General features: G+C 34.7%; 11 protein-coding genes and 4 non-coding genes across 21 annotated transcripts; 5 read left to right on the forward strand and 10 right to left on the reverse strand.

The window, feature by feature from the left end:
* Window positions 1–3,853: 3,853 nt before the first annotated feature.
* LOC125671496 (dynein light chain Tctex-type 5-B-like) lies at window positions 3,854–9,569 on the forward strand. The gene is made up of 2 exons (XM_048907258.2): window positions 3,854–6,548; window positions 8,756–9,569. Exons 1-2 carry the CDS (start codon window positions 6,336–6,338, stop codon window positions 9,425–9,427), a joined length of 885 nt encoding a protein of 294 aa, XP_048763215.2. The 5' UTR covers window positions 3,854–6,335; the 3' UTR covers window positions 9,428–9,569.
* Window positions 9,570–11,213: 1,644 nt separating this feature from the next.
* LOC125672468 (U5 spliceosomal RNA) lies at window positions 11,214–11,331 on the reverse strand. The gene has a single exon (XR_007369006.1). It is a non-coding gene; the product is annotated as a U5 spliceosomal RNA (small nuclear RNA).
* Window positions 11,332–13,040: 1,709 nt separating this feature from the next.
* On the reverse strand, window positions 13,041–13,157 carry LOC130054465 (U5 spliceosomal RNA). The gene has a single exon (XR_008802781.1). It is a non-coding gene; the product is annotated as a U5 spliceosomal RNA (small nuclear RNA).
* A 4,550-nt stretch (window positions 13,158–17,707) lies between these two features.
* On the reverse strand, window positions 17,708–17,822 carry LOC125672469 (U5 spliceosomal RNA). The gene has a single exon (XR_007369007.2). It is a non-coding gene; the product is annotated as a U5 spliceosomal RNA (small nuclear RNA).
* Window positions 17,823–20,450: 2,628 nt separating this feature from the next.
* LOC125670310 (phosphoglucomutase-1-like) lies at window positions 20,451–48,236 on the forward strand. Of its 2 annotated transcripts, none has more exons than XM_048905405.2 (9): window positions 20,451–20,798; window positions 22,832–22,994; window positions 24,157–24,417; window positions 29,945–30,135; window positions 30,604–30,758; window positions 31,732–31,983; window positions 36,003–36,186; window positions 38,177–38,311; window positions 44,201–48,236. In XM_048905405.2, the coding sequence occupies exons 1-9, from the start codon at window positions 20,556–20,558 to the stop codon at window positions 44,288–44,290; spliced, it is 1,674 nt and encodes a 557-aa protein (XP_048761362.2). In that variant the 5' UTR covers window positions 20,451–20,555; the 3' UTR covers window positions 44,291–48,236. The 2 variants fall into 2 exon arrangements, with proteins under 2 accessions (XP_048761362.2, XP_056019211.1); XM_056163236.1 differs by having other exon boundaries at window positions 20,478–21,748.
* Window positions 47,000–53,791, reverse strand: LOC125672110 (MAP kinase-interacting serine/threonine-protein kinase 1-like). Of its 3 annotated transcripts, none has more exons than XM_048908224.2 (8): window positions 53,678–53,791; window positions 51,504–51,717; window positions 50,775–50,872; window positions 50,517–50,670; window positions 50,083–50,243; window positions 49,772–49,974; window positions 49,363–49,662; window positions 47,000–49,270 (listed from the first exon to the last, which is right to left on the reverse strand). In XM_048908224.2, exons 1-8 carry the CDS (start codon window positions 53,684–53,686, stop codon window positions 48,955–48,957), a joined length of 1,455 nt encoding a protein of 484 aa, XP_048764181.2. In that variant the 5' UTR covers window positions 53,687–53,791; the 3' UTR covers window positions 47,000–48,954. The 3 variants fall into 3 exon arrangements, with proteins under 3 accessions (XP_048764181.2, XP_048764180.2, XP_048764179.2); XM_048908223.2 differs by having other exon boundaries at window positions 53,166–53,771; XM_048908222.2 differs by lacking the exon at window positions 53,678–53,791 and having other exon boundaries at window positions 51,504–51,759.
* Window positions 53,780–111,971, forward strand: LOC125672108 (calcium homeostasis endoplasmic reticulum protein-like). 4 transcript variants are annotated; one of them, XM_048908217.2, is made up of 19 exons: window positions 53,780–54,028; window positions 59,887–60,057; window positions 60,162–60,400; window positions 64,347–64,484; window positions 66,566–66,675; window positions 68,008–68,082; window positions 68,775–68,886; window positions 72,624–72,674; window positions 103,897–103,935; window positions 106,157–106,379; window positions 108,077–108,291; window positions 108,636–108,774; window positions 109,323–109,543; window positions 110,229–110,362; window positions 110,453–110,731; window positions 110,840–110,938; window positions 111,050–111,129; window positions 111,515–111,718; window positions 111,860–111,971. In XM_048908217.2, exons 1-19 carry the CDS (start codon window positions 54,004–54,006, stop codon window positions 111,886–111,888), a joined length of 2,583 nt encoding a protein of 860 aa, XP_048764174.1. In that variant the 5' UTR covers window positions 53,780–54,003; the 3' UTR covers window positions 111,889–111,971. The 4 variants fall into 4 exon arrangements, with proteins under 4 accessions (XP_048764174.1, XP_048764175.1, XP_048764177.1 ...); XM_048908218.2 differs by having other exon boundaries at window positions 108,642–108,774; XM_048908220.2 differs by having other exon boundaries at window positions 53,893–54,028; window positions 66,566–66,645.
* Trnaa-cgc (transfer RNA alanine (anticodon CGC)) lies at window positions 71,455–71,526 on the forward strand. The gene has a single exon. It is a non-coding gene; the product is annotated as a tRNA-Ala (tRNA).
* A 1,895-nt stretch (window positions 111,972–113,866) lies between the features above and the next one.
* On the reverse strand, window positions 113,867–115,005 carry LOC125672111 (LYR motif-containing protein 1-like). Its single transcript, XM_048908226.2, has 4 exons — window positions 114,853–115,005; window positions 114,517–114,577; window positions 114,203–114,234; window positions 113,867–114,084 (listed from the first exon to the last, which is right to left on the reverse strand). Exons 1-4 carry the CDS (start codon window positions 115,003–115,005, stop codon window positions 113,971–113,973), a joined length of 360 nt encoding a protein of 119 aa, XP_048764183.1. The 3' UTR covers window positions 113,867–113,970.
* Window positions 115,006–115,069: 64 nt separating this feature from the next.
* On the forward strand, window positions 115,070–120,638 carry LOC125672109 (TGF-beta-activated kinase 1 and MAP3K7-binding protein 1-like). Its single transcript, XM_048908221.2, is given in 8 exon segments — window positions 115,070–116,053; window positions 116,056–116,123; window positions 117,160–117,305; window positions 117,710–117,863; window positions 117,979–118,065; window positions 118,630–118,768; window positions 118,992–119,220; window positions 119,364–120,638. Coding segments are annotated over 8 exon segments (1,758 nt in total). The 5' UTR covers window positions 115,070–115,947; the 3' UTR covers window positions 120,193–120,638.
* Window positions 120,639–127,294: 6,656 nt separating this feature from the next.
* On the reverse strand, window positions 127,295–135,766 carry LOC125671620 (ionotropic receptor 25a-like). The gene is made up of 13 exons (XM_048907448.2): window positions 134,779–135,766; window positions 134,483–134,632; window positions 132,164–132,415; window positions 131,449–131,621; window positions 131,080–131,241; window positions 130,823–130,906; window positions 130,590–130,709; window positions 130,251–130,343; window positions 129,887–130,078; window positions 129,188–129,515; window positions 128,541–129,099; window positions 128,153–128,363; window positions 127,295–127,605 (listed from the first exon to the last, which is right to left on the reverse strand). Exons 1-13 carry the CDS (start codon window positions 134,849–134,851, stop codon window positions 127,459–127,461), a joined length of 2,544 nt encoding a protein of 847 aa, XP_048763405.2. The 5' UTR covers window positions 134,852–135,766; the 3' UTR covers window positions 127,295–127,458.
* A 23-nt stretch (window positions 135,767–135,789) lies between these two features.
* LOC125671621 (glutamate receptor ionotropic, delta-2-like) lies at window positions 135,790–156,257 on the reverse strand. Its single transcript, XM_048907449.2, has 13 exons — window positions 156,111–156,257; window positions 153,788–153,913; window positions 153,249–153,509; window positions 152,113–152,291; window positions 147,656–147,796; window positions 146,532–146,687; window positions 141,400–141,615; window positions 138,574–138,677; window positions 138,059–138,152; window positions 137,475–137,778; window positions 136,985–137,205; window positions 136,487–136,737; window positions 135,790–136,257 (listed from the first exon to the last, which is right to left on the reverse strand). Exons 1-13 carry the CDS (start codon window positions 156,175–156,177, stop codon window positions 135,957–135,959), a joined length of 2,421 nt encoding a protein of 806 aa, XP_048763406.2. The 5' UTR covers window positions 156,178–156,257; the 3' UTR covers window positions 135,790–135,956.
* Window positions 156,258–209,057: 52,800 nt separating this feature from the next.
* LOC125671624 (apolipoprotein D-like) lies at window positions 209,058–212,361 on the reverse strand. The gene is made up of 4 exons (XM_048907452.2): window positions 211,890–212,361; window positions 211,307–211,370; window positions 210,822–210,983; window positions 209,058–209,603 (listed from the first exon to the last, which is right to left on the reverse strand). The coding sequence occupies exons 1-4, from the start codon at window positions 212,025–212,027 to the stop codon at window positions 209,362–209,364; spliced, it is 606 nt and encodes a 201-aa protein (XP_048763409.1). The 5' UTR covers window positions 212,028–212,361; the 3' UTR covers window positions 209,058–209,361.
* A 173-nt stretch (window positions 212,362–212,534) lies between these two features.
* LOC125671625 (uncharacterized) lies at window positions 212,535–215,655 on the reverse strand. The gene has a single exon (XM_048907453.2). It carries the CDS (start codon window positions 213,241–213,243, stop codon window positions 212,668–212,670), a length of 576 nt encoding a protein of 191 aa, XP_048763410.1. The 5' UTR covers window positions 213,244–215,655; the 3' UTR covers window positions 212,535–212,667.
* On the reverse strand, window positions 212,535–249,943 carry LOC125671627 (uncharacterized). The gene is made up of 23 exons (XM_056163237.1): window positions 249,728–249,943; window positions 249,355–249,480; window positions 247,495–247,671; window positions 244,764–244,976; window positions 242,696–244,258; window positions 240,560–240,668; window positions 240,375–240,475; window positions 240,036–240,283; window positions 239,866–239,953; window positions 237,921–237,997; window positions 237,436–237,472; window positions 237,223–237,323; window positions 236,718–236,849; window positions 236,251–236,399; window positions 234,907–235,042; window positions 229,579–229,728; window positions 225,610–225,709; window positions 225,153–225,217; window positions 224,772–224,903; window positions 220,955–221,083; window positions 220,509–220,663; window positions 219,461–219,596; window positions 212,535–215,749 (listed from the first exon to the last, which is right to left on the reverse strand). Exons 1-23 carry the CDS (start codon window positions 249,786–249,788, stop codon window positions 215,675–215,677), a joined length of 4,260 nt encoding a protein of 1,419 aa, XP_056019212.1. The 5' UTR covers window positions 249,789–249,943; the 3' UTR covers window positions 212,535–215,674.
* Between the last annotated feature and the right edge of the window lie 13,828 nt (window positions 249,944–263,771).

Genomic DNA, 263,771 nt, shown 5'->3' on the forward strand with positions numbered 1-263,771 from the left:
ATACATATAGGGTATACATGCAGGTATGTGTTATTTCTAGAATTTAATGGAAATCGCCGGACGACCGTCCGGCCGGATGTAGATAACAAGTATAATATACCCGAACTTTATTTAGAAAGTGTACACATAACAACGTGTTATAGTACTAGGATATTTTGAATGTGGGGCTGATGGGAGGGGGTATATATTTTTCAATAGATTATTTACAGAGAGAAAAAAATATTTTACATTTTTCTGACATTCATGCATGTAGGTATCTACTTTTTCTTATCAAATGTTTTCTCTATAGTTATGTAAATGTGTCGTTTTGAAGAAGAAGGATCGGTTGGAAGGGTGTAATTTAGATATATACTGCACGTAATAATTAACTATTATTGACGTGGCCTAGCCTCACTAAGATTACCAATGATTTAATGACCCTCTGTACAAGTTTCACAGAGACAGGATTTTGTGGCCAGGAAGCATTGTTTATATAGAGAACATTCTTATCCAATGATACCATCATTTTTCCAATTAAATCTGGGACATATGTAACGAGAGAGAGAGAGAGAGAGAGAGAGAGAGAGAGAGAGAGAGAGAGGAGTAATGATTCATTAGTATTTCAGTGTTATCTAAGGGCAGACCACTCTCAGCGCAAAAGAATGAAATGTTCCTGAACGTTTTCACGCCCTTTTATTTTATTTTTCATCGATCTTATCCAGAATGTTGTAAGTATTGGTGTTGTTTTTCTTGGTTTCTAGAGAACAGTTGGAGTTAAAATAACTTCAATGGAAACCCCCCCCCCCCCGATTTTGCCCACCTTCTCAATTTAAAAAAAAAAAAAAAGAGTCCGCAGAGGAGACACAAAATCTAATTGAAAGATTTTTCTACTCGCTCAAATAGAGAGTATCGGAGTGAGTAGAAAAGATAAAATTTCAATTAGATCGGGACACACGCAATGGGGATTTTTTAAAATTAAGATCACGTGTTTTTCTATTTGCAAAAGTGCATTCTTGTTTTTTGATTTGAAAGTTTTTAAGTGTTTAAGAAAAACAATTGTGTCTTGGTGATATAAAACTGAACGGGCACATTGCAGACTTTGGTTCAACACATATCAACGTTAAAAAGTGCATTGGTTTTGAAAATCGAATGTTGACGTTGAATCAGTATTGACATTTCAACATTGAAATTAAGGTATTAATGTATAACTATCATATTTTATATCTGAGTACATGTAAATGGATGGTGGGATTTTTGTAATCATGGTATCATTTACCGCACGTATTTTTCGAAAATTAAATTTTTCTTACTTTTACCATGGGCGGATACCTCTTCCAAAAAGCCGAGAGTGCAAAAAGATTTGTTGTGAATTTGATCTAATTTATTTTCATCATTATTTAACAATAAACATTTATTCAATCTGACTAAAGTACAGACCTATATTATTATATATAATATAGGTCTGTACTTTAGTCAGATTGAACATTTATTTTGATTTAAATTATTCAATATTGTTCATTATCCTTTCCTTATACATTGAATACCTTAAAATTGATAGAAATTGCATTGATGTTTGCAATGAAGTCACTCCTAAAAATGGCCCGCACTGCACATGTGTCGCTTATGTAGCACATGAAAGTGTCGGGCATCAAATTGTTATTCTTCATATCGGATATAGTTTGATTTTTTAATGACTGTAACTTTACAATAAAATATAAAAATGTCCGTATAAACGTAAAGCAAAATTTAATGAAAAATTGCAAAGAGAAATGATCATACTGTTTATCTTATTTTTATCCTCTGCAAAACAACATAACAAACACTGGTTATAATTCAATGTTGAAACACTAATGAAAACTAAACGTTGAATCTGTACTGAAGTTTAAAGTTGTTTTAACTCTGGACAAGGTAGGGAAAGGACTCCATGTGACCCTATTTTCACTTAAATTTCAAAATATACTTCAAGCTTTGAAATCCAGTTCAAGATTATACTCTAGTAAAAGCATACAATCACCATCAGCATGGTAGTGTATAACGCTAATTATACAGGTTTGATTTTAATCAGAATGATATTCCCCCTTTACAAAAAAATGTCCATGCATGTAAAATTTCAACAACAAAATTATGTGAAATTCTGAATTTGCTTATATATATTTATTGTCCATTTATTTAGTGTTGCATGCATGGACAATAAATATATATAAGCAAATTTAGAATTTCACATAATTTTGTTGTTGAAATTTTACATGCATTTTGCTTTGAAAAACATTAAGCACCTGTGTACCACATTTATATCGAAGTTGTGGCTGGGGAACAGTAGTTCTCGGGGGTGGGGGTTGGGGATGGCAGAGACGAATATCCCAATGTTTCTCGGAGAGCTACTGTTCTGCAGCTACCAAAGTCACAGTTTATACAGGCGTACAAAGTATAAAACTGTGAGAGGATATATTGGTTTGAAGCAATAAATATTTCATATTTGTCAATTTTTGACCAACAATAAGAAAATTCGTAATTTTTTTGATTTTGTGACCTTTCTTTGAATTTGGTATGTGATATGTTAACATGGATACATATTTTGAGATAGACATGATCTCGGTTACTAAGTGATGATATGATTTATTGTCCATGGTGATTTTTGTAAAGGGGCAGGAAAATATCAGTCTGATTAAAATCAAACCTCTCACTTCGCTCGATATACAGACAGTCGCTGCATGGTCTCGCTCGATATACAGACAGTCGCTGCATGGTCTCACTCGATATACAGACAGTCGCTGTGTGGTCTCACTCGATATACAGACAGTCGCTGCATGGTCTCGCTCGATATTCAGACAGTCGCTGAGTGGTCTCGCTCGATATTCAGACAGTCGCTGTGTGGTTTCGCTCGATATTCGGACAGTTGCTGCAAGAGACTCCCACGCAGCGACTGTCCGAATATCGAGCAAAGTGAGAGGTTCGATTTTGATCAGACTGGGGGAATATACCACACCTTTCCTTTGTACTTCCCCCTTTGCTGGCTTAACCTTTTCCAATATCAAAGTTCAACGTTGAATCAATGTTGCATCTTCAACGTTGAAAATTATTCACAAAAATACCCCTGTATATTCAACGTTAAAACGACGATGTGCCAACGTTGGATCAATATCAATGATTATTTGACGTTTCCATGGTTTCAATCATAATTTAATTTATTTACGACGTTGATCATGTGCTTTGAAAATTTAGTTTTAAATAATGTATTTACATCTGACAAATTGTTCCAACAAAATGGCAAAACTAGATGCCGCGCTGTATAATCTCGTCTTCCTATTAATTGGCCTAGCCTGTACAGAATTTGAATAAGCAAACCTGAGTGTGCAATGTGCCGCAAAATTAAACTATTGTTGCTTTAAATTTCAATTACAAATTGAGTTATGTACATTTATACATTTATACCATTTAATAGGTCTTGACAATTACTCGAAACCTTTCGTAGAGATAAATTTTGCTTGTAATTCTGTAAGAAAAATAAATTACTTTATAACAAAACTCATCATATAACAAGCATATCAAAGGGTCCCACGAGTACACGTATCAATTAATCTGAATGCCACTTAAAAAGAAGGCTTTATATTTAAAACTTTCAATCAATAGAGAAACATGAACAAGACGGAGAATCAATGAGTATCGATTTCACACCAATATCTGAGAGATATTGAACCAGTACACAAAGTTTTGTCACATTTAATGTGCTTGTTTTTCAGAAATTAAAAATTCGTCTTAAGAAACGCTTGACGTGTGTCATCATTAGCCCATTGTTAAAAAAATCAGCAAGTCTAAACAGTTTTAAAGCAAATAGCCATCAAACGAAACAGTTCTTAATAATGGGGTCGTTGCTGGGAAATTTAGGAATACAATCTTTTTACCGTAGTGATGCCATACAAAGTCTATATATACGTGCGTTTTAATAACACTTCGTTTTAGTTCACCTTAGCTATATCAAGTGAGCTTTTCTGATCACTTCTCTTGTCCGTTCGTCCGTCTGTCCGTAACCTTTACACTTTGTTAATTTCTTCTCCAGAACCACTAAGCCAATTTCAACCAGATTTGTCATAAAACATAATTGTGTAAAGGGGATTCAATTATGTTAAAATTATTCAGTTGATTGATGATACCCTTTCAAAGGAATAGTGAAAATATGGTGGCATTTGTAAAAATAAAATCTTCTCAAGAGCCAATCTAATTAAAATTAGATCCTTTGATCCGCTCACTTGTGTAGCGATATACGTGAGCGGATCAAAGGATCTAATTTTTATTAGATTGCTCAAGAACCATCCCACCAGAAACGACGAAATTTATGTGAGAGCTTCCACGGAGCATGTAGAATCAAATTAGGTCAAATCATGGCTCCCGATGGTAAGCTGGCACCACAATAAGGGATCAAAGATTAATTAGGAATATATAAGGGGAAATATTTTCACATCTTCTCAAGAACAACAGGCCTTGATCAGTTATATTTAAGATATGACAGCATCTGCTGATTATCCGGCTTTAAGTTTGCTCAAACCACGGCCACGGGGGTAGGGTGGTGCCATAATAGAAGATCAAAGCTATAGGGGGAACTTTATAAAAAAAATCTCAAGAGCATTGGGGGCCATGATTAGCCATAAAAATAAGTAGTGAAGAGTCAATCTTGTGTAATTTGTGACTCCCAGAGGTTGGATGTGGCCACAATAGGGCATGCAAGTTTTACATGGGAATATAAATTAAAGTCTTTTAAAATTTCCTTTTTATGAACAGCTAAGTCATGATTAGTCATGTCAATAGGCTCACATCCTCAGGTAGTGCAGATTCGTGGTTTTAAATCAATACCCTAAAGGGTAGGTGGGACCACAATAGGGGCTATATTGGGAGTTAAACATGGGAATATATAGCAAAAACTTTGTTTTCTCCATATGAGTAGCGGGGGCCTGATTAGTGATTGATTTGCAAGTATCTTCTGGTAGTTCAAATTCTAGTTTGTAAATAAATCCTGACCTCAGGGGGAGGTGGGAGGTATAGAATGGGGCCTCAGTATAGGAGGACCAAAGTTTGACATAAGAATAAATCTTTAAAAAATTCATCTCAAGCGCAGCACGGCCAGGATTAGTCATATCAGTATGCAAGCATCCCCAAGCAGTGCAGGGACAGACTTCAAACCAATGCCCTGGGGTAGGTTTGGGCCACGATGCAGATTTAAAAAGAATGTATAGAGTTAAATTTTAAAATCTCTTTCTTTAAAATAAAAATATAGGTTAGAGTGAGGCTAATGGGGATAACATTTTACACGTGAATATAAAGGAATATAGGGCATCACTATGTTGTGTAGATTCAAGTTGGGTTAACATAACCGCGTTTGGCTTTTGTGGGGTCATATTATGGGGTAAATTTTTTTTATGAAAGTAAAGAGAATAAAAAAAACCCTTTAAAATCTACTGATGAAGAACATTAGGATAAGATTTACTCAGGTGAGCGTTGTGGCCAATCGACCTCTTGTTTGAGCTAAGCGAAATATAGACTGAATCAAAATATTTCAATAAATGTATAAAAAAAAATATATAAAAAAAAAAAAAAAAATAAAAAAAATTGTGATGTGCTAAAAAAAGTAGAAACGCGCGCTACTCCAGAAAACCCCAGGGGAGGCGTCAACCTCTATCATTGTTCCCGGGGTTCCAACTTATAATAGGGATAAGGTTTAATACTTCAAAACTGAAAATGAATAAAAAAAAGAGACAAAATATGTATTTTTCACCATTCCCAGCGATCCATGTTTGTGAAATTTTAACTTTGACTGGAAGTAGTGTATTTATTCGGACTGTCCTCTTCACCAAACACGGAAGTACACAGAATTATCAAATATCCTCAAACTAAACGACGTTTCACTCTTCAGATTTAAAAACGTTTACCTGTGTAAAAAGGAATCATTGTTTGAGCGTATCCGTGATATTGATTCCTGGAGTTTTGTATCTCAAAAATCAAATATTTGCAAAAGTTATTCGCATTTCGGCGTTCTTCAAAAAACGTCAAGATCTTTTCATATACGATTTTTGGTCGACTTTTGTTTTTAACTTTAATTCTCGAGCAGCTGTTGGGAATTTGTTTAAACTTCGCTCTTCTGAAGAGTTTAAATCGACACGACACGGTTAAAACTGTCCTCCGGAGCACAATAAAAACACCAGTAATGAATTAGTTTAACAGAGAGCAATTCATTATACAAATGTTGGCACAGTGGTCATTTATGTATCGTATGTAAATTTCGACAAGTGTTAGTACACACAGCGACAGATAACTACTAACAACAGAGAAATGTTCAGAGCTCACTTGATAAAAAGAGGACTGTAATGCTAGTAAATCCATCGACAAATAAAACACAACGATTCGGGTTTCTTAAGTATAGTTCTTTACGACCGACTGGGCATTCCTTTCGTGTCCTTGGAACGAGACGAATACAGTGCATATTTGACATGAAGGATATTTCGATGTCTTTGACAAGATCAAGAATTAAGACTCCTCGCCCGAAAACGGGGAGGACGAGGAGAATTAAAAATGACCAAGTAAGTAGATTGACTTTTAAAATAATGATTTATATTTAAATTTAGGGGAAAAAAGGAAACGGAAAAAACCATGCCAACAAAACCTCCTTTGAATTTTCTCTGATATCATGATGATCATGAATTTGTAGTTGCACTTCAATTAATCCATGTAACTTACTAGTATTGTGTTGACAAGGAATTTAATGAGAATCTTATAAAACAAAAGAAATAATAGATTAAAAGCTATTCATAGTAAGGTAATGAAACGTGTTTAGCAATGTTTTATTTCATACGCTATATGAATTCAAAACAAATCAATGTTGAAAATTAAGTAAAACCTTTAGAGCAATGAATAAATGTCACAAGAGAATAAAACATCGAAAAGATATTTAGTGTTGTGTGTGAGAGAAATTGATTTTTTTTTTCTGGGAAATTACTTTTCTCTGACATGGTTACGAAGGAGACAACAGTTTGCACAGTGACAAAACAAATATCCCCCCTCCCAAATTGTTTCATGTAAGTAACACTTCCACGTACTTTTAAATAGATAAGAGTATTACAGTTTTATTACTGCATGTCGTTTTGTCCCGTTGTTCTGTAATATTTAAAGTTTGTAGATCGCTTTAAACGCTCTAAGATACATTGAAAAGAAGAAATATTTTGACAACGCCATCCATTAGAGCTAAATAAATAATTATTTTCATAAAAACTTTTTTTCTTAACTGACTATAAAACTTTAAACTTTTGTTCAAATTGCTTTAAATTGGACTGCCTTTATAATGAATATTATTTGTTGTCTTTTGTTATAGGAAGTCAATTTTGTCTCGAGACCTTTCGGCTTACCCTCGGCGCATTGCATGCTCATCTGATAAGTGTATATAACCCTACTTTAAAATTGATGACTCTTACTGAAGATCCCTATTCATCGAGCATTCCAAGAGCCTTTACTTTGGATCTCGTTTTTCTTGCAAGTTGCCGATCCATTATCAACAGTATTATGGCATTTTTTTTCTTGGGGTGAGAAGTCCTGGCCAACATATACACTAGGGGTCTAAAAAGTAGTATTAAATGACGGAAACTCTATAGGAATAAACAAAAATACATAAAGCCTTGACCACATTCGGAGAGGGGGGGGGGGGTGCTCCGGTTTCTACTGCGTTTTGATATTCAGAGAATGCAATTCACAGAGGGTGACAGGGTTTCCAAAGAGTAAAAGGAAGAGTTAAACATGCCGGAAAACGTAAAATTTTAAAGACTGTCATACAGAGAAATTTTAATATTTGCTGAAAAGGGTCTTGCATTTTATAGCAAATATTAGCACTATCATGTTTCTTTCCAGGGCGATTTTGTATTGTAAGTAATTCAACACGCAACACCCCGTCCCCATCTGTTAACAATTTTAATTTACAATATTTGATTTACTCGACTGTTTGTTCGTTAAACATAATTCTACCACAGTTATTGCAGAGATCAAAGAAATGCCGCGTCCATTATTCTCCAATATATACCGGTTAGTCTATAGATTATCAGACCAGTGATACATATCAAACTTCCACAAGAAAAATGAATATCTAATACTTATTGGGATCATATCGGTTTCACGTCTCGACCTAATTAGATATTGTGTATTGCCTTAAAAAAAAGTTAAATGTAGACATATTTTATGGTTTTTCAACGATCCTTTACTGTTTTTATATTTCCTGCTTTGCTAATACAAAGATAAAATCAATAGCTGATATTTTTATTTCACTATCATAAAAATTAATCAGTGGATGTTACAAACGTTGTAAATGACTGAAGGATATTTGACATTCAATAAAAAAGCAATCATCTGCGTTTCGAGATCGACACACTAGTTGCGATGCACAGACAAGTTGATCCTCTTTCCATGTGTGTTTAGAAGTTTTTGTTGGAATATATATTCGATTACAACGCATCAAGAACAACATCAAACTCAATACTTGAAATACCTTTCAAAATCGTAGATCCTATTGTCTTACCATTTTCGTCCGCAAAAAACATGTACTTTGTTTCGGAAGGTACAATGACGTCACGAAGTAACCTAATTTGTAGCTGTATAGTTAACAATCAGCTGTGTATCTCCGAGTGTGTATGTCATGAGTGTGTATGTCATGAGTGTGCATGTCATGAATGTGTATGTCATGAGTGTGTATGTCATGAGTGTGTATGTCATGAATAAAATGAATACCAGTCATTTATATTCCCAGGAGGAGAATCCGGAACCTATCATGAAAGAAAAGAGTGACCACAAATTGGCGAAAGACAAGAAAGACCAACACAAAGACAAACACCCGCATCCTGAGGACCATCATCATAAGACCTCTCACCATGGTGACGGTCATGGAAAAGGCGCAAATACGAGTCCTGCGCACGCGTCGTTCACCGGACGTCAAAGATCTCTCTCTCACAGAGACACTTCGCATTCTATTTCTTCCAGCAAAGGCCATGCAAAACATCCGTCGAAGGACCACGATCGGCACAGCGTGGCCACCTCTGGAGACCAATTACCACAAGTAGATGTTAAGTACGAAAACACCTACAAAATGAACCCCGATGTCAAATTCAGAGAATCCTCTATACGCAAAATCATCTCGGATGTCTTAGACGAAAATATTAAATCCATTAAGACTTATGATTCTTCAGTATTAGGAGGCAAATGCAAATTAGCCTGTGATGTCATAAAAGAGAGAGTGAAGCACTTGAGCATTACTCGATATAAGATCATAGCCTCCGTGATCGCAGCTCAGAAGGGAAGTCAGAGCATGATGGTGACATCTCGGTGTCTGTGGGATCAAAAGAACGATAACTATGTTACTGTCAAAGTGGAACTGGGTGAATTCTATGTTATAGGAACAGTTTATGTAGTTTATGCAGAATAATGTGTTCATCTAGATTACATCGCTTGATAGACTTTAACTTTGCTTGTATTTATTGAAAGTGCTATATTAAAAATTATATTTTGTTTTAATGTTTGAAAATGATGACGACGAAGAAAGCATTAATTAAAATGTTTCAGATATACTATAATATTTTTATTTAATTGGTTACCGGTCCTTAGTTAGGAATTTGAAGTCTTGGGACGGTTAAAGAAAAATTGACATGGGCAATTTTTTTCTCAAAAGTCGAACAAGTTGAAGCGGCGCCCCATGCGCTATATTCTGATTGGTATAAGCTTTTAGCATTGACCATTAGCAGAACAAGCTCTTGCACATCGAATCAGTTGAAAGACATAAACACCATATGCACGTGATAATAGAATATTGCTAATATGCAAAGTTGGCGATGGAGAAGCTAAAGTCATCCTGTATTTCATATAAGAAACATCTCGGATTTAAAATGTACAATATTACGTACACCAATAAACTTGTTCCTAAGTTCAAAGCCTCTTCGCAATGATTGGAATTCTTCAAACTGTTCATTCATTAATTTTCATTAAATCTGGTGAAAAAGAAATTGTGCCAGACTCACTTATATAAATCGCTTAGCCTTTTTCTTTCTCAACTTGGGTTAGAGTAAAATGGTAAATGCACGAAACAGGTAAATTAAGACTGTAGTATATTATACGAGCTCGTACATGCATAATTAATGTTTTTGTTGGATAAACATTTGGATGATTATGAAACAGATAAACTCATTAAGAATTCATTCAAAGTGTGATATTGTCTAAATTAGGTCGAAGATTGTTGGCAATACAGTTGACGTTTCAAGTCATATGGTATTTTCAAAATATTAATACATTGTATCCGGTTTTGTCTATGATTCTGTAATTATACAGGTTTGACTAAAATTTGTTCTTCGCTATACAGCACTTGGCCAACAGCCATTTTCGTACCCGGCATGGTTAATGTCTTTCAAAATTGGTGTTTGTAAAAGTATGGAAATCGATGATCTTAATACTGTCCTTTATTGACAAAATTGCGGATTTTCTCGCTATGCTTCGAATGAAAAGAGAGCACATCACACCAAACATGGCTTCGGGTAAGAATAAAGCACCAGAAAAGAAACACGAACTTGTTTTTTAATCCTTTTAAAATTCTGGTGGAAGGAAAATTGCAACATACCTATCACTTCTGGTGAAAGGAAAATTGCAACACATTTATCACGTGACATACCCAATGCTTCCAGGTGAAATAACAGTAGATAATGTATGCTCAGAAATATCTACTATTCCTCACTGAAATTCATCAACGGGTGACCCCGTGGGGATCCGGGTTAGAATAGGTCCTCAGTTCCCCTTGCTTGTTGTAAGAGGCGAGTAAACGGGACGGTCTTTCGGATGAGATTGTAGAACCCGGGGCCCCGTGTCACAGCAAGTGTGACACGATAAAGATCCCCCCCCCCCTACTCAAAGGCCGTAAGCGCCGAGCATAGGCCTAAATGTTGCAAACCTTCAATGGCAATGGTGACGTCTCCATATGAGTGAAAAATTCTCGAGAGGGACGTTAAACAACATACAATCAATCAATCAATCATCAAATGATGTTTTTTGTTGTTGTTTTCTTTTCTTTTAAATTTGTTTTTCTGTTTATTTACTCCCACATATCATTATACTGCAGTCATCAATTACAGTTCTCTGAAACACTAAATTGATGGTTAACCTTAGTGAAAAACTGTCGTTTTTTGTTGTTGTTTTTTTTTGTTTTTTGTTTTTTTTACGTAGCATCACCCCAAAAACTTCCTGATTAGAAGAATAAATCTATAGACTCAGTAAATATTACTCTCCACGGAAATCTTTAGTAAAAGGTGAAAGATTTAGTTTTGGTTTGAACAGAAAACAAAGTATTTATAAATGGTTCAATCTGCATCTGTAACTACTGTATCAGTGAATATTAATTGCTGCTTTTGAACATGCTGTCAACTACACCTCTTTTATGCTAGGTCTGCATGGTATTGCTAACCGAAATTTCACATCTTTATAAAACATTCATTTTCACAGTTTGTCTAAACAACTAACCACCGATAGATCAGTAGGTACATGTATATGTTTTCCCCAAGTCTAATGAAAACCGTGTAGTGCAGCGGGAGATAACTCTGAGATAGAGGCTTATTGGATTTAACACCATATTCATAGACCCCATTTTGGTGTCTTTCCTGTCCCGGGTTAGAGTGAATAAGGAAGTTCTACAAAATACGCAATTTAAACTGTGGTATATATATTGTCCAGAATATTTTTTTTATTAGATCGACTATATGGTTATGAAATAGATGCACAGTTTGAGAGTTTATTGCAAGGCGACGATCGTTGGTAGTACACTGGAAGTAATTATAACAGTTGATATTTCAAATCTTGTGTTCGCAATACTAGCATATTGTATACGGTTTCTTCTTTCAGATATGTAATACTAAGGGTTTGGTCCACATTTTTTCATCGCTATACAGCGACAATAATCCTCAATTGTACCCGACAGAATCAAAGTATTTCAAAACTGTTGTTTGTAAAATTATTTAAACATGTGCCGAGTTTATACTGTACTCAATACGCCAGTTTCGAGATACGAACTCTTCTGTGTAGAAGGTGCATTTAGTGGAACTTTGATTGACTAAGTGGGACAGAGTGGACCTACAGTCAGCGAGAAAGACGATGAAATGTATTAAAAGCGGCTTCTCTTTTAATATGTAAATGTGGGAAATACAAAATACTATCGAAAGAAGAAATGTTTTACTAAAGTGGAAACATAAAAACAATGTCATATTTGCAAGTAATGTCTTTGATATGGTACTTACGACCAACGAAATAACGTGATATGATAAGAATTCTATGTATTTAATCACTCCCTAAATACTTATAACTTACTTAGTTTGTGTATCAGTCGAATTCGGGTGATCTAACAGTGTATGAGAACCTTACTGAGTACATTCACTTACGCTGTGATGAATATTAGTCCCACTCCCGCGTGTAAACAAATTATTTCGCGCCTCACTATCCACGAGAGTTCTCCAAAGGGAAATAACTCGGGTGTATCTCGAAACCGGCATATTGTCAACTCAATGCAAGCCAATCACACTAAACATGCTTTGAATAAGAATCAAGTACCAGAAAAGAAATATGAATTTGTTCAGTAATCTAATGTAAATTTAGGAAAATGTACCAAACACCAAGTTAGCTTATATTATCCAGAATTGTTTTTGGAGAAATTATATGATTATCAAATAAATGCATACATTCAGAGTTCATCAAAGATGTGTTATTGTCTACATCAGATCGAAGACCATTGGCAGAATAGTTGATGTTTTTAAGTCATGTGGTGTGTTCGAAATACTAGTACATTGTACCCGATTTTGTTTACATAATTTAGATTTGCCAGCGCAAATCTGTAAAACTATAGGTTTAGTCCATTTTTTTTTTATCCTATAGTAACAATAAGCCTTCTTTGTACCAAACAGATCTAGAGTCAATTTTTTTTAAAACCACCAATTACAGTTCTCTGAAACACTAACCTGATGATTAGTGGAAGTTTGTCAGTTATAAATTCTCATTCTTGCGTAGCATCACCAAAAGACATCACATATATAAAAACATGTCTATAGACTCGGTAAATGTTCCTCTAAACGGAAATCTTTAATAAAACGCGAAAGATTTAATCGTGGTTTGAAGAGAAATCAGAGTATTCTTAAAGATATACTCTACACCTGTATCAACTACTGTATCGGTGAATATTAATGGCTGCTTTTGAACATGCTGTCGATTACACCTCTTTTCAGCAAGGACTGCATGGTATTGCTAACTGAAATTTCACATCTTTATAAAACATTCATTTTCTCGTTTATCTATCTATAAAAAATAAATAAATACCCCCCCCCCCAAAAAAAAACCAAAAAAAAAAAAAAAAAACAACAACAAAAAACCAAACAAACAAACCCAACAACAACAAAGTGATCACATTGCGAGGCATATGTGTTCCTAAATCCACTCAAAACGTTGCAGCACAGTGAGAGATAACTCTCAGAAAGAGATGGATTGAAAAATGCAAAACGATTCACGACACCAATGAACATAAAAAGAAGTACATACACAAGAAGTGTAACCATATTCCTAGAGAGCAATTTAGTGTCTGTCTTGTCTTTCGTTGCAATAATGTAGCCCTCTCCGATTCTTTAAAAAAAAAATTATTACTGGGGGGGGGGGGGAGTCGGAATAATAAAAATCAGATAGAGCTACATTATTGCAGCTATCTTGTCTTCGGCTTAGAGTAAATATAAGATGTACAAAATACCAACTTAGACTGTGGTATATTCTCTAGAATATTATTTTTTTTCGTTGGATGAACTATATGGTTATGAAATAGATACACACTTGGAGACTTTATTCAAAGGTGTTGCATAGTCTAGATCTGATCAAAGATCGTAAACAGAACAGATGAGGTAACAGTTGATATTTCAAGTCATGTGTTCGTAATAACTAGTTCCTTGTGTCCGGTTTCTATCTGATAGAGTCAAAGTCTTTCAAAAGTGTTGTTCGTTAAAGTATGGAAACATGTGCTTAGTTAATTTTGTGTTTTGTTTTTCCTGTATCTAAAGTACCATAGTTATTAAACTGCAGTTATCAATTACAGTTCTTTGACACACTAAACTGATGATTAGTAAAAGTTTATCGGTTATAAATTCTCATTCTTACGTCCTATCACCCTGAAGACATCAATATTAGAAAAATAAGTCTATAGAAAGGTGAAGAGAACAAACAGTATCTTTTAAATTCCTATAAGGTATACAATATAAAGAGTTCGGCCAACACGGACCCCAGGATGTATCAGGGGTGGGATCATCGATCAGGCGCCCAGAAGGAGTATCCCCTGTTGACGTATCACACTCAGAGACTCGGTAAGTGTTTCCACGGAAATCTTTAGTTAAAGGTGAAAGATTTAACCGTGGTTTGAAGAGAATACAGAGTATTGGTAATGGTTCACTCTACACCTATAACTACTGTTGCTTTTGAAATTTCACATCTTTATATTGTCGTTTGTCTAAACAACTAATCACCAATAGACCGGGAGGTATATATGTGGTCCCAAGTCTATTCCAAACCTAATGGTACAGCTGGAGAGAACTCCGAGAAAGAAACTTTTTGCAAATTGCAAAACAATTCATTACGATACATGTATCAATGAACATGAAAAGAACAACGAATACATGTTGTATTATCATATTCGTAGAGGACAGTTTGAGATCTCTCTTGGGTCGGCTTAGAGTAAATACAGTTGATTGATTGTATATTGTTTAAAATCCCGCTCGAGAATATTTCACTCATATGGAGACGTCACCATTGCCGGTGAAGGGCTGCAAAATTTAGGTCTATGCTCGGCGCTTACGGCCTTTGAGCAGGGGGATCTTTATCGTGCCACACCTGCTGTGATACACGGCCTCGATTTTCGCGGTCGCATCCGAAGGACCGCCCCATTTAGCCGTCTCTTACGACAAGCAAGGGGTACTGAGGATCTATTCTAATCTGGATAGGGAGATGTGCAAAACACGTTGACTGTGATTTATTGTCCAGAATATCTTTTTTGGGGGTTGTTTGTTTATGGAGCGCCAAATTAACATAAACTCAAATAATTGAAGATATCTTCAATTATTTGAAGTGATCATCAATTCAATTATTGCTCTCATCAATTGAATTAATGCGCGCATCAATTGAATTAATGAGAGCAATAATTGATTTAATGCGCGTATTAATTCAATTATTGCTCTCTTCAATTCGATTGATGAGAGCATCAATTTAGTAGAAATATTGCTCGCAATAATTAATTTAGAGCTCGGTATAAATAATTTGATGATCTCTTTAATTCAATTGAAGACATCTTTAAATCATTTACAATGCTTTTGTATGAGGAATTAATGCGCGCATCAATTCTTTTAAAGAGAGCAACAATTCAATTAAAGATATCATTAATTCAATTGTGAATATGTTGAATTGAAGATATCTTAATTATATAGTTGCTCTCTCTAAAAGAATTATTGCTCTTTTCAAGTGAATTAAAGATATCATTAATTCTATTGAAGAGAGCAATAATTGAATTAATGCGCGCTTTAAATCAGCTATTGCTCTCATCAAATGAATTAATGCGCGCATCAATTCAATTATTGCTCTCATCAATTGATTTAATGCGCGCATTATATAAATTATTGCTCTCTTCAATTGAATTGTAGCGCGCATCAATTCAATTGTTGATATCATTAATTCATTTAAAGAGATCATTAATTCAATTAAAGCGCACATCAATTCAGCTGAAGAATTAATGCTATCATCAATTCAATTAATGCGCGCAATAATTCAGAATTGAAGATATCATTAATTATTTGAAGAGATCTTTAATTCAATTGTTGCGCGCATCAAATGAATTGATGATATCTTCAATTATTTGAGTTAATTTGGTGCTCCATATTTGTTGGATTAATCATATAACTATGAAATAGATGCACATTTTGAGACGTCATTCAAAGGCGTTGTATAGTCTAGATCTGATCAAAGATCGTCAACAGAACAGATGTGGTAACAGTTGATATTTCAAGCCATTTGTTCGTAATAACTATTTCATTGTGTCCGGTTTCTGCTTTTAGATTTGTCAGTGTGCTTCTGTAATATTGCAGGTTTGGTCCATATTGTTTCATCGTTATACAGTGACAATAAACCTACCCCGACAAATTCAAAGTCTTTCAATACTGTTGTTTGGGGGGGGGGGGGGTTAGAGTATGGAAACATGTGCTTAGTATATGATATACTTTCATAAAAAAAAATGAAAGCAAATCACACGAATAAGAATCAAGCACCAGAAAAGAAATATGAGCTTGATCGTTAATCCAGAGTAAATATCAGATGTACAAAACATCAGCTTACAATGTTGTATATAGTCCAGAATGTTAATTTATGTTGGATAACAGATATGATTATTAAATAGATGCACACATTGAGAGTTTATCAAAGAAACGTTATTATCTACATCAGGTCGAAGATCTTTGGCAGAACATTTGATGTTTCAGTCATGTGGTGTGTTCGAAATACTAATACACTGTATCCAATTTAGTTTGCTTTTGGATTTGCCAGTGTAATTCTGTAAAACTATAGGCTTGGTCCATATTTTTTCCCCACCTCTAGAGTGACGATAAGCCGTCATTCTACCGAAAGATTCGAAGTCTTTCAAAACTGTTGTTCGTAAAAGTATGGAAACAGAGAATAAAATTGCGGATCATTTCGCTGTGTATCGTGCAAATTAAAAAGAAAGCACACCACACCAAACATTGCTTCTGGCAAAAATAAGAAAAGAAATATAGACTTGTTTCTTAATCCTTTAAATTTCTGGTGGAAGGAAAATTGCAACACAGCTATAACTTGTGGTGGAAGGGAAATTATAATAAAGTTATCGCGTGACGTACCCAGTGGTTCCAGGTGAAACAGCAGTACAGATATGGCAGGTATCGTATGCTCAGATATATCTACTATTCCTAACTGAAATTCATCAACGGGTGTTTTATTTTTGTTTTTGCTTCGAAAGTCTCGCATACCATTATACAGCAGTTAACAATTTCAGTTCTCTGAAACACTTAAACTGATGATTAGTGAAAGTTTGTCAGCTGTAAATTTTCATTCACACGTAATTAGTAGATACTAATGGCAAACTTACAACTCAACTTTATGACAAACAGGATGATTTCAGTTTCTCCATCGTCAACTTCCCATATCTATGTAGCAATATTCCATCATCACTTGCATATGGCGTTTATATCTCTCAACTGATTCAATACGCAAGAGGTTGTTCTACGTATGGTCAGTTTTTAAATCGAGACAGGCTACTGACAAACAAGTTGATGGTGCAAGGGTTTCAACAGTCTCGTTTAAAGCCAACATTTTGCAAATTCTATGGTCGTTATAACGATCTAGTTTGCCAATACAACCTATCATTGGGTCCAATGCTGTCTAACGTGTTTCATACCGATTGTTAGACCGTTCTTGGCACACTGATATTGACTACGGATAACTCCGTTTACCTGATCAAGATATATAGAGCTCATGGCAGGTGTGACCGGTCAACAGGGGATGCTTACTCCTCCTAGGCACCTGATCCTACCTCTGGTGTGTGCAGGGGTCCGTGTTTGCCCAACTCTCTATTTTGTATTGCTTATAGGAGTTATGAGATAGATCACTGTTCGTTATCTTCACCTTTCATCATCCTGAAGACATAAGGAAAAATAAATCGATAGACCCAGTAAATGTTACTTTCCACGAAAATCTTTAGTAAAAGGTGAAAGATTTAACCGTGGTCTGAAGAGAAAACAAAGGATTTATAAAGGTTTACCCTACACCTGTAACTACTGTCAGTGAATATTATCACAATGGCTGCTTTTGAACATGCTGTCGACTACACCTCTTTTATGCTAGGACTACATGGTATTGCTAACCGAAATTTCCCATCTTTATAAAACATTCATTTTCTCGTTTATCTATCTATAAAAAATAAATAAATACTCCCCCCCCCCCAAAAAAAAACCCAACAAAAAACAAAACAAAACAACAACCCAAAAACGAAAACAAGATTCACAACAACACCAATGAGCATGTAAAAACCCCCACTACATATACACATGTAATATCACCACTACATATACACATGTAATATCACCACTACATATACACATGTAATATCACCGTATTCATAGAGGACATTACCCACTACATATACACATGTAATATCACCGTATTCATAGAGGACATTACCCACTACATATACACATGTAATATCACCGTATTCACAGAGGACATTACCCACTACATATACACATGTAATATCACCGTATTCACAGAGGACATTACCCACTACATATACACATGTAATATCACCGTATTCACAGAGGACATTACCCACTACATATACACATGTAATATCACCGTATTCACAGAGGACATTACCCACTACATATACACATGTAATATCACCGTATTCACAGAGGACATTACCCACTACATATACACATGTAATATCACCGTATTCACAGAGGACATTACCCACTACATATACACATGTAATATCACCGTATTCACAGAGGACATTACCCACTACATATACACATGTAATATCACCGTATTCACAGAGGACATTACCCACTACATATACACATGTAATATCACCGTATTCACAGAGGACATTACCCACTACATATACACATGTAATATCACCGTATTCACAGAGGACATTACCCACTACATATACACATGTAATATCACCGTATTCACAGAGGACATTACCCACTACATATACACATGTAATATCACCGTATTCACAGAGGACATTACCCACTACATATACACATGTAATATCACCGTATTCACAGAGGACATTACCCACTACATATACACATGTAATATCACCGTATTCACAGAGGACATTACCCACTACATATACACATGTAATATCACCGTATTCACAGAGGACATTACCCACTACATATACACATGTAATATCACCGTATTCACAGAGGACATTACCCACTACATATACACATGTAATATCACCGTATTCACAGAGGACATTACCCACTACATATACACATGTAATATCACCGTATTCACAGAGGACATTACCCACTACATATACACATGTAATATCACCGTATTCACAGAGGACATTACCCACTACATATACACATGTAATATCACCGTATTCACAGAGGACATTACCCACTACATATACACATGTAATATCACCGTATTCACAGAGGACATTACCCACTACATATACACATGTAATATCACCGTATTCACAGAGGACATTACCCACTACATATACACATGTAATATCACCGTATTCACAGAGGACATTACCCACTACATATACACATGTAATATCACCGTATTCACAGAGGACATTACCCACTACATATACACATGTAATATCACCGTATTCACAGAGGACATTACCCACTACATATACACATGTAATATCACCGTATTCACAGAGGACATTACCCACTACATATACACATGTAATATCACCGTATTCACAGAGGACATTACCCACTACATATACACATGTAATATCACCGTATTCACAGAGGACATTACCCACTACATATACACATGTAATATCACCATATTCATAGAGGACATTCTGGTGTCTTTTGTGTCTTGTCTCGGCCGGTTAGAGTATATAGAAAGATGTACTTTAAGACACCAAATTAAGATTGTGGTATATTCTCTATAATATTTTTTTCGAATGATTATATAATCATGAAATAGGTGAAATCAATGCACACATTGGGAGTTTATCAAAAATGTGTTAGGCCTGACAGAACCCGGCGTTGATGTTATTAAACCTCATGTGGTGTGTTTGAAATACTATTACTCAGTAGGCCAAGTACCTCGTATCCGCTTTTGTTTGCCTTGATTCTGTAATACGTAAAGGTTTGGTGCATATTTTCATCTCTATAGTGACGATAAGCAATCTTTCTTCCCGACAGAGTCAAAGTCTTTGAAAACTGTTGTTCTTAAAAGTATGGATCGAAACATATGGTCTTCAATACTAAAATTGCGGAAAAAGAATGCACGTCACGCAAATTGAAAACCATCTCACAAGTCAAGGGTTATTGATAACCCTTGACTTATGAAGATGATTGAAAACATCATTGTTGAGAATAAAGATTACGTGGTCATGCAGTGTGTTTTGTTTGTTTATTCTCTTTTTTCACATCCTTTAATTTTCATTTTCACAGCCCCCCCCCCCCCCATTAGATTAATTCATTTTGTTATTTCTGTACTCTGATGAAAATTTAGACACGTTTTCTATTCCTCTTTCCCAGAACCATGCAGTGGCAATACTTCTGTAAACAATTAATTTATTACTTACCGAAAAACTAATCAGTTCAGCAAGTAAAATATAATTATGCGCGCCTGCTCTTTTTCTCGGATCCCGATGTACAGTCTCGACAGACTTTTAAGTTTACACAGCATTAGATACTTCCTGTAGTCTGCGAGGTGACTGTCAAGGCCAAGTCAAGTGTAGTACGTTATATTTTGCGGCAATGTCATACTCTTCAACTTCAGTGTCAACCTCTCCAATTGATGGTCAGAAGCCAGGAACAAGCGGGCTGAGAAAGGCTGTCAAAGTGTATTTGCAAAAAAACTATACAGAGAATTTTGTGCAAAGTATTTTGGAAGGGGGTCTTGGTAGTATAGAAGGCTCGACATTGGTAATCGGAGGAGATGGTCGGTACTATGAAAAAGAGGCAGCGTTACTCATTATCCAGATGTGTGCAGCTAATGGGGTAGGTCTGATATAACATGCAATGTTCTATCTTTTTTCAGTTGCAGTAGTCTTTAATAATAGATTGCACCTATTAAAATGGTGATTGTTGATAGGGTAAAAGTACACAAAATAATACCTTACTAAGATGTTCCTGATTCAGCCTGCGATATATTGCAGAAATTTTTTAGCCTATTAATTGCACGATAATAAACTGAACTGAACTGGTGATACAGTGTGTACTGGAAGACACGACACAATTTCTTGTTAGTTTTGTTAAATTGTGATGTTTACGCTACTGCTGTCTATGTGATGAATAATATGATCTTCTGTTCATGATTGCAAGAAAAAGCTTGCATCACAAAGTGAGGAGCTCACTCCAATGATTACACATGTGAGTCATGTAATTTGCTCTTCATCAGCTAAAAAAGTGCTAGAAGGAAAAATGTTACCGAGGAAAAATGTTACCGTCACTAGTATTTCATTGAGAACCCATAGATAAAATAAATTGTTTGAAAACTACCACAAATACTTTTGATTCCCATACCTTCGTTGATTTTGTTGTTGTTGATAATTACTTGGTTTTAAAAAAACCCATCAAAATTAAATATCACATCACAATGCACTGTTTACATCAACTGCATTAGATTTTCTATGTTAAATGAATAAGCAGATCAAATTCTAAAGTCATGTTGCAAGATGTTAAGGGTCTTCACTTGTCTCAATGGTCGCACCGTAAAACATTATGTGTTCTGATAATGAAAAAGTGTGAAATTGTCATAATCATTCATTAGTCTCCTATTGTTTTTGCTCGATCAGTTCTTATTATTCTTCCTCTTCTTCTTTCACATGTCTAAAACTGTCTGCAGCCGTTCTCCGTAATCCAGTGTTGATGATGGAAGTATTAGATATGATAGGCTGATGTATCTAGATGCACAGATTTTTTTGGATTTTAGATTGAAGGGAATTAAGGTACATTTGTGTGTGTGTGTTGGGGGGGGGGGGATCTAACAAAGAACTCTATGGGGAAAAAATTGATTTCCAGAATTCAACAGATATAACTTTAGTTAACAAATATGATAGAGTCCTGTGATTTTTAGAAATGAGAAGGGAATGACAGGCCCTACAAACTAGCATCAAGTTCAAGTAACTCCAGTGACGTTAACTTTGAGTTTGACCACGAAAATAAGAACTGGTATTGATAGCAACATGGGATCTTCAGAAATGACAAGAGGATGATAGGACCTACAATCTAGTATCAGGTCAATTGACTCCAGTGACCTTGGAATGTAAAATCTACAAATTAGTTTCAGGGTCATGTAACTCCAGTGACCTCTGACCATGAATATAAAAACTGAATTTTCAGAAATGATAAGAGGATACTTACTTTTTAGCTCACCTAAGCTGAAAGCTCCGTAGTAATAGTATATATCAAGGTCAATGATTCCTGTAACCTTTGATCTTGATCATAAAAACTCGTATCACTTTAGAACTGGGACAAATAGAGACATAGAACCTTTAGAAGTGATAAAAAGATGTTGTGACCTACAAACGAGTATCAAGGACAAGTGACATTGACCTCTTACCTTGAACATAAAAACTTATTTAACTTCAGAACCAGGTCTGATAGGGACCTGGGATCTTCAAAATTGATGAGAGGATGATGGGACCTACAAACTAGTATCAAGGTCAAATGACTCCAGTGATCTTGACCTTTGAATTTGATCATAAAAAACTTGTATGACTTTTGAACCAGGACTGATAGACTTCAGAAATGATGAAAGGATGTTGTGACCTACAAACCAGGATCAAGGTCAATTGACACCAGTTTTACTAAAGGGAACAAAGATTTTTTTTTTTAAATTTTCAAAATCAAGGTATTTGTGATCTAAATTTTTAAAAATGAAATTAAGATTGGCATGAATTTTGTGGAAGGGAGTTGTGAATGTGGGGGAAAATAGTCGTACCCAGAAAAAGCCCACTCTTATACAACCAGTACTTCATTTGGGAGACTTTAATTGGCAGATTATAATCATATCTTGTTATTCCTTGTAGGTGTCTAAAGTAATAGTGGCTCACAATGCCTTGATGTCAACACCAGCTGTATCCTGTGTAATCCGTAAATACAAAACTAATGGTGGCATTATACTGACTGCCAGTCACAATCCTGGGGGTCCAGATGCTGATTTTGGGATAAAATTTAACACAGAGAATGGAGGTAATAGTCATAAATTTGAAAATATATATTTTCTCAAGGTTACAAAATGAAAAGATATTTTCTCAAGGTTTCAAAGTGTAAAGATATATTGCTTCATGGTATTTATTTCTTTATGCCATCCCAGCATTATAACTTGTCTTTCATTTACACTGTAATTTGACTTTCATTTTTCTATCAGGAACTATAATTTTTATACAAAATGAATTTAATAAAAATGTTCAGTTAGATCCTTTTAGAAGTGTATTCAGTACTTGAGATATATTTAAATATGCTCTACTGATTTGAAACATAGCCTTTTCATGCACATAACCATAAAACTAAAAAGAAATAACCCAACTATTAATGAACATTTAACTACATGTAAATACTGATTATATCAATCATTGATTGACAATAGACACTAGTCTATGCCAATTGTAATTGGGATAGACCAAATTGTCTATGCCAATTTTCTATGTTTAAAGCAATAGAGTTATTCTAAAAGTCGACATCTGATAAATGTTATGAGGAAAGAAGGACATTGTTATGGGAATGGAAAGAAAATATGTTTTCTAAGCACATTATAGGTAGATAACAATGTTTTAAATTTGTGCTATTTTTTTCAATGTTGCGGTCTATGCCAATTTTATGAGGTCTATGTCATCTTGTTTTGGGATAGCCCTGTGATCTATACCAAGTTTTAAACTAATTTCAAACACTGGATTGATATAGTTCTTCCGATTTTGACTGATTATCAATTATGAAATTTTTCCAATTATTTAACACCCATAGTGCTTCAAATATCAACTATTTTTTTTGAGAGCCTTTTTCATGTGGATTTGTACTCAGCATTTATTGAGTGTGATCAAAAACCTCGAAAGCAGTAGTAACAAAAATCGAAATTCATTACCATAATGCCCAGTACATATATGAAATGGACATTTTTAAATATGTTATGTAAAGTTTTATTTTTTAATACATTGATAGTCATAATCTCTTTAGATTTTTGGAGTTTTAAATTGCAGTCTTGACATGAAATGTGAAATTATTCAATATCATGATATGCTGTTATTCTCAATAACTTTTTACATTTCTGTCAATTTGACTAATTTCTGAAAATTACTATTTCTATTAATTTTATTCTTGTACAATGAATGCAATTCATTTTTGTGATTTTTTACAGGTCCAGCTCCAGAAAATGTCACTGACAAAATATTTGAAAGGACACGGAATATTAACCAGTACAAAATCTGTCCAGATCTGAAGGTTGACCTGTCCAAAATTGGTCAGTCTGTATACACCGTTGATGGCCGAGAATTCACAGTCCAGATTATAGACTCTGTATCAGATTATGTGGAGTATATGAAGGAAATATTTGACTTTCCTTCACTGAAAAATTATCTGTCTTCAGGAAAACAAGTTCTAATGGATTCCATGAATGGAGGTATGTAACTACTCTGTAAATAAACCATCCACTGACTTTAGAATTATTTGCCAAACAAAAGACAAAGCTAGAAGGAAAATTTATAAATCTGAACATTTATATAATTTGATGTTCATCCACCACTATATTGTTCTAAATGACAAATTGATGAAGGACAAAGGATGATATGGACTTTTTCTCAATATGATTTTCAATTTTTTGAAGCAAAGTTGACTTTACCTTGAAGAAGAGTGTGTGCACTGTGTTCTGATACATACAATATTTTAGAAAAATGCAGGTGATTCTAATATATGACAAAAGTTTTGATGAGAAGTGCAATTGTTTGCACCATGTTTCTTTCTGCAAACTGTGAGCATGATGGAGAATTTGATGCATATTGTTCCTACCCATGTATGGCTTTCAGAGGCAGCTAGGTCACTGGTTTGATAAATAAATCACATTCTTCAAAGTGTTCGATGTTTTTGAAATAAAAATAAGAAATGATTGAAAGTGGTAACCAAAAAATGGCTCATTTCTGACTTCAAATTACAAGAAATGGTACAAAATTTTGCTAAATATTGTGATGTTTTGTCACACAACAATTGAAATTCAAAAAAAAAAAATATTCAAAACCTGGAAGATTTTATGGGAATTTAACCTTTTTAGGTGCTAAATTAGACTTTTTTGTTTATAGTTATATTTGTAAATTATTGTACTTTCGAGGCATGATTTGCAGTTAAATTTAATGGGTAGTATTGCTGAACAAGCTATCTAGGTAGTTTTGAAAGTTTTAGATACTTTTTGTATGTTTTATATATCAATTCTTCCTGATGTAAAAATGACCCTTAAAGACCCCACTTATATTCCTTTCTGTGATAAACATTGCAAGATAGCAAGTCTAGATTAGAATTCTGTCTAATCAATGTAGCTGATGAGAACATCATCATAAAATCAAATAAAGTTCAAACTTAAAACTAAATTAGTATACTGTAATTTAGATTAACAATTTCTTTAATCCCATGATTCAAGAGCATTTTGTAATTTTATATGTTTTAAGGATAAAATGTTTTCAGGTATATAATCTTAACAGAGTTATCTCTCTTTGCTCATCAACAACACTGCTGTGCATTGCTGTCAACAGTTCTGTGTAAAATGTGCAATAATTTGATACTTGATGTCTTTTATTGAATTTCATGAAGTATAGAATACATGTATAATTTTAGTATTATTGAATAAGCACACTATAAAACTTAAGAAGGGCTATATAATGAGTCTTATGTCAGTGCAGTAAATCTGATATTTTATTTCTTATTGAAAGCACTGACATTTCAAATGTGACATTGAATTCTATATCTATAATATTAATTGAGGAGGCAGTTTTAAGCTCACTTGAGCCTTAAAGTGAGCTTTTCTGATCAAAATTTGTCAACAGCTACATAATGGTGAAAAAGCACTGTCGGCGGTGGCATAGACTTTTTACATTTTCATCTTCTTCTCCAGAACCTCTGGGCCAATTTTAACCAAACTTGGCCCAAAGCATCCTTGGGTGAAGGGGATTTAAGTTTGATCAAATGAAGGGCCATGCCCCCTTCAAAGGGGAGATAATCACAAAAAATGCAAAAATAGGGTGGGGTTGTTTAAAAATCTTTTTCTCAAGAACCACTGGACCAGAAAAGCTGAAATTTACATGTAAGCTTCCTGACATAGTGGATATTCCATTGTGTAAAAATCATGATCCCCAGGGGAATGTTGTGGCCACAATAGGGGATCAAAGTTGTACATGCGAATATATAAAGAAAATGTTTAATAATCTTTTTCTCAAGAACCAATGGGCCAGAAGAGTGGAGATTTACATGAAAGCTTCCTGATATAAAGTATATTAAAGTTTGCTCAGCTCATGACCACCGGGGGTAGGGTGGGGCCACAATAGGGGATCAAAGTTATACATGCTGATGTATTGGAAAAATTTCTCTAGAACAACTGGGCCAATTTCAATCAGACTTAGAACGAATCATCCTTGGATGAAGGGGATTCAAGTTTGTTGAAATGAAGGGTCATACTCCCTTACATGAAGAGATAATCAAAAAATGCAAAATTAGGTTGGACCATTTAGAAATTTTCTTCTCAAGAACCACTGGGCCAGAAAAGCTGAAATTTACATGAAAGCTTCCTGACATAGTGGAGATTCAAGTTTTTAAAAATTTATTGCTAGGAACTGCTGCTCAGTGAGCAATGTGCCCCATGGGCCTCTTGTTTTTGTTCCAACAATCCTCTGAACTCACTAAGTACTTGTACAACATTTAAGTTACTTACTGTTTGGTCATGACATATATATCATGATCTCCTATTGGTAATATCACTTTCCTCTGAATTATGCTGCTTTATTATGCTGCTTTCTATAAAAAAAGAAGAGAAAGTGTATGCTTTATTGGTTCATGTAGACTGTACTTTTTTGTGCATTGAGAATTCTAGAACCATCACTGGAGAAAAGTCTTTCAGATAAATTTCCAGTATGCATATATTCTACTACAGGTGACTCTCGATATATACAGTGTATAATATTTGTAGAACAGAAAAAGATACATTTGATATGGTACTATGGAATGAACAGGTGTTATGAAGTAATGCTTATCTCCTCCATTGTTTACAGAAACAAAAGTACTACAGTGGTAAATCTAGGATGTTACATATTAAAAAAAAATTATTTAAAAAAAACCCCAACAACTTTAAATCTTGTTTTAAAGAGTCTTCTATAATTATTCAAATTAGGAAATGGAGAGGTTGGAGGGAGCAAACTTGGTTGGCTGTTATGGACAAGCTTAGGTCTGCACCATAATTATGTGTAAATGTTTTAAAATTCAGAGAGCATGCTGCTTAGTATCAATTTTATTTATTGAAATATTTAAATATCCAAACTGTAGAAAAGTTGCATTCTTAATAAACAGGTTGAATTTGGAAAAGTAGGGGGAGGAGGAGGAGGAGGAGGAGGAATATGCTTAGCAAACTTGCCTGGCTGCTATGGCCTAAATATCTGTATTTAATAAGAAAAGAATGGTCATCAAAATTTTCTTTAAAAAAAAGATATCAAGTTGGAATTTCTGCAGGTTGAATTTGGAGGGGTGGGTGGTTGGGTTGGGTAGGTTGGCTTAGCAAACACAGATCACAGATTTTGAATAGTACGAACATGGTGGAATTCCATCTGATGTTTAAGTATTAAATGCACCACGATTTACTCAGTTTGGAATAACATCTGCATAAACTGACAGCAAATCAATGTATTTTTTCTGTGTCCTAAAAATACCCTCTGAATGTATGAAAGCTTTAGACAAAACGGATTAATGATTCTCATGATATTTTGAGTGATATGAACATGATTTTATCCCATCTCATATGTCAGCATTAAATGTGCTATACTTAACACTTCCATAAAGAGAGGAGCAAATACATGCGTATACGTGTGACTGTAAAAAAACCAAAAAACCCCAGAGATGTCATGTTATTCACCTGTCCTCAAGCACCTCTATGTATGATGAGCTTGTTGGATCCAATACACAATTGAAATAAAACCATTCACACTGATGGCAATTACTTGTGGTGTATCTAGTATTTATTTCAAAGTATAGATATAAAGAATATACAATTTCTGGGATTTTCATGTAGGGATATAATTTAAAACAATGAAAGGAAGATAATCAGCCTACCTGATTATGTAAACATGATTTTGTTGTTTTCATATCCATTGATATAAACAACTATGACTTTTTAAATTTCACTTTTGAATTCAAATAAATTAAAATCACTATTGAAATAATCATTAGGTATTCAGTGTTCAGAGTGCACTCATGTTCCAGAGGGAACGTATCTTTCACCCAATGCACATGGTTCTTGATGATGCCCGGAATAAGTAGAATGCTTATTTATATCATAGATTGTACTTTCGTTGTATATTAAAGTTTTTGTTTTAAAACTCTAGTTGTAATAATTTAAGTCCCACGTCATAATTTCAGTATTTGATTTTAAAAAATGGAACTGAGATATAGACACAAAAATAGCAAGGAGAAACATCATTTCTTAACAAAATCGCAGCAATTAATCATTTGCCCCCAGCCATCAAATCATTGTGTATTGATTTATATATACATCTAAGTGATTGGACTTTTTCTTCCTAATTGCCTTAGGAAAATCTAGCTCCTTTTTGATTGGTTGTTGGTAAATTCCGCATAGTATTCGTCTGATGACGGGTACAGGGATGTTACAGAAAATTGCACATGTCAGTTAAATAATGTTTTACTATCGCGTAGTATGGTAAACCCAGAAAGTGACGTGGTATATCAGACATACTAATCATTAGACTCACTTGATGGGAGTGATGCTGCTTATGTTCACTGTACTAAGATTTCATCTACCCAGTATGAAGAATCCATCATCAAATCAGATTACAGTGTGCATCATCATGTGAAAGGGTTTAACCCTCTCCTCAACTTTCTATTGTACTGTTTATTACCAAGAACCATACATTTCATAGGTTTAACATATACACATAAAATAATTACAAGGTGATAGAGTGATTATATAATTGCTTCTCTGTCACATGTTTTAACTGAAAAATTACGCTACATCTACCACTGTCACGGTACACCCCAAAGATTAATGAACATCAGTTTGAAGAGTTATTTTAATGTGACTTGTTAAAAAAATTTAGTATGCTAACTGAGAAAAAACAACAGTGCACAAATGCAAATATTTTTACTGGAGTATGGAGAGAGTGTGTTATAGTAATCGATTTTTACATCTATTATAGTTATAGGTAATGATTAATCACATCGACTGTAATTTATGGTCCCCTGCTTTTTGTGGAAACATTTGAACTTTCATTTGCCCATTACTCCGATGACCCAAACTTTTACATCAAACTTCATATTTAGCAAGTTCTTTCCATGTGATAATGCTTTTTGATAGATACAAAAACGATTCATGCTAGCTAGTTCTTTGAATTGCTTGATAAGTTTTGTATGTACTTGTGGATAGTGTACATACATGTAGACTGGTGGAATTGCCAGTGACCATATAGCTCAGTTAATGGAATACCTTAGATTCAGGGGGTTTCATTTTGAATTGCAATTTTTTGTGATGCATATTCTCTTTTCCATTACATTTGTGGTTGTAATCAGTCTTTGGAACGAATTCGAACAGCTGAAAATGTCTTTCAGGAAAAAACCTGATTGTCATTGTGGGCAGAGATGATTGGGGGGGGGGGGGGGGGGGGGTATCAAAATTTTGTCTAGGCTCTAGATTCTTGTCATTTACAAAGCTTTTTGAAAATATTACAGGAACATTATTTTCTAATCAATGTTTATTTTTATGGCTAATAGCAACAGAAATAAAGAACAGTGATATTATCAAGTATTTTAGTTTTTGGCTTATCATATGTTTTAAAATGGGACTTGGATATCGTAGATTCAGAGGGCTCGGAATTCAAATCCAGGTCTTGCATTTTCTCCCTTCCTCAAGATAATTTCAATCGTTTTCTCCATTCATTCTGTTGCAGTCATGGGACCTTATGTGAAAAGAGTAATATGTGAAGAACTTGGCGCCCCAGAAACAAGTGTAGTTAACTGCACCCCACTAGAAGATTTTGGAGGAAAACATCCGGATCCCAATCTGACCTATGCAGCAGATTTGGTGGCAGAGATGGCAAAAGGACAACATGACTTTGGTGCAGCATTTGACGGTGATGGAGTAAGTTGTCCAGATACACTGTACATCTTGCTTTATGTGGTAGCTTTTATTTTTAGGTTGTTTAAAAACTCACAAAAATTTAATTCACACAAATATTTTGATTGCTTTGATTTGATTTTATTGGTTAAAATTTCCTTGTGCACATTGATCGATAGTAATGGAAGCTTTGGGAAAAGGTATTGTAAACTCTTAACCTTGTTTTTAAGATTTCATGACATATTAGGTATTTTATAATTGATTTACTACGGTACAGTTTTTGAAATACAGAGTAAAAATACAGGTATTTATAAAGTAAATTATGAAATACCACTCAATTAATCAAAAGTTTCAAGTGCGTAATAAAGCAGTTCAGTACAAATTCTGTCTGTTTGGGTTGGTGCCATGCATACTTGTCAAGTTGTCCGATATTTTACAAAAAGCAATAATTTTTATGTTCCAATTATGTTATAATTAAATTCTAATTAACAGGATAGAAACATGATCCTAGGAAAGAATGCCTTCTTTGTGACTCCTTCAGACTCTTTAGCTGTTTTAGCACACTATCTGGAATGTATACCATATTTCAAAAAGACAGGGGTCAAAGGTTATGCTCGTAGTATGCCAACAAGTGGAGCAGTAGACAGGTCGGTGATAAGTCAGACATAATGCAAAGAAATGTGACAGTTCTAGAATGTTGAATAACAAAATAGAAAGAAAATAATGCCATTTCACATGATTGGTTGATGAAAGTTTCTTCCCTGTAATAGAAATGACCAGTTCATTCATATTATATGAGAACAGTGTTTACAAATGTCAATTCAAAGACGTTTTCTTTTGTGTCAGGAAAAATTTGCACCAAAATTTTCATTAATTTTCTCTCTCAATAACATTTTCCCCTGACAGGAATATTTTAAAAAAGTAGAAGATAGGAAAGTCTTAAAGACTTTATTAATGTCAAGCAAGAGATTTTATAAGCTAAATGAAAAACAAGTCGATATAAAATATTGTGGTAATACATTGAAGTAAAGGGGAATCCAGCTACCCTTTTTCCAGTCTGAATAAAGGTAACCCAATAAACACTGAAGTGCTATTCAGTCAAGGCTCCAATATAGCCTTGTACATTCTATTTTATTGTGTTTATAATGTTTGTCAATGTTAACATTGTTACATCAGAGGTACAACTGCCCAGATAATGCCCGTGTGTCACGTTTCTGACACAAAATGAGCAATTTTCTGTATAAACAAAATTTTTGTATCATTTTAATTTTTACAGGATAAACAATGAGGTTAAATTTCTATGGTTAAGAGAAAATTATAAGCATTTTTGTGATTTAAAATTTATTATTCTTTATTTTGTATCAGTTTAATGTTCAAGGGGGGGGGGGGGGGTATTTAAATTCATACATACAAGTATGCCTTTACCTTAAAAACAACAGAAATTAAGAACCCATGAAAATGAATGACTTTACTGTATTTGGGCTTGAAACAAATATGTGAAAAGGGCTCAGCAAATTTTGTCCATACCACATTTTTTTACTCTTACTTGAATATCACATTTACATTTATTTACATGTATTTTATATATACACCTATGTACAGATGTAATTTGTTTTCTAGAGTTGCTAAAACCAAGAACCAGAAATGCTATGAAGTGCCCACTGGGTGGAAATTTTTTGGCAATTTGATGGATGCTGGCTGTTTGTCACTTTGTGGTGAGGAGAGCTTTGGTACTGGGTCTGACCACATCCGAGAGAAAGATGGACTGTGGGCAATTCTGGCCTGGCTGTCTGTCTTGGCCAATCAGAATTGCAGTGTGGAGCAGTGTGTGAAAAATCACTGGCAAACTTATGGGAGGAATTTCTATACAAGGTATGGGAATTCATATATAACAGCATACACATGTTAATATGTTCTTTGATTGTGCAACTATAATTTATCTGTTTTTCTGGTGTGGTATATTTACTTGTTTTTAGGCTGAAGTGCCAGTTTCACATACATGTAATTATTGTGATTTACTTTAAAGGCAAATAAATAAAGCTCTGAAGCAAGTTTCACTCCATCCCTCTCCCCCTCCCCCTCGCTGTGTAGGTAGATCAATAAGAGGAAGGGCAGTGGTTGTTATTGGATTGAATAAGATAGGTGATTTATTAATTTGTTTAGCACAATGTTCACAAGTATAAATTGACATTTAAATCAAGTGGGTATGACATTTATATGTGTCACTATAAAGAAAATTGAAAAAGAAATACAAGAAGGTTGATATGGGGGAGAGCTCAGGTACTCGCAATAATAAATTTGTTGACCCTTAGTAGTTCATTGATGGATCCACCCCTGAAAAATTTGTGCCATGTGTGACTGGTATGTGGGACATGTTGTTAAAGGTGAGGTGAAAATATGGGCCTTGCAATGACATCGTTCTTATCTATTAGGATTGTAATAATTGCTTCCTTGTAGATAAATGTGGGTGGTTGGAATTACCAGAAAGAAATGTATGCACTCGGGCATCTTTTGTAGAAAGTTTGATTAAAACATTATAGCAAGTGAAAAATGTAGATCTATACTGTTTACTAAGATTTTTAGATGGGGTGTACTTACCGGTAAAAATTCAGTCAACTAATACAAGAAAAAAGTTCCATATGAAAGGAGTGAAAGTAATTTCTGTTCATTTTTATAATATAAAGTAAGTTGGAATATGCACATACAGAAAGTGGAATTCTACTAATCATCGGCTTTGGTACTCGGATGTATGGCTATCACTCTTCATGCTCTGTCCCTAGCACTGCTGCCGGTTCCAATCATCAGATTCTCAGAAGGTTTGATGCTGGACATTCTCCAGTTGGTGGGTCAGCAGTGGTACACTATTCGATGAGTCTGTGCTTCCAGCAAAGATCATCTCAATGGTGCAGTAACCAGCAGGATGTTTTCTCCGCTGCTTCTCTACTGTCTTACTGACTTTTCCACTTATCCCTAGTTTTCTAAGCAGCTTCCATACTGATTTTGTTGAGAACCCTGTACACCTGACTTCAGCAAGAAACAGCCAAACATCCTTGATCCCTGCAGACAACCATACTTGAGGCTGTTTTTCTCATGTGCCTCCTCACATTGCTCTGCCCATAACATGGTCAGTTCTGTTGTGACCACCGTCTTTGGCTGCTGTGAGACTAACACTTCACCTGTCTGGAGTGTTGTTCCCATAATGGTAGGGAAAACCAGCTTCCTGTCTAAGTCCACTCTTAGCACTCTCTCTTGTCCTCTATCCAGCAATGTTTTTCTTACTGTTCTTCTATTAGCTGTTCACTCTCTCACAAACAGGATCTGCCTCTGCTTCACTTCTGTGGGCCATTTCCTTTTCCTTTCTACCTCCAGCAATCCCACAGGACTCTTGTCATACGATCTATATCTCTCTTGGGTTAATGCTACCTGGCATCCTGATAGAATATGTTCCATCATCCCTTTCGTTCCATAATTTTCAGCATGGGTCTTCACTCACTCCACACTGTGCAAACTTACAGGAGATGGGAGCTTTTGTCATACATCAACCTCAGTAAGAAAGAAACTCTGAACTGGTCATTCCTCCACAATTCTAACGATGTCAACTTGCGCTGACGTAAGTCTTATTTCATCCAGTCTCCCTGCTTTTCAAGCTAGGTTGTCCTCCCTCATATATGGTCTTCCTCGGTCCATCATACCTCTACTTGGACCATATTGTGCCTCTCCATTGTCAATGCTTTTGACCACTGCTGGAAGGGTGTCATAGCCACACCCTGTACTGACAATTCTGTCATCTGCCAAATCCTGCAAGGGATGACAATGGCATGTATGTAATTGGAATGATTTTAATACTATAAAGTTCATTTGACGTAAACAATAGTAAAACTCCACTCCATCTCCTCAGGCAACCATTCACTGCTCGTTCTTTGGCTTCAACTGACATGACCACATCCTTATGTATAAGGAGCAAGCACAGGTACCATGCTGGTAGATCCAGGCATTGTACTTCCTGAGTAATCCACTACTATCTACTTTGTTTAGCCACGTTTGTATTTTCATCCTGGTGTCCTTGATGCTACCTTTGTCTGTGAGGGATTCATTAAACCATTTCCCAATCATTTAATTTGATTTCCTGATATGGAAGGGATCTCATCCTGCTGGATGTTCATCTTGACTGTTGATGCACCCCTTCCTCAGCCCTAGACATCTGGACCTTCATGGCTTGAACTTCATGCAAGCTCAGGAAACGGTCTTTCAGTTCATGCTTCATAAACCACTTACTTTATACTGATGTAAAGAATGTTGATGAAGTTCAATGAACCAAATGAATTACATTTTACAAGTAAAATTTAATGATTTTGAAATAACACCTTCCTTTGCAAACACAATTTTTTTTCAGCAGGTCAGAAAAAATGTTTCTGGGTCTCTCCAAAAAAGGTTTTTGAATATAAAGGTCCTATTTAAAAATCATTATTACGAAACAAATGTTAAAATACTCCCCTTTCTACAATTGATTTTTCTGTCTGTAGAATTACAGATATTTTACTTGTCCCTGCTGTATAACCATTTTTACTCTCTATTTAAAAGAACTTCTAGTAGCAAACCAAATCAGTATTTCAATTTGTCATTGGGAAGATTTTAATCACTGGTACATGTACTTGATGTAACCCAGATATGCCTTGCGGATATAGATTGAGCATCAGAGACGTGGCATACATATATCTCAAAGAATAATCTTAAAGACTTACAACATATACGTTAGGAATCTCATAGTGATAGAGAAATAAAAATTGTTAGCATAATTCTTTTAATTAACTGCACCCAAATAGCTGATTTTTTTTTCCTCTTTTATAATCAGCACAATGGATAATGATAATTGCATGCTATGAGGGTGATTGAGATATTACGCAGTACATGTACTTCATACTATGTAAGCTATGATAGGGTAACTTGGCAGAAATAAAGTTCTATCAACGTCACAATGGAAAGGGATAAAGTGCCAACTTACGACAGAGCACTTGTTATCAGTGATCCGCTTTGTGGTGAGAAAGTATGACTGAACAATGTATTTATCCATTGTCAGTGTCTGCAGCAGCATCACACACACTTACATAATGTTGTTATTTCCTTTTGATCTGATTTAGTATAAACAAATTGAGAAAACTAATGGAAACAGTATCTTAACTTTGATATAACTTAGTCCCTTGAAGTTATCATTTTGAAATGAACAGGATTTCTCAAAGTTCTATAGAAATAGATAACTGAAAATTCAAAGTCTTGTAGTGCAACTTAGGCATGCAATAGCTACATATATATTGTAAATGGGAAATGATTGCTGTGGTTTTAATTTCGCTATGTTTGCGGTCGGGGATTTTTCCGTGATATTAAAACAACCCCAATCATTTTGCAAGTGTGACACAATAAGTTTTGAACAGTTATAAAATTTGAATTCCGCAAAAATAAAACCACCGCAATTTGACCAATATGGAAAACCGTGAACTTTTAGCACTGCAAAATTAAAATCATTTACAGTATGTAAATATATATTCTCTCCAATATTTTGTGAATAGAGAGATAGGTAGAGGTAGAGAGAGAGAGAGAGAGAGAGAGGTAGAGGTAGAGGTAGAGAGAGAGAGAGAGAGAGAGAGGTAGAGGTAGAGAGAGAGAGAGAGAGGTAGAGAGAGAGAGAGAGAGGTAGAGGTAGAGAGAGAGAGGTAGAGAGAGAGAGAGAGAGAGATGAAACAGAGAACTTTCGAGAAACTTATTTTGGAAAATGCAAATGTTCCTAAGTTGTGTGGATTCAAGTTTTTTTCTTCAAGTTATTAACCCTGGAGTTAGGGTGGATTGGAGAGTAATAAATGAAGAAAATTTTATATTGTTTTTCTTTTTGCATGTAGATATGATTACGAAAACTGTGAAACTGGCCAAGCTAACAAAATGATGGACCATTTAAATGCATATGTTGGTGATGAGTCGAATATTGGAAAAGAGTACAGCGCTAAAGACAAGACCTACAAAGTAGCTAAGGCAGATAACTTCTCCTATACGGACCCTGTGGATAACAGTGTCAGTAAAAATCAGGTGAGCTAAGTAAAACATTGCACTGCAAACTGAAACAAGAAGTAGTGACAATAAAGCACCTGTTTTGCCCAAGATATTTATGAAGATTTCATATCATAATAGAATTATCACAAAGTTTGGGTTCAAAGTTTACATGGGGATATCTGGGGAAAATGTTTCTCAAGAACAACTAGGCCAAGATCAAGATGCAACCATCTCCAGATAAGCAGATTCAAGTTTGTTTAAATCATGGTTCATGACCCTGTTGGGCTAGGATGGGGTCAAAATGAATGATAAATAATAAATAAAGGATAAAGAGATAAGAAAATCTTTTAAAAATCTGCTGAAGATCAATTCAGTTGTATAATAGGTATTGTTGTGTACAGTTTATTATGTAAACAGGTTTATAATGTCTGCCATTTATCTCTCCTCTCCCCCTGTTTCCATTCCCCCTTTCTTCATTTTATGAAAAGTTCATATTTCATCAGAATTTTAATATTCGTGATATTGCATCATTTATTGTGGTCAGAAGCCTTACATGAGTGATCTATGCAAGGAAATTGAACAATGACTGTTCAAGCACTCCCACTATTACCAACATCCTGTCTTTAATAAGTACACAACTGCTTGTGTCACACTTCTCGTCACACACCTTAATCACTAGTTTGTTTATATGTCAAGTTACATCTCTTAAGGAAATAATTCTGGTGGGTGGTTCTTGTCCTTAGTTTCAAAAACAACTTCTTTTCAGCAGCAAACATTGACTATGAATATAGAATGATAATTCCAGTCCTTTACTCCATTAACTTTTGAACATTATTTACTGATTTTCACAAAAATTGCTGTAGAACATTTAGGACATGGGGTAGGGGAACAAAAATTCTAAGTTTGTGATCCCTGCCCTAAACTCATTCAACTTTTCCTTTTCTCTGGCATAAAAACGAGATGCAAAGTTATACTGTCAGCATGAAAGCCTATGTCAAAATTATAATGGATCATAAAATGAAAATGCATGAAATATTAAATTTTTTTTTACTCCTGAACATTTAGGAAGCAAACTAGATAACATGTTTATATTGAGCATAGAGGCCTGTACTAAAATTGTGAAATAGTCAGTGGTTCAGGCTCTGAGTTAAGGCTTTATGGATTATTTAAGAAAATGCAATGTTTAAAATCTTTACTTTTGAATATTTAGCACATTTGCTGGTTTTGTAATTAAATTGATCATGGAGGCTTCTGCTTCTGTGAAATTCATGGCCCTTGGAAAGGAGATTTTAAAAGTAAAAATTATTTAAATCTTTGAATACATGTATCTTGTTTTCAGACTGTGAGCATGTAGTACACACACTGAGTGTGTGAGTGCAACAAGTATAAGGCCTCTATCAAAAATTGTTCAATTTGTAATTCCTGGGTTCCAATTCTAGGATGGGACTCTATGGTTGATAGATAAAAAATTGCATTATTTCTATAAAACAACTCTTTGGTCATGAACAAATACTTTTCTGAAAACTATTTGATGTTGTAGTGTCTATTGATTGATGTATGCCTTTACAAATGAAATAATTATGTTTTAAAGTAAATAAAGTGGGAAATATTTGTCTGTACAGCTTTAGGAATTGAGAAATATTACCAGAATCAGAGGAATTAGATATCTTGTTTGACATTCAATGTTCAGAGTTTTAAAGATGCACACACCTGATGGATGTTCTACATTGTGTAATACTTCGAATTGATTCATTTTGACCATAAGGATATTTAGCACATTCGCTTGCATCATCATGGTATGGCTCATACATGGACTGCTCATTTATACCATAATCAAAAGTTTTACATCGAATAAATACAGATTCTAATTCAGTCAGAAAAATGCTGTGTTTAATTAGATGGCTGGAATTGGTGTGCTCATAAAATTTTTAAGATATGATTTGAAACCATTGTTGCTAATCAATAATCTTTTATAGATCTATATTAAGGCATCTGATTCATATAGTTGTATCTGATTTTGCTGTAGGGTATTCGTCTGATCTTTGAGGACGGCTCCCGCATCATTTTCCGCCTCAGTGGGACAGGAAGTAGTGGTGCCACTATTCGTATGTACGTGGAAGGGTACGAGAATGATCCAGCTAAATACGAAATGGATCCTCAGGTAATTTTGAGATTTTGGCATCATTTTCTAAACTACTGTGAATCACATGTAAAACATGAGTGTTTATTTCCATGAGATCTGTGTATGAGATCATGAGAAAATGAAATTATAATTGACAAAATGTGTTATGATAATTTTGAAATTAAGGCTACTTTATAAAATTACTTGTGCATGGATTTTTCACAATTATAGATTAAGCAATCTGCAGTTGAACTTGTCTCCTGATGCTAATTAGGGCAGTAAAGAGATTTTACATGGTTCCAAAATTTTAGAATTTTATACGCCTGTCATCAGACAGGACATATTAATGTTATGGCACTGTCCATGTGTCCAACTGGCTGACTAACTGTCCAAGGTCATGTTTTCTGAACTTTTTTCCATAATGGATGCATGTATAAATTATTGTGTTGAAATGTAGTCACAATCTTTACCTCAAGAAGTGTAAGAGTGAGTTTGCATTTCAGCTGGATTGATGCATCATTGATGCATCATGATCTACTTAGGGCTATATAGATATTGCCCTGAAATTTAGTCACAAGCTTTCTCTCAGAGGAAAACAAGTTCAGTTGGCATTTCAGCTGGATTGGTGCTCTGTGACCTACTTTAGACTTAAAAGGAGGTCAAACAGTTTTCCAGATTTTTTTTCATTATGGATATAGGTATTGTCCTGAAATACCTGTATTTCAGGGCAATACATTAATTTTAGTCAAAACTTTCCTCTCAGAGAAATACAGATTCAGGGATAAAAGTAGGTTAAATAGTTTCCAGGACTATTTCCCTATTATAAAGACAGATATTGCACTGAAATTTTGTCATCACTTCCGATTGGTGTATGATGTACTGTTTGCGGTACTCTTGTAGAAATTGCTTCCTCCTCTCCTTCTTTGGATTATCTTTTCACACTCTGTCTTAGCCATGTTACAGGCTTGGAAATATGATAGTTCCATGATGAGTATCTGGAGACTATAAACCTATGTTTAGTCTGGGCAAACCTTGCATACAGTCCTGTATTAAGCAGTCATCTGTGGGAACTACCATATAAGTGGTATTTTAGCGAGACACAAATTTAGCGATTTTCCCATAAATTGTGGGTATATATATTTAGCGAGAGCTAATTTTAGCGATTTTATAATTCCAAGAGAGATATGGAAGAAATATTAGCGATCTCAACACTAGTTAAGAATGCCAAAATTAAATCTTTGCTAAAAATTCTGTTTACATGGTGTTAAAAGTAACCTTTATAGAGAGGTGACCTTTAATTTCTGTTGATTCTATGTTTTACTATATCATAGAATATCATATCATGAAAATTTTAACATTATAATTTATTCAACATAGGACAATAACTTCTTGGAACCACCAAGTCAAATGGTTTACTTCTTTATTCCCTGTTTTGTGTCTCCAGCAGTGCATTGTTCTGAATATCACAATAAAATTTCTGAGTTATTATTTAAAAAATTTGTAACTTGAATTTTCCTGACTTCTAATTTAATCATTATCACACAGGAACTTAATATTGATTCCATCATCTTCAGGGACTCATAGTTTTAATTTAGATAAAGGACTTTCCTTTCAACCTTTTATGCCATTCTATTTGAAATGAACACCCTTGCTGTAGTTTGTAAAAAAAAAAAAACTCATTCAGGTTTAATTATTTTGATAATTTATTTGCTTCTCCAAGCATTTTCAATATATATGATTTGACTGGTTACTTTTTCTCATTTTCATCATGCTCGACTTTACAGACTTTACATTAGTAATAGCACATTCGGTATCATCTGTCTATAAATAAAAACCCAGGATGTGGGTCATGTGGTTGGTCAAAATGCTGCTTAAGGTAAAATGACAGTTTCACATGTTACAGCTAAATAAAGTTATATTAGATAGGATATGTCATCAAGAGGAATAAATGACCCCATGAGGCAGTTGACATTGAAATAAAAGTGACCGACAATTGGCAAGTTTGACTGTACTTTCAAACACTCCCAAATCCAGATTTAGATGTCCTAAAATCTTATCACCTGTATCTATTGTTATGGGTTACTTTCATTAAATTTTCATAATTATACCCCCCGAACTTCGTTCGGGTGGGGGGTATATAGGAATCACTCTGTCTGTCCGTCTTACCGTCCGCCTGTCTGTCTGCAGATTCGTGTCGGGCCATAACTTCTTTGTTCTTTGACTTAGGCATACCATATTTGGCACACAGGTGGATCACCATGAGACAATGTGTCGAGTACCTTCATGACCTCTATATGACCTTGACCTCAAGATAAAAATTAAAGGTTTTTTACAATGGATTCGTGTCCGGGCCATAACTTCTTTGTTCTTTGACATAGGCATACCATATTTGACACATGAGTGTATCACCATGAGACGATGTGTCATGTACCTTCATGACATTCATATGACCTTGAACTTTGACCTCAAGGTCAAAATTATAGGTTGATGCCATGGATTTGTGCTCGGACTATATCTTCCATTTTCTTCTACAAAGGCATACCATATTTTTACACTCGGGAAAGAGGTAATTTATACCTATTAACAACACCCTTTGGGAGATTGGGGTAAGCGGAGGGTATTCTTAGTGAGCATTGCTCACAGTACCTCTTGTTTTGTACAATAACCTGGTAAACAAATAATTAACAAAGAAGTACACTGATCAGAAGCAGAACCTTATTGGGGAGGCAATTAGAAGATAAAGATATCTATAGGCACATTAACCTTTTTGATATCTTCTCTTTTATACATGCCCATACCCAAGAACATTGTTGCTGTTAAATATCATATCTGGAATTTAATGATTCATTACTCTATACTTTAGAATCGTTCACATTCATATACATGCGATTTTTGCAGTTTTTAAATATTTGTCCCTTAAATTGCTTAATTATACATTTTGTTTGCTTACTTGTATTTATATTACATAAAGTACCCAGTAATACTTTTGTTTGCTTACTTGTATTTATATTACATAAAGTACCCAGTAATACTTTTGAAAAAACCACACTCTGTTATATGTTTGTTTAATTTTTTTTTATGCCAAATGTTAAGTTAGCTATAGACCTTCTTTTAGATTGCATTATTTACTTCTTTGAACAGAGGTGTGAATAGTAAATTTTATTTTGGCTTCTTAATGACGTGAATTGAAAAATGAAGCATCACACAATAAAAAGTTGAAGGTAGAAGACTACTATTCTTTGAATTTGCATGTTGATACTGAATTACTGTATAATTTCTGATACTCAGTGTAAATTACTGTATTCTTTTTTATAGCACCATTGGCAGAAGTGAGATTCAAATCTGCTATATAAGAAATACATAATTGATTTAAACAATATTTATTTAATGAATTGATGAGTTTAGCCTATATGAACCCTCTCCCTAAAATATAAATTGCTGAATGCTTGCAAATATTTCTAATTTTGAGTAATTTGGTATTATACATACTTCAAAAATAAGTGAATTTGAGGTGAAGGTCATACATCAAGGAATTTATAACCATTGGGGAAATGTTACAGTGTTTCACAAGCATAATTTTTCAATCTATTTATTTCTTGATGAGATATGATCCATATTTTTTCAGGACATGCATTTAGCTAGATTATGAATGAAAGATGGCCTCGCTTACTAGCTTTGTTTGTAAGAAGTACATTGTATTTAGACTTTCTTAAATCATTTTGTTCATTAATAATGCCTATCTTGACAAAGCAGGGTTGAGATGACTATATGATGTTCTGATTGTCTCTATAAACATCATCTTTATAAACAACTGCTTTCAGTCATACTGAATTTTAAGTTAGGGGAAGAAAATTCAGGCTGTACAGTGCTATTCTAGCTGTTAATCTTGTCCTTGTTAGTCAGTCTATCCATTTCTGAAGTGGAAAAAAAATCTACATTTATTTCAACTAAGCTTTTGTTTTTCTTTGACTTATATATTGTAGAAATTTTTCACCATATGTAATCACAAAAATATATGAGCCATTCAGAGCACAGATTTATCTGGCTAAGAAATACTGCAGACATTTTTTTGTCCCCCACCACACTGCGAAAGGGGACATAGAAATACAGGTGTCCTTCCATGCGTCTGTCCCAATTGACTTTGTGGACGTAACTCCTCCAAAACCGCTCTACGAATTTTGTTCAAATTTTTTATGATTGATATAGTCACCATATGTAGTTAATCGTATTAATTGCGCCGCCATTTTGATTTAATTTTTTTTTTACAGAAGTTATGGGACTTTGTTGAATTTGTATGAACACTTTGTGGCCACAACTCCTCAGAAACCGCTTAATGGATTTGTTCAAATTCTGTAGGATTTTTAGTCACCATATGTAGTTGATCATGTTGCACCACCATTAATATTACAGGAGTTATAGGACTTTGTTGAATTTGTACATGCTACACTATAGGAACACTTTTTGGATGCAACTCCTCCAAAACCACTCACTAGATTTTGTTCAAATTTTGTAGGATTGTTGGTCACCAATTGTAGTTGATCATATTATGCCACTATTTTGATTTGACAAATTTTACAGGAGTAATTAGGGGACTTTTGTGCTTCAACTTTTTTTGTGGGGGCTTGTGGCTATGCATAGCAATCTTGTTGTTATTCAAGTTGCTTTCAAACCTGTGCAACTAATTTAGGCCTGGGAAACCAAAGCTCGATCATAGGTGCTCCTGGGTTTTAGTGCATATTGCATGGTCATATTTTGGTAATTCAAACAGGAAAACTGTTTTACATGACTGCTGTAGACTTACGTACATACTTCCATCTACAATTGTGCAGTGCAATGCATAGAGTTAAAGATAACATTGTAACATGTAATTTTCACCCAGAGAAAACTTTACTTAGGCATAACTGAGGTTGACATTGGTTTTTTAGGGGTGAGAAATTTCAATGTTACCCTCAACTACATATAGTACACTATTTGTTTGATTATACTGAATGTCATTACATTTATGAGATTTATATATCAAAGCACAAAAATTCATCTGAATTCTTTTTCATTGAAATTGTCAAAAAAAAAAATTAGCAAGGAAATTTCATCATGGTGAAATCAATTCAAAGTTTAACAAATTAAAAGCATTACTTTCTGCAAATAGTTGCATGGTACATGTATGTACTGGTACACTAATATACTTGTATAATATACCTGCCAGACTGCCGACTTTTAATCGATATGTTGCTGTAATGCATTGCACACAGTATCTATTTCAAATGCTCAAACGACGTCTTTCATAAATGTATGACAAACCGTATGTGCATCGGTTTGACATATGAAATATTTTTTTATAGTATCATCCAATGTCATCTTAATGGTTTCTATTACTAGATAACATCACCCTTTACTCCCTCAGGGAAACATTATGTTTTTCAAATGTTTCGAGACCAATCAGATTCCAGTATTTTACATGAAAGTATGATAAAATGAAATAGGTAACTAGTTGTCAATTTTCAATAGTAACTGGGTAATGTGTTTAAAAATGATTATATACATGTATTGTAGTTGTGAAATATGTAACAGCCTCTCTCTCTTTCTCTCTCTCTCTAAGTGACGAAATTGAGTTTAGTTTAGTGAGGATGTCCTCACAATATCTAGGAGAGAATACAAGTGTTATTGTAAAGGCAAAACATGTACCATCATAGATACAGTTATAGGGACACTTATAGAAATTTATCCAGTGTTCTCTTTCGAATGATTTTCAAAAAAGATATTTTCAGAGGTAATATCAGTAGGGACATGTCCATTACTACACTGATTGCTGCCCTATTTCAGTTCAGTTGATTGAGTTTTAGAGGGGATGTTTAAAATTGAATTTGAAGTCAATAATCAAACTGCTGAGCGGATGACAATTCTACTGTAAGATATGATGTGTCATTTCAGGTTGTGTTGCGGCCATTAATTGACATTGCACTGATGGTGTCCAAGCTTTCTGAGTTGACGGGACGAGATTCACCCACAGTCATCACATAAAAGATGAAGCATATATAATATAATCAATTAATTACAAGTTCCAAGGTGGCTTCAAAGCTATACGATATTCTTTTTTCACATATTTGTAAACCACTGACACAATTGTTATGTTACTGACTTTAACTGAATTACTCTGCAAGGATTTTAGTGGATATTCATTTTACAATATATGTTTTGTTGTTTATAACTTTGCTCAAGCTTTTTGTGTATCAGATAACCTTAGACCTTTTGCTAATATATCTTTAGGTCAAGTACTTATGTACAGTTTACCCATTGTATAACCATACAGGTAACATTAAAGCTATATTCAGTGGGTCCAGTCCTTGGACATGTGCCACCTTTCAGTGTTGACATAATATTTACATGTACAAGTGTGCTGACAAAAATGGGTCAAGTGCAGATTAAGCAGATACTGGCAGAATCAGGTTACCTGATTGTAGATGAGCTATAAAGCAATAGCAAATGAAGTATAACTCTATCAAGAGTTGAAGAGACTGCTTAATTTGTCCACAGTCGGGGTATGAAATAATGACCACTCATGTCTGTTTGATAGCCAAATTAATCAAAGGGAATGCATGCCCCTGCAGTGAATCTCTTTGCAAAATTAATTTTAATACTTTATGCAGAATTTAGTACCAATTTTTACACACAATAGCTTGATGCTGTTGCCATGGGATTTTATTTTTGTGGATGGTTCATTAGCACAAGCAGTACTATACCTCTTCCTTTGTAGTGTGTGGCTCGAGGGCAGGATTTTTAGCTAGCATGTGACAATTATTAGCCCTCTTCATGCATGGTGCTTTTATTTGATTGTTAAAATTCTTTATATGTGTTAATTTAATCAATACAGTTTAAATAAACCATTATCACAAAGTTATGTGCATATTCCTTTTTAAGATGACAAATATTGTCAAGTTTGTATAATATGGATTTCTAATTTTAGATCGTACTATGTATTGATTGGAAATATTTGTTGCATAGGGAAAAAACAACATTTAAAACACTTTTAAAAAGTTTCATTCCAACATTAGAAGGTTTATATGTATTCACTGGGTATATTATCCTAATTCATTTTTTGTTTATCAATATACGGCACACCATCCTAATCTTGGAATAAAATTGTATTTATTTTGATGTTGTTAAAAATATATTCAAACATCAATAATGAAATTTTGAAATTAGAAGGTTTAGGCCTATTGTTTTTTCAATGTCAAACCTGTGTTAAGTGATTTAGGCACAAAACAAGATAGAAAAACAGTAATGATATCAGGCTTAGGATAATTGAATTTGATGCACATATTCAACAACCATAGACAGCTAGGTAGTATTATATAGTATCTCTAAATGTCCATAGATCAGCTTGCATCTTATGGAAAAGATACATATACTAGATAGAATACTAATTATAAGGGTAGGATCCCCATGATGAAAGGAAGTTATCCATTATTTCACAAGGTCCAAGTCATACTTTGTGTATTTGCATTCATGGAAGGAATTTGAGAATGAACATTTTATCAATACTCTCAGATTGAAAAGAATGCCATCAGAGCGTTTTTTAAAACAAAAGAATAGGCTTTTTTTGACTACTACTGCATTACTGAATATATTGAATGGGCATAGTTTGCAGTGCGATGGTTGCTCTCGTTAGTTAAAAAATCATGGAGAACTCAAACTTGTTGCCTTTTGATTGGTATTGACCTTGCATTTTGATCTACTAAATTAACCAGCCAGGTAACAATTAAAAGGGACAAGGAATATGACTGATAATTATTGTGCATAAATTGTCATGTTTTCCATTATAGTTGGTGAAGTACTGGTATCTCACATACCCAACAAACTAGACAGTGATTCCTTATATTCATATATCATAAAAATGAAGATTAGAGGCAAAATACTGCCTAATATAAAGTAAAATACATGACTTTCTGTAGTCCAAGTTGCCCATTGAAAATAAAAAATTTACATCCAGACGTGTCTGGGGAAGTTAATGTATTGGAGCTTCAATTTAGGGTTATTGTAGAGAAAAGGTTGGAAAGTGTAAATGTGTATGCATGGAAGTCTTCCATTACTATCATTATGAGGCATACCTAATAAGGATACACACTACGACTGTAAGCAGTGTTAACATGTTTAAATGAATTGTAAACATTTGATGCATGGATAGGTATATAAACATGAAAAGCATGTTTAAAATTTAAAGAAAGCATATACCTTTTCAAATGGTAATATTTTTAAAAAAAAATTATGTTGTATAGTTCTGTATAGAGGGCAGTTTCCTCTATTGTAGGGACATTTTATGCAATTTGGAGAGGATTATTATATATAGAAACATGCTCGAGTATATACAGATATAGTTTGTAGCATGCATCATTCAGCCAGTATTAATCCAGTTTTATTTCATTACATACTTATAGACAAGTATGTTATCAAAATATACCCCGGTATGTATATTTAGTACTTGGATCTGATTAGAATTTTATTTTGTCAAAACAGCACAACATAATTTAACTTCCATTTGCCAATTCCATATGGCACTTTATCAAGTCCTAAATCCGGAGTCCCATGCAATTACATGTACCACGCATGCTTTAAGGATTATACTGGTTGGCAATTTCCTTCAATGGATGCCTATGTCACAATCAAATACTCCCTGCGAACCATATTCAAGCAGGAAGGTTTACTTCCATTAATATAATATCAAAACAGAAGTAAAATTTCATTTCTTTATTTTTGAAAATGCATCATGACTGAGTTTTACAGTTCACTCTGACAAGCTTTAGTATGTCAACAATTCTGGTCCATTTACCAAGTGTTGAAAACATAAGCTTTACTAAACAAGCAGTATCATTTTTAAATACTCTTCTCCATACATTTATAAAATAATCGTAATCGACTTTAAAAAGTCATTAAAACATCTATAATTTTTTGATCCAAATTTTGACAACAGAAATATAGAAAAGTAAAGAATCTTGGTAAAATATTAATTTTTTGATCGGTAATATTCCCAGAACTAAACATCAAAATAAAATCAAGTGTGGAATGGTAATCAGAACACATAGTTATTGAGCATTGCAAAATTTTATCAGCAAATTTCCTTGGGAAATTTTTTTCACACAAAAAAAAAACCACTTTTAAAAATCATGAAAAAATATAGCAAAAAACTGACAATAACAGATTACTTTTTCTCACATGTAGCATGTTGTTATCACTGGCTTCAATTCTGGCACAGTAGCACTTTCTTGATAAACCATACATAATATAAAACCCGTTCAGCATCCCAAAAAATTGTTTGTCAACACGCCATGCTTTGCAATTCCAAGCAAGTCTCCTAACAGTAACCACTCTTTGAGATCCAAGACTTGCAAGGACTGCAAGGAACATGGCCTTACTTGTAATCTATGTGAATTACAGATCTTACTATGCCAACGCAGTCAGAATCAATGGTATTGTAACATTTCAATCCCATACCATGATCTAGCACTAAATCAGACGATGTCAATTTCTCTTAACTGACAGTTTTCCCCATCACCCACCCCATACTACACAACTTTCTTTTTAAAATGAATATGGATGGCTGTTAAGGTTTCTAAAAGAACACAAGTGTTCAGACTTTATTTTTTCTTTTACAATTATGACTGAATAACAAGCTCGATATAAAATGCGTTTGTTTTTAACATTTTTTTCAACAAGTATTGGCAACAACAAGCTCATACACAAGGCAGTCTTGAATATCAATTTTTCAATTCTAAACATCACAGTTGTACATCGAGTTATCACATGAATATCCTGTTGCCATCCAGGAATTCCTCTATGACTATTTTTAGCACTTCGACACTCACAAAAAAACAAGAGGTATTATATTGTATAACAACAACGGATTTCAATTTTTTCAGGCCTTAGCTCCTCAGACATGTATTGTGTCTTGCTTCTAGCACATACAATTACCTTTGCACATATTATAATGGCACCAATATGAAATACAAACATGTTTCACATTTTTTGACGAAAAAGAAAAATTGCTGAAAATTTGTAGCGATATCATAAACATGAAATGGTTTTGTTCATATTTGGAAAAGAGAAAACAATTAACCAATTTTCGAGGTTATCAAAACATACTAAGTGATCCCTCTTAAATACGATTTGGAAATCATTTATAAGGTTAATTCATTTTAAAATCATTCCTATGAAATAACAGTAAAAATACAAATGGAAACATAGAAAACAGATAAAATCGAACACATGGACATTAAAAAAAATATAACAATGAAAACATTTCTGAACAGAAATGTATTTGAAAAAATACTAATCTCATTTTCACAACCATTAAGTACTCTTTTCATTCTTTTTCATTTCTCTCTCCATATTCAGACATCTTTTCAAACTTACAAACACACACAATCACACAAATTGATTTCTTTGATTGCTTAATATTTTTTAGAGCACTCTTCCTTATCAAAAAAAAAACCTTCCATCTCTTTTCTAATCTATCCCTCCCTCACAAATGAAGACAATATGTCTCAATATTTTTTTCCTATCAAGATTTGAAAGACACTGGATATCTTTTTTCTAATTGTTTTTTAAACATGGCTATATATGATTTGAAAACACAAGATCCCTGAATAATTTCTATTAAAGAATTACTAGAATGGAAATGATGAAGATGTTTACACACTCAGACCATATGTGGAGGAATGTGAACTGGGAAGTGAGTCAAGACTGTCACTGTGTTCGCCTGATAGGTTCAAGTTTTGCATCGTTGCACAGGTTCGTCGTTTAGCAAGTCCTGAACATGGGGGGGAGAGTCTAAGGGAGGGCATAAAGAAATCATCCCCAGAATCCTCAGACTCCTCCAGCAAATCTCCCTCACGGTTGCCAATGAAGAAAGAGGCTGGCTCCGATATAAACAAGTGTTGCTGCATCATGCGATTGATGGATATTGCTTCACTGGCAAAGCACTCCAAGTCTTTCGTACTGTTGTTTCTGTGAAGATCATGTAATGAAGTCATTATCTTGTCTGTCACAAATGCTGATTTCACTCATTTTAGTACATGAGCTGATTACTAAATAGTTACCTTGTAAGTACTCTTGGTGTGGCCAATGGAGTTGGAGCAGGAGGGGTCTGGACCCAAGGGTGGTGAAGGACCTCCACAGCTGACAGTCTCTTCCTTGGATCCCTTACCAAGAGTTTGCGGATTAAATCCTTAGCCTCAAAGGAGACATCACTCCACTCATTGTCTGGGAAATCAAAGATGCCATCCTGGATCCTGTTGAACAAACTGTCCTGACAATCCTGGCAGGCTTCTCCTTTCTCCCAACCACAATCCTCCCCACACTGGCCATAAAATGGGGGATATCCACACAACATGATGTACCTTAAATTTCAAGTAAATAAAAATTATTTTCAAACTTGTTTTTTCCCCTTGAGAAATCTCAACTTCTTACAATTTTTTATGTATAAATCTGAAAACATAGGGCACTTACAATATGGTTCCAAGACTCCACAAGTCACACTTTTTGTCATATTTAAAGGATTCTCCAACCCAGGCATCTACGACTTCAGGTGCCATGTACTCTGCTGAACCAACGGGGGTGAGTAGCTCCGGGGTGGTGCAGTTGTCGTTCTGACTACTACTGACTGGTACTCCACTTGCGAGGTCAAAGTCACAGATGCGGATTGGAACCACCTAAGATATTAATAAAATGATACTCAATGTGACAGTGAATGGAACATGAACCAACTGTGATAAAATTGACCAGTTTAGCGTTCAACATTATTTCCGAAAAATACCTACCTCATCTGTTTTTTCACATAAAATATTTTCTGGTTTTAAATCTCTATGGGCAATTCCTTTCCGATGAAGAAAATCTAAAGCTCTGGCGATGTCACGAATAACTAAACTCGCCTCTCTCTCAGTTAAGTGACCTCGTCGTTCAATGTTGGCAAGTAGGGTACCTAAAAATACAAAATAAAATGTGATTAATGTTTGTGAAGAAGTATGCAAACAAAGGTGAAGCAGTGCTTCTCAACATAAATTTAAATACCCTGAGGTAAACATAAACAGGCACCCTATTGACCTTGGGCTTGAAGCAAATACATGTGACACTGACCTATTTTTCCTATCAACAACAGGATATAGTCTTTGTGCAGATTCAGTCAGCTATTATTGTGGTTAACCATTAAACATTATAAAGCATTGTAAAGATGTGCAATGTTTTTCTTCCTTACCTCCTTGCATTTTGTCAAACACAAGGTAAAACCGCTCAGATTCTTCAAAATATTCATAAAGCTGTAGGATGTTATCTTGTCCTTGGCACAAATGGAATATCTCTATTTCTTTGAAAACTTTACTTCTTGATCTTCCATTATCTTTTTCAATGATCTGAAAAAAAAAAAATAAAATTCACTTATACCTAGTTCTTTTTCTTTTGTTTACTTTCATTTTGCTGAAATCTCAAAAAACCAGAAATTATCTTTACTAATTACCTTCACTGCATACTCCTTGTTGGTGTGGTTGTTTTTGTACGTTCGTACAGAAGCATAAGATCCATTCCCAAGCATTTCCCCTGTTGGTCTATAAAGGTCTGTAATATAAATTGACGCTGATGAAATACACATTTTTTTCTTGCAGGAAGAAACATCTCAGTAATGCACATCTTGCATCGATTTAGGTGCTCTAACAACATACACTTTTGTGTGAACTGAGGTTCAGTGAAACATAAAAACTAAGATAGCCAGCTACTCGTCTGCTCTAGTGCCAACATCAAATATATCTTTGGCATCAGATATTTTTATATGTGCTGTCTGATGTTAAACTAAGTTCATTACCAGATGAATCATGATTCACCCAAGCCAGATGCTGCCATCATTATGAATATCATTATATTGACAAGTCATAAGGCTTTGACACATCAGCACAGTGACCTACATTTCCCCTTACATCCTTAATGTAAAACTGAGAAAAATACATGTAGAAAAAAACCCATCGATAAATACTTTCTTAAAATAAGTAAAATGGGAAGATTCTATTTTTAGGTGCAAAAATTTCTAACAGACACAAAAATCTGATGATGTAATTCTAAAAATAAACTTCCGATCTCATTCAATTTTACTTCCCATTTGAGAGAGGGGAAAACCTCAAATTTGCCTATACAGAAAACTACTCTCTTCAATTCACATTTTTTTTTTTTATTATTTAAAGTGAAGTATCTTTACCTTTAAATTGCTTTTCTGGAATATCAGCTGCCTTTCTCCTTTTCTTCTTGTTCCGAGACGAGTTGTGATTTCTATTGAATGGACTGCTGTTGTCTTCATTGTTGTTGTTTAGGGAATTGTTATTCTCCAAGTCGTTGTCCATTTCTAGGGTCAAGCAGCTCGTCAACTCCAGGCTGTTGGGTCGCCTCGGGGAGGGGCAATACTGAGATTCCACCTGAACAGTTAAAGGCACCATAAACATGATTAAAAGATAAATCTGGTCACAAAGTGAGGTTTCTCTATACAGAGTACTGGGCACTAAATGATAAATTTCACTGGTTTAGCACTTTATATATATAGCAGTAATTTCAATAGCTCAAATCAATGCTGAACAAACAGTCCACTGACAGGTCTCAAGTACCAAGTGTTTTATAATTATGAGCAAGACAAATTGATAATTATGAGCAAGACTCAACATTTTTTAATTATATCATTATCTGTTATTTCAATCACCAGGTGCTTGGTAGGGACAATTACTCTGATGTTAACACATCTAAGCAATTACTCTGTATAAACATGAAGTCATAAAATTTCAGTCTACCCAATCAATTTAATAAATGTTAGATTATCATATCATATATGCTGATATTTCATTTATATTTTAATCAAAACTGACATATTTCTAAAACCTGGTCTATCAAAAAAATTGTTTCAAAAATCTTATATTTTCAAAACATCAAATGACAAATTTCTGTAAATAATTCACATTTTCAATCATTCATCCAAATAAATACTAAATTCACTTACTTATTAATATAAAATTGGCACAATTAAAATTTGTAGATAATTTCTTCCACATTTCCAAAGTAGCTTCTTAACCAGGACAGGTAGCACTTAGTTTAGGAAGTAAAAGGACTGCATTGATAATATATATGGTACACTTAAATGCTTGTTGCATCATGCCTAGGCAATTGCAGATACACAGTTCTATTTATAGCATGGGTTATTCTTAGTACATATATTTACATATGAATACTGTAATATCTTGGCAAGGATCCATTTAAATCTCCTGATTTTGTGTATACCCATATAATGTTTTCAATTGGTCTACTCTTAGGGGCTACATTATGTGTCTTTGTTCCGTTTTGGAGAATTGCCAATTGCAAAACTGGGAATTCTGTGATGACAAAAATTATCATTCCATAAATAAATAAGTTAGAACTGGGAATAAACACGAAATTCTGACATAAATTATTCTTAAAAAAAAAGAACACCATATTTATTTATTTTATTTATTTTCAAATTGTGTGTTGTTATATTTTTTTCTTTATGATTATAAGTTTAGTTTTACTGATATTGTGTGTTTGTGGATAAAAGAAAAGGCAAAACTCCTATAAATTAATATTTTTTCAATAACATCATTATTTTAGTGCAATGAATATACGTATGTACAGTTTGTCCCCACAAACCCCATATATAATATGTGTCAACAAAGTATCTCGATGCTCACTTGGTTAATAAACAAAATACTTCGTATAAATCACAAAATCAATATTAGCCAACAATATCAACATTGTAATTATGCATAGACAAATGTCCAAACAAACAATTAAACTGTCAGTCTGATTACTTTGTTTGTATACACATAGACGATCCTCCAATTAAAGGCAATTAAATACTTACGTCGATCATTATTCCAGGCATTGAGGTGTTTGGAGTGATTAATCCAAGAAAAAAAATATTGCACACAAATTTGGCTGCCTTAAAACTGACGCTCTATATGAGACTAATATCCAAAATAACCTTTAAGACCCTTGTCTAATTCCTGTAAGGTCTAAGACCTACTTTCCGATGGTATTCACTCGTACATTATCACTCTTCAACTACCAACATTCAACTGAACATCTGACTACCTCCAGCTATTTATATCCAGACTACGTGGCCTCACCGACGAGTGGCTGAGTCACAGGAGTGTGGCCCAATCAATCAGCCGACACTGTTGACGTAGCGGGTTACACGTTCGTACGATTGTTTACATCAGCCATGTTTGAATACAAGAGCGTGAAGGTCATCGATAAAAATAAAAACAATGCACTGTGTGCAAAACTTATGCACTGTTTAACAAAGTTCAAACATTCAAAAGCATGACAACACCAAGAAAATGACAGTTAGATATAATTAGTAGCATTACTTACTTCTTTCATGGTGCAATTGGCCTTTTTTTGTGAGCGACGTTTCTAGAAGTTCTCCCGCGAAATCCACCATTTTTTTTTCACAACATTCCTTCGTCATCTAACGGGTTTTTCCGTTATTGACTACTAAATGAATAATAAAAAAAATATTTTAACCATAATATTCTTTTGAATTTTTCTCCTCTGAACAGAAAAACTGTATTTATTTATCTTTTTCAATAAACTTGATAATATATATAGACCAAATTTTCGTAGTCAGATAAACGTTTTAAGTAACGGCTATTTGAACTCAATAATAAAACGATAAAACAACAACGATTGCACACAAGATGGATCTCCCCAAACCGCCAGAAGGTAAGATTGATAAATTTATAGCTGAAAACAAGTGTGCACAACCAAATTAACATTTAATATGGCACTATCAGATATGTTCTCGCATTTCTTGAGCGCTTTTTGTGTAAAAGCCAAGTGAACAACAAAAATACCAGGGATAATAATGTGATATACCCTTTTCTGGACATATTATATTTCTACAATAACAAACATCATTTTAGTTTATTTTATTGTATCTGTTGTCGTAACGAGATCTGTAGAACATAAGATTAGGGCTACGATTACAAGGAGATAACTCAGTGCAATTGATTTCATTCATTCTTTCACTTTTGATCTGATGATGTTGATCATTATGCACCAATATAGCAATATTGGGCTTATTTTAATCATTTGTAGGCAGAAAATTGCTTTGGCGAAAGAAGTTTTACAAAATTTTAATTTTGAAATTTCATCTATGTTTTAGAAATTCTTTATTATTTGAAAACATTGTCGCAAAAAAAAAGGAGTTCATTGGGTCATTTTTCACATTTAAAGTTTTTCTTCAGAACTGCATGAAGGATTTTGATGAAGCTTGATAGGGATAAGGTATTGCACGATATCATCTGCACTGTGGTGCAAATAATCTTTGACATTATTTTACGTAACGTTAACAACGTAAAGGTTGTGAAATAAAGGATACATCATGTATGTAACCTATTATACCGTCTTCCTGTTTACTTTCTTATTCTTGAAATGCATTCTGTAAAATAAAGGAAAACAGATAACTGAAAACAGAATAAGCTGCAAACAAATCAATATACTTGGTTTTCAAGGAAAACAATTGGCTGTTTATTCCTTAAGATGGAGGAAAACGGGATAAGCTGCAAATGAATTAATATATTTATTTTTCAAGGAAGTGCAAATGGGTGTTTATTCCGTAAAATACAGGAAAAAAAATCACTGAAAACGGGATAAGCTGCAAATCAGTTAGGGGAGAGTGTTGATATTTCGGACAGTATATGATGTATTTTGGAAATACTCATCATCTATTCATCTAACCACTGAACCTAGGCATATGTGTATATTGGTTGATTCAACGAACAGACTAGATTGTGTTCTCAGGTTTCATTGGATTTTTTCCTGCCATTTATGCCACATATTAAAGCTTAAACACAGTTAGGTAGAAGATTGTAACTTCATGGTGTTATAACTTCGGACAGTTAGGAAATTCGGTTAAATTGCCGTTTATTTCATGGTTCATTGGCATTTTATTAGATGATATTTTTATTTTTGGTAGTGTTTTTTATTTTGTTTATAATTTTTTAATTACATCGGTAACTTTTACCCGAAAACTAGGTCTCAACGGGACGTGATTTGACCAATTAACTGCAATGTTGGTCAAGGTCATGTATTTCAATCAACCAATCAGAGCTGGGTAACACATGCACATAGGATTAGGTGTTTTCCATTGTGTAAATATATCAAGTTCAGAAATCAGTTTAAATTTAGAACAAATAACTATTGTAACGCAAGATATAATGCTGTTTTTTTGACTGTCCAAAATATCACACCCGTCCGAAATATCAACACTCTCCCCTAATGTATTAATTTTTCAAGGAATTACGAATAGCTGTTTATCCGTAAGGTTCTCTGAAAACGGAATAAGCTGCATTTCAATTAAGATGTTGAAGGAATTACAAATGGCTGTTTATTCTGTAAGGTACAGCTAGAAAAACAGATCATTGAAAATTGAATAAGCTGCAAATGAATGAATTCAATATAGATCTATTTTTCAAGGAATTGTGAAGGGGTGCTTATTCCATAAGGTACAGGAAAAGAGATTATTACTGAAGAAAGGAAACTTTTAGTATCCGTTACAATCACTATCAACTAATCTGATGGGTAATAATGCAAAGAAAATATTAATATGTATAAGCACAATTAGCGTCAACGGCGTCAAATATATTTACACCGCGGTACAGATAATGGTATTATGCCAGGGTCCCCCACATATATTTTTGCTTTTTGTTTTAATCTGCCAATAGATGGCACCATCAGGCTAAAAAGTAGATCACAGAGGGTCAGAAACGAGTTCAGGTACATATATGGGTTTGACTTAATACTACCCATAGTTCTCTACGTCTCTGCACACAGAGACACTACCATATGCCACATAACACATACCATTTGGTAATTTACGTCTGCGATTATAACGTGGCCTAAGTACATTGCACAATAAGTGCACACTTATCATCAGAGGTTTCATTTAATAAAAAGCATAGTGTTTCATAAAAGAATTGAATTTGCAAGGTACGAAGTTGGAGTATATAGAAAAAGGAAAGAAAAGTTCAATCAACATTGAAGTAAATGTTATAGATATGTAACTTTTCTACTTTCACTCCAAGAAAAAAACATGATCTCAGACACAACACAATTATGAATGTAGAAAATTTTCTGGAAGGGGGAGGGGGGTTTGGTTTGAACCAATAAGTTGTTGATATTGTGATATGTATTTTGTACTTTTTTATCGTCTGCATGAGGTTTTATACGTTAGATACCAATATTAAAAACACTGTTTAAAAAAGAATTTAGAATGACAAATGAAGATCAAACATTTATTGCTAAGGGATAAGAACTAAATTCACATAGTTTTTATCAAGTTCTCCATCTTTCCCCCTTGAAACTAAATTTGATGACTGTTGAAAATAATAATAATTAATATCGGATGACATAAATTTTCAGGAGTTTTTAACCCCCCTCCCTCTTCTTAACTGTATGTATTGGAATTTAAATTTTTTTTTTATCTGACAGTGATCATTTGATCTCTCCTCTAAAAGAGTTAAACATTGACAGTCTATGCGAAAGTTTATTGGACCACACAAGACATTTGGTCCTGTGTAATCAATGCACACACCGGACCGAACCAAATTTTGTCAGACCGAAAAACCTAATGTAAAAAATGAAACACGTGAAAATGCAAAACCAAGGAAATCTTATTTATTATAATAGTAATACTATACCAGGAATCTCTCCCACATAATACTTTATGCGGTTTAATAACATTCATTTACGTATTTGGATTTGTGTGATATTTTTTACTTATAACAAACATTTAAATGACTCCGCGTCAAAATAATAAACCTCAAAACCGGACACTGAGACATCGGACATTCCGGTCCGGTGTAAAAAATGATGCATCCGACCTGAGGCACTGCACATCGGACAGGTCCGATGTCTTTTGCATAGACTGCATTGATTCTTCTCGGATGCATTTGAATGAATCTTTTTGTTAGGTAATCAATGTCCAGTTTGATATCAGGGTTGGGTAAATACCTAGTGAAACGGAATAAAATTCAGAAAAATCTACACAAAAGTAATAAAGTACAGGGAAAAATATAAATACCATACTCTGATCTCTCTCTCTTTTATTTTTCCCCAAAATCAAATGGGGTGGTTTGCAACTCCTTTAACTCCCTCTAGATCCACCAATGGAACACATGTGAAACTGAGATTGAGAAGTATGAATTAAATTCGGAGCAAGTTGCTGCACTTCTCTTGCCTTTGTAGAGACAAGAGACATTATGAGCCTACAACCTACAGGCTATGGAAAAAGTATGATTTTTCAGCTGATGCCATTTCTTTCTGATGACCCCATTACCATCTACATGTATATGAAAACTACAATGTAGTTTGCGGGAATTCCCTTTCCCACAATCCTGCAGAGAAGAGTTTGGCTTGCGTGCAAATGAATTCTGGCGAAGGTTTTGGTTTTACTGCTTTAGTGTATATATGATATGTTATTATGATTTATTGACCAATGCATTATGGACCCACAATAACATAAATTGATTGTATCTTGCTTAAATGTTTCTCTCTCGAGAATTTTTCACTCAAATGGAGACGTCACCAAGACCGGTGAAGGGCTTCAAATTTAGGCCCATGCTCGGCGCTTACAGCCATTGAGCACTGAGGGTTCTTTAGTGTGCCACACCTACTGTGACACAGGACATCAGTTTTTAAGGTCATCTCCGAGGACCCATGACATTCACACCTGATACCGAATGTTTGGCAATAGAACTGTCACTACCTGTTTTAACAACTTAATAGGTCTGTCGCTGCCGGGATTCGAACCCTGGCCTTCCACATGCGGGGCGAACGCTCTAACCTCTAGGCCAATGCGGCGGTCGAATAACATAAAAAGATAATTAATGATTAGAGACATATACAAAGCACATAAAAAGATCATTAATCATTAGAGACATATACAAAGCATATACATGTATATAACATACATGTATAACAAAGTTTTGTTCACATGCTACAATTCAGAATGATTAAGTCGAGGGAAAGCAACAAGAAAAGGAGACCAGAATATGACTAGATGTAGTGCAATACATGTACCATTCCCATATAGCATATTATACATATATGTAATAATTCTATTAATATCATAGATTTGCTTGTAGCAAAAAATTCTGTTAAGGTAGATGTTTTGAAAATGGATGGCAATGTAAATTGTTGCCATGGTAACCATCAAAATCTAAAATTTTTGTATTTACATGAAAATATTATCAGACCTGGAGGTTATAAAACTTTCTTGAGCACATTTTCATACTCAAACTTAAACTCCGTGCTCTATATCATACTCATACTCAAAAGTGAAGGATATAAAACTTTTATAAAATCATTCTCAAACTCAAATGGAGTAATTGCTCAAGATTTTTCAAGAATGTTTTGAAGATTGCTTATAGAGTTATACACAAAAAACCATGACTGAGTATGAGTACGGTAAAAGTTTTATAACCTCCAGGCCAGATTCACAATTTATTTTGTAAAGAATTCTCTAAATACCTTTGAATTGATATGAAAATGTAAAGAATCCTGAATCAGAATGACAGGTGATTGAAACATAATGGAGGTAGCAAACGGTGAAACCCCAACAAAAACACTTCAGGTAGAAAACACTGTTTTGAAATAAGAAAGTTTTTCAAGAAAATGGAAGGAAAATAAGCAGACAGGCTTTAGGACAAAGAGTGTGGTATGGTTTGTTCATAGTGCACGTGATGATGGGGAAACAAAGTCAAATTTTGTAGTTTTACTTGCTGTAATTCTAAAATTGCTGCATCATATTTTGAGCATCTGAAAATAAGGTTATTGAGCTAATTTGCCACCCTTGTCTGTGGCCACGATTTGCCCGCTGTTCAACTTTAATAGGAAGCTTTGTTTTGAATTCCAACTTTTTCTTGTTTTTCTAAAGTATGATTTCTTTTTGACCTCTTTTACCTCTCAAGGTTAGACATGGACCAATCACAGTGAGGGTTAGTGATATGTCATACAGTTTCGAAACTTTCAAACTTTGAATTATCATATTGATATCAGAAAAACTGAGAATATTGAAATTAATATAACCTTCAAAACCAATCAGGCTTGACTGGTTTTTATGGAATGTTGTATACACTTCGGTTGCCCTGATTAAGGTGTTTCGTCTATTGGGATCAATTCCCAGTTGTGGCTGATTTTGAGGGAGTTTGAGAGAGGGCTTTCCTAAAGGAATGGGAATGGATTATTACAGACGGGCATTGTATGGCTGAAAACAAATATGAACAACTGATATGCAGTCAATTCAATTCTTGAGAGATTGTATTTTAAATGTATAAGATGTGGACATGTTCTCCTGAAATTTAGTTGTCAATTTCACAGGTTTTGTTTTGCTCCTGTATGCAAACACATTTTTGTTATGCAATATCTGTGTACGTAAATCTGTAAAACATTCTCTATAAATCTATGTAGATGTACGTGTATTGTTATCAAACACATACTTGTATTTGTTAATGCCTCTGGATTTCTTGGCCCTATTTTTGCAGTTCAGATTGTAAACAGACTCTTTTCTTTTTAACCAGATCTTGACTTGAAGAACATAATTGATAAACTGGCTCAGTTTGTTGCTAGAAATGGACCAGAATTTGAACACATGACAAAGCAAAAGCAGAAAGACAATCCCAAATTTTCTTTTCTCTTTGGTGGAGAATATTTCAATTATTATCAGTATAAAGTGACTTCAGAGCAAGCAGGTAAGCTTGAATTCTACTTTATAAAATAATGCAAATAGTCTTATTAACTTATGCTTAACTGGAGTTCCTATTTAATAAGTTCTTGCAAAACGACAATCTTTCAGTGGCTAAAAAACAACAGCAACAGTTAGTGCAACAACAACAAATGGTGCAGCAAGTGATGACACAACAGACACTTCAGACAGTCACGGTACCATGGCAACAACCTCAGCAGGGCCCCAGTCAACAGATTCAGAATGTTCAGCAACAGATTGCACAGCACCAAGTGATGATGGAGCAACAAATACAACAAAGTGATCAGAACCTTGCAGCGCAGTACCAGAGTCTCATACAGCAACAACAGGTTAGACCAGCCTTTAATTCCTTCCATATGGATTACTGGTAAATTGCATGTTGAATAGCATCAAGTTACCTTCTATTATTTATACTATGTTGTTTTGGGACATTAGAATCCGATGGAATAGTGATAAACAATTCATAAGATATCAAGTGAAGTAAAGTGTGGTGCCAAAGAATTGCAATGGATGGATCTATGTCCAATTTTGTATATGAGAGATTAACACAGTTACTATTGTGAGCAACATTTTTAAATTAATTTGATTAGCTCCCCGGAACAAATGTTCAGAGAGCCATTGTCATGAGCCCAGTGTTGGTGTCACACTTTAGTGGATATTAAAACTGGACCAAGGAGGGCAGAGCTTTAATATTTCACATAGATATTTCCTATGGTACTAAGACTTTTGAACTAAGTAATGACCTTTGACTTTGACCTACATTTGAGAATCGTTAACCATGGCTATATCGTTTGAACCAAAGGGAGTAGGTTAAGAGAGTCACTCTTCTTAGTGAGCAACATTGTCTTCTAACAACTCTTGCTTCTAAGTCAATACATCCATTTTGATGCCTCTGTAACTGTAGATTCGGTTTTTGATCTATCCATGTCTGTGTCTGTTCACAAAAACTTTAACCTTGGTTATAATGTTTGAATGGGTGGTGATTGGGCTTTCATATTTCACATTTGTATTCCTTGTGACAAGACCTTTCCTTGGTACCAAACAAAAATTTTGACCTTGTGACCTTTACCTTGGGGTTTGACCTTTTGAAAAACTTTGAACCTTAACTATAACTTTTCAATGGTTGATGGTAGGGCTTTCATAGTTAGTAGCAAATTTTTGACCTCATGACTTTGACAGTAAAGTTTGACTTTACTTTGAAAATCTTGAACCTTGGCCCTAACTCTTGATTGGTTAGTGATAGGGCTTTCATATTTCCTATGTGTTTTGCTTGTGACAAGACCTTTCTTTTCTTACCAAAATGTTTGACCTCATGACCTTGACCTTGGAGTTTGGTGTTGTTGGGACATCAGTGTTTCACAAACACATCTTGTTTAAAATTTGAATTTGACTATTATCTAAAGTACCAGGGATGTTCATGTAACGTTCATTTGAATAAGATTTTTAGAAATCTTCAATGAATGCTAATTAATTCTTTTGATGAGAACTTTAAGGATGTTTGACAATTCTGAAAGACAGCAGATAATTAATTAATGATTTGAGAGAACAACAATTTGACATACCAGATTTATTTACATTTTATGATAATGACGGGCGCAATACTTGTGGGTGGATATTGACGGCATGCGACCAGTTAATACCAGAACATAAACAAAATATGATACCAAATGTCCGTAATTGATATGTAGTATCTCATGTCATTGTAGAAAACCACGATCTAAATAATAAACTGTTCAGTGTTGGTCAATAAAACATACATTTCCAATGTCATTGCTGTGCATTTGGTTTGCACATGGCAGCACTTTACCAAAAATGGGAGTTGCTAGTTTAGATATTGCTCCATAAAGCTGTACATCACTGTTTTTTATTAGTGTTGTTTTGTAGACAATGAAGCATTATATACATGTTCAATCAGCAAGCTTCACTGTATGTATTAATGAATATCTTGAAATGGTTCATGTTGGGAATATGCATTCATATAACTTAATAGGTACATTAAAACTGCATAGCCAATTTGTTATTCAATCCACAAATAGGAAGAGGAGCTTCAGTGGTGGCATGCGTACCATGCACAAGCATGGTGTAAAAATATTGTCATATATGTTTCATAAAATTGTTATTTATTAATCTTGAAAACATATTATAATGATAAATGATGACATACGACACAGCTCTTAATGAGATAATTAAATTAGCAAATTAGCTAATTACTAAATAACTACATGTATAGTATACATTGCTGGAAAGATAGGAAAATAAATGTGAGACAGTGATTTGCCATTCTTGTAGTTTTATTTTATGCTCAAACTCTCGCACAGCCATATGTAAGTTAGATTAGTTGGTTCTGTTTTTCCATTTGAAGGCTGCAGACTTTCTTAAATGATGCAAAGAAAGGGATGTGTTTGAAAAAAATCATAGTGATCATTAAAACTCTCAGGCACCCTTTCTATTAAAGCTGAGCATGAATTAATTCTGAAATAAATTTACTTGAAAATGATACTCAGGCTCAGCATGCTCAGTTGCCATAATGGTCTAAACTTCAACATGCTGGAATCTCCTAGCAGAAATTTTTGCTTGTAAGACTTTCTTTTAGTTCACCGGAGTTGAAAGCTCAAATGAGCTTTTTTTTTTTTTTAAATGAAAAAGAATTATTTCATGATTTTACAATTTTAAACAGGGTAGGCTGAAAAATTTATAAAATTTTACCATTTCAAGCATGTTTGCAATATTTTTCACACTAATTTTAAAAGCTACTGGATGCTCTATTGATTTAGGAAGAATCAATAATATTTTTGGATATTGAGAATTACTATGTTGAATTCTTCCATGAATCAAAAGATATTTTTCAATAACTGTAACTTTTTTAGCAATCATTTTAGTTCACCTGAGCTGTACCTCAGTTAGCTTTTCTGATTATCTGTTGTCTGGCATCCATCTACCTGTATGTCCGTATATGCATAAACTTTACACATTTTCAACTTCTCCAGAACCACAGAACCAATTTCAACCAAACTTGCCATAAAGCATCCATGGGTAAAGGGGATTCAACATTATTTGATGAGAAGGAATTGGCATCATGCAGGGTTTAAAAAGTGATTGATTAAATGATGAAAACCTCTATTTACCTACTCATTAAAAAATTTGTTCATGACTTAACTTTAATTATTTTATCTCCTTGAGAAATTTTGGCACCGTTTTGGGAATTTTTGATGCAAGGAGAAATTGCCTGAATTAGGTATTAATTTTTATGTATGAAAAGTAATGGTTTTGCAGTCCATAGAATTTAATGGAGTTGTGAGAGCTATGAGTATTTTACAGCAATATTAAGAATGTCTTCACTTGACTTCTACTATGTACCACATCTATGATACAAAACTCCTCCTGGGTCCCACTTTTTTTTAAAGGATTTTTTTTTACACTATCATTTGGCTGCAGAAAAGCTATATATGTTATGAATATCCTTATATGATGTACTGATAGAAAACTTTGTTTATTGTTAAACATTGGCCTTTGTTAAAGTGAAGATTTGAAATCACTTATAATTGGAATTTGATGGTTAATAAACATATAAATATGCCAATACTGTGTATTTGAAGGCATTGTCCTTTCACAATTTTACACCCTGTAGCTGCACCAAATGACTCAGACATATTAGGGCAATTCTAGAACAATTATCCTTCTCAATATCCCTATCACATCCTCCTGATCCTCTTGGAGGAGATTTTGTAAGATTTATCTGCATGTCCCTGGTGAAAGACCATGTTTATTGGAGACCACCAGTGCAGAGTGCTGTGATAAATACCCATCACTAAAGGTCTTTGTCCGAATGGGTATCTGGTTGAATTAAGCTCATTGGAGTACATTCTGGCAAAAAAAAGTATTGAAAAAAATTTGTTTACTTCTTGATGGGTTCATACATTATGATATCTTCTGATGAGTTTTAGTCGTCTCAACGTAAAGGAGATTTCATTGTATTAATGTTTTCTTGCCACACTGTCCTTCATAAAATCAAAGTATAGACTCCAGGGAGGGAAAAATTACTCGTACGGACATGATGCCTATTACTGAGAGTTGTTCTATTGTCTAATCATTTCTCTAATTTTTGTTGACCAATTGTAATTGACTTCAAACAGTTTTTAATTATACTTTTTGTAGTGCCATTTAATACATATTTTTTATTGTATGAAGTTGAATTGGAGGGAAACCATACTTGCAATTGTCCGTTAAACTGAAAATAGATTTATTAAAACAGTAAATTTCTCTTTTTCTGAACAGATCCAGATAGAAGAGGCCATAATAAATTCTCGAAATGAGCAGTTGGAGAATCTTTGTGCTGAATGCGATGTCAAAATGGAGGATTTACATGGCACAGTCCAGCCAATCATCGACTCTTGCACTAAGGATGCAATTCTGGTAAAGTGCCACTCACTTTTTATTCTACAGGAATATTGATAATGTATCTTGTCTACTCCACATGGTATTTATCGCTTGTTAGGTTGCTTGCACTTTCTATTATGAAACCAAGTTCAAATCTTTGTCATTGGATCTCAGAGGTAACTATTGCAGGTTAACATGCATGATTAAAGTGGTGATTGTGTGCACATGCTCAGAAGCAATACTTATTTTTGGACCATTCATTAAAACCTTATTTTTGATAGACATCATATATACATAAATGATGATATGCTGAGTCAGCAAATTAAATGGATTATTGAATTATGTATAATTCAGAGATCTTTGCTGTCTTTTACTCCTCACAACCCCCCCCCCCCCCCCCAACAACAACAGCCCAGAATCCTTTTAACTATGGTTGGGCATCTCATCATAGTATTGACATTTTTACTTTAGATTTTAATCATGTATATTAAGATTTACTGTGTAGATATGATTAGTGGTTTTTCTGCATTTTAATCTTAGTTCTCGTTTTTTTGTTGTTTTTTTTTTTTTTTTTTTTGGCAATATTCAAACCATATAAACAAGTATAATGATAATAAACTCACAAATCATATATCTTAAATATTGATAATGCCCATCCATCCATTTAGAGTCCTGTCATCTGATTTTTACTTCCGGGAGTAGTGTAGGTATACCCATTACAGAACCATCACAGAGCCATCGGTGTCCGACATAAAGCCATTAGTGTTGACAACAGACAATGTCATAAATTCACTTCTACTTTTGTCAACAAGGCCATAAAGGCAAAACCTAAGGTTTCCTAGCTTTACATGGAAGAGGTCATGAAAGAGGAGAAGGTCATTGATGACCAAATATTACTGTGTTTTTATGACCACTAGAAAAATTTACTCCCACTGACCGATAAAATAGTGGTGCAGATTGGCATGAGAATAAAAACATATGATGGATTAACATGACTCCAACCAAGTGGGTTTTTTTTCCTTGGGGAAGAGATTTTGTTTTGTTTTTCTTTTCATAGCAAATGATAAGGAGCTTATAAGTGTACTAAGGTGTTTTGAAGACCCTCCTATTGTTACACAGGGACACCTGACGTGTCGCCATATATTTCTCTGGACTTTTTATTCCCTTTAAGTGTCATAAAATTTTATACAGTAAAACATTGTTACAACAAAAACGGTTTATATTGAATTCATGCTTACAGCAAAGTGATTTTCATTCCTTGTAGTTTTAGAACACATCATGAACTCATTAGATATAACAAATTATGTTTATAACAAATCAGAATTTATTGATCCCTAGGAGTTTGCCATAAGTGTATTTTTCTGTTTATTGACTTCCCTTGAATCAGGATAAATCATTTGGAGGTCAAAGGTCAAGTATATAAGGCCCTGAATTATGAATTATCAATACTGTTTCCAGTGTGTAAACTTAATTCCTTGTACACCCAATCTTGAAATTTCTCGCTCAAATTCTTATTGAAATGAAGATCAGATAAATGGATTTTGGGGTTTAGAGGTCAAAATTCAAGTTTCATGTCCCTCTATATGAAGTGGAGAATGTAGTCTACAGATGCTCTTGGTTTTGTGGTCCAAAGATCCTAGAACCTTACCACAGAAATATGGTTAAACTTCAATTCCCTTTGCTCCAGTACACCCAAAGAGTCAAGAACAGATTCAGTGGATTAGATTATGCGCCACTGGCAAAGGAATCTAATAAAGGCAACTGGACTCTCCATGAAATTCATAAGAGTCTGGGTGTAATAGTGAGACATTGAGATGTTTCACCTGGGTCTGCCGAGACTGTCTGAAATCTTCACTATTTCATCATCATTATGATTGTGAAAACCAGGATAAGGATTGACATGATAAAGGAATTGACAGATTTTTGTCTACGAGACCTCTTAAACAAAGCAAGCTGTCTGAGTTATGTGCACACTGAGAGCAAATCTGACAGAAAAAGACACAAGAAAGAAAAAAACAACAATACCAAAATATACAGCTGTGTTACAACAGCAGTAAGACAGAAAGGGAAAACTGAATCTTGTACTGGAATGCCTTCATTATTTTTTGTATTTTCAGAATGGAAAAAGTTGGATATTTCAGCATTGTACCTCCACAGAAAAACATTGTGACCTTGTTGCGAAATATTTGCAAAAAAGGTTGGTACAAGCCAATGTTGGGCCCAATAGGTAGGTGTCCCCCAAAACCTGTAGTCATCTTTAGTGTTGTGACTAACATCTTCATCCACATGACATAACTCCATAACTGAGGGTAGTAATTATTTTCTTGAGTATTTTTTTTTTTTTTATGATTATTGAAACATGTAGTATTTGCAGTCTTTTATAATTTCTTTTTATCATTTTAAAAATTTCTTAAACATATTAAAATATATTTAGTACAAGTATGTGTCAATATTGTCAATGATATTTAGATTTTATTTAACATGATATATTGACCTAAATCTTGTTTATTTAACAATCTTTTTGGTGTTAGATACAAGCACAACACTGGCTTGGCTTTGTGTAATTCTCTTGTCAATGCTTAACCTAATTTTAATATGAATTTGGTTTATGTCATGTTGATTGCAAGAGCTGTTTTGTGCACTTTTTTAAATTATGCATGAAAAATATACTTTATTGGTACATGTAGTGGAACTGGCATGTTAAGTAAAATTTCTCAGCTATGATTGCAATACACTGATCTTCACTGCACACTAATTTTGAAAAGCATAATCATATATTGCATATATTCTTGGAAAAAAAAATGTCTGCAGTAGGTTCTTTTATGCTTGCCATACATGTCTCTTTATAGCAAGTTTTTGGTTCACTTTTTTGACCTGAGTGAAAGTGGACAAAACACTTGCTTTAGTTTTGGTGTTGCCAGATGCTAATGTGTGTAAAACTTAAACTCTCTCCTCTGTTCAAGTTTTAAACTTGAAAATGAAATTATTTCATGTAAATACTGAAAACAATATTGTAAATTGTGTTTGTAAAACCAAGAAAAAAATAAAAATTAAGACGAAGAAAAAAGTACAGTGCAAAAACATTAAATGTGAAGCAAACTTCTGGCACACTACTTATTTATTAACGTTATAATGGTGTTTCTTTATTACCTATGATGCATTATCATAAGAGATATGTCCTAAATGTGTCAGTTGTCTAATTTAAGCCATTTATCTTTTTTCATATTTCCCTGTGGTGTTTTTTTTTTTCTCGAGTTGAAACTTGGTGGTACTAAGGACATACTTTTTTGTCACAATGATTCAGGAGTTGGTGCTTTGTTTTGTACACAATCTATGAAAATTGTTACATTTAGAGCCACAGTTATTTTAAAAGCTATTATATGTATTTTACCTTCAAATACACTGTAGAAAATACAACAATTCTTTCTAGTTCTTTGTTAAATGAGATAGCTTTTTGATTTTGTGAAATGAATAAATTTTACTTCGTTACTTTATGTATTTTATTTAACTTCTGATGAAATTCTTATATTTTGAGTTGTTGTGTATGTCTTTTATGCAGGATCACATCCAAGGATGCCATCTTTGAGTTACGATTACACCTGATTTATCTAATGAATGATCTTCTACATCACTGGTAAGTTCTACCCTTCACCAAGTCAACACTGGTTCTCTCCCCTTACTCAAATTTTATGTGGTCCAGAACAGACATCTTTATGATTTTAGATCTTACATTTTCAGTAACTGCACTGTGTTGATTCAGACAATATGTACAACAAATATCTGTATTCTGTTATGACCTCTTGGAAGAGAACCTTTGAATTTGTCCAATTGTCATCAAACTTTATTGGTAGGTTATGAGATGACCCCTACTAATTTTAAGGTCAAAGGAGGGGCTTTTGCATGCATACAGCGGTTGTTGTCAAACTCATAACAACATTTTACTAATAGTCATCCAACTTTATTGGCAAATTAATCACCACAAGTAGATGAACCCTATTGGTTTTCAGGTCAAAAGGTCACCATGTTTTCTAAACTTTGAACTTAAATCTGAGGGAAAGAGGTATATATGTTTTACAAGCTTGACTTTTTTCAAGTTTATAAATTGTAAAAGGTCAAGGTCACTGATAGAGATTCTGATATTCATGTGGACAGGATTTAGAGTGTATTTCTTATCCACTTGCAATGATCAAGTTGAGAGGAGATGCCTCATGTTGAAATTGAGGTAAAGGTTCTACATGGACAATCCCTGCTATCATTCTTATGCATGTATTTATAACTGTGACAGTATGCACTAAGTATTTATGACTTTTCATATTTATTTTGCAGCATAAGAAAAAATGCAGGTGACTTAAGAACAAGCTTGGAGAAAGTTGTGATTCCAATATTCTGCACAGCCAGTACTGGGATTGAGGATGACAAGAGACACAAACTTAATAAGGTAACCAAAGTTTTCAGCTCCCCCCCCCCCCCCCAAAAAAAAAACAACAACACCCCAACCCAGTACAGTTGAGATATCGGCAGTGAATAAAGAAATCTGGTGACTAAAGTATAGGTTTTTTCCACCAAATTATAATTATGTCAGTTGATATATGTAGCTCCATATTTCAAATTTTTTGCAAATGCAGGTTGAGGGAGGAGAGATTAAAAGTACTCAATATTTTTGTCACCAAATATAACCCATACATATGCCATATGAAATTAATTCACCCTTCTTTGATGTTGATCATTATGTACAAAAATATGCAATCTCCAAAGTATAATTACAAGAACTCCTACTGTTAACATTCCAAGAACATCAGTAATATAATCATTTCAAAACTCGAACTGAGAAACTCATGAGAGTATTCAGTTTGATTTCATAGGTGGACTCCTTGCAGTGATAGATGAGCACACTGTGTTATAAAACATGTAAAATACCAGCGATTTGAAGGACGCTGTAGTCTATTTGTAATCAACAAATATGATGATTAGCCTAATGCTTCCTTCCTAATATGTCATGTCTGGATGATAGGGTGTTATATCACCAGATGAGTAGTAAGCAGCAAGCATCACTAAAAGTGGAGCCAGTAGAAATATGGCAGGCTGCCAATAATTTTGTGGTGGTCACCACACAATAAGTGGCAACCTCCAAATAAATATATCCTAGCTGCTAGTTTCGTAATTGGCAGATAAATATGTGGCAGTCAGATTAAATATTTTACTGAAGTGGCACCAAGGGGGCTTCATAATTCTAAGTTAATACAAATGAGATACTTAGGAGACATTTAGATTGGCTCTGTAGAACACATAGCAACATAAGTACTGAATGCAATCTGCAGTTCGTTGGTGTAGCATAGATTATTGGTCTGCCAGCTACAGATTTAGGTGATGTTAGGTAAAACAGAATCTGTTTGCACTTTTCTTTGTAGGTAGTTAAATCTGCTACTTAAAATTTTTAAGAAGAAAACAACCTGCCCAGAGCAAAAATGCTGCATCAGATTAAGTACATATGCAAATTTGGGTGGTTACTTTTTAAATGACATTTAATATGTTTAAGAATTCTGTTTGTTTTACATAAGTTTTAATATATGAAAATGATATTAATGGATTCCAGGAGATCTGTAGATTTTATAAGGTGAATGTTAAACCTTGTTATTGGAAGATCCTAGTACAAGTTTGATGAATGTAGAGAGAGCATTCTCTTTTCTGTGTATGGTGACATAGGTCTGTCAAAGGCAGCAATGATGAGCCATTACATAACGGCAAAGTTCAACTCTGGCGTCACAGAGACAAAATTGGATTTGCTTTATGAAATATTAATATAGTCAACATCACATGAGATTATAGAACAAAGACGTCTTTGAGGTTTAAGTGTATTTCTAGAAAACTTGATAAATTGTTTTTGAGACTTTTTTATATTATTTATCTAAATAATTTTCTCTAATATTTTATGCATGCAGTGATATAAAATGCATTAATGAAATACTTTATGCTGTCCACCCATTAAATTACTTTATATTATAATTTGAAAAATACGATTTTACCTGTTCAATGTTAGCACAGGTAAAACTGACAGTTAACAAGTACAGTTTGATGACCACATGCAAATTTTAGCATAACGACATTAGTCCGTTGTAGGAACCAGTTACACTATTTCTGCTATCTTTAATATTCTTAATTACATTATTTTTCTGTATGTCTGAAGTATTTACTAAATCAATCGGAAATCCGGAATCTGAAATTCGGAAATGAATCAAGACCGACTTTTGATAATTAAAGATTTGATAATGAAAATTATACATATGTATTATTCATTTAATTAATAATTGTCTAGGTTGTATTATGGGGTTAGGAAGACATTTGGCAGCATGAGGTAATCTTTATAGTCAGTGATGCTGATAATGCAGAAATTACCCCCATTGTTTTCATATCCCATACAAACAACTTAAACATTTATAGCTTATGTCTATATTTTGTGGTAAAATGTTTATATATACAAGTATAGGATCTTATGTCAAAAAGTTGAAAAGTGATTCTTTTAGATAAGAAAACAATGAAACAGCAAGATTATGTTACAGACATAACATTGGTAAATATTATGGTATAAATACATAGAAATTTGGAATTGTTGATTTGATATTATTCTCTTGCATATACATGTACTATTAGCTCACCTAAGATTCAAGCGAGCATCTTGTCCAACATCTGTCTTTCTGGCATCTGTAAATTTTTCGCATTTTCATTTTCTTCTTGAGAATCATCAGGCTAATTTCACCTAAACTTGTCACAAAGCATCTTCAAGGTTAACAAATGAAGTGGCATACCCCATTCCAAGGGTAGATAACTAAGATAGTGAAAATTGCGTGTGAGGTTTAAAAAAACTTCTTGAGTATCATTGAACCAGAAAGCCAAAATCTCTATGAAAGCCTCTTTATAAATGAAAATTCAGGTTTGTTCAAACTATAAACCCCGGATTAAGGATGGGGCTTTTAAGTTTAGGAATATATTGTCTTCTTTGTTTTACCCCACCGTGGTGGCCTAGAGGTTAGAGCTTTCGCCCCGCATGCGGAAGGCCTGGGTTCGAATCCCGGCCACGACATACCTAAGTTGTTAAAAGAGGTAGTGACAGTTCTATTGCCAAACGCTCAGCATCAGGTGTGAATGTCACAGGTCCTCAGAGATGACCTTAAAAACGGATGCCCCATGTCACAGTAGGTGTGGCACGCTAAAGAACCCTCACTGCTCAAAGTCCGTTAAGTGCTGAGCAAAGACCTAAATTTGAAGCCCTTCACCGGTCTTGGTGACGTCTCCATATGAGTGAAAAATTCTCGAGAGAGATGTTAAGCAAGATACAATCAATCAATCACTCATATGAAGATAACACTATCTGTAGATGAATTGTTATAAATTTATACCTATTCATGCTGCTCAGGTAGTAGCAGAAAGGGTTATTTATCATGCTATTGCCTATGTTGTTGGACCTTGGTCTTTAAGATTTCATTGGAAAGACCCAAAACTCTTGCTTTTAAATGCTGAGCGTTTGTTGAAGAATCGGTCACTAACTATTTTAAAGTTTTAGGTTTGATGTGACCAAGATAGAACACTCTAACCACTGAGTCACTGGAACTGGTTCCTGAGAAATCAATCAGGGAATTCTATTGCAGAACCTCGGGCCCTGTTTTACAAAACAACTTACAACAAAGTCGCAAGTCTTGAATTGTATTACACAGTTATTACTTTGAGTAAATGAAGTTAAACTTTTCTGAGCCTTAATTTTCAACATTCTTTTTTAAAAAGTATTTTGCACTTGGAGCGAAGGATCTTACAATAAACTGGAAAATTCCAGTATGTAAAGTTGTTCGTAAGTTCTTTTGTAAAATGGCCCCTTAATTGGAATACAGTATGGCCTAGTGATATGCAGGCAGCCTCTTGTATTTGCACTTACTATGACCATCCCCCCTCCCAGGTTCAGGGTGGGGGGATCATGATTATGATTTCATTATATGTTACGTGAGCAAATGCAACTGCCTAAGGTGAGCTATCTGGCCCACTTTTGTTTATTCAATGCCAGTTTGACTAATGCTCAGGTTTTTGGATGTTTCGGGGTATCTTGTTCTGGAAATGTAGTCGTTTGATACAGTAAAACATTCATAAGCTGTGGTTAAACTTTCACTGTTCTGTTGTTTCTAATTTTAGCTGTTAAACCTCTGGGAGCAGAACAAGTACTTCTCTCCGGAAACCATTGAGGTAGGTTCAGAAACAGCCACTGTACTATTCCTCTCGTAAATCAAGCTGCACAATCTCTACCTGTATATCAGTTAAATGGATCACATTGGGAAAACCACAAATATTTGAAAATTGATGTATCCTCTTCAAAATGGTGTGAAAAGGCAGTGAAATATAAATTGGTCTTTTATGCATTATGCATGAAACAACACTTGTAAATGATCTTACAAGTGAAGGTTACGAAGGAATCTATTGATCACATGTCTCCCCTACGTCGAATGTGGCTTCCGATTTATGAAATTTCAAATTTTCTTGAAATATTGCTTCTAATAAAATGTCAATTTGGATTGACATATGCAGTAAAAAATTAGAATTTGAAAGTGATATATATGAATAAAGATAAAGAAATTAATATGGTGTAAGATCAGCTATACAACATTATAAACGAAAGTATTAAAATTTGCAATTCACCACTTTAGAATTTTGATAATGACAGAATATATATTTTCACTAAAATGTTGCTTTTGACTAATTCATTAAGTCATGTGGCAGTCTAATAATAATGATAATTTATCATTTGTTTTCCAAAAAAGGATGTTATTGTAGACATCCTGTAGTTGAAGTGATAGGCATTTGCCATGGCTGAAGTATGCTCATGTACCTTTTGTTCTAATTTGGTTGTGGTGGACGGTAGTACTATAAATAGTAGACCAAATGACTTAGGACAAAGTCTAAGGTTATCTGTAGATCTCAGCACATTTTTGTTTGTAAGTGGATGACCGAGAGAGCTTTTAATGTCAGTCTATGAAAAATCCACCATTATACTTCAGATGTTATCTGAATTGCAGTATGTCCGCAAACCATATGAATTATCATTATCATATGAATTATCATTATCATATGAATTATCATTATTATATGAATTATATGGAGGAGGAGGGGGATGAAGTGCAATTTTAAGCTTAATTTTTTCATAAAGTATGTGATAAAAGCTAAAATAATGCATGCATTTTGTCTTGTAGAAAGTGTGAAATAAATGAATACACTTGAATTTCTTCTGTTTCAACAATAATGAGAGATAAATGTGTAGCTTAATTGTTTGTGTTATAAGGGTATGATACTGAAGTCGAATGAGTAGAATTTCTTCCATGCTGCCATTATTGATTATCCCCTATTGTAATTTAACTTATTTCTATAAGGTTTTTAAGTCAAGTTGAAAGGTGATCGTGAAAATAAACTAAACATATAGGTATATCTGACAAAATATTTGTAAATGTAAGTATTGAAAAGTAGAATATAAATCATTTAAAGATCGGGGAAGAAAAACCCAACTGATTTGCAGAGCTTGATGAAACATGATGAACAATCAAGATCTAAAAGTACAATAAGTTGGAAGACATGTTCTGCTCGAAAACATTTGTAGAAATAACAGCCAATATGTTATATAATTCATTTAAAAAGATAGGGAGTCTATTTATAGTGTAGAAAAAAGCAGAAGAATTTGCTTTATATGTAGATGGATTGTTCAGCTTTGATATATCATACATGGAAGGAAAATCCAGACATTTTACATGAGAATTTGACAAACTGGTAGATAAAGCTGAATGATGTAACAGATATTAATCACTTAGTCAGAATTACCATTATTCTATTTCAAGCTTTACAGGGCTAACTGAATTCTTAGGGGAATTCACAAATGAAATCAAGATATTTTCAAGTTTTCTTTTCAAAATAGGTGTAACATTTTAATAGAAAAATGTGATTTACACAATAAATGTAGAAAGAACATTCATAGATTTGTTCACAGACGATAATAGTGGTTCACCTTTGGAGATAAAATGTCAAAATTTTTCTGCATGGTTGTTTTTATAAAGATAAAATTGTAATTTCTTGCAAATTGATTTGAAAAATTAATTAAATTCCATGTTACTGTCCTTGTGATGATTTGATGCAAACATGAGTGACAATAAAACTTCAATTAATTTACTGGTTTATCAAATGTTCATGATATTTCAATAGCATGCTTTTGCCTCAGTGGATAATTGGATATTTTTATTTAAAGAATGGTGTAGTGAGATTGTGATTTTCACTATATACTGCCAATGCATATGTTACAGTGATGATGAAATTTGATCCTCTCTGTCAGGTAGCATGAAGATTCCCTGCTTGGTGATTTTCTCCACTTGAAAATGTGTCAACTTAGTCCAATGAATTACACAGAGTTTTATTTACAGAGCTATTGCAATTCAAATGTTTGAAACTGAGACAGAATTTGAACTTGCATATATGAAGCACTGACAGATGCTTTCTTTATGAGAATTACCAAATACCTTCTTCAAGAGATTTTCTTCTCAATCCGTAATAGTTGTTGTGAAACTTTTATGGTATACTAGAATGGAGATTAAATATTCAGAACCATTTTAGTATAACAAATTTATTGTGTGAAAGTGGTCAAAAACATACTGTAGACTGAACACTGAAAAAAAGTTAAGATAATCATATAAAGTTCAGATTTCTGCAGTCTTGCCTTTTCAGATTTATCAGCAGATTTAATTTTTGCAAGCAATCAATTTGTTGAATATTCTAATATCAAAATAGCTTTGCAAACTTGTGCCAGAAAAAAATATTGCAAATAATGTGAAACTATTTGATAGCTACGTGTGTAGTCAAGACAAATGTTTTTGAGGTGTCTGCTTCTGACCTTGTGTGCAGAGATGTTGAGAATTTCTGGACTCCAGTGTAGGGACAGATATGTGTATATGATAAATGTCCCTGATAATAAGAGATAGTATGTAACAGTGAGTTGCACCTGGGTAATGTATCTCAGAGCAAGTGTAATAGGAATTTTTCTTTGACATCCAAAAGTATCTAAATTGACATCAGCTGTGTCTTTTGCAGCAAAATTTTCATTATGATTACAAATTGTATGAGAAAATATGCTTGTAATCTTAATTGAAATTTTTGTAATTGTGCTGTTTAGCTTAATAAGAAAGTGTTTCTTGCAGTGTGACTATATCATACATTCAGACCTACATGTAAACTTTACAACAAAAAAAGAGTCCCGCTTTAAGTAAATGGAAACGAGAGATCAAGATAAAACTGTGTTACGTGGAGTATTAATTGGGAAATCCGCTGGAATTTTATCAACATTATCAGGATTTCCTCTAATATGTCCCATGGTTTGTACCTGGATCAATTTTCCTCATCTCCAGAGGGAGAGGAATGTAGTTCCTGTTTACAAGGATTGAAGCTTGGTGACTGTCACCAAGCCAGCAGAAGACAGACGGGGGATGTCAGACAATGAATTGATGGCGGTGTTAAATATGCCTCGCTCTGACATAGTTATGGACTAGGGGAAAACCCACAGGGGTTTCTTTCAGAATGCAAAAATACAGTTATTTAATTTGATGATTTTTAAAGCATAATATGATGAATTGTTATTCATTAGACTTTCACTAGTTTCAAAGAGCAATATTTTTTCATCAGAAGGGAATATGTAGATACCTTTGAATCATACATTCTTTCAGCAGTGCAATTTTACTCTGTACATTGTGTATTAGAGTAAATAGGACCAAAAACACTCAACTTATCTATCAATGTAAGATTCAGGGAAAGAACAACTCCCTCCATTAGATGGAAAGGTTTCGTGATTCTGAAATGCATGACAAAATACATAATATAGAAAAATAATGATATGGCATCTAATCTTAGATGTTCAAGGTTTTTTCAAGATTAATGACTCTGTTTTCTTAGATATTTTGTAAACAGTATACTTCAAATTCCTACTTTCTGAAAACAGGTCTTGTCAAAAAATTCTATTGTTTGTCTTTGAAAATATTTGTTCTGAAAGTCAGGATGTCATTGAATGTAATCCATCTTGGAATTTAAATTTTGTGTGGTTAGAAATGAGCACTTTTCCAATATGTATTCAGCAATGATGGCATATATTAATCAAGTTTCAAAAATTAAGATTCCTGCATAATTAGCATGTTTTGCAATAGATTAGTTGAATTTAGAACAAGATAGATTGTTTGTTTGTCTGTGCAAGATTTTTGGTTGTGAAATTCTTTCACTTGTTCAGAAGTAGGATTTCTCTCCATATTGGATCTGACATTGACGGTCAGAGGTTATGAAATAGCAAGGACTGACCTATCTCTCTTGATATAGGAGGGTCATGTTATCTCCAGAGAGGAGACAGGGATGCTGGGGTGTGATGAAGGAGAGAAATTTGTAGAAAGTGTGGCTGAAGGATGGAGAGTAGCCAAGAGTATCAAAATTCCAGCCTTGAAAGCTTTTACTACAAGATCTATATTTGACCTTTATAGCCAGTGTCCAGTGTAAGGTCATCATGGGTCAAGGAAAGCGGATTATCGTTTTCCAGTGAATCTGTACTAAAGATGACTTTTTAAACATGAAACCAAGTCCCAATGAACATGTTTATTTTTCTTAAAGTGATTTTAAAATGATTTCTGAATATGTTTCAGCAAATCTTGAAAATTTTAAAGGGATTACAAATTTTATCAGCTCTAATTAATGAAATTAGGTTATGCATATATACATTTGCACATAGCTTTACATTGTTTCCAGAGCAATACCCACCATTTTTCATGTTAAAAAAATATCTATCAAACAAATTGTTTGTTTTTTAGTTTATTCTTGGGTGAACTTGGTTTACGATATTTGTTGATGGATAGAGAGCTAGTTCCTGTCACGATTTCTGTGTTTAATATGCTTTTAGGCGATATAAAGTCTATCTTCATTTTTCAAAATTACTCAACTCTGTGTGCAAATGTTTACCTTGTTATTGTACATTTTTGCCACAGCAATTCTGATTTAGAAATTATGACCACAAACATTACAAATGAAATCTTATTTTTCAATTAGCAATTAGAATTGTCGAAATAGTTAATTTTTCTAAAAGTTACCACCAAAAAAAGAAGAAGAGAGCGCGACAGTGAAAAAGTTAGTAATGAATTAAATTTACATTCACCAGTGCAGATTAGAAACCAAGAATGATTTGATTGAAGGTAACAGATCTTTACTTTTATCCTTCACTGTGATAAATCCCTAATTAAATGTGTCTAACCTTGAAGAAAGTACAGGTTGACTTGATAATGAAAGTTCAATGACATGCAACACGCTGAGCTAGATATCCAAATTAAAACATGCACAATATTATTGTGGCTGATCAAACCAGTCAGTGGTCTGCACCTTTTTCCAAGAATAATTCAATTGTGTAATGGTGTTTTGAAAATTTACTTACACATTTGTGAAAAATTCATTTATAGGTTGTAAGATTTTTGTTCAAGAAGTATCAATAAAGTTTGGTTTCCAGTAATATCTGTTTAAAAATTGTTAATAAGGGTAAATGAATTTTCCATATCAATATTTTATGCTTGATAATATTTTTCTTTATTTGATTTTTACATAAATATATATGTAGAGTCAATATGTGATCAAATTGATCTTAAAGTCCTTTGAGCTTTACAGTGTTTGATTATGTGACCATGCAACCGTACCTTTGTCATATTAATAGATCATTAAAATTGATACCTCATTTCTTAAAAAGCAGTTTGTTTGCCTATGATATTAATTTTAGATTTTGTGTTTTCAATATTATGACCACATATATCTAGAGGTATGTGTATATGTCTGTATATATATATTTTGTATCATTTTCAGATTGATATAAGATATCTAGGAGGAACACGTTCACACACACATTGTGTTGCTTTAAACTGGGGGGGGGGGGGGGGGGGGGGGGGATCAAGAGATCTTGGCAAAAATGATTAGAATTTTTATTTTTTTTTAAAGATAGGTAGGGATTCTAAAGCACCATATAATAATGAAGAAAGGGCCTTTTCTTTATTTAAACTTTTTCACAGTTAGAATGTTCAATGTTGATCTATCTATTATATTGAAGAGCTGTACCTTACTATATATTCAATAATTTCAGTAGTCGAGTTGCATGGGATTTCTTTAATTTTCATCTTAAATACATTCTTATGTAAAGGCAGGTTTTATAATGCTAATTTTAAATGCAATTTTTTTTTAAAAATTTTAAATATTGCTGGTAAGAACATTTTAATGTTGCTCAACTTTTTTTTGTCAGGTACGTGGAACTGGGTCAGATATGTGATCTGAGCTTCTTAGAAGTCATACTTAACATTTTTTCTCATCCAGGTGATCAAAGCACATTTGTGTTTAATCTGGTTACAACACATGAAGGCAATGGTGATAACCTCCAAACATAAGATTGCATGTTCTAATGACCATGTTTTTGTTAATGTCATCTTTGATTTGCCTCGTGCAGTGAGGCCACATGTAGCCTCTGCCCATAATAAGATTTGGTCACTGATGTATATTTATACATCTGCATATATATGTTTTATGAGGTATCTGTGTACTTATATGATTTTGTCACCAAGGCCAACAAAGCAGAAATTTGTGCATAATATTTCCCCCCAAGTGGCCATCATAAAAATGGCTAATTTTGGGAATGGATATATATTGGTCGATTTATGACTCAGTAAAAAAAAAATTTGCCGACTTGAGCAATGTTTCCTTCCAGCAAATATCGCACTTTGCAAGCTGTTTGCTGTCTTAAGCATGCAAAGGTAGGAAATATATGTCCATATAAAACAACCTTTTAACTACTAATAAAGGTTTTTACTCATTTCCAATGTCAAGTTTGAATGGACAGGTCAATCTCTCGGGGGATTTTCTATATCTGCCGACCCTAGTAATGCTGTCCTCTGCAGTGAATGCCCTCCGTTAAATCGGGAGCAGGTGCTATTGGTCCGTGATAAGCTGATCGGAGTTGATTGTCCTCCGTAGTTTGCTGTCTTGCTGGCTGTTGTTGGGTGGTTTTCTTGATTACTTCCTTATTCATAGTACATGTTGGCCGTGCTTTAACTTCTTAGTGGCTGAGAGTTTGTGGTTTGCCTGTTTTTTGTTTTTTAGTAGCTGTTTTTTTATAACAAGAAATTACACTGATGTACATATTTTGTTTTATATGAATCAGTGAAGTGAAGGATTAAAACATGAAACTTGATTATTTATTATTGATAACACAGAGTCATGAATGAATCAATCAACAGTCGGGGATAAGTTTTGACAGAAATGAATTAGTCGTTGGAGGTTTAAGAGGGATTCAGTTACTACTATTGACTGTCCGATGGATGAACCTGTTGGATCATTGCCTATAACTTTGTTTATTCTGGCTGTAAATCTAAAAAAAAAATCATTCATGTAACAGACAGTGTGTCAGATTGGCAGCTTTAATGACTGCAAAGGAATAGTCCATGCAATTCTTAGTACATAATAATCCTGTCTCCTCCCGGGGTGGGGGTGGGGGGGGGGGGTATTAATTTAATGTTACATAGAACTTTTGAGAAGACTTTGATACATTCAGTCACCAAGTGTCACCTTTGATGGTCTTGTTGATCCACTATCTGTTTGAAATTTTAATAACCACCTCAGTTTTAGATTATGTTCTGGATCTAATGCTAGGATCTTTAATGAAATGTGTTTTTGATTAGCACATGAAGATGTCCTAATATTGTGTGCATGTGAAAATTGTGAATGGAGTAGATTGGTTGTAAAGCATAAGCAACATCAGCAAGAATTACTTTGACCATCGCCATCTGTCTCTCATATCCAAAACTGTCAGAGATAGGTCTCTGATATTTACCATGTGTATCCCTTGTGTGAAAGTCGTTTGATATATACCTTGATTGATAATGTCATCCACAGGCAACACATGTGTTCACTAGAACACAAGTTATTTCTTAAAACGATTTTGAACACATTCACATGCGTAACAAGATGAAACTGATTGTTTGCAAACCATTGTTTAATTGTCATTGCACTATTTATGATTGCATGTACAACTTTTTATGTCCCAGGAATCCGAGATTCTCCAGTTAGGTGCTCTACCAACTGAACTGCCTAATCATCAGGTCACTAAATGTGATTGACCTGGTCTGATTACATTACTACTATACAATAACTTATTAAATCGTCCATTGTGTCATTGGGAAATAAAAACTTTCATAATTTTGTTTTCAGTAGTAAGACTCTTTAAAAAAAATTGTAGCAAATTTCTGAACACAAAGTTTAATTAATCACCTCTCAGGAGTTGAACATCTTAAGCTTAACCAGCGGTTAAATCCCTTGTCCACCGGTTAACTTTTAGCCATTGGTTAAATTCTGTTGCTCAAAAGTTAACCAGTGATTAAATTGCCTAACCAATGGTTAAATATTGACCAAACTTAACCAATCTGCAGAGGTGGGTTAAGTCATTTAACCGTGGTTAAACATGACTGCCTACTTAATTTTTTTAGGCAAACATGAGAACATAACACAAGAAAAGGAGAGTTTGGGGACATTTTAATCATGATTTCACTGAAATATAGTAAAAAGAAAGTTGAAAATTTTCTAAAAGATCTCATAGAGCCCCAACTGTGCCATCTCACCATGTTTTCATTGTAAGATATTGTTTGGTTTCCTACAACATTAAGGAAACTTATAATTATCATGTAATTCAATGCATCTCTTTCTAATGTCATACCCTGGCATCAACGATGACGTAATTAGACAGGTTAAAGTTGTTTTTCTGTTCCATTTCTAAGAAATTAAACTTTTATTTGTACAATGATGAGAATTAAATTGCATGGATGAAGCATCAGACCTATCTTTTTCTTCTGGACGTCATTTTGACTAGGTTATAGATTTGCAACAAAGGTCTTTCCTCAAATAGTGTAGCTGATTCAGCATGTATGGAGTATGTAAGGATGCATACAAGCATTCACGATTCAGATGCTGCATCTGACTTGGAACATTTTTCTGGTGAGTTTCAGATTTTACAGCTGGTTTAATCTTCAGCTACTGTAACACTTCATGTGGTTCACACACAACCATTCATGAATCAGATGCTGCATCTGATCTGTATTTTCAGAATGATTGGCTAGGTTAATAATAGATTTTGTAGCAGTTCCATTCTGTAAAGATTTTCATTCTGAATGTTTTTGCCTCTGATATTTCATTTGTAATGATTGCCGTTTCCTCAGGAACATGCTGCAGTTGTAGACAATCTTGATGAATGTAGTACCAGGGTACATTTCTTTTAAACCTTGAAATTCTCTCAGAAATGAAAGCAGAGAGTAAATATCCGAAATAAATTTCAGTTTTGAAATTGCATGATGGTATGAACTGCAATGCTTCACACCGGCATACTTTTCATGAACCACATTGCAGTTCATACCCTTATGTATTTTAAAAATGAAATTCTTTTCTTAAATTTAACTTTTATGTGGTTCCATCTTGCATGGATGCATGATTCTCATTTCAGCTTGATTACCAGTTATAAAGCCCCTGTGTTATATAAGATCAAATTAATGCATCCATTCCAATAAATTTTCAGTTCATGAATTTCATTGATGAAGTTTAATTTTGGAGGCATTTTGCATTATGATTAATCTGACACATGTAATAATTCTCTTCATCACGGATTCAAACCCACCAGTGGCAAGCTAGCTTTCTTGTCTTCTGACAACTCATGATCAATGCAGATCTAAGGGAGTTCTCTCAACCTATAAGGTGTTGCGTGTTCTGACCGAGTCATCTATATCCATACCTGTTTTTACTTTTGAGGTTTTTTTTTTCTCTTGGTAAATTGTGATACTGCGAGACCAGTCTAATCCAATGTGCTTTAGGAGACACATTTCGTGTCAGGTTAGACAGGCTATTAGGTTGCATAGTGTAGAGAACATGGGAAAAAAAAGATAATTGGGAATGGAAATGGAGTCAGAATTCACACTGGAATTGAATACACAAGTGTTGGGTTAGAACATTTAAATGTATTATTGTACAAATGAAACAGAAACATTGAAACTGTGTATGTTGGAGTCGCAAAGGTGAAGTGTATCAGTCAAACTAATCAGTGAAGACAATGATGGAGTTTGTCCCTAGGGCCTCCAAGGACTGTCATGAACGTATCATTTACAACATTGTGCTGATCTCAGCTTAAAGATATCATAATGCTTAATAGGTGCAATGCACTGTTGTGGAAAAAAATATGTCATCTATACTCTGTACTGAAATCATTGCACTTTAGGATATGTCAGTTCAACTACCAAAAACAATTTTTATGAAGTGATCACAATAATTTTTAAATGGTCATGGAGTGCAACACATTGCTGATTTTATTTTACAATGTAGAATGAAGTCATATGACAAACTTCGAGATTATGTCTATAAAGCCAGCCAAAGTTTTATTTAAATGAATATGGCATTGAAGATTTTGATTGTAATTAGAGGATCATTAAGTTTGTTGGCCTTAATTACAGTGCAGTATGATTTAAAGCTATGAAGTCTGGACCCGTCTTGTACGCAAAAAGATTGATGTCCCGTTATTATTCAGAGTCCTGTGTACTCTTTTTTTTCCTCTGGTGACACATGTGTGAAGACACAGATGGCATTACCGAAATGACTACTTCACCTTTGAACAGGGAGCCAACAGAAGGCAATAAAAGACAGTTACTCATAGATTGCTTTCTTGAAGAAGTAGGGGGAATGCAATGTAGGTTACATTTTCTATCATAGTAGAAAATGTTATGGAAAGTCCACTTTTCATGATTGTTAATGCTTCTATCTATAAGGTGAACTATTGAAATGGGTATTCCACACAGGGGACATTACTCTTTTCAGACTCGTATTATTTCCCATTTAAAAGTTAACAACTTAATTGGTGCACTCTCATTTTGTTCCAATGTGTCAAAGTTTACACATGTTGTATTTGGAATTGTTGATGTCCAATGATTCAAATAATACATAATTTTCTCTCTCATAATTTAACATTGCCAACCAGATTATACTTGGATAAAGGTATTTAAAATTGGTGAACTTGTAAGGATCTGTAGAAGCATACATTCTGAAAAAGATCAATGAGATTGAGCTTCAAAATGAAGAAGATAATAAGGGTTAGTTACAGAAGATTGTTTTTTGTTCCCTTTTATTGGATTGTTTTGCTGCATATCTATGTCCCTACAAGGATATTTACTAGTGTCTATTTTGTAGAAAAAAGCATCATATTGCTTTACCAACCTTCAGCCTCACTAAATTATTGATAATTACATATAAAAATGTATATACATATAATCCTTGACACTTCATCTGCAGTTAAGAGCTGTATGAAAATTATTATAATTCATCACTTGCAGATGATAAGAAGTAAGACATGCATACGTTGAAATTCTTTATGCGTGTGGCTAACTCGTACACACACCTGTATTTACTACTTAATTTTATTTACACTGTCACTGTCGTATGCACTAGTGCTTTTGATATATTCCACCTGGAGTAGTAAAACCTCAGTGCATAACGGTGTCATATGCACCTGACATCTCGGTGTGTTTTGAATACAAAGAGATAGACTTGTTTTCTTCGATATCTTAGAATATAAACTGATTATAAACCTGTCCAAAGCATCCCCCTCACCTTGCAAGGAAATGATAGTGTGCAATAAGCATATGGTTAAGAGACAATGCTGTAAAAAAGGACAGTGATGTAATAAATGGTTAGGATGTGATACAGAGACAGTGATGTAATAAAGGGTTAGGATGTGATACAGAGACAGTGATGTAATAAAGGGTTAGGATGTGATACAGAGACAGTGATGTAATAAAGGGTTAGGATGTGATACAGAGACAATGATGTAATAAAGGGTTAGGATGTGATACAGAGACAGTGATGTAATAAAGGGTTAGGATGTGATACAGAGACAGTGATGTAATAAAGGGTTAGGATGTGATACAGAGACAATGATGTAATAAAGGGTTAGGATGTGATAAAGGGTTAGGATGTGATAAAGGATTAGGATGTGATACAGAGACAATGATGTAATAAAGGGTTAGGATGTGATACAGAGACAGTGATGTAATAAAGGGTTAGGATGTGATACAGAGACAATGATGTAATAAAGGGTTAGGATGTGATACAGAGACAGTGATGTAATAAAGGGTTAGGATGTGATACAGAGACAATGATGTAATAAAGGGTTAGGATGACTTGTGATAAAGATTTACATAGAAATGCCTGAAAATCATCTTGTAAACAACAAGGCTGTACAACTTGGTAAAAATGATATTCAAATCTTTATGGGTAGTAAAGATTCAGATTCATTTGAATCTTGACACCACACAGGAAAAAGTGACTGAAGTACTTTACAGTTTGTCAGAATGTGTAGATGAAAGAATTATCAGGTCTGTAGCTGTGCACAGCGGCAGGTCTTGGATGACTGTGGGACCACTGTTAGAATTCCTGAGACTTGTACGCTTTATCTGAGGATGAACAAGGTAAATCTGATGATTGTTATTGCCCGTAGACTTTCTTGACACTAGAAACGTAATGATGACCCTTAATAGGTTATCTTGTCATGAAATGTGACCAAATCTTAGTTCAGAAAAGCTAGGGTTTTTGAAGTATTATTGCAGGAATTCACCCACAATTTTAGGATTGTTATTTGTATCGTCTCATTTATGTCGTGGTATTCTTGTGGTCTGAGCATGATTAATATCGACATTTCTAAATATGGGAGGACCTGGTATATGTAGCACTGTCGCGGCCCTCCAAAAAATTGCTAGGCATATATTCATAGATGATTGTCTATTTAAAACTATACAAAATGGTATTTGCAATTTAGATAATATACAAAATTAGTCTGTCAAAGTTTGTCTAATAATTAGGGGTTTTTTTTTCAACACATTACATGAACTTTTGAATAAGTGTTTTTATTTCTCGACATCTTCTGAAGTTTGATATTTTCATTAAGTTTTCTACATTAAAATCTTAAAATATTGAGATTCTAACAAGGGATTTATCCAGCGTATATATCTTATTACCCATATTTAAGGGGAATTTTTGACAATGCAGTCATGAGCTTCCTCCAGGAGAGGAGAGGGGAGGGGGACATTCTCAGATCATATTATCTAAAAATAGGCACATCAATTGATTGATTACTGATCCTTGTCTATATTGCAAGACTGTTAATTATGGAAAAATATTCAGAATGTACATGTATAAAATGATTTTTGTTAAACTTCCCATACACTTTCATGTAGTTTCTACATTTCAAGGCGAATTTTTACCTGTGGAAGGGGAAATATTGATTTGTTGTCAGAGGGGGAAAGGTACCCTTTACCGGTAGTGAATAGAATCTCAGTGAATCTCTGCTAACATTTACACTTTGTAAATAAATTGCACAGTGCAGGAGCTATTTTTCCACTTATTTACAGTTTTTCAGAGTGTTTTTTAAATTAGATTATTAAACAAATTTAATTACCGAGGATATTTAGTAATAATTATGAAGATTCACGGAAGTTTGTTAGGCTTATTCATCCAGCATTTGATGAAAAACACTTTTTAGCTCACCTAAGCTGAAAACTCGAGTGAGCTTTTCTGATCGCCTGTTGTACGTCATCTGTCCATCTGTAAACTTTTCACATTGTCTACTTTTTCTCCAGAACCACTGGACCAATTTCAACCAAACTTGGCCAAAAGCATCTTTGGGTGAAGGCTTTCAAGTTTGTTGAAATGAAGGGCCATGCCCCCTTCAAAGGGGAGATAATCACAAAAATGCAAGAGTGGAGTCATATAAAAATCTTCTCAAGAACCAATGAGCCAGAAGAGCTGAAATTTGCATGGAAGCTTCCTGACATATTGTAGATTCAAGTTCCTTAAAACATGACCCCTGGGGGTAGGATGGGGCCACAATAGCTAGGGATCAAAGTTTTACATACAAATATATAGAGAAAATCTTTAAAACTCTTCTTCTCAAGAACCACTGGACTATATAGGAAAGTATGAATTTACATGAAAGCTTCCCAACATAGTGCATATTTAAGTGTGTTAAAATCATGGCCCCCAGGGGTAGGATGGGGCCACAATAGGGGATCAAAGTTTTACATGCAAATATATAGGTAAAATCTTTAAAAATCTTCTTCTCAAGAACCACTGGGCCAGAAAAGTTTACATTTACATGAAAGCCTCCTGACATAGTGCAGAAATAATGGCCCCCTGGGGTAGGATGGGCCCACAATAAGGGATCAAAGTTTTACATACAAATATATAGAGAAAATCTTTAAACTCTTCTTCTCAAGAACCATTGAGCCAAAGAAGTTTACATTCACATGAAAGCCTCCTGACATGGTGCATATTCAAGTTTGTAAAAATCATAGCCCCTGGGGATAGGTTGTGGCCACAATAGGGATCAAAGTTTTACATGCGAATATATAGGGAAAATCTTTAAATATGGGCCAAGGTGACTCAGGTGAGCGATGTGGCCCATGAGCCTCTTGTTTATGCAAGACATCTTATATGTGACCCAATTGAAAAGGAACATTTAATTTTTCCAATTTTCATAGAAAAGGTTTATGCACATTTCAATCTCCATAGCAATTGAACATTTAGAAGAAAACAATTATATCCTGATAAAATGGAAGTAATGAACACTCCCCTCCCCCTCAAAGTTAGTTGTTTATAAGGACGTTTGATGATGACAATTTAGATATATAGTATTCAGAAAAAAAAGCAAATAAGATATATTTAGTCAAGTTAATTGTATTTAGGGGGAGGGGTATTTTATGTAATACTAGGCAGATATGAAATTAATTCCAATAGTGATATATTATGATTGTTAATATCTTATAAACAATTAGTTCTTTGAAGAAAATTATAATATTAATTGTCAAGTAAATCTATAGTGCAATTGTTAAAATGTTCTTTTCATAACATGGTGAATTATATAGCTAGAGTATTTATACATTAATTATAACTAACTTTGACTGATAAGATTGAACATGTAGACAATGTATTATGTCTTTAGAAATCCTATAAATTTAACCACAAATTGAATGTAGGAGACAGTTTTATGAATATTTTGACAGTCAACCTATTAAAGCAATTCCTGTTTATTCTTTAATTGTGTCACAGTTTCCATCAGTGATAGAATTAGGAAGCTCAACTCCATAGCCTGATGATAGAATGATTATCTTAAAGATTTTACAATACTAGCCAATTACGTCAGCAGTTATCTGATTTGAAAACAATAGGTGTATGCTATTGAAGGAATTACTTCTTATCTGAATTTGATAGAACATGATTGTCATACACTGGTTAAGTGCCAAATCAGGGAAATTCATTTTGTTCTTGATATCTAGTTTTCTAAATGTTGCACTCTATTTGGTGTCCTGTAAACTAGATTCCAAATTTTCAGAAAATTTGCAGTAGATGTGTTATATTTGAGAATTAAAGCACAATAAAGTATATGTATTGGGGGTAGGGGGGTTTATAAAAAATGGGGTCAGTGCTGACAATAATGTGTGAATTGTGTACCTATTCCATGTCGTCTGAGTTCAACAACAGCCTTCAGGGACTTCTGATTTGCATTAGCAATGTCCTAATTAAAATTCATGCCCCACTGTGAAAAGGAAGATTTATTTGAAGGTGGAGATATTCTTTTTGACATGTAAAGCCTTAAGGTTTCTTTTCCATACATAATGTAATAAATGCATGTGCGGAAGGCTTTCTTTACATTAGTTATCATATCTGACCAACAGCAAAACTCATTAAGTATCTTCACAAAAGCATGGTGGATCTGTCCACATACTGTATAAATAATCCAGAAGGGATCTCCAAAACTTTTCAATGAGGTGCAAGATCTGTTATCATTTTGTACACTTTTTACTCTTTAAGAACTAAAATGAATGATATAACACTAGCTTTGAAGTATACATTAATATGGGATATGATATATATCTATGCTCCTGCTAATTTCAGGTCGATACATCCAATTTTTTGAGTTGTGACTTTTTTCAGTAGATTTATTTAGGACATGTACTATGAAATTCTTTTGTCTGCATTGACCTGTTAACGTAATAAAAGACAATTGTTGAAGAAAATTATACTGATTATGAAGTTTGTCACCAATTTTCAATTGAGGTCATTTACATTCTAAATAAAATTAGATCCTTTTATCTGCTCGTGTATATCTGCTGCATAAGGATGCAAAACCGGATCAAAGGATCTAATTTTAAGTAGATTATAATAGGTCATTTAGGAAATATCAAGGTCATAGAGATTGTGAGCATGCAGAATTTATTTGTTTGGCTCATTATCGGCCTTGTGAAACCTTGTACTGAACAAAGTTACACTAAAGGATGTGTCTGAATGATCTTCATTCAAGGTCATTTGGGGATATTCAAGGTCATTTGTAGATGAACACAACTAGGAACAATAATCTTTTAAAGTATGATTTAATGTACAGTATATTGAAAAACTAAACATTATTGATAGCATATTTTTTATAAAAATAAGTTTGAATTTTTACAAGAAAGACAACGCTTGAGAATATAACTGTAGTGTATACTGTGTTGCACAAAAGTTAGGAGCTATGAGCTCGTGTCAGGGGTGCGTTTAGTGTTACTCTGGATGTGTACAGATTGAGAACACCAGCAGTTAGTAAGATTGATGATAAGAATATGAAAAGTGGCTTTTGTGTAAAGATATTATTAGAAAATCATTCTGCATGTGAACGAATTCTTTTTGCATCTTACCAAGTACAATAGATCACTAGTATGAAACAACTTGCATGGGATGCATTAATTGAAAATGAGCAAATTGGATGTGAATATCTAGCAAAATAATAAACACATAATATCAAGTTTCATTAAAAAAATCATTGATATTTTTTCATATTGCAGACAATTAATACATGATATTATATCCTATTAATTATTCTATTCATAAGATTTGTTAAATGCTTTGCTGAGTAGCTCATGGGTTAGCGTGACGACTACTGAACTGTAGATCATGGGTTCGAGTGCTACAGGGGTTTTGAATTTTTTTTCAAATTAATTTTTACTAAAACTGCATTTTTTGACTAAATAAGTAAATTTAAAAGTTTTCAGTTTCAAAATATTGTACATATCCTACACTTTTCATCCACATCAAATTCCTTTGGTGTACTATTCCTTGTCAATTCAGGTGACTATGACATAATTTTTTGTGATTTTCCTGTAAGCTCACCTAAGTGAATGAAATACAAAAACATCTACATAGCTTTATTTTTCAGTTACATTTCCAATGCTTTTGCCTTTGATATCTTTACAAATTGTATTGATAGCCATTTCCTCATGAATGTGATGCAGTTGTGAACAATGAGTTTATGAATCTTCATAGATATGAATAGACCCGTCTTAAGGGCTGGGAATTAACAGAAATGAAAGTAGATCGAATGTAAATATTTTTGAAAATACATGAGAGTATGAATTGCAATGCTTCACACCAGCACACTTCATGTAGCAAGTTAGCTCTTCATGAAAAGTATGCTGTCATGAAGTAATGCAGTTCATATCCTAAATGAAATTTTTGTCTTAGATATTGCACTATAAATTTCTTTTTAGTTCACCTGAGCTGAAATCTCAAGTGAGCTTTCCTGATCTCCTGTCTGTAAACTTTTTACATTTTCGACTTCTTCTCCAGAACCACTGGACCAATTTCAAGCAAACTTGGTCAAAAGCATCCTTGGGTGAAGGGCTTTCAAGTTTGTTCAAATGAAGGGTCATGTCCCTTTCAAAGGGGAGATAATCACAAAAATAGGGTGGAGTCATTTGAAAATCTTCTTCTCAAGAACCACTGGGCCAGAAAAGCTGAAATTTACATGAAAGCTTCCTGACATATTGCAGATTCAAGTTTATTAAAATCATGGGCCCCCAGGGGGTGGGGGTGGGGGGTAAGATGAGGTGACAATAGGGGATCAAAATTTTACATACAAATATATAGGGAAAATCATTAAAAATCTTTTTCTGAAAAATCACTGGGCCAGAAAAGTTTACATTCACATGAAAGCTTCCTGACATTGAGTGCAGATTCAATTTTTTAAAAATCATGGCCCCCGAGAGTAGGTTGGGGTCACAATGGGGATCAAAGTTTTATATGCGAATATAGAGGGAAAATCTTTAAATATGAGCCAAGGTGACTTAGGTAAGCAATGTGGCCCATGGGCCTCTTGTTGAAAGTTTGTGACTTTGAAATGAATTTTAATATGAAAATTAGTGATTATAATCAAATTATTTGCCTCTAATTGTGTTTTAATTGTTTTAGTAAAGATAATTTGTACTAAATTAAAAAACCAGTGTGTTATACCTCTTTAAACATTCATGAATTTTGTAGGAAATAAGAAGAAAAAATCTGAATATGTGTGTCACTTATATATCTTACACTTTTTCAATCAGATTTGATTAATCTGAAATATTTATAAATTCATATAAGCTTTCCTGTCTTTGACATGTCCTTTGACATAAATCAAAACGATGTAACATCAAGTCGTACTTGTGGGCAAACCTAATAAAAAATGTATTCACGTGATATGTTCATGGTCTATTTCGCCTGACTGAGTTTCCAACTTTCAAGGTAAGTTTTATGTCCGTTTTTAATTTACGACCTCGTAGTATGTAATAGATGTACTGTTAGATTTCATTGGAAACCTAATTAACATCGTTATATTGCATTTCCTGTCCCAAACATTCCAAAGAAAAATGCATTGTTTTACCAATTGTATACATGCAACTGTTACGCATAACAACGATGTTGCTTGCAATTTTATTGCTTGTTCAACTTGCAACAAGGAAACTATCCATTCATATATATTCTTTTTGTCTAGTCTAGAGAAAGTGCATGAAAGAAGAAAATTAAAATCTTTTGTTCTCTGTGTGATTGTCATTCAATGCAGTAGATGGATTTTTAGTTAATGGTCTAAGTTTGGTATAAACTATACATTGTTAAACTTAGTACATTACACAGTTGATTATTACTGGGAGGTTTTTAGTACGTCAGAAGTATTTGTCTGTGGCTATAATGTATTCCCTTATGAAACACTTAACAAAATTGTGTCTATACCATAGTGATACACTTTTGGGTCAAAAGGTCACATCTGCTGAATTTAACTGTAAGCTGTCATATTATTGAGCATTGACCATTTACATTTCCTGAAGAAGAAAAAAACATGCATTCTGCATCTATGACTAAATCTAATCTTCTACAAGACAATGAAGATATTTAAGAAATAATTTCATTTCACAAGCACGAACTGCGACAATTTCCATGTCAGCATACTTCATGAAGCAGTTAGCATTTCATGAAAAGTATGCCAACAAGAAGCATTGCTGTCCACACCCTCATGTACTGATATTTTTAAAAATGATTTTTTTCTTCTTTTACATTCTGATACAATTTTTGTCAGAATTCCCAGCCGTTAATATTGATGTACTATATTTACCATTAAGTTTCATACGCATTATTGTTACCAACTGCAGCAAATTCATGAGAAAATGGCTGATCTACCATTACAATTGGTAACGATATCGAAAACAAAAACATTGGAAATGTAAATATTGCTCTCTATCAGTCACTATACAGGTAGACACAGTTTGTATACAAAGTGGTCAAATTTATCATAGTGATCATGTGACCAACTGGATCTATATAATTATAAAGGATAAAAATGACACCTTATTTATTGAAAAATTTACAGGATAGTCATTTTTAGGAGGATTATTATTTAATGAGTTTCCCCTCTTACTTGCAGTTGGTTAAATATAATGCATGTATCTGTAATTTATACAAAATTATCTTAGCAAAAAGCTTGGGCAATTTAAGTTACAATTGTAGCTATTAGAAAGAAGACTTAAATCTAAAACTCCCCCTTCTTAGTTCACTTTATGGTTGTAGGTTGCCAATATACATATGTAGCATGTGATTACAATATAGTATAAGTGATATTAATTAAGATATATGTGATTAGGTGGAAAACTTCTCAATCAATGCACTGCAAGGATTCTCAGTAAGCTAGAACGGAAGTGTAGAATTTGAAATATATGAATTGGCAGAATCTGCCAATTGAATGGCAGACTACCAGGAGCAAAGCTCAAGAGGGGAGACGTAATTATGATCTGGTGATTTCTGAGAATTGAACTGATGACAAATCATCTCAGCCCTTATTGAAAGCACTGCACTCTTGTGTTAATTAAGGTTATTTTCCTAGAATAAAACACTAATTTTTTTTTCAAGAAATTGTTGAAAAAATATCACATTAGCCTGTGAATACCTCTTCACAAAGAGTTGCAGAGGAAATATGTAATATGAGGGTGTGTGAGTTTTGTTTTAGGAATTACATGTCTATTTTGTAAAATAGTTTGTACATTGTGTAAAGGAGGTATTGATTAGTGCGTGGAGTAATTGCATAACTTATATCCCATGCATCCATTGCTTTTATTTCTCCCTTAATATATTTATTCCTTATGTGATGTTATTTGTGAAAAAAACTTTCTATATAGGTAGATCAAGGCTTTTATGTTTGAAAAGTCATGTGCACTTAACAATGCCTTCACCGAGTAATGAAAAAACAAAACAATGAAACAGCGAAGATTTATTACAAACAAAATAATGGTGAATATATAAGTGTGTGTACTTCCTGCTCTTCTTCTAATGTGAGTTTATCATGGGTGATATGTCCCCCTCCCCAGTTCTATTCCAAGCAACCTCCAGACAGGGGGGTTATAGAACCATGATATCCCAATGTGTATTGTTTTCTTACAAATTGGTAATTAGCTGAAAAGAAGCCATAACACCCCATAATTAGTGTCCATATTCATTAAAAATAAGTAAATAACATTATGTAAGGCAGTAAAATTTACATTTTTCTTTAGTCATGGTGTTCTGTAGTCAGCAGATTACATGAGTGATGTATTGTTCTAACCCATCAAATCCATCTTTTGAAGTTGCAATTACAAGGTAAAGAGAAGTTTTATACTGTCATAAAATGCACATTAATTTAAAGAAAGTGTTTACTTGAAGAGACATTAAAATAATTCCCCTGGAGTAGAATTGCACATTTTCATCATTTGTTGGATGATCTGACAATAGTTAGGTTTATTGCATGGCCATTTTATGTTAAAATGAATTTGCAGCTTGTTAAGGCCATTGGTGGTCTTATAGTTCATGCTCAGACTTTTCACAGACAACATCTAGTTTTCATAGTACATGCATTCATCACTTTCATGTTGCAAGGATATATTTAAGTACCCCCCCCCCCCCCCTTCAAATAGAGAGGGCATACAATTTGCACCTGTCAGTCTATCAGCCAAGTATTGTCTGCTCACTCTCATAAGACCCCTTTATCCTTTGATTGGCAGACATGATACACAGGTTGGCAATGATTAGTGATTGTAGATAACCCCTATTGGTTTGTAGGTCAAAAGGTCTATTAGAGGACTCATTTTGAGGTCATATAATAGGTCACTGATTATGTTATGCACCTTGCCAATATGAAATGGCTTAGTTACATAGTTTTGCCCTTTTCTGTCCTTCCCCATCCTATAATTTAGTTTCCATTCATTGTAATACCTCAGCTACAGATGCACATATTCAACTGAAATTTGGTATATAGATATACTGGGCATGAAAATATCCAGGCCAGGTTCTTATTTGGTTCTGGTTGAATGATTTTTGAAAGAGTTGTGGCCCTTAGACTTAGAAAATTTCAAACAATCTATGGTTTCTATTAAAATAATTCAGTTTCTGCTTATTCAGTCATACAATTGGACATTATGAATTGAAATTCAAGATGTAGACATGTCACATTTAGAATACGCTGGTCAAGTTTTTGACCTATTTGGGTCAGGTCAAAATATTTGGATTTAAAAAGTTTCAACCTATTTAGTTTTTATATTGATTATCTTTGTCATACAAGAGACATTTTGAATTGAAATTTGGGATAAGATATATCATGAGAATATGCAGGTCAAGTTAGTATGTGATTCCACTCAGATAATATTTAGCAGAGTTATGCCCCTTGGACTTAGAAAACTTTATACTTATACCAGTCTGATCAGATAGTGTTATGGCCCTTGGGCAAGGGCATTCATGTCATTACAACACTTGAAGTTTTAGCATATATTTAGTAGTTGACCAATAACTGAAGAACTCCACTAATGATTGTCAAACTTCATGGGCAAGTTGGTCATGACTAGTAGGTAATCCCTACTGATATTTAGCTCACAATAATTCTTCACCAATATGCATTCATACAGCAATTGTTGTTCAATAATAGGCTTTTCCTTGGATTGTCATTATACCCTCCGCAACAAGTTGTGGGGGGGTATACTGGAATCGGGTTGTCCGTCTGTCTGTCCGTCTGTAGACGCAATGGTTTCCGGGCTCTAAAGCATTGTCCTTTCCACCTACCGTCACCATATCATTTATATGGACTACTCATGGGATGAAGATGTTCCATATCGATTTTGGGGTCAAAAGGTCAAAGGTCAAACGCACTGGACATCAAAGTAGCAATATGGTTTCCGGGCTCTAAAGCGTTATCCTTTCCACCTACAGTCACCATATCATTTATATGGACTACCCATGAGATGAAGATGTTCCCTATCGATTTTGGGGTCAAAAGGTCAAAGGTCACGTGCACTGGACATCAAAGTAGCAATATGGTTTCTGGGCTCTAAAGCGTTATCCTTTCCACCTACAGTCACCATATCATTCATATGGACTACTCATCGGATGAAGATGTTCCCTATCGATTTTGGGGTCAAAAGGTCAAAGGTCAAGCGCACTGGACATCAAAGTAGCAATATGGTTTCCAGGCTCTAAAGCGTTATCCTTTCCACCTACAGTCACCATATCATTTATATGGACTACCCATGGGATGAAGATGTTCCATATCGATTTTGGGGTTAAAAGGTCAAGTGCACTGGACATCAAAGTAGCAATATGGTTTCCAGGCTCTAAAGCGTTATCCTTTCCACCTACAGTCACCATATCATACATATGGACTACCCATGGGATGAAGATGTTCCATATCGATTTTGGGGTCAAAAGGTCACGCACACTGGACATCAAAGTAGCAATATGGTTTCCAGGCTCTAAAGCGTTATCCTTTCCACCTACAGTCACCATATCATACATATGGACTACCCATGGGATGAAGATGTTCCCTATCGATTTTGGGGTCAAAAGGTCAAAGGTCACGCACACTGGACATCAAAGTAGCAATATGGTTTCTGGGCTCTAAAGCGTTATCCTTTCCACCTACAGTCACCATATCATTTATATGGACTACCCATGGGATGAAGATGTTCCCTATCGATTTTGGAGTCAAAAGGTCAAAGGTCACACGCACTGGACATCAAAGTAGCAATATGGTTTCCATTTAAATTCTTTAACGGCTTTTTTCATCGCATGGAGATGCTGTGTTCCTAGATACCTTTTGGATCATAATACTGAAGTTTTACCTATTACCAACACCCTTTGGGAGATTGGGGTAAGCGGGGGGTATTCTTAGTGAGCATTGCTCACAGTACCTCTTGTTGAAATTGAATACTGGTATTTAATACATGTACAAGGAATTTTTGAATTTCCCTTCACTTAGAATTAAAACCCAGATCTATCCTGTGTGCAAGATACCATTCCTGATGGTTTGGTTAATTATAATTGGTTATGAAATATGTGTCCAAAGTCTGGTACATGCACAGCTCATATTCAGCAAAGCACAAACTAAGTGTTTATATATTCTCTGAAAAAAGCAGGGGAGCTGATAGTGGCAGGGCAGTTGGTTTCATGCAGTTACTAATATTTAACAGAGCATGGTCTCATTGCAAGAATTTTGGTGCGGCTACACTGTAAGGCTATAATGCTAAATATTTCTAACAGAAAGTAATGTGGCTATACCTTTGAGTCTGTATGATTCTGTACAGCAGACATTGCATAATATTAATTTGAGAATTGCAAAACACTGAATTGTTGAAATGAAATAGTGTCACCTAAGCTGTCATGAACTTTCATTTCAGTCACAAGACCAAGAAATTTTTTTTCTTTTCTTTTTGTTTTTGCACACAGACCATTAGACTGTTCAATATTCCTTGCATGATATCAAATGCGTAAATCTGTTGGCTTACTTTCTGCCATTGGCGTCATTGAAGCATAACATAAATTGTTTGTTGGCATTCTTGAGCAGAGGAAAGGATACGGTGTATTTGTTGTGTGTGTTCTATTTTCTTCGGAAGACAATTCCATGCACTCTTAATTGAGATGTTTTCTGGGATATTAATGAATGAGAACTGATGTTTGTTTTTGCCTTTCGTACGTCAGGTGAATGGTTGAACATGGCCGCACCTCCATGTATTTACATCTCTGACAAGACAACTAGACATTTTTTGTAATTCGACAGCCCCGGTCAATTCAATTTACATTTTGATTGATAAATTACAACAAATGTTTCCTTTTGTTAATAATTTATTATTAAAATTTGTTATTTAGAAAATTAATTTTGTTTTCACTTGTTTACTGTATGTGATTTTTTTTTTTTTTTTTTTTTTTATATCTTCGAAGAGAACTTGTATACTAATTCAGAAAGACACGAGATGCAATATTGCAAGGCTTTTTTTAAAAAACAAAAATTCAGGCTTTTAGAAAATAAAGGACTTCAAATACTCTATTTTTGTTAGATATAGAGGTTTGTTATACAAGCTTTTTCTTGACTAGGAACCATGTTACTTAAAGACACATAAGGAGTACTTAGTTACCTATCTATGATGCAGCTTCATGCTGGCATACTTCATGAAAGTATAATGCTGGTGTGAAGTTTTGCTGTTCATGCCCTCATTTATTTTCCAGAATGAGGTTTATTTTTATATTTAACATTTCACTTTCATTTCTGACAGAATATTCCCAGCTTTTAAAATAGTAGTACTGCACTTATCCAGATTCATATGCACATTGTTCACATTCATGAGGAAATGGCTATCATTTCAATTGGTAAAGATATAGAAAGTAAAAACATTTGAAATGTACATAAGTATTTAAATATACTGCACACATTATAGAAATAAGAAGTGCTGCTGACTATATTTTTCACACTCCCATCACGTATTTTTGTATCTGGACCAGTTAATAAATCTGCACTCTTAGCCTGATCAGCAGAAGTCAAACAGTGCACAAAAGTCAAAATGTTTGAATTAGTAATCTAAAAAAAGAAAATTAGTGTTGGTGTTTACACGATTTAGACTGTGAGGTTGTATGTACCAAAGTGGATGAACAACTGAAGCTGAGCAAGGCCATGCTGAAAGACAGTAACAGAGTGTTTATGCTGAAGAGCATTGCTCTCTTGATCAGTTTGTTTACATTAAACTGGAGAAAAAAATTGAAAACATGACCACAGATTGGTTTAATCTTTTGGTTTGACTCATGTTTTGAAAGTCTTAATGAGGGGTGTTCTTTCCAAAAAAACATAATTTAAAAATGAGGTTTTCACTTTCACGCACAAGCCGTGGTTTAGCAGCCGGGAGCAAATTGTAATTCTAACTATTTTTTAAGATCAAAAATATTTTTGCTAATCATAGTAGGGGATATAGTCAGTTATTTTTTCACTGGGGAGAGGAATATTTGGAACATTTTTAAAGCTAGTGTATTTTGAAACATCTTTGGTAGTGGATCTGAAGTGGTATTGCCACCACCAGGGTTAAACACTATATATAACTCATAAAGATGCACTATATTTGATTTTATACTACTATAAGTGTATATGTATAATCTACATGTATCATACTGGTATTTTAAAAGATTTACTGTATTCTGCAAGATACACTGTACCTACAAATCTTTAAGTAAATTGAGTTTTTTTTTAAAGGCATGTTTATATTAATATGTTCTGTTTACTTCTCTCAGCTACTAATGAGGCATTAAAGCTTGTACGCTGGAGATTTCATGATTCACCTCTTAAGATGTCTTAATTGAGAACAAATTCAGGTGAAGAGGTGCAACCATGTGCACATCATGATTACTTGTGGTAATACCATATATTGTTAGAAAACTCAAAATCCCCATTTCGTGATTTGCTACTTATCAAAGTCCATCCAGTTAACATTTTGCTCTTACTGGAAATTTTATGGGGAGAGGAGGGGAGGAGGAAAGGTTAATTTCACCAAACAACAAGAAAATGAATGTGAAATTAATGTAATTTATGTCTATAAAATCAAACATTAGAAGCCAGAGGTCAGTTGTTTTTGGACTTTGTGTATGTCATTTTGTTTGGCTATCTGAAACTCTGACTTTTTCATGAGTTAAAATACAGACTGCATGGTGACCTTGAAAGGTCCAGATCAGAGCTGTGTATTAAAGATCAAGGTCATGTACAGTACTTGGCCAAATTGGTAGCATATTCTTGTTAGTTACAAAAGATATGAGCTGCATGCATTTCTTAATTTAAGTGCCATCTTTGCAAATTTATCAAATCTGCAATCTATTAGAAAAAAAAAATATCCAATGTCATAAACAAAACTGCTATAAAATGTAAGGAAGGAGATTACTTGTGATAATTTAATGTGAAATCTGCAAAACCAGTGGTTTGAATGATTTACTTTATTACCCCAACTGCATAATACATCTCCATTACCTGACAAAACCATAAGTATAATTTACAATTTTGATGAGGAATTTGCATATTTCTTCTTTATATCCAATATGACTCAGGCATTAATATTGCAATTATGATATTTTGAATCAAACAGAGAAGTGAATGCTATTTAGAATTGAAGATTTTAATATTCCACATTGCTGAAAGCTTTGTATGTTAAATTTGCTAATAAGATATTCTTATTGCATTTATAGTATCTGTCATGATGTTCATTTTATAGTTGTCATAAAATGACATCTTTATTCATAAGCAAAGCAGGTGGATATATAATAATGAAAATTAATGTCTAAACATGAAAACTTTATTCCATAGTGTGCTGAAGTAAATGAAATCAGTGTTTATTTTCACACATTTTTAAAAGTAAATTAATCATCCAATCATATATTAGCGTACTAGCTGGTAATTTGACACTTAAGTCATAGGAAAATGAAAAGAAAAGACAAAATTTAAGATAAATAAAAACAAAATAAGAACTATTCTTTAATGAATTAATTGTCAACATTCATCTAAAATTTAGCAATTCAAATGAGGTATATTTAGAACTAATACTTATGGCAGTTGGTAGTCAGCTTTCATTTTGTCCAATTACATTGTCACCTTCCATAGAACATTATGTATAGTGTGGACACATGTAGAGAGTGTTCCACCCACACACCCTCCATAAAACATTATGTATAGTGTGGACACATGTAGAGAGTGTTCCACCCACCCACCCTCCCCATTTGAAAAAAAAACCCAAAACAAACTTTTATAGTTCTGTGTATTTCAATGTGCATGCAAATTCAAAAAATGACAAAATGGCTGTATTAATCTTTAAAATCAAGGTGAAATCCCAGGACAAATAAACTTTATTAAAAAAAATTCTCCTATTTATTTGCATTTGAAAATGAATTAACTTACAACGATGATTATGAAAGTTGTGTATTTATTGCACACATACACACACATGCATACTGTGTATGTTTCTTTCATATTTAGCTGTCTATATTTTTTTTTTAACCAATAGGAGGGTACGGGGCATTGTTATATTTCACATATTGATATAGATGCTCTTGTTTCCTTAAATGACAGTACTAATGATATTGACATTAAATTTTTGATGACCTGAAGTCGGTCATGTGATTCAATTTTCTTGCGGATGAATAACAATCACTATTTTAAAAGCTTACACAATGCAGTGGTGGATTTAGAGGCGCCCCCCCCCCCCCCCCCCCCCCCCCCTGCCACAAATTTAGAAATAATGTGAGCGAAATTCTATATTTTCACCCAAAATGGCTGAGTATTTTGACTTTCACATGTGCCTCCACCCCCAACCCCTTTCAGAAATCCTGTAGGCATCATAACAGAACCAAAATAAAACATGCATCAGAATATTTATACAGAAGATTTGATCATGTGACCAACTTAACTTCACATAATATCCCAATAAATGACACTCAAAAAATATCTTATTTCTTAAGTATGCCCTGCTGAAGCTGGGGGTAATTACGTGATTGTCTCACTAAATGCAAAATAAAAAAATGATGATTTTTGTTCCTAATAGAACATATTTGTCATGATTCAATGTATTTTGAGGGCACATTATTAACCCACCAGCTTGTGAAACGTTTATCTGACAGGAATGTCCTTATTTTAGTCACTAATCTAATAAATAATTATATGTAACATCATTTGGTTATACCTAGGAAATAAGTTTGTTATCCAAGTCCAAATGAGAGTGCAGGGATTTATTTACTTGCGGTCTCGGGATGTATGGAATACAACCGGGGGGGGGGGGGGGATCCTGTAGACCCTTGATTGGACCAATAAATAATATAATGCAATGTGTTTTGGAGAAATCTATAGTTTATCCAGTGGGTGACTGACACATTACATTTTTTAGATAAAAGCAATTTACAGTATGTATATAGTGTTGTTGGTATGTTAATGTGTATTATTATACTTTCATGTAATTTAGTCGAATCTGATTGGTCGAGAAACATTTAAAAAAAACATGGTTACCCTCTAATAGAACAGAAACTTGACAACAAGTGATTGCTAGGGGATATAATCAGTAACACGTCCAGTAAATACATGCATGATATTCAGAATGATAAAACAAATAGTGCATGTAATTAAGAGTAACATTGAAAATTTTCACCCCTCGAGAATTAAACCATTACCTCGACTGTGCCTCGGTTGACAATACTTTTCTCGGGCTGAAAATTTTCAATGTTACCCTCAGCTACATGCATGTATTGTATAAACTATGAAAAAGATATATTACATTTTAGGTATAACTTTAACAATAGTTAAAAGTTTCACAATTTAAGACTGGAAAATGGGGACAGACATTATATAAATGACTCGCATTGAGACATGAGAAGACACAGATGGCTAATTTCCGCACACAAGAAATGATAGGCCAATTTCACAAAATACAATTATAATAATTTACAAAAAAAATAATAATTATATAATATTACAAAATATTACATAAGCGATATAAAGTATCTTGCTACAGAACCTTGACCTGTCCTGACTGCGGGGAGGGGGGGGGGGGGGGTTACCTTGTGACTGCAATATAAATGGGGTACAATGTACTGGCAGTGTGAGCATCTAGCCTAGGTTGGAATGTTCTTTGTTGCCAAATTATGAATCAGCTGCACAAAAAAATCTTCAGCTATATGCAGATCTCGCTGAACATGATTTTTTTTTTTTAGATCTGTCTGCTGTTAATTCAGATTGGAGATGGATAGACATATCAGGATTTTCTTTGTTCTGCCAAAACAAACTAAACATCTGTAATATAGGGAATCAGTATCAGAAATCTTAACTGATTGAAACTTATTTATGGTAACTTGGAACAGAGACTTGGACCTCATCAATAATGAATGACTATACAATATCACATTTACGTAATAATGAGGAAGTGTATTAATAACCCCTCCAATATAGTAACATTATGGTTGTATAACTTTTATATTAAAGGTCAATATTAAGGTTTGTTAATAACCGTAATTCAAGGTTCTGTAAGGAGATTGCTAGCTATTATGACTGTCTTCACGTTGTCAGAAATGTGCAATGTGTCCAATTAATTTCTTACCTTAGCAAGAATTTTAGGTGCGTAAATATTGAATTGATGTTGTACTGATACATTTTACAGGAGACAAGAATTTAAGCACACATCATAATATTTAGTTAAGCTCTTAAAAAAACATCTGAACATAGATTACTGTTTGTATAACACGTATTCAAGGAAGGACATTTCAAGAACTCATTTTGCTGTCAACAATTTTAATCTCATGGAATGAGAATGGATAGATGTTTTACAGTGTACCGTAGACACTTTAGTTTTTCTTTCCCCAAACAAAATAGATTATTTAGATAAAATTCAAGTTTTTCTGAATTGATGAATTTAGCTTTATTAAATATACTTCTTTTGGCATTCAGTATTGTCTCTGAAGACTTGGGATCCAGGGATTTTGCTTGCCAGTTTTGATAAAGTTTCCAGAATACTTGTACACAGAGAGTGTGATTTTAAAAAGTATATCACCATACTTCACATCATACTGACAAACCTGGCATTATGTGACTGTGATTTAGATTTCATAATAAGTATAGAATGACACTGGTCGTAAACGTACTCTCACTGCAGCAGGTCAATATTCTGAAACACTCAAATGGCTGTTTACAAAACATTCACAAGAAGGAGGATATGACCTGAGAGAATGATGCAATATTTTGAATGTTTTGACTTCATTCCTATAGAGAGATAAGAATTTTAAACAGGGTTCAGTATCCTAAGAGAGGGTTTCTCCTGTGAAAGTTAGTGACGTAAGGGATTGTTGGTTGAATGAGAATAATCATGCATGCATTCAGTGTACTCAATTCTGCACGTATGTGACCGTTCTTTCAGGGGGAATTTAAATGGAAAATAAAGGAGGTCATGTAAATATGTTTTGGTTTAAAGCATTTGAGCATTATCGTCCTCAAGTTCATAATCCTAGGTCATCAGTGTTGTCAATAAGTAGGTCATATTTACTGTGATCAGATGCCTGACCAATCTTTGTCCATTATATAGTCCGATTTGTTTAAAGTTGAGAATGTGGAGCAATAATGAAAATTGATATATTATCGTGACTTGAAATATGAATTAATATATCACATACATAAATATATAAAGTTTCGTGATGTTAAAAACACCATTCAAAACAATAATAATGGTTTTAACAGATTATTCATGCATCAAACACACACATTTAAGGGTATGGGTTTTTTCCAGCTTACATGAGCTGAAAGCTCACGTGAATCTTTCTGATAAAAAAAAAATTGTCTTGTGTCTGTCTGATATGCGGTAAACTTTTCATATTTTTTACTTCTTACGAAACACAGGACCAATTAAAAACAACCTTGGCACAAAGCATGCTAGGATTAAGGGAAATCAAGTTTGATAAAATGGGACATGTAATAAGGCAATAGTAAAAATAGGGTCGGGTGTTTTAAACATCTTTTTCTCAAGAAACATTGAAGCAAAAGATCCAGTACTTTCATAGAAGTTTCTTTATATAACGAAGACCCAAGTTTCTTCAAATCATTATCCTTTGTGCCAGATTGGGGCCACAAGAGGGGTTTAAAGTTTAACATAAGAATGATCCTTAGGAAAATTCTTTAAAAGTCCTCTCTTCTAAAATCATACCTCATGTAACTTATTTTGTTTTATTGCAGCAACTGAAGAATCCATCACTGGCATTGACTAATTACCAGGTATGATATTTCATGTGCCTTCCTTTCTAACTAATTACCAGGTATGATATTTCATGTGCCTTCCTTTCTAACTAATTACCAGGTATGATATTTCATGTGCCTTCCTTTCTAACTAATTATCAGGTATGATATTTCATATACCTTCCTTTCTAACTAATTACCAGGTATGATATTTCATGTGCCTTCCTTTCTAACTAATTACCAGGTATGATATTTCATGTGCCTTCCTTTCTAACTAATTACCAGGTATGATATTTCATGTGCCTTCCTTTCTAACTAATTATCAGGTATGATATTTCATGTACCTTCCTTTCTAACTAATTACCAGGTATGATATTTCATGTGCCTTCCTTTCTAACTAATTATCAGGTATGATATTTCATGTACCTTCCATTCTAACTAATTACCAGGTATGATATTTCATGTGCCTTCCTTTCTAACTAATTACCAGGTATGATATTTCATGTGCCTTCCTTTCTAACTAATTACCAGGTATATTTCATGTGCCTTCCTTTCTAACTAATTATCAGGTATGATATTTCATGTGCCTTCCTTTCTAACTAATTACCAGGTATATTTCATGTGCCTTCCTTTCTAACTAATTATCAGGTATGATATTTCATGTGCCTTCCTTTCTAACTAATTACCAGGTATATTTCATGTGCCTTCCTTTCTAACTAATTACCAGGTATATTTCATGTGCCTTCCTTTCTAACTAATTATCTGGTATGATATTTCATGTGCCTTCCTTTACAACTGAAGTATATCTCCATTCTCATTGTATGATTTGTGAGTTTGTTAAAGCTAGGAACTGATCTCTTTGATTTTCTGCTAGAACATCACCATGTTTGAAAACAGGATTTTATAGTTATTTCAAGGATACAACTAGATTTCCATGACAAGTTAATGTTCTCTCAAAATTTCCGTGTAAAGCAATATTATGAGACCCAAAATACGACTACCATTATTACCTATATACATTAACCTTTCTCTCTGCAAGTTAAAGCAATTTATAGTGATTGCAGTGAGTTCTAAAGATTGGGACAGAGAAAAATTTAGCTATATATATACATCCAAGGAATTTTCCACATCAAAAAAATACTCCCATAATCCTAATGAATGTCCTTTTTTATCTTGCAAAGTCGCATCTTATGGACTTGAAATCATGAACTTATCTGAATCACCTCCATTCCATCCCAGTCTTTGACATCATCATCATACAAATTAATGAAGCAGTAGGCCTATGGATTTAATTGAGGAGATTGTTTTGTGCAACAGAAAAGACAAACCTCTGTTTTTTATGCATTTGAAAATAGCAACCAATCAGATCTAGTTACGTCTTTCATCTCCTTGGCATGCCTGGTGATACAACCTCCCTCCCCCCCTTCCCATGCAGTGGCATGCACACACAATATAAAAATCAACCATGCCACTTACAATGCCAGAGAAATTCATTACGGTTCTTGTGTCTATGAAATATGTAACTCTCAGGTTGACATCAATTGATGATGATTGACTTGATTCATTCTAGGATCCGGGATCCGAGAATGGATCTCAATTTACTTTACAACAGAAAAAGGGGGAGGGGGTCAAACATGTAGCAAATCTGAATCCACAATTATTTACTATATGTGAATGCTGAAATGTTTAATCACTGAGTACAAGATTAAGATTCTATACAATATTGTATTATTCTTATTTCCTATTGAATTACACATACATCAATGCTACTTGGGGATTACTATGTAATATTTTCAGGATAATCACTGCCTTGCTATTAAATAGAGATTTTGAAGATTTTTATTATCCTATTGTGTAATTTTCATTACACTACAGATTTTTCCTGTTTTATTAAAAAAATAAATAAGATATCTTAATTCCATTGGTAGAGGTTATGTGACTTATGTCAATTGGACTCCTTGCTTGGGGTGGAACCCACTTCCTGGGAAAAAAATCGTCTTCACAAGCCATCACAGGGTTTTCAATCTACTTCACTCCCCATACGTTTAAGGGGAGCAGAGTGAACCGAAAACCTTTGGCTAGCGAAGATAGGGGGACATTTCTGGATCCATACATGTATGTATCTGTGATTGCTATAATGGTAGCACCGTCAACATACATGTAATATTATTTCTACATGTAACATCTCACCAAAAGTACTCTAAATGTTCCATCAGTTGCTATGTTTTTCATGTATGTAAATGACTGCTTTGGTTTTCAGACAAATCTTCTGAATGAAAATGCAGCACTTGTCGGTCAGATCACATCAGGGACACAGCAGAAGTATGCAAATCTTCAAAAACAACACCAAGACTTTGTGTCTCACCTTAACAGCCAGCTCCAGCAACTTCAGCAACAACTGCAAATGTTGCAGCAGCAGGCTGTGCAACAAGGCCCTCCCCCTCCCCAAGTGATAACTTCAATGGTGGAGGGAATTCCACCAGGTAAGAGATATATATAGCTAAAACCCTTCAACCTCCGAGTGATTTCTTCTGAATCTGCATAAGATTTTAATGTCCTTAGAATAAAAGATTTGTATAATATAGTTGTTGTCTTGTGTCATTCTGTCTCTCTGTGGCAATAAACCCTCTCTAACATGCTCATAACTTTGAACTGTATGTGAAATAGCTTTGATTTTTAGTTGTAATCTTTGTGACATGTCCTCTCTAACGTTTTGGTCAGTGGAAAATAGTAAAAGTAGGTTCTTTTACGGCACAATTTGGCCCTTATATATATATATATATATATATCAGATTGTGTTGAATTTTCTATTTAGCTACAGTCTATCCAAAACACCGAACACTTTATCCACAAAATTAATTTAAGGGATTAAAAGGCATCGAAATGGATATTTAACAACCAAAGTTTATACATGTACATGTATTACATCAGATTTTTATTTAAATTCTTTTTAAAGATATGAATCTGTGCTCTTTAACATGTAATTGAAAATATTGGATCAAAGGTTGGGGTGCATAAGGAAATTTTTACAAAAGACCTATAAAGTTTGAGAATGATGATGCAGATTATGATGTCATAATACATGATTTCATGACCGACAGGTAGGTGGCAAGAATCTTATTGTTGATTTCCAATATCCTTTTCCTGGTTGTAAGCAACAATGTAGATGTAGAAATGATATGCCAGAATTTTTAAAATATTACCCAACATTGGAAACTTTTTAAATCTGCTTATCTTAGAAAAAATTTTCATTAGGGAAATTAAAACCATATAGATTTGTTTTTGATTATTTTCAGTTTTATATTTTATCTATTTATTTATTTTCAGTTTTAAATATGTAAATAGTGTACATGATTGTATACAACATACCTTCATATACTATTTTATATTGTATCTGTATAATACCGCTGTCTGTATATGTTTTCAGGATCACAATGTAAACTAGTCTTTAAACTAATTGTGCTATCCTGTTTAAGTAAAGGACATTATTATTATTTTGGAAAAATTTACAAGGTCAAATTGCAACATTTGCTACCCTAGAAATAGTTTTTAAGAAGAGAATAAAAAGTACAGAAGACCCTTACTGCATAGTGTTAGCTTGACCAGAATGGATATTTTTACCTTAAGAAAACTATCTGTAAATTGGTAAATTATCAACAAATGGATGTACTCGTGCAGGTGATCAGAAAACCTGGCATTGATGGAGACATGGTGGTTACTTAATACCAAGTTACATGTATGACAGATCTGTGGTTAATACTATTTCATATGTTGATCGAAGAGTTTGCAATGTATCGAAATGGCCAAAACAATTACCAGTAATTTTTACCAACAATAAAGATGACTTTATTTAGAATTTCATCACAAAGTTAAAATTAAGTTAAGTCAACAAGCCCAATATGCTGAAATTTCGTTTTGAGAGTAACATTTAGGGAAATCAAACTTAGTAATTATGCTCATAAAAACCATGTCTAAACCAATTCTCTTTCTTTCTCATGATTTCCCTATGGGAAGGTTGCTTAATAGCAGGCAGATTATTTCCAGCAAAGACTTGAGAAATTTCTTAATATTGATTTTAATCAACCAATTTCATTTCTCTTTGTTTTTTAAGACAATCTGACTGAAACATTCATCTTTATTCTAAAATGTTGCATTTTATTGATTCCTTTCCTTCATTTAGGGAGTGTTATTCCCCCTGGAATCCCATCTTCAGTACCTCTGCCTGTGTCTATGGGACCAGGTCCTCTGCAGATCCCATCTTCGACCCCCATTTCTGTTCCACCCAATGGTCTTGGTGACCCTCAGGTTGTACAGGTTACACAGATGATCCCAACACCATCTGTTGTGGGAGATCAGCCACCCCCTGTTACATCAGATCCACCACCTCTGATGCAGGTCTGTATTATCACTATTTTGAACAGAAAATACAGTATGTGAAAAGAATAGTAAGGTTAGAGAACAAAAGATAAACAGAAAATGGAAAAAGCAATAAGCAACCCTATTCCTAGTGGTTAGCCAACTGTCAAAATTTTCAGCTGTACAGAATCAATATTTTACACACAAAACTCGTTTAATGCAGTTTTGTTTGAAGTCCCGATTTTCATGTCAAAATATTCATAACCTTTGAAAAATTTCTTTAAATGAAAAGCAATTTAGAATAGATAAAAATGTTTTCTATTTAAAATAAGACTATAGATGAAATATTAGTGCAATATGGTACATGTCTTAATTTTTTCCAGCAACAGCTAGGACCAATGCCCGGAGCCCAGCCACTTCAGGGAATACCTCCTGGATCCACCCCTCAGCAGTTTGGCCCACCACCTGGTGGATTTGGTGGGCCACCACCAGGCTTTAGAGGTCCACCCCCTCAGAATGTTGGTAAGTGAAATTACAGAGCATACCAGTTTATAAATAAGTGGTTACCTGATTTCCTTTGTTATCAGTTTAATCTCAAGGTGGAAGTCAAGAGTACACAGGATATATATGAAACAGGTCCTTTGAATCTTGATATGTTACAGTGAATTTTGGAATATGAATATTTTACCTGTGTTAGTTTGAAGTAGTGGTTTGCTGTAAGTCTTGTATAAACATATTTGTACTGTAAACTAACTTTTATTCGTGTGTGGGAAATTTTCACGATGTTCACGAGAACCTTATCATTGCGAATATTTTTCGCCATGAACCAGTCATTGAATGTTCCTTGTATTTGTTTAAGGTTATGTAGGTCGCAAAAATAGGTCACGAAACAGTTTGTCACTGGTAGATCACGAAGTAAAGTTGTCGTGAATAAAAGTTGGCTTACAGTATTATTGAAAATGGGAGTAATACTGGCTTAGCTACCATGTAAAAAAAAAAAAAGAAGACTTGATTAGAAATGAATTATATGCATTTATTCTCAAAGATAAGTTTATTTTCTCACATGTCAGGTCCTGGTGGTCCACAGGGAGGATTACCCCCAGCTTTTACCCCCAGTGCACCCACATCAGGTCCAAGCCAGAATCAATTTGCCCTCCCAGATCTTAGTAAGCCTCCCCCAGGCTTTCCTGCAGGACCACCACCCTTTGCCCCACCCCCTTCTGACATTGACCTAACACCATCAGTACCATACTTTGAATTGCCAGGTGGACTTATGGCACCATTGGTCAAGGTAAATATATAACAATATTGAATTGTTAATGATTTATAAGAGATTTAAACAGTAATTATGTCAACCAAAGCAGGAATATCCCCAAGGTTTGAAGTAGATGGTAATATTTGAAATTTACATGCTTCGTGCTACTAACTGAAAGTTGAAATAACCAAGAACTTCTGAATTGATAGAGAAAATATCTTGGTGATAGCACTGATTAAAAAATGAAAATTTTATTTTGTTGTAAAAATGTGCTATTATGATAGCTTTGTATGTAACTTTAACCATAGTCATTGATTAAATTAAAACTAAGATTTAAGATTTTCATATCTATTGAATGTACAGCATTTTACAAAAATCATTTTTTGTATGGGAAGACAATAATGTAATTTTGCTTCATTCAGAGCCTCTGGGTAGGCTTTCTAACACAAATATTAATAACAAAAGCTTATAAACCTTATTTTTTTATGTCGTTGAAATAGTAAATCACAATTTTGCTACAAAAAATTTCAACACCAAAATGACAGCTATAGTGTTGCTTTAAGGATGCATTAATACAATAAGGATAATGAAAAATCAAAAAAAAAATCTGAAGTCACTGTGTTGGATTGCATTACATGAGAGTTGAATGGTGGGAAATAATGCAGTCAAAATCATATGAAATTTTTATTTCAAAATCCAACCTTTATGATACATTTTACAGCTTGAGGATCATGAATATCGTCCACTAGATCCTAAAGACATTCGTTTGCCTCCACCTATGCCTCCAAGTGAAAGATTACTATTGGCTGTGGAGGCTTTCTATAGTGCTCCAACCCACGAGCGACCTAGAGACAGGTACGGAAAAGATCTCGTAACAGAAGTGAATCAAAACAACAGTTTCGGTATTGCATAGAAATGAAACTGTCATTATTATTGAATTTTCAGTGAAGGATGGGAAAAATTGGGTCTTTATGAATTCTTCAAAGCCAAGCAGAGAGCAAGAAAATTAAAAGAGGAAGAGGAGAAAGAAGCAGAAAGACATCAGAGAGGTCGGAGGTCAAGGTCACGGTCAAGATCTCGTTCCAGATCAAGATCACGTTCCAGGTCAAGAGAGAGATTTAGAGACCGAGAGGAAAGAAGATCCAGGAGCAGATCAAGGTCAAGGTCACCTTCTCCTTCACCCAGAGGTCGGAGGAGGCAAAGTGGGAGGAGAAGCAGGTCAAGGTAGCAGAAAAATTAAAATATTTTAGGAATGGCAAAAATGGAAATCTAATTTGTTTCAGCAGATTGAAAATTGAAAAAAATTATGCATCATGCTTTTATGTATTGTAGGTCCGAGTCACCTTTACCATATCAGAGAAGCAGTAGGTCACCTTCACCATCACCAAGGCGACGTAGAGTGTCCAAGAGTCCATCACCATCAAATGAATTGTATGTAAACCTTATATTGATATCCATAGTGTTCTCTATATATCAAATTTTATAACAATCAAAACGTGGTTTGAATGATATCTCAAGATGCCTTTATATTCATTATTACAGTGCTGGGATGGGATCACAACAAACAGGAGAATCCAAGTTAGGACTGGAGAATAAGGGTCATCAGATGCTGATGAAAATGGGTAAAAAAAAGATATTGAAAAGAGTACTGTTGTTTCATCAATTTTTTACCGCATCAACTTTTGGTGATTTGTCTAAAATAGTTTCATCAATACTTAATTTTATGGAAAGCCACTTCATGTTCTCGAGACTTCCTTTATGAATAAAAATTGTAATTTGTCGAGCACTTCATCGCCATAAAGAAAACAATAAAACTTGGTATTCAGTGAAACTTGATGAAACAACAATTTTTAAACATCATTTCTTTAATTATCTTTGTTGCTGATTCTTTGACAGTAATGGTGATGTTACATGATGTAGTTGTTTCCCAAAGTTTAACATTACAAAGATTCTGGCATTTGCTTCAAAATTTGATGTGTTACAAATTACATGTCATGCTTATCTCAGGCTGGGGAGGTAAAGGACTTGGAGCAAGTGAACAGGGCATTGTGGACCCCATCGCTGGAGGGGATGTCAGGGACAGGCAAGACATGTTTAAAGGAGTTGGTGTAGATCTCAGGGATCCATTTGAACAGTTTAGAAAGAACAAGAGTCATGGATTTATTGCACGGATGAAAGCCAGGGATGAAATGAGGGAAAAGAGTACTAAAGGTATTACTTTCTTTAATGGTCAAGTTTTGTGTTTGAAATACATAGTTTATTGTAGATGACTTTATAAGTGTGTACGACATTTAGGCAAAAATCTATCAAAACATACACTACAGAAATGCTTATTCAACTTTTTTTTTTCAGGCAAAAAAGATAAAGAACAGGAGACCTGACTAATGGCAGCTTAACTCATTTTACATTGCAAATCATGTATGTTGTCTTATCATATGAGCTTGACAATAAAAGAAGAAATAAAGATTAACCTTTATTTTTTAAAAAGTAATTATACACTGAAGCAGAACATGTTTGAATATGGACAGAGAAGGTGTGCCAGTGTTTCATGGCAGTTCTTCAACCAACTATATAGGCTGCCTTGTCTGAGGCTTTTCAAATCCAGTTAAAAATTATGTTCCAATAATTTTGCATTGTATAATGTAAGAGATATTAATAACTGCAAAAGACTGAACACTATTCTGTAGTGCTACTTTATTCCCTTGGAAATAAATTGTAAATTGGAAATAAAGTCCCTGCCTTAGCTTGAAATAAAAAAAAGAAGAAAAATCAAATCAATTGAATGCAAAATGAATGGGGATGAGCCACCTCAGACGTAAACTCAGCAGAGTACAAAGACAAATTTCCATTATGGCTGATTATTATTGACAAGGCTTTTCCTAGCCCTGGACTGTTGAAGTTGTTCAGGTCCAATCAAGGGTGTATAAGGCTTTGCTTGGGGTTGTATTCCATACACTGAGGCCCTAGGGTAACCCAGGTTAAATCGCCAGGCATCTTTGATTGGACCTGGATAACAAATTTATTTCCAGTGTAATCAAAATGATACAGCATGAAATTATTTGATGATTGAAATAAGGAAATCTATGGTGGATAATTTCGGTGTTTTACAAGCAGGGTGTAAATAATGTGACATCACTACATTGAATTGTGACAAATACGTTTTTAGCAAGAAATAAAATAAATTTTCTTTGCATGTAGAGAAATGATGCAATGTTTGAATTAATTCCAAGTTTCTACTACTTGCATCATTAATTACAAAATTGAATTAAAATGAAAGGGTATAAATATTGATGATATATTGGATAAATTCAAGCAGATGTAGAGCTTTATTTAGAGCAATCCTTCCACCGCAAAATGAAATCCTTTCCAAACCCTTTCAAAATTTGAATTGACACAAATTTTCAGTTGGACAGGATTGATAAATGTACTATGTTTGGAATAATGAAATAAGTAATGAACCAGTGTCTAAACAGTTAACTGGCTCAAAATCTGAGGAGGTAATCCACTTGCTGGCATTTGCTACAGATGTAAAATTCGATCATTTCATGCTGCCAGAAATTAAAAACTGTAAATGCTGAGAATAAGCAAAAGTAATACCAATACCAAACAGGCAATGCTGTAAATTTGGTATAATACAGCTCAAAGTGCTGTAAATTCAGTGTAATACAGCTCAAAGTGCTGTAAATTCAGTGTAATACAGCTTTAAGTGCTGTAAATTCAGTGTACTACAGCTCAAAGTGCTGTAAATTCAGTATAGTACGGCACAGTGCTGTAAGTTCAGTGTACTACAGCTCAAAGTGCTGTAAATTCAGTGTACTACGGCATAAAGTGCTGTAAATTCGGTACAGTACGACACAAAGTGCTGTAAATTCAGTAGAGTACGGCACAAAGTGCTGTAAATTTGGTACAGTAGGACACAAAGTGCTGTAAATTCAGCATAGTATTGCACAATGTGCTGTAAATTCGGTATAGTACAGCTTAAAGTGCTGTAAATTTAGTATAGTACAGCTCAAAGTGCTTTAAATTCAGTATAGTATGGCACAACATGCTGTATACTCAGTATAGCTAGTACTGCAAAAATACTCCCTTTGGTGAAATTGTTATTCAACACCAGTTTGCTAAAGTGTAAAATCATGAGCGCTTAAGAATTGATGATAAATGAATAAAAGCAGGATGAAATGATTTCCTGAGTGAAGTTTCATACGAAATAAAGATGCTTATAAGAAAGGACTTGCAGCTGCTACCTGGATATGATGGGGTCATTCTTAATGAAGAAAGATTACCAAGGAAAGTTCCTTATCCTGAATCAGACTTGTTCCCATGTCTTCTCTATCTGATTATGATATTCAGAAAACGGAATACATTGCTTGTGTTTATTTTACAATTCAAGTTAAAAAAAACAACCACTTGGTTGCCTAAGATCTATTTAAGAGTACAAGTATTTGTCACAGTCAGAGTACATTTCACTTGTCATCATATGATTTCCAGTAAACGGGTATGGATTCTTTTATCTTTCTCTTTTGGGCTTTCTGCACTTTGGAGCTTAATGGTGCCAGAACGTTCTGTGGGATATTGACCTGCAATAGGGAAAGAGAGATAACTCTTGGTTGGAAAATAAAAAACAAGGCAGCATAATGCCAAGAAAGATAACCCAACTGCATGGATACATTTTTTTCTGTAGAGGAATTTACTTACATGCCTAGGATATGGTGTCTTGTAATGCAAGGCTGAAAAATAGAAAGAATATGGTTTCTATGCTACTGTGTCCAAATGTTGAGGGAAGATGTACATAATATAATGCTTCAATATGCATTTAAATTAGTTGTTCTCATGCAAAACCCCATTGTGCATGCTGCTGTGAAGTACTTGTATATTAAGCAGCATCTCAAAAATTTTATCTTCCCCTCCCCCCCCCTCCCAACCAAAAAAAAAAAAAGTCATGTGAATTATTTTTTTAAGTCTCCAAAAGACTATTTCTGAATCTGATATAGATAATCTCTAAGACTTGCCCAGTTCTATCCGTGTATGAGCCTCTTTGATGTGCTCTCTTATTTCATTCTCATCTGTAATCTGCAATTTAATTTTCCTTTTCATTAATTGTAAAATGCAATAGGTATGAATATATATACACTGTACATAACTTCTTGTAGAAATTGAAATATACACTATGCAGCTTTAAACAAGCAGACAGGCATTAAAATATCTTTGATATTAAAGTAAACTTAATTGGGCAACTAGAACATGCATCAAAATGGGGGGGGGGGGGGGGGGGGGGGCAATCTTGAGTCTTTCATTCTTATTACAGCCAAAGAGTACTTCCTTTGTTATGACAAATGTTCTCTTACATTTTGATTTTTCCTGAACAGCATCTTTGCTTCCTCCGTTATGTATCGTTTTTCTGTTCTTGTGTCATTAGCCTGCCCTGAAGCTGACTGCCAGGTTCTGGATAAACGGAGAATCCGCCTATAGAGTCCAAGAACCTCTTTACGGACACTCATGTCCTTTCCACTTCAGAGATGTACAGCCAGGATGTTACCATTAAAGGGACTATACACATACCAGATCTACATAACAATAAAGCAACTGAGGAGAACAATGGTAAAGTTTCCAGGAAAAGAATCAGTTTTTCTAAATTTGTTTCAAGAGGAAAATAATGATGTACATCTTCTCATTAAGCATCAATATCTAGGGCATCCAAATCATGTCACATATACATGTAGATGTTTATGTTATATTAAGGTGTACCCACAGAGTCAAGTTGACACGATTTAAAATCTGGTAATTACAAGTTCGTTATAAATACCACATCTTAATATTCAAATTGTGACAATCCCCTGTGATATACTGGAGATATAAATGTTATTTATTAAAGTCGCTGTGGTTGAAGTATATGCTAAACATAGGGCATTGTTTCTGTTAGATTGAACTAGCTATCTTGATTTCTTCTGCGAGTGTGATATTCTAGCTAGCCCAATTTCCAACCCTCAGCTACAACTTCAACATGACAGTATCAAATGCTATACATGAAAATGTTTGTCTTTATATCGAGAACAGAAAAAAATATGTCAATCGTCTCAATTCTACTGCTGCAATCTCCTTATCAATGAAAATGAAATCAAAACATGACTCTTATGTTCAGGAAATAGATCAGGATTTCTAAATGCGGAAGGCATGTTAGGTTTTTCAAACATAAAATTAAACAAATATTTATTGAAGCAAAAGTGATACAATAATTAAATCTTAACGTACTTTTTACTTCAATAAATCCATTCATAATCTTACGTAATGCAATTCAACCATTCATCAGTGTTCATAATAAAATAAACAGAATTTACTTAAAAATTGAAAATTTTCAGTGTAGTGTAGATCCTCGTGATGTCATAAGAAGGAATACACGTATCTGCTACTTACAAGTCAGTGCATATTAAAATTTCATTATCATGAATCTGGAAGTCAAAACGAAAGCATCGCACGCTCGTCCTTGCAAATCGAAAGCGGAAGTGACGTATTCAATTCCGAAACATCCGGGATTTTCCCTGTATGGGAAGTCATGTCGAGTGGGTTGCTGTCAAACGGTCTTGTGGTTGTAGGATCGCCTCCACGGATTGGTTCACATGTATGTAAATTAATTTTCACATGTAGCAATTAGTTTTATCCAACTGTTTTGTAATAAAGAACAGAAACCATTGAGATTTGCAAAAATGGAGGAGGAGGTATATTCTTCCCAGAGATCTCCATCTTGCGATTAAGAATAACTTAGTGTACGTTGTTCTTGCTGCTTGGAACTTGATTAAGCATTAGTGGACTTTTACTCCCTCCCTTAGCCCTTGACCTAGTTCAGTACATTGTCTTGGAAAATATATGCAAGGGGAACTTAACACAAATGTTTTTGTAGAATGATCTAAATCTAACAAGTTGGGAACACTTCCCCTAACGCGAGATATTCTTGCGAAAACGCGATTATCCCTCTTTATAATGAGAGTAAATATGTCCCGTACAACTGAGAAAAATACCCGTGGAGTACATATCTTCGTGTTTCATGTGAACAGAAGAAAAAGTGCTAAAGTCTTAAATACTTCTGAAAATTAATCAAAACAAAAACACTCATTAGACAAGATGTGCATTGGATTTCAGTTTCCTTCCCTCTTATGCAACAACGTTGATATGCAATTTCTTGACTGTGTTGTCAATTTTATAGAGACAATTCACATCATGTTGTGTGTGTCGCACTTATTTAGTGTTGCCTGGGATTTCTCATTTTCAATCAAAGCACATAGCTTTTTATGGTAATGTTTACTTCCTCGCTAAAAAGGGATTATCATGTTTTTGTGAGAAGATCTTACTATAGGGGAAGTGTTCCCAATCTGAACAAAGCTCCATCGCCTTTATCTTGTATACATGTAAAATCATAACTGAAGTTTTTCAGAACATTTTATTTTATGCTTTCTTGTATCATTCTTCTCTGCAAATTCACATCTAGGACCCTAATTAAAAATGATCTCTTGAACTTTCATCTATTAGCTGAATCAAATATGTTTCTAAGGCTAAGTAAAGGTAGACCTTGTCCAATAATATTTTTTAATATATGTATATACTATGCCAATGACTATACCATGGACATTCCTAAATAAACTGATCATCTTCGATTTAAGGGACACGCCTTGAGCTGGACTGATGATTTACCTGTGTGTCCACTCTCGGGTGTTGGGTTTTCTACCAATCAGATTTACAGAGAAGATGGCATCAGGCGAGAGGAACATGAGTTTGAGGACTGCAGCTTCCATTTCAAATTCAAAATGTACTGTACTGCCAACAACATTTATCATTTGACAGGGACATTCAGTTTTTTGCTACTTTGGACATAGAAGTTAGGGATTAAAAAGCACATGCTAAGTGAAGTGTTTATTAGAAGAGAAATACTCCATCATTTGGCAGTATATTTATTGTGCAAGTTTATTGAATAGGTCACTGCTTGTACTGAAACTGAAATTCAGTTAATACATTTTCATCAAAAGAGGCACTCTTCCTACCTAGATGACCATATCAAGATAATACACATTTGTATAGAGCAGTGGGTGAAATTACAATGAAATCATAAAATGGATCATCAGCCAAAATCAGATTGTTGAAGAAAGGCATTACTTTTACACCTTAATCTTGTTTTTATCTTGGTTAGAATCTAGCTTTGAGTTGATGTTGTAGGCATGATGAGAACTGCTATCTGTATGGGGTCTTTGATGGCCATGATGGCAGTAAGGCTGCTAACTTTGCTGCCCAGAGGATGCCAGCAGAGCTGCTGCTGGGCCAGCTGTCCGGGAAAGCAACGGATGAGGACATAAAAGATCTCCTGAACCAGGTGGATCAAACATCTCTCCTATTTCCGTTTGAATGAATCTAAGTATAAAATTACCATTATCTCTTGATTGGAAATTATGTTATAATGTGAAGGAATTTTCATTGTACATTTACAGGCATTTATAGCTGTTGAAAAGAGCTTTTTCGAGTCTATTGACCACATCTTTGCGGAGAAGACTACTATACAGTTACAGTTGCCAGAGGTATACTGTTTACTCGGAAATTTCACCCTTTGTTATTTTTGGCACAGTGCATTGAATTTGATTTTCTTCCATTTTGAACTCACCCAACTATTCATTACTACTTTAAGACAATGTGTAAATTTAGATTCTTCCATTGAGGATGAGGTAAAAATAAAATGGGGTGAAAATTTACCATTATACAGTATTCTGATAAAGACACAGAATTTTTTTAAATATAAGATTTGTAAATATGACACATTTTTAATGGTACACATGATAAAAGAGTAGTTTGTGGTTTGAAATTGATAGAATATTAGATCAAGAAAACAGTTTTGTCTGTAGTTAAAAACACCACTGGGAAGATGAAGAAAGCAAATCAACTGTTCCAGAGTAATTTTTAAAAAATTAAACAATATTTTATTTACTAATAAATGAATGGGATTGGGCAGCAGGCATAGCCTATTTCAGCCCTCTCCCTAAAGAGTATACATGAAGTATGATTGTTTGTCACACAGTGTAATGTTTATTAAGTTCATTGAGATAAATGTTATAATATCGATAACTTATATTTATTTTTTCCCATAGGGAATAGGACATTATGAAGCTCTGAACCAGTATCCCGATGTGATGAAGAAACTGGATGATCTAGAGAGGGAAATAACAGGGGGAACAACTGCCACTGTGGCTTTAGTTTATAAAAGCAAATTATATGTAGCCAATGTTGGTAAGTTAATTTCCAAAGATTCACTAAGAAAGAAATTATCTGTCTTGATATCCGTATAAAGTGAGACACTTTGTACAAATTCTTTTACTTTTAGCAATGCGTTAATTCTTATTGACTGGTCTTTATAAAATATATTCCGACATTGTTATGGAATAAGACAACACATTACGATTCATGGTAAGAAATTGCAATGTTCATCATCAAATATCTTCCTCACATTTAGGAGACACAAGAGCGTTATTCTGTCAGACAGATGAAGGTGGTGTTTTCAAGGTTATCCAGCTGTCAGTGGACCATTCAATCTCCAACGAAGAGGAGCTTAACAGACTGTCTCAGTTAGGACTGGATGTAGAGAGGCTTAAACAGCACAGAAGGATAGGAAGCTCCGACAGCACCAGATGTATCGGAGACTACCATGTCAAAGGTGGATACAAGGACATCGAGATTCTGCAGTAAGTGAGGGGCACTCTGTATTAATTATCTGCATTATTGTAATATGTAGAAACAATTTTGTGATACACTAGTCATAATTTTGCTGTTTGATATCAAAGCAGAGAAACATGAAAATAGTTCAGTGCTGTGTCTGTAATTATAGGAATGCTACAAGGGAACCTGTGATTGCAGACCCCTATGTTCATGGAATCATTGACATCGGAAGCCGTCCCAGTTTTCTGATCATCATGTCAGATGGTTTATATCAAGCCTTACAGGCAGCCACCAACACAGATCGTGTGAATATTGACATTGCCCGCATGGTGGCAGCGGAATTCTCTCAGCAGTCTACACTGAATGGTGTTGCTCAGGCAGTGGTAGATAAAGTGGTCCGAATTCACCATGACGCCTTCATTGGGGGAACTCCAGAACTTAAACAGATTTGTCAGAAACGTGGAGACATAACACTGTTAGTGAGAAACTTTAATTACCCTCTTGCCAATGCTATTAGCAGCCCCACTGCTGGAGGTACCTATCACCCCGTTTCTGTGCCATTCTACAGCCCCAGGCCAAACATTTTACCGACAGTGACTTTACCAAACCTCAGCACAGCAGAGAGGGTGGAGAACCACAGTGGATCTGGGGCATCCACACCGGGAACTCCCACCCCAGCTCAGACTCCACCCAAAGACACACTCTCATCCACTTTGGAATCTACTTTCCCTGAAACTAATCATACCTATACAAGCACTGAGTCCTCCACTCAGAGCAGTGGAGAAATGAGATTTCCCACCAGGTTTTATAATCCCAACAAGCTGGAACTTGATGAAAATGGCAGAGTGGAAGCCTATGTTGATTTTTCAGAATTTTATGATGCAATTAAAAAACTGACTGACTCACAACTTGAATCTCTGAATGCAGAGACGAAACCAAAGTCTGCATATGAACCCATCACTGAAGAACTTGATTCCATGTCAGCACCTGAAAATTGAAACATCATTCACTACTGATCTTGGTTGTAAAGAATATTCAAAAGCAACAAGCTTGTCTCAGGATGCCTCCGTCGTTCAGCAATTCCAGAACTCAATAGATTGTGAATTGTTGAATGATATATTAGTTTGCCATCATTCCATGATACAAAATGTGTGACATCACTCACATCCACATTTCTCTTTACATGGTATCAAGTATATGTATACCCTGCCTACATGATTATATCATTTTGTGGATGAACAATGTAATGTGGCAAGCTTTGTGTTAGCAGTTGATAGATTTCCTTGCATTTGTACACATTATACCTTTGACATTCATATGAGTGGCGGATCAAGGGTCAAACCCTCCCTTTTCTGTGATTTTTGTGTACTTCAGATTTTAAAAAAGATTGTCAGTATTTTCACCATAAACTAGGAATAAATTGCTTGGATGAGTATGAGAGAAATTCTGAATTTCTATTGTTGTTTATTTAGGAATGTACTAAACTCTGCTCACTTATCAACCTTCTAGGTATATTTGTGCAGCTACACGAACCTGCTATATTCTTGAACTTCATTTTAAAATCATGGTAATATAGGCAGAGACAAGCAAGTAAACAACATGAGAGATTTATGTTGGAGGTCTTCTATTCGTATCTGTATACACTCGTTCACCTTCCAGTGTGTGTGTGTGTTTTATAGATTAGGTGAACTAAACTTTTTGATAAACTATTAAATTGGGATGATGGTAATGCAGGGGTCACAGGTTTGATTCACAATCCAGCCCACTGAAATCTTTTTAAGGCAAATTTAAAAACGCGTGTTATGAAAATTCATTATATATACTTACCAGTAATTTAATATGTTGCTCGACTAATCAAAGTGCGGGAACATGGAGGATTTAATTTCAATCACATTGCCTTGAACCTGCGTAACTTTGAGGATTGAGGAGATGTTTTGGTGGGTTTTTTTTTTTAATTTATCATTATATTGTCCCGCCCGTGACAACAAGACCAGAATCATTACCTTTTCATCTGCAGCTGACACGCGCACGAGGAATAGAACAAAGTTCCCTGTGACAAGGGTGGTGTCCCTCCCAACATCCAAGTCAAGAATTTACAGACAATTCATTTGGAGAGAGCAGCAATCCAATTATTGCGCTCATCAAATCATCAGAATAATTAATGATATCAACAATTCATTTAATATGCGCAATAATCCAGAATTTAAGACACTAATTATTTGAAGAGATTTTTAATTGATTTATTGTGCACATCAAATTAATGAATTGATTATTTTGAAATGATAATACTGTATATGGGTTTACGTTATTTGGGAGTTCCATCGTGAGTAACAGTTCGCACCACATAACCAAAGCCAGAATCCTGCATTCTTTGCACCAGCGTAATGATAAATTTTTCGATGGAAGAGAATAAATTGAATTAGATAGTGAACTTTGAAGTAAGATTTCAAAGAAATTCTGTCGATTGAAATTGGGTTGCATACTGATTTCAAGCTAAAATCAGAGAGGCTGTTTAAGTAACCAGGAAAGGCGGGTTTAAGATTCTAACAAGCTCGGGGTCCGTAGTCTTTCCTGATTTTGGTGCATTGTTTTATATATTTCTCTGACCATTTGTTCCTGGGTATAAAACTCGATCAAAAGCGCATGTTTCAACTTTAGTATACAGCTTGATTTCTATTTAAACTATTAATATATATCGATATGAATTTCAATAAAACACTGGCGCATTAAAGGGAAAGTCGAAATTTTGTCATTTACAATCACCATGCCATCAGTATGAATTTTCATATCAACAACACACACACATTATATATATGTACATGTATAATTACGCAATTATGGTTTGTACATTAGTGTAAAATATATCATTAGCTACCATGTTTTTTCCACTATTTAGAATGATTTTGATATCTTTATCATAAATTACCCTTCGTCATTCTAGATTGTTTTATTTTAAGCCACTTATGCATGGAGTAGATTCTAAATTTAAACCGTCCTATACTGCGCCACACCTCACGCACAGGGGCATCTTATCCGCTCTGTTCTCTATCACACATATATAAATACATTTATTTATATTATGTGTGATAGAGAACAGAGCGGATAAGATGCCCCTGTGCCTCACGTGATAAACAGTCGTCGATCGGCAGATATATTTCGCGATCTGAAAACAATCATCCCTAAAAATACATTTTACGCTTAAAATGTTAGATTATTAAAGTTTCTGAAATCCAGCAACTGGTATGGTAAAATAACGACCAATTCATATAATCTAGAATGTGTACATATATATGATCTATTTAAAACCAAATATTTTTTATGAACTGGGAATTAAGGTACGTACACGTGTAATATTGTGCAGGGTTACCTCGCACTGAACAGTTGACTTACCTACCATTCTGCATCCGCCGAGGGACAAATTTACGAGAGAAAAAATAGAATGACTATTTAAATGACAATGTAATCATATGTATGCTGATGCAAGCAAGACAACAATACATTTCAGCCATATTATTTGTGGAATAGGTTTTTTAAACTCACAATTTATGACTGAAAAGGGGGGTTTCAAATTAAGACTGCGTTGCCGATTTCTGCAGAGTAAAACAATTACAACCTCTCTCTCTCTCTCTCTCTCTCTCTCTCTTGTTTTATTATAGAATATTTTAGATTTAAACATTTCATTCAATATATCTATATATACAATATTGAATGGTATTAGCCAGCAGACAGACCTATATCTGATCCCTTTATAAAATACCATTCCTTAAAACATTCTACAAAAAACGTAGAAGAGGTGTACATGTTCATTCATCGTTGAATATATAATAATAATAATAAATTTATTTTGTAAAGCGTAAAATCCATATTGCTCTAAACGCTATTTAAATAACAATAAAATAAGTAAAACCAGTTGTATAAGAACAAATGACTAGTAGGTGAAGATAAGGAGTCCGATATGATTGCATAACATAGTAATCTTGACTTAGATTTCATCTGCACAGACTAGTTATAATAAATTGTAAACAGATGAGTCTTTAGTTTAGATTTAAAGATACAGAGACTAGCAGCAGTTCTGATATCATATGGTAGAGCATTTCACAGTTTAGGGCCAGCCACACTAAAAGCTCGAGTTTGAATCACAGATGAGGTGGTAAATGGCACTTGTAGTAGGCTTTGATCACTGGACCGCAGAGTTCTGGAGGGAGCATAGGGTGTTATGAGTTCCTGCAGATAGGATGGAGCCATGATGTTGACTGTTTTGTACACCAATACCAATGTCTTGAAGATGACTCTGCTGAACTGGAAGCCAACGGAGGGAGCGTAATACTGGTGTAATGCTGTCGTATTTGCGGGTGCTTGAGATGATTCTGGCTGCTGCGTTTTGGATGGATTGGATCCCCTGGATCTGCTTTGATGGTAAGCCATAGTAAAGAGAGTTGCAGTAGTCCAGTGTTGTTGTTATGAAGGCATGGGCAACACATTCCAGCGATTCCCTGTCCAAATATCTCCTCAGCTGGCTCAGGTTCTTAAGGTGGATGAAGGCACCTCTGCACACTGATGATATATGTGCCTCCATGGTCATGTGAGAGTCAATGGTTACACCAACAACCTTGGCCTTAGTAACAGGAGTGATAGAGTCGTCTCCTACTTGCAGTGATGGTATGTGCAGCTTAGAGGCCATTTGTTTGGAGGATATCACTGGCACCTCAGTCTTGTCTATTTTGATCTTGAGGTGATGCTGAGCCATCCAGGTTTGAACTGACCCCAAGGAAGACTCCATCTGACTGACCACAAGAGCGGCCTGTTGGACTTTAAAGCTGATATACAGTTCATTATCGTCAGCATACATGTGGTACAAGACATTGTTCTTTCTGAGAAGGGCCCACAGGGATGCTGTGTAGATGTTGAACAGAACGGGCCCGAGGATCGATCCCTGGGGGACACTGCAGCCCAACTCAGTGGCACCAGACTTCGCTCCCTTCACTTTAACAATCTGGGTCCTATTGGTAAGATAGGACGCGAACCATGTGAGCACAGTGTCCTTAATTCCAAGGTCCTTGAGTATTTGCAGCAAGCGTAAATGATCTACAGTGTCAAAGGCAGCCGATAGTTCCAATTGCACTAGCAAGACAGCCTTCTGCTCTCCAATGGCATAAACCACATCGTTGTGAACTCGCAGAAGTGCTGTCTCAGTACTATGCCCCTGACGGTAAGCACTTTGGAATGGCTCCAGTAGATTGTTCTCACTGAGGTAAGTTTGTATCTATCCTGCTACAACCTTCTCAATAAACTTGGATAGATATGCAAGGTTAGACACTGGCCGGTAGATCAGGGTTTTGGAATACTTCGATTTTCTCTCGTCTAGTTTTGTTTTTTGCTTTCCGACAAAATGCAAGTCAGTCGTAAAAATAAAACGCAAGTTATTTTTAAAAGAAATAAAGTTTGCGTTTTCCTGGATGTTACAGGATAACCTCCAAGGTCGATAAATGCACATTGTTTCGAAATATAAAAGCTGAGACGTTAGTCGAGGCTTTATATTCTAAACACCATTTCGAGACCGAAGAGATTATCCTGCATTATTCACGAAAACAAGAACTTTATTTCTATTTTACTACGACTCAGAACGTTTACTCATAAGCTATGAATTAGGTCACTTCGTGACGTCATGGCAGTTTCCGAGACGGACTACTTTTTTGCTCACTGAAAAGGTGAAAATATTTTCGTATTCCTTTCTGATCAGGTCTTCAAACAGTCTGTTGAAATTCCCATGGGCACGAATTATACTCCTTTAATTAGCTGACCCGTTTTTATATTCGTATGGGGGAGAATTTATTCAAAAGCTTCTACATGAGAAGAATAAATCTCTTGCAGTGGCCTTCAACTCGAAATTTAGATATTAGTATATCGAAGATCTTTTATTTATTAAGAATAATCATTTTCATTCATGTCGATTCGATATATCTCGGTGAGACACCACAGAGTTGTCCACATCGACTTCGTACTTATATATTTCATTAAAGATGTTAATGACAAACAATCAACTCAACTTTATGAAAAACGTGATGATTTCAACTTCTCCATAGACGATTTCCCATATCTATGTAGCAATATTCCATTATTACTTGCATATGGTTTTTATGTATCGCAACTGATTCGTTACGCAAGTGCCTGTTTTGCGTATGATCAGTTTTTAAATCGAGGCAAGCTACTGACAAACAAGTTGATGGTACAGGGGTTTCAACATTCTCGATTGAAGTCAGCATTTCGCAAAATATATGGTCTTTATTACGATCTAGTTCGTCAATACAACATCATTGGAACAAATGCTGTCTGACGTGTTTCATACCGATTGTTAGGCCGTTCTTGGCACACTGATTTTCATCAGCATTTCGCAAATTCTGATTTGTTATAACGATCTAGCCTGCCAATACAACCTGGCATTGGGTCAAGTGCTGTCTGGCGTATTTTATACCAATTGCTACATGTAGGTCGTTCTTTACACACATATTTTGTCTACGGATTACTCCGTTCACCTGATCAAGATATAGGGCTCACGGCGGATGTGACCGGTCTACAAGGGAAGCTTACTCTTCCTAGGTACCCGATCCCACCTCTGGTATGTCCGGGGTCCGTGTTTGCCCAACTCTTAATTTTGTATTACTTATAGGAGTTATGAGATTGATTACTATTCGTTATCTTGACCTTTTCATGGTAGGGTGTACTAGATATTTCAAGTATCTAGTTTGATGTTGACGGATTATATCAACTGCTTTGAATACACAGTCCAAGAAAACTATACATACGTGGAAGAGGGTAACTTGTCTATGTTTGTTTACATGTGTAACGATCTCGGAATACAGGCGATTGATTTATATTGAATGACAAATATTCTCCAGTCATTTATAAATTTGTTTTGCAACATATATTGATTAATGTTTATGGTGATAAAATTGAATTATCAGTCATCAACTTTATTGTTGTATTAGGAGAACACGAAGTACAAGTGAGATGTATATAAATTTTCATAATCAGTGATTACACATTAAGGTATATTGCAGAATAATGACCGCGGTGTGCCTTTGATCTTTGTAATAACCGTCGTAGAATAATCAATATTTTCAGCGCATTTCCATCCTTTATTTTAGTGTTACTACACATTTGAGTATAAACATTGACATGATGATTATTTTCTAGAAATAGCCCAAGCAATTTCACCGACCTCCCCCTCCCACGGTGACATGAACTATGGAGCCTTTATCAAACAGAATGAAGAATGTCTTTTAACCAGTTCGACGGTTAAAGCAATTAAAATCTGCCTTAGATAGCCAATTTGTATATAGAAGTTTGCTTTTCTAATGTGAAAGAAGAATAAAATTCCATACGAAACTTTGAAGTTTCCAGTCTATCTTTTAGTTTGTAGTGTATATGTCCCACGTTTTATCATCATTAGCCACGCTTACGTTAATATAAAAACAAAATTTGAAGAAGAGCGTCAAAGATTTGAGATGCAGACAAGCTAAACACTTTTTGAGGTATTAAATCTTAAGTGTGATGAATACCATATAACTTGGTTGTTTTATCTATTTTCCCCAAGTCTACATTGTAAACGTTGAAGCGGGGGTATTGTTATGAATTCTGATTTGACATTATATAGGCAACACATACAGAACTTTCACAATTTCTGATTTGCATGTCTGTTTGAATCGTTTTAAAGAAAATAATCAAAATGACTCCCTGAAAATGTTACACAGCCCTTCATTTGAACAAGCTTAATTACACCCCTCCACTCATGGACACACATACAAGTCCGAACGATGTCGACCAAATAGTTTTGGGTTGGATCGAAATTAGAAAGCTTTAAAGGGGCATGGACAGGATTTCGGCTGAAAATTTTCGAATTTTAGTTTCCACACAATGCTTAACTAAGGTATTTCTAATGGTCAGCATAAAGAATGTCAACTGTTGAGTTACAAGAGAGATACTTAGCTCATAATTCTTTGTTATGAATTAAAAACATTAAAAATGTGGAAAATAAAATTTGAAAATTTTCAGTTCAAATCGTGTCCATGTCCCTGCAGAAACACAAACTCATCACAAATTATCATCAGAACCTTCAGTTTGGGTCCGTTTAAACTTAAATAATTGGGTTTCAAAATGATGCAGCAAAAACTCGAATTTGTAACAAGACAACAACATTTTCTATAATCGACGTCTAAAATATCCTGTTTAATCTTCTTCAGCCATGGTAATATCCATTCCCCTCCCTAATCAACTTCCGACATGGTAAGATCTATTTTAGAAGATGTATTCTTGCTTTTTATGAAAAAAGACTTCAGGGAAGTTAATCGGGTTAAGAAAGGAGATTCATTCATAGGTGGGTCAAACGCCTCCTTTGGTGCCTCTTTTGGTTCCTGTGAAATAAATGATGTAGATTGGAATAAGATAATAAAAGAATAAAATTGCTAAATGTAGTCAAAATCAGTGTAACAATACAACATATCTTTGGGTCATATGCATGCTGTCTGATGTATTTCCTACCGATTGTTAGACTGTTCTTGGTACACTGATTGATCCGTTTAACTGATCAAGATAAAGGGCTCATGGCGGGTGTGACCTGTCGACAAGGAATGCTTACTCCTCCTAGACACCTGATCCCACCTCTGATATATCCAGGGGACCGTGTTTGCCTAACTCTCCATTTTGTATTTCTTATAGGAGTTATGAGATTGATCACTGTTCGTTATCTTCACCTTTCATGGAGGTACACACGGACGGACAGAGAAGGAGGAACTCTATAGTCTCCTTTGGTTTAGGTATTAGAAGGCACCACGTCATGAATAAGCCTCCTGTCAACTACTATACTTTATAACCACCACCACCCCATCCCCCAACACATACATACTCACACTACAGCAAAATAATATTAGACACCATTTACAACATTTGGAAATTAAATACCTTTCTTTTCTTCCATCTGAAGACAATACATTCAATTCCCAGTATTAGAAACCCCGTGGCAAACCCCGCCCCGGTAAGAATGAAAACACCGCTGAGATTTCTGAAGGGGAGACCAGTTGTGGAATCATCCTCCTTGGGACACAATACAGACTGGGACCACCACACTTCTTTCCTTTGTTCAAAGTATGCATCGGCTTGAAGTTCTAGTATTCTGCAAGATCAATGATAAATATTTACACTTTCGATATATTTTTACGGCTGTACTGTGTAAATTACACGTGTCTTTAACAGAATCTAAAAAGTATTTACGTACATGTATGTGCTTATATTTTACGTTTTAAGCATTTCAAACACTAAGTTATGTCAATGTATCATTAGATGATATTACTTTGCATTAAATGCTTCCTTTAGAGGAGAATTTTCCTGCAGAACAAAGGCATACGGTTTGGCGCTGAAAACGTCTCCCACAGAGATTAAATTGCAGTACTTTGTCATCTCGTACTTAATCATCGGAGTTTCGTGAATGAACGCAAATCCCCCAGCAAGGACACGGTCTACACCCTCTTTAGATGTTTTCAGAAATCTGGTTTCATTGATATGAGAAAGTATTCTTGAATAAAGGTCATCTAACGGATAGTCCCAGACCGTGAGGTCATCTCTACTTTGGCTCTCTGAGTAGCTCATGTTTTTCCACATTTCGAAGAAGTTGTCTTCAATGCGTTTCATCCGGGTGAAGTAAGCTTCACTGACAGTCCCAGCGACAGCCGAGTATTTGATAACATTTTGGGATGCTAGTTCATTCAGGGAGTGGATTTCAGTTGTCAATCTTTTGGATGTCATGAATGCGGCCAGATTTGCTGTGTATGTCGCCATCATGATTTGACAAAAGAACCAAAACCCAATGACTAGAACACGCCCTGCAAATGTTCCTGGGGTTTTGTCTGGTCCTGAATTTAGAATAACAAATATTACATTCTCTCTGACCAAGATCATCAATACTAAAAATAGAGAAAATACAAATTAGACAAAGCTCACCGTATATGGTGATGGATGAAATAAGAAACCAAAGTGTATCACTGATAGTGAATACTTTGTCTTTATCCCTTTCCTTCTCTTTGGAGAAAACACGATAGATCAAAATGTGGAAAACGTACAGCAGGATTCCTGTCAAACCGAGAAAACCAAACCAGGCAAGCCACACAGGCCCATCAAAGACGTCAACGAAACCAAACATAGAACTAGAGGCAATGGTGCCACTCATTAGTATCTGAAGACCGGCGTAGTCATAGTAAGGATTGGTGAAATCAATGACTTGTTCTCTCTCTGCTGTGACAGAGATAGGGCCTACCCCAAGATCTGCTTCCTGTTACAAAAAGTGAAGATAACCAGCAGTGATCAATGTCATAATTCCTACAAATTTAAGAGTAGGGCAAACACAGATCTTTGGACACACGTGAGGTCAGGTGTTTAGGAGGATTAAGCATCCTTTGTTGACCGGTCACACCTGCCTTGTATCTTGATCAGCTAATCAGAGTAATCAATATGTAAAGAACAAAAAATATCTCCACACTTCGATTTCAATTTAATATCAACAATTCAATTTCCCTGCTAAAGTGTTTCCCTTTTAAACTGGTCACGTAAAGTTTAACAAATTATTGAAATGTTTTTGAGATTTGAGACTTATCTTGTATACAGTAACTGAATTTTTGAAAGTTAGTATAATGAATAGTTTACCCCTCTTTGGACCTCCCCCACAATCCCTGTCCAAGAACCATCAGGTAGGGCCAGACCATACTGTTTGTCATAAGCCTCACGGATCACGTACGTGAATCCGACTTCCTCCGCAATCTTGTTCAGGACGTCAATGGTGTAGCCATGGAAAAAAGTTCCACTCTCATTTACAATCTTTTCTACAAATGGCGGCTCCTGCAGAATTAGCAAGTTAATAGAAAATAAACTATATAAATTGCCCTCCAGATTTGCAGAAAGATTCGGTTGGAAAATTTAAGAAATAGTGAAAGTTGCCCTGTTATATCTGAAGAACCCCATATATATAACTTAAAAAGAAATAAGACACTAATAAATAGATTCACTATACATGGTTAGTGACGGCAGTCAGTTGAGATGCTGAGGTGTAAATGAAAGGTTGGGTTGTTAAAGCTACGTCTGTCGCATGTGTCCAGTTTCCTATCTGAAAATATATCAAGGATTAACTTAAGATTCATCATAATCTGAGATCCAGACAAAGCATGCTCTATATAAAAAAATCACTTGTACAGTCAAGTATTTTTTTCTCATTTAATATCAAATATCATCTTAATATCATTTAAATACCAAATGTTTTAACTTTGGATTATTTGTTATGAATATTGCACTCGTTTCACACTTTAACTAAGTTTACAATATTTTACCAGTAAACAATCTAATTAATGCTAACCACTTGGCGGTGGACTTTTGATTTCCTTTTAATTTTTTCGATTCTCATTACGTCAACGTCCAACTTTATTTTCATCGTTGAATGATATACGTGCCATGCCAGCTGCCTCAGTGGATACAACTAAACACAAATAATTAAAATCCAAAGTATAAATATTTGATTGCACCGAAACGTTATTCATTAAAAGGTGATCGACACTTTCCTGAGAAAAAAGCTGAAGGTGATAATCTTACCTCAGTGGGAGCGGAAGATGGAAAGAAAGACTTAACAGCATTCTCAAATAAACGCAGACTTCTCAAAAGGAAAATATCGTTTAACTGTAAGGATCAATAATGTATAATCGATAAAGCACTCGCATCGAGCATAATTCTTAGTACTTTTGCTTCGTTCATGAAAATTTAAACAAAAATTAATACGTTTTCTATTTCTAATTTCATGTATTCACATTTTTCAAACTATAAGTTTAATGTAAAATGATGTTTCTATTTACATATTTAAAGTTTGTATCAATATCCGGGTCTTTAGCAAAATCATGTCGAACACACACTACGGAGAGATCTAGATTAGGAATTTCAGGACAATCAGCTTCGTCAGATGGCATCATTATCCAGTTATCTTTCCTTGTTACTTTATGGTTTGTCAGCTTCGAAATCTAAAATGTCAACCAAACAATACAATCATTTTTTTTTTTAAGGTACAACGAATACTCAAAATGTGCAGTTTATCATAATTTTAATGCACTTCGTGAACGATGTGTTATTTCTTTATCAACTCATTGTAAATGTAATTAATTATATATTGCACTGCTCAGAAAGGTTTAAAAAAGAACTTCCGTTTTGCAATAAAGTCAGATACTCACAGTTTGAAGCATGTCCCTAATGGCATGACCAGAGGCAAACATGATGAAAAATTCCGTGTTGCCATCAGTGACAAGCCACTTGACGTGAGAGGTTACACTGCTATTATTCATGGTAAACATCATGATCTTTAAAGATGCATTGTATCTCTTTTGAAAAATGCTGAGGTCAAAATCTGTATGAACATGAAAGTAAGATAAATGAAAGATAAAATTCGATCCACAAGATCATGGCCAGAGTCTTTTATTTTCATGTACGAGATTTAAGAAATATATATCATTTTTGGAAATACATGCACGCTTCATGAGAAGTATGCCCGCGTGAAGTTCATACCCTCATGAATTTTCAAAAATCTTATTTATTCTTTTCATTTATATTCTACTTTAATTTCTGACAGAATTCAATGCTGTTAAAAAAGTGTACCCTGGTACTACATTTATCAACAATGTTTACAACTGCAGCATTAAAATAGATGTAGTACATTATCAAGATCCATACGTGCATTGTTTACAACTGCGGCGCATTCATGAGGCTATGATACCAATTTGTAGAGATATCAAATGCAAAAAAAAAAAAACAAAAAAAAAAAAAAAAAACAAACAAAAAAACAACAACAAAAACCCATCTTAAATGTAAATATTAAAACACTGAATGATTAGGTGAACTTTCTTCACCACACGTATTTGAATTGAAGCAGTGAACACATAATAAACTAACCGTACATCTGATCCGTAATATAGATGACCGATTCGAAATCACTGTCATTGTACTTAAAGATTTGATGGGCGATGTCCATGTAATCGGTCACTGATGGTCTAATTTGTATAGTGGACTGACAGGCATTGGATATCGCTGGACGGGTCCGTACGTACGCCACACCGATACTCCTGGCTAATACGCATAGCAAATCGGAGGGTTTCCTTCTCATATCAATATATGCAGAGGAGGTGCTGTTTTTCTCAGTGAAACCTACAAGAATGATATCACCTTATCTTAAATCATCTGACAATATGACTTATTTGACGATGTCATCAATAGAATAGAAAACATCATCATTAATTGACATTGTGACTCTACGAATTTGACAATTTTCGTCAGTGGATCATTTTATCATGCACACAGATATAAAACACAGATAATATCACTATATATGGATATCAATTTTTATCCAGCCCGGGGTTGAAATCGCGATCTGCGGAACCAATCCTCGGTGAAGCGGGTGACCAGCGTTAAACCGCGCGACCGTCTATGCAAGTTGATAAATCTGGCTTTTGATAACGATGTAATGTAATTCTCTAGAACATATCAAATATCCGTTACGCCGCACCAAAACTAAGACATTTACACAGTGATTGTTCCTTCGCTAGGTGAAAGTCATAGTCTTTCGGGTATGACCTTCGAAACGAATGTCCTTTGTCATGGTGACATTGCTGCGGCCTTGAATGCCACACATAGGTCAATATTTGTGCCAATTCATCTAAAGCTGGGGGATGTCTTGTAATGAGTGAAAACTTCTCGGATGGGACGTCACATCTCCATTATCATCAATCGAAAAGAGGTGAAAAGATTTTAACCATTGGGAAATAGTCATAGGAAAATAATGTTTCGGAAACCAGCTTTAACTTGATTCGACTAGATGGTGTCTTCTCGGATGGTCCTGACAAGTTGCTTCATTCTCAACCCAGAGTTCCGTGCACTACTCGCACTATACCTCTGTCAACGGCTTTTCACGGAAATCTTGTAAAAGTTTCTAATATCCAAGATTTATGTCATATTATGAAATGCGTTTGGTGCAATTAAATCGATGCTTACTATAAATTGTTTAAAGTCGCTGTTTTCTGATCCTAAACTTGGAACTATTTCGTAATATGCGTATAAATATAGGACATTCACGTGGTGGAGATTTAATGAAAGTAAGAAAGGCTGTAAAATAGGATAAAACTTGTAAAATAAGAGACAAACAGCTAAACGGTAAAAGTGTACATAACAAATTACCAGTGGGCTATGGAAAAAGCCATATATTCATATGAAGCAGAACATCTCTCGCTGTGGCCTTCAATTCGACATTTAGATAATTCGACTACGTTTAACAATAATAACTTTCATTCATATGTCAATTCGATATATCCCCGTGAACTCGAAATAAAAGACACCACAGAGTCGTCCACTTCTGCTTCATATTTATATATTTTATTGAAAGTAGATATTAACGGCAAACTAACAACTCAACTTTATGACAAACGGGATTATTTCACTTCTCCATCATCAACTTCCCATATCTATGTAGCAATATTCCATTATCACCTGTATATGATGTTTATATCTCTCAACTGATTCGATACGCAAGAGGTTAATCTGCGTAAGGTCAGTTTTTAAATCGAGACAAGCTACTGACAAACAAGTTGATGGTACAGGGGTTTCAACCGTCTCGATTGAAGTCAGCATTTCGCAAATTCTATGGTCGTTATAACGCTCTAGTTTGCTAATACAACCTATCATTGGGTCAAATGCTGTCTGGAGTGTTTCATACCGATTGTTAGACCGTTCGTGGCACACTGATTTTGACTACGGATAACTCCGTTTACCTGATCAAGATATAGGGCTTACGGCGGGTGTGACCGGTCGACAGGGGATGCTTACTCCTCCTAGGCATCTGATCCCACCTCTGGTGTGTCCAAGGGTCCGTATTTGCTCGACTACCTATTTTGTATTTCTTATAGGAGTTATGAGATTGATCACTGTTCGTTATCTTCAACTTTCATGTATCACCTGTTGCCAGAGCTTTTAAAGGGAAAGGAAACGAGAACGGCTGTTTATATCATGTAATATTGTCACGTGTTTCCAAGCGTTGCCAGAGGTGTAAATGAAGCTTGCGTAACGCACCCTCTGGTGAGGGGATGATGTTGCTTATGTTACATGTAGAAAATAGCTGATGACGTCTCTATAACCGTTGAAAATTCTCGAATGGGGCGTAAAACAAATATACAAAATGATATGATGCTCACGCACTCAGTAAATAAGGAAAAAGTCACTCACTGTGTATACCCGGAGTTTCATTTTTTGTATGTACAGCAAAGGTTACAGGACTGACACCTTCCACAGCCCATGACGATATTCGGTCAGAGTTAAAGAATTCATTTGTTAAATGGTTGATATGTTCATCATCTTCAGCATCCACAAGAATATCTGGAAAGAAATTTAGACCAATTTCGAGATCAATTCAAATGCCTTGCCAATAAAAAGTACAGCGATGACGACATACCATCAGAAAGAAAATCAGTGGGCATATTCATTGAAATGAAATTTGAATTATCGGACAAAATTGAGCTCACCAACATGAAACGGATATTGCTGAGCTGACGTCACCGAAATGATGGACAGCATAACGACGAGATAAGCAGTCATCTCTGCTAAAGTGGACTGAATACAGCATGAAGACTAAAACAGACTATGAAAATATTAGTTTGGTTTCGAAAGGAAAATATGTATCCTTGATTTTTATAAAGGGAAGATATTGAGATCTTGAACAAGAGACTCAGCTCTACAATGAGCTATTTACTCCGACTAATTACATTACCAACAACCCCGAAACATGCTTACAACGTCGTAGACACTTTTTTCTTTTCTTTTTTAAAGCATATAATCATTTATCACAATGACATTGCTATTTTCTAAAATAAAGTTGGAAGAAAATTTATTCCACTTTAAGTACACGTTACAAAAATTGTTTACGTCAAGAACTACCAATACCCGGTGTGACCCATATGATGATCAGAACTACCAATACCCGACGTGACCCATATGATGACCAGAACTACCAATATCCGGCGTGACCCGTATGATGATCAGAACTACCAATACCCGACGTGACCCTATGATGTCAGTAATTAATTTTCTTAACAGTCTCTATAACTACGTATCTACTATCAGGGTGACTGTCAGAAAGGAGTTTATAATAATATACATTATCCTACAATTGAATAATTCTAAGCTTTCTGCTCACAGAGATTCAAATAACCATAAAGAACGTTATATTCACTTCTACGTGCTTTCAAAGTGATTATAATACTTAATTTTATTCAACATCAGACCAAAAAAGAATTAGGAATTTGCAAATTGATTCGATATTTTGGTCGTCAAATGAAAACTCAGTCTTTAATCACTTTCGACTAGGTTTTGCACACTAATTGTAAACAAAGACGGCCGACCAGGTATCTTTTCAGAAGCTCCGATGTCTTAGATTATACAACCATTCAATAAAACAATTATTGGTGTACCTGGGAAGTACAATATTCACCGAGCACATGTATATGTAGGCGGAAATAAGAAAGTGAAGGCTAAACATAATTTACAAGTTGTATTGTTGAACATTTTAAATACGATGGAAACAGATCATTGGATCCTGTCATAGTGAAAACAAAATTTGGATTAAAATCACCGGCGACCTTTTTCCCTAAGTAGTCACTCTTCGTACCCATTGGAAAATCAAAGTATGAGAACATGCCATTACTTATAAGGAGTGGTTTGAGTCATTTTCATCAGAAGACTCATTGTTCTTTTTTACTTCAGTCACCTCACTTTTCTTATCTTTTAAACAAGGCTGAATGAGATGGAAGAAAAATATTTCCGCCATGAAAAATATTATTGCAAGTCCAGTGAAGGCGGCATAGACGATGAAAATTCCCGCCATGCTGTCAATCTGTAATTCTGTAGCAGTCTTCACGTAGTTGTGTGCGTCGCACTCGCTTACGCGGGGCCACCATTTTGAATGAAACTTGGCAATTAAACCAGCTTCTATCATCCTGATCATACTGCAAATTGACAATACGATATTTGTCAGTATTAATCACTTCGTGAAAAAAAATCAATTTACTTTTTCTAATCTTAGTTTGTCATTTGAGACAGAGAAAGAGAGAACAGTGATTTTCTGCATGTTGGTAAGTTTTAACCCTTAGTATGTATAGTAAACCTATTGCAAATTAATCGTGTTATTTAGTTCGACTTCAGCAATTAATACATTGTGTGTAGAGTTATACTTACTGCATATTGAACGCTGTTTTGAATTCAGCATCATCTCTGACGATGAAGGACAGACCTGCTTTGTGAAAAGTCTCTTCAGGAATAAGTAAATTTTCACAATCTTTTAATATTTTGTACCTAAGTTGCGATACGTCTGTCATATATGCATATTTGCCAGTCTGAACCAAATTATATCCTGCTTCCGTTGTTTTAATTACTGGCATGCCATCCATTTTATCTCTAATTTGTTTGTATACTCCACTCTTTGCTCCCTGAGGAAAAATAAAAATTAAATTAATGAATCATATACTGCTTTCAATTAAACAAATTATGAATATATATACATACATACATATATATATATATATATATATATATATATATATATATATATAGAGAGAGAGAGAGAGAGAGAGAGAGAGAGAAGGTGATGGGGGAAAAAACATCAACCCCAAAACCAAAACCAACCAGATTATGTAGGTACATGTAACTAACGATACTACCCAATGAAATAACCACCTTAAAAAGAAAATCGAGATTCGATCCTGTTTTCACGAGTGGTTTATATTCAGACGATGCAGCCAACTGTTCGATATTTTTAATTGGAGACTTAGCAGGAGGTATCGTTAGATAAGCGGCTAAGTTGGCTGTATACAGTTGCAGCAGCAATATTGTACAAATCCACCAAATACCCAGAACCACTCGTCCGGAAGCGGAAGTGGTTGTCGAATCACCACCCACTGAAAGTTATAAATAGAACAATCTCTGAAAATCTAAATAATATTATATTCACATCATTACTCTCATTATTACTTAGGCTATCTTCTTCTAAAGTATAACAGTTGTATGTATGTTCAGACTGTATAAACATGTGACTGATTTTATACAAAGTTAATGGGATACTTATTAGCATACATTTGGAGTCCCTATATTAAACCAAATAAGTTAAAGAAATTAATTCTTTGTGACACGTGTATGATAAAAGAAAGGAAAATCACATCCATCTTACATTGACCAAAAAAGGCTCCAAAGGCAAGCCACACATTTTTGTACCACGGCTTATCAGATTTCCGAGTGTACGGACTCAAAATAGACACCAAGGATAAAATAAACCCAGTAACCACGATGGACATTGCAGTGGCGATCCAAGAATTAGGTTGAAACGGTAGGAACATCCGGAACATCCGACCGGTTGTGTCGTCAGATTTTCTCATTATAATACCCACACCCTCCTCTTGAAACGGCGTCAAAAAATCAATAACCGTCTCTCTGGCGGCGGTTACCGTAAACGGACCAATCCCGACATCCGCTTCCTAGGAAAGACATTGAACAACATAAAAGGGAATCTTATAATTAATTATATATGTGCAATGCGTCAACTATATGCGAGTGGATGAATGGTTTGAATGTGTTGGCATCAGTCACACCTATAACTTTTTGAAATTAAAAAAAATGATAACAAGTAACCTTATTTTGATATATTTTCCTGGTTGGTCCATACATGACACTAACTAAGACAATTCTATCAAATGCGATAATTCATGCGACATTTCAGTTAAAGCGCAGCTTGTATTTATCATTTGGACAACTTACCCCTCTCATAACCATTCCCACCATCCCCGTGCCGTTCTTGCCGTCATCAGTTGGTCCTCCGTAAGTTCCGTCTATGGAGTCAATGCTCACATATCTGAGAGAGAAAAAAACTTAGCATGACTTCGTATTGAACCCTTGCGTGTACTTGACAAAATAGAGCTATGTACTGTATTACATAAGGTCCTCTTCTTGGATTTTTCATCCTAGTTGGTTCAGTATCAACATGTACCATCTGTTTTTACCTAAAGTATGTACCAAGTATCATTTTCAGATGTCTAGGACAAAACATTTCATTTTTCCAAATGGTCTTTTTTTCCAGGTCATGACACACCGTATGGACAAAAGCAACCTTTGTGCCAAGTATGAACTTAACACGTCTCTCCATCACAAACTTTGATCCCTGTCCATAGTTTACATCATAAAGGGAGAGATGGGCTAACAGAAAGCCGTAAGCAAGAAATTCGTTCAATAATCACAATCTAAACTTTATTATCATGGGTGTGCGATTGAAGTACCTGAAGTTGAACACTTTGGCAAATTCATCCCAGATGTCGTAACAAAATCCATAGTAATAACTTTGGTTGTTGGCTCTGATACCTCTGATTGTGAACGGTGTACTCTACAGACGATGAAAAGGCAAAATATATCATACAATATACATCACACTGCATTTGAGATATCTTAGAAAGCACAGAGATAACAATGCGCTCTTATGTAGGTGATAGTAAAACCATATTACTTTAAATACTTGTTAAATCAATTACCCGTGTTTGCTCAGTACTCAATTTTGTATTCTGTAAAGGATTTATGAGTTCGGTCACTGTTTGTTATCTTCATCTTTTTTCATGTTTATGGAACCTCATCAGAGAAAGGCAAAGGTGATCGATCCTTCACTTGATTCGATTGTATCCTATCATCAAATTTAAACTACCAGTAGTTTGTGTTGATATCGATAACTCGAAACAATTATAATGCTGAGATAATGCTCTTTGTAAATCTTCACAACGTAGATTATCCGTGTTACACAGATTTAAGAAATAGTTACTCATGCATACCAGAAAATCATTTTACAATACATATACGTTACAATGTCTGAATCATCCTCAAATTATTGTTAAAACTTATTTCCACGAAGTGATTCAGTTCATTTTTGTTGAACAGAGATAATTATACTAACAGATGTACGTAATTGATTTGAACAAAAAAGGTAAAACCCTTAAAAATGAAATTCGTGTATAAAATGCGGAAACCTAAATATTACTTTATCTGGAATTATTGGAGATCGAAGTGTTAAAAAGCTCTGAAATTGGAGAAATGTGCCCGTTTTTTATAAAACCTTTGATAAACATCATGCTAAATTTACGAAGAACATTTGGTAAGTCTTGTGTATCTTTTACGTTTAGTTAAATGGGGAATTCAATTTTGAGGAGTTCTTCTGTTGAAAAAGTTGCAGCTGAAAGCATTTATTTCTTTCCGATATTACTGTACCGGGGAGAAAAGTACTCATTTATAGGTACATTTTTCTGAACTCACGATAGTACTTTTTTAAAGACACTCGATAAGCCTATTGTTTTTAAAGTTTAATATGATAAAAAATTCAAGTTTGTAAAAATCTGGTTCAAATTGCTATGAAGTTTCCTTGATCTATTTTGATAAACAGATAGGTCTCTACTGATATTTAAACAGAAATATGTATATATAGCGCTTAATCGCTTTTGTATCTTGATAAATCCAGGTTAATATGACATTTCACATCATCATAAGGCAATCAATGGGGTAATATCTCTCTAATGGAAATAATAACTCAAAACAATGATGAAATACTGCACTTCCTTTATACAAATATCAATTTGTATATGTGTTTCCTATCCAATTTTAGATGAATTTGTATGGTGAAAATATTTGCATAGTGTTTCTAAATTGTAACATGTAGGAAATGAGCACATCATTTGATACAAGATAATTTTGATGTACAACATCGAATCGGTCGCTAAGCTTTTTAGCATTTTAAACTATTTCCAAGAAAACACGAAGGAAGTATAATGACTTATGATAAACATATTAATAGAAAACAAGATGCCCATAGGTCACATCGCTCACTTGAGTCACCGTGACCCTACTGTTGTTCAGCTGGAAATTGTTACCCCATACTGTGGCCTCAATTTAGTCCCAAAGAGTCACAAACCTACCCTCGGGGGATATGATTTGAACAAACTTGAATCTACTCTGTCAGAAAGCTTTCTTGATGTTGTGATGATTTTTAAATTACCCCACCCTATTTTTGCCTTTTCTTGACGATCTCCCATTTCAAGGGAGCGTGGATTTTCACTTGAGCAAACTTAAATCCAAAATTTATTCAAGAATGTCTTGTGCTATGTTTGTATGAAATCGACCCAACTGTTGTGGAGAAGAAGATGAAAATGTGAAAATTTACTAGAATTACTAGCCAGAATGACAAGCAAACCAACCAACTATTGAGATCTAGTTACTTCTAAAGGTTCTTTAAAACACGTATTTTGTAATGGAGGCCCCAACAATTTAAAGTTACTCAAAAAGCCATGAGAGTAATGTTTCTCTTTAGAAAATATATTATGTTGTGTTTGCTTTTACTATACTCTGTTCCCAACACTTAGAAATGCGCAATATGATAAAGAACATATTGACTTACTTGAAATCTGAACTTAATTAGCTCCCTTTTCAGGGATTCTGTAAACACCTCAACAGGAGTCATCCTACATCAGCCATGAATTGATTGTGCTTGAATCCTTAACAATTTTCTTCTCCATATTAATTTGATCGAGAGAACAAAACAAATTTAATCTTGACTATAATTGTTGGTAGATGGTAAATTGTCCATGAGAAAATAATATCAGTACACTGGTTTTAAATAGGTCAGCTTTGATCGATTACCGATCGTCAAGGATATTTTTCAATGTTAACATAAAAATCCAAATCATCGTTAAGAATACTAAACGCTGTTTCACCGATTTGTAAAAAAAAAAATTATAACGTCAAAAATAGTTAATAATCAAAAGAATCTTGCAATGCTATTCAAATAGTCAAGAAAATAGTTAGAGTGTCAATACCTGCACCAATATCTCACTGAAAATGATTAAACGACGTCATGAAGTTTGTTGGATTTACAATCAGAAGGAAATTCGTAATCAAGAATGCCATAAATAATCGAGAATGTATTTTGTTAAACAGCAGTGGTACATAATGAATATGCGGAATACCCAGTAAAATTTCTAACAAACCGAACACTCCAAATTGTCACTGAATGTCACATTAAAACTGTGAATGTTACAGAACGCGAGATGGAAAATGAATACGAAACTTACTGTCCAGGAAACAACTCTCAAGGTTCTGTTACCGAAGTCCTTAAACACGTTCTTGAATAATCTCGAGTCGTCTGCGTGGAACCCAGTTGTGTACTTGTATGTGGCTACCTTTGTAAACGTGTTATGTCCAGTTTGACTACTATAGATATACACAGTGCTATCCTGGGCACCATAGAGGGTCCATGCCAATGTTCCCAAAGATCCTTGTATCAAATTCTATAAAGAGCGTTAGAAAAAATAAGGAATAGCTATAAACTGTTAATTACAGTTAAGCGTTTGATGGGATCCTCATTAGGACAGAACTCACGACTGAGACTAAACCACACTAATCACGATTTGATACCGTATATCAGGTAATTTCAGCGTCTGGAATATTTACCGGATTTTCTGAAACAATTATTTTGAAATCCTCCTAGGCACCGGATCCCACCTCTGGTATATTCAGGGGTCCGTGTTTGCCCGACTCTCTATTTTGTTTTACTTACAGGAGTTATGAGATTGATCACTGTTATCTTCACCTTTCATTCTACGCCTCAATTTCATTCAACAAGTGTAACATTTACATATATGAATAGAACTTATGGTGCATTCCCACATTCACCAAAACGACCAACATTTCCAGCTCGCAAAAATTACCCAATAGACGGTAGTTTCTTCTGTTTTTAACCTCATTTATCGTCAAAATATGAAATAGACATTTGTATCATTAATAGACATTAGCTAGTAAATAATGCACCAGCAATTTTATGCAAGAAATGTACAACAATGTAATTTTTTTTTTCATCTTTTGCAAAACAAATCCTGGTGTCAACTCGCTCTGTGGGATTGATTGCTTGTATCGCACTTAAGTCCATTGGGGCAAAATTTCAGCGGTAAATCAAATAATGCTAGAATTTTGAAGTTTTCGAGTCCCTTTAGTCAGTTCCCCTTCTCATTTTCAAGCATCACATAGACGTATATCGTGTTAATTAGAAATGTTTGTGATCCTGACACGAGACCGTCATTTACATCACCTACTGACGGACTACGAATCCCCCCAACACACACACAAACTAATGCCACAAAAACACAAATAAATGAATGAAAATCACATAGTTCGATCTAGATACTATATAATAATTCATTGAAAATGAGATACGTAAAAAATTCTAAAAATAATTGAAAAACCTCTTACAACAGTTGGGCATGGAGAAGTTAAGTGTGATATACTAGTACTCTTACAGGAATGTGACCTCCTTGTCACTACCATAAACCCGACAACTCATAAGCAGTAAGCCATACTAGCTTATCGGGCAGCCAAGCATTTCATGAAAATAAATTAAACAAAACAATGATTATACATAGCAAATGTGGCATTGCGTTAGATATAATAGTTTAATATCGATTTAACGCGTACCCTTATCAGAAACTGTACTAACTAGTAACTACTTTAAAAATAATTTAAAAAATAATCTGGAAATCTATGTACATACGCAAGTGTTTTTACCGGTCTTGGTAGCTCAGTGGTAGAACGTTTGCTTCGTAACCGGGAGTTCGAGCCCCGCTCGTGGCATGTCAAACCTAAGACGGTAACATAGATAGAAATTGCTCCTTCGCTCGACATTTAGAAGTGAGAATCACGAGTTTTTCAGATATAACCTTAAAAACGGAGGTCCCGTGTCACGACAGACGTTGACACGATAGAGAACCCTCATTGCTACGGCCCTGAGCGCTAAGCATAGGTCTAAATTTCTGGTACTTCATCTAGAGCTGGGGATGTCTCAATTTGAGTGAAAAATTCTCGACGGGACGTGAAACAAACAAACAATCAATCATACCATTATTTTTTTTAATTTAAGGATCTCAATTTTCTAGTCTTGTTTCCTATTCCGAGTATTTTTGATAAAATACAAACGACGTAATTTGAGCATAATGTAGGATATTCAACCTTTTTTTTTTTTTTTAATTATTTGGAGTGTTGGCCTGGTTAGATGTTTTTACTCGTGACATACTATGTAATTTTCACATACCAGACAGCTGTTTATTCCTGTTTATTTGTTGTCATTTATACTTAATAAATTACCTATTTTATCTTTGTAAAGCAGTCGGTTTCTTAATATGGTGGGTGGTAGATGAACATGAATAATGTTAGATACTTTATATTAATTTTATAGGGTTATTACTGGACGTGTATCCTTTAGCTGTAATCTATCAGTTAAAAGAAATAAGATGCACCTGGCACCGTTAGGGAGCTGGCTTAGAATGACTGTTCATGTACTTTTAACAAACTTAACCTTGCCTGAAATAAATAGTATTCTTTTTCTTATGACCACACTGCGTATCACTACGTCAAAACATTCGAACACGTTCCTATCCAACAACGTCTTCCCTGTATTCAGCGAAACGCCGGTAAACTGTACTATGTATACTATTGGGGACACAGGCAATTGCATCGCTTGTGGTCGAATTTACTACATAAAGAGTAAAGGTATAGAACTCTAAATATAGTAAATTCGACCCCAAGCGATGCAATACTTATCATTTCCATTAGTGGAACTCTTCAAATTAAAGGCGCGTAAAGTCGTGCTACCGGGACAACATACGTAAACATTACTTAGGCATACGTAATATAAATTATGGTATCGAATACATATTAAAACCGACTGCAAACCACGACACTGATTAAAATTCTAAAGGCAAAAGGAATTGATTATTCTTACAAGAAAACAGACGAACTTATTAAACTATGTGAAGGAGTGCAGGTACTAAATCTGCCAAATCTGACCGATATAAAGCATCAGTCGCAAGAAGAACTGTGAAGGGAAAAACCAATTCATGCACATCCGACACAATAACTTTTCTTGTAATTAATGGGATTCATATGTTATTAAGATTATTCTGTCAGATTATGAAGACATTCTATTTTATACAATTTGGACAGGTTCATATGGCATGAACTTTGTAATCGTTAATGCCCCTCTCTCTCTCTCTCTCTCTCTCTCTCTCTCTCTCTCTCTCTCTCTCTCTCTCTCTCTCTCTCATTTTCAAATATTTTAGTATAAGTTATATACTTGCCAAACTGCATTTTTTAAGACGTTTATAACACTAATTAACATAACAAATGCGTTTCTAAACTGCATCTAAGCTATTTTGAAAATTACAAAATATTGATTGACTTAGGACAGAGAACATCGTTGTTTGGAATTTTTATAATAGGTGTAGTGGAGTTTAAAAAAAACCATGTAACATCCTTGATAAACTAGTGTTAGTATATTTTTAAAATACAGTTTGACCAATGGCTATTTTATTTAAAAGTTCACCATGTACTTTAACTTAAAAAGGGGGGGGGGGGTTGCTATGAACGTTTCGTTTATGTCCCAGTAATCTCGCACTTGCTCGAGAGACTTGTGCATTTTCTTACCAATGACGCACAAGTCATCAAAGCGCGATAACTCTAATGTGCTGGTAATGAGAAGTATTGCCTGTGATTGCGGCAAAGGATCGCTCACTTTACTCAATGTATGCTTATTGACTAACACAAAGGCACATTCTCGTTGAAGTTCGCGATTGAGTACTAGTAAGTATAAATGAGAAAATGAACAATTCATTGTTTGAAACTCTTGCCTCGTCTTGATGGATCAAACTACATTCAGATCTTTTGCTTTAATATTATCATGTAAATTGATTGTATTAAAAGAAATCTACAATATTCGGTAAACAGATGTTATGGTACGTAGAGGTGAAATATTACAATGGTAAAATTCAGTTCATGGAATTCTGAAAGAATACGTTTCAAACTGAAGACACCAGCTTTTGCTGCACTTCCATCTCTTACTGATATGAATTGATTTCCTCCAGAAATAAGTGGATTGGTTAGTTTCACTATCACACTGATAGAAAATGTACTGGGGGCAAACTAGTCACGAGTTTCATAGAATCTAAACAGTCGAGTTTGAAGGAAATGTAAATAACATATCAATATTTTCAAAGCCTCGTTGCTCAGCTGTTGCATATAAAATTGTAAAGAGGTTGAAGCGGGAGTCGTGTGGAAATTGTGTTTGTGCAGAATGGCCCTACAAGTTAAAATATAGTTGTGGTTTTTCAACATAATGACAATACGACTTTGGTACCTTTGGTGATTCATACATAGAAAAATTGATCACGTGTTGCTCACGTGTCACCACGTAATGGGCGTGGCTCGTATGCAAAGCAGAAGAGATTCCATCCCACAGTTTCAAGAAGGAAGAAACACGCAGCCAACAATGGAAAGAATATCAGGTCTTCCAATGAATTGTTTTTATTAATGTATGTCGATTGATCTCTATTTCTGTCTACTTTCAATACCAGACATGTAGTTCAGTATTCAATGATTATAAATATTAAAGGACAAAGGCATGTGTCTTATAAATTAGTTATCATCTATTGAGTCGTACGTGAACATTTTCGATATCGATCCTTTATCCGCATATATTTCCAAATCCAAACAAGAACTTCAGTTTTCAATGATTGTAAATATCAAATATGTACATATTCAATGTATCTTCGTTTTAAATACATATATCTTAGTTATCCTCGTTTGAGTCGTACGTAAATAAATCAATATTTGGTTGTTTTGATTGTTTAATTTCAGGGAAATTCAACTATGTAGAAAAGGGCTGTTTACTGATTTTTCAATTATCAGTTTAGAGGTACGGTGTATTAGACGCGAGTACATCATCATGTAAACGGATATTACTCTTTATATAACAACCAGGAACCTTTTTTCGTGAAGTGTTATTTTCCGTGCATTTCATAGTTAGATTTCAAGCCCCAAAGAAACAGAAGCTATTTACATAACACAAAGGTAGGCCCCGTAAGAATTAGACAGTTTACTCAAAACTTTGATACTAATTATCATAACCTGTTTGAAAATCAGGATATGCAATCATCAATAGAGCTAAAGAAGATTCAATAAAAATTGAAACGTTTTAAAAATGAAGCATATCATTTTCATAAAAATAATAAATTGCGTGTTTAAAATGCTTCTAAAAAAAGGCTATGTGGGCCCATAGTACATGTATATTAAAATCATCGACCCTAAGTCTCAATTAATACGGCGTGAATTCGTTAATAAGCACCCTACATCCCATAATTACGGTAATGAAGCATCATACCTTTACCAGGCTTTGAAGCAAGTGTCTACCGCCCGTGGTTGGTCTGTTGTCGTTACAGTCATATTTCCCTATGGAGTATGACGAGTTAGATTTTAACATTAACTCCAAACTATATCCGTAGGCGGAAATGACATCAGTCAGGATGGCACTGGATACCTGAAATATAAACCCTCCGGAAATTAATGTTTCAGGTAAAAATGTAACCGAAGAGAGAAGAAAGGTTCAAACAATTCATGATGATATATTTATGAGAAGTTTAATTCTAAATAATATTTGTACATGTACTATATATAGGATTTCCCCCTTTTTCTACCAAACAAACATCAATTAATGAAAAGGCTCATGGACCTTAACAGTGGCAGTCAGTTATAGCATTATGTTGCATATTGAGTGCATCTTTATATTCAGAACAGCATGTTGTATATGTTTAGTGATCAAATGCCAAGTCTGAACATACGATGTGTTTCCGTTGTAGTGTTATGACCCAGAGAAAACATTTCAATAATGATGATTAAACCACACTGGGTAAGGGTCAAACCATGACATTTAGTTATAAGCCAAATGATGTTGGCTGAGGATTATGACACTATGTGTATTATAAATAAATCTGCGACGAGTATGAGTTGATAAAAAAAAAATCAATTACAGCTTAATTATATGGGCCACACACACAAGAAGAATAAAAGACGGGCATAGTGATTCACATACATCACCCAATCTCAGTTTACATAGCTTAAAACTATGTACAGGTATTTAGTTTGCTCAGGATCCAGGATAGAATACGCCCTCAGTACCCCTTACTTGTCGTAAGAGGCGACTAAATGGGGCGGTCCTTCGGATGAGACCGCAAAAACCGAGGTCCCGTGTCACAGCATGTGTGGCTCGATAAAGATCCCTCCCTGCTCAAAGGTCGTAAGCGCCGAGCATATGCCTAAATTTTGCAGCCTTTCACCGGTAACGGTGACGTCTCCATATGAGTGAAATATTCTCGAGAGGGACGTTAAACAATATACAATCAATCAATCAAATGGTTGAGTAGATTATGAGAAAATGATTAAAAGTGATCGACGGACGGGCACAAATAGCATTCCCACAGAAGCTCAAATAACCAAGTAAGGACTTACTCTCACATCAGTTTTGGGACCCATATTTGTCGAGACAGTAAGAACATGTCCATTTTGCAATGCGTAAGTGTTCCATAAGATATTGAAATCAATATTCATCACCCAGTAAAACTGTCTAGCGAACATCCCAAAGGAATTGGCCTGCAAATTCAAGAACATACGTCAAATGAATTACAGCGTAAATCATACCTACAACATATTTTAATATTTTCCCAACAGATTCGATAGAGAGTACCTGGGCTTTTACTGAGCAATCTCGGATCCCTGGAAACACCAGAGGTGGGATCAGGTGTCTAGGAGGAGTAAGTATTCCCTGTTGACAACTGACATATAAAGCCTAGTAGTTTATTTACCTCCCGAGTTGAAGAGTGTTACATGTACACTGTACCTTTGACATAAAAACAACTGCTGTATAGTTATCTCTCATGCGAAAATAGGGACACATTTCAAAATCGTGCTACAAACCGCTGAAATAAGCCAAAATTATCACCCCGCGAAAAAAAAACCCACTATATGAGCTTACAAATGATAAAGACAATGATCATTATGTTAATTTTGCCCCAACATGGAACCAAAACTCATACCCTTAGGATCATGAAATTTACAATTTCGGTAAGGGTCTACTTGCTCCTTCTAAATATCCATGTACTGGTAGTTTCAATTTAGTCTCAATAGCATTAAAGATAGTATCTAAATGCTTTATACATAAACACTATATACTAAATTTGGCCTTGCAATGTAGTTTGAACCTCTACCCCGCGAGTCATGAAATTTGGTTGAAGCCTTCCTGCTCTAGATGAATATGCATTTAGTTTTTCTTACAGATATGTGGTTGTAGAGAATACGATTTTAGAAAAATCAACAATTTTTGTACCGCCCCGCAGGTCAAAGAATTCTAACATGTGGAAATGTTTGTTTTGTTATTTCTTGTTTGATATAAAAGATATTTATTGTTTCCAGAAATCTATGTTTTTTTTGTTGTTTTTTCATTAATTTGCCCCAAAATTAAGAAAACATATCAAAATCAATCTAAAAATGGCTGAAATTGATGACACTAATCGCAATTAATCAGAATAACAGTAAAACATAGTGTTTTAACATTGGGCAAATTTTGGCCTTTAAAATGTCCCACTTGTTTCAACGATCCTTCATACCAAATTTGAAAAGAATTGGAATGGTAGTTATTAAGAAGTTTAAATATGTTCCATTGTTAATGCACTAGAAACGACGCCGGACACAAACCTTAGTGACTCAGGTGGCCAACAAATTAAATTAAATACTATTTGGGTCATACACTAAAGCATAAATCCCTGGCCCCGGGGTATGAAATTAAAGTTATGGTAGAGAGTTGCATGCTTTTACAACGAATGTTGGTAAAATTTGAACAAATGAAATATTCACATCTAGTGATAAGTCATCCAAACAATTACTTTGTTAAACGCCACTCTGATTCCACGCACAAATACTCAGAAGTTGAAATAAAAATTATGCTGGAGTTCCTCATTGACAAGATCTTAGTTGTCTATGGTGATCAGATCTTCCAAAAGTCTGTTGGAATTCCTATGAGCACGAATTGTACTCCTTTGTTAGCTGACATGTTTTTATATTCTTACAACGCAGATTTTATTCAAAAGCTTCTACACGAGAAGAAAAAATCTCTTGCTGCGGCTTAGATATATCGACGATGTTTTATCTAATCATTTTCATTAATATGTCGATTCGATATTTCCCTTCGAACTCGAGATAAAAGATACCACAGAGTCCTCCACATCTGCACCGTACTTATATATTTTATTGAAAATGGATATTAACAGCAAACTAACAACTCAACTTTATGACAAACGGGATGCTTTCAGCTTCTCAATCGTAAACTTCCCATAACGATGTAGCAACATTCCATTATCACTTGCACTTTATATCTCTCAACTGATTCGAAACGCAAGAACATGTTCTACGTATCACCAGTTTTGAAATCGATGTAGCCTACCAACAAACATGTTGATGTTACAGAGCTTTCAACAATCTCGTTTAAAGTCGGCATTTCGCAAACTCTATGGTCGCTATAATGAGCTAGTTTGCAAATACAACCTATCTTTGGGTCAAATGCTGTCTGACGTGTTTCATACCAACTGTTAGGCCATTCTTGACACATTGATTTTGACTACAGATTATTCCGTTTACCTGATCAAGACAGGGCTCACAGCGGGTATGACCGGTCGATAGGGGATGCTTACTCCTCCTAAGCACCTGATCCCACTTCTGGTATGTCCAGGGGTCCGTTTTGTCCAGCTCTTTATTTTGTATTCCTTATAGGAGTTATGGGATTGATCACTGTTCTTTATCTTCACCTTTCTGTACTTAGTTTTGTGGTTTAATTTTTAGGATTTGAATTTTCATCATAAAGCCAACTCTAATACCAGAACGTATGACTCAGCGACAAGAAGAATTCTAGTAAAGGTAACATGGATATAATGGTTTGCCGAGTAAAGAGAATTTTAGTAAAGGTAACATGGATATAATGTGTTTGTTCAGTATATAAAATTTGTAAAGATTGTCCATCATGATCATGAAATCTACAATTACAATTTTGATTTGCTCCCAAAAATGTCCTGTACCAAATCTGACAGAAAATAGGCATACTCTTTCAAAGCAGGTGTTGATTATGTTTAAATGTTAACAGGCAGTGGACAACTACCGGAAATGTTCGAACACTAATTTGAGAAATTATCAAATCTCTCCAAAATTATCAAAGAAAATTCTTAATTCTAATAACACAAGTTAAGTTTCACAAAATGTCTTTGGTATATTCAGTTTCCATAGATAAGTTTGGCAAATCAATTGGCAGTTTTGCACCACCAATCAATACATGTAACTAAAGGTGTCACCTGAAAGACAATCACCTACATGTATGCCTCTAGATAAACGTATCTCATCTGACAACTCCTTTGGGGAAAATGAAATACAGAAAATTCAAAGTTCGACCAATATTCAAGATCCAATTCTTTAATGGATGATAGATTAACAATTAAAACTTTTTGAATCGTCGGACAGGACAGTAATCGCTTTGGTGCGAGAAAGTATCGAATATCTCTAAATTGGATCAAATTGATACTTACACATAATTTCATTGTAATTAACTTCAAAGTACATACAAATAAAAATATGTAATTCTTTCCGTTGCTTGGTTTTGTCCTAGTACTTTTTTTTTTTTAAAAAGAGGAATTTTATTTTAAAGAAGCTAAAATTTAGAATGATATATCCAATGTAAATCAGAATTATGCACTCTCTTGATTGTGTGACAGTCTCTAATACCAATAGCAATTATTTAATTGCTGAACTTACTATGACAATGCATATCAAACCTCTCTGAACCTCTAAACGTTTAAGAACCAATCAATGACCACCCCTATTCTGTCTAGTGTCGAGTGAATTCCCATAGTACCCGTTTACTCTCTACTGTACAATTTTCAATTACTGTAAATGGATACTCAAAATTCTTTCACGATTGATGTGTGTTTCTACGCCATTGTATACAAAGTTATTGCGAAAACATATCACTGAATATCACGTACGACACCATGCCATCTGATGGAGAATTTAATGAAAAATTCATGTGTAGTTCACCGTGAAATACAGACGATCATAAGGATCTTGACCCTTCTGGACAATAACTGAAATATTTTCATTATTAGGCCATATTGAAGTCTTTGTTTAGTCTCAATGATGTTTACAGTATGATATATGCAATTTCATCTGTGGACACCAATTGAAAGACTTGAAAATAGTCCCATATCGGAAAGTATAGTGAGGCTGTGTACTGAAATTCCTCCACCCTGTTTTATAAAGTTCGTGTGTTTGAAATCAAGTAGTACATAAAATCAATCAGTATTCATCACGTGGAATATCGTAATAGGAAAATTTCACCTCCGTTTTCATTCTAGCTCATTTCACCATCATCCTAAATGGTAGAATTTAACAATGGGCAAATTTGAATTTATTAATTACTTTTCAGTCGTAAAAAAGATATCGGGTCGAAATTGGTAAAAAAAAGAATTCAATGTGATTGTGTGAAAATAACAAGAGCTGCAGATTCCCCGGTAGAGTATCATAATAGACATTATCCGTCAAACGTGTCGCGCGTAACTACAACCGTAAACGGAAGCATGACCAATTAAACTAAGTAAAAGGTAATCAATATTAATTATTTGAACACTTTGTTTTGTTAAAAATCAAACTAGTAAGTGTAAACATTGTTACTCAACTTGATACGATACACATTTAGGAAACAATTGTTTCCTGAGCAAACAAATTGCATAGAAAGAAACAACAGTGTCTAAAACCAATCAAATCATTATCGTACATATTTGGTGGAAAGATTATCAATTGGCATAAACTTTCCTGTATAAAGAAAAATTATATTTGCTTATAAATGCTTGATAACGATATGATAACCATACCTTTGATATCAGATCTACCGTTCTATTCACATCTAGAACCGTGAAGATTACTGTCGCTTTCTCAATGTTCAAAAATGAGAATGAAGCTTCAATTTCGCTGCCCTTAGAAACGTGTATTACAGTTGAAAAAATTGAGAAAGAACTGAAATGGTCCACCAAATCTTGGATACAATACTCATCTGAAGAATATGAAATAAACGTTGTTTCATTTGGGATTCAAATAGGCATATACATGTACTTTAAACTGCATTGTCCATTTTTTATTCGACTAATTAGATCTTTTTATCTACAAAACGAAATTACATTGTTTGATAATTTTAAAGACTGACGCGCTCTAGGATAAATCTGCCTTATCCTAAGAGTCAAATCCGACGTACAATCCCTTTACTTATTTTGGAAAGTGTCGTGTACATGTAATTGACAATCATAGAAAGACTTCAAAGAAAGGTGAAGATAACGAACAGTGATCAAAACTGATTTTAAAAAACCAAGGTTATACAAAGGTAGTTGTACATGAAAAGCTAGTAAATGGTCAATTTAAATGACAGTTTTGACTTTCTCGATAAGTAAAGGGATGAGGAAGTCAAGACTTTAGACCTCAGATTTGACATATTCCATCCAAGCGTTTCTTATGAAATATATGGCAAGCATGTGACCAATGAGACGTGAAAAATATTTTACAGTAATGCAATGCAAAACAATCGCAATGCGTTATTTTGTCAAACAATATGATTTCTGAGTCAATTAAAATATACAATACTTGATCAAGCTAGTTGGAAACCAATCCGTTCCTTTTCACCGAGGCTATAAAAAGTGAAAGCTTCATTTCCATTAAAATACCTTGATGGTTTAACATCTATTTCACTTCTTTGTTTGGATTCTATATTTCACTCAGAGGTAATAAAAAATTGTGACCAAATAGCTTGTTTCACATATGTTTTTGTTCTGCTGTTAATTCGATGAACGATCGGTATCGGAATGGAAATCCGTGAAAGAAAAGAACTGAGTACATTGGGAAATTTAGCAAAAGAAATGATGGTATAACAACTCTCTTTAGCAAATTATATGGAAGCTATTTCTGGAAGATTACACGAAATAAACCCAAACCATTCAATACATAATTGACGAATACAAACCGTAAAATTCATCATAGAGTACGTTGACCGATCTCCAAGTTTTATGCATTGCAACAGAAGCATATGCTCTATTCATCAGACGACAGTCTGGAAGAAGCGCGAGCGTTGGTTGCGAAGATGACGTAATACATGGTTCATCTTCTTTGGTGACGAGGACATTAGGTAAATTAAGTAATTGTGCGTGGTAGTTGATAACGTCGCCTTTGTTGCAGGAGGTGAAGGTAATGAATCCTAAGATCTCGTTTCCAGATAAGTCACATACTAAAATATAACAAATCAACAGAAACCGTACCGGATGTAGATATTTTACCCTGAATTTACTGATAATAACCTTCCTTGAGGTCAGAAAAGAGCACAAAAAAATTCACCAGTGGATTGATAGATTGATTTGTGATTTTACGCCGTTTTGGCAATATTTCAGCCGATTTATGGCGGTTCATAATTTGAAAAGGGGGGATTGAAACATTTCAGATTCTCCAGATAACAATTTCATTTCTTTTTAGCACTATAAATTGAATCTCAAAATGCTAAATAGTTACCTCTCTGTGTGATGTTAAAAACGTCACTTCCTTCGAAGGAATAATGGTAAGGTATGACTGTGCCAGTGGTAGCATTGATATTGGGTAGGTCGTCTGTTGACCACTCGGACAAATCGTAGAAAACACCTGATAGGTATATACAGTACAAAGATGCATCTTTGTGAAATGACATCTGAACGAAAATAAAGTGGTTTTAAACTGTATTGCGTAATTCCAGAGTTGATTGGTCACTTTAATGATATACAATTCATTCGTTACTGTAATTTACAGAAACTGATAAATAACTCGTATCTATCACCCCGATATCATCAGAGTTTCCCCCCTTAAGAATTTATGCATTGTGCAAACATGTAATAGCAAAGAATTTCACATTCTATGTACTTAAACTGACATGAATTCTTAAATTTAGTAGAATTCCCAGTGTCCACCACGTTCCTTATTTATCTGCCATATTAGCTGAATAATATTTTGTTGTATATGTATATATCAGGATTTGCATGGTATTAAAGGGGGCGAGATTTGCTGTACTTCGCTTCACATCAGTGTTTTTGATTTACTTGTAAGAATAGCCTCGATTGGCACACGTACATCCTTGATAGTACGGTAAATCACATCTTATGTGCGAGAATAATACTAACGCGTAATGTTGCGAGACTAATTAGTTCTTGCGAATGAACTCTTACACACAGAGTATCTAAGCAATAAATAAGTTATGTCTTGTCAATAAATACATTAGTATATCCAAGCGAAAATACTGTCTCGCGAAATAAAAGTGATCTACGATAATTTATATGGTATAAGGAACAAATGAAATCACAATTTAGAACATATGTGATGCTACAAATTAAAAAAAAAAAGATATCGCAAATTAGTTAAACATTCGAAAAGTTTTGGATAATTTAGAATAAAAAGCCTTTCTTTACATGCATGTAATTGCAGTAAACATGTCAAAATTATGCAATAAACTCGTTTACCAATTATGTATTGGTAGAATGGAATAAGCAAAGAACACAAAATTTATACCATTCATTATTCACATCCACTTCAGGCAAAATGCAAATGTATAAATACTAATATTTACATTTTCAAAGGGTTTGCCTTTGATGTCGTTATCAATTGTAATGGTAGCCATTTCCTCATGGATGTGATGCAGTTGTGAACAATGCGCGTATGAATCTTGATAAATATAGTACGTCCATTTCAAAAGCAGGGGATTCCGACAGAAATAAAAGTAAAATGTAAATATAAGAAATAAAATGACATGGGATGATCAAGACATAGGACTCACGATGGGTGTGACCAGTCAACGTTTTCTTGGTAAGCAAACCATGTGCATTATTTGTGCAAATGCACCTGTATTTTGCAAGAAGTGAATGTGAAAAACACAAATTCTGTGATCTATGCTTTTTCCATTCTATTGGTAGATAATTAGCTAATGATTTTTTTCAAAGTTTATTACATGTATGTGTAAGTATAGAAGAAAAGTATTTTCTTCGCATTTTTGTCTAAATTATCTTTCAGAATTTTTACTAAATTACGATATGTTTATTGTAATTTTGAACTATGCATAGTATTTTGTAACGTGATAAAATTTTGTTTCTCATTCCTTATACATTACTATAGGAGATGTGCATCAGTGGAGTCCAGCTAGAAAATCACTCAGGTGTAAAAATCACATTTGGGCTATATACTGGTAGAGAAAATCACTCAGGTGTAAAAATCACATGGTAGAGTAAAACAAGCTTTCGGAAAGAAATATGGCGGATAAAACGAAAAATGTACACGTATGTAAGAATTCATGTCAGTTTTAACAAATAGACTAGTTTTGAATATACATGGTTTAACATAGCAAATAAAACCTCATAATATATATATTATTTTTCTGATATTTTTATAAAAAGGACATTTCAAAATGATATGATCATTCTTAATTTCATTTGGAGAACACTTTGTACAAAGACTCTGAGATACAATCTGAACGTAATTCAAATGCTTTTAAAATGGATTACATAATTCCAGCTTTTTTGACACGCCATGCATTACCCAGTAAACACTGATCTCTAATTTGTACCTATTGCCCCGATATCCACCTTATGTTTCTTATTATCTTCATCGATAAAATGCTTTAGGCACGTTAAACAAATATTTGAAGTAACTAAGCCCACAGTGATTGATCTATTGAATATACTAATGATGATTCAATAACTAGTGTTACCGCTGTACGTAATACTTTTATCAAGTTAAAACAACATAAACACTATTCTAAAAACATTACATACAAATTAACACGGCTTTCCCTATTACAAACACATCAGACACTTACCTACGCCATATCTTCCTTGGCCTATATCACTTTGAAAGATGAAAATGACAACAATTTCGAAGAACATCTTAACAGGGACATGTCAACAGAGTAGAGACTTCGGAGTTGTCATAAGCGGCCCGATAGCGCTACACCAGTGGAACTGTTACAGTACTTCTGCTGCGATTCGGATTCAATATTTGGTGGAGACGTTAAACTTTTGGACGAGCCACGCGCGAGAAGAGTATATCATAATTAGAATTATCGATTATTTCTATTCACGGAATACTCTCTGGTAGCAAGTATCAAAGATATGGTAAATAAAAAATAAGATTTAATTAAAGCAGCTGGTAAATGATCTAACATGAAACAGGGTACATTCGTTAAACAAGTGAAAAAATTACTGAATTAAGTTAAAGCATTATATCTACATGTAAATACATTTAAATCTTGTCTAAATCTAGGATGAACAGATTGCTAAATTAGTATACATTTGCATATATTCCCCCCTTTAATTTCACTTAGGGGAAACTGAATTCAAAGATTTTAAATATATATATATATATAATATTGTGGCAGGGTATTGACAGATAAGTTGATGTTACAGGAGTTTCAACAGTCTTATTTGAAGTTAGCATTTCGCAAATTCTATGGTCGTTATACTGACTTAATTAGCAAATACAATATGCTGTTTGACGTGTTTCATACCAATTGTTAGTCTGTTCTTTACATACTGATTCTAATTACGAATTACTCCGTGTACTTGATCAAGATATAGGGCTCACGGGGTATGTGACCGGTCAGCAGGAGATCTCTATGCCTTCTAGGCACCTGATCCCACCTCTGGTGTTTCCAGCGTTCCTTGTTTGTGCTACTCTCAATTTTGTGGATCACTTTTTCATAAGTGAATAATTTTGTATATATCAATTCGAATTAAATAGATACAATGGATTGAACGATAAGTTTAAAAACCCAAATACTATAAAAAGATAGGTTTAACCATTTTAAAGGCATCTTTAAAAATACTTTTAATTAAATTTCAACATATCTTTTAATGAATTAAAGAACACTAAAATTTGCTTCTTCTAATGGCAGAAATTTTGAAATATCAAAAACAGAATTATCAATAGCAGCAAAAAATAAACAAGCAAATTCCTGAATTTCAGGACATTAATGTGACAGTACCGTGTTCCACTCTCCAGGACCCTGCGCGGGGGGAAAATGTTTCAATAGTCTATTTCTGAAGAAAAACATCATGTTACTTTCTTCGGATTTGCATGGCATTGTGATTTAAAAGCAGCAATGACTTTTTATTTACAAACGATAACTCTATAAATAACATTATATAGATAACTTAGGGTATTCGAGAAAGATACAGTTTGGAGATACAAAATGATTGAATTACTGTGAAAAAAATGTGATAAGAATTTTATTGGTGGTCATTTATATCGTAACTAGACATATACCCTCCATACGAACCACACACACACACACAGATGCACAAGGGGAGATGTTCTACAAACCAAACTTTCGTCAATGTACATGTGTAAGCATTGATTCGAAAAAAGATAGTTAAACAGGGAAAAATAAATCAGAATTTCAAAATGCACAGTGCGACTTTCCGATAGCAATCACAACAACTACGTGTATTGTGGATAGCCTTCAGATTGTATTGCAAACATTTCGACGATGATCACGCTAGAAATGTTGTAAACACATTGCATATCGTTATAGAGCAAATATTCATCACACAAAATCAGTGCATGGAACTTGTTTTGAATAAATTATATTCTGCGTTTTAATTATATTTATATTCCATTTATCGGTACTAAAATCCTAGAACAAAAATCATTAATAATCGTGGCAACTCGTCGTTTCCGTAACTCAGTACGCAATGCAGAATACTGATCAGAAAACATTGTATTAAACAATCACTGCATTGTAAAACAACGAGTCTACTGCACATGTACAGACAGGGTTATCAGCAACTTTCCCCAAAAATATTAGTAATTGCAAGAAATACTGTAAACTGATATCTAACATGGAACTTTTGAATGCCTACCTTGATATTAAGTCTCCGCAGAACGAACAAATAATTAATTAGATACAGAGATCGCTTCGTTACTTCGATCAATATCGTTTACAAATGAAATTGCGACGTTTGCTTTAACAGGAGACTATATCCATATTGTCGAGTCGTTCAATTTTCGCAGCTACTAAAATGCTAAATTTCCAAATTATTTTGATATTCTTGTTTTCTAATTTCTATAGTAATCGCTCTGTTTCCAATTCATAAAAAACTGTTGTTCGTAAAGCTGATACTGTACGCTGCAGTACGTACGATTTATTCGCCTCCTACATATACAGTATAACGTGTGTATAATGGACCTTCTATGAAAGTCAAAATATTGCTGTGTAATAATCATGCATACTATCTTCATTATCTATCAAAAAGCATTTGGACAGAGACGTAGATAAACTGCTAGAAAATGGTGCTATCGAAGCAAAGCGTTGTTACATGTACATGTAGGTCTACAACAAATGCATTCATTTCTGGTCTTCAGATTCACTACACGTACCAACTGACCTTCACCTTGTAATAACATACAGGCATAACTTAATTGTGCTCCCAGTTTCTACCCACTGGTAGATTTACAACAATAAGATATAATTGAACTTTCAACTATGAATAATGAAATATTGTATTTCCTAACTTTGAATTGAATAATAATGCTTTCAATTTTTGTAATGAACGCGCAACACCAATACGTGCAGTGCGTATTTAAGTTATAAACGCCGGGCTCCCACTTCCTAACGTGTAGATTTAAAAAAAAAAAATAACGAATAAAATTGTTTGTTTAAAATAAAGTATTGTGATTTCCACTATAAATTTGATCAATGTTATTTAATTTTTTCTCTCAAAATGCACCCGTGATAGTAGGCCTAGTAAATGATATATCGTATCATAATTTGCCTTATCCAAAAAATAAATTTAATGATAATTGCACTGTTTATTAAAAAAACCCAACAACAAACAACGTTAATTACATATGTTTATAGGAATACCATTACCTTTATTCAAATATATCAAGTGTTTATACAGCAACCCCTAGTCCGAAATATCTGACGTTTTCCTGGCTTTTTTATGATTTTGATATTTACCGTGCCAGGAAAACGTCAGAACCGGCGCCATTACGTAAACTGGAAATTCGCCGCCTCCATCTGGAGGCGGCATTCTCGGGCCGATTTTAAATACTTTGGAGTCGAATTCAATGTTAAACTCATAATTAATCAATAAAACGAAGCTTCTTGTACTTAGTAATATCAATTTTATGGGTTCATTCATCACATAAACAGCCTCATGAAAACATTTTCACAAACTGTCGAGCTGTTTTGAGTCACGTGATTCGTTAGGTCAAATGACAGCGAAAATTCGGTTGACTACAATTGTGAGCTTCTGTTATCGAATTTTGGAGTGATATTTTCTTTTAATCGGTATTAGTAAGTACAAGAAGCTTCGTTTTATTGATTAATTATGAGTTTAACATTGAATTTGACTCCAAAGTATTTAAAATCGGCCCGAGAATGCCGCCTCCAGATGGAGGCGGCGAATTTCCAGTTTACGTAATGGCGCCGGTTCTGACGTTTTCTTGGCACGGTAAATATCAAAATAATGAAAAAGCCAGGAAAACGTCAGGGAGATGTTGCATATCATTTTTTCATAAGCACTCAGTTACACTTGTTTTATTTTACTCTTGTAATATCTCTTTAAATATAGGGTAAAAGTTTACTGGGCCTATATTACGAAACAACATTGTATCCTCTACTGCCTTAAATTTCAAACATAAAGGTTTCTAAATGATTTGCTTTATATATCTAATGGAAACCTATGTCATGTTTGTAAAAGTCTTGATGGCTATTAAGTAGTTGTGGTCGAATTTGATGCTTGCGTCAATAAGTTTTCTTGTTATTAGTTAACGTTATGCTAAATTGTACTTGTACGTGACCGAAATGACTACATTACCTGTCTCGTTCGATTCAGATCTTAACACTAAAAATAGGTATATACTGCTTACTCTTTCGCCCAACGCTCGGTGTTTGAACTGAGAGTCAGAAGTCTTTCGGATAAGATTTAGAATACGAGTCCCGCCGTCAAAATACGTTTGAGATCCGTGACTCTTCTTCCTAAAACGCCAAGCGTTTTGGGAAGGATCAATCACTTCCTATTTTAACATCTTATGTTTGATGCTTCCATGGCACGAGTGGGGGTTGAACTCACGACCTTACGGCTGCGAAGCGAACGTTCTGCCCACTGAACTACTGTAACCTGTTCGCTTGGTGGTAAACCCATATTTACTAAACAATAATTTCATTATTTCCCTTGGACTGGTTGCGGTAGCTCAGTGGTTAGGGCGTTCGTAGCCACTGTTGACCGGTTATGCACGTTACGAGCCTATATATATCTTATCAAATAACCGGAGTAATCCGTAGTCAAAATGAATGGTTTCACATTTGGTATAAATGACAGTTTGTATTCGCAGATAAGATCATTATAACGATTTTAGAATTTGCGAAATGCTGTTGAAACTCTTTAGCGAAGGCCTTTGAACAATTTGCACGGCATTTTCTGTCACATTCCCGCGATTTCAACGGTTAATTACAATTTGCACTGCATTTTCTGTCATATTTCCACGCTTTTAATGGTTAATTGAAGTACAAACTGTACTCCTGGGAGTGAAACTTTTTCAAAAAGTTAAAGAAAAAAGAAAAAGAAAAAGATAATTACTGTATATATCAAAGCAATTCTGCTGGTTTGTAAAATTCAATATTGATTTATGTTCACGAAGTTAACATTGGTTCTTCAATTATTTACCATATGCAGAAATTCGGGCGTATTATGGAATATGTCTTAACCTTCAATCCCTCTGATCAACAATGAACTCGTCCATATAGTGCCAAGCATATAAAATAAGAACTCGTGTGAATATATCTTTTCTTGTCAATCTGCATAACGAAAAAAAATCCCACCCTGTTTATATGGTGCTCATAATTTGAAATAAGCTATTTTAGTTTAAAATTTTAGCTTTTGAATACAACGTTATATTGTTTGGGTAACGTTTTCTGCGACATACATTAAGAATATGCAGATACCCACATGAAAGTCATATGCAATATACCCCCCCCCCCCTTCCCGCGCAAGGCATGGTGGCTAAGGGAAGTAGAACAAAGTTTGACTACTAAAAAGTAGTCATAAACTACATTTTACAAGATCTAATCCACTTTCTGTGCCTCAACCACCACGACCCCACATTTCTACTACACGTTCATGGGCGAAGATTTTAAAAGGCAGGCCTAGTGTAGGATTTAACATTTATTGATAGGAACTCCCAACTCGGGGCTTTTATCCCCTGACCCAGGAGTTATGAATACATCAATCTTCATAGAAATATAACAATGTACAAAGTTACCATAATAATGCACGTTTTTCGGTGAAAAAACAAACCCGTGTTAGTTAAAAAGCCTCCTTGGAAACCTACAAATTAGAACACTTTAACAATAATATTGTATGATAAATCCTAATTAGAAATTATTTTCTAAGCCGTATATATCTATTTTCGATATTTTATTATCTCGTACGGGTTATCATTTGATTTCGGCATACAGAGGGTAGCTAAACACATTAAATTCCTGGGTGTTGTTCAGGCTAGTGATACTACTGAGAAACCTGTCAAATCTTGACAATATCCATCGCCTGAAAACAATAAAAAAACAACCAAAAACCTAAAATAAGATTTATATCCACGTCTGTATAGACATATCAACTGTTATTGAAATTATAAGTACTATCTTTCAACAATTTAAAATTTCAATGATTTATGATAATGAACTTCAACTATAATTTTCATTGCAAAAATACTATTATGTACACAAAGTGTGCGTACTATGCGAACTATGGTTCATTTCATTAAGGTCTTCCGTAACAACGGAAGACCTTCTACTGATTGTTCTGGTTAAGATTATTCTTATTATTCTTTTTTTTCTCTTTTTCCTAGACGCTAACTTTGAAGCTTCATATCTCGCTCATTTCTGCATGGATTTCGCTCAAATTTTCAGGGTTTATAAACTTTATAGAACGATTTTAAAATAATGTACTACATTTCAGAAATTCCCTTCTGTTCACGAGTTATTCTCCTTTGAATGAAATTTTAGGGGCTTTGGTTTCCAGACAAAGGCTCCGAGACTGTATAAGCTTGAGCAGAAAATGCATTGAAAATGAAAAGTAGGAGCATTGTAGTTGTGCACATCGTTTTTTGTTTTTTGATTACAGCGTTCGAAATGGTGGTTGACAGGGTTAAAAAATTAGGACGCTTAAAGGAGCAAAAAATTACACATACATGTATTTTCTTTTGTATCTTTTAAACAAAAAATATTTTGTTAAGACGTGTAGAACAAAAGTTGTGCAAAATGTTAAGAGCTTTCTTTTGATATCCCTAAAAAGGGGCTGGCCCCTTAAATTAGGGATCTGGGGATCTTCAAAGTTTTCGCTTTATAACTCAAAAATGGTAAATATTTCGATATGGCTTTCGCTGGAAAAGTTGTTCTTTAACATCTTATTGATCTCATAAACATAATATTTTGCTCGAGTATTGTGTTATATATGAGTAAAATGCTTGACCCGCAAACAGGTAACCGTATCATTAGGTAGGTGAAGGGGGAAAAATATGTGTATAACTTACTTCGGCACGTGCCCCTGGCGTGAAATTCATACGCGACTTCTGTGCGCACTGTGTACATAATATACCTACATGTATTTACGCAGATAGATATTAAAGTTTAATAAAATATTCAAGATTTGAGAGCAATTTATTTGATTTGTATGTATAAATAATTCAAACTCGATGAATTATTCTCTTCAGTCTGAATATTATGCTATCATAATTTTGTTGTATGATAAAATATTGGTAAAGCTATAAACCTTTATTGTATGTCCTGAGCCATAAATTTCATAAATTTAAATAGTAATTTTTTGTTCATTATTGGGACTGAAAAGTTAAATGCTGAAAGAATTTAATCCCACATACACGCACGCCTCAAAAGACTGATTCGTGGAATGAGATCATACACGCATGTACTTGAGTAGTATAAATTTATTAAACACCTAACGATAAAAATTTATAGTACACCTTTATAGCTTCATTTCAATGATATATATTAAATTCTCAAACTATTTCATAAGTACATACGAGAAGTCAGCATCGCCAGCGTAGCCAAACTACTTATATCGTTACAGTACTTATCTTCCTGTCACAGTACAGTTGATTATTTTCTTTCTAAAAACTTAACTTGTATTCGTCTTTTGTAAAATCACTGGATAATTATTTCAAATAATTTTCCCCGGGGTGATGTTACGTATAACATATCAAGAGGGAAAGAAGGCGAAAGTTAGATCCCACACACACATACTCATGTACGGTTCCTGTATTTTCATGTTAACTAGGCTGCATTAGGACCTGACCCAAGGACATATGGTCAAGTTTAAGGTTTTTATGTCACACAGCTCCGACGGAAGACCTCTCGTTGCTTTGCAACGAGCTTGACTCTAGTTGTAATCTATAATCATAAACTTTGATATTATATGTACATTACATGAGTTAATATATATATATCTATCTATCTATTTCTCTATCTAAATTATGTATGCATGCATTATCAGTAAAGATACATGTTTGTTTGACGAATATGGTAGCTTTTTAAACGACAATTTATGTATTGATGAATAAGACCCATCATGAAAAAGAAGGTCGATAAAATTGATTACAATCAAATCAATACACATAAGGTTATGCCATAACGTTTGGATAATGTCAGTAGTAAAAGTACGTTTGTTTGTTTTACCAGGCTATATGATTTGTACTTTATGAAGATTTGATCGGATTAAAAAGTTATCAAGCTTACTTCCTATTTATCCATTTATTTCCTGTTTATCCATTTATTTACCGAGTCGGATGATAAACGCCCATTTCGAAATATTTATGATCGTGACGTTTTCTTTACGGGCATCTGTTGTTTTTGCAGATTACTTATGATATTCCTGGTATCAATTGTATCATAACTTGCATAGAAATAAGCACCAAATACGGCTGCGACACTTCCTTTTCCAACTCTACAATCTGTTCATCAGAAAATTGAGGAAACCACAAATATAATATAACGTGTTACCACTCAGCATAATAAAGAATGTGGTACCGTAAGCTTTACTATACCCTGTTTTTGTGAAATAAGGACCGCAATGATAAACACACGCCAACCACAGATGTAAAGGAAGTAACTCCAAAAATGTTGGTCATTATGCCAACGCGAAAGCGTGGACGGCTTGCAGGCTGTTCGCGGGCTAGAAAGAACTACTTTAAGCGATATATGTGTGAATGGAAGTTATATTCTATTATGTAACGTAAACTTATTTTAAATACCTCTTCCCCGGTGGTGTTTCTAAGAATGAAAGGTGAAGATAATGAACAATGACCAATCTCTACACTCCTATAATGTAAAACTTATACGGTACCAATTTTGATACACCAGATGCGCATTTCGACAAATAATGTCTCTTCAGTGATACTCAACCGAAATGTTTGAAATCCGAAATAACAATGAAGTTTTAGAGCTATTATAGCCAAAAACAGCGTGCCAAAAAAGTGGAGTCAAATTCGTCTAAGGATAAGAGCTATGCATGAGGATATATAAGTAATATAAAATAGATAGTTTGGCAAACACGGGTCCCTGGAGACACTAGAGGTGGGATCAGGTGCCTAGGTGGAGTAAGCATCCCCTGTCGACCGGTCACACCCACCGTGAGCCCTATATCCTGATCAGGTAAACAGAGTTATCCGTAGTCAAAACCAGTGTGCCAAGAACGGCCGAACAATCGGTATGAAACACGTCAGACAATATTTGACCCAATAATAAGTTGTATTGACGAACTAGATCGTTATAACGACAATAGAATTTACGAAATGCTGACTTCAATCGAGACGGTTGAAACCCCTGTACCATCAACTTATCAGTCAGTAGCTTGCCTCGATTTAAAAACTGACCATACGCAGAACAAGCTCTTGTGTATCGAATCAGTTGAGAGATATAAACACCATATACAGGTGATAATGGAATATTGCTACATAAATATGGGAAGCTGACGATGAAGAAGTTGAAATCATCCCGTTTGTGATACAGTTGAGTTGTCAGTTTGCCGTTAATGTCTACTTTTAATAAAATTTCTAAGTATTCAGTGGACGACTCTGTGGTGTCTTTTATTTCGAGCTCACAGGGATATATCGAATCGATTGATTGATGTTTTCCGCCACACTCAACAATTTTTCAGTTATCTGGTGGCGCCCCATTTTTATTGGTGGAAGAATACACCTTGCTACATTACCCCACAAAGACCAGTAGAGGTATATAAACATGCAGATGTGAACAGTTCACAAGGTTGGTCAAGTATGTTCAGTTTAGTCAGTTATACATTTGATTACGTACAGTATATTCATCTGTACATATGTGTTTTTTCCTTTTGATTTCTTTTGTTCGGGGTCCCCCCCACTGTTATTTACTTGGCTCCAAGCAAGTTCAATCTATCGAATGCATGTGCATGCAACCCATTTTTATCACGAATTTACTCTGAACTACTGTGTGTGCTTTAAACATTTCAACGCAAATCGTAATGTCTTTTAACTTATCCTGCATATCGTTAAATGTAAGAGGCCTAAACTCACCAAGTAAAATAAAAACATTGTTTACATTTTTCAAAGAGAATTTTCAAGGCCACTTTGTTTATTTACAAGAAACACACTCAACTGCACAAGATGAATCAAAATGGATAAACGAATGGAACTCGGATATCATATTTAATCATGGAGAATCAAATAGTAAAAGTGTAGCAATTTTATTTCCACATAATGTTGAGTATAAGATATCAAAACATACATGTGTCAACGCTGGTAGATTTCTACAAGTTTTTGTACAATTAGATAAAACAGAATTTATTATATCAAATGTGTATGCACCAACTAAGGATAACCCATCAGAACAGAATGAATTTTTAAACAATATCTTAAAGCACTTAGAAGAAGTGAGTTCTCAGAATCTGATTCTAGGTGGCGACTTCAATATTACATTGAACCCAAATTTGGATAAGAAAAGGGGTGTATTGAAGGAAAATCTAAATAGAGAGACAATCATATCTTCAATAAAGGATTTAAATCTTGTAGATATATAGCGAGAACAAAATCCAAATGGTCTGATATTTACATTTAGTCGGAAAAATCCTATAATATTATCAAGATTAGACTTTTTCTTAATTCCTGCTTTTCTTGCACCACTTTGCAAAACAAGTATTAAACCATCCATAAAAACTGATCATAGTATAATTACTTTGAATATAAAGGGTAAAAGTTTCGAAGATAGAGGCCCCGGTTTTTGGAAATTTAATTCATTCCTATTAGAAGATGAAGAGTTTGTGTTGAATACAAAACAAAACATTTTACAGCTAAAAGAGAAATATTTTTTATGAATGATAAACAACTAAAATGGGACACTATAAAATGTGAATGTTTTCAAAACTTAAAGCTCGCAAACTAAGAAAAGATGAAAGAAAACATAGCTAAGGAACTTGATGATCAAAAACGAAAAATGTCGGAAGATCCTACGGAAGAAAATGTAAATAAATATAATGAAATTAAAGAAAAGTTGGAATTGATAAATGAAAATAAAACAAGAGGTATTATTCTTCGATCAAAAGCAAAGTGGTGTGAAGAAGAAATGTGTACTAAATATTTCCTCTCCTTAGAAAAAAGAAACTATAAAAATAAATACATATCTACACTAATGTCAAATAAAGGGGTTTTGGAAGGAAGAGAGAAAATATTAAAAGAAGAACAATCATTTTTTGAAAAGTTATACACATCAGATTTAGATTATTGTGACTATAAGAATTATATTGATCAATTTACTTACAATATGAATATTCAAAAACTTGAAAAAGAGGATTCCTTGTCTTGTGAACGACCTATTACACTCCATGAATGTGAAGCTATACTAAACACTTTTAAATGCAATAAATCGCCTGGCACTGATGGTTTCCAAATGGAATTTTATAAGTAATTTTGGAAAGAAATTTCAGAATTAATAATTGACAGCTTGAATGAAAGTATCCAAAAACACAAACTTTCCATAGATCAAAGAAAAAGCATCATAACTCTTGTACCTAAAAAAGATAAAGATAGGACTGTACTTAAAAACTGGAGACCAATATCACTTCTTAACTTTGACTACAACATTTTATCAAAAGTACTTGCTAGAAGAATTAAAAAGTTTTTACCTCAAATTATAGACACTGATCAAACTGGATATATAGAGAATAGATTTATTGGAGAAAACATTAGAACTATTTCTGATCTTATACACTATGCAAGGTGAAGATAACGAACAGTGATCAATCTCATAACTCCTATAAGCAATACAAAATAGATAGTTGGGCAAAAACGGACCCCTATACAAGTCTAAAAACATTCCTGGTTTAATTCTTTTAGTTGATTTTGAGAAGGCATTCGACACCGTAGAATGGAATTTCTTGGATAAAGTATTAGATACATTTGGGTTTGGAGAAAGTTTTAGACTCTGGGTTAAAATACTATACACAGATATCTCAAGCTGTGTTATAAACAACAGATTCTCAACCCCTTTTTTTCAAAATAAGTAGAGGAGCCAGGCAAGGTTGTCCCCTTTCACGATATCTTTTCATTCTTTGTGTTGAGTTGCTTGCAATAAGAATGAGAGAAAATAAAAATGTTCATGGAATCAGAATTGGTGAAACAGAATTTAAGATAAGTCAACTAGCAGATGACACTACCTGCTTTTTAAGTGATGAGAAATCTGAATTGAATTACTAAACATCATTCAAAATTTTAAACACTGTTCTGGACTTAAAATTAAATTAGATAAAACAGAAGCAGTTTGGATTGGAAGTTGTAAAAATTTCAAAGGTGAAGAAGAAATGTTAAGAAAGAATTTAATACAAAACTAGAAGAATTGAAATCAACATTAAATTTATGGAAAATGAGGAATCTAACTCTTATTGGTAAAATCCTAATAACAAAAACACTGGCAATCCCTAAACTCATTTATCAAGCGCAAGTTCTCCCTTTCTCATCAGAATTAATTAAAGAAGTAGAAAAAGAAATAAATGCTTTTATTTGGAATAATGAAAAGTCAAAAGTAAAAAGTACAGTAATCAGTCAAAAAATTAGTAAAGGGGGTTTGAAAGTACCTAAATTTGATATACAGGTCAAATCATTAAGATTAGGCTGGATAAAAAGAATTTTCACTAATATAAAATCAAAATTAAGAAGCATGATTCAATTTTACTTGCAAGATATTGAATTAAATGACTTTATTATCTCTAGAGGATGCATGAATCATTCAGACATTGGTACTTTTTTGAATTTTACAGTGATATTTTTAGTACATGGAGAGAATTCAGACATATTGTAAATGTTGAACCAGTCGTTTTTAAAGAAAGTTGATGGTTTAATGACAATATTAAAATTGACAATAAAGAGGTTTTTTGGAAGAATTGGTATGAAAGGGGTATTTTATATATTGGAGATATTGTAGATAGAGATTAAGACTTCCTTAGCCATGAAAAATTAAGTGAAACATATAATTTAAACATATCTTTTTTTAAATACTATTGTTTAAGAAATGCAATACCTTACAGTTGGAGAAAGCATATTCGACAAAATGATAATTCTTTTATAAATAGAAATACACTTATACTGAGTTTCAATGATAATAGGAGTCCCATATCAAACATGACTTGTAAAGATTTTTACTGGAATTTGATGGAAAGTATAGCAGAATTGCCAACATGTATACCAAAATGAGAAAATATTTTTGATTCAAAATTAACACAGCAAGAGTTAGAGAGTATTTACAAGTTACCTTTCACAATATCAATGGAAACATCATTACCATCTTTTCAATATAAATTAATCCACAGATTTTTAGCACACAACAAATTACTGTATGCAATGAAAATTAAAACATCACCTTCTTGTATATTATGTGGAAATTTTGATACAACAGAGCACAGATTTTACTTTATTGAATATGTTGGTACTTATTGGAAACATTTCCAAACTTGGTGGAGTTGATTAAACATTACTTATATAAATGATATCTCTTATCAAGACATAATATTTGGATTTTATGAAGACAAGTGTGAAAGTCTGAATTATTGTATACTGCTTTCTAAATATTATATACAGTTTGTGTTTAATTCAGATACAGGGCACAGTGGTCCTTCTTTATATATATTTTTGCAATTTTTGAGAAGAAAACTGTTTGTTAAAAAATCAATTTACTGTGGCAGAAGAAATCTTGATTATTATAACCAAGTATGGAAAACGATAGAAGACAAAATAATTTCAATGTAAGATGTATCTTCCTTAAATGAATTAGTTATGCATATTTCATGTACTAGTCTCTCTTTATCTTCAAAGTAATTGTACACTATTGCTATTAATTTTCACACAGTGTTTAACATGTTGAAATATTGAAGTTGCATGTAATATCCTGTTTATATGATAATATACATGTATGTCCAAAAAGAGCCAATAAAAAAAAAAAATTAAAAAAAAGTGAGAGAGAGAACCCAAATACAATGTACCTGGGAGGAGACCCACAACTTCCGAATATAAACTGGGAAACTTTCTCACTTACCGGCGCGAGCGGGATTCGAACCCGCGCCGACCAGAAGTGAGAGGCCGTGTGATTTTGAGCGCGATGCTCTAACCACTCGGCCTCTATCGAATCGACATATGATTGATTGATTGTATCTTGCTTAACGTCTCTTTCGAGAATTTTTCACTCATATGGAGACGTCATCAAGACCGGTTAAGGGCTTCAAATTTAGGCCAATGCTCGGCGCTTACGGCCATTGAACAGTGAGTGTTCTTTAGCGTGCCACACCTTCTGTGACACAGGTCATCCGTTTATAAGGTCATCTCCGAGGACCCGTGACATTCACACCTGATGCTGAGCGTTTGGCGATGGAACTGTCACTACCTGTTTTAACGACTTAGGTTTGTCGCTGCCGGGATTCGAACCCCGGCCTTACGCATGCGGGGCGAACGCTCTAACCTCTCGGGGGGCACCCGACATATGAATGAAAGTTATTATTGTTAATAGACAAAACGTCGGTATATCTAACTGTCGAATTGAAGGCCACAGCAAGAGATTTTTCTTCTCATGTAAAAGTTTTTGAATAAATTCTGCTTCATATGAATATAGAAACAGGTCAGCTAACAAAGGAGCTCAATTCATGCCCATGGTAATTCCAACAGACTGTTGGAAGACCTGATCACCAAAGACCACGAAGACATTGTCAATGAGGAACTCTAGCATATTTTTTATTTCAACTTCCGAGTACTTGTGCGTGGAATTAGAGTGGTTTATAATACGGCATATATACCTGTAAGTTACTACTCTCTCACTTAAATATAACTTTAATTGAAGCGTTTTGAATTATTGAAGCTTTCAGAATTTTTGTAATCCCGTGGGATCTGGGTTAGAATAGGTCCTCAGTACCCCTTGCTTGTCGTAAGAGGCGACTAAATGGGGCGGTCCTTCGGATGAGACCGCAAAAACCGAGGTCTTGTGTCACAATAGGTGTTGCACGATAAAGATCCCTCCCTGCTCAAAGGCTGTAAGCGCCGAGCATAGGCCTAAATTTTGCAGCCCTTCACCTGCAATGGTGACGTCTCCATATGAGTGAAAAATTCTCGAGAGGGACGTTAAACAATATTCAATCAATCAATCAATCAGAATTATTGTAGAAGTCCCCATATTACATATGTAGCACACTTTCCAAACTAAATACATTTGAGCGATCGTAAATAAGCATAGCTTGACCGGTCTAGGTGCCTCAGTGGTAGAGCGTTTGCTTCGTAACCGGGAGAGTGAGTTCGAGCTCTGCTCGTGTCATATCCACGTCAAACCTACGACGTAAACATAGGTAGTGATTGTTTGTCATTTAGGAGTGAGAATCACGGTTTTATCAGATAAAACTTTAAAAACAGAGCCTGCTGTCACACGGCGGCATTATCACGGTAAAGCACCTTCACTGAGCACTACGGCCCTGAGCGCCAAGCTAAGACCGAAAGGGACAGGTAACGAACATTGATCAATCTCATAACTCCTACAAGTAAAACAACATAGAGAGTTGGGCAAACATGGAGTCCTGGATATACCAGAGGTGGGATCAGGTGGTATTTCACCCACAGCTTGTGACTTACGATCTCTTGACAACAAAACTAGCGTCGGAAACTCATTACGATTTTGATGTTCATAGCTATGTACAGTGTAAAGCATTTCTAATTGACTGTGGCATTATCTAAAACCTTTTAGGGAAAATTTAGAGTAGGAAAATTTTCGTTGGTACATATAGGCCAACCTATCTTATTTACTTACTTTCTTAAAACTGTATTGATGGATAAGCGCCGTAAATCATTAACTATGGAAACAATGATATTCAATTTTTAATTGGTGATATTTCTTGAAAGTCATGCACTCGCTTTTGAAGGTCGATAACAATAATGAATGCGTTGTCATTGATTTCCCAAAACGTCTACATTGAAACCATTAAACGCTAATTGGATTTTTGATACTCGCATGAAAACAAACCAAAGATGGCAAATGATCAATGACGGGTTTCTGATGAATTTCTTTGGTAGGTGATCGACATTCAATTCGACTTGTCAGTTACGTAATATTCTGGCTGATCGTTTCTTCAACCTGCTACAAGTGTACGAGATCTTACCACATGCAGTAAAGAATTGAAACATAACATTCGTTCAGTGTGTAATCTTTTTTTCCCCACCCATGCCCCCCCCCTACAAAAAAACCCCAAATCAAGAATGTAACGCAATATAACTCATAAAATGACGTTTGGGGTGTTTATTTCTTGAACGTTTTGTTGCATAAGTTTATACTGATAATTCATTTCATTCAATTTGATATGTGTCAAAGATTCATTTTAAAATTGCCTGGTAAATGTCAACAATTAAACTTTAGCAGATTTTGCTTGGTGAGTTATGACTGTTTTTGTATGTAGTGTGCCTTTTCACCATGGGTTCTCCCCAGAAATTATCTTCGTTTTATTGTATATACCTTCCCTCCCCAAAATAAACAAACAATAACATGCATTTTCCATAGGATTCAATGTAAAATCAGTTCGACACTATCTATAAATTACTACTGAATAACTTTCTTTTTAGGCTCTCGTCAACATTCAGACAGATTAGAAGTTCTGCACTTGTATTTTCTTCCGGTATTAAACAAGTGGGTCATTGAGTCACGTTACTCTTGCTTACAGTTGCAACATTCAACACCACAATAGGGTCTGGGAAACCTGAATTAAAGGGGACTATGATTTCAGTGGAATCTACTGCGTAGTAAAATATCACTTTAAAAAAAATGAATGTACCGACTTTTTCCATAATCAGACAAAAGTACAGCAAAAAATGATTTCAATAAATGGGAGTACGTCATAACCGACAAAACTAAGAGACAATAACAAATTTGCATGATATTTTGTACTTACTACCCCTCTTGGAGCCAGTTCAACCGTCCTACTCCATATCTTTTTCAAAGGAAATAAATGAGCAAATCTTTTTCTTTATTTTGTATATGATCCAATACCCCTACTTTATTTTGTGTCATAATGTGCCTTATTACAGAAGTGTGGTTTTGGGAAGAATTCCAAAATGGGATCAGTAAGCAGTAGAGGTATGACAGAAAAATCTAAGATTTTTAGAGGAAATTCGGTCTACCTTCTGCTATGCAAACCGATTGATTTATTGTATATTGTTTAAAGTCCCTCTCGAAAACCTTTCACTCGTATGGAGACGTCACCATTGTCGGTGAAGGGTTGCAAAATTTAGGCCTATGCTCGGGGCTTATGGACCTTGAGCAGGGATGGATTCTATCCTGCCACGGCACGGGACCTCGGTTTCTGCGATGATACATGTAGTATTGATTGATTGTATCTTGTTTAAAGTCTCTCTCTCTCTCATAAGGAGACGTAGCTGCAATAATATAGCCCTATCCGATTTATCTTTGTTCTGACGTTTTCGGGATAAGGCTACAATTCTATAGGATCTCCGTAATGGTGTAAAATAATTGGCCGGGTTGCACGAAGTGCAAATCCGGTCTATAGTATGGTGAAGGGCGGGCGGTTGGGGAAATTTTGTGAAATCAACTCCTCCTACAGTTTTTTATGTACAACCTTGAAACTTTACAGAAAGTAAGTATATATATTGAAGTTATGCACTAGGTTTTTTGAAGTCTGACCTTTGTCGAATATGGGCGCTACAGCAAAAAGTTGTTACTAAAAATAGAGTTCAACTTGAAAAAGGTAAATGAGATTATCTTTTATGGTTAAATTTAGTTGCACTACCTCTGAGGAAAAATTCAATTATATATGAATGTCAAATTTTCTGGGCATGAGTTGTAAATTTGCAATATACATGTAAATAGAGAAATTCTGTTTCTTTATCATATAATCATATACAATTCAAGCACCTGAAGTTTTTGTTCATTTTAGATATTATTACTTAATATTACATATATCAGCAGTGCTCCAAGGTCGCATTTGCGACCAGAAAATCAATTTTGCGACTAGAGATTATAATTAAGTCGCATTTTCGCGAGTGAAGAAAATTTGGGCAACTAGTAAAATTTTAGAATCGGGATCGGAAGTCTGAATAAATATTTTTAGTCTCGGTCAAAACAATCAAGATGGCGGGGAAACGAGGTTTAGAGCACTTTGGATTTATCAATAGTAAAAAACAGAAGCCCCAGCCTTGTACATGTAACAAAGAAATTCAAGAATCACACGGGGAAAGTTCTGCATCAAAAGATGGCGTAGCAATGTCTAAAGAGAATTGCAAAAGTAAAGGAAGAACCCCAGTCCTGAAATGGCGGAGGAAATTTTCGTGATGGCAAAATGTTTTGCAGAATTTGTGAGGCCAATAAGCCAGCAACGTCCACAATTTCTAGACATCCATTGTCCTATTTCGCCACGACCGAGTGTACATCTTTCAAACGTGGAAATGTGACTATTCACGGTAACAGTAAGAGACATGTCGTTGTCCGTGACTGCATTATTAGCAGTAAGTCGAGCGGGGCAACTGTTGCTGTTAATTTTCAAAGACAATCAAACTCGGGATGTAGTGTTCTTATTGATGCTGGTACTAATTGTTCAGCAAAAGATCCAACAAAACTAGGAGCTCTTATTCGCATAACATGATAAGCATTGAAGGCCCATTTATCGATAACTTTAAAGCAAATCCTTGTGTAGAACGCTGGGTTTCTTCTCCAGAAGCGTACTGTAAAATATACAGGATGGCCCAATGCAATACAACTTTTGCCAGAGTAAATACTTGAGTTGTTAGCATCCAGCATGTTTCACAGTACATTTCTATTCAGTTTCAAAATATAAACAAACAAAATGTATACATGGTGTTGATTTTTTACTTGCAAGATATTCATATTTTAAAAAAACCCTTCTAAGTCTTATATTTACAAAAGCTTTTACTATGGCGAGTAGAAATTTTGAACATGGCGACTAGAAATTTGAAAATGGCGACCAGAAATATTCTTAGGTCGCCATTTTGCGACCTGATAGCAGATGCGACTTGGAGCACTGTATCATGTTTTTTTATTCATCAATAAAAGCCCTGCGGCAATATGTGATGTGGTTTTTTATATATATATATATCGGCATTTTAACAAGACAAAAATCCGTACCTGTATCCGGAAACAATCGTGTCCGCTCACGTTACCGATACGGAACTAACATTTTTTCCACTCGTCAAGACTCGTTTTGATAATTTACTTTACAATTCTGCCTCCTTCAACACTAAGGCCATAACAAATCATAACAGTCCTCCAGATAACTACCACCAAATAATTCCCTACCCAAATTATTTACTCTAAATATTGCAACCCGGCCAATTGAGTCTTTGACCCATTTTTTTTAATTATTAATAACCGATAATAAACTCCGTGCATTAGTCCCAAATGTTGTTTACACCAAAAGGAGTACCAACTTTGTGCTCGGGCATGTCTAATAAAGATGTTTTTCATTAAATATCATGTACAGCATGCAAAATTCTTCGTCTGCTCCGCCATGCTTTTTATCGCGAGATCTCGTAGGTGGATCTAATGAAAAACCTAAACATTGACAATCAGCGCGAAAATGTAGTTACTCGAGCCATTTTGACAAAGAAAGGAAAACCATATGGTTGCAGAAAGAATTTACACTCTGCTGTTCGGTTTTGAACTTGATATTAAATTCAAACCTTTTCAATACCGACGAAATTGCTTTCTCCTCCGTACTCGTCTATTGATGCAAGCAAATACTGCCTTATATGCTATATGCAAATGACTTGACAATCGGAAGTTGAAACTTCAGTACATCAAACACGGCGCGCAAATATGAATCGAGAAATTGGAATTTATCGATATTGTTGAAAACGGTAGAATAGAGCCTCACAAATCGTGCAAGTTGTAAATTTATATATTGAATAAGAAACAGAATATCATTTTATTTACGTGAAGAAAGTCAGCAAATGTTTAGAATGATCGAAAATGTTGCAGGAGTGAATCACTCTCGCATTTGCACCATTACGGAGATTCTAAGGAGTTGTAGCCCCCACCCCCCCCCCAAAAAAAACCCCACACCAAACAACGGAGAGGGCTATATTATTGCAGCTAAAGGAAACGTCACTAAGACCGGTGAAGGGCTTCAAAATTTAGGTCTTTGCTCGGCGCTTACAGCCAATGGACAGTGAGTGAGGGTGCTTTAGCGTACCACACCTAGTGATACGGGACATCCGTTTTTAAGGTCATCTCAGAGGACCTGTGATATTCACACCTCATGCCAAGCGTTTGGCGATTGATGTCGAGCGTTTGGCGATGGGACTGTCACTATTTTGTTTTAACGACTTACATCTGTCGCGGCCAGGATTCGAACCCCGGCCTTCCCCATGGGGGCGAACGCTCTAACCTCTAGGCCACCGCGGCGGTTAGGTATTATCCGAAGAACCGCCCCATTTAATCGCCTCTTACGACAAGCAAGGGGGTACTTAGGACTTATTCTAACATGGATCCCCACGGGACTTCGAAAACAGACAGTAATATGTTTATACATAATGATCACACTCCAGTTTGTAACGATATACAAAGTTTGAGGAGCTTTCTGCTCATCTTCCCATAGAATTGCATTGTTTCACGAAACTTTCACCACTTCTTTTCTTCAGCATGTCTTTGATATCTATTTCAGCACAATCTTAACGTAAATTATTACCCTATCGTTACACGTGTACATTGAATGAAACAAGAGGCCCATGGGCCTAGAATCACTCTTCTGATACATTGTATAACAGGCAAAAATTCTCACTAATCAAGATTCATCAATTAACAAAGTTTGATGATGTGAAGTCAAATAGTACCCGGAAATTTAAATGTAATTGTCCAGAAGTAGGTCACGGTGACCTACTTTTGGTCGACACACTGAAGACTCAAGATGCATCAACTGAAAAGTCAAATAGTATTCAAATATAGCCGTCAAATTCCAAAACAAGGCCACAGTGACCTACTTTTTGGTCGACACACTCCAAAGATTCAAGATGCATCAACTGACAAAGTTTGATCATTGAAGTCAAATAGCATCTGAAATATTCAAATATAAACGTCAAATTCCAAAAGTAGGTCACAGTGACCTACTTTTTGGTCGACACACTCTGAAGACTCAAAACCCATCAACTGACAAAGTTTGATGATTGTAAGTCAAATAGTATCTGAAATACTCAAATATAACCGTCAAAATCCAAAAATAGGTCACAGTGACCTACTTTTTAGTCAACACACTATAAAGACTCAAGATGCATCAACTGACAAAGTTTGATAATCCTAGCTTCCATAGTGTCCAAAATATGCATCTAAAATTGAAAATGTGAAATTTGAATGTCTGCAAAATTCAAAAAAGTAGGTCACTGTGACCTACTTTTTAAAAATTAAATATGTTTCGAGGCCTCTAGACGCATTAACTTAAGAGGTTTGATGATTCTAAACCTCTCAGTATCTGAAATAACAACCTAAAATGTATTCATAAATGATTAGCCATAAAATTCAGAAAGTAGGTCATGGCCACACTTTTCACATGACGCAGTTCAAGGTCCCATGATCCATCAACTGACAACTTTTGATGATCATAGGCTTAAAAGTGTCCCAAGATATGCATCAAAATACATTTAATAATAATTACCTGCGAAATTCAAAAAGTAGGTCACCATGACCTACTTTTAAGAGAAAATGATATTAGGTCCTAAGATGCATCAACTGACAAAATTTGATGATCCTAGTCTTTATACTAAGCAAAATATCAAAGTTTTAACAAAATTTAAGGTCAACTTTGAAGTGACCTTGAGACCAGACCCTTTGCCCCAGGATGATGCCTTGGACAATTTTTTATCTACAACCTATCCTCATCACTATGCATAAGTTTGGTGATAATTTGCCCAGTGGTTCTTGAGAAGATTTTTTTTAGCAACCACTACTTTTGTTTGCATTTTCCTAATTATCTCCCCTTGTTAAAGGGTCACAACCCTAGTTTTAGTATAAATGAAAGCCCTTAAGCCAAGGATACCCTGTGACAAATTTGACAAAAATTGGCCAAGGGGATCTTGAGATATAGCCCTTTTTCCAAAAAGTTGACGCACACCGCACGCCAGACATATGATTAGGCTCTTTGAGCCTTCGGCTCAGAAGAACTAATAAAAATATATATTGTTTGTTTATCATTGAGTACATAAAGTAATGTCTTAGCCTAATTCATGTATGCCGAATGTCAAGTCACAGTCTTACAAAGCAAAGATATACGTAATACGTCATTTTCGCATTTTTAGTTGGACATTTACCGGTGCAGGTCACCAGATGGGTTTTCCCCATGACTGCAGCATAATTCAGACAAAAGGGACACATAATTTCGCATCTATTGTTACATTAAACCTATGCTACCTACTTACTCATGAAAGACGAAGATATTGTCTGAAGTTTTCAATCTATTATCGGTCACTGTGACCTTGACCTTTTTTCTCCTAAATTAATAGGGGCCTTGCTTTGCTGGTATTCAACAATATATCCAAGTTTCATTTGATTCAAATTAAAAAGTTTTGAATTATTCTCCGGAAACCAAAATGTTTGGAATTTTAAATCTATATTCGGTCACTGTGACCTTGGACTTATTTTCTCCAAAATCAATAGGGGTCTTCCTTACCTGGCACATAACAATATAGTTAAGTATTATTTGATTCGGATTTAAACTTTCTGAGTTATCATCCGGAAACTAAATATTTCTGAAATTTTCATTTTATATTAGGTCACTGTGACCTTAACCTTTTTTCTCCAAAATCAATAAGGATCTTCCTTACCTGGTACCCAACAATATATCAAAGTATCATTTGATTCGAATTTAAACTTTCTGAGTTATCATCCGGAAACCAAATTTTCATTCTATATTCGGTCACTGTGACCTTGACCGTTGTTTTCTAAAATCAATAGGGGTTTTCCTTACCAGGGACCAGTTTCACAAAACTCCCAATCATTGCCAACATCGTTACAAGTCATGACTGGCCTCAGGTTTTATGCCACGGGGAATTTCCAATTGATGACTGCTGATCTCCACGACATCAGTAAGTCTAGCTGCAGAACTGTAGCTCTCTGAAAAAAATATTTTGACATAACAGAGAGCTACAGAGCCACCCCTTATAAAAAAAACCTTCGATTTACGGCGCACAAAAAGCTGCGCACGGTTGAGGATTTAAATCGTTGTATTCTTGAGTTACTGTCTCATAAATTTAATATCAAAAAATTCTTAACATATTTTCCTACTATACCTGTGTCTAAACATACCTTCAAATATTCATTAAAGCCCCACACGACCTGAAAACTCCCAGCTTCAAATGATTTCGTTTGTTGACGTAGCCATGTTAGGTAGCCGGGTCAGTTCGTACCCTGTTGTTGTTGGTATATATTCATAAAATTCGTTATATGTTATGTATTCGCTCTTCATTTATTATCAATACGAATAATTTATAGAACTTAAGAAAATAAAGTTTTTCTAAAGGTAAAATAAGCTCTTGATTCATGAAAATGCTACTAAAGTCCTTAACACTCGTGTGGCAGGGATGGAGACCGAACCAGACTAATGAAAGCCGCATTGCCGTGAGTTTAGCTATTTGAATAATTATTATTTAAAGGCACTGGGATGATATATTATTTAGAATATTTAGCTAAAATATTTGTGGGGATATTAGTTCACATCTAGACGTTATTGTGCAAGTATGGAAATTAACCAGGATTCGAATTGACCGGCTACCTAACATGGCTACGTCAACAAACGAAATCATTTGAAGCTGGGAGTTTTCAGGTCGTGTGGGGCTTTAATGAATATTTGAAGGTATGTTTAGACACAAGTATAGTAGGAAAATATGTTAAGAATTTTTTGATATTAAATTTATGAGACAGTAACTCAAGAATACAACGATATAAGGCCTCAACCGTGCGCAGCTTTTTGTGCGCCGTAAATCGAAGGTTTTTATAAGGGGTGGCTCTGTAGCTCTCTGTTATGTCAAAATATTTTTTCAGAGAGCTACAGTTCTGCAGCTACAGTAAGTCCAACGTTTCCAGAATAGTTAGAGACGTTTCTTCTTTACTTTCAAACATGAGCCCTAGATGTCTGAAGGAGATGCAGAGGGCTTAGTGGAACTTGAAGGTTCCTTATCGAGAGTATCAACCCTACCCGAAATCCCAGAAACGCACGTGTTTCCAATTATAGCTTGAATTTTGTCCTTAACTGGAGTGATTTTGACTTCTCTGGGCAGTTTTTCGCTGTTCTCGTCTATTCAACGCCATCTCCCTTTTCGTATCCATTTCTTTTTTTTTCTAGCTCATCAACTGTCCTTTCATGGGAGGTATTAACTGTGTTTACCTTTGCTGTAATTTCTTCTCATTGTCTTTTTTAGCTGAATTTGTCACGTTGGAGTTCTGTTTGGATATAACACTTTTTCTTTTCTTTTTTCTACCTACTCAGTTAAGTTTTATATTTCTGCCAATGAGATATTAGGATTTCTTTTTGACTGCGACATGTTTACATTTCGAGCACGGCATGGGTTGTGTGGCTCGATTTATTTGTTGAATTGGATAGTGATTTGAACAATAAAATCATTGAAACATGACATACCGTCAATTATTGGAAATGTGTTGAATTTCTACATGTAGTTCAATTTCGGGTTGGAACAGGTGACTGTGACTTTGACCATTTTTCTCCAAAATCAATAGGGGTCTTCCTTACCTGGTACCCAACAATATATCAAAGTTTCATTTGATTAGATTGTAAACTGTTTGAGTTATCATCCGGAAACCAATTGTTGACGCCCAACCGCCCGCATCACCAAAACAATAGCGAGTTCAACTTTGTTGCAACTCGGTTAAAATTTCTCAAGAGACGTCAGGATAAAACTGGGACCCCCCCCTCCCCCCCCGAGCCCCCATGTCACAGCAGGTGTGGCACGATAAAAGTCACTCCCTGTTCAAAGGTCGTAAGATGGGCCTAAATTTTGTAGTCCTTCACCGGCAATGGTGATGTTTCCATATTTAAGTGAACGATTCTCGAAAAGGACGTTAAACAATCAATCCACTATGTTAGATTCGTCATTTATCGGTCAATGCGAGGCCTTCTGTGCCTGCACAATCGGAAGGCCTCGTGAACCAGGCTACGACCATAAGATGTTTTAACGTTCCTTTCGAGAATCTTTTACTAACATGAAGACGGCACCAAGACCATTGCCTTTGTATGGCTGCAAAATCTAAGCCTTCGCTCCTCACTTACGACCTTTGAACAAGAGGATCTTTATCGTGCCACACCTGCTGTGAAACAGACCCTCGGTTTTAACGGTCTCATCCGCAGGACCGCCCCATTTTATGGACTCTTACGACAAGCAAGGGTTACTGATGACTTATTCTTAGCCGGACACCACAGGATGTGAAAGGTAAGGAATTCTCACGATTACATACAATAGGGCGAACAAGACACTTATAGGAGTTATGAGATTGATTACTGTTCGTTATCTTCACCTTTCATCACAGTTTTGATTCTTAACTATGTTAGGGAGACTCCATTGTACTCCAAGTCTGAAAGTGATCCATACCCAGTAATGTTGTAGCACAATCCGGTCTCAGAAGTAGATAACTGGAAGGTCGCGAGTTCGAGCCACGCTCAAGCCATGGCGTCATACCCGATACGTAAACATAGTGATAGGTTCCTCGCTAATTGCTTGCAAAGTGAGAATCACGAGTCTCTCAGATATGAATTAAGTATGGAGGTTCCGTGTGCTGACTAGTGTTTGCACGTTAAATAACCCTCACTGCTACGGCACTGATGCTTACTACCCCTAGGCATCTGATCCCACTTCTGGTGTGTCCAGAGGTCCGTGTTTGTCCAACTATTTATTTTGTATTGCTTATAGGAGTTATGAGATTGATCAATGTTCGTTATCTTCACCTTTCATTAAAAACAATAGAAAACTTATATGAGAAATAATCAGGGACCTATACATGTATATTTATACTAATGTAGTATATGAATCCCTGGATTTGTAGATTTTATGATGCTGATCGATTGAGAATTTGCATTAATTCCTTTGATATTTCTTAATTAGGTACATGTAAACACATGCATCTAAAGATTTTTTTAATGGATAACTTTTTAGATTCACCTCCTGCGTGCACCTCAAAACCCAAGAAACGCCCAACAGTAGAATTAGCTAGCACACCAGGTATACATTATTTAATTTTGAATTAAGAAAACTTTCATGAATTGGATTTTAGCTTTCCCCATGCAATGTACATTGAAGTTAACAAAAGGGGGTGATTTAATTTTGTAATGCTTGGACCATTCAAATAGCGAACTTATTTGATTAACTTGTGTATTTTAAAAAAATGTTGATTTTTTCCGCATATCTCTCAATGCCCCTTCTTGATATTCAGAGGGAAAAGCTGATTTTGAAAAGGGAGTTGCTTGAAATTGAGAAGAAGTTGAAAGTATTTGACAGCATACTACAGGAAATTAAACAGAAAGATGTTTAAACATGAGAGGGAGTGTGCTTTCGTGTAGTAGGAGTCAGGGATGGGACTTGGAGTATATTTCTCTCATCTCTCTCCCGCATAGCTCTTATCCTTAGACGAAATTGACTCCACTTTTTTGGTACACTGTTTTCCCTATAATAGCTCTAAAACTTCATTGTTATTTCGGATTTCAAACATTTCGGTTGAGTATCACTGAAGAGACATTATTTGTCGAAATGCGCATCTGGTGCATCAAAATTGGTACCGTATAAGTTTTACATTATGACCTCTGGGTCGAGGCCTCTGCTGGTGGACTGTTAGTCCCCGAGGGTCTCTACAGCCCAGTAGCTAAGTACTTCGTTACTAGCTTGAAAATACGGATGTATATTTAATTGCTGTTATAAAATTTAGAAATTCATTTCAAAATTAAGGATTATCTCCCTCACGCATAGCTCTTATCCTTAGACGAATTTGACTCCACTTTTTCTTTCGGCAAGCTCTTTTTGGCTATAATAGCTCTAAAACTTCATTGTTATTTCGGATTTCCAACATTTCGGTTGAGCATCACTGAAGAGACATTATTTGTCGAAATGCGCATCTAGTGCATCAAAATTGGTACCGTATAAGTTTTACATATACGAGTACTTAACCACATCTTGTTTGACGAAGTCATCAGAGATTGATTGATTGAGGTTTTACGCCGTTTTGGCAATATTTCAGCCATTTTACGGCGGTTAACTAATTGAATGATGTTTGGTTGCGAGTGTCTGAGTTTCCCTGACGGCCCCCAGTGAGCCTCCTCTTTTTCGAACATCAGGGAAACGATCTTTTCAAGCGTGTTGTGATCCTTGACAGAGGGCATCCTTTAACGTCCCATCCGACGGACATAAAAGTTAAAAAATATATAAACAGGTTAAAAAACAAACAATTCCTGTATATAAACAGTTTTCAAATTTTTCTGTAAAAGTCGCATTCTTGTAAATATTGTATAATATAATGATAGTCGATATTTGTAAAAAGTTCTTTCATTGATTGTACACTATTAAAAAGTCAATTTCGTATGGGCGTAAAATCACTACATTCTAAAAGAATGTGATGTATAGTTAATGGACAGTCGCAAGATAAGTCATCAGAGAAAGTGACGCATTGTAGTAAACAATGGTGGCAAGACCGGTCTTTATGTGTGCAGACAATTTATGATTGAATATTGTTTAACATCCCTCTCGAGAATATTTTACTCACATGGAAACGTCAACACTGGCGGTGGAGGGCTGCAAATTTTCGGCCTATTCTCGGCGCTTCTGGCCTTTGAGTTGGGAGGGATCCTTATGGTGCCACACCTGCTGTGACACGGGGCCTCGGTTTTTGCGGTCTCATCCGAAGGATCGCCCCATTTAGTCGCCTTCTACGACAAGCAAGGAGTAATGAGGATCTATTCTAACCCGGATATAATAAATCTTTGTAAAACGGTCGTACATCGTAAGTTATGTCTTGAGCCTAATTTTAAGACTTGCGACCTTTTGTAAAACGGGTCCCAGGGGCGCTAAGCATGTTTAAATCTGTGGTACTTCACTTTTCAATATAAGTGAAAATTCTCGACGAGACGCACAGCAATCTTTCTGATCCAGTACTTGCAATATTTCTGCCATTCATTATACCATGGACATTATTTTCATCGACGCAAGTGCATTACCAAGCCTTTGCTTTTCATCCCCATTGTCTTCCCTTTATTGTTTCATTTGAATTTTTTCGTTTTTGGCGCAAGCTTCTTTCTTGTAAAATACCATGGCTTGTGATGTCTAGCCAATTTTTTTTAAAGTCGACAAAGATTTCTTTGGGGATAGTTTCGGGGACTGAAATAAAATTTAGATTTCTGAATTTCACTGGCTTTGCCTGGCATCTTGGGAAGATAACTCACAAATCCCAATGTCTTCATTCATAATGAGATGAAGAAGTAGATCCGGGTTGTCCATTTCGGAAGGATCAGATTCAGTTTGCTGGGGTACATCGTCGGAAACCCACGGTTAATTACGCTTCGTTTCTCTCTCCATCACCCGTGGGTCCATTCATCCCTACTCGCGCGTTCTCTGCACGGTGTCAGGAAGCTTTCATGTAAATTTCAGCTTTTCTGGCCCAGTGGTTCTTAAGGGCAGATGATACAAACAATTTGTTTCTTTCGAAGAGACTTTATATGATGTTATTCTTTTATAAAAAGTGGATAATTCCTTGAATTCTTTTCCCCTTTGACTTGGAGAGTGAAATATTTTCCGTATTTCCAAAAAAGTACAAAACAATAGTTATCATGGTAAATTAGTTTATTCTTCATTTGTTTACCTTTTCTATACCTAAAAAAATGGTTGTCAGGGAGAACAGAGTGTACTGATATTAGATTTACAACATAACGTGTAAAATATTAATGCATTACAAATTTTACACTTGGAAAATATAAATTGCTGCTTCAATAAAATTACATATATGGACATTGCACCCTCAGTTAAGGTTTACAAATTAAAATAAACTTCATAATATGTTGACTTAATGTTTAAAGTGTAATATCAACTTAAAAATCATATACCATACGGGGTGAATTTTCTGAGTAGAATCAAAATTGTAAAAATCACATTGACTGATTTTCTAAAGACAAAGAAGAGTTATCTCCCATAATATAAGAGTAAAATTTTACAACTTCTGAAAATAATTTACAATAGCATTTATGATTTTACAGGGTTTTTTTTAATGTTTTTGTTTTGTCACTCTTGATTTTCCTTTGCTATATTCATCTCTGAAAAAAAAATAAAGAAATGCCTAATAAAGGATCTCTTTGATGTGCCATTTTACGTTAGTTTCTGCATTATGACGTTTCCCAGTAGAAACAGGAGCAAGATGGCTGCATGCTCCCTGCTGACATCTCATATATAGCAATGATCCAAGTCCATACCGTGTTTCGTCCTCACAATGTCTTATGCGTTGTTAAATCTAGTGGTCTACCACACGCAGCACAACCTTTTTCCAAATTGTCCACTAGAATTCCAAGTTCCACAACTCGTCTCCCACTTCTCCATCAAATCATCTCCTCATGCTCTTCTTCCGATTCTTCACTCTCTGATACATCAGATGGATATGTGTCTTCATTTCCTAGGCATTATTTTGAATTATCACCAGTTGAACACTTTTTTCTTGATTCATCCAACTTCTCCTGGATCACATCAACATTCACTATCTTACGTCCAAGGGATAATGCATAACCTTTCGTAGCATTCTGTAACCTTTGATGACGTTTTTTACCAATAATATTTCCTGATTATTTCCTCCTGAATGATTTTGGCACCATAATTGTTTACTGACCCCCCTTCCTTAAAACACAGAAGAGTTCCAAACAACTATAAATGAGAAAACCAAAACCAACCAAACTATTTTTTTACCATGGGAACTCTTCAGTGCTAAAGGTAGAAAAATTTGTTTATATCATCTGGCCTTAAGAAAATGTTTAAATGACCATACCCTATTTTTGTGATTATCTCCCCTTTGAAAGGGACATGGCCCTTCATTTGAACAAACTTGAAAGCCCTTCACCCAAGGATGTTTTTGGCCAAGTTTGGTTGAAATTGGCCCAGTGGTTCTGGAGAAGAAGTCGAAAATGTAAAAAGTTTACAGATAGACGACGGACAACAGGCAATCAGAAAAGCTCAGGTGAGGTAAAAGTCAATCTTCCTTAAAGCAATACAAGCTGTAACTGACGGTAAATAAATTGAAAAATAAAAGAACAAATAGTCAACATATTTCTGATTGAATATGTATCACTTAGTAGAATCAGAGTGAATCTGAAGCAATAAACCCCGTCAAATTAGCAAAAAATGTTAATTCATTAATCATTGTCATCCTGTCAGTAATTCCTGCTCGTAATCTCCGATGTACATTGACCTTGGAGGTCACCAGTTCGGAAAAAGCGAAAGTTTGTAAACAGTTTAACATGTCAATTTTATAGAAAATTCACAATCAAAATCTCATTTGAGTGGCACATAAATTTTGCGTAATTATTACCTTTTTACATTTGTTGCGCCTGCATAGCCAACCTTTAGTGTTGTTTACAATATAACTTAAAAGATGTATGTTTATATTGATTACAACAGACGTCTAAGCTTAATGTTAATTATGCGGATTTCGTTTACCTTCAGTACATATTTTAGCATTTGTCCGTTCTGAATAGTGTCCCTAGAATAATTATGATTACTCTGAAGTCTTGTGGTGCATTTGAGGTGATAGAAATTCCTTTATTTATTACCGGGATTTCGTTGAATGACAACTGGAAATGCATAATGTTCAGTAAATTCGGAATCCGTATGGAAGAGACAAATATAATGACTCATTGTTAGTAGTCAGCAGTGATATAGTTTTGTAGTTTGTTGACAATTGGTCTGAAATGCATGTTTTCAATAGATACCTGTTAAATTATAGAATCATATCTGAATTAATTGGCGTAATTCAGATTTCGAAGTATTATGGGTGATGAAGGTAGATTTGTTAGATATGTATAGATTTTGTGTGCAACTCTCAGATATAGGAGTATATTTGAGACTTTTACTTATTTAGATAAGACATGAGAGGTTTTAGGTGTAAAAAAATAATGAAAGGTTCTTGTGCTGTTGCCAACCTATTCTACATAGTGTGAATGTGTTTTGTTAAATATACAAATTGAATACCGTACTGTAAGCTTTATCGCAATTCACCTTTGAATTATAACGCTTTACCCATATAGTATTGCGTTGTGTGACGACACAATTGAATGAGACGATTGAACAATTTGAATGACATGTTTGATGTAATACAGCAAGAGTTTTCATTGGCGGATTACAGCCCGCCCACTTTCTCGAGCGGATTCAGTGTAGCTGGAGAACTGAATATAGCTCTCTGAAAAGATCCACCTCTTATAAAAACCTTCGATTTACGGGTCACAAAAAGCTGCGGACGGTTGAGGCCTGAAATCGGTGTATTCTTGTGTTGCTGTCTCATAAACTCAATATAAAAAAATCTTAACATATTTTCCTACTATATACTTGCGTCCAAACATACCTTCAAATATTCATTAAAGCCACACACCACCCGAAAACTCGCAGCTTCAAATGATTTCGTTTGTTGACGTAGCCATGTTAGGTAGCCGGTCAATTCGAACTCTTGCTATTGGTATCTATTCATAAAATCGGTTGTAAGTTATGTATTCGCTCTTCATTTATTATCAACACGAATAATTAATAGAAATTAAAACATTTTTGTACCAGTTTTTGTAAAGGTAAAATAAGCTCTAGATGAACGAAAATGCTACATAAGGACATTAGATGGAGACCGGCCGGCGCGGCCGCTCATGACTAATGAAAGCCGCACTGCCAGAGGGGCAGCTGATAGAAAAATGAAGGTGATGAGAAGAGCAGATGGGGTGAGGGGGGAGAAGGCATGGAAAGATACATTCAAGAAATTGACCAACACATAAGGATCTTCGACTCTAGGGTCCGATATCGGTCCAGTTATATGAGCATCAATGCTAGGGGGATTAGCCCCCCCCCCCCCCCCCCCCGGAAGAGAAAAGCTCCCTCTCCTCGTGTACGGACCTTGAGTTCCTCATCTTCCAGCTCATCATCAGTTAGGAGCTCTCCTACCAGGAATGAGACATGCAGCCCTGTTAATGTTAGCCGGCTACCTTCGATGGAACTGAGAGTTTTCCGTCATGCCTGGCTTAAAAATAACCATTGACTTGAATGAGTTGAAGAAGAATTTGTAGATGTATATATAAAAAAGGAGGGGGGGGGATCAGTAAGAAATGAATTTGGACAAGTAGTTTTAGAGGGCGAAGCCCTCTCACGGCCCGAAGGGACGTGAGAGCGAAGCTCTCCCTATAGGTAACACGTATATACATGTTTAAAAGGAAAATATAGGAAAATAATGAAAAATTAAACCATACCTATGGAACTTGAAAAGTTTGGTACCAATGGCGTCGATTCGAATATTAGCGCATGGACATGGAATCTCACTATTCGCAACTTTAGGACTAGGCTATTGCGCATGCGCTATTTCTGACCTTCACCTTCTGCATCCAACATGGCGCAAAGTTTGACAGTGTTTTTCGTAAGTAATGTATATCTTTTAGTTACTGGTGTTTTTTTCACTGAAAGTGCATTTTTGAACAAACGGATCATGAACGTCCCTTTAGTGATGGATATTCTACAACACATGTTACGTAAAACACTGCTTTTAAATGTTGTTTCATAGAACAAGCATAAGAATGGTTTTAATGAATACTGGAATTTTATAAGCCGGTTAGTTCAAAACATAAATTGGTGGTATTAATAAGTTAAATGTGTCAGAATAATTTAATTTCCATGTAATTTATTCAGATGCTTTATTACAAGTACTCAATATATGTATTGCATTCATCGCATAAACATACGTGTGTATTAGCATTTATATATATGCATTTCCATGCAACCCAACTGTAATTTATCTAAGTTATATAACTTTAATAATGAGTCAGTGATGATCATGAAAATAATGGAATGCTTCAATGCACACAGGATAGGCTTAGTGGACAGTTCACAACACGAAAGGAGGTCTCTCATCTTGAAAATTCATATAACAGTATTGTTATGAACTCTAATGTTAGAATAGTATTGTGGTTATGTAGTTCAACTTAGTATTTAAATTTTATACATGTTAAAAATTATTACGCAACTTTTTAGCTATGCCATTACACTAAGAAATCCAATCTAATTTAGTCTAAATTAGCTTAAAGTTGTCTATTGTCATAAATTACTTTAAAAAATGATGGAACACTGATAATTTATTATGTTGAATCTTATAGAAAGATATCTCAGTTAGTTCATGAATGTGTCTATTTTTTGTAGGTTGTAGTGCTCTTTACTATAGTCTTTGGGATGAAAGATGGCAGTGACCAGTTCTCAGTTCCTGTAAGAATATATACAATATGGATGTTACTTTAAAATTAGAATGCTGGAGTTGGCTGGCTGAAATACAGTTTGTATACAAGTATATGTACGCACATACATGTACAACAAGCCACTCCACACAAAAATTACAGATTTTGATTTTTTCAATGATACCAGTTAGAATTCAAAATGCTGGCCTATTACAAAGAGTAAATTCTCTCTCTCTCTCTCTCTCTCTCTCTCTCTCTCTCTCTCTCTCTCTGTATTTTTTTTTTTAATTTGTTTCGTCACCAATCAAGGGCCCTCGAGGGGCATATACATGTACATACAATTTTAACAATATATGTATTTTCATGTCTGTATTTTATCTTTATGTATGTTTGAATATGGTATTACAAATGTACATGTGTACATGTATTACATTCTTTTGTCACTGTGGTTCATAATTTTTAATTTAGATGACTGGAGATATTCCGTTATTGGAGTTGCTTCCTGAGATACCAGTAAGTTATAAATATACTAAGAAATATCACAAAGCCGATAGAATATATACTCAACTGATTTCTTCAGGAGTAAACTGTATTATATGAATACCCATATGTGTGTGCAAGACATCTAGTTTCAATTTCCATTGAATATATTTACATTAGGAGTATTCTGTCAAAGATATGCAAGTGGAAAAATTTAAATTTATTATAGTCTTATCATGCTTATTGTAGAGAACAGTGGATGCCTACCCTCAACAGTTTTCTTTGGATTCAACTGATGTAAGTATAAGTAAATCCTACATCTGAGCCATGGTTTCAAGTAAGTTGTTGAATAAGAAATTTGTATCACATATATTTACAGTCATCATTTCTTAGCCTGCATTATTTAATCTGAGATTCCTCTGACCATTTACTTCCACTTTTATATATACATGACTGGATCTATCACTTGTTTATATATATATAAAACTACAAGTAAGAGTTAGAGGAATGTCAGATTAGCCTGAGCTGAAGACTTATGAAAATCATTTATCATTGACTGCTTTTTGAATTTCTACTTCCTCTCCAAAATCAAGAAGCCAAGTTGAAAACCAAACTTACCATATTAAAATAAAAGTACATAAAGGGGATGAAAGGTCTACACAAAAAAGGAGTATTAAGAAGAAATATTGAACATTATATTATCAGCATTGAATAAATGGCCATGACCATTAGTCATTCCAATGTTCATTAACTGTGGTGGATACTGCTAATTTACACAAATTTGTTAGATTTCTAACACAATAGATTTTACGCTAGTGTCAGTCTATTGTCTAATATTAATGCATGGTCTTTAACATGAATACTACATTTTTGTAGATTTCAGAGACTGTCTTAGTAATTGATAGAGTCATAAATAATGAGGTCCATTTACAAATGTTAGATGATTCTGAACTTGAACGTACCCGTCAGGATGAATATTTGACATTATATGGACTTCACAGACAACCAATAGTAGGGGATGGGAATTGTCTCTTTAGGTCTGTTAGTCTTGCCCTCTATGGAAACCAAAATCATCACCAAGAGCTACGAAATGCAGCAATACATGAAATTGAACAAAATTTGGATATTTTTCATATGTTTTTCTATCATTCTAATGGTAACCAAATGACTTATCCAGAAATTCAACAAGAACTGAATAATCTTAGGCAGTTAGGCACTTTTGCAGGGCAGGAATCAATTTTGGCAATGTCTAGGCATTTTGGAATCAACTTATTAGTAACTGTTGGTGGTGATCAGGATAATCCAGAAGTTGTGACGCTTGAACATGACTTTGGAAATTCAAATTCTAGAATTCATTTGATTTGGACAAGGGCAGGAGGTGGACATTATGAAACAGTGACTGAAACATCATCACCAGACAATCAGAGAGAACCAATATCATTAGCATTCAAAAGTAATTATTGCTGGAATTTTGATCATTCTGCATGTAGGAAATTTAACTTGGATACATTGAACTCATTGAAGACTACAAACAGACGAGAGACAATTGATATACTAGAAAATCCTCCCATGACAAAATCTACAGACTACATACAGACAATACATTCATATGATTAAGTTACAAATGTAGAGCGTGGTATCTATCAGAAAAATCAGTGTTCAGTTTGCATGAAAATTTTCCATGATAAAGCAAATTTGAATAGGCACAAGAAATCTGTACATGAGAAAGAAAATGGTAAAAGAATGCCATGTATTGTTCCATCATGCGACTTAGATTTTTATCATGTTGAAATTCTTGTGAGTCATTTGATAAATAATCATGATGCAGACATTAGGGTGGAAGATTTGAACTTTGAAAATCTTGATTCTTTTGAGAAATATTTGACAGAAGAGTCTATAAACAAAAACACAAGATATGTTTTGCATAGACCAAAAACTGTAAACAAGGATGGTTCTGAGAAATACACACTGGTTTGTCATAGGGATGGGAAAAAGCGAATTGTATGTGATACAAAAGATAGAAAGAGGAGGGAGAAAAAAAAGGGTTCATGTAAATTAGATGGTTTATGCTTATCAAGATTTTCAGTTTTGGTAGAGAAGGATGGAACAGTTAAAGCAAAATACATACAATCACACACACACTCAACAACTTTTGAAGATAGTAAATTTTTACCTATTCCAGATGATTTGAAGTCAGACATAAAAACTGTGTTAGCATTAAAAATTCCTATAAATACAATTTTAGACAAAGTTAGAGACAAATTTAGTGACAGAAACAATCGAGATGACTTGACAGACCTGAAACATTATCATTTGATTGACAGAAAGACAATACACAATCTAAAGCAAAAGATTATTGACTCATCTGTTATTAGACACAGTGATGATGCAACATCAACATTTCTTCGAGTAGATGCTTTAAGGAAAGAAATATTTGATCCCATTCTGATTTTTAAACAACAAAATGTAGATGACAGCAAGATTGGACTGGCTAAGGAAGACTTTATGTTGGCAATAATGACGAAACAACAGCTAGACATGTATGAAAAATATGCACCCATAATTCTTTGCATGGATTCCACCCACAAAACAAACTTATATTCATTTAAGTTGATAACCCTTCTAGTTCCAGATGAATTTAGACGTGGTTATCCTGTTGCATTTTGTATTTCCAATAAAGAAAATGAACAAGCTATTTCTGTTTTTTTTTAAATGCTGTTAAAAGCAAATCTCCACAAACAAAAGTAAATATTTTAATGACAGATGATGACAATGCTGGTTGGAATGCAGCAAAGAATGTATATGGATCAAACTTAGAACATTTCCTATGTATTTGGCATGTACACAAAAACTGGCGATTAAAAATTCAGCAGCATGTTAAAGACACAGAGCAGCAAGCCGAAATTTATTGTTTATTATGTGCTGCAATGGATGCTAAGACTGAAACATTATTGAATACATATTGTGATATTCTGGTTCAAAGATTGTCTGACATTAATCCAAATTTACTGACATACTTCAATAATTATTACTTGTTGAGAAAAGAGAAGTGGGCAATGTGTTTCAGGAAAGGTGAATATTCCAATGTTAATACAAATATGTTTTTGGAAAGCTTTCACAATCAATTAAAAACAATTTACTTTGAAGGAAAAAGAAATCGTAGAATAGACATTCTGCTGGAAACCCTGCTACAGATTGAAAATAATTTGTATTTCAAACATTTGGCTGCTAAAAAGTTCAATATTCCTTCAGGGGAAATTATGAAGACTTTGGATCGACATCGGAGTAGTTTCGAGATTCAAAATTCCTCAGTCTGTCAGGTTAATGAAAACACATTCACCTTTAAATCACAGAAAAATTTATATACAGTAGTGACGCATTGTCAGAAATGTCCTGAAACACATTGTTACATGAAATGTAAAAAAGTACCCTGTATAGATCTGTGTAGACATCTCCTTACTTGCAACTGTTATGACTATTTGGAAGGGAATATTTGTAAACATCTACACAAGGTTCAGTCCTTACTTTATCGTAATACTGGTAGATGTACATTAGAGGATCAGACTAACATTCATAATGAAAATATTACTGACAAGGTTATCAGTCCACCTGTTAAGAAAAGAAATATATGTGACACTTCGACTTCATCAAAGATTCAAGGTATTCAAGAAAAACTGAACAAAATAATGTCTCAGATAAAGAATAGTCCTCGTGTTCAGGAATATAGACTGGATAATATTGTCACAGCATTGGATCACATAATTTCTGCCAATGACGGGTGTGAAAACCTCCCAAACTCCTTAAAAGGGTTTAAGAGGACTGAGAAAATATCTTCCAATGCCAATAATGTATTACAGCCACGCTTTAGGTCCACTGCTAAAAATCCTGGGAAGAAGAGAAGAAATCCTTTAAGAAAGCCATCCCAGCAAGAGAAAGAGAAGGTGCTTCTTCAAAGCATAAATCAAGGTATAGAACAAGGTCAAAGGTCAGGTAAAAATCGGGTTGCTGAATCACAAGAAAGTCAGAGAATGGGGCCATCTGTAGCACCATATCCTCCCTTAAGACTTGTTCCTCCCACTGAGCCACCGGTCCTTCCATTGCAACCACAGGGTCCAGTTATCAATCCTACTGAACCTCAAGGCCTACCCTCTTGGTATAGAATTCCTCCTTCACTATATGGTAGAAGGGTAACAATTATACAAAGTGATGGAAGAAAACAAGATGTTATATTTACAGGTGGACAAAACAATAATGGTACTAAAGATGATGATAAATAAGATTGTCATTCCTTTTTATCATCAGATATACATGTATGTGTATTCCTTTTAATGTCATACATAATGCAAGTATGGATAGTGTCAACCATACTTTTAGACTTTGACAGACCATAGACAGTGGGGAAGGGTATATGGAAAATATCTTGTGTGCTTAAATCATGTTCAGTTTTCATCTAATAGTTTGTAAGGCTAGGTAATATACACATGTATTTGTTCCAGTTAATTATTTTGTTTCAGTTTGTTTTATTCTAGGTATTTGTGTACTGCCTGTCTATTAATGTAAAGTTTTATTGCTTCAAAGAATTTCAAGACCACTCTAGCAGTATGTGCTATTCAATTTCAATTTTTAACCGATTGACAACTGTAACAGGCATTAAGTCAGTCCAGTAGTAGATTGACAATGGCAGATGAGCTTAGCCGGCAGCTCTAGGCCAGTGTTTTGTTGCAGGATAGTCAATGAATTCATGATTAGACAGACAAGACAGATCATTTCTTGATTATTAATATTCTATCATTAACAACTTTTACTTGCATACTAATATTACGTTACAAGTTATGTTTATATTGGAGGATAAAATGTGTAATATTAGATAATCTCAACAGTCCACTTATAGACTCACAGTGGCAGATGTGCTTATATAGCGGAATGTTTGTGCAGGTGAATTAATGCAAGCGAAATTTTGCAAATAAAATTTTCCTCCTTTTCTTCTTACATTTTGATTAACAATTTTTAAATAGTAGTCTAGTCAATGTACAGGATGACCTCAAACTAATGGCTACAAAAGCTTTTATTGCTTTAAGTTATACTAGAATATAGTCTCAACAACATATAAAAAATATACAAAAGATTTTATATTAATTGTCCATATCCAATCCTGTAATTTGAGTTTTAAATAATCTGATACCAATTGATATGATATAATTACTGTATTTAAAAAATTTCACATTTCCACGATTTCTCAATGTAAACCCAATATTTGCCCCAAAATTGAATTTTCCTCAAGTTATAATTTTGTATTGTTTTAATGTTACTTGTACACATAAATACCTTATTTTTAGTGGTAATTAGCTTTGTACCAATTAGTTTGAGGTTTGGCTTAAATTTTGACAGATTGACTAGACTATAGGCCCATAATACTAACTTAAACTAAAGGATTTATGAGAGGATACAATCGTTTTAATGTGATTTGTTTCATTGCTGCAGAATTCCATTTCAAAATGGGCCGAAACTTTCCTGGTTTCTTGAATAAAGCTCAATATTTTAATGTTTAAATATGTGAATTTTGAGAATATGTAAAAATAAAACTTGTAAAAACATACATGTAGTGAAAATGTATATTTGAAACCAGGAAGGTATCAGGGAATTTCCTTGACAATTTTGGTGTCTCAGTTTGATCTCTTCTCTGACTGATGAGGCCCAGGGAGACAAACTGACATACATAGTCATCAGATTCATTTACCAGGAAACTTGGTAGGGATGTATAACATTGTGATTTTCATACAGACTCACTTCTCAATTATGATAGACAGTAGAAAACCACAAGATTTTATAACATAACTTTTATACATTGCAGAGTTGGTCAATTCTGTAGGCCAACAATAGCTATTTAAGATGACTCACTACACCCAGAAATAGTTTCTCAAATCAGTATGAATTGATTTAATTATAAAATATATGATGATATACAATAAGTATATATTCCAAAGAGGCAAAAAATATACAAATTTGGATAAAAACATGATTTTCAAAAAAAAATATTTCACATGAATATTCATATGAATAAAAGACTGGGGGATTTGAACTCAAGATCTGCGTTCACTAGCCCAATGCTTTAACCACTGAGCTACAATGATAGACAAACAAATAGATCGATACAAATAATTTCACAAAACATTTAAATTGTCATCTTGTGACGTGGTGTCATACAGAGTATAAGCTTTAGTGTAGTGAGCTACCTTAAACAACTTGAAAAGCTAATTTACTTAAAACACCTTATCAAAATGTAATTAAATTTATTTTTGCCAATGAAGTTCTCATAAAGATTAGCTCTACCATGCCACTTGGATTTTACACTATTTGCAGATTTACTTTTATTGTTATGATGAACTATGAATTTGTAAAAATGAAATTTGTACACAAAATTAACATTATCAAATTTCCTTTACAGGGGTAAAGTACCCGAAAAGACGATATGTGTACCAAATTGATGCATCAACTCCTGCAAGGAAATTTGTTGGTTTTTGTGAAATAAAAGTTTATATTTTCTCAAGATTAATGGATGTTATGAGAAGACTTAAAACATGTATTGATTATACAGATTTAATAAACAGTGTTATCATTGCATACCAGTCAGCATGGACAGGTTTAAAGGGACGGGTTCACGATTGTTGAATGAAATATTTTTCATTTTTGATGTTAACCATTAAAAACATAACTCATTTAATGTTGACATCCAAAATTTTGACCTTCTGAATGCAAGAATAAAAGAAATATTTTAACCTTAGATATGTGTTATGTAAACAAAGACTTGAGTCTTTTAATGAATACAAACAAACCTATGAATTATTAATTTTGTAAGAATGCTTAAAATGTGAAAGATATAATAAACTTATATCTATATCCATTTCTTTTGAAAATTTCATAAACTGTTAACAGCAACATACCACCAACTTTTTTTTACAAAAAAAAAAAATAATAGACTCTCTAAAATGAGCTTCTTTTATAATGTATTAAACTTTAATTTCTAAGTAAAATCTTTTAAACACATAGACAGTAGATTTTGATCATTGAAAGTGAGAAACAAAATTTTGGAGAAAGTAATAAATCACTCCCTTTAAAGGTTACACATCTTCAGTAGAAAATACATCAAGGAGAATACATTTGGCAGAAATGACTTCTTTAAATAATATTATATAACATAAACTATTTATTTTCATGCATATTTATCGGTATAAAAATCAAAGTAATTTATAGGTCCCCATCATATGGCAGGTGCCCTAGAGTAATCATTCTGTCTGCACGTCCATCCATCAATACTGTCTTTCTGCCTTCGTCGTTGCGGAGTTAAGGGACTTTAAACTTTTTAGGTCACCTGAATCATTCAGGAGACCTATTGCTATCTGTTTTTATCAGTCAGTTATAAACAATGGAACATTTGAAGCTTCTTTTGAACAGCTGAACCAGTTCTAACAAAATTTGGTATAAAGTATCTATGGGTTAAGGGGAACAAAAAATGTGAATTTCATTGACCCTACCTCCCTTGGGCAAGATTAAAATTAGCTGTGAAATTTATAAACTCTGGGTTTAGGACCCAGAGTGGAGCTAAATTGGTCATATATTGAAAATATGTTTTATCACCGAAAACCTTTTTCACTTCTAGAGAGCAAGGAGGCAAACTGTTTGCATTATTATAATGAGTCATATGCTATAGTTGTGAAATTTATGAATTTTGGGTTCAGGCTCCATTATGTTTACATGTCGGAGTAAGTAAGCATGGAGTTTTCTACTGCATATAGATTAGATGTTTTAAACCCTATGGCTAATTACTTAATTACTTGCAAACAATGTTGGTGTATTAATGATTTTTAATATATAGATGTGTGTGTATACACCTTTATGTATAGGTGTGTATGTTTGTGTGTTATTTAGCTTGAAGATCAGCTCCAATCGTTTACTTGAAATATAACCATAAGAGGTGCAGTGACTCCTCCTTCCTTCTTGTCCAATGTAATGTTTGTCCTGTTTCAATTCTGTCTTTTGGTGTGCCCCCCCCCCCCTTATGTATGTAACATCTCCTTATGCCCTGTTGGGGCTCTGAATTAGAAATAAATCTATCGTATTCTATGGCATCTTAGAACTTGTAATAGTAAGAAACATAATTTTTAAAAATTTACTCAGAAGGTTTGCTTTAAATCCATAGAATACTGAAACAGAATATGCAAGATGTGGCTCACTATAAAGACATCATAAATACATCTATAAATAAGCTGTCTCGAATTCTTGGGGTACAAGACTGCCAGTCTAATGGACTTGGCACAGGCACCATCCCTGGGTACCCTCTGTGTTCATGACAACATTTTATAATATTGTTTTACTTTACTACCCATATAGTACACTTGTACAGTGCATTTTCAATCAGCATTATGATGAGCCAATTCAAGACTACTGTCAATTGTAGAAACTCTAGCATGTGTATATGGTATACATGTGTATATTGTATCGTGTAGTTATAATGTTCAATTGTTAAAATTGTATATGCTCCCACCCCCTGGAGGGCTCTTGATTGGTGAATAAATAAAAATATTGAAATATTTATTATTTATTCTGCGTGATTGTGCAGTAACTCATTGTTGAACAGGTAAGTATAAAACTGTAGGTAAAGTTTACAGGCTATTGAGATCTCTATAAAGAATGGTGTATGTACGAGTAGTGTGTCATTGTGATGCACTTTTCTCTATACACTTGTTACACATGTAGACTCCTGTAGTATTGAGATTCGGGTACCACATAATAACTGAAATAGGAGGGGGTGGGGTGGGGTAGTAGTGCCCCCCTTGGCACTGCACCGAACCTCCCTATCACTATTTAAACGTTGTAAAATATTTGTACTAGCATCTTTAATGGTTTTTATCCATATATAAGCATTATGTGTGTCCGTAATACATCAAGAAATTATATGCATATCATTAGGCGTTGGTGTAAATTTATTCTCAATAACCTTACGAGTGTTGTAAGTTGTAATGTATGTATAAAGCAAATCGTTTTCTGTGTGTAATACGTACTGATACTGTGACACATGTCGATTGGTCTTTTGTTTACAAAAACTGAACAAATTTGAGCTAGATTTGTTGTCAATATTTAGCGCATGCGCAATAGCCTAGTCCTAAAGTTGCGAATAGTGAGATTCGTGGACATGTATTCCTCCATTTTGAATCTCGTCTACCAAAGTTCACGTCGTTCTGAGATGTTACACATAAAATCCGCAAAAGCATGTAAATCTTATTTTCTTAATCATATATAATCACTCCACTATTAACGCCATGTTTTTTGTTGTGGTTCAAACGCTTTGTTTGTAAATTTGCTAAATAACGACGCTGAATATGACGTCACAATGTACTGTTTACATCAATTGTGTTATATTTCCCGCGTTAAATATATAGGCGGATCAAATGTCCAAAATTAGGATGCTTTGATACAGCTCCGTCCGCGTGCTAACTTCGGGTTGTTTTTGTCCTGTTTTTGGATATAGATACTAATGTCAAAACTTTTTTGCTTCGCCCTCAAACACGGTCACGCCGTAAAACATATTATTTTTATATTTTAGATATTAGCGAGCGCAGCGAGCCAGCGCCCGTACTGCGAGCTCTAATGACTAGAGCGCGGGAAATAATCCGAGCTAAATCTCAACCTCTAACAAGAATTTTTTTGACGCCAATCCCAGAAGTCCCTCGTACAAAATGGCGGATGGTTCGATTCGTAAAATAATAATAAAAAAAAATCTTTGAAGTATTACAAACCTTTCTTATTTGAAAAGAAAGGATGAAAATCATATTCTTCCCCCTTTCTTTTTAAAATATTGTCTAAAGAAATGTAAACAGCCACGTCACAACTACCAGGCTACGTCACAACACGCTCATTGCATTTCCCGCTAAACTGGTTCCTACATTGGCGAGAAGAGCAAGACAGTAATCCTACGTATTGACAGTGAACCAGATCAGTTTTCCTTGTTTTCAATATAAATTTTTTGAAAATGTATTCAGATATGCTGCGCTCGCCCCAACAGTCACACCGTAATCATATTACCTTAGAAGATCTTCAATAGTAGTCAATCTGACGCACCAGTTTGGAGACCAAACCCTGAGTAGGTGAGGGCAGTGTTGCGCCTGCATAGACAACCTTTAGTGTTGTTTACAATATATGTTTCATAGTAATGCTCTTATTATAGCGAGCCAGCGCGGAGCGCTGGCTCGTACTGCGAGCTCTAATGACTAGAGCGCGGGAAATAATCCGAGCTAAATCTCAACCTCTAACAAGAATTTTTTTTTGACGCCAATCCCAGAAGTCCCTCGTACAAAATGGCGGATGGTTCGATTCGTAAAATAATAAAAAAAATCTTTGAAGTATTACAAACCTTTCTTATTTGAAAGGAAAGGATGACAATCATATTCCTCCCCCTTTCTTTTTAAAATATTGTCTAAAGAAATGTAAACAGTCACGTCACAACTACCATGCTACGTCACAACACGCTCGTTGCATTTCCCGCTAAACTGGATCTTACATTGGCGAGAAGAGCAAGACAGTAATCCTACGTATTAACAGTGAACCAGATCAGTTTTTCTTGTTTTCAATATGAATTTTTTGAAAATGTATTCAGATATGCTGCGCTCGCCCCAACGGTCACACCGTAATCATATTAGAACTTAATAGATGTATGTCTATATTAATTACAACAGACGTCTGTGCTTAATGTTAATTAATTGATTTCGTTTACCTTCAGTACATATTTTAGCATTTGTCCGTTCTGAATAGTGTCCCTAGAATAATTATGATTAATCTGAAGCCTTGTGGCGCATAAGAGGTGATAGAAATTCCTTTATTTATTACCGGGATTTCGTTGAATGATAACTGGAAATGCATAATGTTCAGTTTTGGAATCTGTATGGTAGAGACAAATATATCCCGGATTGTTACCAGATAAATAGTTTCTGGATATATACCTCTCGAAATAATAAGCTTAAAATAAATGTGAAATTATGGATTAATAAAGTAGATCTTCAGGAATGTTATTAGTAGACTGGTGTATCCTAGTTTTTTGATAAAAGTATTGTTTTTGGAGTTTTACATTTTACACGTGACGTAGACGCTGCATCATTACGTCACAAGATAAAAGCGGCAGATTCTAAGTGGCGTGAGCGTCAGATCCCTTAGAGCAAGTCGGTGTCAGGCAGTGCTAGCAAAGATTAAGGTAATTTCCTATTTTAGCTAAGTTGGAAATTAGTATTAGAACTTTTAGCCTATTTAGAAATAGCAAAATTTAATTACAACGTGAATTCTTTGGAACATAGTAGAATTTTGATAAGTTTTTAAAAGTAATTAGATTTTTACTACTCGGTGCGGGATTCTGAACCAAACTTTGGTTGTTGATTTATTAGCATTCATTTATTATTATTGGCACTGCAAGCATACAATGTTGAATGTAGAGTAATGTATACTATTTGATTGAGTATTAGCTAGACTTATCAGTGTAAATTGGCACCGACGACACCGAGCACCGGGTAGCACCGAGTACCGACTCGGGTATTAGATCATTCTTAGTTGCATAGGTTAAAATTGATGGTTGGCATTAGCACAAGAACTCTCCTATCTACGCATAATATGTTAGCTTAGGAAGGGGGGGGGCTTTTTGTTATTTAGAACTTTTGGATTTCAGATATAGTCCTGATCATAGTATCAGAGTGCCTGATTATGCCCGTATAGTTACACTTAGTTAGAAATAGCGGCAGTACTTAGTAGCACCTTATATCACCGAGCACCCAGTAGCTCCGAGAACTGAGTAGCACCGAACACCGAGTAGCACCTTGCACCGATCCTCTCCGAGTTCCGTGGAAGTTCTAGTTCGCCAGTATTCTTATAAGAGACAGTTTAATATTTATTCAATTTTATTCATGGTCTTTAATGCTATAATAAATATTTATATTAATTGTTATATATACTTCTTTTCTTCATTAAAATTTTAGGTATCTTTGAACTCTATTATTGTAGCATGCCTCATAGATAACAGGTTGATGGAAATTTTACGTTACAATTGGTGACAGCAAATTTATACATTTTATAAAAACCCACAAACGTTACACATTTCTATAGTATTTCTAGTCATTCATGAAACAACGTAATATTTTAAAACAAACGACACGTGTAGTTACTCGCGTCAGTTTCCGTCTATGTATAAGGCCTCGGTCTCAGCAACCCGATTATGTTCGGCAATCATCGTTCCCATGTCCGTATATACGACACAATGGCGGTTTATACGAAACGCTCATTGTAGGTGTGCTCTCAAACAATATTCCCTTGTTTATTTTGCTGAATTTTTCTTCAAATCTTTGAGATTATATTTGTTATACCGGTGTTATTTGGTGCATAATTGGATAGTTGAAAAAATACCACCAGTTACAGTTTGTATTGCTTTAATATAATTTCTATTAGAATACAAGAACTGTCCTAACGGGACTAATACCCTCGCAGGGCATTTTGGATGGTGGATTTGTGCTCATTGAAGAATCATTAACACATCCTTTTGACTCTTCTTGAGAGCAATTACTGTGAAAGCATATCTACAGTACAACATTACTGAAAAATAATTATATGCTCAATATAAATTCTTATTTTATTGATATTAAAGTAAGCTTATAGGAGTTATGAGATTGATCACAGTACATTATCTTCACCTTTCAATCTACATACATGAGCCATCTTATCTTTTACTGACAATTCATGAAATAACAGATACTACCTTTGGATGTCAAAATGCAAGGTGAAGATAACGAACCGTGATCAATCTCATAACTCCTATAAGCAATACAAAATAGATATTTTGGCAAACACGTGCCCCTGGACACAACAGAGGTGGGATCAGGTGCCTAGGAGGAGTAAGCATCCCCTGTTGACCGGTCACACCCGCCGTGAGCCCTATATATCCTGATCAGGTAAACGGAGTTATCCGCAGTCAAAATCAGTGTGCCAAGAACGGCTTAACAATCGGTATGAAACACGTCAGACAGCATTTGACCCAATGTGAGGTTGTATTGACGAATTAGATCGTTATAACGACCATATAATTTGCGAAATGCTGACTTCAATCGAGATTGTTGAAACCCCTGTACCATCAACTTGTTTGTCAGTAGCTTACCTCGATTTAAAAACTGACTATACGCAGAACTAGCTCTTGCATATCGAATCAGGATATGGGGCTCACGGCGGGTGTGACCGGTCAACAGGGGATGCTTACTCCTCCTAGGCACCTGATCCCACCTCTGGTGTGTCCAGGGGTCCGTGTTTGCCCAACTATCTATTTTGTATTGCTTGTAGGAGTTATGAGATTGATCACTGTTCGTTATCTTGTTTTATAATATTCTGAAAGATTGAAACAATATTGAGTCGACTCTAGGATTATCATTTTCAACATTATTTTTTTCTTTGTCTATTGTATGTTTTTCTTGTAATTAAATGTTTTGTTTAATGAAATTGGACTTGGTTGTGTTTGAGTAATCCTAGCGATTCAGAACTTCTCATGAGTATTGATATTTTCAGTACTTCATTACACCGTATAGTCGTGCTAAGAACGGTCTAACAATCGGTATGAAACACGTCAGACAGCATTTGACCCAATGATAGGTTGTATAGGCAAACTAGATTGTTATAACGACCATAGAATTTGCGAAATGCTGACTTTAAAACGAGATTTAGGAACCTCTGCTCCATCAACTTGTTTGTCAGTAGCATGCTTCGATTTAAAAACTTACCACACGCAGAACAAGCTCTTGAATCAGTAGAAAGATGTAAACACGATATGCTGGTGATAATGGAATATTGCTACATAAATATGGGAAGTTGACAATGGAGAAACTGAAATCATCCCGTTTGTCATAAAGTTGAGTTGTCAAGTTTGCCGTCTTAAAATTGTCTTTTTTTCTTTCTTTCTTTTTATAATTTCATTTATTAAAAAGTATACATACTATTTGGGATAAAATATCCTCGGATACTCCCTCTTAATTCTCACCAATGGTGCCAGGGGCCCATTAGATTGAATGTAATTTATTATAATATTATTTTATATAAGGCATATATATAATTCATACGAAAATTCATAATATCAAATATTATATATAAAAAATAAGTCATAAAAATATCATATACAACGTTGAAAAAAAAATGTCAATCCTCTTGAATTATTAAAAAAGAAATACCGACAATTTTCTTCAAGTGGGAAAAATCGTTATCATATTTATAGTAAATTAGAAGGATGAAAAATGCATTAGATGAGGCATATCTTATTTTATTCCTCTCTCCCTTTTCAAAAGAATTGTGACTTCCGTCAGGGGAGGTTCAGTGAAAACTGTGAGTGTTTTAATTCTGACCTTAAAAAAGAATGTGCTCAATTTAAAGAATGTGTTATTTCACCATATTTCCATAACGTTAATAGATGTTTTCAACCATTATCATGACTAAAATCTAAAGAAACCGTGAAGATCTGGGTAAAATATCTTCTCAGTGTCCCTTAATTTTTTGGAAGAGGTAAATAAAATGTGGGGTATCTATTGAATGAGACCACAAAAACTCATGCCCCTTGTCAAAGAGACCACAAAAACTCATGCCCCTTGTCAAAGAGACCACAAAAACTCATGCCCCTTGTCAAAGTAAGTGTGGAATATTAAGATAAATATAGCTTTTAATTTTGTAGCCCTATACTGGCAGTAGTGATATCGCCATATGATTGAAAAATTCTCAGGTGGGATGTTAAACAATATGCTACCAACCAACTGAACAATGAATGTAAAGTGGTGAGGGAAATTGCACAAGATCAAGTCATCTCTAGGTGTTGGTAAGGTTGATTAAAACAGTCAACATATACAATAATTACATGAATACACAAAATAGCAAAAACGAATTGAAAATGTTCATTTTACTGACCCTATTTTCTTTAACCAGCAGGTAATCTCCCTTTTTCTGCTATAAGGTTTGTGGACATCTTACCTAACAAAAGATACGGATTCAATTGTCGAATCAAATGGGCTGCTTTCTTCCTCCTCAGACACAGTCTGTAATGGAATTTTGATTTACATATTACTAAATTGCTTTAAAATGATACCTTACAGATTTGACAAAACTCTTCAATTTAAGATATTGAACGATAACTTACCAGCATTTCTGTGGATGGTGTGGAGCGGTATGCCCTCTGCCGATTAAAATCATTGGATGAACATACCACTACAGCATTAATCAGTGTTCCTAATGCGGGGGGGGGGGGGGGGGGGGGGGGGGTCTCCGCCACCCCCACCCCCATAAGGTGATCTGCGCGGTTCTCCCGTTCGATTCCACATTTAGAACTCTTCGTATGGTCTTTCCTTTTTTCAGATCCCCCAACCTGTAATTTTAATTTTAAAGTATTTCCGTCCTCTTGTGATGTAATTAAATTTTGCAAAATTAATGATAGGTTTCTGCATGATCGGAACAAGTTTTGTTGAAGACTCTTCTGATAGTTAATTAAAGTCAAAAATCTTGTTAATTTAACATAAAACATTTCGGAAGTTTAAATTCAAGGACAATAACTGCTTTCGAACCATTATGCAATAAATTTGCTTTTTTATCAGACATTTTCATGAAATAGTTATGAATACTATTTTATCATTGATAGTAATAATACCGTTGAAGGAAAATTGCAATTTTCTGATGTTGATATATGAGTATGTATTAAATATGTTGAAATTTTGACCATTACGAGTAGGATTGGTCCACAATATCGGGATCAATTTATATAGTTTTAAATGGGAATGAGGAAATATCTCTGACAATTTCACACCATAGTATTTTTGTCTTGTGACATTGCATCATGCTTATACATATTGTGATTATGGGGCTACATCAAGTTAAGTCCAATACAGCAGTTAAACAACAGCAGGGCGAAGGTAAGGAGAGTCAGGTAAATGATGTGATATTGTTACAATTAGTGTTATGAAGATCATAGAATTTACTTGTAATATTGGTCTATGTTCTGTGACCTCCATGGGCCCAATTGAACGACGCTCATTTCTAGGGATTGAGACTGCATCCTCAAGAGATACTAGTGAGTGAGTATAAAACTCCCTCACTAATTCTTCTTCGTTCGTTATCTCAAATGACGTGTCCATTAACTGAAAATATGTCACTCTCCTGTGGTGTCAAAATTTTTAAAAGAAGTGATTTTAAATTAATGCATGATAGGAAAACTTAGTTAACTAAAACATAAATTGCATTACGAATGTATTTGTACAACATTTAAAAATTAATGTCTTGGAGGAGGGGGGGGGGTATTAGTCCCAAAAGGACAGTTCTAGTTTTCCTCAGAAATTATAATCCAGAAATGATGTGAGCGCATGATCCCTGTGAGTAAGAATATAATCGTCATTTTACAGGTCTATGTTCATGTCATCAGTAATGATTTCTGCTGTTGTAGTTCTTATGATATTTGCCCTATGCGAATATTGCCAGGCTTTAATCACATCAACTGTGTACTAAGACATGTATATCAATAACAAGTAACTAGGCAAAACATAGACATCAATTATTTTGAAAACTATGGTATTTTCTTGGCTGTATGTCATTTGTTTAAATTCGTGGTCTTCTCAACTAAACTATTATCCATGTGACGGTACGAAAGTGAATGGTTAGTAAGTACACCCAAAGTCGGTGTAAGAATAGTGTTAATTTATTTGAAATGTATAAAGGTTACTTACCACCGAGTCTTTTTTTATTTCGTACTCATACACCGTCTCTTGAATTTTGAACACTGTACTTCTTATGAACGTCCATCTTTTTCGGGTCTTTTTCACGGAAGGAGCTATCTGCCCATTAATTAAAGCGTTCGTAAAGGATTTCTCCGTACCTCTGAATCTTGTTTTCATGGGCCTACTCTCTATTGGCTCTAAGGGGTAAACCTTCACATTCTGAAAAATATAAAGCTTGCAAATATCACATGATTTTAATATGTCTTGGAGCATGGCCGTGTTTGATGGAGTAGCAGTCTAGGTCAAAAACTTTTCAAACTCCGGTCGGGCTAGTTGAATGTAAAATTTACCAGCCCGAAAAAAGATTAGTTAACTTTCAAATACCAAAAAAAAAAAAAAAAAAAAAAAAAATACGTATAGTAAGAATAAAAACAAATGAAAAAACGTCAGTCATACTTCACTTCATATAATATTAAATTTCTGTCAATTTCAGATTCAAGCAACTCATTTCCAGTCTCCTCATCATCTTACATTTTTTCACAATACGTACACAACATTGCATTTTAATCAACGTCAAATTTTAGCTATGGACGGTTCAAGGTCCATGATTGAATAAATTTACGCTTTCTCTTTGACTCGTATCTTTCTTCCGCACTTCGTTTTTCCCACTCGCCATGACAGCGAAGAACGACCCGTGTAGCAATCTCTCACCAGGTTTATTCTCCGGAATAGGCCGAGTGATGTTCCGATTGCAAATCCAGGCTGTCAAAAATTGCCGTTTACCTGTTGTACACGAGAGAAGCGAGGTCAACAGGGTACCAGTTTATGTCGCTCAGTGATTAGAACGTTCGCTTCGTGTCTGGGAGGCAGAAGGTTTCGGCACTTAGAAGTGAAACTTCTGGGTATTTTGGATATGACCTCCAATACATAGGTCCTGTGTCAAGGCAAGCGTTGGTACGGTAAAGAACCATCACTGCTACGGTGCTGAACGCAAAGCATAGGTCTAGATTTGTAGTACTTCACCCACAACTTAGGACATCTCAATTCGAGAAGGGGCGTAAATTAAACAAGTAGATACATACTTGAAATAAGGAATTTCGAAAGAAATTAAATCACAATTAAGAGCCGTTTCATCGATTGATAGATCATGAATTATTAGTTGAGAACAGTTTAATACTGTAAGTGAATAGTGGGACATCAGTTGTTAGTAGCTCTGTTGTATTTCATTAGTAGTTGCTAGAACGTCATCTTGTGGTTGAATGGTGTTTGTATGGGAAAGTGGTGACTATTTTGTGCACCAATATTTGATGAAAGTTAAATCTCGTGCAAAACTCAAGGCGGCATTTGATTGATTTGATGTTTTCCGCCACACTCAACAATTTTTCAATTATCTGGTGGCGCCCAGTTTTTATTGGTGGAAGAGAGAACCCAGATATACAATGTACCTGGGAAGAGACCACCGACCTTCCGAAAGTAAACTGGGACACTCTCTCACTTACCGGCGCCAGCGGGATTTGAACCCGCGCCGATCAGAGGTGAGAGGCCGTGTGATTTTGAGCGCGATGCTCTAACCACTCGGCGACGGAGGCTTTTGATGCTGTGCGAACCTAGCTCTCATTATAAATCATATATACATGTATGTTATAGCGATATGATGTGTTGGCTATGACATATTCAATTTCCGCGAACCACAAACCCTCGCTGATAACTAAAAATCTTGCACGGTGTAATAATTCTTAAAATTGGGCAGATACCCCTAAAAAGAGATCGGGACAACGTGAATTTCGTTATTCTATTGAATGCATTACATTCACGGCGTGGTTGAAAAATATTGACTAGTTTATAAAAGGGAAATTATTTTGTATGTAAATGATTTTTATTGCGGGCTTTAATAGGTCCTCAGTACCCCTTGATTGCCATATAAGAGGCGACTAAGTGGGGCGGTCCTCCGGATGAGACCGCAAAACCCGAGGCCCCGTGTCACAGCAGGTGTGGCAGGATAAAGATCTCTCGCAGCTCAAAGGCCATAAGCATCGAGCATAGGCCTAAATTTTGCAGCCCTTCATCGGCAATGGTGACGTCTCCAAATGAGTGAAAAAATCTCGAGCGGGACGTTAAATAATATACTATCAATCAATCATCTTGGATGGGTAATAGTGACGGGAATGAAACATGATGATCCGGGTTAGAATAGGTCCTCAGTACCCCTTGCTGGCCGTAGAAGGCGACTAAATGGGACAGTCCTTCGGATGAGACCGCAAAAACTGAGGTCCCGTGTCACAGCAGGTGTGGCACGATAAAGATCCCTCCCTGCTCAAAGGCCGTAAGCGCCGAGGATAGGCCTAAATTTTGCAGCCCTTCACCGGCAGTGGTGACGTCTCCATACGAGTGAAATAGTCTCGAGAGGGAAGTTAAACAATATTCAATCAATCAATCACTAATAAACATGTGGTATGTTTTCGTGTATGTTGAAAGCGCATTAATGTTATTTGATTAAAACGCTTGTTATATACAATGAAGATAGTCTTGTTTTTATTTTATCTCAAACAACCGAACACAAGTACACAAATTTTGTCATATTTATTGAAAAATGACGTAATAAGAGTATAATTATAAAAAAAATGGGAGATCAATTACCATATATCATTAAAATTCTCACATACTGTGCACATCTTTGAAGATATTTCTTGATATTGCATAATATATCGATATGATCATTTCTCGTTGAGAAACATTTTCGAAAAAGAGGGCATACGACATGACAAAAAACAGACACTTAAAACATTAAAAATCACATGACAAAGTAAATGAAACTTTATGGGTATCATTAACATGTATTTGATGCAATATTAATTATATGTGGATAAATCTACTGATGTTGATCATTATATACACAGTCACTTTCATGGTAAGTTTTAACTGGCTTATTAACAATAGACGTGAAGCCTTTTTCCTTCAGAAATTGCAGAACCTCTGCTTCATAGTCTCTCTGGAATACCATCGGGTCACGGGCGAGTACGAAAAGGGTGGCTTTAACATTGTCGCTGACTATGGCATATTGGTATTGGTTTTCACTTCCATATGTGGCTGGTCCGAGCTTGATCACCCAGTCTAAGAAAAGAAATACGTGTAGTGATATCACAATATGAAGGGTATCTAGGGGAAAATTAAGGAATTGTCATCCAAAACAAGTTGTATTTTATTAAATGTTATAAATAATGGAGTGTGAATGGGCCAACAAAATGATATCACATTGTTTTGTTCACAATTACAGTCTTGCCATTATAAAATGCTTGAAACTTATATTGATAAGCGGTTATTAATTATCATTTACACACCCAGCGACTACAATGTCACTTGTAACAAAAATATTGCTAAGTTTACTATGAACCACTCCGTCCACTTCCGTCCAAATGCAAATACGTGAGTTCTAATTGGTTAATACTACATGTACAATATGTAGTATTAACCATTCTAAACTAGTTTACTTCCAAAGTTAATTTTCTTTCATCACTAGTTTTCATAATGATATTTCTCAAGTCAAATGTTGAGTAGTGGTCATTCTTTAAAAATAAGTCTGTCGTCCTCATTGTTGAAATTGTAACTTCAATACCTTACAATTGGCAAAAAATTACACATAAAAGTATTACGTCAAAAACCTAAAAAGCATCCAGTACATTTGCACTTTACTGACACGCTTGCGATGACATATTTTACTGACACGCGTGCGATGACACATTTTACTGACACGCGTGCGATGACACATTTTACTGACACGCGTGCGATGACACATTTTACTGACACACGTGCGATGACACATTTATTTTGCACTTATACATGGAATGCATATCCAACACATTCAAGAATAATTTCTCCAAAATCAAATGACACATTTGCACCCATCAATCGATGACATGAGTAGACGTAGTCTCCTTATTGATGTATTTTTCATGTAGACATTTTCAATTAATTTGGAATAAGACCTCTTGACACCTTAATTTCTTGCTGAAGATTTTAAACTCTTACAGGAAAAATAAATCCCTTAGGAAACATGTCCTTCAAAAGAAAAGTCCTGTAGGAATTTTCTTTCAAAGGCGATTACCACAACTTCCAGTTACGCGTCACCTGTATCAGACAACCTCTTTGTTTGAATGGAAAAAATAACTGTCAAAATTATCTGAGAATATGTTGTACTTTAAATACCCGAGTAGTACCTGGAGAAACTCGCGGACCAAACAAGATATGATTATGTCTATCGTTATGATAAAAAGAAGTGATCGTGTTTGCTCTTCTACTGAATGAGCAGTAAATCAATAAAATTATACATACATGGCGCATCAAATATAACGGTTTCCAGATGAACAGAAAGTTTTCCTGGGGTGCCGCTAGGAGTGGCGTATCCATGGATGACCTTCATTGGGCCGGTTCCTGAATTGAGGCGTTCTGAGTTTAGGACATTAATATGACCAGATCCATCTGTTGCCATCATGTCTGAAAAGGCATGTAAAGTTTGATACGAGTTTATCAACTGATATAAAAATCTTGTTTTGTAAGAGTCGTCACTTGCAGTAGCTGGTTGAAATTCCATTGAATTTCCTGTTAATATCTATGAACATACCCAGTTTAAGTAAATTTCTATACATAATTAGTCAGCTTGAAGACTAATGTGGTCATGTCTCGACATTTATTGATTTGAAAAGAAAGGGAAAAAAACCCAACCCAAAACATATGATCTTGAATATGCTTCTTTTTTCATCATCTTTTAATATTGCTGAAGGTATCGTAAAATCTATAATTGCGTATTATATACTTACAATCTGCAGTTACACAATATGCACCCCTTTCAAATGTGGCATATATAGACTGGCTTCCATACATCTGTCAACAACATTTAAATATACAAATATTTTCAATATAAGCGTGACTGAAGTGAAGACAACATCAAGATACACGTGTACTGGTAATTTTGTTTGTAACATTGGTGTATATTTTTTATGTTGATATTTTCTTAAGTTAATCGAAAGCAGTTAGAAATGTTTTTGTTCTTTCATGTTTGGAATGTTATATTTTTCAGTGTTAAATATGTTCTACTGTAGTACTACATGAATCAATTTTTGTTGTGGATTTTTCTTTTTGAACAATGGTCGAGGAACTAATTGCTATTAATATGCGCAACGATAATTTTTGAAACGTATGTTATTCAAATTTTAAGTAAAATGATTCCTTGTAGAAAAAATGCACCGAGTAGAATTGAGTTTTATATGGAATTAAAGTGAATATCACTACGGTCAATTTTTTAAAATGATAACGTTGGAATTTAGTTAAAAACTTTATATCAATAAGTTTACAGCTTAGACGATTTAAAAGACACGTGATTTCTAAAGCGAAAAATCAAACCTGGAACCATCTTCCTAAATATTTCTGCACATCGAGCTCAGGCACGGGTTCAACGGCAGATCCGAGGAAAGTGTCGAGAATAAACGCTGTCGTTAGGTTCAATGCAAATAGGCATACGAGGACAAAAATTCTGAGCATTTTGTACTTCTTGGTCTTTCCAGTTACGGTAAAATGGCACTACTGCCCCTGGTATCGGACTGGTATTTATAGTCCTGTAGTTCTTACATAAACTATGATTAAGAGGGCCATACGTCCTTACACGTGAAGATTCTCCTTATCTACGATACCAGGTTTGTCATGTGGAAATGCGTGTATAATATATATATATATTATAAATAATGATAAGTTTTATTTTGAAACCTGGATATTACACGTCATGCGTTTTCCATTTGTTGTAACGTCAAAAGAATGTGCTTCATTAAACCCTCGAATAATTAACAAGGGTTAATTATTTTTGCAGTTATTGAATAATGAACATTAGCTAAAAATTTATGTTAACCTTGAAATCAAATGCAAGTACATGTATAATTACATCTTCGAAATAGACCTTTTCTTCACATGCACACACACACACACAACACACCTTATGTACGGAATGTTAGCTCTCCTTGTGTGTACTTCCGTGTTTGGACAGAACAATTCAAGTTTATAGTCTCTACCATATTTTAATTAAACGTACATATATACAGACAAATAAATCTATGAAATATGCAACAATGAAATACGTCAAACTACAATACTAATGTTCGTTGTAAAAAGGCTGAAATGGATTAACTAATCAATATAAGACTCTATTTAAAACCGAAATTAAGCACACAAAACGAAGCAACTCATTCACCAAGAATACATTTCCTTTGCTAGATTTGTCTTGATTGGTGTCAAATCTGTAACACATGTTATTTTCCTTAATGTCAACCTCGAATGAGCGACCCTTACAGAATGCTCTCCCGTTGTTGTATAAATCCTTTATCACGACCCCTTTCAGAATAGCTGATCCACATGCCTTAAACCAATGTTCGCAAAAGTCTTCACACACAGTCAGTCTTTCGAATTTGTAGAACTCATTTTGTTGAGGTGCACATATATAACACATAAGGTAGTTCGTATATCTTTGGCACAGCAGAGAAGCACCGATTAATGGTTTCACCTTTCCAAAAGTTGCATCGATCTCTTCTTGCATGCAGCATGAATTCGATTGATACCACGTACAATTTCGTAAATTCGATTGAGGCTTGGGCCCCCTGTTGCCGAAAAAAGAGCAGAATTCCAATTTCACTGTGGCATCAGTCACATTTAATAGTAATACTGCTATTAATGCAAATTCAGAGGTAAGAAACGGTCTGTAAAGCGCCATTTTTTTCTGTTTATAACATTGAGAAACGGTGTTCTTCGATCGATACTTCACATTGCTTCAGCGTTTCACATACAGACCCTCTCGTAGGCTAGCGCATTGTAATCGATATTATTGATTAAAATTAGTGCCGTGAAAGAATGGTAGCATATGAAAACATGAAACAAAATTAAAGATGTGTTTGATTTGTGACAAAATTAAGAACAAGAGGCTCATGGGCCACATCGCTCACTTGAGTCACCTTGGCTCATATCTAATGATTTTTCCTATATATTTGCATGTAAAACTTTTATCCCTATTGTGGCCCAATCTACTCCCGGGGCCATGATTTTTACCAAATTTAATCTGCACTATGTCTTGAAGCTTTCATGTAAATGTAAACTTTTCTGGCGAGTAATTTTTCATCAAACGATTTTTAATGATTTTCCCTATATATTTGTATGTAAAATTTTGATCCCCTACTGTGGCCCCATCTTACCCCTGGGGACCATGATTTTTAACAAACTTCAATCTGCACTAAAGCAGGAAGCTTTTGTGCAAATGTAAACTTCTTTAGCCCAATTGTTCTTAAGGAGAAAATTTTTAAAGATTTTTTTCCTATTTATTAATTATTTAAAACTTTGATCCCCAATTGTGGCCCCATCCTAACCCCAGGGGTCATGAGTTTAACAAACTTGAATCTGCTCGATGTCAGAAAGCTTTCATGTAAATATCAGTTTTTCTGACTCCGTGGTTGTAGAGAAGATTTTCCCTATATATTTGTATGTAAAACTTCGACCCCCAATTGTGGCCTCATCTTACTCCCGGGGGTCATGATTTTAACAAACCTGAATCTGCACTATGTCAGAAAGCTTTCATGTACATTTCCACTTTCTTGGCCAAGTACATGTAGTTTTTGAGATGAAGATTTTAAAGATTTTCCCTATATATTTGTATGTAAAACTTTGACCCCCTCTCATGGCCCCACCCTACCCCCAGGGGCCATGATTTTCACAAACTTGAATTTGCACTATGCCAGGAAGCTTTTATGTAAATTTCAGTTCTTCAGGCTCAGTGGTTCTTGAGAAGATTTTTAAATAACCCCACCCTATTTTTGCATTTTTGTGATTATCTCCCCCTTTGAAGGGGGCATGGCCCTTCATTTGAACAAACTTGAAAGCCCTTTACCCAAGGATGCTTTTGGCCAAGTTTGGTTATATTTGGTTCAGTGGTTCTGGAGAAGAAGTCGGAAATGTAAAAAAAAAAAAAAAGTTTACAGACGGACGAACAGACGACGGACAAAAGGCGATCAGAAAAGCTCACTTGAGCTTTCAGCTCAGGTAAGCTAAAAAGGGAAGATAATACGAAAATTAACCAATCTCATACATTCTACAAGTCTACCAAGAACTACGCACTCTAACTCTGGATTCCCGGCTACATTTTTAACTCGTATATTTTATAAAGCTTTGCAATTTGGCTAATGATAGTGTTTTAAATTGAAAGTAGAATCCAATGATTATTGATTATTAACTTCAATACTAGTGTTTTTTTATTAACTGCTCTTAATTTCAACTCCTTATGATTAGAGGTTAGAAAATGTGTTCGTTGAACCATTTATTTGTCAAATTATTTGATATTATTGAGTAAAAAAATGGTTAATCTTCATTTCTTACACATTAACCTCATTTGCAATATACCACAGAGTGAACATTATCGCTGTAGTTTGGTCTGTAGACATATGCCCTCCCCCCCTCCCACCCCCCACCCCCCACCCCCCCCCCCGATGAAACAACAAAAGTTTTGGTATAAATTTGCTAAATGACTATATATACATGCAATACCTGCAAAAAGGAATTTGTGTTTGGGAGGGGGGGGGGGGGGGATTTCCATTTAATTTCTATTGTGAAAGACGCGATTTTAACCCAAATTAAAGTTATCTCTCTTTGTTTTGTCAACTAAATCAATTTTTATGAAAATTTAAATATCTATATTGACATAAAAAATAATTTTAAAATGATAATTATTAAAAATTAACCAGAAGATTGGCGGCGAAACAATACTATCGTTCTCAGTTCATTGAGATTAGGACAGGAAGGGATCTCCGGTAACACCAGAGAAAAGGTCAGGTGCATAGGAGAGTAAAAATCATCTGCTGACCGGTCACGCCCGCTGTGTATTTCATGACACAATATAGTACGATATGACGATACTCTGTAGCAACTATAATGTGTTGACTCGGTCAATTTCGTCTGTTCCGTGTATGAATATAAAAACAGAAACCTTAACGTGAAATTCAAAAAAGTTCATACATTTTCAACATGTATATAGAATATAGCCATTTTCAGTGGGATGATTGAAATGATAATACCGGTATACACATTTTTACATTCAGTATGATTATACAACATTTAAATAACAAAATCACATATTTATACACATTTCAACGATGTCTTTCTCAGGTTAAGTTTGCGTAAGTATTAAACATGTCTAAATAGGCCAATACAGCATCATAGCAGAAGATCAGCTGTTCCTACAAAAGAAAATAAATCCATGAGAGATCTACTGTTTAGTTGAAAATTTGAATGTTAAACAAATTTATACTCTAGAACCCCCCCCCCCCCAAAGCCAAGAAGCCCATGGGCCTTAACGGTCACCTGAGTATCATGTACCGATATGCATATATGTGGTAGGTAGATTGGTCGTAGTTTGTTCATAATTCTTTTTAAAGATTGGCGAGAAGTGATCATTCAGATAACTGAAACATCACCCCCTGTAAATAGAAAATAAAACCCTGTATGTATCTCTTCTTACCCGTTCAGTTAAACCCCCTATAAAAACATATCTACATGCAGTTTGCAATTACAGAACTTCGATCTATTTTCAACAGTTTTCCAAAAAAAAAAAAAAAAACAACAAAAAACTACAGATGTCCCTCTCCCAGAGAAATCCTCACTAATCAACAATACTGAGAGAAGAAACAAATGGAAAATCTTAGTAAACATGTAAACGTTGGGGTCTTCATATTGCTATAAAAATATATTGGCAACCTCTTGGGACACAAAACTTAGTTGTTATGAAAATAAGCTAGCTAGGTATGTTACATATGTGATACAAGGCACATCATTTATTGAAATAAAGTTACTCATCATTGTCCTCTACAACAAATGTTCAATACTGTCAATGCTATTTGCACAGCCATATGGCCTATTCATAACTTGTTTGAGTTATTATAACCAAAAAATAATAATTATAAAGAAATAAACTCAAACAATTTCTATGTGTAGTTTGATTAAATCTATGACAACTCTGACATGTTATTTTTAAACGGAGAACAGTGAGGGAAATGAATTGCAGGCATTTTACATACTGTCCATACATGTAGGTCTTCGCTTGTACATGTATACATGCATTAGTGCAGTATTTCATTTTAATGTCCAAATATGCGATCTGTTCCTTCATGTATCTGCTATCTTCCATTTTTGTTCGATGTCAAATATTACAGAAACAATCAACCGGGTAATTCATTCTACCGAAAAAAAAAAAAAATACCAGATAGAAATTATAAAATATCGTACTAACCATTGAACTTATTATCAGTTCAACGTTGATATTAAAAGAGGAAGATTGCAATGTTTCCTGTTTACTAAGGAACTATTACATTGTACTATGGTAAGCGCCTTTGATAGATTATATTTATTTACCTTGACCCTTGTCGAAGAAAAGAATCTATTATCAGCATATCACGCCGGTAAAGCCAAATGAACTTAGTCAATTGTAGTTCCATATAATTAAAGGGATTTTTATGCGCTATTTTTCTCATTTCCCCTTATTCTTTCTCTTTATTTTTTGTACCCCTGATTAGGAAATTTTATGTAAAATGTAGAAATAATTAATTATTTACAAAGGAATTATGTGATGTTGGTAGCTGAGATTACTACTTCCTGAGGTGCACTCAGGCTGTTTACACACACTGAAGAGACATTATTTGCCGAAATGCGCATCTGGTGCATTGAAATTGGTACCGTATAAGTTTTACATTACGACCCCTGGGTCGAGGCCTTTGCTGATGGACTGTTAGTCCCCGAGGGTTTATACAGCCCAGTAGCTAAGTACTTTGTTACTAGCTTGTATATTTAATTGCTGTGATAAAATTTAGAAATTCATTTCAAAATTAAGGATGATCTACCTCATGCATAGCTCTGATCTTTAGACGAATTTGACTCCAGTCTTTGGCACTCTGATTATTTTTTTTTTTAGTTCTTACAAGTTTATTGTTATTTCGGATTTCCAATATTTCGGCTTGAGCATCACTGAAGAGACATTATTTGTTGAAATGCGCATCTGGTGCAACAAAATTGGTACCGTATAAGTTAAAACACGTGGGTTTGAGGGTAGTCTTGTTTGCGGGTTAAAAAATATTTAGAAAATGCCGCGTAGTTTTGTTTTTCGGGTGTCGGTAACATGGAACATACAGGGTACGTACATTTTCTACTGGGTCATTTGCCATCAATTTAGTAAACTAATTCTTAATGATTTTTTTGGTCACATTTAGTAGTATATAATGAAAATGATTACCGATGTCATATCTAAAACTAGTTGCAATGAAACAACTCGATACACAACACAGAGAACATTTTGCTACGTTCACTTCTTGAAATATCAAACCTAAACTCAAATCAAACCCGATTGTAAAAGCAAATGACATGTAAAATGTTTTTATCTACTTTCTAATCACATACATGTCAGTAAATGTATCATATGATATGTTTATCCCTGCATATCATTGAGTTAAACTAATGCATTTTCTACTGTTTAATTTTTTTCAACGATTTTTTTTTGTGCACATATATCAGGGATACATTAATAGAGCAAAAAACAAGACATAAGGTGAGGATATGTAAGATTGAGAGAGAGAGAGAGAGAGAGAGAGAGAGAGAGAGAGAGAGAGTTAAGAAAACAGTTGGTTGGTTCCACCTATTCCTATCAAACTTTTCTTTTTCACCATTTTTATAAGAAATATTTTTTTGTTTTAAATTTTTTCATTTGTGATATTGCAGAGTGCACACTCGAGGACTTCTTAGTGCATCTTGTTGTATACACATAGTATTTAAGCCATACGACAACAGTGTTTTGTATCGTATCCTCACTGAGGGGCCAAAGTTAAAAAGTTTTAGTGCTTTTTGTATAAATGTCCATGAAAAAGTATCAAAGGCTTTTTCACAATCTGTAAGTAGTCATAATCTAGGTAATGAGGTAAACTAATGCATTTTCTGCTGTTTATTTCATTATATGTTACTAGGTATCAGTATGTGCATTCATATGTAAAGTTTGGGTCCCTGTTTAAGACGCATCCTACCCCGGGAGGTCAAGTTTTGTACGAACTGCAGTCTACACAACCTGTGGATGCTTGTATATCAATATGAGTAATCATGGCGCTTCTGTTTTGAGTATATTTTAAAAGATTTTTCCTATCATTATATTCCTATGTTAAATTTGAAACTCAATTGTGGTCCCATCGTACCCTCGGGGACACACGTTAAACAAACCTCAATCTACACACCTGGAGACGATTGCATATTAATATGACTCACCATAGCGGAGTTGTTATTGAGAAAAAGATTTTTCTTATATATCCCCATGTAAAACTTTTGATCCTTTATTGTGGTCCCACCCACCCTACCTCCGGTTTCCGCAATTTGGACAAATTACAATCTACACTACCTGGGGATGATTGCATGTAAATATGACTCATCATAGCCCAGCTGTTATTGAGGATATAGTTTTTAGGATATCTAATTCCTATTCATTCTCATGATAATTTTTTATCTACTATGGTCCCACCCTACCCCCAGGGGTCATGATTTGAACAAACTTTTTGTCAACACTACATCAGGAAACTATGATATAATTTTCAACTTTTCTGGCCCGTTGGATTTTGAGAAGATTTTGTAAATGACCCCACCCTATTTGTGCCTTTTCTTGATTATCGTTCCTTGGAAGGTGAAATTGACCGTCACGTGAACAAACTTGAATTCCCTTCACTCAAGGATACTTTATGACAAGTTTGGTTGAAATTGGTCTATCGGTTCTTGAAAAGAAGTTTAAAACAGTGAAAAGTTTACGCACGACGACTGGTAAAAAAACCCCGAATAGCAATAGGTTACCTGAGTGACCCCCCTGGTCTAAAACAAATAAAACTGAAAGTAGTAAAGAATATAGAACTGTGAACATGAGAACGCACCCTACTAGATACGATTTGAGAGCGACGAGTCCTCATTTGTACAATTGTCTGCAGAACCCCAACTTCCAGTTCGGTGCGCAATCTCTCAATAACGGTGGCGACGGTGCAAAAAAGACCACTTTTCTTTGCACCATTCCTGAAATTATATACAAGTTACATGTGATTCCATTTTCTTTCAATACTGTTCGATTTCTAATAAGTACAGAGAATTTTCGGGTTTGACCGAGCCTCTGTCAGAAAATAAATTTCATGTATGATACTACTAAAAAGCCCCTTTCACACATTCACGGATGAGACGCCGAATTATCCCGGATTGTCGATCCGTGATGGTCCGTGACAATCCGCCATCACCGTGTACAAACCGTGTACATGCATTCGGCGGCGTCCGGGACAATCCGGCTTGGCCAAGCCAAACCGTGAAAAAAATTAAACATGTTTAATTTTTACCCCGGATCGTCCCGGAAGAAAATCCTCCGTATTGATCCGTGTAGGTACCGTGTATCAACCGAGAGGTCCGTGTATCAACCAAGAAGTCCGTGTATCAACCGAGAAGTCCGTGTGGCCACCGAAGTAACCGTGTAAAGCCCGGGGTCATCCGTGTGCGAATCTTTTCTGCTGAAGAACACGGACGTCTACGGTCTGTATACGGATTGTTCCCGGTAACTACACGGACAGACACGATAAACGCAGAAAGACCGTGATAATCCATGTATCTCCGTGAAACAACCGTGGATGGACCGGCAGGAACCGTGATCTTCCGTACGCTCCATGATCATGCTGGCAGCAACCGGGATTTTTTCTCGGGACATACGGGTACCTACTGTGCTTATCCGTAGAGAAACCGGAGTTTTCCGTGTCTACATCGTGATAAGACCGCGTTGACAACGGCATTACGACGTCACAGAATCCAAAGACATCGGATCACCCTGGATGACTAGAATTTTGCATCCGGCGTCGACGGCTCCTGGTCCGTGAATGTGTGAAAGGGGCTTAAATGTAACACTGCGAGATACATTTTTATTGTATACGTATACACGTAAACACATACATGCAATGTACAACGATGGTAGGATTGTTGAATTGTCGTTGCCAAGTATTCACTTCCTTTATCATCTCTAGCATTGGTTCTGGTCTCTCAGGCGTGACCGCATCTTCCGACCAAAATTTGCACTGGAACTGTTTCAAAACTCTCTCCTCTTTGGTCTAAGTAATTATAACAAACAACATTGCCGTAATTGTCAACAACAGCAAATGTTCTCCCCATTTTCTATAATATTATACAATGGAATGACGTAATTTTCAATGACAGAATACATGTAGCTCGTGGATTCTACGATGACTAACGAGGTTTAAGTCGGACAAAGAATGACAACTCTAAAGGCGAGAAATAAAACCTCTACAATCATTTTATTTTTCTTAGGCCACAAAATTTATATTCCATGAAGTTATTCTACGGTATTTCTAGCTAGTTGTGGGAATAGTCTTCTGTTTTACCTTAATGTTGGAAACTTTCAATTTCAGAATGTGGAAAGGAGAGTGTCCAGTTTCCTTCTCCAAGAGATTTACTTTGATTGGCCCAAATGTCGCTTCCTCCCTGTCTTCAGGCCAGTAGATTCCGACATTCTGGACAATGATTAATGTAAACTACAGATGTCAGAGCTGAGGATTTTATTGAATGTAAATACAGTGTGTTGTAGTGTAATACGATATAATAAAATTCACATTTCTTTTTTATGCACTTGACTTGATATCACGTCGCGCACGGTACTGGTGTTACTTTCATACGTGCATTAGATAATGTTTCCGCTATGTTTACACAGTTGTATATTTTGTGGATTATTAAAGTCTTATACATCAATGGCAAGGAAAATATATAAATAATAATAATAGCTTATATAAAATATAATTTACACGCATTATATTATCAATAACGGAGTTATATACACGCAGATGTCGTCATTTTTCGTTGTCCCGCGTTACATGAAATACGCATACGCTTTATCCACAGATTAATAAAATGATTGATTTTGTCCCAAATAACGTAAGAATTGGTGTATGATTGTGACGTCCTTATCTAAAAACCATAAACCAATTACTTTAAACATTTAGTTCATAGAATTGATATAGCGACCTTAAAAATGGCAAAGACAGTGCCTGTCAGTGGTGTCCCGTGTTTGTAGATAGACTGCAAATGCAAATCATCATGACCAGTAGCACGCCTAATACAGGGGGAAGTTGACTATCCTTGTTACATTTATAATGTACATGTATCGTGGAGCACAATGTATACCAGTATTATAAAATTCTGAGTATATCCATGAAGTAGATTGATTTTATCGGTGTCCAGTGAAATGTCCTTTTTCTACAAATACCGCGCTTTTTAAACAATTCTACCATTTTATGTCTTATTTCTAAGCATTATTCCAACGCGAATATTTTAATGAATATAACTTACAGAAAGTACATAAAATTTACTATATAGAATATACAACATTTCATTTTATCCCGCGTCCATTTAGGAAAACGAAAAGATACTTAATGTCCAAATAAATGTCCCATGTGATTTTGTCGCGCAATGACGCGACGTCAATGTACACAACCTACGTCTAGCTAAAACGTAAAATGTTGCTTTTATTATTTTTGAATTATCTAAATTAAAATGATTTTTAAAAATAGTATACAAGGTATTTAAGCTATTGCATGTGTATCTCATAGATATGTTTTACTCTAGATCTGGTACATATACTTTAATTGACTTTATCAAATGACAATTGTACAGACTACATTTTGTTGCATGTACTACTGTATGTCATCGTCACAAACCACGGGTTATTGTTTCATTCTATTTCACATACGTTTGTGAAATAGAATGAAACAATAACCCGTGGTTTGCGACGATGTACTGTATGTATGCATATAAAAATTCAGCATTGAACAGATACACTTACGGTGTGTAAAACGTTGCAATATTATACAAATCTTGATTTATATACGAAACTCTTTAATCATATTCGATAATCTTGTTATTCATATATGACAAAATTTTAATTATATTCGATAATCTTAATATTTATATGCGAAAATTTTGATTTATATTCGATAATCTTGTTATTTATTTACATTTGGTAACCTTGTTATTTATATTCGATAATTATATAAATCTCGATTTATATTCCATAATATTTGATTCGTATTTGATAATGTTGATGTACACATGCTAGATGTACGCATGAATTTAGTCATATTGATTGTAGGTGAAATGCATAATTTCAAAAATTGATAAAAGAATTAGCTTCATTGACCATGACCTGACCTCGGATGTCTTAAATTTAACTAGAGGAGCTACTCTGCTAAAATTAAACTTTAATAAATATACAGCACTACCAGCCGTGAGACATTTGGCCTACTGCCTGAATTGAATAGTTGACCTTGCCCTAATATGCTGAATAAACACAGTAGCTATGTCGAAGCTTGGGTGGCTGCCCTGTAATCCCCCATAGGCTGCTTACCTAGCTGGATTAACAAGTGTGATACAAATTTGAATATGCATTAATCGTAATCAGAAACAGGGTGCAAATTTACATATATGGCGGAAAGGGTCGCGTGCAATTTTTTGTGGGGAACTGGGGAGGCGGCCAGTTTGACTACCAACGTAGGGGCAACACAGGGGGCCTTATGTGGACATGGGTGCCTGGACCTGAACGGGTGATCATCTAAGGGGGAAGAGATCTCTGCGCATCTCAGCTGTCTCCTGCGTGCTACCTGGTTTAAAGAGCAAGTACAGAGCAAACTGTGGACCCTCCTACAGTTTCCAACATGCACCAGCCTGTAGCATTCCCTAGGAGGTGGACGTGAGCACAGGCACCAGAACGGTGGATATATATAGCGTGCTAGATCTTATGTACCCCCCCCTTCCAATGAATGAAAGATATATACATAAGTCACATATTAAATGAATTGAATGTCAAAATCTTGTTAGAGTATCAGTGACGTGTTGAACAACCTCACTGTTGTATTTAGGACCCAGGTGATCTCTGGCGGGTGTGAGCGATTGCCCCTGGAATATTTCGCCCACATGCGTTGGTACTCCAGAAGAGTAGAGGAAGCCTCTCTCTCTCTCTCTCTCGTAGAGTAAAATAAAAAAAAATTCGCATATGAATATCAAGATTTCTCACATATAAATCAAAATTTCCGTCCGCATATAGATATCAAGATTTCTCACATATAAATCAAAATTTCCGTCCGCATATAGATATCAAGATTTCTCACATATAGATCAAAATTTCCGTCCGCATATAGATATCAAGATTATCGAATACAAATCAAGATTTCCGCATATGAATAACAATATCATTAGATCAAAAGTTCAACATCTGACAAAAAAATCTAAAGTCACACGGTTTTCACGAGACCACCCCTTCAAAACTAAATATGATATATATTGAAACTAACCGATTCGCAAGTAAAACATACGAGTATAAATAACACTCTGTATACCTTTTCTACTGTTTATTCAGAAATGAAAGTGAACATTAAAACGTTAAAATGTAATATTATTTGGAAGATTTTATCTCTCACTTCAACTCACCGTGGTTATTATTATTATTCATTTATAAAGCGCAAAACTACATATACTTTCTATGCGCTGGTTGTTGTTTTTTTTTCCACTAGAGCGTGATCGATGTAGATCGATGACAGAAACGTACGGGAGTTTTTAAAAAAAACCCTCCCTCCCCCTTCCGTGTTTGGCATTAATAAAAAGTATTAAAGAGAGCAATGATTATTAAACATAGAGACTTGAACAAGTCTATATATATCCTAGAAAAAACCAAAACTGATTTTTTTTACTGTGTTCAAATTTTTCAGAGGTCATATTCATAAGAATTGCAAGCCTTATTTCATGGGATGGTTACCTGTAAAATGCGAAACGAAATCGAAAGGAAACGAAATCTACCGAAGCAAAACGAAACCTACCGAAACGGGTACCCTTATTTCATACGACATGCCTGCTGTTGTAGGCACGGTGAAATAAATACAGTACGTATACTTTGGAGTATTTCTAGGAATTCATAATTTTTATGAATGTACACTATACACGTACAAAGATTTATTTTCAATTTTTAAACATTAAATCATGCATGTGCTTTAGTTATGATATTACAGCTTGGAGATAATGAATTTGTTTAAAATGTGACGTTGCTTTCGTGATTATATTTTGCCACAATTTATGACGTTATAAGTGTAACGTAAAGTGACACCAGTACCGTGCGCTTAGTGTATATATTTATTATTACAATTTGGGCACTCAGACCTTGTCACGTTTGTAAGAATTCATCATAACAATGGTGGACACATCCTGCTCTAAAACCAGATACCAGAAATCTTGGACAGTGTTTTCCAAAGGCATTTGTGTTAGAGCGAATGCATTCCTGTTCTTGTGGCCCTGAACAGAAAATATATTGATCTTGAATAGCAATAAAACGATTAGAGAAACGTGGCGCTAACAATTTTGTTATTTATAATTTTGTATGGTCTTTCTGATTTTGTTTGATCTTGTTTGCTTGTCAAGTTTTCAGTTTTTATGTTGCATATTCTTTATAAACGATCCACGCTAAAAGAATATCAGAAAAGCAATTACAAATCTTCTAGCACTTACAAGGTACTTTTTCATTTACATAGTCGTTTCACTTACCGGGATTTGAATGGCGTTAATATAATTACTGTCACCACTTGAAATGAATATTCTGTAGTTATCACCTACAATGAAATGGAATTTGAAGAGATACATGAAAATAGATTTACAAAAAATCGGGGAAATTTAAAACAATCAATTTGCTGATCTAATCCGATTTTGCCCCCAACTCTTTTAAACTTTTAACTTTTCCCAACGACGAATTCAAAATTACATGAAATATGATTATTCTCAAAAGCATAAACAACCCCTACAAAATTATTAGATTATAGTAATTGTAGAAAATGACAATGTGTTAAAGTTGTTAAAATTGCTACTCAATATTGCGGATACATGTACTGTAGATTATCTAATAATTAATTGATGGATACACGATTTTTCCGGACTACTTATATATTTTCTGAAAATCACTGTAATTCATCCTCTTGACTAGGACACGTGTGTATGCTATACCTACTTGCAAGGACATTGTTGTATCTATTTTTACATCTATTTTCCTTCAGTTTAGCAGTTTTAAAATGTCTCTCGTCAAATTCTGGCGACAATTTGTTGATGAGCTGTAAAGAAATGAATTTTTAGAAATATTTTATAAATATTCATGTCTTGCATGCAGTTTTAACAATTCATTCCAAGTCATTTTGCCCATTTATATTTGAAAACAAACAAAATGAAATATTGATATTAATTGTAACGCATTTGTTTTGAAAACAAATCTATGTAAAACACTCTGCCACCGGTGGCAACAAAGAAACGTGTCTAGGTCACAAGGTAATAAACTTTATACATATGTACTAACACAAGAAATGTACACATGAAATCCAACATCTTTCACCTTTCGGCAAACTTCAGCAAATTCCGGTACCCTACATCTAGCCTTGGATGTATGTTCGCCTAACATTTGCAGTGCGGTCGTCTAATTACTCTCCCGGAAAAACTTCCGCTTTCAGAAAGTAGTGATCAAAATATGTTGTTTTATATGAATATACCGAGTTTTCCTTAGAAAACTGCCCTCTATTTTTCGAGAGAAAAAAACACCATAATTCTCAAAGATAAATTGTTACAAACATTGAGAGTGTTATAAATAATATGTTAAAATGGACTGTATTTCGTGGGAGCTGTCTGTAGTTCCAGTTGATCAGTGACGTTAAACATGTTCTTAGACATGTATGTCACTGTATATTTGTACTATGGCGGAAAACATCATACTTGTGCATCCGGGGTTAGATGGAATCGACCGAGGTGATCCCGAGTGATCCTTCACCAATCAAAAGTTATGAGCAAGTATAAAGTTTTGAAATTTGGGTCAAACTCCAAGGGTAAGATCACAAGGTCAATGATCATGGCTTCAAATAGAACGTCTTTTCATAAGAAGTCTGTATACAAAATATGAAAGCCTTAAATTCAACCTTGAATAGTTCAAGAGATATTGCCTATGTAAGCGTTTCTTATAAATAAGTAAAACTCCGTGGTCATAAGTTCAAAACCTTTGGTACCACAATATAGGTTTTGTGACAAGAAATGCACTTATGAAATATGAGAGCAACACCATTCGCCTTTCAAAGTTATGAGCAATGCTAAAATCTTAATCAAAGGTTTGAAATTTGGGTCAAACTCCAAGGTCATGAATCATGGTATCAAATGAAAGGTCTTGTCATAAAGAATATCGTTACAGACCCTGAAGCGCGTTACTACAACACTTGCATGGACAGTATATGTACATACGATTCTTGCACGGACGATGAAAGGTTTTCACGGTTTACATGAAGCGGAAGGTTCGACTTGCACGCTTTGATGTTTTGGGCATTATTCCGTTATTCCTGAGGGTGGTTTAAATACGAAATAATTTTAATATAATAATACATCTGTAAAAGCATAGATATTTTGTAATATTTCTAAAGAAAAAATGATCTATTTTAAAATGATTACATTCACGTCTTGTTATAAATTGTTCTGCTAACTTATTCTGTACACCAGGATAGAATACACGCAGTAGCTAACTTCCGTGTGATACATTTCCCATTATCACCAGTTCCAGGTTTCCGCAGTACGACGATTTTTAAGAGGCTTTTAACAAATAATACGCATGCTTTTTTATCACCAGCTTTTATGACTGTTTGATAAAAATTCTGTAAGAAAGAATTAGTTCAAAATTCAAAGTTTGAGCTACATTGTGTACCCTCATTTTCTAAGTGACAGACAGTGCAAGACAGGTCTCCGACTGAAGGATACAGAGTCAGGTAGATTACAATCGGTTCAGTGTTGCGATTGGTTACATCTCGCGCAGCATTCTGGGATAGGGTCAGTTAAAGATGTAGTTTTCGATGTTAAAGAAGTTTTCACATTGTGAATTAAACAATTTGGAAACAAGTTTACATTTAAAGTATGGGTTGTCTTGTGTAAATGTTACTTGAAGTCAGAATGCATAAAAGCATTTTTCAAATTCAAAACCTTGTGACAGGTCCGAGAATCATTCATTCCCTGTAACAGCATTGTCTACCCACGGCGCACTTGTTAGGGTTCACATTATCCTTCAAATTAAAGTTACAGGCCTAAATTTTCATCCATATATACTTCCATATGTGAAGTCTTTGAAAATAACAAAGAAGGTGTTGCACGACTCGTGTTAATTTCCCTAAAGGTGTTGCATGAAAAATCGAAAAATTAAGTTATTCAAATATATGATAAAACCAATTAGAATGTATCTCTTGATTCAATAATTTTTGAAAATAAGTTTAAAAGACGTGTATTGACAAAATTTGCCAAACTATTTCGAGTTAAATCAAGCATTAAGCGATTTATATGATTTTTAGCGTTAAAATGGAGGGGTATCCCCGAATTTCAGAAAAACTGCCTTCGTGAAACAAAATAAATTTAGCATGAACATGTTCTTCGAGTTTTCCTCTAAAATACTGTCGCTCTGAAATTTTGTTTCACGAGGGCATTTTTTTTTGTAAATTAAAAAAAATCGAAACGACTTCACTAGTATTATTTTCAATTTTACCTGTACGTTAATTTTCCGTAGTAATGTATGGTCTACAGCGTGGTCCAGTGAGTAAGGTCGTCGACTCTTTTATGTAAAGATGTTTCCTATTTTTAAAACGACCGGGTTCGACTCCCTCACGAACACATTTTTTTTTTCATATTACGTCTTCCATCTAGATTTTTTTTTCTTAAATGAAACACGCTTCTAGTTTTTATATAAGTTTAATGTCAAATCTCTGTTTATTACCATGTGCCGAGTTTGAAATAAGCTTCCAACCTGGACACTGTTTAGTTTGTGAATAGGACTCTCAACAAACACGCCGAATACAGCATGCAATACCTGTGTTTTAATAGTCAAGGTTGCTAACGAGAATATGTATGTTTTTCTGAATGAAAGCTGTTGACAAAGGCATGGTGCCTTTTACGAAAAACCGTTGTGAACTATGCAAAGCTTCAGAAGAAAAACTTTAAGGCCAAACAAGGGTTTATATGTATTCCAGTAGCAAATTGCTATATTGAATCAATTTTACAGGTGCATGTACTTCGAATAATGTTGAACTTTATTATAATGCGTATTGAATTCCCATATATTGTTTTGTGGCCAGAGTCATGTACAGTTGCCAATTGTTGGCTGTAGAAAATAAAACATACGAGTATAAGAGCTCCTGGACTGTAGTAGTATAGAATATTAAATATTTGATACAGAGCTCCGATTAGGGAAAATTCCCGCTTCGGTGCAACACCCTCTTTACCTGATTTTCATTAAGGTCCTTAACATTATGAGTACAGGAATGAGAGTACTAAATCCCCAAATGTGTAATCCGGATGCAGTTTACCTGCCGTTTATGATGTCAGTACTTTCCTTTCAACCATGCATGGTGAGGCCAAAAAAAATTTGTAAACATCCACGACGTAAATTTAAACATTCCATTCCTGATTTATATAATTAGATTATAGAAACAAGACATCATAACAACAACAACCATGCCCCTGAATTTTATTCAGTTCACGACATATTGACTACACTTAGTATGAGATAGATATTGTTTGGCATCTCGTACGTTTTGTTGTTGTTAATAGTGAAGCTAAATATGGCATTGCAATGCACTGTTTATATCAGCTGTGATATTGCTTATGTTACCAAGCAGGTCAAGCTCCACAGTGAAGGTCACAACTTATGGTATCAAAATTAAGGTTTAGTCACAAGAAAGGCTCATATGAAGTATGAATGTCCGATCACTCACCATTCATTATGAGCATGATTAAAGTTTTGGACAGACAGACAGGACAAAAACAATACAGTATGTCCCCGATCATCGATACGGGGGCATAAAACGCTCCAAAGAACGTTTGAAAATTGAGAATAGATGCTATACAGTTAAGATCCTGGTCCTATTCTCGAAATTCTTGTTCCCTACTGTTAAATTCATAAAAGGTTTGTTACCTGAAATTGTTCCCATATTTCACTCTTTTGGGTTGAGGGGTTCAGACGTTTTAGATGACTGTAATACTCGGGAAACTCGGCGGCCGTCACAACACTCTTTCCTTCTGTCAGACCTTCAATCACTGCATCATGTAAGAACATGTATTGTTCCTGTCAGAAAAGGAAAATTTAGAAGTTCAATAATTAAAAGAACACGTCAGTGAGTTTGGTTACTTTTCATCTCCAAGAATAGTGTAAAACTGTCCAAGAGAACACAGCCCTATATTCCTGGCTTTGATAAATGTACCATTAAAACTGATTCTTTTTGTTCATTTGTTTTACGTTCCTTCGAGCATTTTTTAAAACGTGTTGAGACGTCACCAGTGGTGAAACGCCACAAATTTATACTTATGTATGGCTCTCAGGCTGTAGCAGTGTGGGTCTATCGTTCCAACGTTGCCACAACCCGGGGCCTCGATTTTTATAGTCGCAACAGAAAGACCCGGGACTTTTACTTCTAAATTGCGAGCATTTGGCAAAGGAGTGCCTGACACGGCCAAGGTTCAAGCGGGGATCGAACCCACGATCTTACGAACCGACGACTGAGCGGGTGCCGCTTAAAATTCTTATTTGACTTTGCCAACACGTCTTGTTTCAAGGTTACTAAACCCCAACCGCTCTTAAAGAGATTGACACCTAAGATTTGGAGTAATGTACAATTTTTTTTAGGAAGTGTGGTTTTGATATCTACATTGAAGGAGAATTAGGAAATTAAAAAGAAAAACGGCGGTCACAATGCTTGTTATTGAGCTACAGTGTTCTAAACATGACCTTTTTGCACTTAAAATTTACTCTCGATGTATTCAATTAAACATGATATATAATTATGTTGGTGTCAACACAACATAAGCAACACAAATCAATCTTTACATAAAATAGATGCATAATCATGTCTTCTAACAATATAAATAAAAAAAAGTTTAATACTAGTAATGGAAATAAATAGTGATCTTTTTGCTCTTGATATGCGAAAAAATCCATGATATCAAATTTGAGTTTAAAAGGACATATTAGGAGTATTGTCAATTTCTAAAATATCACATAATTTTAAGGTCTTGTCTTAAAATTTAAAATGGAAGTAAAAAAAAAAGTGGGGGTTGGAGATCAAATTTTAAAAATTATTGGCGAATATAGTGAATTTTTATACAAAATTTCGAGTAAATTAATTTAAACTTCTTTTTTTTTTAAGAATTGGTGTTCAGTTTAGAAAATATATCAACCAATTTAATAAATAACAACATTTGAACTACATGTAGTTCCAAGTCTCAACTACTTGTATCATATATTATCAAACTGAAATACACGTATAGGAGTATAAAATAGGATATATTTGATGAAACAGAAAATGAAATATGCAGATTTAAGAACTTTTTGATTAATCAATCCTTCCGCCAAGAAATACAGTCCCTGCCTAATCCTTTCAAAATTTGAATTGACACAATAACAAAAAATCAATTGGATAGGGTTAAGTAATAGATGTGTAGTATGTTTGCACCAATGGGATCAGTATTGAACCAGTAAATACTTAGTTGTACAGCATTCTGCTCAGTTATGCTCAAAAGCTCACGGGCTAACTTCCTTAGCACAGATCCACCACAACCAGTCAAAAATTTGATTTTTAACATGTCTTGTTTCTCGGTCATTACACTCTACTCATAAGGTATGATATTTTCTTGTACAACAAAATGTGGTCCATTGACAATGTGGAGAGACGGATATGGTGATTCAATACACCCCGAAAGCATTAATTAACAAGGTAACTAATCCATTTCCATTATACGCTACAAGTGTCAGACCAAAGGAAACCCGTTTCCACGCTTATCACAAATATGCAAGCCACCGATGTAATATTTCAACAGATACGCTGACGTTATATTTGAGTTTTCTAATCTGACGTCACGTGAGATTGTATACCATCCACCCACCCCACCACCATTACGAGTTGTAACGTAATAAATATTGATAATGTTTAATAATGGTTAATGTGAAAAAAATTTAAAATTAATTTTGAAATGATTTGAAGATTTAGGATTTTGAAAATTTAGCTCAAAAAATCCAAATTTCCACGAAAGTGAAATGTTATCCAGTTTTGGAAATCTGACATTTTGATTTCAACAATCCAAAATATTAACAGACCAAACATGATTTGTATGTTTGTTGTTGAAATATCTAAAATATCAAATTTGTATAATGGATATGTTTTGACAAATATCTAAGCAAAATATTAAGCTTAATTAGTCTAGATACATTCTCAATATTTTAATAGTTTCTAATGTTTTACTTAAACCTCAAAATTTGTAGATCAAATTACAGAATGGTCTTCTGGGAGTTGAACTTTTTCAACAACCAAAGAAAACAAATTAATTACTGTATATGTAAAAGCTTTTATTTTAAATTTCACATTGAGTTATTTTCGCTATATTCGTGCAGTTAACATCGATTCAGTGCATTAATGTATTCATTTATTTACTATATGCAGAGACTAAGGCGTGCTATGGAGTATGTTTAACGTTCAACCCCTCTAATCACTAATGAACTCTCATTAAGTTCCTAGCTTGCGATGATCGTTTACAATAAGAAAAAAATGTGAATATATCTTTTCCTATTATTTTGTACAACGAACAAATATTTGTTTATATGGTGATCATAATTTGAAATAAGCTCTTTTTGTTTTAAATTCTAGATTTTGGGTAGTGAATTATTTTGTTTGGAGAAAGTTTTTTGGGACATGCATTATTTCAAATAAAACGAGTCTGTGAAGGGGCTGGGCCCACACCGATATATTGACGTACGCAGTGCGTGATGACCTTGGAAAGTTGAACAAAGTTCCAACTCCTAAAAATAGATCATATTGTGTTCAGTTGTTTATATATTCCTGCTGGGATTTCGATCTGATCTTACCCTATAACGGCTACAATCTATGGAGTTCGATAAAATTATTCGACAAAGCATGTGAAAAGTCAAACTATAAATCGTGTTTGGACTGTTAATAATTTGAATCAAAATATCAAATTTCTAAAATTCGAAAGTTTCATTTTTTGGAAATTCAGTGTTTAAACTTATGTAATAAGAATTTTAAAACTCCTAAAGCCATCTTAGAAATTTTCATTTTGAAGTGTTACACGGAACAGTAAGAGTTGTTTTTAAACGCTAAGCTTTCCTAATACGATATAGTCTTAAATATATGTAATATACTTTGAGCTAAGTGCAATGAACATAACGCCTTTCTTTATGTAAGTAGATGTACGTGTCGTACTTCTAACTGCTCATCATACCCTTTAAATTTAGACCAACAAGCCGCATGGTTGGTACATGAGGATTCGAATTGTACTTGATTCTGAGTATATGTACTTGAGACGAAATGTCCATGTTTCTGCATTTATGAATTGTTATGTTCATTTCATTATCAAATATGTATACAATAAAAGCACAATATTTAACCTCTTGGTGAACAGAATAGATTCATAGACACTTTGGAAGATGAAAACATTATATTTGTTTGTGTATTGGTTTACAAACAACAGAACTATTGATTTATTGGGATCATGAAATTTATAATGTTGGTCAAGGGTCACCTGCTCCTTCCTAATATCTAGTTTCAATTCAGGATTGATAGCATTATAAAAGAATATGTTATTCAAGGTGGCTCACTACATCTTCAAATCAGCATGGAATTATGTATGGTGAGATGTTAAAAGTACATATGTCCAACAGACAGAAAATATACAATTTAGTACAAGTCTTGTTTTAATGAGCTACATGTACCTTAAATGTTTTATACATAAACACAATATGCTGAGTTTGGCCCTGTCCTGGAGTCAGAATCTCTTCCCCAGGTATCATGAATTTTACATTTTTGTAAAGACCTTCCTACTCTACACGACTATGCATTTAGTTTTCCTTAGAGCTGTGTGGTTATAGTGAAAAAGAGATGAGAATTGGTCAATATTTGGCACCCTAAGGCTTCGGGGGTGAAATTGTCTTAAAATATACAGTTGATGTCCCCCTTGCCCCAAAGATGCTTCATACCAAATTTGAAAAGAATTGGAAGGGTAGTTATCACGAAGTTAAAAATATTCAATTGTTAATACACACACATAATCACTTATAATCATTTTGGCTCCACCCTGGTATCCTGAATTTACCATTTTGGTAAAGGACTACCCGTTCCTTCACAATATCTATTTAGTTTCAATTTAGTATCAATAGCATTAAGTCCCGTGGGGAACCGGGTTATAATAGGTCCTCAGTATCCAGTGCTTGTCGTAAGAGGCGACTAAATGGGGCGTTCCCTCGGATGAGACCGCAAAATCCGAGGTTCCGTATCACAGCAGGTGTAGCATGATAAAGATCCTTCCCTGCTCAATGGCCGTAAGCGCCGAGCATAGGCCTAAATTTTGCGGCCCTTCAACGGCAACGTATATCCCTTTGAGTGAAATTTGAGTGTGACGTTAAACAATATACAACCAATCCAATGAGGTACCGTACATGTATCAGGTAGGAGAATAGTCTAGCTCGATGTCCTCAAAGGTTAAAAGTCAATTCAGTATTGCAGTCATTGTCTAAGATTATACTGATGGCGGACTATCTGTAGAACTGACTAGAACCAAACATACATAAAGAAATCCCCGTTTCCGTATAAACGTACATGATCTATTATCTATTTCTCCTTTTTATTAAGTTTGTGGTGGATTGCACATTCAGAAGTGTTGGTAAAAAGATACAGATGAAAGGTGAATATAGCGAACATTGATCAATCTCACAACTCCTATACGCAATACAAAATAGATAGTTGGGCAAACACGGACCCTGGACACATCAGAGGTGGGATCAGGTGCTTAGGAGGAGTAACCATCCCCTGTGGACCAGTCACACCCGCCGTGAGCCCTGTATCTTGATCAGGTAAACGGAGATATCCGTAGTCAAAATCAGTGTGCCAAGAACGGTCTAACAATCTGATGATGGGTTGTATTGGCAAACTAGATCGTTATTGCGACTATAGAGTTTGCGAAATGCTGGCTTTAAATGAGACTGTTGAAATTCCTGTACCATCAACTTGTTTGTCAGTAGCTTGCCTCGATTTAAAAACAGATCATAGGCAGAACAAGCTCTTACGTATAGAATCAGTTGAAAGATATAAACACCATATGCAAGTGATAGAGGAATATTGCTACATAGATATGGAAAGTTGACGATGGAGAAGCTGAAATCATCCAGTTTATCATAAAGTTGACTGTTCAGTACTTTTGATTTTATGTGTGGTGGAATCAAAATTATTGAAGCATATACCACTGTTTGCACGACATGCACTCTTTGCTGACGCATCCTGGCCACGCAGTTGATGACGTCAACACTCCCTTCCCGCTCTCCCTGTTTTATCAGGAAGTCCAGTGCCATAAATGTTCCCGTTCTGCCAACGCCAGCGCTAGTCAAGTATACAAAAATATCAACATAAATTGTCAAGAACTATAATTCCATGTTAGTCCTTTGAAAAAGTACATTTCTTTGTGATCTGTCATGGAAAAACGTTTTCACTTGAAGTATAATCCTGTTCAGTTTATCCAAACAGTGACCATACCATAATGCCACGAGGAATACAAAATGAATAGACTGATCAATTTGAATTTCAGTTTAGAAAAGCATGGAGCTACATGTGTACAATATATTGGGTGAGGCCTTTCGCAAATAAACGATTTCGTCGAAAAATATTTCATAATAGATACATGATGTACATGTATTTTAATATCATATATAGATGATTTGAGCGCTATTATCGTGCATTCTCATTGATGTCGCAAAGAATTTATTGTTTTTGTTTCTTTCTACAATTATAGATAAACAATACACAAGGAGTGTACGACTGTAGTTGCTGAGCCGTTCTTCACTGACGAACAATACCACGCCGGATGATATTATACACCTATCTCAAAACTTAGAGGAAAGTGGACTCACTAATCTCAATGTTTATAAGACGATTGATTTTTAGAATGATGCATGATTCATTAAAATTTAATCTTATTATTTTGTAGGATGATGGTACAGCGGGCATGCTACATTTGCATGGCGTAAGGAGATCAATCAAAATGGGATTGTGTCATGCTGACTCGCATTATCCGTAAGAAGTGACAAATTCCTTCCTTTCTGAAATTAATGTACACTTATATTGATAGGTGGTGCCGTCATACAGTGTATGTATAAGATAACTATTGTAGGAAGAGGACCACAAAATACAAGTGTTTTTATCCGGAATTACTCACGTGTTTGCGCTCTAACATCACTGTAATTGGTGAGTAACTTGAACACCGTATTTATAAGTAATCTGATAAGTGGATGAAAGCTTTTAATCGAACAAACAACATGCCCCACATCACTTTTCTGTACAAAAACATGTGTAATGCAATAACCGAATTCCTGAAATCACTGGATGCATGTGCTCACTAAATCAGTTTATCAAATATAATATTTATACTTAATTTCCATTTAAACTGTACAGTAATTCTTGTGGAAAGTGGACAAGATAAAAGTAGAGTTATGGGGGATAAAAAAAACCCGTAGATTGACTCATCCATCACAACTCCAGTAGAATATTAAAGACTGGAGAGTTGGTTAACGTTTGTTTAGAAGATGAAATACCTGCAGTGAATAAGCATTGGTCCATTTAGTTTCCCAGCAGAGCTGATAACTTTGTTTCTAAACTCTACTATCGACGTCACATTTCGTGGCACGCCCTTGTCTGGCCACGAGGTGAAATGGTATTGCGTAATGATCTTTGCTTTCCCTTTCTAAATTAAAAAAAATCATAATTAAAAAAAATCATAATCGCTCTTAATTTGCATTAATTAAACATAAGATACATTGAATTTGTAAAATTCCTATAACTGCAATAGAAAGAATATTTTTAAAATAGTTGACAGATTTTGAGAGATGTAGTATTTTCTTAACGCTATCACAGAAAGTTAAACTGCAATGGACAGGAGTTACATGCAACACTGACCACAATGATTAACAAAGCATTTTAGTTCAGACAATGGAAAGATTATCATTCCCGATCAAAATCAGAGCACGTTTGGACATAATTCGCCTTTAGATTATCTGTGTACCGGAGTCTGTCTTGCTGCAGACAATGTAAATTCTCGTATTGTGTAGTTTGCCGAAATGTCTTCTTTCTCCAGTTTTACATTAAAATGGCCATATTCATCTTCTGTGTCTGGCCAATACTTCTTGCACTTCATCTGTAATGGACATTTTAAGAATACAGTATTGAAGGTTGGTGGTATTTTAGATACATGAAAAGGTGAAGATAAAGAACAGTGATCAATCTCATAACCTCTATAAGGAATACAATATTACGAATCGGGCAAACACGGACCCGTGGACATACCAGGGGTGGGATCAGACAAACACGGGCCCGTGGACATACCAGGAGTGGGATCAGGTGCCTAAGAGGAATAGGCATCCTCTGTCGACCAGTGAAAATAGTTGTATTGAAGATTGTTTGTATTTTATATACATGAAAATATGAAGATAATGAACAGTGATCAATCTCATAACTCCTATAAAGGTGAATGTATGACATATTTGATTTTCTTTTTACTTTGGACTTACCACTTTATTTTCATCAAGATTTGTAAGCATTATGATTTTCCCACAGTTCTGTTGCCATATCATTCTCCAAAAATCGTATACAGTTTCTGGTGTGAAGGGCCCTAAAAGTATAACAGGAGAAATCGATCTATTTAACCAAGGTAACCCACCAGGAAGTATATGTAGAATAAGACGTGTTCAAATAGATATAAGTCAATCTAAAAAGCGATATACCTTGGGCTGCAATGTATTCTTTTTCTTTTTCGAAACCCTTCAAAAATGAATATATGATACAGTGAAATGAAGCGATAAAGTGCAGGTATCTGGCGATGGTTCAGAATATCGGGTTACATTTCTATAATCACGCATCAACATAGCTTAGTCAGATTTTATTTAAGAAATAAGTTTCATTTTTGTATGAACATGAAATGTATGGCGGCTTCGTACCCTCGTGTATTTTCAAAAATGAAAGTTATTTCTATATTTACTCTTTACTTTCATTTCTGTGGGAATTCCCAGCCGTTAAAATAGACGTACTATATTTATCAAGATTCCACAACTGCAGCGCATTCATGAAGACATAAATAGCATTAAAAGTAAAGATATCAAAGGCAAAAACATTAGAAATGTAAATATTTATATTTACACTAATGTAACTCTATTATTAATATGGACATCTTACGGAGTAAAGTGTAAACGCACGCTTCAAAACAACATACATTTACAAAGCTAGCATTGATGAAGTCCAGATTTCTGGTTCCGTTTTCTATTTGCAGAATTACTCTGGATACATCATCTGTAATAAACATCATAACAAAATCACGCAAGAAATATGATTTAAAGAATAGATGTTTAATTTGATTGTATAAGGGGGGGGGGGGGGCAATTCCCCCCCCCCCCCCCCCAATTAAGACGGTATGTAATGACGGAACTAGTACACGGTCATTATTGCATGGGTTTCTGTCATAATTAACGTGACCAATCACCTAATACACGGCTCTCACCCACCCTTCAGGTTGGATTGTTAATGATTTGTTTTCATTGGACTTCCTTAATCATTTAGCGTCTATTTAGTTAGGTCTAAAAATTAGAAATTTGATACAATGACAAAAACTTTGGTATCATAGTTTTAAAGAAAGAGAGTGTTGGGGTACGTGCAGAGTACTAAGAAATTAAAACTAAAAGATGCATATAATCTATGTATCTTTCTGACACTAAATTGTGGTTTGTTAAAACAATAGTTCTCTTAACGACACTTGTTACAAATAAAATTTCAAACGAAAATTAAATCTATATTTTTATAAGTAAAATGAATACAATTCACCGCATGGAAGTGCAATTCTGTAAGTCCAAAAACAGTGGGGAAATTTGTACATAGATATATACATGTAGGGAAGGATAATATATTTCAACTTTTGAACATCATAGAAAATTTACTAGTCCCTTACTATTTTATTAGAAATTATTACAACCACACGAAACAACAACAACAAGATGTGTTTGTGAAACACAAATGCCTCCGATAATGGCCAATTCCGAAGATGGTCAAGGTCACAAGGGCAAATATCTTGGTACCAGTAGAAAGATCTTGTCAAAAGAAATGCTCATATACAATATGAAAGCTCTAATATTTACCATTTAGAAGTTATGACCAATGTAAAAAAAATTTAAAAGTAGGTTAAATGTCAAGGTCAAATGGTTCAATACCCACGGAAAGGTCTTGTCACAAGGAATACTCATGTGAAATATCAAAGCTCTATCACTTACTGTTCAAAAGTTATTAGCAAGGTTAAAGTTTCAGACAGAATGACAGGCAGGACAAAAACAATACCCCCCCCCCCCTCCGATCTTCGATCTCGGGGGTATAAAAATATATGCATAACCATGTCTTTCTTTGCATCAAGTGTCCTTGAACTACATGTATGCTAAATTGTGAAATTTATCTTTATACTATCAAATATATCAAAGGAATTTCTTTTGTATTTTGTTTCCACATAAAACTATGAAATAAACAATCAAAGATGTAATCTTTTAATATAATTGACAAAAGCCCAAACCACGTCCTCTATTAAAACTGAACCTGGAATCACACAAAAATTCCAAACATCTATTCACATGAAACAAATCAACATCTTGCCCCAGCGATAAATATATTCTACCTAGAGTTATCTTGCTCCCTCGCTATCTCATCTATCGGGGCCGACGAAAATATATTCCAATGGACGACAAATGTACAGTAGGGGTAGATACATATTGTCGCAGACGACAGTATGTATCGCGATGAAAACAAAATATTGTATTGGCACATAAATCGTCGGCAACAATATGCGCCGACAGACAAGATGTACCGTGACAAATGTACCGTCTAAAATCAAACATTATGGAAGTATGGGGGTATTTGCACATCCATAGCTTCCTTCACAATACAACCAAACTGGAGATATTTTCCTAATACTTATATGTCGTGATTGAAGATACATTCTTTAAAAACTGTAACTATTGGTTATTACGACAAGTTGATAGGTCATTTCTTCGCCATTGTTATTATTTATTGAAACATCAAAAGGTATTATTGACAAATGATTAGTAAATGTGAAAATATAATGTATGCATGTAAAATCATACAAACAGAAACTGGTCGACATAAAACAAACTGAAACTTACAAGGATACATTTTCTTGTATCTATTTCGAGAACGATTCTCAGGTTTCAAGGCTTCTTTGTACGAGTCTAATAACCCGTTTGGAATGGTCTACAAGGAGAAATATCATTTAAATTCATTTGTATATCCATGTATGTATACTCAAGAACATTTAACATTAATCAATCCAAACCTCGAATTCCTTGTCGAATTCTCCCCTGAATTTCTTTTCCTGTACATTTTCCCAAAGTTGATCAATCGGGACGAGAGTTATTTTTATATTGTAATAGTCTGTCTCAGCATGCACCGGCAAGTCGATTTCATCTACGTCATTAGGATCGAGCTCGATAAGGTATGCTTGGGATCCTCGTAAATTGTATGGCGAATTTTCCTTATAGATAGACCGTTTCTGGAATGCTGGACTGTCGCTATGTTGAATGTCTATAAATATATAAACTTTCTGATATTCAGTATACCATCCTAATGTTTCATTGATTAGTGAACCGAGGGAAATCAACATACTTTAGCTTACCATTATTTGCATAGACTGGGGCATCTTCTGTAAGTAACGTAGTCACTTTCATCTCTTTGTCTAAATATGGTGATAAGACTTTATGCTTTTTCTGCAAGTTTCTGAAATTATAACACATCGATTGAATGTCATTGATTACTACCAGTATTTGGTTGAAATCAAATCAAAGAGAAAGAGCGACACACCTTCTTACAAATAACACCACGATGACCACAACTGTCGCTACTAGCAGGAATCCTATCAATGGATACGCATACAACGGGACACCCTTATTCTCTTCCATACCTTCCATCTCTGTGAATAAATTTAATATGGTACATTTTGTTAGATTGCAAAAGGCCTAAATTTACTTGCAGTCTAATTTGACCTATATAAATGTAGATACCAAACTTCTTGTGTGAAATTTGTTATCAAACCAATCATATTTTTAACAAATATCAATGGACTATGTACGACGTCACAAACACCTGGATATAGTTTCTTTAAACTAGCCAAGGAGTAATATTTTTCTAGTTAAACGACTTAAGAAAATATGGACCAAATGCGTTGGCCATGATCACATGGAACTACTAAAAGTTTAGTAATTTAAATCTTGCAAATATATGAAATTGGCTGACAGTGTGGTCTTCCTATGATATGGTAAGTCCAGAAGTCCGTGTTTGCCCTTCCCTTAATTTTTATCTGTTAGGATTTATCAGATTTACGAGATCGATCACTGTTCGTTATCTTCACTTGTTGACAATAGAAGAATGTCGAATTATTGCCGGAACACCGTTTCCTCCCGAATTCTATACACGCCTTTACATTTTAATAGTACCGTGAATTGTCAGTTTCTTGCAAGGTCGTTTTAAGTAGAAGCTTAAAAACATGACAGATTTTTACTTTTCATAAACAATATTTCCAAAAAGAGATGTTGCATGCATTTCAATTCGCAAAGTAAAATGAAGCTTGCAACGGAACTGTTCTCGATATAATACCAGTCGACGAACGGGGGGGGGGGGGGGGGGGGGAGGGGGGGGGGGGGAGGGGGGGGGGGCAGGCTGTCGTGAACACAACTATTCTCACATTGATTGTTCCGTGTATTGAAATACGAATATTTCAAAAGAAAGTGCGAGAAACTAAAGACCTGTTGTGTATTTCAACTTAAACAATTAATGATTCAGAAACTTACACGTGCCTCCGTGGTACAAAATTGAAAAGGGTTATACACATAATATCATTTAATTGATAGCAGTGCCACATAATTCAAGATATTGAGCGGACTGTATATATTCCCATGTCCCCATGTCCCGAGTGAATTGACATTTGATCATGTGACCTCAAAATCGATAGGGGTTATTTACTCCTTAGGATGTACCAGTGTACCAATTCTCCCATCTAAATATTGAAAATTTGGCGAAGGAGCAATCACTACCTGTTTTCGTCTTAGGTTTGTCGTGGCCATGGCACGAACGGGATTCAAACTCACGACCTCCGGGCTAAGAAACGAACTCTCTAACACTGAGCTACTACGACCGGTTATTTCTTTTTGTCATCAACCTGATGACACAATATTATACAAAAGAAAGTTTAAGCATACCTTTTAAATTTACATGTCATGCAATTGTAAATAAAGCAAAAATATCACAGGTCCCATTGATGCATTTTGATTTGGTAGATCCCCAGTTCTAACATATAAGCAATATTTTGTAGCATTTCAAAAACGTTCAAACAAAATCAATTTTAATTGTGCTGCTTCACAAACCACATATTACCGTTGTCATCGCTGTTTCAATGAACACAGACCACCGTCACAATTTAAAAAAATTTAAAATCCCCCCCCCCCACCTCTCTGCAAAATTATAGGAGCGATGGTCGTCGCCCTGTCGCTTCTGCTCAAACGCCCTTGCTTTTCGACGTGACTGCTCTCGACAACACATTATCTCGTACAATAAATACCTATACATGTATCGTCTGCACCAAAAGTCGCAGTGTCGAGGGCTATCAAAACTTTGAAATCACGTGACTGCAGTGAGTAAAATCAGATTAAAACGGTGTTTCGGCAGCAAATCGAAACTTTCCGATTGTTAAATAAGATTAAGAAATTTCAATGACAATACTGTCATTTTGCCTCGTGATAATCCAAAAATAGGATTGGATGTTGAAAAAAAAAATATTCATTTCAAAATGGAAATGACAAAATTGCTATGAAATCGAAGACAATTTAAATATCACAACCAGAAATGGTATCAATCGAACCTACTGGTGTACTCCTTTGGCATATTTTAGGAAACCATGAAACGCTTACAATACTTATTGTTTAATCTTGATTCACTACTTACGTTCAGCACAGTTTGTCCCAGAAAACCCCTCTACACAACCCCGGAGACACCCACCAGCGATATCACACGCGGATTCCAGACATGTCCCACTACAATCCATATCACAATGGATTCCGTGTCGCCCCTTCGTGCATTCTGTACAGTTTCCAAACGTTTGATCACATTTCTCACAGCTATCCAATGGACAGGGGGTGTCACAATAGTCACCATAAAAAGAACCTTTACATCCATTCCAACATTTTCCATTGTTTCCACATCCATCAGCACATTTTGAATTACACTGACAAGAGCTACCTGACCAGCTTTCTCTACAGGAAGTACATGAATCTGCCGAGTCACAGGTCAGGCAATCAGAAGAACAACCGTTCTCACAGTAACTTCCATAAAATCCAGGTTTACATGCTTCACAATCATATGAACCTGAAGTACAGTTGTAACAGTTTCTGTAACAATTACGAGTGCAATATATTCCGTAATGTCCCGGTAAACATCGTGTACAGTTGTTACCATTGTAACAATGCACACAATTCTCTCTACAATCCGTGGTACATCCAATGCCATGCTTCCTGTTACTACATCCAAATAAACAGCGGCCATCAATTTCACATAAATCATCAATGCAATTCACGTTACATTTACTTTCACACAAATTTCCAGTAAACCTTTCTTTGCATCGGGTACATTTCGACTCACTGTCACACGATAAACAGTTCGATGGACAGCTTTGACACTTCCTGTCACTGTCTAGGTAGTGTCCTTCGTCACATTTTTCACACACAATTTCAGACGTAGACAGTACACACTGTGAACAGTTTTCTAGACAATTTTTATCGCATTTCGCACCTATCCATCCATTGATACAGCCACTTAGACATTCCCCATTCCTTTTACAGATGCCAGCAGAGACACAATTCTTACTACAGGACTCTGTACAATTTCCACCATATTTTCCAGCAACGCATTCATGACACTGACCGTTGATTCTATCGCAAGACTTTTTCCCACCACACGTTTCTGGACAAACTAGTTCACATTGTTGACCATAGCTTCCGTCTACACAAGAAATACATGCATCGTTTGTATCACAAGTTGCACATCGACTGTCACAAGGTTGTTGACAATCCGAGCCTTTGTATCCGTCTTTACATCCCACAGAACAGAGTCCAGATTCTTTATCACATTCATCATTCCTGCAACCTTCTGGACAGGGCTTATTACAACTCGGTCCATAGAAACCACTCCAACATTGTTGACATCCATTGACATTGTTACAAGAATATGTATCACAATTCACACATTTCAAACTACAGTTTTTGCCATAAGTACCTGATGTGCATTTATTACAGTCAGCCCCGTTGTAGCCATCACGACAATCTGTACACCCTTTATATCTGTCACAGGAACCACTTTCACATTCAGAGGGACACTCTACGCCACACCTGTCTCCATACCAACCACTCTTGCAGCCTTTTGTGCAAACTCCCGTGAATCCGTCACATTGATTGTCCAAACACTTTACGCACATCTTGTTACACCAGTACCCGTAGGTACCTGCGCTGCATTCTATAGAACAACCATACATGTATTGATTTGTAAAGTTAGACAAAAATTTAAAACAAATTCAAATGAATTCAACAAATTAAAATCCAATATCCCCTCTAGTATAAGTTTATTGTTTGAGAAATTCAGTAGCTGGAAGTCATGTATTTATTTCTAAAGCTAGATAAAAATTTAAAACGAAATCAAATGATTTCAACAAATTATATCACTTATAATTAAAATCCAATATCCCCCTGGTATAAGTTTAGCTTTTAAGAAATAGTTGGATTTCAGCAAGTCGTTTTTATTCAAAATACGAGATTTTAACATCAGACTGAACCGGACCTACAGTGTATAAGGGAAAACCTTGGGGGGGGGGGGGGGGATAAATCTTCACTTAAAAGTATGTCGCCAAATTTCCATGGAATAACTTGACAACCCCTCTGTATGTTTCCCTAAGCATGCCCAGATTATCATAATTAGTCTGTTGGATGGTTTTATAAAGGTGAGAATAATATAGAATACTTACGGAACACTTTGATATCAATCACGGTCAAACTTCCTCCATTTGTTTTTCTCTCTAGTAGAACTTGATCACCGGTAATTACTTGGTTATTTTTACATGTAATGTTCCATTTCAATCGCTGTTTTTTATAATTCCATGTTTCAGCACAGAAAGATTCTTGATTTAAATTCTCATTTGACGAATTCGTCACATATACTATAAAGTTATGTCCATATCCTATAAAAGAATACACAAATTACACATTACGCAATATTTGATTTAAGCAAACGGACCTTTGCCCATCCATCCGTCTGACTGTCCAGTATCCATTACTTTGCGCTATATTAACGTTATATTTCGAACGCTCTAACCTCTAGGCCACCGCGGCGGTTATATATTGTGTATTAGTAATTAGTTATAATAAAATGTCTACATGTATGTCAACCGCTTATCATTTTATTTTCTTATACGTTACAATGTAACTTACTTCGCTCCATCAAAAAAGGATATCTATCAGTTTAGACAGGATCTGAAATTTTATACCGAAACCTTTCTATTTAAATCAAAGTTTAAGTGAAATCTAATAAGGAAAGGAATAGGGTTCGCCGTCCTGACATTACGGCATTGAATAAAGCAGTTCAAAATATGTGTTATAAAGCTGAATTTATCATAACGCTATTTCGAAGAATGACATGAAGCTACGTGTACCACAGTACTAGTATGTTAATGAGTATTCATATAGCTACATTATTTAATCACCCGATTTTGGATCAGTGAAAGTCACGAGTCCGTCGGATATAACCTTGATTAAAAACAGGACCCGTGTCACTGTAGATGTTGGCATAATAAAGATCCCTCACTGCCACGGTCGTAAACGGCATGCACATGAAAGGTGAAGATAACGAACAATGATTAATCTCATAACTCCTATAGCAATACAAAATAGATAGTTGGGCAAACACGGACCCCTGAACACACCAGAGGTGGGATCAGGTGCCTAGGAAGAGTATGCATCCCCTGTCGAAGGATCCCACCCGCCGTGAGCCCTATATCTTGATAAGGAAACGGAGTTATCCGTAGTCACAATCAGTGTACCAAGAACGGCCTAATAATCGGTAAGAAACACGTCTGACAGCATTTGACCCAACTCAACTGTATGGCAAACGGGATGATTTCAGCTTCTACATCGTCAACTTCCCATATTTATGTAGCAATATTCCGTTATCACCCGTATATATATATATATATATATATATATATATATATATATATATAATCCAAATAGAAAGAGTTGATATCACACAGTCAAAATAATTCAATAAAAAAAGCAGGAAAATCTACAGTTCCAAAATATATTTAAATCACTAGCGCTTTTCTGGATTTTAACATCCATCCTCAGGTGAATACAAATTTTAAAATTTGTATTCACCTGAGGATGGATGTTAAAATCCAGAAAGCGCTAGTGATTTAAATATATTTTGGAACTGTAGATTTTCCTGCTTTTGTTTATTGAATTATATATATATATATATATATATATATATATATATATATATATATATATAGGGTATAGGACTCACGGCGGGTGGGACCGGTCGACAGGGGATGCTTACTCCTCCTAGGCACCTGATCCCACCTCTAGTGTGTCCAGGGATCCGTGTTTGCTCAACTATCTATTTTATATTGCTTGTAGGAGTTATGAGATTGATCACTGTTCGTTATCTTCACCTTTCATCTAATGCTTTTCTCACTTCTGGTTTACTAAACACAGAAGGATAGATGGTACGTACTTTTGTTTTAATACGTCTAATGCGGGATTTTAATATTCCTCTTATGCTTTTAACCCATTCTGACAATGAATCAAGTTTTTTTTTTCATATTTAGCCCACAAGTCATCATCTATTGCTGGAGTGACAAATTCTCGAACGAGACAAAGACTCTTTATCACTATAAATGTGTGATGACCTTGGCCAAAAAGTTCGTGCTTAAGTTGCTCGAGAATGAACCCTCAACGAAGGTCCATTTGCCACGACAATGAGTACTATAATTGTTTTCAGTTAAAACTAAAAAAAAGTCTAAACTTTGCAATGCAATAATATTAGAATAGTAAATGTGCATATCTATGTTATACAAAAGTGCTAAGAAACTGGTCATTGACCAAAATTATTTTGAGAAGGTACCCGGTATCTTGCATTAAATGTATATTAAAAGTATTTTTAAAACCCAGAAATATTAGAAAGGCTGATATTTGACTCAAAGCAAACAAGGTCAATGAAATGAGTTAAATTCTAATTTTGGTGGATTGCCAATATTTACCAAAAAACTTTGAATGACAAGATTCATTTGACATAATTTGTAATGATTTTTGTTTTAGAGATATCAATGGATTGAAGTCTAGTCATAATCCTTGCTAATCTCCCTCATATCACGGGATGATGACACTACGCGCTTCCTTTCAGTCTTAATAGAAAATTGTCGTAAAAACGTTTTGAATTTTTGTCTTAGCGAAACTTTGATAAGCAAGGGAAAAAGAAATAAATACGCAGTGGAGTACGTATCAATTGAACAAGTGAAGACAACGAACAATTTTCATTATATTTAGCACTGAACAAATTAAATTCAAGAGAGTCAACTTATAAGTGTGTTGAATGAATGACTGTTCTAGAAGACATAATGACGTGAAACAATACAATTTATTTGTTCTGAGATTGATCACTGTTCGTTATATTCACTTGTTCATACATCATTTCCTTACCTGCAGAAAGTGTTATGAACATGTGTTTTACTCTTTCGATTTTATCAAAATTCACTATTATCCAAGGATTTTCCTCAGATTGAGTCCTGGAATATGTTGAGCTATCTTCATCTACTGCATTGCTTGAGTCCCTAACTGTTGAAATTTGGGTGGTTGTTTGATTATAAGCTATATTCTCTGAAAAGAGGAGTAATAAAGTTAACATCAAGTATACTCATGATAAAATGCCAAAATGTAATTTTCAAAGTCACTTAAAGGACACAACGCATGTTTCTAAACTTTTTCATTTTTTCAGCAAAATTAACTCTTTTTATGCCTAAAACTACTTTAAATGTGTTTTAAATGAAATATTTTGCGTAGTTTTCGAGTTTGAAAGCGATGAAATTCAAATCTTGTGATATGCATATTTTCTTTCGCTAGTTTACGCGCCATTTTGTGTGACGTCATATGCACCCTCGGGTTTGAAAACATCTATTAGTCATATCATAAACAGATTAGATTTAATCGACAAAAAACCAATTGTCACGTTAACGGCTTGTAAATAATAATGCATTAAGATGTTTTGTGCCGTGCTCGGGTGTACTAGTTGTCGGTAGAAAGGATTTAGACTGAGTATTTTTCAATTTTTCGAAGGAAGGTACGAGAAAAAAGACGTGGATAATTTTTTTTGTAGGAGCAAGAACTTTACCTTAAAAAACACACCCAGTCACCTTTTCAAATATCGCTTGGACAGAGACCCTGATAAACTACGAGAAAATGGATATATCGAAGCTATAAGCACTGGTAGGCCTATAGCATACATTCTGTTTTGCTCTTCAAATTCAATACACACTCGGATCAACTGACCATCACCTTGTAACAACATATATCGACGATACAATGTAACTTCTACCAACTGGTAGATTTACAACAACAAAAAATAAAGATACAAAATAATTGAACTTTTAATTATACAAATAATAGAATATTGTATTTTCTAATTTTAAATTGAATTATAAAATTATTTCTTTATTGAACTCGTAGCATCTTGAGTGCGTCAGTAGGCTATAACGCCGTGCTCCCACTTCGTACTTCCTAAAGACGTGCAGATCACAATTCAAAAATAGTAATAAGATTGCTTTATCAAAATAAGATAATGTGATTACCACTTTAAATTTGAATATTCTTATTGATTTGTGTGTGTGTTATCTTTTTCTTTCTTTCCGAAATGCACGCGTGACAATAGCTTGGCATAGGGCCTAGTTGTCAACAATTTAACGTATCATAATTTGTCTAATCCAAAAATAAATAATGATTGCACTGTTTATTTTAGAAAAACAGCACCAATTACATATGTATAAAGGAATAACATCCCCAAACAGTTTGCAGACAGCGACCCATATAAGCATTATAAACTCACAATTTTGCCGATTTCATACACGCTTTACTCGCTATATTTGGGTATTTACATCGTTATATGCGTGCACTGGTGGCGAACACATATAAAACTCGGGCAATTTATCAACATCGATTTAAATGTTGCCCATGGTAAATTAATTAGGCCCCTAAAAGTTGAGTTTTTAATAATATCTCGCAGTACTTTCACAATCCGAAGGGCGCATGTGACGTCACTGTACCACGTGACTACCTACCTAATTAACTTGACTTTTTGAAATCGGGGCTTAGATTTAAGTCTGTATTGTGGTTAATTATCGCAAAATTTCGGCGAACGAACTAGTAGAATTAATTACTATAAGCATAAAGAAGACAAAATGCATGTAATATTGTATACTTTGAAAACATGAGATATGTCCTTTAAATCTAAATCTGTAATTGCAATTTTTGTGTTTGTTTCAGTAAAAATTCTTATCTTCCACATACTTCTCTGACATTGATTGGTAGTTGAACCACTCCAGCCTTCTCTGTTGCACGACGAACAATAAAATCCAAGGCAGTTTGAACAACAACTGCAGTGACATTTACAAGTTTTGTCGTCAGTACACTGTGCTATAATATATATATGATAATCCATACATAACCATTATAAAAAGGTTAATTCAGCAGCCTTAGGTAATTGAAAGTATCGAATTTATTATTGGTTATTGGTTTCAAATATATATAATGTGTTACAGGCGCGTAGCCAGGCGTATACATGCATACCATGCAAATGTTCGGCAAATTCCACAGAAGTGACACTTAAATAAATATTGATGAGTAAATTTATACAGGTTAATAAGGAGATACGTGTACTTACAATCAGAAGTTTCCAAAGTAAGATAGAATATAAGACACATATATACCCAACGTCTGTACATTGTGGATGAGAACCAAGAAGTCAGTATTATATCTCACAAAAAGTTCACTTTTCTTCCTTCCTTGTTGGAGAGCATTCAGTTGTACGGGATGTACAATGACTCTTGACTCCTCTTATACAAACTCACTAGAACGTTGTCTATGTACAAATAACTTTTGCCTCTGATATACACGTGTGCTAGACTGAGGAGTGTTTTCCTCGACACAGTACATATTCAGACTACAGGTCACGTCACTAAAAGTTCATCAATGTATTGTGATATTTTAATGATAGATCAGTTATAATATGTCCATGTGATTTAATGATAAAGAGTACTACATGTGTATTCTATTCAGTAGCGATTTCGACTTTGGTGTAGTCTTAGCGGGTTACCACACAGCATTCCTCCACCCCAACAAAACAGCGATATTACTAATATAAAAATACGATCTTTATCTAACGACCCGATATATAGACTGCGCACAGGGTAGGAAATCTAATGGTCACAACGTCACCGACAAACAAGCAGAATAAAACTAAAACAAGGAAGCAATCATTCGTTATTTAAAAAATCAAATTATCTGAACGAGAAGTTAAAAGTTCCTACACACATGACACAGCACAATAAAATTCAAGTCATTCTCATGATGCTGTAGATAGCTGAGCTATCGTTTTTTATGGAGCGAGACCTTCATTATTTTGAAGATCTGCATAAATTTGTGTACGTACTATGGTTTGAACATATTTTATTGCAATTGAAGGGAATCGAGCACAATTTCTTAAAACTAAAACACTCACTCGCATGTAATATTATTCTATTATTATTATACATTTATGTAGCGCTTTATCTAATTAAGACAATTACCATAAAGCGTTTTACATGTAAAACAGTATAAACAAACTAAAACAAAGAACACTAAATACAGAGAAAAGGGCATGAAATAATACTGAAAATGAGGGGTTTTACATGTATATACATGTATATATAACAATTTATTTTGGTATGAATGGTAAAACTGTCATTGTAAATATACATTCTGTACATATAATCTAGTGCATGTTGATTGCTTAAAGAAAACCAAAGTAATAACACATATACTAATTTATTAAAAATAAAATTACTTAAACAAGGAGTTAAAAGTTCTTACACAGCAGAAATAAAACACAAGTCAGCGAATTGTTCATCAGTATGTGTATGATCCCTTCTCTTCTAGGAAGGATGCAACGTTCACGTGACTAGTGAGTGAGTAGTGTTAGGAACAGTCATCAATATAATGCTAAATACGTTTATAACGACGGCGGTACCTCAACTCGGAGGTCACCGCAAACCGGAGAATTTAAACACAGTAAAAGATACAGTCTTGTGTATATCCTGAAGGAGAAAGGTGTTGCCTCCCTATAACAGATATACTCAATGGTGCCTTGTTTCGTTTGGTTGTATATTATTTAAGTCCCTATCGAGAATCTTTCACTCACATGAAAACGTCACCATTGTTGGTGAAGGGCTGCAAAATCTAGGCCTTTGAGCAGGAAGGGGTCTTTATCGGGCCACACCTACTGAGACACGGGTCATCGGTTTTTGCGGCCTCTTCCGAAGAACCGCCCCATTTAGCGGCCTCTTACGACAAGCAAGGGGGTACTGAGAACCTATTCTAAACCGGATCATCACGGGACTTGGATATTGGTTAAGAAAACAATATTGTCAATTTCAGGTAGATGACCCCATCCCTTCTAAATAGTTGTTTAGTTTTGGAATCAAAATGATTATGTGATATGGATCCCCCATCACCCCATCCTTCATGACATTGTAGATAGCTGTCATATTGATTTTTTTCTAGAGAGCGAGACTCGTTATTTCAAAGATCTGTATGAGGTTGTCAACTGTATAGTAGATTTGATTGTACTGTATATATGTTTTTACACTTTGTTCTCTTTCTTACATTATTTTGTTTTATGTCGGGGAGATCATTACGTAACTTTCATTGATACCATTGAATGAAATATTTCTTGGTGATCTCCCTTTTCACATTGTCATTTCAATAAATGATAATTCACACAACTAATTTTTCTGGAAGGAGCAAACCAGTTCCAGTTGATAAACATTCAATTTGTATTTATAAATAGCATTGCCTTTGGTGACCCCAGTCTCTCCTACTCAGAATAAAGAATAAAATACTGTGAAAAACTGCTCTAAATAAACAACTACATCTTTTATGAAATTATGTACATGTATATATGAAGTGTATTTATGTTATGCTCTGAATCCCAAGGTCTTTTTATTTTTGTCTATCATTGAACCCCATTCCGATTCTTTTTACCCACCTCCAAACTTTTCTATAATATATTACCACCTTACGGTACATGTAAAATTATCATGCTGTCATCATTGTTCTTCTTTTGTGAACCGCCTTATTGGTAGGCCTTTCTGTTTCCGAGTTTATATTTGTACGTATTGTTATACAGCGACAGTGCATTATTTGCATCATTTCTGGTGACATTCATACATCATTTTGTGATCTTTAAATGTTGTACATATCTTAAATACGTCTGAAAGGCAAGTTTAAAATGTAAAGCAATGGGGAATAAGATTTTAACGTGGGTGTTTATCTCTAGTCATCTCTCGATTTCTGGTCGTTGATTTCACGTCTACATCGGAAATGTCCTATTTCAATCGCATGCGGCGTTTTGCTAGATGTATATGCAAGATGAAGATAACGAACAGTGACCAATCTCACAACTCCTATAAGCAATACAAAATAGATAGTTGGGCAAACACGGGCCCCTGGACACACCAGAGGTGGGGTCAGGTGCCTAGGAGGAGTAAGCATCCCCTGTTGACCTGTCACACCCGCCGTGAGCCCTATATCCTGATCAGGTAAACGGAGTTATCCGCAGTCAAAATCAATGTGCCAAGAACGGCTTAACAATCGGTATGAAACACGTCAGACAGCATTTGACCCAATGCGAGGTTGTATTGACGAACTAGATTGTTATAACATATATACATATTGTTGTAGTGTTTCAAAAGGTACTGAATTTACTAATAGAGGACAATACAAATAGTTTTCACGACTTTATTGTGCGACGCGCGTCGATTGCTTTCAGAGACGACGGTTTGTCGTTAATTTTAACGAAAACCGCGCAGTATGTCCCAATATCATTTTATCGTAATATAGGAACTACTGAGAATTATAACATGAATAAAGGCCCATCAAAAAGGACATTTCCTCTACTTTTAGAGGCTGTATTTACTTTTCCTTATTTCTATATATAAGTATAGGTAAAATGCTGATCTGTTTAAACATTGAGAAAAAAATCGTAAGAAAACGTACATGTGCAAAAATTGCTATTTTCATACAACTTTGTTAGTCATTAAAAATAATTTTTATATCTTTTGAAAGCAGGGAATATATGCTTTTCAAAAATATAAAAAATATTGCATTCATAAGGGAAATAAAAAAAATCATATCGAGCTTATACACTTATATAAACTTAGCCGAGCTGACTTTTGATGTAACTCTCACTTTTATAACAACAACACATAGTGAGAATGAGACCAAAAGTGAGCTTGTCTAAGTTTTACAACCCAAGACCCTGTACAATCTGGACTGAGCATGTAACTCAAGCTGCATGAGCTGTATTATAATAGGTTAAACAAGGCTGGGAATTAACTGGTTTGCATCACTGACAGAACAACTCTACATGCTTTCTAAAAATTCTTGATTTTATTGATTAATTATTGTTTAACGTCCCTTTCGAGAGTTTTTCACTCATATGGAGACGTCACCATTGCCAGTGAAGGGCTGAAAAACTTAGACCTATGCTTGACGCTTACGGCATTTGAGCAGGAAGGGATCGTTATCGTGCCACATCTGCTCTGACACGGGTCCTCGGTTTTTGCGGTCTCATCCGAAGGACCACCCCATTTAGTCGCCTCTTACGACAAGCGAGGTGTACTGAGGACCTAAGCTAACCCGGATCCTCACGGGAATAACAGTCTATGAATTACTAAATGTTTTGTGAATCTATCTCTCTTTGAACCCTGTCCTGAAGGATCCTCGAGTTTGTAAACGCCTAAGAACTCGGGGCCAAGAAGCCTGTATAGATCTTTAACACATTTAACATAATTTGCTTTTGAGTTTGTGTTTTAATTTGATGTTCAGTAATAACATCATGAATCCGTCCTACTAAACGCTATATTTTCCCCCATTTAATCCAATTAAACAATCTTGGTAAATATTCTTACTTTAGTTTAATGAAAGGTGAAGATAACGAATAGTGATCAATCGCATAACTTCTATAAGGAATACAAAATAGAGAGTTGGGCAAACACGGACCCCTGAATATGTCAGTAGTAGGATCAGGTGTCTTTGAGGAGTAAGCGTCCCCTGTCAACCGGTCACACCCGCCGGTAGCCCCATGTATTGATCAGGTAAACGGAATAATCGGTAGTCAAAATCAGTGTGTCAAGAACGGCCTAACAATCGGCATGAAACACGTCAGACAGCATTTGACCCAATGATTGATTGTTTTGGCAAATTAGATCATTATAACTGCCACATAATTTGTGAAATGCTGACTGTAAACGAAACCCCTGTAACATCAACTTGTGTGCCACTAACCTGCCTCGATTTAAAAACTGATCATAAAATCCTATTGATTGATTGTATATTGTTCAAGGTTCCCCTCGAGAATTTTTCACTCATCTGGAGACGTGATCAGACGTCAAGCTCTTGTGTATCGAATCAGTATAAACACCATATGCATGCGATAATGGAATATTGCTACATAAATATGGAAAATTGACGGAAAATCATCCCGTTTTTCATTAAGATGTTATTAGTTTGCCGTTAATGTTTATTTTAAATAAAACATTTAAGTACGCAGCAGATGTGGAGGATTCTGTGGTGTCCCTTATTTCGAGTTCACAGGGATATATCGAATCGATATATGAATGAAAATGACTATTGTTAATAAATGAAACGTTGTCGATATATCTAAATGTCAAGTTGAAGGCCACAGCAACCTTTTTCCCATTTATATACAAATGATTAATTTTTAATGCCTTTTATATTAAGTTCAAACTACATGTAGATTACTGCATGGAAATATGCAATGCGAAAGGAGATATAGGCGGATTCGAACCATGGCAAACATAATCACAACATGTACTGCCAGCTGTGCAGCTGACTGAGCTTATTCTAAGCACATTTAATGCCCATGTAAATATAAACTATGTTTAAAAAAAACAATTCCCCTAGTCTTTTTTTTTTTTTTGCGTCGGGTTTTCGTGAAGGGTGCCCCTAAAATACTATTGTGAATTGTTCTTAAAGGACACATCGCATGTTTTTAAACTTTTTAATTTTTTCAGCAAAATTAATTCATTTCATGCCTAAAACTACTTTACATGTGTTTTAAATGAAACACTTTGCGTAGTTTTCGAGTTTGAAAGCGATGAAATTCAAATCTTGCGATATGCATATTTTCTTCGATATTTTACGCGCCATTATCTGTGACGTCATATGCGACCTCGAGCGAGAAGATTTGAAAACAATTGTTAGCCATTTCATAAACAGATTAAATTTAATTGACAAACAAACAATTATCACATTAACGGCTTGTAAATAACACTGCGTTAGCGTGTTTTGTGCCGTTTAAGAGTGTACTTGCTGTCAGTAGAGAGGATTTGGACTGGTTTTTTTTTCAATTTCCGAAGGAAGGTATGAGGGACAAGACGTGAATATTTTTTGTCGGCACAACGACTTTGCATTAAAAAAACCCAGTAGAATTTGTCCCTGTACTTTTTTAAACAAGCACTTGGACAAAGACGTAGATAAACTGCGAGAAAATGGTTCTATCGAAGCTACCCACTGTTACAAATAGGCCTCAAATTCAATACATACTCGCACCAACAGATCTTCACCTTGTAACAACATATAGGCAGAACTTCGCTAGCAATGTCTACCAACTGGTAGTTTGAAAAAAGAAATTTAAAGATAAAAGATAATTGAACTTTCAATTATAAATGATAAAATATGATATTTCCCAACTTTGATTTGAATTATAATGATTTCATTTTTTTAAGGAACGCGTACGTGTTTACAACAACAGCACGCCGCGCTCCGACTTCCTAAGTAACAACGTGTAGATAACAAAAAATAATGATTAATAAAATTGCTTGAATAAAATAATTTCAAAGTATTGTGATTTTCACAATGAGTTTGATCATTTTTATTATTATTATTTTTTTTTTCGAAATGCACCCGTGACAGTAGGCCTAGTTAGGTCTATCTAACTTCTCCAAAAATAAATTTAATAATAATTGCACTGTTTATTTTAGAAAAGCAACAACGCTAATTACAGTTGTTTACAGAAATGGCATTACCAAATAATAGTGTTTAGACAATGATCCCATGTAAACACTATTTACTCGCAAATTTATGCAGATTTCATACTCGCTTTCCTCGCTACATTTGGTTGCTATTTGTATGCACTGGTGGCTAAAAGATATAAGGCTCGGGAAATTTGTCAACATCGAAATAAATGTTACCCATGGTAAATAAATTAGGCCCTTAAACTCCAGGTTTTTAAAAATATCTAACACTACTTTTACAACAAGTTGATCGACGAAGGTAGCATATGACGTCACTGTACCACGTGACTACCTATCTAATTAACTAGAAATTAGGGGAATTACTATATCATACTCAGCATTTAAGAAAAGAGAAAAAGACATCAAAGAAAAGAAACTTTTAGATGAAATTGGAATTTTAGAGTCTGACTCTCCTATTGATTTTAATATTCTAGATGAGAAGAGAGCAGCTCTTGAAAACATTAGAAAAGAAAAGCTACAAGGTCACATGATAAGGTCTCGTGCACGTTGGATAGAGGAAGGGGAAAAACCTTCAAAATACTTTTGTAATTTAGAATCCCAAAATTATTTAAATAAAACTATCAAAAACATTCAGTTGGATATTGGTACAATTTACAAACAGTCAGATATATTAGAAGGTGTCAAGAAATATTATGAAGCCTTATATACTAATAATGATTTTAACTTAATTAATGTCGACCTGGAAAGCATCATCTCAGATTACAATTCTCCTAAGTTAGATACACATGCAACCAAAAAACTGGAGGATGATATTGAAGAAGCAGAGGTTCTTAAAGTATTAAAAAATATGAAAAACAACAAATCCCCGGGTAGCGATGGTTATACAACTGAATTCTTTAAAAAAAATTTGGAATGACATTAAATATTATGTTGTTAGACCTATTAATTGTATATATCATAAGAGGGAACTTCCTTTTTCGCAAAGACTAGGAATCATTTCATGCTTACCTAAAGGGGATAAACCAAGACAGTTTTTAAAAAACTGGCGATCAATTACACTTTTAAATGTATTATACAAAATTATATCTGGTTGTCTCAGCTTTAGAATTAAACAAGTTTTGGATTATATAATATCCGATACACAGTCTGGTTTTTTAAAAGGTAGATATATAGGGGAGAATACTCGATTTATCTATGATATCATGTCATACACTGAAAGAAATAATATCCCAGGACTTCTAGTTCTCATTAATTTCGAAAAGGCCTTCGACTCAATGTCATGGTCATTCATATATAAAGTTTTAAAGTATTTTGGTTTTGGGGAAAACTTTATTCAATGGATAAAAATCTTAAACACAAATTTCAGAGCCTCAGTTTTACAGTGTGGCTTTTTATCTGAACAGTTTGATATACAAAGGGGATGTAGGCAGGGTGATCCCATTGCACCTTATTTATTCATCCTATGTGCAGAAATTCTTGCAATATTAATTAAACAAAACAAAAGTATAAAAGGCATATGTATAGAAAACACAGAACACAAAATATCGCAATATGCAGATGATTCTTCACTAGCCCTTGACGGTTCACCTGAATCGCTTTTTGCAGCTCTAGATACGATAGAATTCCCCCCCCCCAGTTTTTCTGGTCTAAGGATTAATTCTTCTAAAACAAAAATTGTATGGATTGGTTCAAAGAAATTTTCAGATCAAGTTTTTCACCATACAAGATGGAAATTAGATTGGGGATCAACAACTTTTAATTTATTGGGTATTAATTTTTCAGTTGACTTTAAAGAAATTGAAGATATAAATTTCGGAATTCAAATACCAAAAATCGTTGCTCTTATTGAACAGTGGAAAAGAAGGATTCTTACTCCCATTGGGCGGGCTACTGTCATTAAAACCTTGCTTATTCCAAAACTGAATCATTTGTTTATATCACTTCCTACTTAAAAGAAAGAAACAATTTCTTATTTATACAAAATTATTTTTGAATTCCTATGGAAATCTAGTGTAGATAAAGTTAAGAGGTCTGTGATAACACAAGACTATTTATCGGGTGGTATCAAGATGGTTGATATAAGCAACTTTATTACATCATTGAAATGCTCTTGGATTAAAAGGCTTACTAGGTCCAACTGTCAGAAACCATGGATGAATATTTTTTTTGCCATGTATGGAAATGATATTTTAAAGAAATTATATGGCTTTGGAGATAGTTTTATTGTGGAACAATTATGTGTTAAAAGCAATGTTTTTTGGAAGGATGTTTTTAATGCTTGTTTGTTTTATTTGAAGACTAGTCAAAATCTTCCAAATATTAAAAATAATTTTCATAATATTCCAGTGTGGTACAATTCTAATATTAGAATTGCGGGAAAACCTGTGTTTTATGAGAAATGGTATGAAAAGGGGATTAAAGCTGTTCAAGATTTTTTTGATACTGATTGTAACTTCCATACCATAGAAAAATGTCAGTGTTTATACAATCTTTAAGAAGTATGTGTAATGAAATACAATAGCATTATTACTGCAATTTCAAAATATTTAAAATGTCTGTCAATTGATAGACACTCAACCAAACAAAATGTTAATCCATGTATGCCTATATTTTTGAACCACTTTTATTACATGAAAGATGTTCTAATATTATTTAGAATATTTTAAATGCAAAAGAAGATATCCCAACTTCTATGGGCAAGTGGAAAACTGAACTATCTTCATATGGAGTAGATGATATTTCAGTGCAAGATGTGTTTAAAATTTGTTTCAAAACATCTAGTGATTCTTCTGTTCAGTGGCTACAGTTTAGAATTTTACATAGAATTCTTCCTGTTGGTTATTATTTGAAAAACATTAGTGTTAAAACAAATGATCTCTGTAGATTTTGTACAAGTAATATTGAAACAATAACACATATTTTTACTTCTTGTAATAAGACCCAAACATTGTGGAGTGAGTTAAGTCTTCATATATATAGAAAAATGTCAGAAAGAATTGGTTTTAATGTGTCAAATATAATATTTGGTGAAATTCCACTGTCTTTAAATAATAAAGCTATAAACTTTATAATTCTATATGCTAAACAATACATATTTATCTGTTTAATGCAGAATAAAGAACCAAATCTTGTTGGATTATTATGTCACTTAAAGTTTAAATATCATGTAGAGAAATATGCTGCAATTCAAACATTTAAAATACATAACTTTGATAAAATATGGATGAAGTGGGAAAATATTTTTGCAATTGATTAATTATTACTACATGTACTTGTCATTATTTTTAGTACATGTATTATTGTTATTATTATTACTTTCACTATTGTACAGCAAGTAGCCTAAACCACAGGGAGATCGAAGCATGTATGAAAGGTATGTTTGTGTAAGTGTCTGATGTATTGTATGTGACCAAAAAAAAAAAATATTTTATATATATAAAAAAAAAATTAGGCTTTTTGAAATCGGGGCTCTGTATTGTGACTAATTATCGCAATACTTCAGCGAACGGGCTATTACAATTAATTTCTATAAGCATAAGGAAGAAAAAATGCATATAATTCTGTATACTTTGAAAACACGAGATGTGTCCTTTAATATTGTAACCTATCAGAATATAAAAAAGAAAATCACGAGGGGAAGTATGCATTGACAGACTTCAAAGCCAAGATCCATGTCAAAATCGGTGCTTAAATGGGGGAAATACTGTTTATGCCAACTTTAAATTAATCGAGCCTATGCTTAAAGGATAAATGTCAGCTATTATGTTAACACTCGAACTGCAGGAAAACAAAACGTTAGAAAGTTTATGAGTGTTTGAGAAGAAAATAACTCAAACAAAACTCGAAATTCACCATTATCTTTCTTAAAAGTGTCGATCGAATCGAAGAGAAATGAATGATGATTACATCTTTTCCATGGCCTAATTCAAACAATTTCTTCCTGATATTGTTAATTAATGTATACTACCGGCTAATATATTATAAACAATATATGCTTTGATAACTTATATTGTCATTCATATACATGTAACCTGTCTATAGTATACGTACACACCTTTGCCCACCAAAGCATTCAATATACATGTAATATTGAATGATATCTCAGAAATTACACTCTCCTAATCCAAAATTTCTAATCAGATTTACATATTGTTTACATATGTATACAGTAGAAATAAATCAAACAGTTAATTACTGTTCATTATCTATTTATTAAAAGCAATGCTGCCAACCGTCCACGCTTTTCATCATGCAAGGTGAAGATAACGAACAGTGATCAATCTCATAACTCCTACAAGCAATACAAATTAGATAGTTGGGCAAACACGGACCCCTGGACACACCAGAGGTGGGATCAGGTGCCTAGGAGGAGTAAGCATCCACTGTTGACCGGTCACACCCGCCGTGAGCCCCATATCCTGATCAGGTAAACGGAATTATCCACAGTCAAAATCAGTGTGCCAAGAACGGCTTATAACCATGATATTTTGAAACATTCCTGAGAAAGTGAAATTCAAATACAACAAATCAAAGAAGTTTCTTTCGTTCATGAGAACTTAGCAGCTGATATGATATGGATTACATACTAATCATTCATTGTCCATATCTTACACAAAGAACTGCAAATGTGATACAATCTACCACAAGTGAGTCTCGTAAACTAAATGCATATGTGTAGGTTTCAATTTACTTTTATATCTGATAGATATATGATAACTGAAAATATTTATAAACGATTTTTAAAGTTTGTTTCAATTATTGAGAACCTATTATAACGTTCCATTTGTCAGACTACTTTTAAATGAAATGTTTTATGATGATGTCCTGCTCTTCATTATATGTATCTAGGGATTCAAGAACTGTATGCAAAGTACATATTTCGGTTGAGCATCACTGAAGAGACATTATTTGTCGAAATGCGCATCTGGTGCATCAAAATTGCTACCGTATAAGTTTTACATACAAACTGAAATAAAGGTTGAGTGAAGTAACATTGCCCGATGATGCTTCACTTTTTTAATTCTTTTGATTCATATACATATATTTACATTGATGTTTACCTTCGATATCTTTACCTATTGTAATAATAGATATTTCGTTATCAATGCATTGCAGCTGTGAACAATATGCGTATGAATCTTGATATTTATAGATGCATATTTTAACGGCTGGGAATTCCGACAGAAAATGAAAGTAAAATGTAAAAATTAGAAGAAAAAAAATCAGTTTTAAGAAGAGCCCCATGGGCCACATCCCTCACCTGAGTCACCTTCGCCCATTTTTAAAGATTTTCCATATATATTCGCATGTAAAATTTTAATACATATTGTGACCTCAACCTATTCCCAGGGGCCATGGTTTTTATAAACTTGAATTTGCATTATGTCAGAAAACTTTCATGTAAATGTATACTTCTTTGGCCTAATCGTTCTTCAAAAACAGACTTTTGAATATTTTCTCTATATATTTGTATGTAAAACTTTGATCTCCTATTGTAGTCCCATTCTACATGATTTTAACAAACTTGAATCTGCTCTGTCAGGAAGCTGTCATGTAAATGTTAACTTTTCTGGTTCAGTTATTCTTCATCAGAAGATTTTAATGCTTTTCCCTGTATATTTGTATGTAAAACTTTGATAACCTATTGTGACCCTATCCTACCCCAGGGGTAATGATTTAAACAAACTTGAATCTGCACTATGTCAGGAAGCTTTCATAGAAATTTGTACTCTCCTAGCCCAGTGGTTCTTGGGAGGAAGATTTTTAAAGATATTCTCTATATATTTGTATGTAAAACTTTCACCCCCTATTGTTGCCCAATCCTACCAACGGGGTCATGCTTTTAACAATCTTGAATTTGCACTATGTCAGGAAGCTGTCGGATAAATGTCAGCACTTCTAGCCCAATGGTTCTCGAGAAGATTATTTTAATGACCCAACCCTATTTTTGCACTTTTGTTATCATCTCCCCTTTGAAGGGGCACTACTCTTCAGTACTAGGAATACAATGCAATGTTCATTCTGATAGTAAAACATCTTTTCTCACTATCAGCTAGTTTTTATAACATGAAAAGGAAATATAGCAGCAGAGCAATCTATCAATGCAGTGTAACACCTTTGAAATTTACACAGTATTCTCAACTTCTGAAATTTCCAATGAAAGTAACATAAAATTAATGCACGTTTATATTGGAAATGCATCTAACAGATCTCAATGGACCATGACTTATGCACTAATTACTGTCAATTATTCATCCACGTCATCAAATTATGACAACATTTTCCGAAAGGTTTATAAGATTTCTTGCGGAAGTTACAACTCCTCCCGTTTGAGTAGAATTTAACAGCTGATACAAGATGGAGTGCATACTAGTAATTTACTCTCCATATGTTGCCCATACACAAGATCACGATTTTTTGTTGAATGGATCAGAACTGAAAAGTCATTGTCGTCAACTAATAGTAGTAAATAGTAATACTAGTACATAGACTTATATAAATTCAACAGAGTAGCAAGCTTTTTTTTTTTTTTTTTTTTTTTTTTTTTTTTTTAGATCTGCTATATGATAATTCAACATGTTTACAATTACTACTCCGGTGAGGCGCGGTTTGATTCATTGTGAAGATACTATACCGATTTATTTTGATATGCTGAGGTATCCATTATTACTTGCACTTGAGGAATAAAAGTCTAGGTTCTTTTATAGTGATATACAAGCAATGGAACCGCAGGATAATTAAACTAAGTATGGAACAGTTACGCTACCAATACATTTATTCTTTATATTGATATCTTGTTATAAAAGGCTTTGTGACACTTTCAGAGAACAGTGCTTTTATTGAGAAACAAAATCTTTAAGCATTGAAACAATATGCTTTATTATTCATAAAACACTAGAAATAAAATAGGAGCTGTATAATATATATATATATATATATATATATATATATATATATATAAATCGACATGTCCTAACATTATTCGCACTTATCTTGATTCTTTTCATTTATCATTTAGATTGATTAAATATTTTAAATTATTTTTCCACAGAAATACATAATTCTTTCCACTGACTTTGTGATATTTCAGGCATATATCGGCGACAAACTGATGAAATCCATGGAGTCCCTGTGGTAGTACGCAAGGAGCCGACTCATAAAGCTTTCAGAGGATGTAAATTCGTGAAGCAGATGCATTTGATGCTGTTTTATGAAGTGACATTCGTTGGTTCGTAACGTAAGTATAAACAGGTAACATTGAATCCACGAAATAACTATATCACCAGTAAAACTAGCCAATGTCACTTTCAAAGAAAACTCGCTAAATTGCTATAATATAAAATGTACCATCCTTTATCATATGAAAGGTGAAGATAACGAACAGTGATTAATCTCATCACTCCTACAATCAATACAAAATAGATAGTTGGGCAAACACGGACCCCTGGACACACCAGATGTGGGATCAGGGCCCTTATTCACAAAATATCTTACGACTAAGATGGAAAAAAGAAGTTTGTTTGATAATCAAATACCGATCACAAGGTCATAAGTATGTATTCAACTTTTATAAACCATGGATGTATTTTACATATTAATGAAGAAAGTCTACAAGAAATGAAAAATAAGGAAATTACAGTGTTTGTAAATTTCGATCTTAGTCGTAAGATA

Source organism: Ostrea edulis, chromosome 4 (assembly GCF_947568905.1).
Source record: "Ostrea edulis chromosome 4, xbOstEdul1.1, whole genome shotgun sequence".
Taxonomy (NCBI): Eukaryota; Metazoa; Mollusca; class Bivalvia; order Ostreida; family Ostreidae; genus Ostrea; species Ostrea edulis.

Bases quoted from the DNA above. Each gene is read 5' to 3' on its own strand.
- LOC125672110 (XM_048908222.2), bottom strand. From the start codon at position 51,744: ATGTTTATGGTGCCTTTAACTGTTCAGGTGGAATCTCAGTATTGCCCC. The intron at 50,244-50,516 runs GTAAGGAAGAAA...TTGTATTTTTAG, and splicing joins GTTTGACAAAATGCAAGGAG to GTACCCTACTTGCCAACATT. The intron at 49,975-50,082 runs GTAGGTATTTTT...TTAATATCTTAG, and splicing joins TATGTGAAAAAACAGATGAG to GTGGTTCCAATCCGCATCTG.
- LOC125671625 (XM_048907453.2), bottom strand. From the start codon at position 213,243: ATGGCGCTTTACAGACCGTTTCTTACCTCTGAATTTGCATTAATAGCA.
- LOC125671624 (XM_048907452.2), bottom strand. From the start codon at position 212,027: ATGCTCAGAATTTTTGTCCTCGTATGCCTATTTGCATTGAACCTAACG. The intron at 211,371-211,889 runs GTTTGATTTTTC...TGTTGTTGACAG, and splicing joins ATTTAGGAAGATGGTTCCAG to ATGTATGGAAGCCAGTCTAT. The intron at 210,984-211,306 runs GTAAGTATATAA...ATGCCTTTTCAG, and splicing joins ATATTGTGTAACTGCAGATT to ACATGATGGCAACAGATGGA.
- LOC125671621 (XM_048907449.2), bottom strand. From the start codon at position 156,177: ATGTTCTTCGAAATTGTTGTCATTTTCATCTTTCAAAGTGATATAGGC. The intron at 146,688-147,655 runs GTAAGTCCTTAC...TTTATATTTCAG, and splicing joins GTCCCAAAACTGATGTGAGA to GTATCCAGTGCCATCCTGAC. The intron at 138,153-138,573 runs GTACTTCAATCG...TTTCTCTCTCAG, and splicing joins GCCAAAGTGTTCAACTTCAG to ATATGTGAGCATTGACTCCA.
- LOC125672108 (XM_048908217.2), top strand. From the start codon at position 54,004: ATGGATCTCCCCAAACCGCCAGAAG. The intron at 106,380-108,076 runs GTAAGAGATATA...TCCTTCATTTAG, and splicing joins GGTGGAGGGAATTCCACCAG to GGAGTGTTATTCCCCCTGGA. The intron at 108,775-109,322 runs GTAAGTGAAATT...CTCACATGTCAG, and splicing joins TCCACCCCCTCAGAATGTTG to GTCCTGGTGGTCCACAGGGA.
- LOC125671620 (XM_048907448.2), bottom strand. From the start codon at position 134,851: ATGACTGCTTATCTCGTCGTTATGCTGTCCATCATTTCGGTGACGTCA. The intron at 134,633-134,778 runs GTGAGCTCAATT...ATTTCTTTCCAG, and splicing joins GCAATATCCGTTTCATGTTG to ATATTCTTGTGGATGCTGAA. The intron at 130,710-130,822 runs GTAAGATTATCA...ATTTGTGTTTAG, and splicing joins CATCTTCCGCTCCCACTGAG to TTGTATCCACTGAGGCAGCT.
- LOC125670310 (XM_048905405.2), top strand. From the start codon at position 20,556: ATGTCATACTCTTCAACTTCAGTGTCAACCTCTCCAATTGATGGTCAG. The intron at 30,136-30,603 runs GTAAGTTGTCCA...TCTAATTAACAG, and splicing joins CAGCATTTGACGGTGATGGA to GATAGAAACATGATCCTAGG. The intron at 36,187-38,176 runs GTGAGCTAAGTA...ATTTTGCTGTAG, and splicing joins ACAGTGTCAGTAAAAATCAG to GGTATTCGTCTGATCTTTGA.
- LOC125671627 (XM_056163237.1), bottom strand. From the start codon at position 249,788: ATGTACAGACGTTGGGTATATATGTGTCTTATATTCTATCTTACTTTG. The intron at 240,284-240,374 runs GTAAGCTAAAGT...ATATATTTATAG, and splicing joins CCCAGTCTATGCAAATAATG to ACATTCAACATAGCGACAGT. The intron at 224,904-225,152 runs GTAAGTGAAACG...TTTTCTGTTCAG, and splicing joins TTAACGCCATTCAAATCCCG to GGCCACAAGAACAGGAATGC.
- LOC125671496 (XM_048907258.2), top strand. From the start codon at position 6,336: ATGCTAGTAAATCCATCGACAAATAAAACACAACGATTCGGGTTTCTT. The intron at 6,549-8,755 runs GTAAGTAGATTG...TTATATTCCCAG, and splicing joins GGAGAATTAAAAATGACCAA to GAGGAGAATCCGGAACCTAT.
- LOC125672111 (XM_048908226.2), bottom strand. From the start codon at position 115,005: ATGAGTGTCCGTAAAGAGGTTCTTGGACTCTATAGGCGGATTCTCCGT. The intron at 114,578-114,852 runs GTAAGAGAACAT...ATTAAATTGCAG, and splicing joins TGTTCAGGAAAAATCAAAAT to ATTACAGATGAGAATGAAAT. The intron at 114,235-114,516 runs GCAAGTCTTAGA...TCTATTTTTCAG, and splicing joins TCATACACGGATAGAACTGG to CCTTGCATTACAAGACACCA.